This window comes from Epinephelus fuscoguttatus, linkage group LG9 (assembly GCF_011397635.1).
Source record: "Epinephelus fuscoguttatus linkage group LG9, E.fuscoguttatus.final_Chr_v1".
NCBI classification, from domain to species: domain Eukaryota; kingdom Metazoa; phylum Chordata; class Actinopteri; order Perciformes; family Serranidae; genus Epinephelus; species Epinephelus fuscoguttatus.
Window position 1 is genome coordinate 2,360,382 of NC_064760.1, and position 288,358 is coordinate 2,648,739.

Below are 288,358 nucleotides of genomic sequence, written 5' to 3' on the forward strand. Positions count from 1 at the left end.
GTCTTTCAACCAATTTCATCATGACACTGGAAACCCACTGAGGTCCTCCTGCCGATTTCAGCCAGCTTCATCTGCTGCTGAAGGAGAGGACACATTAAACACAGTCAGACTCCCTCTCAACAATCACCACCCAATGACAGAGAAGGCAAAGAGGTGTTAGGACGAGAAGGGACAAAGTGGAGGTACGATACTGAACAAAGACCCCATCCAGAGCGCTGTGATTGGTGGTCAGCATCTTAATGGCCGCCGCAGCTGCCCCGTATCGGCCTGACTTTAAACTTGGTTGAATGTCAGTCACATTGCGTCAGTTGTGTTTTTGGCTGAAGCAACATGTGCAGTGGTGGTGGTGATAAAGATTACAGATTGTTGCGAATTTGAAGTTTAAACTCTTATGAAGAAATGAACGTCTCATTTGAATCCTTAAAAACTTTATTTTCTTAGCAATAAATAAGAAAAAATTGGCTCATTCCGTCAAAATAGCTCAAACTTTTCCAGTACAAATTGGCGGCTTTCAAACTGTTAAAGTGAATGTGTTGAGGAGAAGTTCACACAGCTTTGGTACGTGGCCTCTTTTTGGGAGACAGCTTTCTCTGTGCGTTCCAATACCCACCGCCGTACTGTTTAGTATGCCAGATAAAGATTTACTACGTCCCAAAACATCTTATGTCAAACGCAGTAAGCTGAAAATACCAGGATGTTCTACTACATCAAGTCGTATTTTGCAGAATGCAGGCCAGCATGCTTCTCTGGTTGTCCTGACCCATAAAAAGCACAGCGGACGATACGTCACATCGACTGAGCTGCAAACAGATGACAGCTTGTTGACAGCTGAGCTCAGTGTTGTCTTTTTGTTTGGTTCCTTTAAATTAATTTTATATTCTTATTATTTTGCTTCGTTAGTTTTATCTTGGTTATCACTCTTTCTGTAAATTCATTGTAAAAGTGTTTCAGGAGCCTCTTTTTAGGGAATCTTATGTTACGTTGCTCCCCATGTTCCTCTGGACAATCAAGCTTCAACAACAAAAAACTAAACATTAAAACCTTCATGTAAGTGGGATTTAAAGCAGCAGCTTTAGCTGGATGTCCCCAATAAACTGACAACAGTGCATAAGTTTCAGTTTGACTCTGTGCCACAAACTTAATGTTCAACATTCAAATTTAAGACTAAATACAAAAATGTAAATGTGAAGTTGATGTTTTGATAAAACAATTTATTTTAAATGTACTTGTCAGGTGGGTTTAACAAAATTATTATTTAAAAGAAAAACAAATACTCATGATTTGATTTTCTTGATACAGCAGCTACACTGTCTTTTTCCCCTCAGGGATTAATAAAGTTTATAAAATTAAAAAAATTAAATTAAAATTGTATCCCAGTTTGACTCTTGTCCCAGTTCAGATATGTCCCTATCCATCATTCCTCATGTAGGCATCACATTCTTGGGAAATTAATTTATCATAGATACATGACACTAACAGTCTTCTGTATCCAACCCAGCCGACCCTGTGGACTTTACAGGCTGACTTTATTCTGAAGTAGAAACAAGGAGTTTATCAATATTATACTGAGAGACAAGTTCTTAAATTAAGGATAGTGTTTGCCCCAGTAAAGTCTTGAGGAGCTGTAACACCTTTATCCTCCCAAGTTTTATAGTAAATGGTTTCCCTCCAGAGAAAAAACATGACTGGTGCAAATCAACTCTACTGGGGAACAACACACGTTTTTGAAGTTTAGGAATTTTTCTGCTGCTCTAATCACTTGTAGCATATGTGTTTTTAAAACTGGCTTATGATATAAATCACATTTTTGGTAGATATACCAGTCAGGAGACAGTCCTTTAACCTTACTGGCATGTTAACTCTTATTTTATGTTTTTCCAAGATGAAATTTATAGCTGAGTCTTGTGTCAGACATCAGACTTGATGCCCATCGATAGAAAGTTTGGACAGTTCGCTTCCTCTGGACTTGTTGGTGCAGGCAAATTTTCTGTTGCCATCAAGACGTCATTACAGTTCGCCTGGTTTACCTGCTGCTGCTGTTTAAAATCATTTCTTCCCTCTGCAGTTTGTCTTAATTCACTGTAAATATTTTATCTAACTTTTCTATTGTTTTGTTTGTTTGTTTTTTTTTATCTCATTTTGATGATCATTCTAACTTTTTTTATTATCTATATTCCTTTTTTCCACTGAACCCATTGGCATATTTGTTATTTTTATTCATTATTCATATTTACGTGTCTACATGTTACTGTATGTTACAGTGTGCGTGCAAGACACGCTGTTCAAACAATATTTCCGTGGTGGGATAAATAAAGTTTTCTGAATGTGAATGTGAATGCCCTTCCCCCAACAGACCATCTGAACTGAAGGCCTGATCCCTTAACGGGCCGAACTTCACAGCTGATGGACTTCAGAAATCATTAAATCTCAAACACTTTAGACGGTCGTTGTCTATTTGTTCTCCTGTATTAGTATGCAAAGCACATTTCCAAATCACAGGCCAACAGCAGCATTTGTGTATTTTGATTAACGGCTTCGATCAGGCCTACAAGAAAAATGAACCCGCATTGTTTCTGTCCAAAAAAAGAAAAAGAGAAAAAAAAAACAGAATTTTTAAGACGTAATGATTAAAACATTTATGACCGGCTCGGGGCCGACATGTTTCCACACCACTTCTCATTCATTTCTTTTATTTCAAGAGTCTGTCGTCAGCTCTGCGTCTCGGGCACAACAGGTTTGGCAGCGAGCTGTGCTCCTCGGTGCGTCTGCATCTTGGAGTGTTCACAGCGGTCCACAGTGATGCGGCACACAGATGATAATCACCGCTCTCTGCTGCATGTTACGCACATCTCTCCCACTGCTGGGGAAGCAGAGGCAAACACTGCCAACCAAGTCGCCTCGGAGCGCCACGCTCTCTCCTCTTTGTCAGTTTCCCTCCAGTCTGAAGCAGCTCTCGCCATTTACGCACGAGGAGTGCCAGTTTCATGGGTCTCCTGTGCACTGGAGTTTGTGTACAGTATGTTAGCAAGTCTGCCCCGAATTCTAATTCTAACATTTTCATTTGGTGTAACGGGTTAATGGCAACACACCCTATACATTATTCATGGCATTACACAGACTATGAGGGCTGTATTTATAAAAGGGGGATATTGGCGTGAGCCCGACCTGAGTCAGGCCTGAGGGAATATTGAAAAATTACAGCCCGGCCCGGCTCAACCCAGGCTCAGATTGGATTTTGTAGAGAATCAAAGCTTCACTTTGATCTAATTAGCATAAAAAATGTTGACACACAAAGTTCCTTGTGTTTATTTGACATTATTTCAGCAGGAATAAGATCAGGCATCTGTGGAAACTCAGTAACTCTGCTGACGTTCAGCCTGCTGAAGCGTGTTTGACCGATCAACCGGAGCCAAAGGTCACTACTTTGGAATCAGACTCCACCTGTTGCTTCAAGTTGCAGCACACAGAAGTGAAGAGGACGTTCTCGTTAACGACAGCCGGCTAAAGTGGAGCAATTAGGGCTAATAAAATGGCATTCTCCTTTTAAACAAATGATGGGAAAGGTCAGCGGGCCGGCGGATGTAATTGATCAGATGGCAGTTTCCCCTCAGCGTGAAGGTTAGCTGATGCTGACATTTGTTAGGATCATTTTCAGCCGTGGATTAAAGCTGTACAGTGACATTTTACATTTGTCTGAGTTATTTTACTCGGACATGCTCTGAATACACAAGAGGAGGAACGTTCCCGGAGTTCTTGTGCCAATGCTATCAGTCCGCTGTGGGAAAGTTTTACTTTCTATTCATCACACAGAAATATGTTTAATTCATGTGAAAAAAAAGTTGTTTATGAGGAAACAAAGAAGCTCATGAAGCTATTATTAGTATTAGTATTAGTATTATTTAGCAACAGACAGTAACAGCATCATCCCATTTTAGTTGTGTTTGTGATGATAAATGTAAATCACATCTCTTGACCTCTGGCTCTTAAGCTGCCAGATGTTCCTCTACAGTTCAGACATTCATGGTCCTCAGAGGGTAAATTTAAAAAAGTAAAAGACTTGGATGATCTCGTGGCCTTTTCCTCTAGCACCATCATGAGGTTTGCAGTTTTGGTTTTGAGTGAAATAACTTCAAAAACAGTCGATGAATTGACATGAGATTTGATGCTAATTTTCAGGGTCCTCAGAGGAAGACTTTCTCCTGACTTCATATTTAAAGCCATGAGCATGACAAAGCTTTTTTTGACATTTCCTTCAGCGCCACCATCAGGTTGTTGTTGTTGTTGTTGTTGTTGTTGTTGTTTTTCCAGTTTGAGTTAAACATCTTGACAGCTCTTGGACAGACTGCTTTGAAATTTGACCCAGACATTCATGTTCCCCAGAGGATGGATTGTGCACATTTCACATTACCATGTCAAAATTTCAGTAGTCAAATACTTCGTTTTACGACCAAATATCCACAAACTAATAACATCCCATCAGCCTCAGCTGTACTTGCAGCTAAGTAACAGATATTTACAATAACATCATGTTGAACTTACAATTCATTCGTGTTGGAATAACCAGAAAAATTAACTCTTGACTGGGAGAATTCCCATGAGCACTCCCGTTAAGTAAAGTCACCAATTTCTGTCAACTTTTTGCTCACGTGTAATTTGTTATGGGTTTTAGGTTGTTAACATTAGTTGCTCATGTGAGGTGACGTGAATTGGTTAGAAAAGGTATTTATTAGGCAGGTAAAGCAAAGTTTCAGTAGTTTTAGTGGATGAACTGGTGCAGCTGGGATCATATCCAACCTAGTTAGTGACCTCCGACATCAGACAACGACAAAAGCCGTCCATATCGGCATGATGCCTGGCCAGTTGATGTTATTTAATGGCAGGGGGAAATGCAGCATAACAACAAAAGTTAGGGCAGCAGATATCCGAGTAGGACGGGCAGGAGGGTTGGTGGATGGGTCCAACAACCACCAGCTTTCACCCAGGAGGCCGGTGTTCACCTCCTGTAAGATTGTAAAGCCAAACCCTGTTCTTTTTTCCTAAACCCAACCACGTGTGTTTGTTGTTGAAGGAAACAAACGCCAATTTGCGATGTTGTACCAACATAGTGCTTTTATTTTGAAAGAGACTGTGTGCAAATTGTACATTTCCTGTGAAAACAGAAGTGTATTTTGAAAACAGACAATGCATGTAACAGGCTGAAGTTGACACGGCGTCCCAGAACATCAACAACCAACACACCCAGGGTACCTTGGACGCCATATGTGGACGTGGAAAGTCCATGACCAAACGTGGACACGTGACGAGAGAGAGTGTGTTGCAAAATCACTGAAGCTTCAAACTGTTATCAATGTGCTGTTTAAAATCTGTGGGCTCTTTGTAGCATCCATGTCCCCACATTACGACTAAAAGCTCATGAACACACAGAAGTTCAAAGAACAACTTTCCAGCTCAGGAAATGGGACCACTCCAGGACGATGACGTGATTGCAACATACGAGGGCTACCATGGTAAAAACTAATTGCTAAACATCATTGTTTCTTTTGGTGAGCACGCTGTCTCACAGCACAGCTGTACCTACAGCTTCACAGATGTGTTAGCATGACTGTGTGTTTATAACATCCTGTGAAGACATTTTGAAACCACTGGCTCACAGTATGGACTGAAAACCCTGTATCATGTTTAAGCTTTCCAGAAAGCCTCGGCTTCCTCAGTGATTGCTTGTTTCATCATACTGGAGAAGAAGTCGGCTGGAAGTGGGGAGGATCTGTCTAAATGCTGGAACACAAGGAAACACAGAAATGGTATTTTTCACCGTCTGAGACTTTTAAAACCTGCTGCTGCTGAACGAGACCGGAGCGGCGCTGGTATCTTCCCTCCTGCACACCAACACCAGCAGAGTGGGGGTGTTTCTGCATGATGAACTGCATGTGTCCGTCTCCGCAGGAAGGAGAAGGAGGAAGAGGAGGGGGGAGGAAGGGGGGGTGTTCTCCTCATCCAGAAATAATCCAATTCCACGGGAGGATGAACCAAACCTCCACCCTGCTGCTCTCAACTTCACTACCATGAAAAGAGCTTTAGAGTCAGAGGTTGCTGAGGAAAGACCCCAGAGACTGTGTGTGTGTGTGTGTGTGTGTGTGTGTGTGTGTGTGTGTGTGTGTGTGTTACTACATGATGCAGGAAATCCCCCCCCCCCCCGCATGGATTTACCTCCCAGCCCCCCTTTTCTTTAAAGGGAACACAATGCTGGGGCAGTTTGTTTGCTCATTGATATGCTCCGACACACACACACACACACACACACACTTGTGCACACACACACTCACACACAGACAGATGAGCAAACTGATGCAACAGCTTGTTATGACTCAATAAAAATGGAAGTTGTTTTTTCTGAAACACCAGAAAAACAACAATTTGATGTGTCTCCACAGTCTGCTCTCAGTTTCTGCTTTGAATAACCAAAAATGATTATTTTCTTTTCTGCAGTGTGTTCACAGTAAAACACACACGATTTATCTTTCTTTTCTGTTTTTTATTTATTTATATTTTTTACTAAGGAGTCCAAACACATCCTGTCACAATTGGTTGCAAATGATCACATGCATCTGCAAAATTCACCTCTGCCATTCTACTAATTTGCTCCTGTAGAAAGTGGAATATGAAGTGTGACAGCAAAAGCACTGCGCCAGATGCCCCATCGTTTCTAAAAAAGGACCTTCACTGGAGGGTTTTCAGAGGTCTGCTCGGTTTATAGTAACCACAACCAACATTCAGTCTCACCAGAGAGGATGGCGTCCCCGCTGCGACTGTCCTTGGGTCGGTTTTTGATTGCTGTTTTGTGCATCACAGGGTCCTGTGAAGACCTCCAGCCTGAATGTTGTGAAAACTGTATTTATCAAACATACAAAGGATAAGAAAGTGTAAACTAGAATACCACCCTGCAGTTGTGTGCTTCCTTGCATTAGTCAGGTGTCTCTGACAGTCTCCATCCATGTCAGTGAAAACATGGATGCTTCACACACAGAAGATCTATACAGTCAGCTCAGTTTCAAGATTAGAGTCACCAATTCAGTATCTGACCAAATGTCTCCCCTTCTGTTCCTGAGATATGACGTTAAAACATGATGTCACAGTCAAGCTGACCTTTGACCTTTATTATTTTATCCTGTTAAACATTTGGGTCAAGTTTGGTCAGAATTAGAGAATGAATTCTTCAGTTATGGACAAAAACATGTTTTGTGAGGTCACACTGAGCTTTGACTTTTGACCACCAAATTTTATCTTTTATCTTACCAAATTTATTTTTTTATTTTAAACCAAATCAGTTTATTCTTCAGTCCAAGGTCACACTGACTATCCTCAAGGCTTTCTTAAGATGTAATGTTCACAAGAATGGGACAGATGGACAGATGACCTGAAAAAACAAAATGTCTCCACCTACAGCTATGGGCGCGCAGAGGCATAGAAATGCAGCAAAGTGTGTTTCTGTCATATGACCACATTTCCAGCTTAAACCTAAATGTGTACATATTGTGTCTTAATTTTTTTTTTTTTTGGCGTCTTGCAGTGAGGACTGCAACCAGCTGAAACTTCTCCTGGTTCGAATTTCTTCAGTGTTCATTGTTCAGGAGATTTTTACAGGGAGCTGAATTGTCCACAGAGGTCTCTCCCTCTCCAAAACAAGCACACCATACATATAAACACTGCACACGCACAAAACGAGGCCTGAAAGAGGCGTACGCAGCACTTACCTTGTGATCTATAAAGCCAGACTTGATGGGAGACACTGTGACCCATGCTTCTCAGCATATTAGAGGGAGGGAAGTTGGTGACGCAGATGGTGAGGTGGATACTGTCAAATATTTTTTGCCGCACGCCATTTTTGTGTTTTGTCTGTACGAACATTTTTAGTTTGGCTCCTACACACTGTTTTATATATGAGACCCCAGGTGATTTAAACCAGTAAAAACACTAAATAAAACAGTTTGATGCAACAAATCAATTCTTCTCTGATATCTTGATCCAGACATCAAGGAGGTTTTTACCAGGAGCTGAATTATCCATAGAGGTGTCTGTCTCTCCAAAACAAACAAACCAGGCGATTTAAACCAGTAAAAACACTGAATAAAACAGTTTGATATTAAAAAAATCAGCGTTTTTCTGACAGTCTCACTGAAGATGGGCTGCTCACTACGGTGGCCAGTGTGAAAATGTGATTGTCCTTATCTACAGCCTGTTTCTGTCTGTCTGTTCTGGGCTACTGTAGAAACATGACAAACTGATAATATCACTGCAACAAACTGAGTATATTATATTCCATTTCTGCTGATATATCGCCCTAAATCCTACACACTGGACTTTTTTCAAAGGCAAGTTTGTGCTATGGATTTTTTTTTTTTTAATGTAAAACCACCCACAAAGTTCCAAAAAAGTCAAACTCAGCCTCACGTCCCCCTCGTGTGTCACCTTAGCAGTTTTTCCAAGGTGGTGAAGTGCAGGTTAAAAAGTTAAAAACAGCACAACAAACAGTCATCATTACTGCAGCTAATTAGCAGGTTCCCCCTAAAAAAAGGCTGATATTGAATGAGACGAATGGCTGCCTGCGGGCCTGTCGTCTGGGGTGATGGATGGATGACACCGACTCCCTGCGGCAATGGCAGACGCTGAGCCGAGCAGAGGGGGGGCCAGTGTCGTCCCGAGGACAGCAGGATGGTAAACAGGTCTGTAGGACGGCGATGGCCTCTGGTTCTGCTGCTGTAAGTCCCTGCTGAGTCGGATATATGGAGCACAGAGCGTCACCTCTGTGGATCCACTCTGCCGCCTGGGAACAACTACGATGCTTTTAAAGTTTGTGCCAGGGGGCTGAGTGAGTGTTTGAAGGTACAACGTGCAAGCTCTGAAACTGCAAATCCTAAAGTATTAAGGGCTCCACTCCAAATATAATAAATGTATAGATCGGTAAAGGAGAGAAAAATGTATCCCATCTTTTTAAAAATCAAATCCCATTCACAGCTGATAATCAGAGTTTTGTTTTCACTCCATCATCCGGTCTGACATTGTGTTCATGCTCTCCTCTCTGTTTGTGATGACTTGGAGGTTCCCTGTGGAGTTCACTTGTCAGCAAACAAAAGAAACTTGCAGTTTCCTCTTCCTCGCCTTTGTGGCAGTGGCACTGATGGAACTAGTAGAAGATATATGTGCTGCAAAAGACAACAAGGAATATTCAGGGAGTGTTTATAGACTTAAAAAAAACTGATACTATTGATCATTGTCTTATTAAACAAACTGGAGAGATATGGTTTTAGAGCAGCAGCATGGTCATGGCTGAGAGGTTACCTTGATTATAAGCCGTGTTGAATTTGGTATGCTTTATCTCTCCACAGTGAAAAGTTGTGGATGGTACCAATAGAACTATTCCTTACGTCCACATGTTTTGTCCCCCCTCTGCCGGGGGCGACTTCCGGCATCAGACACAGATGAAAAAATTTCACATCACCATGATACGCTGCAGTATTGTTTAACGGTGTCCAGCGGCACCGGCGAGACACAGGACGAGACAACAAGGAAAATTAAAGCAGCGAAAGCCCGAGTAGGGCAGGTGGGAGGGGTGGCGGATGGGTCCAACAACTACTGACTTTCACCCAGGACACAGGTGTGCACTTCCTGTCAGACTGTAAAGCCAAATCCTGATTTTTTTTTTTTTTTTTTTTTTTTTTTTTCCTCAACTCAACCATGCGTGTGCTGGCTAACTGTAACCATGTGTGTTTGTCGAAGGACAAAAATGTCACTTCGCTGTGTTGTACTGACGAAGCGCGTCCCAGAATGTCAACAACCAACACACCCAGGGTACCCTGGACGTCATATGTGGACGTAGAGAGTCCATGACTAAACGCTAATGTGATGAGGTCGGAGTGAGGATGTGTTGACCTGGTACATATAGGCACCTCAACAACAGCTGAGCAAGAAGAGAAACTCAGCTAATCTGTCAGCTGCACTGAGGAATTTACTGCTTTGATTTCACTGCATTTACCATCAACATAAAATATGGCAGAGTTCTCCTTTGAAGACACATCTTCAATCAGGTAAACCTGCTGTAATGGAGATGCAAATCCCTGCTGTGTTGGGCTGACGTGCCGAGTCAAACCAAACCAAGCCCTCACGTGTGTGGAAAAACCTTTTCAGCAGTGCTGCTAGCTTGAAATGCTAAGCTGCTCATGAGACGGCTGTGGCGACACAGTGGAGCCCCAGAGCAGATGTTTTTAACAGCAGCAACACAGTGCATTGTTTTCCAGTAATCAGTGCACACGATCAAAGATGTACAGGACGCATTGGAGAGTTCTGAGAATGAACATTAACAGTAGCAGCTCCTGAAAGTGGTCCACCAGCAGAGATGTAAATTCCTGTTAAGCCCTCAAACTCATGGATCTATGACTGAAAAGTAGTGCTTGAAGCAACACGGCCACGCCCACATGTCCCCACACGAGCCTAAAAACTTCAAATGAATGTCGTATGTTTTGGATGTAAAAAGAACAAAGACATTAAACGGATTCCTCCATGAAATTTTCTCGCAGTCAAGCAGCTCCACTCTGCGTCTGTGATCACTGCATCAACCCAATAAAAATCTAAAACAAAGTGTCTGTCTGTGGTTTGAGTCTTCTTCTTTGTTGGTATGAGCGGGTCATGTAAATGTGCCGCATTTGCATATCAATTCAGCCAAAAACTCATTTACCTCCTCTCCCTCTCCTTCCAGTTGATTATGTAGCACTCTCACTTCAACAGACAGGCCTAATTTGCTCTCTTTCACAGCCAATCGAGAGGGTATTTGTTTAGTTTTCAGAGAGAGGCTCTTCACCGCTCTCTGCTGCATCAAAGTCTTCTGCATCTCAAACTGCAGGAGCGCACCGGTGGCGGCGGTGGCGACTCAAATTACTCCTCCGCTCGGGAAACACGGCAGGTCTTGTTTCTCCCAACACCAGGGCCACCGAGGCCCCGTTTGAAGTGCAGCGAAGGAACTGCCTTTAAAAATGATTGCTTTTATGCTAAAGGCCTCTAAACGGCGTGATGGGCAAGCGGTGATCGTCTGCTCTGGTCTGAAGCTCGGGGCAAGGCATCAATAAACAATGAGGGCTGGGTGCGAAGAAGAGAGCGGCTGGAGGAGCTCTTCATTAGCTGTCACAGCAGCAGCCTCCACTTCCCTCTTTTATCTCAGATGAGTCACTCTCCATCTCTGGGTGTTTCAATCCGACGGGTCGGCCGAGTTATCCCCCACCCCCTCTGCCCGCCTTTCATGTTTTAAATCCACACTCTTGTTCTCTATGTGTCACCTCCAGTCATTCTCTCACTTTTTTCAAACCAACTCTCCCTCTCAATTAAACCTCCTCCTCCTCCACCTCCCCCTTCTTCTCCTTCTCCAGGCCCGGCACAAAATCAAATGAGCAAAAAGTGTAGGAGAATTAAATCCAAATGTGTCTCACATATTATCCCAGACACATGAGAGCTGAGCGGAGATGACCTGCTGGAGCCAATTAAAAGGCAAAGAGTCATCTCCCTTGATGTGCACTATCACTGATGTGCCATCTTACCTCCAGGCTGTGTGATATTGGCTGTTTGATGGGACAATTGAGCTGATCCCGCTCATCTTTGTCATGTCGGAGGTAAGATGTGACGAGTCCAAGTGAGCAAAGTACTTTTCTTACAGTGACGTTCTCCTCAGAATTTTTTTTCTGTCATTGATGACTGGCACGTACTTCTTCATCTGATAATGTATATAATCGATTTCATCCCAGTTCATCAGCTGTGCTTTAATTAATTCATTTTTTTTTTAAGTCTGCCAAAGATTAAAAAATGACTAAAATGAGCCTAGATACAGGTAGCATTATTGAGCATCTAACTAACTCCTTACAAACTTAGATCAAACAAAGCAAGCTGGACTCTGCTGTTAACCACCTTTTAAGGAGGAGTGCGTAAAATTTAGGGGGATTTAGTGGCATCTAGCAGTGAGGACTGGAGACTGGAACCATTTGAAACTTCTCCTGGTTAGATTTCCTTCATCGTTCAGGAGGTTTTTAGTGAAAGCCGGATTATCCACAGAGGTCTCCTCCTCTCCAGAGCAAATGGACCAGGTGATTTAAACCAGTAAAAATACTGAATAAAGCAAAACAAATGGAACAGGAGCTATACTCACAAAGCTTTCTCGTACAAAGAGTTGCTCCTAGTGACAAAATTCTGAGAAAATGCTTAAAATTATGATGTTTTCTAAGAATTTCCCCTTAAAGTTAAGACAAGGTCCTGCTAAAACTAAAAATTACTCACAAAGCATCTTAGCCCTTAAAAGAGCTTCTAAGGTGAAAAGCTGTTTTATGTTGTGTTCCTACCAGGCGTGAATAAAACAATTTGTGGTAGTGACTTACATGTAAAGTCAATGCAGAGACGTAAATGTCCGCAGGGCGGCATGATGGATGCGACATGAATGACACAAAATACATGAATTAAGCAGCACAAATGAAGATAGATGAGCCATTTCCCTTCATATGCTTATTTGCCAAAAAAAATCTGGGGCCATATTCACAAAGCTTCTTCATGCTAAGAGTTGGTCCTAGCGATGAAATTTTAAGAGTCCTTAGAATTGTGACACTTTATTAGAATTTACCCTGAAAGTTAAGACTGGGTCCTTGTAAAGATAAAAGTTATTCACAGAGCATTTCAGACATTAAAAGAGCTCCTGAGGTGAAAAAATGTGAGGAGCAGGGAGTGAATGAAATGCTACAAATTAGATCATGCAGGGAGAATATGTGTGGTTGTCATTAGGGATACGCACACATTTCCTTACTAACACTATAACACCAGAAACAAAATGATCACAACACTGAGATATTTGGAAAACTGGAAAAATGCAACAGCAGCAGTGATGACTTGAGTCCAGCTCAATCTTCCATCAGCAGAGTGACCACACTAACGCTGGAATTCCACTGGATGCGTGTCCGTTGCGGAACGGCTGCTCTGGTTATCCACTGCGTGCTCCGCCATCCGTCAACACCCACCGGCTGTGTTTGCTGTGTGGAGCGGTGCAGCTCCGCTGGACAGCGGGAGTCACGAGGACCAACGAGATATCATGAATTTGAAGTGTCAAAAAATCGATGCCTGGAAGTGGGCCTGTAGGCTCCCGACCTCGAACCTCTTGTCTTGTCTGTTGTCTTTAAATGTCGATTTGGTATCTTAGGCTCAGCTGCAAACACTTAAAGAATCACTGGAAACAGGCAAAGTCCGATGCAATCAAGTTTAATGTGTCAACAGGCTTTAACACATACAACTTCGTGAGTCAAACCCCGGAGCGTGACTAAAATCTGTTTTCAGAGCCCTAGCTTATATGCTGGTGGAGATTCAAATGAGTCTCCACCTCTTTTGCCAATCCTTCCCACTCAGGACCATTTCTATTGGTGGAGAACTTTTCTTTGTGTCCAATTCTGATTGGGCCCATTTTTAATGGTGTAATGCAGCCTGGAATTTCCCAAATCTCCTTCCCTGAGGTCTGGTTCCATTTTCACTCTATTTTTAAAAAATATGTGAATTCTGGGGACTTTCTACACAGTCCACAGTGCTCCTAGTTTCGTGCAAGATAAAACCTTAAGAGTACGTAATATGTGAGTGTGTGTGTGTGTGTGTGTGTGTGTGTGTGTGTGTGAGTTACAACAGTTGAGTGTGTGTTTCATCATTAAACAAGACATGGTGTATTCTTTCAGTAAGTGCATACAACATTACATAGTCTGGTGTTATGAGTACCTTGACGACATCTAATATAGGTCCAAAGCTTTTATAACGCCTTATACATGATTATGTGGCTCTTCTCTATTCCCCAATCAGCTTAGGTATCTTAACCTTGTTACTTGATTCGTTGAGCACAAACTTTTACACTACAAATTCACGCATAATCGCGCGATATAACAAGATGTAGTTTCTATAAACAGAACCACAAAACCAGAGGAGTAGTAGGAAGACATCTGGGTGCACCTCCATGATTAACATCTCCTCGTCCATGGTGTCAACGGGGTGAAATGACATCTGAAAACCTCTGACCTGTTGACTTCAGGCCTGCCTCCGCCCATTATGACGTTTTCAAGGTGTAGTGCAGGGAAATATGATCCGCCGTGAACACTGTGTATTTTATTTTGAAAACCAGGTGTTTTATTTTGTTTCTGTGCATGACTTCCTGCCCTGTACGATCTGCTCTGTGCTGAATTGCTGCGTTGTGCTCTGGCATCTGGCAAAAATAGAAGTCCTGCGTATCTGTTGCGGAGGGCTCCGGAGCGCCGCAGCTGTGACGGAGCCGGAACGCAGCACAGCCGGTGGAAACACACACATTGACAAGAATCGAAACAGAGAGGCTTCGCTGCCGTTCCAGAGCGCAAACGCAACAAACACACATCTGGTGGAATTTGAGGATAACAATGACAACACTTTCACAGTTCATTTCAGTTCCAGTGGGTGGAGACTGGCTGCAGGGCCACAAAAGGGGCGTGTCTGTGACAACCAATCACATCTGTTAAAAGAATGTGTCACACCTTTTATGAGTATTTACATTGTAAATGTCATATTATTAACTGAAATCCTGTTGGTAACACGTTATGTTACTTCATTACTACTACAACGTTTTATATTACAAAAGTAATGCAGTACCTCCAACACTGGTTACAGTATACACGGACTGACGTCAGCTTCCCAGCCTGAATTATTATCTCAGTCCAGTCCTGGTTTCACACCTCCATCTTCACCTGTCCAAGATGATCTGATCCCTGCACACACCTCAGGGCCCAGTATGAACAGATCCCCTCTGTAGCTCTGTTTGAAGTTGATGTATCTGAGCTAGTTTTAAGAGCTACTTTCAGTTTTTCACGGTGACAAAGAGGGACTATAAATAAAAAGGATGAAACTCAGTGATGAAAATGCAGAAAGAAGAGATGCAGACAAACTGTAGAAAAACAACTAAAGAGGTCAAAAAAATCCTCCCCCCTGACTGGAGGAGACATCAGACATTCAGAGCTCACATGATTAAATTATGAGAGCTTGTACTTGTAGGTGGGCATGTTCAAAGCTATTTCATCACTTTACTTTTTAAAATTTCGCTTCCCAGGGTATTCACACAAACATTAAACCCTACCAGTGAAAAGAAAAATAGATCAAAGTTGGTTTCCAGTCGTTCTCCCAACTGTATAATTAATGTACCTGCAACTTTTTTAATCACCATCCTCATCTGTTATTAATACCAGACCCATAAAAATCATGGTCATTATCATTACTGTCGTCGTATCAGAGCAGCCTTAACATTCACGACCAACTGCACGCCGCCGCTGCTGATGCCAATAAAGCAGCGAGACATCAGGACGGGGGGCTTGTATCTGTGAAGACATGGACATCTGGCTCGGTTTCAGAGCCCGTCCTCGGCAGCAGAGCCGGGGAGGGGAAATCTCCCGTGACAATACATCAGTGGAAGATCCTCTGCAGCCATATGCTGCCTTTAAAAGCTGCCTCTTTTCCCCACTTTGCATCACGATGGGGATGTTTAAAGAGGGCTGGCAGGGTACTTAAAGTGCTCATTAACAGAGGCACGTCCAACATGTTGGGGAAGGACCTGCATTTCCACACCGGGACCTTAAATTACTACAACCCCCCCCCCCCGCCAGCCCTCCTCCTCTTCACCTCCTCCTCTTCCCAAACTGCTGACCGCAGGCTCCCTCATCGTTTTTCTCCTCTGACATTTTGAAGAGTGGTGTCGCCACCGTTAACTGGCGGCCGCTTTATGACAACGGGGGAGAAAAGACGCCACATCTGCAGAAAAACGACAAGAGCCAATCCTCATTAGTGCCTGGATGAGTGCCAGCGTTAAATGAAAGGGGGAGGAGGAGTATGGCAGGGAGGGCAAAGCAATCAGATGGCACCTTTTTCCTGATGGTGATGGATGGTGAGGGAGAGGCGGCGTTCCAGTAACACTCGTCCCCTCGGGGGTTCCCCCACTCTGTGGCGGCTGCTGTACAAGTTTGACTGCACTTCAGAGATGTTGTAGAATCACGTTGGGGAAGATGTGTTTGGCGGTGACAGATGTTGACAAGTTGAGTGATGTTCCTTCGGGGCCGACAGCTGAGCACAGTCATGTGACACGGCTGCTAAGCTGCTGGTGGCGAGGCCGAAGGATAGCAATGGCAGTTGGTCCGTCTGGAGCGAGATAACCTCCACAACTTCTGACCTGTGTCATGAAGTTTAGTTCGGGTATTTGTGGTCCCCAGAGGATGATTCTTAGCATATTTTGTGACTCTTTGACCCTTCCTTTAGTGCCACCATCAGCTTAAAATTTTCATTTTCACTTGAACAGCACTTTTATCAGACAAGGTGTCTGAAAAGTTACTGAAAAGCTTTTTATGAAAGTCCCCGTGATTTTGGGGATTCCACTGAGATTTCTAACCAAGTGCTACGAGCCAACATTTCTCGATTTGCAAAGAAATATTTAAAATCTGACAAGCAGCTTGCACCTCTGAGTGATAAACCTCGGTACTTCTCCACACACCTCAGCCTACCAGATTATTGGACACCGGTGCTGCCAACGTGGTGACTTTTTCACTAGATTTCGCAATTTTTCAAACTTTATTTCTAAATTCAACAAGCAACAAATTTAGGGACTTTTTCAGACCATCAGCAGAGGCAATGATATATTTTAACTCAATATATTTGATTCCTGTGAATGCAACTCAGAGTAAACACAGTCCACAGTTCTTCAGCAAACAGAAGTCTCTCCCCCATTTGTGTCAGACAGGCAAGTGAAGAGAAGATGCCGCTCGCCACTGTGGAATTTAAGTTGTAGTGACCCTCTATAGTTGCATTGTTGCTCTCTGAACTGGAAGCAAGAGAAAGCTCTCAGTGCATTCAAACATTTTGTTCGGGATATTTCTAAAAAAAAATCCAATTCAGCAAAGACATAAAATGCTTCCATTATCCCAAACAAGCTCATAATGTCATCTGTCAACTTCTACCAATGCCTGGTGGTCGTACTAGCTACTTCCACTGGGAAGGAGTTAGCAACACTTTGTTGATACCAGTTAGGCCTATCAAAACCTGAAGAGCACTGAAAGCCAGCACTGCATGTCTAGCTAACCACTGTCAGGACTACCTGCAACCTCACGTTAGCTACTAGAATGTTGCTATTAGCTTACAAGATATCCGTAGGTTTCTGTGTGTGTGTGTGTGTGTGTGTGTGTGTGTGTACAGGAGGGTGTGTTTATATGTTAAGGGATCCTGTTTGCAGGACCTCAGAATTGCATTTCTTGCGCTCCATCACTTTTTGCAGATGTGGTTCTGTTGGCTTCATCACACCGTGACCTCCAGCATGCACTGGGGTGGTTTGCAGCTGAGTGTGAAGCAGTTGGGATGAGTCAGCTCCTCCAAGTCTGAGGCCATGCTTCTCTGGAAAATGGTGGATTGGCAGAGAGTTAATGCCCAAGTGAAAGAGTCCAAGTATCTTGAGTCTTGTTCATGAGTGGTGGTAGAAAGGAGCGTGAGATGGATCAGCGGTGTCTGCAGTGATGTGGACACTGTGTCGGAACATCATGCTGAAGAGAGCTGAATCAGAAGGTTTCCATTTAACGCTCAAGCTACATCCCAGCCCTCACCTATGGTCGTGAGCTCTGGGTAGTGATCGAAAGAATGAGATCGCGGATAGAAGCGGTCAAAATGGGTTTCCTCCATAGGGTGGACACCTCCTGTAAGAGGTTTTCTGGGCATGTCCAACTGATAGGAGGCCCCAGGGAAGATCCAGAAAACACTGGAGGGATCATATATCTCATCTGGCCTGGGAACGCCTCAGGATCCCCAGGAGGAGCTGAAAAGCATTGCTGGGGAGAGGAACGTCTGGAGTACTTTGCTCGGCCTGTTGCCCCCACAACTCGGCCCGGGATAAGCGGATGAAAATGGATGGATATGTATAAACATACAACTAGCCAACTTCAGCTGAAATGTATAGTTAGCTTGTTGGCTAATAGCAAACAGTCCATTAGCCAACGTTAGCTTGCAAGTTGTAGAGGGATGAAACTGGGGGATAGTATTTTACTTCAGCGCTACCCTCAGGCCAAAGATATCTTATTGCACCTTGAGGGAGTTCCAGGGGCCGCCAGAAAAATGGGGAATTGTTTATTTTTGCTAAGTGAAACCAGTGTGAGTAGAAGTCATGAAAGTGAATCTTCTGGTCATAGGTTTCACACCCTCAACAGCTGCCGTATGAGCTGAATGAACTACAGAATTCTGGTCTTAATCCTAACAACAAAACTCTTTTCAGATGGAGGACCATGAAGAGAAATTTTATTATAATAATTACAAAAATAATAATAACCTTTTTCATGTCAAGGACCCTTAGATTGATACAAATCAGGTAGAGCATCACACATCAAATAAATGTTGTGCTATCAAATTGACTGGTCATATTTATGGTCTCCAGGGAATGATGAATCTTAATGATTTGATTGACCTGATGACCTTTCTTCTGGTGTCTGTAGAGTTTGACACACAACCTCCAGATAGGTTTGAACCCCGGCCTCCCAAAGTCCCCCATCCCAGATGTAACCGGTCTGGTCTGACACTCGGGATGGCTATGAACTCTGCGTTGTGTTGTGGGTGATGAGGAAGGAGACGAGGATAACCTCTGCTTTGCTGACCGGGGGGGGGGGGATTTATTCTCTGTGCAAAACACACAAAAATCAGTACAGCAACTTCTCATGACCAGCTTTCCACAGCAACACCTCTCCTCACAGCGTCCAGAAAACGAGTGAGTCGCTACCACATTACTCTCTATTTGATTCATAACAACAAAATTATTAAAACTGTTCAATAAAATAGAATGCATCTCTTACAAACTGTATAATTACAGTAACAATGTGCAATTTCAGAGACATTTTTCCCCCATCAGCAGCAATTATTTTATATTTCATAACAACAAATGTGTACAAAACAACATAAAAGGGAGCTCACATACCTGTGCAAAACACACAAAAATCAGTACAGCAACTTCTCATGACCAGCTTTCCACAGCAACACCTTTAAACATAAGGGAACAATACAACAACCTGTGTGAAAAACTGCCGCCATGCTCCTTTAGCTTAACTCGAGATCGGTAACCTAGCATGCTACAAAAAAGTGCTGTACTGATAAAATAATTAAATAAATACAAACTCCGAAATAAATGCACCAGCAGCGGGTAATGTGTGTGACCTGTAACATGTAAAATTTGTAACTCTGTTTAGCGTTTTTACTGCATTTTAACACTTTATAGACAGGAACACCCGTAATGCTTACCTCTCCTCACAGCGTCCAGAAAACGAGTGAGGAGGATAGCGCAAATTCACAGGAAGCGACGTCATTACAAGGTCCAAGGTCACACAACAAAAATACAACTTACCAAAATAAAAGCTCCCCAAAATAAATACAGAGAAAGGTATAAACACATGAAAAACATCAGAATATGAACATACATAGAAAAATGGATTTGGTGAAATACACCTACTAAAACTATATATCGGTATCGGTATATATCGGTTACACCAGTCAGACGTTATAGAGAGCAAACCACAGGAGTTATCTATACCACCACAAGCATAACCCTCAAAATCTGAAAAAGAAAACAGAGGTTCAGAGCACTCAGTCGTCTAAACATCCTCAGTCTCCAGTTTTCCTGCAATAGGGTTAAAAATCCAGCCGCCCACTTTCCGTTATTCCTTTCCATGTTGGAAAAGCTAAAGTGATGGGAACTGGTTTAATGGTGGCTCTGCAGAGGAAGTGAGGAGATCACCAAAATTAGAAGGAATGATCTGCTGGGGATCACACTGTGAATGTCGACACCAAATTTCGTCACACTCTGCCCTTTAGTTGTTGAGATATTTTGCTTTTTGATGAAACTGTCATTCGCCTTGGCTCCTTTTTTTTTTAACTTCAACAGCTCTTTTCCCAAATATCACTATTAAAAGATATGTTTCCTCCTTGCTCTATAGAGTCGGGGTCATTTAAATCGGAAGTTGTATGGAATTAGGAGGCCTTTCAATTTGTTTTGTAAGAATGGGCACAGATTGGAATAAAGGGGGATTTACAGTATATCTGTGCATTAGGGGTGTCGTATCAGCTATGCCTTAGCTGATATAGCTAATGTGCATCACCTTTTAATGTGTAACTATGTGCTGGCTTTGGCAGCTTTTGAGATACCGTGTATGTTTTCTTTCTGCAAGGTTCACAAAATGAATCAAAGAATGGAAACACACATGAACGCACGGTGCGTCCTGATCACACATGATACAGCCATCCAGTATTACTGTGGTAATATCAGTGGGTCAAATCAGGAGCTGAACTAAAAATAGAAATCTATATGATCAGTATCTCCATAAACCATCCTGCATCAAGTATATATTCAGCTTCACATCTGGCTGAGATTTGATCACAAAACGAGTCAGAAATGAAATACATATTTGAGGCTTCATGCATTTTTCCTGTTCCTGATAAGATATCCAGATAAAGATCACATGTTAATAACCAATGGAACGAGGTCGAGTGTGAAGCAGTTGTTATGAGCATCATCACCTCCAAGGGCGTGGTTCTCTGCTGGAGAACGGTGGATTGCCCCCTCAGTGTTTGGAGAGAGCTACTGCACCAAGCAAATGAGCTCGAGTATCTCTGAGTCTTGCTTACCAGAGAGGGTAAAATGAAGTGTGAGATGGACATGCAGCACAGTGCAGCATCAGCAGTGATACAGGCTTTGCACCAGCCCATTGTGTCCCGACCCTCACCTATGGTCATGAGCTTTGGGTAATGACTGAAAGAATAAGATCGCTGATACAAGTGACCAAAATGAGCTGGATGAAGATGGATGGAGTCATCGTCTGAAGTTAGATACAGCATTATCTCTCCAGAGAAGATGTGCAAATGGTTGTTACCCAGAGAAGAAGCTGGCAGGCCAAACTTCAGGCCCCTCCTGATGCTTTTTCAAGCACTTCAACCGTTCAGCCGCCGACCTTTTGACCTTAACGCCATGTCATCAGTGGAAGTGGACACAGACAGACTCCCTTTTCAGACTTTATCTGTATAAACCCAGTGGATCTACCAAAAATCACAACACATTTGGCTCAAAGGAGCAGTGGCAGGGATTTAATGGAAGCCAAACAGAGTTCAGCTCATCATTTTAATGCTGAGCTCTATTGCCTTTTGTAGTAAAAAGGATTTAAGTACTGCGGTTCAATACGCTGGTGCAAAACTGTGCAATTTCTCATGAAAAATGAATTCCCAGCACTCCACTGAAGTCTTTTCAGTTTCCATTCGACTTTGGCCATCTCTTTCTGTGGTAAATAGTCCGCCCGATGCTTTCTGGACCAAAACACTTTGCTCGCCCATCGACTCGGCCTCTTCTCTTTTCTCCTCCAATTCTATAACCTCCTCTCACTCTCCCCTCTCTCCTTCCCATCCTCTCCATCCCATCAATTGGAAATCTCTCAGCATCACACCTCAGACACCCAATCCCGGGCAGACAACTCCACCGAGTATTAAACAAACATAAGCAGAGAATGGAGTGGCTGCTGGAGAGGTAGATGGTCGGGGTGATAGGATTGCCAGACAGAAGGAGCAGAGAATCACAAGTGCTCTGAATTGTAGGTCTGGAACTGCCAGAGGAAAAAAAAAGACCTCAACATGATGACACTGAAGCAGTAAGACATCTTGGAGTGTGAACAAAATAATAGCTGCAGAAATAGAAAACAAAAAAGTGAAAGGAGGGGGAAGAAAGGAGCAAGGACAGGACGGCTCCTCTGATCCGTTTAAGTTCAGTGAAATTGGAATTACTAAATCATGAAAAGAATTAACTGAAAACATTCCCCTTCTGTTGCCGGATGATGAAAATGTTTCAGTGACTTGACATCATCGTGGTTAAGCCGGTGTCGTTCCCCCGCGGTTCGGCGGGTTTACCTTCAGACGGGCTCGGCTGGACGATCGACACGGGAGAATTTCTGCACAGGCCCGAGATATCAAAGGCGGGCCGGGTGTAAATAATGGAGATTTAAAAGTCGAAAATGTTCTCTGCCTGCGCTCGCTGCATACCGCTCCTTCATTACCCGAGCTGAATTTATTTTCCGAGAGGTCTTGTTGAGTTTCTGTTGATGAAATTGTTCTCACAAGAGGGCAAACTGAGGCAGACATGCTGCTTTTAACCACATGCTGCTAACCTCCCACCCAGGGAATTTCCCTCCGACTGCACCGCTGAATTCCTTTTCTTGTGCATTTGAGCAAAGGCTTTAAAAAAAGAGCAGCAAAACTGAGTTTCAGCTGTCAGATATGTTTTCCCCTCATCCTCACACTGTTCAGCCTGAGTCTGCAGCCGCTCGCTTCCACATAACACAGCAGTCAGGTTACTGGACACAACACAAGAGATCACAGTCTCAGTTTAAGCCTTATTGTTTATTTTTTTTTTAGATTTTGAATTTAATCTTTTTAAGCATTATTTTAGATGTTCCAGTGTGTGTGTGTGTGTGTGTGTGTGTGTGTGTGTGTGTATGTGTGTGTGTGTGTGTGTGTGTTTCTGATGTTTGGCCTTTATAACCTATCAAAATGTGGCATCAGAAAGCTTCCAAAGTTAAGATTTGATTAAGCTGTGACTTTCAAAGTCCCTTAACTCTGGCACAAACTCTAAATAAAGTACACTGCATGAGCTCAGTAGATTTACCAAATGTTTATGCAGTTTAGATTCTCTCTCAGGACAGCGATCAGCTGTGTCTAAATCCTCCTCCATGTTTTAAAGTGTTTCTGTGGTTAATTTCACATCATGGTTATAGAAGTTTCTCCAGCCAGCTCAGGCCCCGCCCAGACAGGAAACATGTAAGAGGCTCTTTGTAATTGTTTTCAGTGAGACTGAAGTGTTTCGCTCGCTGCGTTTGAGTTGTGGAGAGCCTTGTGTTTTTTTCACTTAATGCGCATTTTTGCAGGAGTCCCCTTTAATTAAATTCAACAGAACTTTGTTTATCCCAAAGGAAATTTTCATGCCAGAGAATGCTTCAGTAACAGCAACACAAAATACAGTAACAACATTTAATGTCCACTAAGAAAAAACAAAACAAAACCATAGAGTATTAAATATCAGTCAAAATATTCAAAATATAGAAGATATAAATTAAAGCAGTGCCTCATAGAGTAACAAAAGTAAGATAAGTACAAGAGTTACTAAAAATGAACTAAAAATACAGAAAGCTCCTGATAATCAGTGTTGTATTGTATAATATGATGATGAGAAGCAGTATGGCACGAGTTTGAGAAAATGATATTGTGATCATGATATTAAAGTAATATTGCACAATGTTTAAAAGTAGTAATGTACATCATGTAAAAGTAATAAAGTTACAGTATGGAGGTGAGTACTGAATATTGTCAAGTGTCTTCTTTTTTTTTTAGAGGAAGAAGAGCAACTCTGACAGGCTGCTGCCCCAAACAGTGCTGGAAACGGAAGATGAATGCTTTGAGTTGAAAACTTCACTCAGTAGAGGAGAGCGCTAATTTGTCTAATTTGATGAATTGAGGCCTTCAGTTGTTGTGAACAGTGTGCAGAGCACCACACATAGTTTGTGTTGTTTACGTTAGCTCACCTTTAACGTTGCTCCCCGCAAGCTCCAAAACATATCTGAACAAACTGTAGCCTCAACCACTTTTTCACGTTCCTAACGATCCCAAAATGAGCTTCAAACCAATCATCGTCCAGGTGAAGCTCCTGGACCAGCTGGTGGTACTTCCTGAGATTCTCCTCTCTCTGAGGGTCCGGTGTATTAAGGAACAGCCTCAATCAGAGCCAGACGAAGAGCCCTCTGCCTGTGTGTTTACGCAGAATCCAAGGCACAGCTGTGTGAGTTTACGTCACAGACAGAAAGCGGTTAAGCTAAGGACAGGTGACTCAGTGGCTGCATTAAAACAAACAAACAAACAAAATGCAGCAACTTGCCCAAATGGAGCCTAACTGCTAACAGAGCCTGTAGCATCAAGCTGTTGCTATGGTTACCAGCAGCTGAGCACTGTTGAGTAATGGTGGTTGCACTCTTAATCCAACTCTCTACACTAAAATGAGTGAGCTGTTGTTCGAAGGAACAGAGCGTTCTCTTTCTACATTAAGTGACCAACGGTTAAGTTAATCACTCAGTCACTCAGCTCGGCGCTCTGCCACTCCGAACCCTGAGACGGAGTTCCCAGAGTGCTCTGGATAACACTGCTCCAAATTTACGAACAGTCCAGTCTGTACCAGAGCGCTGCAGCACTCAGAGTATTGCTGAACGCACCCTATGTTTTAAAGGTGTTGCTGAGTTACAACTCCAAAGTTGCTACACACTCAATTTCCTGTATTTAATAGTTTCCCATGGAAAATCAAATTTGTCCAGATGTATGTTTGACCTTAAATCAAAATGAATTAAATGGAAAGCTATAACAGGTAGGCATCACAAGTACAAGCAGACAAATGGTCTCCATGGAAACAGTGATTTTTACTGCTGTAAGATCTCTCTTAGTGCAGTAAAAGCCTTAATGTTGCTCCTTGACTAAGGAAACCTTTTAAGAGATTCTGTGCAACACCCTTAAGGTTTAGTTTTTCCTTAGCTGAGAACTTAAGTGTCATAGTTAAGGAGCAAACTTAAGGTGCTTTGTGTAAGCGGCCCCAGATGTATCTGAGGATGTGTGTTGGAATCAAACACTCCGACTGGTTTCACTCAGCGTAACCATCATTGATACAAACATCCATGAGACACTGTGAGACGACTTTGAAGTGAATATTTTAAGGGATTATGGGAGACAATAGCCCACATTCTACATGAATAAACTTCATCATTGTTGTGTTTCTCTCTGTCTTCGCTGCAGATGAAACAAGTCTGTGCGTTGTGCAGGAATCTGTTGCTCTCCCTGTATTGTAGAGCTCCACTGAGGCTGACTGGGAGAAATGACAGTGAGAGCCTGCTGAGAGATTTTCCGGGCGTATAGGTCCATTTTCTGGTTCAGATCAGGTTAGCGCTGTTGTAAAATTGAGTTTATTTGGGCGTAAAAACTCCAAACATGAGCCTGTGAAGGCAGCACATCCCTCTGCTGGTATATTGAGCGGCTCTTGCCAGGAGCGTCCCGTCTTCTGCTCCAGCTTCTGTGGTTTCTTTAGATTTCGCTCGTGTACAGAGATATTGATTAAAGCGCCCTCAGTCAGGAGTGTATCGTATGCGAATTCTTAAACGAAGCGCCAAATGTCTTTAAGGTTTTCTGTGTTAATTCATCCACACTTTCACTCCGGGTTCACATGGGGCCACACTTTCCTTCTCATTATCTTTGGCTGTGTATACTGCTCTAAATACTTTCTAAGTGCAATCTGAGGCAAGCCGCTAAATGTTTTATGAGTTAAACCTCTCTGTAGTTCCCATCTCGACTCTGGCTGATATGCATTTGTGCAGAGCTGTCAGAGTCGGGGCACTTAGCTCTCAGTCAGCCTCCTGCTAACATGGCGGTATCTCTCTCTGCTTTAGATACGGCGAATAATGAAAGGGGGAGCCGGCCGTCTTTCAAAGAGCACTTCAGAACATTTTTTTCCTTACAAAATGGCTCTCTCTAACTCTTTGCTGAATACAATTGCTTCTAGGGGTACAATGAAAATGTTCTTCTCCCAGTGGCGGTGACCTCGCTCGTCTCGCATCCACGTTCCAAAGTCACAGCTCATCACTGAGAGAGAGAGCTAGAGGAGTCCAGAAACTTCTTCCTCTTCTTCTCCTTCTCCTTCTTCTACTGCATCCATTTTTTCTTTATACTTTTTAAGATGGACAGCTGCAAAAAAATGAAGCATTTAGGTTCAGTATGTTTAATCAAACAAGCAACAAATGCTACAAACAGGTTTGCTAGGTGTGAACCCAGCGAGGCCTAAACGTTCATTAGAAGGTACAAAAATAACAGCAGAAAACACACTGAAGGACTGTTCACTTACAGCTCTAATTTATTCCCAAAGTATATATTTTTCCTTTAATATTCGAGTGAAAGGGATCATTTATTTAATTTTGCGTCCATCTATTCCAGGAAACTTCCCATTTTAAGGACGTAACCAAAGATTTGGCGTGTTTTAGCTCATCATAGATGCCAGTTAGGGCTCTCCACATTGTAGTTACCCAGTATTGTTCTCTTTTTCTGAGCGACTGCCCCGGAAAATGAATATTCCTTTCAGGGACACAAAGTGTCCTGGTTTTTGGGGGGTTGTTTTATGAAAATGTAAATCTAATTTAGAACGTCAGAGTTCCAAATAAAACCAGATTCTTCTGCTGCTACTCTTTTTTCCTCTTTATGTTTAGACATCCAATCCCATGTCTGTAAACAGGTGCAAAAGAGTAGAACACAGTGACAATTGGCCGTATGCCTGTATTTCTTTTAACTGGTAGCAGAAATACAAAATTGCCTAGCAGCTGCTGCACAGGCTGTCGCTGTCTGAGGAAGGCTATCCGGTCATTTCACATTATTTTGTGCAGTTAGTGGGCGACTGTATACCCCGCCACACTGTGAGAGCTTTACACTTCATAACTAACACGTTGGAGTGCAAAGATTATATTACAGTATATGTTGCAGTTGAGCTACTTGTGTCTCGTGCTGCTGTTGGGATGATTAAGATGTCTGAATCACAGCGAGCATCAAAAGCCTGGATCGCTGGATGACATGACAGAAACTGTTCATAGGTTACTTTTTTTGACTTTATGATAAGTGGTCAGTTTTCAGCCACTGATGTACTCGGCCTGTTTGTCTGTGTCCATGGCAACCAGTCTATTTAACCCATTAAAGACTAAATGGAGATTATGTGCTCCTGTTTTTGTCATGGACACGGTATAAACCCAGCATACTCATGTTACTCATATATCAATAACTTTTATAATGACTTCAGTAAATGGTCAGGTGTAGTTATTTATATCCATAAATGGTCAAAGAGGAGAGCAACAGCTGTATCCGACTACTGAATGTTATCAGCTCAGGACAAATAGAGCTAAGAGAGGCAAGAGGTAGTCCTACAACTGTTAACACAGTATATTTGCAAATATGGTTTAACGCCCCGTGTCGCACATTAAATGTTCCAGTTTTTCACAAATCAAATGTGACAACCTTAATGCCAGTGCTTCACATGCATATGCACAATATTGCACGTTAAATTCGAACCTTGCACACATGGATGGATTACTGAACGGGCCTACAGGGCACAGACCCAGGGGCCCCAATGTGTCGCAGGCCCCCTGGCCTTCACTTGCAAAATGTCACTCAAATTAGTGACCAGGACGAGACTCAAAATGAGCACAAAGAAACAAAGAGATGCAAAGGAACTGCAAAGAGACACAAAAACTACAAAACGTCCAAAAAGAGACACAAAAACTACAAAAGGACAAAACAGCTAATGAAGAGAAGCAAAATAACATAAACAAGGCAAAACCACAATGCAATGCTGGTTAACGGGCTAAGTTAGGTCACCCTGGTGTTGTTTCAGTCAATGCAGATCAGAGCCAGATAGGATACCCACCCATGACTACTGCATCATTTGTCATTTGACCCGGGTGTGAATGCCAATATAGCCCTTCTCATTACATTAAAAAGCCAGATGTTAGCGGGTGTTTTGATGCAGTGGAAAGGGGTTGAAGATTTTGTGTCTTGCTCTTATGTTGGAGTGGTGTTGGGCCTTTTGCATATCTGTGTCTAGAGGTCTGTTGTCCCATCATCTGCCCGTACTTGCACTTCATTCTCAGCTCTACTTTCACTGATGCCCCTACAGTAACTGTGCAGGACTGCCAGCTCTCACATACTGACCGTGAGACTCACACAACTGACATTTTTCACACTGTCTTATGTCACGTCATTTTCTCATACAGTAAAAAAAATAAAAAGTATAACTGATAACGTTGCAGCATGAGAGGAGGACACTGGACAGAGCAGCAGCGGCAGCACTGATCTCTGCGGTCACTTGGATTTTGATGTAGATTATTCGTGCTGTGATAGTATGGGTACCTGAAGCTGCCAAAAAGGACAAAGAAAGACTTTCAGCAACGATTTATTACAAATCAAATATTAAACAACTTCTGTTCTGATAAATTGCTGTTGAAGTAAAAAAAAAACGTCACTTTATAGTGTTGTACCAAGGCAGTGCTTTTATTTTGAAAGAGACTGTATCAAACTGTACATTTCCTGTGAAAACAGAAGTGTATTTTGAAAACAGACAATGCATGTAACAGGCTGAAGTTGACACAGCGTCCCAGAACATCAACAACCAACACACCCAGGGTACCTTGGACGTCATACGTGGACATGGAAAGTCCAGGTCGCAGAGAGGATGTGTTGTACAGGCTGCCACCTCATCCTCGGGCTCCAAAGTTTCATGGCTGGAGTCCTCCTCGGTGACCAATGTGACCACGGGGTCAAAGGTTCCACTTGTGTCAGTGACTTTCGAAATAAAAGGAACTGCGGCTTGATAACAGTGATTCAGATGTCAGAATATTACACATACACTGCACATCTTTTTACTTTGTTTTATTCTGAAAAATAAAAAATAGATTTTTGTTCTCACCTGCTGTCCGCCTGCAGGCACCTGACCCGGTGCAGGACTCTGCTACAGGGCGCCTTGACTCAGTTGATATCTCTGTTCTTGCTCTGTCCTGCTTTCTTAGCACATTTGCAAAAACAGGTTTCATCTCTGTCTTCGTATTATTTCAGAGAACCTTCGGGTTGATGACTCAGTCTTTAAGCAGAGGAGACGTCCTGTGTTTTCTCTGTTCACCTGTGATCCACTGTCAAAACCAACAGCTGTCAGTTTGATGCTTACAACATGTATTCGACATGTTAGTTTTGATTAGAATTGACTACAAAATACCTGAAAAGTCTAAAAACACGATCAGCGTTGAAGACTGGTGCAATAATCTCAGAGGATTGGCTCATTTCTTCACTTGTTGTAAGAAAATAAGATCTTGAGGACTTCATAACAGAATAAATGACTTGTTAAGATGGAGATTTTTTGGAGTGTGCCCTCAGCTGTCAGCTCCTCCATCCTCCTCCTCCTCCTCCTTTTTCTATCATCCTCCATCAGTGCATCGAGCCTTGCACAAATCACAGAAAAAGGGACCCACTGCTGTTTAATTTCAACCTGCGATCAATCTCCAATCAACAGCACTATATAGGTAATCACCAGAATCTTCTGAAGGAGAAGAAAGCCAATTTTCGCGGCCTATATATCAGTGTGCGGGATCCCCTCATTGATTGGCGTGTGAATACGGGCCTGAAGCAGCAGCAGCAGCAGCAGCAGCAGCACGGCCAGGCGAGGCGAGGCAGACTGTGTTTGTTTATGAGGATCAGGTATTTTCTGCAGCAGATGGCAGCCAGAGGGGCTCAATTTCACATCAGGCCGAGAACTCGGAGCCGTCGCGTCCAGACTGAAGTGTCCAACTGTACATCATAATCAGTATCAATACGTCAGAGTTGCCCGCCACACGCTCCCGTTTTCTACAAATGCCTAATTAAAGGAGAACTCTGACATTTGGGGAAATGCTGTTATTTGTTGACTCGCCCAGAGTCAGATGAGAGGATCAATATCGGTTTCATCTCTGAGTGTCCAGAACAGAGATGGCCTTATTGTCCTGTCACTACTGTCAAAGTTGGCAAAGTTCACTCTAACTCATTCACAGAGAATAAATCGGTTTATTTGTCTCCATTTCGGTCGCTTCACTTTGTTCATGTGGCAGTGACTCATGTGACTTTGTTCCCTTACAGTGTGTTGTGTTAGAGAAGCTGGATTAGTGAAGAAACTGATGAATAGATCAGTAATAAACTCTCTCAGTATGATAAGGATGTAGGTTAAAACTTGCTTTGTAAGAGAGAGAACAGTGTCGTATTACGTGATCACAGTTGTGTATATTTTTTTAATCATCCAATGGCTGAATTTGTCTCTTCGACCCCACAGACACACTGATGTTGTACCAGTACCCCGCTAACATCTCACTCCTTCACCACTGCCAGACTCACAATAGAATTGCATCCATGCAGCAGAGATATTGCCTTTTCCCCCTTCCTAGTGCCTACATTACCCACAATGCAGCTGGACTGCTGATAGCTCAGAGATTGTGGTGTGTACTGGTGTTAACAGCTAATGTATCCTGCAGCAGAGATAAGCAGCAGGCTACAGAGGTCTGGAGAGCTCACTTCTCTCTAACTCCAGATAGTCCTCAACCGACACTGACTATAGTGACATCACTTGAGGACACTGGACTACACACACACACACACACACACACACACACACACACACACACACACCAGAGACACTAAAGGCCTCACACTACCAAAGATGCTCTGTGACAAAAGATAACGCATAACAAGCTGCGCCAACAGTATAAAGCCACTGATGTTCAAAGAGACCCTGATACAGCATTGGAGGCGGCGCCCCGTTCATTCCTATGAAAGTTGCTCAGTGAAGCCAAAAATGCTCACTGTCCACGGTATTAAAGTGACCAGATCTTCACATCATGGGGTCCACACAGCAGGTGCACTAGAGACTTGCGGCCACTAAGCACAGTCGAGCAGCCAACTTCCGCTGACTGAGTGGTTCACTTCGGTTTAAAGCTCTGCTGGCTTGAATAAGGATGGAATAATTCAATCTTGTGGCTCTTCTAGACTTTATAAATGTTATCAGACTGAATGGATTAAATCCTAATACTCAAATAAGTCATTTCACAAGAGGTTGTGACGCTCATAAAATGTATCCACTGATATACAGATGTCTCTTTCCCAATATAATCCAATGGGAAAAATATTTCTGGGCCCAGTGGCTTCATGTGATAGACCCAGAAAATTGCAGTAACACTGTTTGGCCACTGCTAAAATTGGCGTCAACCCAGCACATTTCCTGGGGACCTGTATGATGTAGTACACACTTCCTGTCTTGTAAGTGGGCGTGGTCTCCTCTCCAACAATGTGTTATAAACATTGTGTGGATGGATGAAATCAAACCATACAACACTATATACAGAACAAATTTGATGTTTGCTCCTTGTTTTGTTGTGTGCTTTATATGCTAGCTTAATATCTGTTATCACACCAGGACAAGATGATATCAATCTAATAATGTTCTCTCTCTGTCTCTCTGAAAGCAGACGCATGTTCTCGTCTTGACTTCATTCACAAGTGTCTTGAGTATCTAGATGATTTCTTGCTGCTGTCTTGCTAGTAGCTAAGCTCGCTAACTGGTAATGGCTGCTGCCTATCTGGTTTGGATTACGTCTTTTTTCCCACATACATGTAGCTGTTGTATGTGAGTTCAATTCAATTTACTTGTTACATAGTAGTAACAAATAAATGACAATGTTAGAATAAGGCAGGGTCAAATGCACATGCATTCACACTTGTATACAGTGTGGTCACAACACCACCTCTGGAAGTGAATTGGTGGGTCGGATCAATATCTATCCCCAGTGTGTAAGTGCATTTACACCTGTGCTTCCATGTGGTCGAACACTATCTGAACATCCAAAACACATTTTAATCCAAGGTATAAAAGGCGCCTTTTAGTTTCTCTGTACCTGAAATGTTTCTGCATGATGATGTAAGCCCCATAGCTACTCCTGCTGCCTCGTCATGACTGAGGCAAGGTTTGTTCAAGACTTGTGTGTCGATTGTGTAAATTAGCTTTATTCCTCTGCCCCCTTGCAGGCACAGAAGCTGAGCGAGGTACTGCTATGGATGCCACATGAGTTCAGATCTTCAAATCACACAACAACAAAAACAAAGTAGCTGATCAAGGCAGGGGGAAACCAGCAACTCCTGTATCCTGTAAGGTAAAATGACTGTCACTGTCACTGGAGTCTGGCGGCTTTGAAGAGAGCGATCAGAGATCTATTGGGACTCTACCAATTACATGACAAGTATCCTCCTGTGTGTGTGTGTGTGTGTGTGTGTGTGTGTGTGTGTGTGTGTGTGTGTGTGTGTGTGTTCCAGGATGCTGCAAACAACGCCTGGACATCAACAGAAGCACATTTATTAGGTTAAGGCAACAAGAGCATGTAATAAGGCTAAGAAGAAAACATGCTTTGGATTTAAACTCGCGTATCATACTGCTTCCACAGGTGGCTTTTGGTGGAAGGTATCTAACGCCTAAATGACTGGTAAGTCGGTGGTATTTGACGATTTTGGAATGAGAACAGGCTGGAGCAATACAACAGCTTCAGTTCAGATAAATCAGTGAAAATGGATAAGTGTCCACATCACAAATTCCAAACTAACCCTTTTAGTTATTATTATTATTATTATTATTATTATTATTATTATCATTATTATTATTACTACTATTATTACTATTATTATTCTCAGCGCTCTCACCTACATCACGGCTCTTTGCTAACGACTGAGTGGACATTTCCATTTGAAAAACCCGATGAGGGATGCAGATTGAGTCGACCTTTAAGAGAATAAACACCGTATTCAAAGATGGCACCTGTAGTTTATTCAGAGGAAGTCAGGCTACTTGACTTGCTTAATAATACTTAACAACCATAAAGTGCTGTAAAGTAATGCATGGACAATAATGAGCACAAGCCCTCGGCCACCTGATAAAATGTGCTCAGGCTTTGAGTGCATTTCCAAAGAGCAGGCGGCATATTGTGGCACTGAGCATGTTCGGCACAAAAAAGAAAACACGCTGTGGCAGAGTTTTCACAAGTAATACTGTTATTATAAGTGCAAACCCTGAAGGATGCTTCATTAAAATTACTGCAAATGAAATTAACCAAACCTGTCGTGCAGAATGAATCCTGCTCACACAGAGCTGTGTTTGTTCTGACAGCTCTGTAATCATCAAATATTACTAATAATAATAAAATAAAGATAAAAAAACAGAGAGGAAAAACGTGCATGTGTTCAACCCTCCAAAAAAACTACCTGTGCAGAATGTGGATGACAATACCTGTTGTTTACATAGAACTGAGATATTACAGAATAAATTACGTCCTCCTGGAAGCTTGCAGCTTCTCAGCAGCACGAGGTTCGTACTCTGGCTGTCTGAGTCTGACTCATTAACCCATCTGAAACGGAAAGCTCGAAATCAACCAGCGAGCTCCCTTTGAAAGTCTTCCCAAACACACAACAGTGTACACAGAGTAATCTCCCCTCCATGAATTAGAGATGGGCTTATGAACTTGTAATGTGAACAGTGACAGCCAAGCCCCACGGATGGTGTTTCTGTTCGTTAATGAGGGGGTTGAATCAGGACTGGGCCGTGTACTACAGCATCAACACCGTGCTCGCATCGCTCCGTGCAACACAAAGTCTGCAGGAAGAATTGTGTTGGAAGACAAAAAAACAACAATAACAGTTTTTATAAGTTAGTGTGGAATAAAGTGTCTGAGCTGCAGTCTTTAAGACTCTCACTGGCTTCAGTGAGGTCAGAGCGAGGGCAGAACGTCTTCTCCTCACTTTTTAAATACACTTGAGCTACGTTAGCACGTTCAGCGACCGCACTGTCTGTTCAACACTTCAGCCCGGACTGAATATCACAAAAAATATTTGATGGACTGGAAGAGAACTTCTTAGAGAAATTCATGGTCCCCAAAGGACGAGTCTTCTAACTTTGGTGATTGTCTGTCTGACTTTGTGTCTACCCCTTAAAAACAGACCTCCCACGGACGGTGACGTGAGATCGTTGCTCGCATCATTCTGTGAAATCTAGGTGGCATGGTGGTGCTTTGATTAGCACTGTCGCCTTACAGCAAGAGGGTTCCCCCAGGGTGTGGGAGCTCCTCTGTGTGGAGTCTGCATGTTCTCCCCGTGTCAGCGTGGGTTTCCTCCAGGTGCTCCGACATGTTCTCCCTGTGTCAGCGTGGGTTTCCTCCAGGTGATCTGACATGTTCTCCCTGTGTCAGTGTGGGTTTCCTCCAGGCGCTCCCACATGTTCTCCCTGTGTCAGCGTGGGTTTCCTCCAGGTGATCTGACATGTTCTCCCCGTGTCAGCGTGGGTTTCCTCCAGGTGCTCTGACATGTTCTCCCCGTGTCAGCGTGGGTTTCCTCCAGGTGCTCCCACATGTTCTCCCTGTGTCAGCGTGGGTTTCCTCCAGGTGCTCTGACATGTTCTCCCTGTGTCAGCGTGGGTTTCCTCCAGGCGCTCTGACATGTTCTCCCTGTGTCAGCGTGGGTTTCCTCCAGGCGCTCTGACATGTTCTCCCTGTGTCAGCGTGGGTTTCCTCCAGCGTGGGTTTCCACCTAGCTGAGACTTTCATTGAGGAGCTCAGCGTTCGCTTCCTGTGTGAATGTAAAGCCAAACCATGACACCATGTACTTGCGTTGACGTCCCAGCGATGGTAGTTGTGTCCTGGATCGTCAACAGCAGATGCAGGACAACACCTAGCTCATAATTTGTAAGCTTGGAAGGACTTTGACAAAGTGGCGCTATGTGACGACTTGGAATGAAAACGTGTTGGACAGACGCTGCAACGACTCGCTAAAACACATCTGATTGTGTTTGTTGGTGTTGAACAGTCGTCTGCAGTTTGGCAGGCGTCTCGTCTAGGTGTCACACAATCCATCATCCCCACCTCCTGATGACAAAATCAGCTCATATACTGTGTCATTTTAGAAAAGTGGATATGAGACATATGGAACATACAAATGTAAGGTATCTGTGGTTTACAGAAACGCAACATTTTCTCCAGGTGACTGGGCTGTTACTGAACAGCACAGCTCTCATGTGTCCATATTATGAAGCATAATACAACACACAGAATGAAAATGGAGTCCAGTTATTTCTAATCTCTTCAGCCACAGCTCAGCAGGAAATTCTTATCATATGAAATGTATATTTATTATCTTCCAGCGGTGGCTTTTACAGGTCTGGATATCAACATGATTTTATCCTTATAGTGTCAGAACTGCACCACCAAACAAGATGATGTGCTGGAGGAGGAATCTACAGGACTGTCCAAAGGTGCTGCGGACTTAACCAGCAATCAGATGTTTCCTTTTGTTTCCTGTTTTTTAAACCTGTGTACTGGCGGCTGCAGTTTGCCTGGTTTCTGTGTGACTGACTGCAGCCGTCCTCCTTCAGCATCAGTCATCAGCGATGTGTTTCAGCCCAGAGGACTCTCACCGGTCAGATGCTTTTTGTTTGTCACATTATTTTCTCTCGGTAAGCCTCAGGCGCCGCTGTGCCGTGAAAAGCCCGGTGGGCGGCAGCTGTTGTGCAGATACAAGCCAACAGCAACAGTCCTTCATCTGAGTGCAGAGTTTCACATCCAAAAATAAATACAACATAGAATGTATTCAGTATACTGAGCAGAATCAAGAAGTCAAAGGTCCCTCTGTGTCTGTGAGCTACATCTCCATTAGTCAATTTAAATGTTTGACATGTGATTCCTGAGAAATGAACTCTATTTTATGTTTTATAGAGGAGTCAAATATGTCCAACTAAAACATTTTCTATCATCCACAGAAAGAACTCAGTGATGTTTATAAAGGCAGTTTTGTTTGTCAGAGACTGTGAGATGATCTTGGGTGAGGTGCGAGGTGTGTAGGAAGGTATTTTTATATTAAGTTTGTGCATTGGTTCATTCTCACGACCATGAACTGATATTAAATGAATAAAGCAGCAGTAAGCGACAGTGTGTGGGAGTTTTTAATTGTCTCATTGAGTGCTGATCTTCAGCACATCGCAGCACATTTAGGTACGTGGAGCTCGGCCATATTAAACTGTTAACTCTGAAAAGAGCTCCGTACATACACAATGCACAGATTTTACACATCACGTTTACATGATTCTTGGACATTTAGAGCAGGTGGGTCTCATTTCAGATAGCTTGCCAGTTTTGCTTTCAAGTTTCATTTGCATCTTGTTGTTGAGTGATGTTTTATAGATTATTTTCTTTCTTTTTTGTGTGTGTGAAGTTGGACATCACGGACAGATTGGAAATCAGGTTAGTGAACAGTAGAAATCAGCATGGAGGCCAGTTAAAATGTGACGGTAAAGGTCGTTCTTATTCAGTCTCCTTCTCAAACTTGGCACAGACTTAATATTGAGCGATGTTTCAGTGCTGCTCGGACGGAGATTTTGCGGCCTCCCATCTCTGCATCTCACTTGTAAAGGGGCTAAAATTAGCGTGTCCACCCAGGTGTTGTATCTCCATCACTGTCCATCAGAGCCTAAGCTGAAAAATGAGTGTATCCTCACAGAACAGTTTGTGTGATATCCTACAAGTTAGCGCCCCAGGAATGATACATGAAAGTTAGAGGTTGGCTTTAGAAAAAGATGTAACGTCAAACAACTTAAAGTTCACACAGTTTCAAAATTGCGTCTCTAGGGCAAAGTCATGAGGGAAAGTCTGTATTTTTGTGACCCAACGACCCCGTGATCAGGGCCTTTGAAAATACCTGGGAGCCAAACGGATATGAACGAAACCGCAGCCGAGTTTGTTTAAAGTCTCCCTCTAATATTTGGACTTCTCGTGCTCTATACCATGATAGTTGCCTGCAGTGTCAGGAACATCTGCTGCCCGGTGTGTATCATACAACTGCTAAGGGTTCCTCTGTGCAGCATTCTCTGCCGTCGAGGTCCACTGACAGAACAGCGGTATTTGCTGAGTTGGAAGTGAGGACTGGCCGAAGTGAATGCCGCTTGTAACCTTTACCATTAATAGAAAAGCCAGATGTTGCTGGATGTTGGTGAGTGTAGTTTATCATCATTTTTACCAAACATCTCAATGCAAAGCAGGATAACAGCGTTTCTCAGGGATCAAGGTGTCACAAGAACAGAAGTATGTACAGCACAACACAGTCCCTGAGCCTGCAACCAAAGTTGTGTGGAGTGCAAGTTAAAGGCGCTGTATGTAAGAATGTGGCCAAAACGGTTACTGCACTCAAATTCAAAATACTGCCGCGAGTCGTGTCCGCCCACCCTCCCCTACAGATTCGAGGTTGCTGGATTTTACGACTATTTGCTTTAGATTTCTTACATATAGCTCCTTTAAAATAGTAAAAATGATATAAAATAGTAAAAATAAACTCAGATAGTAAAAAAAACAAAAAAACAAAACAAAAACAACAAAAGTCGCATGAAGTTGTAAAAGGAGGTGTCATTGGCCTCTCGCAATGTCAGCTGTGATCGGCTCCGGCCCCCCTGCGACCCATAAGAGGATGAGCGGTTACAGAAAACGGATGAATGGATTAAAGAAAAGATGACTCCTTTACCTGGATGGCAGTGAGAGTTTTCAAGGTCAGTATTTTTCAAAATTCTGGCCATGGCCCTGGATGCACCCGTCATACATTCAGATGTGTATAGACAGTTTCTCAGTTAACTTCAGTTCACAGCAACACATTCTGTTGAATTATATTCAGTGTATATCTGGTGTCTCGTACACCTCTATGGCCGTGCACTCTGTGAGTATGACATGAAAATGCACTGAAGTGAAAATAAAATATCACAATTCAATCTCAAGGCTCAGTTCGTGTTCTCCCTTAACGTATGTCTTGTGTATATTTGGTATACCATAAGTTGGAAAATGACCGTAATAAATGATAAATAAATGATACATCAGTTTTGGACGTTGTAAATGTCACCACCTTCATAGTTCCATGCGGCCTTTATGTTGGCATAGATACAGCCAATACATGGCACTAGAGGGCGGAGTCAATCGTTTCAGACATCAGTACTTGGGGCGACAGCGGAGAAGGTAGTGATACTGCACCTGTAAACGGAGGCGGTGTCACTATATTACCAAGTCATTCCAATCCACCATTATTAATGTCTCCGTCGTATCTCACTTGAACTACGGTAATCTGCCTCCATGATCTCCTGTGGTCTGTATCCACAAGCTGTCAGCAAATCTACACAGATACAGACAAAATAAAGGCTCCGTCTGTCTCCGTATCTAACGCTGAGCATAAATGAGGCCTTACAGTCTCCTCAGCTGCCTACCTGTTTCATACCAACGCTAAGATGGCGGCCTGTTGGAGGAGTGATGCTGCAGGTGAACAGGCGACTCCTAAATGAAATGAGTGCTCTGACGGAAACAGACATTCTGTATGTACATGCAGCTCTTAATGCGACAGGCAGTACAGAGGGAAGAGTGAGGTAATGTGGCGTGCCGGATCCTCCTCGTCTCAAACAGGGCCAGGCAAGGCCTCCTGGGACGGGGGTTTGGTCCCTGGTAATAAAAGGGTAATTAGCTCCCTCCCTTCTCCCCCCTCTCATCACGGAGCCTCACCCCGAGAGTCTGCCTCCCGTCTAATACCATCATTTCCCCCGATGGATGTCGGAGCGCGATGAGAGCCTGTCAGGGGACGCTGCAGTATTCATGATGGAAATTACTGATGTTCTCGGTAATGATGTGAAAAAGATATACCACGGACCTCTCAATAGACTGTTCATTCATTTGGATGTGTCAATCAACCGACGCATCGCCTCGCCTCGCCACGATGGCTCTCCACAACAGAGGTTTTTAAAAGGATTGCTCGAGAAAAGTACAATTTCCTTCCTCATGTAAAACACGAGTTGTTTAGTTTAATGAAAGGTTTGATCAGGATGAACTGAGCCGCTCCCGAAGCCTGATTACCACCAAGGACTGGAGGAGTCGGCTGACGAGAAACCAAAGCGACCTGCTTGTATTGAAGTTGCAGTTGAACACAACAGGTGACGGCCAGCCGGCTGATGATGTGCTCGTAGATCCAGAGGAAACATGCCGTCAGCGGTCTCTTCCATTATCTGACACCAATTAAAGTTAACCTGAGGCCCCAGGAAGACAAACAGGACCGACCTCCCATTTTCAAGCCACTGTGATTCTGTTGAAATGATCTAGTTATATGCTGAAAATACAAATTGAAAAAAGTTTAGCGCCATATTCCTCTAACCCTCTACACTCCTCTGAATATCCTCATTGAGAGAAAGTTTTAATGGGGATATTTTACTTTGGCTCGGAGTTGTCGAGCTGGCGGTCATTTGCTTCTTGAAAAAGAAAAGAGGCAGTCAAAACAAGGGAAGCAGAACCACATTAACTGTGTGAAATGTCTTATTTTGGAGGCAGAACAGCCAGCGAGCTCTCACTCAGATTGTTTCAGCAGTTCACTGATGTCTGTGTTACTGGGTGGAAAAACACCCGAGCCGATCGGTGCTTTGTTGACGGAGTCAGAGCAGGGACACGGACATGACAAGAGGCGTGGACGCAGCTGTACTGGATGTAGTGAGTCAACCTACAGGAAAAAAAATTTCTTCAGCTAAAGTTAACAGCTGCCATTTCTCCTGAAGATGATATTAACAAGGCAGATACGTCAGTCACTGCTGATGGTTGGAGCACAATAACAACCCAACACAAACACAACTTCACAATGAGCACCAACCTGAAATCAAAAAGGCAATTGTGTCTGATAATCAGACCAATTAATACGACACACAGTGTAAACACAGATGGAGAGCCAGTGTCTCAATCTGCCACTCTTTTTCTAAACACACGTCCGATGGATTCCCAACGTGTTTTAGTAGTTCCTAAAAATCACTAATGAAAATCAGATCAAAAGGAACCAAAATCAGTCGAGGAGGAGAAACATGTTGTTGGAGGAGCTCGCCAAAAAACACAACAACAGATAACTGTAAATGTTCATATACGTCCTGATTGTTGTTTTGTTGTCACCTTGTAATGACTGGACGTGTTTCAAGTCTAGTTGCTGATGTCACATGTTGTGACAACCAACACAGCCTTGTCTCCAAGAATCTGTTTGTATGTTACTAAACTGCCTTCTTAATGACGCTGTTGCAGAAACGTTAACGCTGCCTGGATTATGTTCAGAAACCTTTCTCTCAGGTAACAAAACATTCATGTACCATGTAGGCTTCAGTCAGAGGTGGCTGGGGAGGATGGCAGACACTCAAAATGCAGGATTTTAACACCAGAACTGCCGTCGATGGATTTTAGAGCACAACATAAGAAGTGAAACAGAGAGCATGTATGAAGCAATGACTTGTGGGTGAACCATGGCCAAAATAAAAATAACCCACCTGTCTTTCCCCAGAGTGCTGCTTCGACCCTAAACACAAAAGAAGCAAACAAAATGCAATGCTAGGCCCGACTCCCTAAACTCAAGTTAAACAGGAGAGAACAGTTTGAACAGTAGTTCGTGCTAAGTTATACATTAAGTGTGATACTATTTGAAATATACACAAACAGGGTTAGCGCTAAGCTAGCGCAAAGCTAACACACACACACACACACACACACACACACACACACTGAAATACGTAAACAACAATGAAACTGGTAACTAACAAACAGCCAATCTGGCAGTTAGTAACAAAAACAGCTCACTGTCCTGAGCACCATTACGCAACAAGTCACAGACTAAAGATGTGGAAATGCAGGACGGATTTGTGGAATATTCGTGCAGCGCTTTTCCGCGTTTAAACCATACACACAGGTGCGGTACAGAATTTTGCGTTGTTGTGCTCCAGTCTGCACAACAAAGTCTGCGCAGTGTGAACAGGTGTGGGTGAACATGGACGAGAATAGCAGCAGCAGCAGCAGCAGCGAGCTAGCGAGCTAACGTTTAATAAGCGTCAACATCTTAATTCATTGTTCATAAAATCATCCCGTCTGTTATGAAAAAGGACGAGGTGCTGTGGTTATCAACCTTTCTCCCATACTGTCCTGCCTGACTGGATTTTGGACTCCTGCGCGACGTCACTATAAACAAACAATCTCATTGGCCCAGCTGCGTAGTTCTGCCGGCGAATTCCACGGGGGTCAAAGTCTGGGCGAAAACTTTTTTCACCGCAGGAAAGTTCTGCCCTGGTGTGCAAACTTCCATAAGAACCCATGAAATCAGATTTTATATTTTTCCACAAGAATAATCTGCGCGGCTATTCGCCCTCAATGAGAATGGACTTTTACGAAGATCAGAAGGCCGAGGAGGAAAGCGCCCTGCTGACAGCGTTGACCCTCAGCACCATCATGGCCTACCCGGATATCAGGTAAACCAATCCGCAGCAGTGATGCCACGGGAGGGTCATCCAATCAGTGCTGGGCACCAGCACCTAGAGAGAGGAAAAGATCCTCACGAGGAAATGAGATCTCTCACTCTGCCAAAATATTCTGCTGCCACACACAACTAAATATACAAAGAAAAATATGGCTTGCTGTAACAGCACCTGCCTCCTATGTTAGGCAACAAAAAGGCAGGAACATTTCATGATTTTGAATATTAACAAAATAATGCTGCAGTCACTACTGCTGGATAGTTTATTGCAAGATTGTGTCACGATCCAGTTCAGGAGAGGTGGACCCAAATGCAGATAAATAGGCAGGTTTGCAGTTTTCAACAGAAAGCGAGCTTTAATGTAGCTGAATAGCAGTTTTCAAAAAGGCAGGCAACTCAAATACCAACCAGGAACAGAAACGAAGACCAGGGTGGAGCAGGATAATGGCAGGAAAGACGGATCCAGAGATACGCAGCGGTGCAGACGTACACAGGAGTGCCCACAGGTACACAGACAGACTGACAAAGGGAAACACAGGTTATAAACACAGAAGACTAGTCGCAAGGACGAGACACAGCTGGAGGAGGAAGACATGGGCACCAGGAGTGAAACAGGGATTGGCTGATAACAAGGGTGGAGCAGACAAGACTAATACAAAACAGGTGTGAGGGGAAGACTCTGGGAACAGGCAATACTTAACGAGACAGGTGTGGCAGAAAACAGGCGGGAAAACACGCAAAGACAGGAAGTAAAACCAGACATGACACATGAGGAGAGAACCTACAGAATAAAGCAGGAAGCAGATTAAATACGAGCTAAACAACATGAAACACAAACAGAAAAACTCAGAGACAAAGTCCTCGAGATAATAGAGACGGGGCTGCTCAGCAAAGAAGCAGACAGTAGGAGACATTATTGTTGAAGTGATGCACAAAATTATTGTATAAAACTGAACCACAAAAAATTAAAACGTGTTTGTCAGTGTTCAGCACTAAAAACCTAAACTTAACGATCAACATTCAAAATCCAGCTCCATGTAGGCTGCCACCTCATCCTCGGGCTGCAAAGTTTCATGGCTGGAGTCGTCCACGTCGGTGACCAATGTGACCACGGGGTCAAAGGTTACACTGGTGTCACTGACTTTCAAAATAAAAGGAACTGCAGCTTGATAATAGTGATTTAGATGTTAAAATATTACACACATACTGCACAGCTTTTTAGTTTGGTTTACTCTGAAAAATAAAACAACATTTTTCCTACCTGCTGCCTGCCCACGTCTTGTTCATTTTTACCCATGAATTTATATGTACATTTATTCTTAAAGGACTCTGGATCACATGACCAATCCGCTGAGGAGAGTAAACAAGGAAGTGTTCCTGAGGGCTCTTGTGAGGAGGCAGGATGGGGCGGTGGATGGGTCACAAAACCACTGACTCTCCTCAGAAGAAGCATGTTTGGCACCCTGTGAACTCGGAGTCATTTTAAGGTTCGTCCTCACCATGTTTCTTTTCCAAACCTAACCTCTGTAACTTTACGTTAATCAAGTAACTTTATGTTTAGGACATAACGTTATTCATGAAGTGCCAACTTGTAGGGTTTCTCATGAACTGTTGTGCGTGCATTTTCACAGGATATCTTACGAGCCGTTCCATGAGGATACGTTGAACACAGAAGGAGCTGAGTGCCAGAGATGAAGTGAGAGAAGTGTTTAGTAAAGAATAATAATATGTAAAGATAATGTGATACATCAGAGCTAAACTCTTGTTTTAGAAACCAGAGACCTCTGACTTCAGTGAACATTTCTGAGGGTGAAAATTCAACAATCGCTCGTGTTTTTAATTGGACAGAAACCAAACAGTAACAGACTGGGTCAGTATTCTTTGTACAGTCGCAGTGTAAGTTTGAAAAGTTTTCCAAAGTGGTGACTTCTCGGAGTAACTCCACACTCTGCTGCTGTCTGCAGTCATGTTGTTGGCAGAGCACGAGGCTGCCGCCGAAGCCCTCTGTGATATTTGTATCATCTCCGGACGCCTCGGCACAGACACGAAATAATTACATCAAAAGAGTTGTCGGCTGTATAAATGGTGTTATAACTCAAATCTAAGAGATACCAGATGCATTATTATTTTTTTGTTGCACTACACTGTAGCCTGAAACAGAGGCTACAGAGGGGTGGGTGATGCAATTTGGGGGATTTTATCTGGGCATGAGCAGACAAGACGGAGGAAAACAAGATAAATCAGAGGAAGGAAAATGAATTAGAGAGAGAGAGTGTGTTTTTATCTGGAGGCAGAGCGCTCACATCTCACACTCCATCTCAGACTCAATCTTCACCCAACACGCTGCTGCCTCCACGCACCCGCAATGACACACACACACACACACTACGAAAATTCTTGACTCTAACTAGGGCTGAAGGTTTTCTTGTACTTTAAATGTTATTTCTGGGGAAAATAATCTTTTCCCCTGAACGCTGGGATTTCTTGTCATAAATGAGTGTTGAGTTTATTAGCTGTGACAGCTGTGTGACAGCATCTTTGCTTCAGTACATAGTGTTCGCTACACCAACTAGTACATATACGTGCTACAAAAGCAGGTATTTTTTCTGTGAATAGGGAGGAGAGGTGGGCGAAAATGGGCCTGAAATAATAATCTCAGTCCTCAGTGTTTCACCACAGTATCATCCAGACATTTAGCCAGGTTTCTCAATTGCAAACTAACAGCCCAGACGCCTGGAGAATTGGAGTAAATGGGTTTCGGAAAAAAGAACAGGGTTTGGCTTTACAACCGTACAGGAAGTGATAAGATCCCAGATAAGTCAGCGGTTGTTGGACCCATCCATCACCCCTTCACAACCCCCATTTGCCAGATCAAAATTTAGGCATTGTACATTTCTCCAAACTATGGAAGCCTGCCACACTACAGACCAACAAACAACAAAACTGACTGTTGTTAGAGTCATCGCTGCGTTTCCACCAGTGCTTTTCCCAACACGTCGTCACATATCACTGCTTTGTCAGTGGCCTTTCATGTCTATACGTCACACGCTATGTATCCTCCTGCGTCTGTTGTTGACGTGTCGGGATGCTGCAACCAATGCAGGGACGTCAGTATTTGACAACTTTGGAATGAAAATGGGCTGTTTTTTACCAACCTGTCTCTGCTTTTCCAGGGTCTTTGTGACCAGACAAGAGTGTTTTAAATCAAAACATGATCTGTCCCTACCCATAAATGTGATTTTTGTAGCTAAACATAACCACATATGAACTATAGCGTTGTTGAAACTCAGAGTTTTAATGTATGTGTTACAAAATTATACACACATGTATCTGTGGTTTGCAGATACGTAAAATACAAACATTTTTTCTGGCGGTTATGTTAAAACTAAATGCTAAGCACTTAGTCACATCGGTAAGAATTAAGTTTATGTAAAAATGCCAGAGTACAAAACCAACAGAAAACATCATAGTGATTTTATGATCAGTTCTTTTATCCGTGACTGACTGACTTATTGAGATCGAAAATCTCTTTTCCACTAACGCTGATATAATCAATAACAGTGACCTGATGACGAGAATTAACAATACAGCAATTGCCAATTAGAACCATATAATAAATCACAGGCTGTATTTAAAATCACATCTTAAAAATAACTACATTCTTGTCTGAAAACATAAAATAAATAATAAGACCTACAATCTAATATTACGACCAACATTACTGCTGCTTGGTGTTAAAGCAACACGTTCTCACCCCAACTCGTCAAACATCACTGCTTCGTCAGTCGACTTTCACGTCTAAATATAGACATTGAAACTGAAGTGAAAGGTGGTACTATGTCAATGAAATAAAACAAACACTTTCACAGTCTGGATTTGCTGAAAACTGCATAAGTCACACTGAAAACAGGCGAGACTCCTCTCGATGAGCAGCGCTGCTCACAGGGGCAGTGTGGCTGCTGTAACCTGGAAACACTGGCACAGAAAAAAATGAAGAGGTTCCATGACACACGTGCGCTGCTCTCACAGGCAGTGTCTTGGGCATTATTGTACGATCACCCAAATCTTAATCAAAACATGCCATTTTCAGCCTGTAAGATGTCATCTCGGAGGTTCATATTGTTTCCTGCAGAGAAGGAGATTTTGAAAGATGTGTTGCCTCTCCCAGTGACAGCTTACCGGCTCTGAACTGTAGCTGGGAACACGCTGGCTTATTAACATTAGTTTTACCTTGGCTCATTTTTAGCTGGTAACTTAGCTACCACTCTGCAAATGGAGGGATGGCAAGGCGTTCCGGTGCTGTTCACTAACAATGGCTTAATTGCAGCCTTCACCACAAAACAATAAACATGGCCTTCTGACGAGGTTAAAGAGCAGCTCTGAGCTCATCTAGACACTTAATTCTAATGCTGTCATCACTACTTGACACCCCATGACAGCTGCTGTCCTCCACATATGCTATGAGGTACATGTCACACCCTCACAGGTTACCCACAAGGCTGAGCCAGTAACAAATGGTAACCCACAGATAGTGGAAGGACGGAAGAATGCCGGCCTAAATATCCCGCCAAAGACAGATTTATAGCCACAGTCTACATCTGGTGGAGACTAAACCACGGCAGAGAAGTTTGTCCTCTTTTGTTAAGTTAAAAAAAAAACCCTGTTTTGTAATTAAACCTTTTTGTATTCAGTGATGCGTACCAAAACTGAAGCATCACACTGGCACTGATACCAAGACGTCTGAAATGATAGCAGCTTTACAAACAAAGCACAATGAGCTTTATGAAGCCTCAGCTGTGGTAAACATGGAGAAAAGTTTTATCAGTGCTCTTTTAGCTCTTATGTCTTTTCTTACTGACACAACAAGGACAAGAGGAGTCTTTCTGTTGGAGCAGAACTCCCTCTGCTTTGGTGAAAAACATCCACATTAACATGTTTTTGCTGCAGTGTTTTGCTCAACTAAAGAAAAGACAACCTGATTTTCGGGTTCAGTAACAGACAAACTGGTAAAAAAGAGATTTTTCTTCAGTGCGTCTGCTGCGTGTACAAGTGGAAAGTTAGCTCTCATACATATGTATGCATATGTTGTATGAAACACAATGCACACAAGTTGTGAACACACACACACCCACACACACTCACTGAGTACATACAAACATATGCATGATGGCGCATTAGCATGCAGTTTGCAGCGGTGCGCCCACAGAGCCACTCAGACGTGTCAATCTCCCCTCCGAGCTTTTCAAGCCGCTTCAATTTCGTCTGATCTCAAAGATTTATGAATTTGGAAGTCAGCAGATAACACATCCCCTCATATCACCGTTAAGCCTGTCACAGCGCAGCGTCGGAGGGGAGAGGGGAAGATGTTTTCCTCCCTTCATGAGCATGGATAAACACTGCGGCTGGAGGACGGGGCTGTCAGCCAATCAGACGCTGTTGTTGCCACTGACTCTCTGGCTCAAGGCCGCCGATTCTTTCAGCTTCTCAACGGCCTTTTTCCCCAAAGTGTCCACCTGACACTGAAGGAAAAAAAAAACCTGCTGAAGTGATGTGAGCTCGCAGATTGAAGTGAAAGTGAAAAACATAAATTTTATGGTTTAAATAAAAGCAATCCAATCTGGCCGGGCTGACATTTTGCCGGGCGGCTCGGGAAAGGACAAACAGAGATCGGTGGCTGCTATCAGATCCACAGAGGGAACTTTACACACAAAGTTCAACATTTGAATTTCACTGAACACACACACACACACACACACACACACACACACGTTTATTTATTTCACTTTACAGATTTATGCAGAGTTGGCCAAAGGCATAAGCAAAGCACACACCCAGTTAGGGCCCCAAAGACACCAATGTGGCCCTGATACCAGCATGAAAACAAAACCCTGAAAACCTTTTTTCTACCATGTTAAACATTGTGCCTATGAACGTTTGTTACGCTGCAGTCTGGGGGTGTGAGAGCAACATAACGATAAGGAACGGAGGGCAATCTAACAGTGAGCGATTTATTTCTACACACAGTGAATATTTACTGACAGTGAATGAAGCTTTGACTTCAGGGTGAACAAAACCAAACTAACTTCACCCAGAGTTCTGCTAATCCCCAACAAGCATAAGAAATAAACATAAAGACAGTTACCAGACCTGACTTCCTCAACTAGGCAGGAGAAAACAGTGTTTCAACAAAGATGGCGGTTCACCACTATGGCTTGTTATCTACAATCCAATCACCAGAAAACAATGCTGGTATTGTACATTTTCTGCATTACTTATATTGCTTTATATGTGTGCTCTGTAAGTCGACCTTGGGTGTTTTTGAAAGGCGCTTTGTAAATAAAATGTATTATTATTATTATTATTATTATTATTATTATTCAATGCTGCCGCTGCTGCTCAGTGATGAGTGAGTCATTGCACGCACTCCAGTGACAATTTAATGGGCAGGCAGGAAAAACACTCTACTACAATGAGTTTAGTTTATTTTATTAGTTACTATTATTGTTATTGGAACAGGCAATACTTAACGAGACAGGTGTGGCAGAAAACAGGCGGGAAAACACGCAAAGACAGGAAGTAAAACCAGACATGACACATGAGGAGAGAACCTACAGAATAAAGCAGGAAGCAGATTAAATACAAGCTAAACAACATGAAACACAAACAGAAAAACTCAGAGACAAAGTCTTCGAGATAATAGAGACGGGGCTGCTCAGCAAAGAAGCAGACAGTAGGAGACATTATTGTTGAAGTGATGCACAAAATTATTGTATAAAACTGAACCACAAAAAATTAAAACATGTCGTGTTTGTCAGTGTTCAGCACTAAAAACCTAAACTTAACGATCAACATTCAAAATCCAGCTCCATGTAGGCTGCCACCTCATCCTCGGGCTGCAAAGTTTCATGGCTGGAGTCGTCCACGTCGGTGACCAATGTGACCACGGGGTCAAAGGTTACACTGGTGTCACTGACTTTCAAAATAAAAGGAACTGCAGCTAGATAATAGTGATTTAGATGTTAAAATATTACACACATACTGCACAGCTTTTTAGTTTGGTTTACTCTGAAAAATAAAACAACATTTTTCCTACCTGCTGCCTGCCCACGTCTTGTTCATTTTTACCCATGAATTTATATGTACATTTATTCTTAAAGGACTCTGGATCACATGACCAATCCGCTGAGGAGAGTAAACAAGGAAGTGTTCCTGAGGGCTCTTGTGAGGAGGCAGGATGGGGCGGTGGATGGGTCACAAAACCACTGACTCTCCTCAGAAGAAGCATGTTTGGCACCCTGTGAACTCGGAGTCATTTTAAGGTTCGTCCTCACCATGTTTCTTTTCCAAACCTAACCTCTGTAACTTTACGTTAATCAAGTAACTTTATGTTTAGGACATAACGTTATTCATGAAGTGCCAACTTGTAGGGTTTCTCATGAACTGTTGTGTGCATTTTCACAGGATATCTTACGAGCCGTTCCATGAGGATACGTTGAACACAGAAGGAGCTGAGTGCCAGAGATGAAGTGAGAGAAGTGTTTAGTAAAGAATAATAATATGTAAAGATAATGTGATACATCAGAGCTAAACTCTTGTTTTAGAAACCAGAGACCTCTGACTTCAGTGAACATTTCTGAGGGTGAAAATTCAACAATTGCTCGTGTTTTTAATTGGACAGAAACCAAACAGTAACAGACTGGGTCAGTATTCTTTGTACAGTCGCAGTGTAAGTTTGAAAAGTTTTCCAAAGTGGTGACTTCTCGGAGTAACTCCACACTCTGCTGCTGTCTGCAGTCATGTTGTTGGCAGAGCACGAGGCTGCCGCCGAAGCCCTCTGTGATATTTGTATCATCTCCGGACGCCTCGGCACAGACACGAAATAATTACATCAAAAGAGTTGTCGGCTGTATAAATGGTGTTATAACTCAAATCTAAGAGATACCAGATGCATTATTATTTTTTACAACAGTGTTTCAACAAAGATGGCGGTTCACCACTATGGCTTGTTATCTACAATCCAATCACCAGAAAACAATGCTGGTATTGTGCATTTTCTGCATTACTTATATTGCTTTATATGTGTGCTCTGTAAGTCGACCTTGGGTGATTTGAAAGGCGCTTTGTAAATAAAATGTATTATTATTATTATTATTATTATTATTATTATTATTATTATTATTCAATGCTGCCGCTCAGTGATGAGTGAGTCATTGCACGCACTCCAGTGACAATTTAATGGGCAGGCAGGAAAAACACTCTACTACAATGAGTTTAGTTTATTTTATTAGTTGCTATTATTGTTATTGGTTAAGGGTTTTTATAATGCCTGGTTTTAGGGGGTGTTTCTTTCTCCTCCGACCACAGTCTGGAACAAAGTGGTGGACCAGCATAGACCCACTGCCATCCCCAGAGTCATATTGGTAGTAGGGCTACATGATTATGGCCAAAATGATACTCATGGTTATTTTGATTGATACTGAAGTCATGATTATTTATCATGATTATTCATTGTTTTTAGTCATGGATGTCTTGAGTTGGCACCAGACAGGGACGGTAATGTTGCAGTGGTGGTTTAACAAGTTAATTGTGTTGCTTTGTGGTGACATGAGACGGCGTATCATCTCTAGTCGACAACTCTCTGTGCTTCTGATCTGTAACGTCGACAGGAAGTGACCGCCATGAGACGGCGTATCGTCTCTAGTCGACGACTCTCTGTGCTTCTGATCTGTAACGTCGACAGGAAGTGACCGCCATGAGACGGCGTATCGTCTCTAGTCGACGACTCTCTGCGCTTCTGATCTGTAACGTCGACAGGAAGTGACCGCCATGAGACGGCGTATCGTCTCTAGTCGACGACTCTCTGCGCTTCTGATCTGTAACGTCGACAGGAAGTGACCGCCATGAGACGGCGTATCATCTCTAGTCAACGACTCTCTGTGCTTCTGATCTGTAACGTCGACAGGAAGTGACCGCCATGAGACGGCGTATCATCTCTAGTCAACGACTCTCTGCGCTTCTGATCTGTAACGTCGACAGGAAGTGACCACCATGAGACGGCGTATCATCTCTAGTCAACGACTCTCTGCGCTTCTGATCTGTAACGCTGACAGGAAGTGACCACCATGAGACGGTGCATCATCTCTTCATACATTGGTAGCTTGGAAGCTGAGGCCACTTGAGCTTAATCTCAGCCTTAAAGCTCCATCAGAAGCACCGACATCATTCAGCTGTTTCTACAGGCTGACTTGTTTTCTTAAATGACTTGTAAACTGACTTGGACTTGTAACATTGATGGTGTGGCCCTGTTAACTTGGTATAAATACCCGATGAAGATCTTATCCTGAATGCTGCTGTAGTGAAAATAAACTGCAGACAGCACTTCTGAGTTTGAATTTTTCTTATCGAGTAGTTTGTCTGAACTGTAAACTGGTTTAGTTAAAAAGCTGTATCTTGTATTTATGGTCTCTTATTTATTCCAAGATCGTTATGTTTATTGACTGTTTTTGCTCAACTTCTCTCATCTCATCATAAAATCTAATGCAAAATTAATCATCTGTAATGGAGACAGTAAAATGAAAAGTTGTTTTTGGTCCGTTCTCTCTCTCTGAGACAAAGCTTTGTGCAACAGTCTGTGGAAATAAATGTGAGCCGACCCATCACACAGACAGATGGACAGACAGACAGCTGCTCCGTCCTGACAGATGTTTGAATCCTTCACCTGCTGCAGCTCTGACTGTCCACGTCAGCGTTTCTCTCCAGAGGTGACAGTTCAGTTCCTTCTCAAGGACCTTCAGCTCAGAGTGGAGGCTTCTGCCGAATATCCAGCTGTTCGCATCCCGCTGACGGACTCTGCGTCTGATCTGAGGCCTCTCTCCTGTCTGAGGACTGACACTGCACTTCTTCTACAGGAGCAGGAGTTTTCTTGGGTTTCCATCTGCTCTGCAGCCCAGCAAACTCAGAGAGAAGCAGCTCAGAGCAGCCTGAACTTTTCTCAGCGCTCACAAAGATGAAATATTGTTCAACAACAAAAAGTTGTTAGCTGCAGGAGATTTTTTTCTCCTTGGTTAGATTTCAGTTTGAGGACTTTCAGCACCTTTACCATTCTCATATTTCTTATAATATTTTCATCTTTCTCTAGGTGACAAAATGGAAAATGAAGTTTCTATGAAGCACAAATAACTAACAGTCATGTATTACACAACACACAGAAGCCCTGAGAGGCAAGTGAGGAAAAAAATATCTGATGATCTCGACTGTTTTCTCCCCAGGGTTTATGACTGAACTTCCTAAATTCCTTAAAATCCAGTCCAGTATTTTCTCTCTTTTAGCTCTGTTTAGTCTCCACCAACTCCAGAGGGAAATATCTGTTTCTATAGCTGCTAAATGCTCCACTGTGTTCAGCAGCTAGTTTCAAACTGTGTCTGTCTGTGGCTGTTCTCATTAACTGTTCGTATGTTCTCCTATGAAAAGTAAAGCAATGCATCCAAATTCGTACGTATCACGAGCCAGTAATTCATTCATAACCCATGTATTTTGGAGGGCTGCAATCATGTGACCCATGTTCCGATGGAAGTAAACAAGGAAGCGGTCTCGAGCAGTCCAAGCAAGTAAAACTGCAGCTGGAGCAGCTACATGGCGTACCCTCTATCTACATGACGTCCACCATATCTACACCACCATCAGCCACCTCTGGTCCTTGGCCCAGAGACGGAAGTCCCGACAAATTTGCTACGTTAACGTAATACTTCATAGCTAGCTAATTGCTAAGGTGGTTAAGGGTCATGGGAAGGCTACATCTCATTACTACTCAAGTGAATCACGTCTTCGTGCATTATGAAGTGGATTTTTGCATGTTTGGAAGGTTGCAATCATGTGACCAATGTGCTGACAGGAGTAAACAAGGGGGCGATCCTGAGCAGTCCAAGCAGGTATAACTGCAGCTGGAGCAGCTACATGTTGCACCCTCTGGCTGCATGACTTGCCCACCATCCCTACACATCAGTCCACCATCAGCCCCCTTCACTCCTTGTCCCTGAAGTGGAAATCCCGACAAAACTCCTGAGTTAGCGATTAGCTAGCTATGAAGTATTACGCTAAGGCGATTAAGGTTAGGGTCAGGGTCATGGGAAGGCTCCATCTCATTACTTCTAAAGTGAACCATGTCTTCATGTTTCATGAATTATGAAATAGATTTTTGCATGTTTGGTCTCATTTATTCACTACACTGTAGCAGGGTTCAGATAACCGTCTTGGTGGGTGCAGTTTGTAGGGGCGTGTCTGCACCTACCCCCAGAAAGCTGTGGAATGGGTAAAAATATGTGTATATGTAAATATATGAGCATATAAATTCTCAGATACAGGCACAGGTAAAAATGAACTCAACGCTGGTGGGCAGCAGGTGAGAACACAAATCTATTTTTTATTTTTCAGAATAAAACAAAAGATGTGCAGTATGTGTTTAATATTTTGACAGTTCCTTTTCATTTGAAAGTCGGTGACACAAGTGTGGGTTGGGGTGGTGCATGGGTCACAAAACACAGAATGTTTCTCCGGGACTTTACGTTGGAAGCAGATGATCAGAACCGTGCTAACTCTGAGTCATTTTAAGGTACGTCCTCACAGTTTTTCTTTTCTTAAACCTGACCACAGTGACATTAATTGCCCAAACCTATCCTTTGTAACTTTACATTAAATATGTAACTTTACTTTAAGGACGTAACATCATTCGTGGGGGAGCTTATTCACAGGATATCATATTTTTTATTTTTATTTAACCTTTATTTAACCAGGCAAGTCATTAAGAACAAATTCTTATTTACTATGGCAGCCTGACCTGTTGTGTGTGCATTTGTGGAGGATATCTTACAAATCGTTCTATGAGGATACATCGAGTACAGTGTGTTTTTTTTATTTTAAATGTATTAAAACAGCTGCTACATGAGCAGAAAGAATAAACCAAAATAGTAAAGCTGTGGGCCGATAACCACCACGATGAAAATGCTAAAAGACACCATCCCTCCTTTGACTAATCACTTAACAACCACTTATGTTTGTCCTTTTATAACAGTCAGAGATGATGATATAAATGTGTTCAGACTGTGCACCACCCAAACAGCAGAAAACAAAGTTCTTTTGTACTTCTTCACCGAGGCCCATCATGCACTGCTGTGAAACTACAACACACTCCCTCTTCACCTGATCAAAAAAAAGAGGAAACTCAAGGATTTTCTTTCAGTGTTGACACACTCGATATAAACAGCCGTCTGATAGTGAAGGAGAAGTGTGAGGACTGGAGTGAAGTGAAGAAAACAGAGACTGTCAGAGCCTCTGAGCTGCATGCAGGTAACACCAAGCTTGAGCGTGCATCACGGCGGAGTTTACCCTCGCTGCTCTGACTGATGTTTCGACAGAAAGACGCTCCCCTCTACAATGGCTGTTGACAAAGCAGCTGTTTGACCGGCCTCTGTTTTGACAGCGCTCACTGCTTTCAAAGAACAGCACTTTTTCCGTTTTTTCTTTTTTGTGGTGAGGTACATTTGTTTTTGCAGTGTCCTTCACCTTGTCTCGCCTTCCCCTCAGGTTTCCTTTGATTCCTGAGGCATCGAGTGCTCGGATTACAGCTCCTCGACACGTCCATCGCCCTGAGCGAGCGTCCTGTTTGTCTACTGTACCTCTGAAACTCGGAGAAACAGGCAGGTCCGGCTGGACCGCAGCATCAAATATATATGACCTGAGAGGTTCGAGGGGAGTTCAGGCCGAGACAAGCCTGTTCAAACATTTCCACGTTGAAAAATATATGATTGTAATTTATCGCTGCTCATTCTATGGCCCCGAGTTAAAAAGGTCGCAGAGTTATCACAACATGTTTCTCACCTCTATTTCTGCAGGGAGACACTTTGTCAGAGCAGTTTCACTCTGTTAGCGCACCACAAACCAGAGGCTGATACCTGCTGCGTTTACATGCACCAAATAATCTGAGAAAAAAACAAATATATTCTTCATGTCCACAAATCTCAAGAAAATAAAAACACCAACAATGTCCTAGCAAAAAGTACAGCCTGACACAGCTTCTTCCTCTGTGGATTATAGACCTCCAATAAGGGTAGACTAAATCATGTCCAGAGGAGCTGGATGTAAGATTAAATTATTTTATCCCATTTGTGCGTGCAGGGAACAGACAGGAAGTTGGCCAGTTCAGACCACGGAAGTCTCAAGACATTCAGCTCTTAAAGACGTACATCACTGCTCTATGTAGCAGAAAGATGCAGATACTTTTGAAATGAGTGCTACACATAGATTGTATAAATAATGGTCATAGTTAGCATGACGTCACCCATTGGTTTTTGGATTCCCATTTTGAAGCCTCAAGTTTGGCTTTTCAGCTGTCGCCATCTTGGTTTTTTGGAGCCAGAAGTGACCGTATTTGGTTGAGAGGGTGGAGCTGACTCAGAGACTGTAGTGAGCTCTCACAGACAGTCCGTCACTCAAGCAGTATGGGAGTCATCCCTGGTGTAAAAGGTATGTGGGATTGTCCTGAAGGAGTCACTGTTCTATCATGGGTGCCTGTCAATATAAGTAGGATCCATTCATCCAGGGACAGGTGTTGCTAGACGGAGGAGTATGTATAGTTTTTTGATGGCAACACCAGGCCTTGTTAAGTCAGGTGTACACTGCCGAATGTAACGGTTAGATATTGTTTCTTTGAATGGTTTATGGACACAGATTCATGGCTGCTTGCATGTTTTTATTGAAGACTGCAGCGGTGAGAAATAAATTATGCATCAAAGACAAGAGGAAGAAGTGGGACTCTGTTTTCACCTGATCAACAGCAGTCGGTCGTCAGGCAAGCACGTCAGTTAGTAAGTAGCCTGTCTATGCGGCCTCTCAGTGGCTTTAAGTTTAGGCTTAGCCGCTATAATATGTGACTTTAAGCCTTAATAAAATGTAAACAGGTGAATTATATATTAATTCAGCCCCTGTACAGTTGCCATGGATGTTGAAATTAGCTACAGAGAACAAAACGGTAAACATGTTTATTTCTACTGTAAAGTTGGACATTTTAACATTGAGGTCAATGAAGACTGACTCGCAGTTGGAGCCAGCCTCAAATGGACATTAGAGGAACCTCACTTCCACTTTGGCTTCATCTTTCAGCCTCAGAAGTTGCTTCTCGGTGCTTTATGACCAGAGTAAACAGACAAAAAGGGCTGTGACATTTGCTTTTTCTCAAGAGGCAGAAAAACTTTGAACTCGCTGAGTTGAGGAAATGCAAGTGCACATGCTGAAGGGGCTGTGATAGTAAAGCTGATATTTTAGCATGCTAATTCCCCAAGCACACAGAATGCATTTTGCAGGTTGTAAAACACGAGGTGCACCGCTCTGCTTTTTTCCCTAATTGAATGCCACTAGTAAAAGTTCTTTCACTCACCTTCCAGTGCAATCAATCTCCGAATTTTTCCCCCAGTAATCAGTGTGTAGCTGCTGCCATGTTGAGGCAGAGGGTGCTGTCTGTAGCTCTGGTTGAGGGTGAGAGGCTGTCAGCAGATAAACAGAGATCTGTGTGGGTACATGAGACCCTAAAAAAGAGGCTGGATCATGGGGAGTACCACCAGTTGGTCCAGGAGCTTCTCCTCCATCATGGACATTTCCAGGAATATTTCAGGACGGCTCGGGGGCAGTTTGACAACCTGCTGTCTATCATCAGGCTGTATAGCTCAACCACTACCACCAGTTTCTCCTCCAGTTGTTTACCAACTGTAAACGTGTCGTGACCACCACAGAAGGCCCGCCAAAACACCAGGTGCACACAAGCCGCCTCCAGCTGCTAAAACACTTTCTGTGTGATCAGGGCCTAACTAAGCTAACCACTGGCACCTACCTGTCCAACTCTGCATCCCCATCTCCTTGTTGACTGCCTGCCGTTGAAAGTGAAAATGAAAGCCAAACTCTCACTCTGTTAGCCAGGCGTTTCTCCGCGCTGCATTAGCTTTTAGCAGTGCTGCTTCTGCAGTTTTATAGCTTCCTCTCGGACACGTGCTGCTAAGAGTGCGTCATCAGTGATGGTTGAGGGAGATTACTTCTGTGTGAATCTATACATTGATTTTTTTAGAAAAATCCTGCACAGTATATTTTTAATGATGATGTAGAGTACCAGGACAGCAGTGTTGGTAACCAGCTTGGAATAATGCAGGACTCCAGAGCTGGAAGAATGGAAGGTGGTCCTGTTTAGCTGTCCTGCAGAAATAATGCAGCAGAACAGTTTAATGCAGCTGTGCCAATAAAGCTAAGTTGAATTTGACACAAACAGAGAGATACAGGGGCAGTTCACTACTGACACATGATGCATTCACGGTCCCCTGGATGTGTGGTAATAAATATTTTACCTTCTATAGTGGACTCAGAATATCTCTCAGTGCATCGTATGAACGACCCACAAAGAAAAGAGGTTATAATAAATATATATACATTTTTTTATTATTACTATTTTGCTGTCAGGCACACTGTACAGTCTGCTCCAAAGAACTTGTCTTTGTGGTGAATGAATGAATGAATGATTTGGGGCCCAGGCGGAGACACAGGAAGTACAATATGAAGGGCAGTTTGTTGCTCCAGCTAATGGCTTCACTGTTGAATAATTACAGTCTGACCCTGCACTGCTAATGGACACTCACATCACACACACACACACACACACACACACACACACACACACACACATACAGATATATACATGCAATTACAATAACACAAGACTTAAATGAGATGTCTGCCACACACACACACACACACACACACACACACACACACACACACAAATAAATAAATAAACACACAATTACAATAAGGCAGCATGTAAATGAGCTTTCACACACACGCGCGCGCATATGTGTATATATATGCAGGCACACACATCTCAATAAAAGGGAGGTTTAAATGAGATTCGTCTCTCTCTCCATCTCCTCCGCTCGCCTGCGCGCACACACACACACACACACACACACACACACACTCTTCCTGTCGGTGAGTGAAGTGTCAGGTTAAGCAGAATGAATGGACTCGCTCTGAAAACACAAATTGCAAAGTAAACAGATTAGAGTGAAAACAGACTCCTCCACTCGTCCACCCCCTCAAACCACTCCATCTCTCCATCATCCATCCTCCCATCTCTCCATCATCCCCCTCTTCTCTCCAGTTTTCTCTCCCTCTGTCTGTCTCTCTGTCTTTTCCCTCTCCTGCCCGCCTCTCTCTGTGTCTCTGTGCACAGTCACAGCAGCATTTAGAAACAGAAACATCTCACGTGGCGTTCAGTTTATTTCAGTGGATTCACTTCCAGAGCAGCAGTCTGTTGGTGCACAGCTCCCTCATACAGTCCAACAGTGGTGAACTTTGACACATAAATGTGTTTTTTTGACCAACAGTGAAGTGACAGTGGATGAGAATAAAGTCAGACAGCTGAGCCAATGGTTTAAATATGTCTGCTGAGCAAAGAGTGAACTTACTAATGACTAACTGACAGATAGCAAACATTGTGCAACTTTCTGGAACCAGTAGATGGCACAGTTTGTAACTTTTGGTCTATCCTAATTTTTCATTATTTAATTTTAATGCAGACCATGTATCCAGGACGTGGAAAGCAGTAGTGATTCTAAGGGAGTACCCTGGTGAGACAAAGAGAAATAAGTAGCTCAGTGATCTACTGTTGGTGGCATTTTATAAAGCTAGCATGTTAGCGAGTCACTTTAGCTCACTAACAATTAGTTGTCACGACATCATCAAGCCTCCATCACCACGAACACATGTTGGCATCGTACATCTCTGCAACCATGGATACGTTACAGCAACACTGAGGTTAATGTATGGCTAAGTTTAGGCACAAAACCCACTTGGTTACGGTTAAAAATCGTATTTCAGCTTAAAATACCCAGTTTTTCGTGGCACAATCCTGGCAGGAAGTGCAACAATATCTTAGTAAAAAATAAGTGCTCTCAGTGACACTATCTTCTGTGGAAACACTAGGACAGGTTGCTAAAAACAACCAGCTTTGTTTGTTGTACATGTAGCCTGGACAGCCTGCAGGTCCCGACTACACCGCGTTGTGTTCAGATGCCGGACACTGGCGTTTCTTGTTGACCTCGGGTTTGTTCCTGTTTGGATTCCACAGAGAGCAATGAATTCTACATTTACAACAACACTGTTACGATGAGAAAAAAATATGACTTTAAATGTAATAGGAGAGATAAACTTGGAAACTATGGGGTGCCGTTTGTAAAGTGGCTCACGCTGAAAGTAACATCAACATTTTGCTTTGACAAAATTTAACAAGGTTTAAAAAAAGTGTTGTGAATTTTTTAACGTCACCTTTTATCACATTTACAGCAATATTTGTTAACTTAGAAATATATTAAATAGTTAAATAATTAGAAATAAAATATAAAATTAAAATATTAAATCTAAATGTTAAATCTAAATGCTCTAGGTGAAACTAAATATTTAGCTAATATTAACATTTAACATTTAGATTTAGCATTTAGATTTAGATTTAGCATTTAGATTTAGGTGCCACATTTAATATTTAGATTTAACTATTTAATATATTTCTAAGTTAACAAATATTGCTGTAAATGTGGTAAAAGGTGACGTTAAAAAAATCACAACACTTTTTTAAACATCGTTTGAAGCTAAATGTGGCAAAATGTTGATGTTATTTTCAGCATGAGCCACTTTACAAACGGCACCCCATAGCAAACGGCAAAACAAGTGAGGGATTTTGATGAAATTCATAAATACTGCAATGGAACACACTCCAAAGAAATAAAAAGTACACACAATATTTCTGATCATTTCTAATATCTGCTACATAGGGATGAGCAAGAGCACCACTATCTGTATCTGTATCTGTTTGACCAACTAAATTATTTGTTTTCGTATCCGTACTTGGAATAGGCAAAGGCTAAACAGGAAGAACTGACAGAACGATTGACAGAACATCCTTGGATTTAAGATGTAGATCATTTTTGATCAGGAGAGTAAAAGATTGAACACAGCAACCCAAATGAGGATCCTTCTTTATCAGTCATGCAAATATTTACACATTTTTATGAGCATGAGACGACACAGTTTATATGCACTAAAAAAAACTGTTTAAATACTCATTCAATCTGATTATTCACCCCAACACTAGTTTGTTGCTCTCCAACAGTGGTCTGCACCTTGGCAAGCATCAGGTCTTGATGTCAAACAGAGTTGACTCATAGACTGCGTCACTTTAGAAATGTTGATTTATATGAAAAGTATAAATGTAACACATCTGGTTTGCAGAAATGTACAATGCCAACATTCTCTCAACCAAAGACTTCACCACCCTTCATTCAGGAACAACATCTTACAGATCTAAAACTGTTGAATGTCTCATGGTCTCATGTCCCTCTGTCTCTCTTTCTTCCCACAGATGTCTCCTGGATGAGTCATATTCTAGTTTTGCCACTGTTAGGTTGCTCTTCAAATGTCTATTGGCAGCGATTCAGAGCCGGAGCGTCTTCAAGCAGTCTGTTTCTCACCAAAGGCATTTCTAATATTGTTTGGAGCTGTTTAACTGACATTTGTAGCGTTTTAAATGCACACTGAGAACATGTTTGCAGCTCATTTAGATGTGCTAACAGATGCTTTGTGGCTGTACTCACTTTAATGACTCTTCATTTCCTGTATCAGCAGCTCCCACAGTCTCAAAGTCACAAACAAAATAAACACTTCAGAAAATATTAGTCCAGTCAGACAACTCACTTTTAAATGTTCATTTTAAGAGCAGAACATAGTTAGAGTTTAGGGCCTAGACTTTGGCCCCATCACTCCCTGCAGTCAATGGGTTCTAAAATTCTGACCTGTCCAGGGGGTTCAGGAGTAACAATAATAAAAAAACAATACATACCCGGGGAGGGAAAAATGAAGCGCTGGCAGGGTAAACATAAGCCAAATATTTTATTAACGAACCCAAAATGTAAACACGAACACAAAACAATCCTCCAAAAACTGAGGATGACAAGGACACACACACAACCCAAACAGCTACAGCATGTAACACATTCTTAACTACTTTGCAGAATAAGAGAAGATATCAGCCAGATTTTGGTTCCTGAGGGAATCAGGAATTGCTGCTGCTGGAGGCATGAACCGAGCACCAACAGTTGGAGTCAGACTGCAGTTCCCAGGGTCCTGTGGGGTGTGACGTCACCAGAAAGTGGGGCAGCTTGAGCCATGTTGAAGAAGAGTTTGCATTTTGTTCCAAGGAATGTATTCTTTCTTGCATTCATGACACTGAGTGCTGATTTTACTTCGAGAAGAGAAGACAGAATGGAGGCTTCAGTGGAAGAGCCGGGTTCTGATTGTTTCAGTGTTTTTGCTGAGACATTGACAGGCGGTCTGGGAGAAGCCGGCTGAGAGGCACCTCTTTGCTGCAGCTCTACCTTAATGAGGAGCACTGCTCGAGTTAGCCTCGCTCACGGGGAACTCTTGAGCATCGGCGGAGGTTTCATGGTTAAGGAGGTGATTGAAGGTTCTTCCAGGGTACAGTAAGATTGGACAGCCGTGGTGTAGTGGACTGTATATGCAGGTATACACAGTATATCCATCACTTTTCCTTGCCGTTTACTGTATACTCACCTACAGACCAAAAAGCCACTGGAATATATATCAAAGTACACTTATTTCCATCCCAGTCTCAGTCCAAAGTCGCCAAATACTTGCGCTTGGTCAGTGACTTCTGGAGTCAAAAAAAAAAGCCGTCCTTTTACGTTAGGAGGAAACACAGCCGGACCACAACATAAGGTGGCAAAATTGTGAGTAGGGCGGGAGGGAGGGGTGGTGGATGGGTCCAACAACCACCAACTTTCACCCGGGAGGCCTGTGTTTACTTCCTGTAAGATATTAAAGCAACGCAATGATGTGTGTTTGTTGTTGAAGGAAACAAACGCCAATTTGCAGTGTTGTACCAAGACAGTGCTTTTATTTTGAAAGAGACTTGTGCAAACTGTACATTTCCTGTGAAAACAGAAATGTATTTTGAAAACAGACAATGCATGTAACAGGCTGAAGTTGACACGGCGTCCCAGAACGTCAACAACCAACACACCCAGGGTACCTTGGACGTCATACGTGGACGTGGAAAGTCCATGACCAAACGTGGACATGTGATGAGGTCACAGTGAGGATGTGTTGGACTGTCAGGGCAGATTTATACACGGACCAGTGACTTTCATACTTCAGATATGTGCAGCTGCTGCAGGAAAAATACACTTAAAGATAAAGACCATAAAACTATAAAGACAGCAGAGAAGAGGAAAGAGGCGCGAACACGCTGCTCTGCTCCTGCATCTGGTGAACACTGACATATTGACTTGAGTGGACTGGACACTGGGGATTACTCTCTGTCTCTCTCAACACCAATTTTCTTCCCGTCCGTCTTTCTTTTTGTCTGTCTTTCTGCGTCTCTCGCTGCCTGCCAGTCTCTCTGTCTCTCTCCCATCCTCCAGCTCTCCCTCACTCTCATTCTGGCTCGTCATCAAAAACTGGCAACATGCTCTGACACTGGAAGCACACACTCACAAACACGCACAGATTGCAATCAATATGCAATTTCCCCTCAGTGTATAAAAGATGGACCTACTTGGAGGCTGTCCCACCGCTTTTGAGTAACGACGCGTCCACATGAAGTGCTGCTATAATTCTCATAACTGCCCGCTCGGCCCCTAAATTGTGATAAAAAGGATTTCATCTTGTGGGCAGATGCAGACACATACGGCCGAGGGAGCGAGCGCTGATTTATCCCTGACTTCCTGTTTCATCTCTCCTCCTTCTGCAGCGAACAACATGAAAGCAGAGAAACGGATTACTTGATGGAGCGCTTTAACAAAAAGATAGTCAGTGCCCCCAACGCTTGAGCAACACCAGAGCTGCTTTCCAGAGCTTTAACACTCTTGTCTCATCTGAGGGTTTTGAAGTGAAGACTTTGGGGTTCGACAATACCGAGGAGACTCAGCCTCTCTGCTTCTCTCATTAGTCTCAAAGTTTGAATTCATGAGGGACATCGGCTCCGCTGCGCTCTGAATGCAAATTCATTTTATAGTTTTAAGATCGACGTTTCTTGATTTAATAATGACAGTGAACAACAAGCCATGGAAAAACACATGAAGTCAAAAATGGAGGAGGTGGGACACAGAGGGTGCCACTTCTGACGGCCAAGTTTGGAGTTTAATATGTGGAAGCTTTATATAAATGAAGTCTCAAGGCAAGTCATGGTGTGTTTCCCCTCAGGCCTAACAAACATGTTGAATGTCTTTTCTACCTCGTAAAACCTGTGTTAGCTACATTAGCATATGCTCCTCTCTTCTGCTGGTGCATTGTGACCTTTCATGGCAGATATCCATAACCAACTGTCAATGTGAGGAGCTGGTTATACAGCTCTTACTGAGCCTTTAATTTCACGTTAGGCCGTTTAGAAAGTCTAGAAGAAGAACCTGCAGGAGCCGGGGTTCAACCTGCCAATTAGTGAACAACTGGCACGACAACATGATTTGTTAGTGTCCTACCAAATGCACATGACCTGAAATGATTGATATGGATGTTTTCTGATCTGGGGTTGAAGTCTGGTTAGTTTGAGACACAAAAATACTTGGTTATGGCTGAAGGAAACAGTCAGTACATGTACATGACATCAGAGAAAATGGCTTTATTGTGTCAGTTCAACTAAAACTGGGCTTTCAAAACCCATGTAAACATGTAAGTCCGAATTAAAATTGTACTAAATCAGATTTCTCAAAGACAGACTAACACACCCAGATCATGTGACTCCTGCATGTATACAGTCATTCAGACCCAAACTGGCCGAGGCGCTCTGAGCATGCTCCACAGTTTCCGCCCCGGGCTTTGACCCTGAAGTCCAATAGCATTAAATGTGTAAGAGAAGAAGAAGCCGGTAACAACATGGAGAAATCTACATCCAGAGCCGTGACTTTTTGGACGGACCAAATGTACAGAGCTGTAAAGTTGTCCACCATGGTAGCAGTTAGCTGCTAGCTAACCGTAGCTAACTTGTTTGTCCATTGTTTGGTCTGTGACGTAATAGGTCAACAGGAAAAAGGTCCAATACTAACAAGCTGAAAGGGGGCATATCTCCACCTATCGTAGAGGAGTCGCACATACTTGGCTCAATAAATGGATTCCCCTCCCGTGCTTGTGTACTGGGACAAGGACAGTAGGCCAGTTAGATGTCCTCGTCCAGCTGGGACTGTAGCTCCACTTCACTGTGACTGGAAACGTACTGATTGACTGTTGGCATGAAACAGGATGTGAACAGAAGTATACACGTATAAATCCCGCTTTATAAGCAGTGGAGCTAGAAATGTAAACTTTGTCCTGACAGTGCAGTCACATCAAAATCAAAAGGGTTCGTCCTCTGGGAAGCAGAAATCTGATAAGTGGAAATCTGTGAATCAGATTATGTCTTTTGTAGTTTCTTACTTTTCTACTGAAGCTCTGCTGTTTTTACCAAAGACTGTAGATACTTCTTCGACCTCTTGTTGTGACAGTTAAGACAACAGGACTACATGACATAGTTATCACATTATTAACCACTAATTTTTTCCTTACCTGAGTTGCAGAAGGTGCAGAGAGGTTTTAAGTGTGAAAAGAACTCATGAAGTCGACTCTCTCAGCAGCAGAATCCAGCCGAAGCTTTTAAAATGAGACAATTGAAACGACAGCAAAGCTCGCTCATTTGTGAGCCGCCCACAGGCAACAATTCAATTAAACCAAACAGCCCGACACACAGCGGCCCCGTGCTTCCTGGCACCGCTCAGCTCCACGATTTAGAGACGTCCTGCCTGACTGGACGGGCCTCCGAGGCCGAGCTTTAGGAGCCCAAAGTCCAGTACATTACATAATGGACCCGGCCGCGGGGACCGGTCCATTCTCATCTCCCAGGCAACAGGTGAATTTCAACAATGCACATTTGAGAGGCTCACAGATTTTCTGGAATACAATGCCCCCTCCTGCTGCCAAGCGTTTATGGTAATGCTCCATTCAGTGGAAGAATGGCGGATTAGTGCAGCTATGGAGCTGGATGAGCTCCACGTTCGTCCTGCTGCTGCTGCTGCAGGAGCCGCAGGGCCTCGAGGAGCCGCAGCCAAATGATGGCCTGAGGCCGAACCTGGAGGGCGGGGTCACAGGGTCGTGTGGTGCTTTAAGTTTTATGGTGCTTTTTCAGTGTTTCAATTAACATACATTTCTGCTTACTGTGTAGAATACAGACACATTTTCCCAGAAGGCCTTTGGTGAGCGTTCAGAGCTTCTCCTGCAGGTTGAGATTAAATGCTTCCCTGTGTTTGGGTTTGTCTGTCGTAGGTTTTGTGGTGGTTTGAGAAAACTGCTGAAACTACCATCTGCAGAGTGTCAGTAAACAGTTAGAGGTCTTAATCTACCTTACAGTCATAAACTCTTTTGTTGTATCATTTAATTGTTTAGTTTGTTCTTTCATAATAATTTCTGTTCTTTTAACTCGTGCTTGTACGTCATATTTTATGTAAAGCATGTCGAATAATACTCCTGTTTTCTCCAGTTAATCTCTGTTCTTTATACGCCCCCCTATCCTTCCAGCACATTCTCATCCCAACTTGTTAAATACTGCAACTTTGTCAGTGAACCTTCGGGTCAGAATATAAAGCACTAACTAGCCTTCTGCATCAGTTTTGAATGTTCAGGGATGACGTGTCAATTTAGTGTTGTTTGATGCACTGTGTCTGTGGTTAGGGTTAAATAAAAAACATGGTTTGGCTTAACGTAAGTGCAGTCTTTAATGGGCCAAAAACTGGCCAAAAACTGAAAACAAGTGCAATTCAATATTCATTTATTGAACAACTAGGCTGCAATTTGTCTGTTAAACCAATTCAAAGTCAACACAAGAAAAATCAGTGGTCTTTCTGTCACTGTTATTAACATTACACAGGTTAGACGCAGCACTGAAGGACCACCTCCAAGCCGCCCTACCCAGAAGTTCACTGTCTGCCCAGTAGCACGAGCTAACACAGCGGCAGCTAACGTCCCACACCGAGGACTTAAACGGTCCCAACAAACTCACACCGAAACAGCTTGATTCCATCATTAAAAAGTCCAGAGTTTGTTTGACCCTCCCATCCACCCTATGGACTTCCTCTCTCTTTATGCTACAGTGGTGGGCAGCAGTGTCAGAAACAGCTGCTGTCTGATGCATATCATACCACTGCACAAGGTGCCTCTGCCCATCAGTGTCTGAAGCCAAGATCCACCGACAAAGCGGCGGTATTTGATGGGATGGGAATGAGAACAAGCTGATTGTTCTCACAGCCTATTTATGGACTTTTATCTTTCATCTCTAATGTGTATATTTTTTTCTGGGTATTCTCATCTCATGTTTTGTGGGGGGTGGGGGTTAGGCAATTTCATTATTTTCAGTTTGTTTCACATGTCATGGTATCATCTGGGTCATGTGATTGCCTCCCATTGGTTTTTGCTCAGTGAGGTCACCCTTGTCTTTTTTTTAAGCCCTGATGAAGACCTACAGTGCTCCAAACATGCTAGCTCATGACAGCTCCACTGTCTGGAGTGCCTTACTGTGTATCATGTTGAGTTGTCTCTGAGTATTAAAAGTGAAATGATGAAGAAGTTGTCATATTGGGGTTACATTGGAGTGATTTTATGAAAACAGGATCTAAACAAAAACTGAGTGAAACCATGCATCCACACAGCTGCTCTGCTTAACGCTCCTCGCTGTTCAGTGTCAACACAGTGGACAGAAACATGATTACTGTAATGAAGGTGGCAAAGAACAGACTCAGACCCAGGAGCATGACACACAGTCAGGTAAGAGCTGAGGTCTGTGTCAGCTTTAATCCAGAAACAAGGTCAAAGCCAGGACGATGATCACAGAAAGCAAACTTAACCAGACAGAGGACAGAGAAGGAATCATCAGACACAACGCTGGAACATTAGGATGGATGCAGACCAGGCAATCTGGTGCAAAACTGGTAGAGAGAAACTGGTGTATACTGTCGGACTCATCAGGGGGAATGTGAAGCAGGTGAGTAAGTGGGTGGAGAGAGTCAGGTGTGACACTGACTGAGAGGCCATTTACACGTGGCCGGCTATTTTCATAAACGGACATTTCCCCGTCTCCATTTTCAAAAAGATCTTCGTTTACACTTACCCGTGTATATATGCACAAGAGCATGCCAAACCTGTAGGTGGCAGTGTAACGAGAAGCTCAAGCCTTCATGTATCCATTGTCACCTTAGCAACATAGGTCGCACTTTTGACACAGGCGCAAGTTCCGGCGCATACTGTGACGTCAGCTGCCTATAACTCAGTTTATCTCCGTTTATCTCAGTTTACATGCAAACGCGCAACTGGAGTTTTCCAAAATCTCCACTCTGGCCGGAGATTTTTGAAAGACTTGTTTTCAGAGGAGAAATCTCCGTTTGCGTGTAAACGAAGGGCACAAACGAAGGAAGATGTCTCCGTTTATCAAAATCACCGTGTACGTGAACGGCCTCTCAGTTTACACGCAAAAAAAAAAAAAAACAGCTTTTTGCCTTCATTGCTCAAAAGACAATATTCCTACAAGGCTGTTTGATAATGAAATGAATATTCCTGTTAAAATGCATCTGTGCATACTCCGAATAATGCTTTAACATTTCATTTATCACGTCAACATATAGAAAAGTTGAACAGCAGGAGCTGCTTGTGCCATTTTGCTTCTTAGTGTCAAAGAAGTATTTTTTCCCAGTTTTCCACTGGTTGTGGACTTGTTGGATCGTGTGAACACAGCCTCTGTATTTTATTCATGTTTAGAAGTAGGTGTGTTTCTCCCACTGATGAGAAATGTGGGCTTTTCTTTTGGGTATGCATCATCACACCAGGGGTCCGAGAAAGGAGGTTCAACAAACTCTGAGCCTAACCCTGAACTCTGAGTTGAGTAACTCTGAGATGGGAAACTCTGGGTTACGGGTTTCAGAACAGGTGATTTCAATCGGTTCAATCAACACTCAGTTAAGCGCATGCACCACGACTTTAAAAAGCCATCATCAATGGAGCCTCGATACCACGATTCACCATAGCAACAAGCTACAAGAAAAGGTCTGCATTTTTTTAACTCCTCTGGAGTTGGATATTTTAATGCGCTCATACAGTGAATTTGAAGCTGTTTTCAGGAAGAAGAGTAACACGGCTGCAGCAGCAAAGGAACGGGAGTCGGCGTGGGAGAAAATTACTGCTCGAGTCAGTGCGTAAGTTTAAATTTACTTTATACATTTATGCAATCACAATAATATTAGGCTACAGATGCAAACAGGTGGAATGGTGTTAAAGCTAAAATTTAGTTCACTTAGATGCAGTCCCACCTCATTATTTTTCAAGTGAAAATGGTCTAAAAACAAGTTACTTTTAGGTGTGATTTGTTTTGACTAGAAATAAGACACATATTCTTGGTATGATTTTGAGTTTGTGCAGTGTGATGCAGTCTGACATTTTGAGACAGTCAATCTACCTGCACATTAATGCTGTGAATGGACTTCATATTCACATAGTCTCTTTCATTTTGTGAAGGAGCAATGATGGGAATGTGGGTTCCATCAGTGCACCCTATCACACCGGGAAATCCTAAAAGAAAGGTTGCAGCACCATGTCATTAACTGAATATGATTTATAATCATACATTTGAACTGATTTCTACATCATTCACCTGCAATCCTGTGGAGCTCCTCCTTGACGACCCTCACAGGTTTATGTCCAGGGAACACAACAACAAAAGAGTTTAATAGACATTTCAGAGCTAGGGACACTTTCCTCATGGCTCTGCAGACAGTGGCAGCACTGATATATTCTGCATCTCCGATATTATACAGAAAACTCCCATTTGCAAAAAAAACGAAGAGCAACACAAAAAATCTGGGTAGATGAAAGTGCACGTCCACGGTTGGTGACGTTGGTTATGTCACGACGGATGAGGTTATGGATATAAATGATGGACTGTGATGTGAAATGGTACCGTTCAAAAAGAAAATGTTCTGGAAATGATAATACGTCAGTTCTGGGCCTGTGAATAATCTCCCGATGAATGCATAACTCCCTCCTCAGTAACACTGCCTCTTCGTCCACAGGGTCCTCCAAGAACGGACATGCCATGGTCGAAAAAAGTATATTTATAACTAGAACACACTTTTGGATCCGACTTTACCTTGAGGACAGATGATCAAACTCGCTGAAACCCGCCCGACACTAAACGAATGAATGAATGAATCACACTGCGTGTGTGGCGTAAGAGGGAGGGGACAGCTAGAAACTTGAGGTTCATTGAAGAAAACCTGCTCAAGACCAGGTTAGGTTCACAGAGTCAGTTGCCATAGTAACTGACACCGAGCTTCAGTTACCTCTCTTTCTGAAACGGGCTGGAGTTACTCCTCTTTCTCTGGTTTAAGTTACCTCCCTTTCTGAAATGGAAAACCCAGAGTTTCCCTCATTTCAGGGTTAACAGACTCAGAGTTTTCACTAAACCTGCTTTGTGAAACAGACCCCAGTAAAAACCCTCAGTTGAGACGAATGTTTCAGATGAGTCCAAAAAATGCTGCTAAAACCTGAATAAAATCACCATATCCCACTTCTTAATCAGGAAATGCAGACAAGGCCTAAGTCAGAATATCCAGACTTATTACATGACCTGTATCAAATTTGGAACATTGTCATATTCTGATTAAAAGTGGAACATTAATGTGCAGGAAACAGTCACTGATAAGTGAGGGTTAGGTTCATGCTAGAAATCTGTCTCTGAGATGTCCCTCTCAGGTCCACCACACCCTCCTCCAGGTGTGAGCTATTACCTTGACTGTAGTATCAGAGGAAGTGTGTTAGGTGTGTGTTTGCAGAGAGGAACATCCTGATCTCAGCAGGGGAGACCTGTATTCAGTTAGCGGGCACTTTATTGCTCTCTAGTTTAGAGAAAGTCTCTGCAAAGACAGAATTCACCCATCAGACCCACTCTGTGTTCAAACACTACAGCAAAAACAGCTCAGTAACCACTGCACACTGAACTCATTAGACAAACCTCCAGAACAATCAGCTGCTAATGCCCCATCTGATAACATGTGGTGTCCAGTCACACCACACAGTGAAGCAGTGGAAGGTTCTGTTATGTAGTTGTGAAGTTTGGTGATGCAGTGACTTATTGCAAGTTAACCAGAAACATATTAGCCCTACCCAGCGAAAAAAGTAGCCTAATAGCTTGCTAAACTAGCTGCTACCAGTTAGCTAACAGGCTAACCAACTACAGACCAAACAATAACAGATTATTGAAGACATTTATTTGTATTTCTGTCAACTGTCTGCAGACTGTGCTGCTTTTTGTGGAGACACTTATAATTTAAATTGTCAGCACAGATGATTTTTATAAAACAGGGCAAACTGATACAGATAATATGACAACCTCCTCCATTCTGAGCTGTTTTCCCACACACGTGCTGGCATGGCTCAATTTGACTCTGCAGGTATTCTCGTGTCCATTACATCAGGGCTGCTTGTTTGAAAGTGTATCTTTAAGTGATGACATTTTGTCTTGAGTAAATGACATTTAAAAGCAGCAGGCTGATCCACAGCTGAAGCATCTCCGGTTACTTTGCTGCAGTGGTTTTCCATCACACAGCAGGGCAGGTAAAAGAAGTTTACCTGTTGGAGGTGAGCTGTTTGCAGAGGTGCAGTAAGAGCCTGCTGTCTGCAGCTCTTCATTGACATCTCACTGTGGTTGATTCTGATTTTACTCTTCTTCCCTGCAGTACTAGTAGACTTTTTTTATTAAAAAAAAATCTGCAAACTAAGCTCCGCTAATTCAGTGATAAACACATTTCATATCCTATACATTCTTCACAATAAAAGTCCCTCATTATTTTGTGATGTAAAAACTTTTATTTTGAAGCAAATGAAGGAAATGTTGAGTTTTCATCAGCAGTAACTTAACTAGACTCCTACACAGCTGCAAGTGAACATGAAATAGTAAAATAAAGCAGAAATCTAAAATACAGAACACAGGAGAGAAAATAAACTTATTTATAAGTCCAATATCATAAATCGCAATTTGCCTCAGAGGGATTTACAACATACGACATCCCTCTGTCTTTGGACCCTTACAGGGGATAAGGAAAGTTACAAAAGTTTTGAGGGCTGCCCACATTTTGCTGGTGACAAACATCTTTTCTTTGTTTCATTAGTATTTAATCATCTTCTTTGGGAATGACTAAATTCTGATCTGTTTCTCCTAACCTCGCCTGAGGAGAAATAAGGAGGGAAAGAATAAATCCTCAGGAGTTCCTATGCTGTGCTCAGAGGCTTCGCAGAGGTTTCTCAATTCTGAGACTGATTTCTGACATTGTGCAGCTCATTTACAGGCCGATCAAGTTTTCATTTAGATCTCAAGAGCTGATTATTTGAGCATTTTTTAAATGAGGATCGAGCTGAGAGGAGATGGAGGCTGTTTCTCAGGAGCTGAATATATAAAGTATGAGAAACTGGTCAAAATCTCTGATATTATATTGAGCTCAGTTATGTCTATGAAAACTGGGCTAGACGAAGAAGAGATCTATTTCGAATTTTCCTCTGGGTGAACACTGAGACAACAATGATTTTGAAGAGCATCCCTCTCTCTGGTCTCCTGTACAGACAGACATGGGCTCAATCTCTCAACACACAATTGTTTCAGAGTGAGGAGGGGGGTCGTCGGGGGTTGGCTGTGGTGGACTAGACGTCACTGCTTCTTACTTGGAAACAATCAGGTGCGCTTTTGGCCCTTTTTTTGTCACTTTTGGAGATGGTCCATGTTGGGCATGACTCAGCATGTTAAAACTGAAACGCAAATCACCCACTTCCCACGCAAAAGCTGTTATCTATGAAATAGACTTGATTGGAGAAATTTGACCCATTAACATTTTGGAGACGCGAAATAAGCAACACACATGGTGAGCTGGAGGCCTGATTGTAGCTTGTGGCTTTTGTTCGTACATACATTTCTTGTATGGATTCTACACATTGTTTTATACACTTACTGGTCACTTCAGCCAATCAGGTGTCAGCAGCTCATTAACATTTAGTCATGTAGACATGGTGAAGACGAGCTGCTGAAGTTCAAACGGAGCATCAGAATGATGAAGAAAGGTGATTGAAGTGACTTTGAACGTGGCATGGTTGTTGGTGCCAGACGGGCTGCTCTGAGTATTTACTGGGATTTTCAGCACAACCATCTCTAGGGTTTACAGAGGATGGTCCCAAAAAGAGAAAATATCCAGTGAGCCAAAATGCCTTGTTGATGCCAGAGGTCAGAGGAGAATGGCCAGACTGGTTCAAGATGAGAGAAAGGCAACAGGAAGTCAAATAAGCACTGGTTCCAACCAAGGTGTGCAGAGAGCATCTCTGAAGCAACAACACCTTGTCCAACCTTGAAGCAGATGGGCTACAGCAGCAGAAGACCACACCAGGTGCCACTCCTGTCAGCTAACAACAGGAAACTGAGGCTAGGCAGCCGACAAATCTGCAGCAACTGTGTGATGTCATCATGTCAATATGGACCAAAATCTCTGAGTAATGTTCAGTAATGTTTATTGAAATGAACTGATTTTGTTTTACATGTTGCTGTTTATAAATGTCGGTGCGACTGGTGGGTCCTGACAAACACCTAGCCATTATAAAACAGCAGGTTTCTACATAGTTTTCAATACATTTTTTTGAATATAATGTCACCTTTCCTCGTTCTTCACTGCCTCTCAGTTTGTATGCATCTCATCCACAGTCACCAGGAGGAAATAAAATGTACCCCACTGTGTTATTTTCACATATACAAATAGTCGGAGACGTGGTGCAGAAGCAACTGAATATCTGGAGCTTTTTGAGGTAGACTAAAAGAAAGTTTAAACTTCTGTCATCCCTTCAGTGTTTTTTTTGTTTTTTTCTTCCATTTTTGTCATGTTGCAGTGCCCTTGGTATTTACTGTAGATGGATTTTGTCTATCAGAGCGGCTGAGTGATGGCCGAGACTTTTAACAAGTTAGTTTTCTGCTGTTATTGCTGCCAGACGGGCGGCACAGTCCTGGGAGAGTTGAAGCCCGCTGCATCAGACCGAAAATCTGAGACAGACAGAAAAAAAAAAAAAAGATCTGATTCATTCTTTCAGCTCTTCATCCTGACTGAGGAGGAGGAGATGGAGCAGGCAGGAAGTCAACAGAAATGTAACAGATTGACACCATCAGCCCATCAGCTTCACCCCTGTGGGATGGACCAGGTCTGAAACATATACGAGGGCACGCACACACACACACACACACACACACCTGTCCGTCACTACACCTGAGATGAGTCATCCCCTAAAGCCTGGTTTCAGTCCCAGACCTCATACTAATTCTGAATCTGAGACAAAATGACTTTACTCAAAGATGCCAGTACGCATACTAAATCCACTTGATTTCTGACTGAGCTGTTAAATGACTCTGTTGTCCCACAATGCATTGCACTGAAATGCTGGTCACAGCTGGAAAACATTAAAACCAATTTACATGGTGATGTAAAAGACAACGGCATGGGAATTTCGCAAACAAATCCACTTACATTTGTAATTGCCATGTGACTCTTGGAGGTACCTTACCTCCTATTGGTGATCACATCTTTATTTTTCATTCCTTTTATTTCTTCAGTGGAAAAAAATCAGCATCAAAGTTTTGAAAAAAAAAATACTGAGAAAACACTTTACTTTCCATTTTTTTCAAGTTCAGTTGGCAGTGAGACTGCGATGTTGCTCCTGGCTTCATATGAGCAGAGGAAAACGCAGCTAGCTGCTAGGCTAATTTATGCAATGTCAGATGTAATAGACTAATGTTAATATCATTAGCATGTTGTCTTTCTGTTTAAAGCAAAAGGCAAACATTTCTAAACCTTATGAGTTATAATGAAGCTGAATTTTGTATACGTGTGTCATGTTGTCGCTATTAAGCCACATTTTATGTGTTTTTGGCGTTTTGAATAGTTGGAAAAGTTAAACTTTACTGCAATGTACAGACACTCAACACATTTACATCCCAACTCTCTTCCGGTTTACCCCAAGGCTCTGTGCTCGGACCTCTCCTGTCAGTATTTTCCGCAAATGTAACATTCAGTTTCATTGCTACGCGGATGACACCAAGCTCTACCTGTCCACCAAGGTCTAACAACCTCAGCATGCCTCGCTAACAGTCGACTACAACTGGAAAATTAGTGAAGAAAAATTAATATCAGAATTTGGTTCACACTAAAAAAAAGAAAACCTTTTTGAGGTTTTATCATTATCAGTATTTTTAGTTTTAATTTCTATGCAGATACACTCCCCTACAAAATCACACCAATGATGATTAATTATTTCCAAATAGAGCAATTTAAGTCATCTGTTGCAGAGTCATAGAACAGGTCATCGGCCCACAGGTTTGCGACGAGTAACCCGCAAAAAGCTGTGTGACGAGTAAAAATGTGTAAATTCATGGGTAAAACTGAACACGTGGGCGGGCGGCAGGTGAAGACAAAAATGTTTGATGGAACCTTTGACCCCGTGGTCACATTGGTCACAGACGTGGAGGACTCCAGGCATGAAACTTTGCAGCCCGAGGATGAGGTGGCAGCATGGAGTTCAAGACACCCAAGGAGGATCCTTTGGAGGTTTGATGGTGGTGGAAGGAGCATGCTAACATGTTTCCTAACCTGGCAGTGATTGAATGTTTTCACCATCCAGTCAAAGAGACGTCCAATTCAAGAACGGAGAACCAGCTTCATGTGAGGGACTGGAGCCTGTGAGGGTTTAATCATGGGTCGGGTTGGGTCAAGGGACTTTTATTAACAGGTACAGCTTTGACTTAGACATAATGCAGGGTAACTGGTCAGTTCTAGTACTGAGCTTTACGGGTATGGACGGGTGACCAGGTGAATGTCCTGCAGCCCTACTTCAGTCTGACTCTTGTATGTATAGCAGTAGTATGTGGTACTGAAGTGCGACATGGTACGACTGCCTTCACTGCATGTCTGAATTACTGATCAGGAAGTTTTGATTTACTCGGTCATTATAACTTATTAGGTTAAACCGATGAGATCCCATCAGACCCAGCTACTGTGAGTCGTTTCTGTGAGGGCTGAGCTTCTCTGTATCACAGGCAGAATCACACACGGCAGAGTAGCAGCAGAGAGGCTGTCGAGGCCGCTGCTGCTGCGAGTCGAGCGTCTCGTCGAGCCTGGCAGCAGAATATCTCCGTTTCGTTCTTTTCCTCGGAGAAGCTGGCGGCTGTCAACGCTGCAGACCGGTCGGCCCTGCTGGCTGTCACCTACGTTCTGTACAGGAAACTATCACTGACAGCTGTCAGACCCCTCCTCCCCCTCCTCCTCCATCTTCCTCCTCCTGGCGTCGCCCCTGCCAACTGACATAGGCCATGATGGCAGCCCCGTTACGTCTCATCCATAGGCATCACGCTACTGTTCTTGCACCTAACTTGCATGCAGAAAGAATGAGGGCCATGAATCATTTTTCTTCCCTCTCCGACGCCCACGGAGTGTATTCTTAGAGGAACTCGGTCAGCGTATAAATGGGGAAAAAACTGCAGATTCAGGTGAGGGAGAACCGTCAGCGGTTTTTCCATGTCAGCAGTGATAAGGAGGCGTCAGTGCTCCAGGGCTGAGGTGTCACCTGCGGGGGGAAACTCTCTGCTGTCACCTGCTGCCAACCATCTTCCATCACCCCTCACCGAGCTGTGTCTCCACCGGCAGCGATGGCGGCAGGGGGTGAGGCAAGAGCCGGTGGCTGATGGCTTTATCACAGCAGGAAGTGGCCAACGGGAGGCCTGACTGCTGGAGTCACATGGACTCTAAACTGATTGGTCAGAGCTCGAGTCAGCTTATTGGATGATATTGTACTTAAAGCCAAGCAGCAGCACAGTTTCTGAAGAGTTGGAGGCCATGGGCCAGATTTTCTGTGGCGCCCCATGTTGAGTTAAATTTACTCAGCATGAAGTTTAAAAGAGAACTGAACAGAGAAGTGAATTTACTGAATAATCTCCATGAGCTTCTGCTCTCTATGTTACAATATTAATGGCACATGAATGTTGTTTTTATTGCCCTACTGCTGTTTTATCTGCTGCCTTCTTGGCTTCTTAAAAAACATTTTTCCTCTAAATTACTTTTTTTTTTTTTTTAATCTGCAAGTTCTGATGAAAAAACAACATCTCAGTGAAATCAATGATAAGCTGCGACTATTGGATGCATTTCTTTGCAATCGGGTTCATGCAACAGAATGACTTCTAATAACTTTGTGATCCCGTGACTTTGGAGCCGCCCAGTCACCAGAGGAAAATGTTGGTGCTGTACATTTCTGCAAACCATGGAGACGTTCCAAATACATGCTTCACACATATCCTATCAAAATTTCTAAAGTGACGTCATATATGAGCTGATTTTATCCTCAGGAGGTGGAGGCGATGATGGATGGCATGACATCTAGGTGAGATGCCTGTTGAGCTGCAGACCACTGTTCAAGACTAAAGCCGGAATTCCACTGGATGCGTGTCCGTCACGAAACAGAAGCGCTGGTTATCCGCTGCGTGCTCCGCCGTCCGTCAACACCCACCGGCTGCGTTTGCTGTGTGGAGCGGTGCAGCTCCGCCGGACAGCAGGAGTCACGAGGATCCACGAGATCTTGTGAATTCACGCATAATCGCACCATATAACAAGATGTAGTTTCTATAAACAGAACCACAAAACCAGAGGAGTAGTAGGAAGACATCTGGGTGCACCTCCATGATTAACATCTCCTCGTCCATGGTGTCAACGGGGTGAAATGACGTCTGAAAACCTCTGACCTGTTGACTTCAGGTCTGCCTCCGCCCATTATGACGTTTTCAAGGTGTAGTGCAGGGAAATATGATCCGCCGTGAACTCTGTGTATTTTATTTTGAAAATTAACCAGGTGTTTTATTTTGTTTCTGTGCACGACTTCCTGCCCCGCACGATCTGCTCTGTGCTGAATTGCTGCGTTGTGCTCCGGCGTCCAGCAAAAATAGAAGTCCTGCGTATCTGTTGCGGAGGGCTCCGGAGCGCCGCAGCTGTGACGGAGCCGGAATGCAGCACAGCCGCAGCCAGTGGAAACACACACATTGACTAGAATTGAAATGTATCGGCTCCGCTGCCGTTCCAGAGCGCAGACGCAGCCAACACGCATCTGGTGGAATTTGGGGGTAACACACAACAAGCAGGCTGTGATTTAGCGAGATGTCTGGGGGTAGTGGTACAGAGACATCACTGCACTTATTATGATAGTGGCACATAAAGCTTTTTTTCAGTGTGTGTCCTTTCAATGTAGTGGCACAAAAAGCAGTTGGATTTTAAGAGACATTGCTGCATTCCTGCTGGGATAGAACCAAGTAAAGCAGTTCTTCTGTTAAGAGACATAGCTGCGTGTCGTGTGCACATAAAGCGGTTGATTTTTATAAGATATCAGTGTGTTTCCTGCCACTGAAGAGACACAAAAGGGGATTGTTTTTTAGGAATCGCAGCAATATCTCTTCTCAAGATAGTGGCACAACAAGCAGTCATTTTTAAAGAGACGTCACAGTGTTCCTTGCTGAGAGAGTGCCACGTAAAACAATAGTTTTTTTGTTGGATATGCTGCGTTTTCTGCCAGGATAGTGGCATTATGAACGATTGATTTTTAAAAGACATTGCTTTATCTCTGCTGGAATCATCGCACAAACAGCACTTGTTTTTTAAGAGACATCGCTACATTTATTGCAGACATAGCACCACGTAAAAATATAGTTTTTTCATCATTGCTGCATTTCCTGATGAGATAGCGCCATGTAAAGCAGTTGTTTTTTGTCTTTTCCTATCCATAAGCAAGTGGTTGTTATGCCTAGATATCACCATGGTTACCACAGCGTTGTTGAAATGTAAAGTTTCTGTGTAAACGCAACAATACAACGTGCAAATGTAACATCTGTGGTTTGCGATTAGGTTGCTTTTCATCTAGCGCCATCATCAGGTCTACATTTTTATTTTTCCAGTATTCAGCTCAAACTAATGACATTCTCACAGCCTTCGTGTCTTATTATTGCCGACTGGTAAATGTTAGCATGCTAATACACTAAACTAAGACGGGGTGACGTTAGCATTTAGCTCAAACTGAAGCCTCACAGAGCTGCTGCCATTTGCTGTGGACTCATATTCTTGCTGTCAGATTTATGTATAGCTGATGATGGCAGCGCCTCCCCTGTGCTGGGATGAGTTGAGGGAGGCGTGATGCAGAGGGCCTGCAGGACCTGCCGACTGTGTCCTGAGCATGTCATATCTGTAATGTACCTGGAGTTGCTGTTCGCTGTCTGCAGGTTTACCGCCATCACTAAATCACAAGACGTCATAAATAAGCACCGTGGGCTCTTTTGTTCCGAACGAAGTGGTGCAAACGGTTACTGTGTGAGACATGTCATGTTTATGACAGCATTACACAGAGTTTATGATGTCAGCAGTGGGGTGGGGGGGTTGGGTGGGCGTAGGAGTTGTTTCTCAGCGCCTCGGTTTATTTACCAGGGATAACAGACACATCTCAGACGCCGCTCCTCTGGGATAACACATTCATGGATGAGACACTCGGCTCATTTCACGGGAGAGGCGGATAGATTGCTGCTCTCCCTCCTAACTATCCAATCGCTCTTTGTTAAACAAGGCACAAACCCAATTACAAAGTGCCACACGCTGACAGTTTATTAACATCATCGCCGCGAGAGAGAGGCCGGGGCCGTTCGGCGGCGGCGGTGGGGGCGTACTCCACTCTCTCTGTTTGAAGTGCAGGGATGAAAGATTGTCCTTTTACTCAGAAAAGAGGGTTTGTGTTTGGAGAGGCTGGACAGGTAATCAGTTACACTTCATATTCATCTTCAGTGTGTTTTTAGAGAATATGAGGGAAAACAAGCCTAATGCCTCGGGTCAGTGTTTCCTGTTTTGCAGAAAGCTCGGAAAGGCTAATGGAGTAATATTTCTGGGCTGCGTCTGATCTCAGCCTCTGATCACTTCATTAAACTGATGTTGATGAATGCACAAAGCGGCCGGGGCGCGAGCAGACGCAGCAGATGCATCTTAATCAAGGAGAACAGGAGAGGAAGGTGGGATGCATGTAATCGCTCACTCACTTCCTCCCCTCCTTTCTACCTTCATCCTCACTGTAATGAACTCATTCATGACTGAGCAGATCTGCCACCACCAAAAATGAAGAGCAACAGGGCGAAGACCTGAACCGAGACAACCACTGAAAACTCTGACCACTGTTGCTGCTGTTTCACTGGATGTCTGGGGCTTACAACTCATTTAACCAGGGGCCCCTGACTCAAAAAATGCATCTGTTTTACTGTACACGCAGAACAAAACAACATATTCAAACCGGGAACAGTGGTCTCAGCAACTCAACCTTGATACTGAAAAGATTGTGGCTGTCTGTTAGTCTAATGTCGGGTTCAGACGACACGATATCAGCCCGACTATAGCCCGATGTGGCCGTTGTATGATGTCAGGTGAATGATAATGAGTGTTGTGCACGATAATCCATATCCCGTGTAATTCGTTAAAGTAGACGACGCCTGGGACGCCTCACAACGTCCTGACACAAAGTCTAGCATGTTTAATTTTCTTTTTGTCTTCCATGACTTCTCCCGTCACAGCCGTCACTTTGACCAATAGGAACACAGAGCGATCTGCTGCCGTGGAAACTGCAGGACAACAACAGCCCAGCCTTTTAGATATTTCCTGTAGGGACGTTAGCACACAGAGTAAAAAGGAAACAGCAGAGGCACTTTATCAACCCGCTGAGTACTGCCATTAGCATCAAGCTAGCAAACAATGTTCTTTCTTCATAATGGAGGATATAAAGGAGTCAAACTCACAGATAGTGTCTGGGCCTTTACTCAGCACAGCTGCAGAGGCTACGAGCTGCATCTCAACCGCACTACATTAGAGACAGGCCTTTATTTCTTTTTAATTCCTTCTGTAGTTTTATATTTTTATTTTTAATCTGCTGCCTGTTAGATTTAATGCATCAACCTCAACACTTCCTGTGTCTGTTTCAAATTAAAAAGAGTTAAAGGCTTTTTTTCCTGTGGAGTATTTAGGATTCATACCTCAAATATAGCTCCTCCCATCTGACAGTTTTTGTTACTACAATAACATTTCGGCATCATGAACACCCACAGTGACTGAAATAATATTAATAACAATAGGCATAACATAACACACATCATAAAAGATGACCAGCGATGACTGGTCGTGGACTGTCGGCCAAGCCACAGCAAGATTTTATGACTCCACAAAGCTAATCTGACATAGTGACTGTCAGAACAGAGAAAATTGTCATGCAGTCTGAACCTGCCATTAATCAGTTTAGAAATCAGTCTCAAAATTTTGACCATAACATGTGTTACTTGTTTTTCTTCAATACAACTGAAACATTTTCACATCTTTACCTCAGTTTGAGTTTCCCAAAACTTCTCTCTTGTTGTCCTAAGTCAAATCTTTTGACCTGCTGAAGACCTCCTTCAGTCATCTAGAATAAATCCAGAAGACATTTATAATACTGTGTGTCGTTTTGATTGAATGACGCAGCCTTAAAAAAAGGCTTTCAAGGTCTTCAAGGTCCAGTGTGATATATTGGCAGAAATCTGTACTGTATAACGGGGGTCAGTAACCTTAACTATCAGTGTAAATATGTTTTATTCATTTTTAAAGTCTTTATCACACAGAAAAGATACATGTATATTTAACTTCAATTCAGCCATTCCTACTATAAAGAAACACTATTCATCAAATATGTTGACAAACTGACATCAGAATCCCTGATCTCCAGCACCCTGCCCACCCACCCACAGGATTACAGGTTACAACCACAGACATGTGAAGGAGAGAAAATAGCATATCTTAACTTGCTAAAACAAATGCAGAAAGAGAGGGTGAGAGAGAGAAAATAAAAGAAAACAAACCACCCTATTCTTTATCAAGGAGCTCCTGTAGTGAATCAAAAAAGTCCAAATATATCTTAATAAAGTTTTGAGAGGACCTTTTGAATGTGTATTTCATTTTTTCTAGCTCTAAGAAATACACAACATCTCTGACCCAGTGAGAAAAGGATGAAAAAGAACGTGTTGCTTCCAATTTAGCAGGATCAAACATCTTGCCAGGAGAGTAGTGAAAGCTCTGACGAAGCTTTATTTGGTGAAACAGAATGGGAGTCCTTCAGAGTTAAGCCAAAGAGTGCCAAAAGATAATTCCAAAAATATCTGCCTGGAGCTGCAGAAGATGTTTGAGCCTGATGGTGACACTGTGTATAAAGTCTAAATTAGACTATTAACAGTAAAAATAAGTCTAAATGGGAATTAAAGGCTATGTTTTACCACAAGATGGCTCCTCTGCAGTGGACTGTTTATGACTGTTTGGTACTTTAACTTTGCAGCATCTGCAGTGAATGCAAACAAATCTGTCCAACCGCTATTAAATTAAAGACTTTTACTTTTATGGATTTGGAAACCATTGCTGCTCAAGATGAGACACCTCTGTTAAGGTTAGATGAAAATTTGCCAGGCTGTCGACATATGATGCACATTATAGTTGATGAAATGTTAAAAAGATAACATTTATTCAGTGCACAGGCTACACAGATTTACAATTGGAGAATGTAAGAATTCCTCTAGGCCTACAACAATGATAAATGAAAACGTTTTTAAAAAAGTAACCAGCATTTCTTTTCATGTTTTTTTTTTTTTTTTTGTCAAAGCCACAGAGAGCCACTGGAGAGCAGCTAAAGAGATGCATATGGATCTGAAGCTACAGGGTGCCTACCCCTGCCTTAGGATGAGCCACTTATATCTTCAACTCAACTCAACTTTATTTATAAAGCACTTTAAAACAACCACAGCTGAAACAAAGTGCTGTACATAGGAGGTCATAAAAACAACAAAACAGTGAGATAATAAAAAGCAGTTAAAACAAACAAACAATAAAAACAGCAACAAGCAAATAAAAACACAATGAGGTCTCATGCTGGGTTAAAAGCCGGTGAGTAAAAGTGGGTTTTAAGGTTGGTTTTAAAGATGTGCAGAGGTAGATTGTTCCACATTTTTGGAGCAGCAACGGAGAATGCACGGTCCTCGGTACCTCAAGGAGCAGATGATCAGCTGACCTGAGGCACCGGGCAGGGGCGTAAGGGTGAAGAAGCTCAGAGAGGTAGGGCGGGGCGAGGCCATTTAAAGATTTAAAAACATATAAAAGGATCTTAAAATGAACTCTAAAGTGCACAGGCAGCCAGTGGAGGGAGGCCAGGATGGGTGTAATGTGCTCTCTCATTCGTACTCCAGTTAGCAGACGAGCGGCAGCGTTCTGAACTAACTGGAGACGTGCAAGGGAGGACTGGCTAACTCCAAAATAAAGTGCATTGCAGTAATCCAGCCGAGACGTGATGAAGGCATGGATTACTGCTTCAAAGTGCTGATGTGCAAGAAAAGGCTTCACCTTCGCAATCTGCCTGAGGTGAAAAAAAACTCGACTTTACAACTGCACTGATTTGGCGGTCCAATTTAAAATCACTGTCCATCTTAAAACCCAAGTTAGTAACAGTAGATTTTGTATAAACTGCCAAAGGACCCAGATCAACAGGGGAGGAAACACAGGAGCCGCTGGGGCCAAACACCATCACCTCTGTTTTGTTCTCATTAAAATTTAAAAAGTTTAGGGCCATCCAGGCTTTGATGTCTTCAAGACATGACAGCAGGGGTTTGAGGGAAAAGGCATCACTTTTACTCAGGGGGACATATATCTGGCTGTCATCAGCATGGCAATGAAAAGCGACACCATGCTTTCTGAGGATAGACCCTAGGGGAAGCATATACAGGGAGAAAAGTAGGGGTCCCAAAATTGAACCCTGTGGGACCCCATATAAAAGTGGAGCAGAGGAGGATTCACAGGCACCAAGACCAACACACATAGTCCTGTCGGCTAAGTAGGACCTAAACCAGTCCAGGGCGCTACCACCAATGCCCAATAGCTGCTGCAGACGTTTTAACAAAATGTTGTGGTCTGCAGTGTCAAAGGCAGCGGTCAAGTCGAGCAGGACAAGAACAACATAGTTGCCACTATCATTTGCCATTAAAATGTCATTAAAAACTTTTAAAAGGGCAGTTTCCATGCTATGCAAAGTTTTAAAACCAGACTGAAAAACCTCCATAATATTGTGATCATCAAGGAAAGTTTTTAGTTGTGCATAGACAGTTTTCTCCAGGATTTTAGAAACAAAAGGCAACTTGGAGATGGGCCTGAAATTTGCTAAAACAGTGCTATCTAGGCCAGGCTTCTTCAGCAAAGGTTGTACCACTGCATGTTTGAAGCTTACTGGGACAACACCAGAGGACAGGCTGCTATTTAAAATGGTCAGAACCGACTATGGTAGAGAAAACTTCTTTAAAGAAGTGGGGAAGGACCACATCGCGAGGGGAACCTGATGGTTTAATATGGGCCACCACATCCTCTAACAGTGACAGAGTCACAAGTTCAAATCTGTTGAACACAGGTGGGCAAGGAACAGAGACAGAGGGGTCAAAGATGGGTGGGGAAATGAGAGCTCTTGTGGACACAACCTTATCAATGAAAATGTGCAGAAAACTATTAAACACATCAATGGATGTTCAAGGGGTCCTTGACTACTGAGATCGCCATGTTTCTACAGTAGCCCAGAACAGACAAATCAAACTCTACATAGGGACTTTCACATTTTCAAATTTTAGAGCCCGTAGTCCCCGCTGTGATAAGAGCATTGGAAAAACGTTAAATGGACCTGCATTTGTATCACGCCTTTCTAGTCATCTGACCACTCAAAGCGCTTTTTACACTACGAGTCATATTCACACATACATTCATACACTAGTGGCCAAGACTACCATCCCACCGAGCATTTTTAGGTCTATTATACGTCTAATATACGTCTAAATGTTCCTTAGACGTCTAGTCTAAAATTGGTCTGTCTGGGGTATAGAAATTAAAGTTTTTTAGTTTAGTTTTTAGTTAAGTATTTGGAGATCAGTTATGCACCTTACAGTTGTTTTTTTAATTAATAGTTATCGAATACTGGATTAAAGTGCAACGTCTAAATTCTGTCTAAAAATAGACGGAATCCAGACGGTTGAAATTAGGTCTAAAAAATAACTAGATGTCTAATATCCGTCTATTGCTCAGTGGGATACAAAGTGCCACCTGCTACTGTTACCTGTTTGGTTTTTTTGTAGCTCACTCACACACACCGACGGAAGCATCATTGGTAGCAATTTGGGGTTCAGTATCTTGCTCAAGGATACTTCGACATGCAGACTGGAGGAGCCGGGGATCGAACCCCTGATCTCCAGACTGGTGGACGGCCCACTCTACCTGTGAGCCACAGACATCATACACAAAACAAGGCCTGGAAGAGTGCACTTTCCATGCAAAAGTTGTGATCCATAAAAAGAGACTTGATGGGAGAAACATTGACCCAGGCTTACCAACATTTTGGAGACGGGAAATTGACAGGAAATAATCCTTTATATATCCATCTAACAGAAAAACCACAATAGCAGAACATTCATTTTTTTAATGCGGCAGAAAGTTAAAGTTTCTGTCTTCTATGTCATCAGTTTGTGCGCTTGTAATGACATCATTGCGTTACAAAACGGCATCGGAAAAACATATAACAGCTCCTTTTCACTCTGATCATAAAAATGACTATATCTCAAGAATGAAATAATGTACATAGTTCACATAACTTGTCGGGTGTGAGGAAATATTTTATGTTTTTGGATCAAATGTTTTGTGTTTTATTTTGTAAAATCGAAAGCAAAAAAATTAGTATTGTTTTTTTTTTTAATGATTTTTTTCAGTTTCAAAACTTTAATCAGTTATTGTGGCTTATAGACTAAGGCAACATTTTAGTTTAGGTTGTACAGATTTTAGGAATATGAAGCATTTGAGGTTGGTCCAAGAAATAGAAATACCAATGTAGATACTGGCGGTCCAGTTCTATTGCAGAGTTCAAAGGGCTGAATAGTAGTTTGTAATCCTGATAGAATAGGAATAAGAGACCCCCTCCTCTCACACTCAGTGTGTATACGTTTGCAAACAGCACCCAGCACTCCTCCAAGCTTCACCCCGCAGTGGGCAGCTTGTTTGGGAGACTTACCGTATCGCAGCCGGAGCTCCCGCTGCTTTCTGCTGCGGCGGGCAGAAACAAATGTAAACCATAAATCTAGCATACGGCTTGCCTGGGGCTGCCGGCAGGTTTACAGCCACTCTGGGGGGCCTCGGGAGGGTGGGGGGGGTGTGGGCTTTGTGGGCTGGCCTAGCCATTAAAATGGGCCACATGCCATTAGAGTGGACACACTATGGCATAATGCTCTATAGTTTCCCTCCACTCAAGAGCGATTGATTATTCACTCTCACTCCCACAGGAGACGAGGAGGCAGAGTCCACGTTCACTGGGGAGAACAGGCAGGAAGAAGCCTAATAGGCTACTGTGTGTGTGTGTGTGTGTGTGTGTGTGTGTGTGTGTGTGTGTGCGCGCGCACTTTAGTTACCTATACATATGTTCTCAGTTGAAAACCACTTCTATGTAAAACAGAATAATCAAAACATTGTTCTTTCAGAGTTCAGGAAACTCATGACAAGATTCAACGTGTGGCTGCTTATTCCAACTTTAAAATGTTTCCACAGCCCACAGTGGAGGTCATTTCACACTTTAATTGATTTCAAGTTCACACTTCGTCCCTGTAAAGAACAATTTAAAGCCAAAACTCAACAAATGTGTCTTTAATTACTGTGTATGGTCACAAATCAGAAACACACTGGCGAGGGATTTTTTTGTCTCCTAACAGAACAGCTCACAGACGGACGCTGGCGTGAAACAGTGAAGGAAATGTTGTTGTTTTTTAATACTAGATTTTCTGTGTGTGTGCTGTGTGTTTAGGTGACATGTGATAAAGCAGGCTGTTCATTTAGCTTCAGTGATCATTTCACAAACAGGATCATCTCTTCGAACTGATTTATAAAATGAAATAATTGAAATAACCCTGAAAGAAAATGACACAAAGTAAACTGGAAGCTCAATTCCACATCACCCCCTACTCCGCTACGTTTCCCCACCTCCACCTGCATCTTTGCACGGAGGGTTTGCGAAATTACAGGCTGTTCCCAACCCATGATAAAAATGAAGACCTTTAAGAAAACATACTGTATGTATTAGAGTTTTGGGGATCCAAACAGCATTCCTTTTTTTTGCTGTTAAAGAATTAAGGCTGATGGGGTCAAATGTATAACTGTGCAGGGTTTATTTTCTCACCTGAGGTCTCAGTTATAAAACATTACATAGGATCCACACTGATAATGGACATATGGACAAAACATTCGACAATTTCTACAATCAGGTTTCACCTCATCATCTGCGTCACCAATTTTCCATCTCCAAAATGTTCGTAAGCCTGGATCAAAGTCTCTTTTATGTGGGAAGTGGCGTACACCTCAAAATTGCATGCCCCTGTAGGTGTGACATCACATAGGTGTATGGAGCAGGATTCAAACAGAAGTTGACCCTTTAATGCATGAGGCGAAGAAAATGACATGAGCTTAGATAGTTTTCATCATAAGGTCGTAAAACTGTCAAAGCTAATACACTGAGACAAGAACCTTTTTTAGATAGGAGTTGTGCAAATTTGCAGGAAAGCCCAATCAGTCTTTTTTCATCAAATCAGGGAGTGCAGCAAAATGCCGCCTACCTACTTTTGTTTATACAGAATGTGCCTTTTTCGGGGCAATGGGGGGCGTGAGCAAGTAACAAAATGTGTAGCTCAGCGTGTGACGTAAACAGTGACGTGGGAGGGAAGCCGCAGCTGGTCAGTCCTTCAGCGATTCTCTCATAAGTCGGCCCGTTCTTCACCGTCCCCGTCATCTGACGGTTAATGGCCTCTTCGTTTGCGAGGACAAGGAGGGCGCGCAATTCCTTGTCTCCCCAGTTGCTCATCTTTACAGTGTCTGTCAGGTTTGTGTTTCCCTCTTGCTACTAGCTGCTCGCTAATTCCTGCTATCAGCTGTTTCCTGTTTATCCACCGCCAGTGGCTCGCACGTGCTGCATCATTAACAGCTCCTCCCACAAATCTTCAACAGCCCCTCCCACAAATCTTCAACAGCTCCTAGAAAAGCACCTCGGTCTGCTTAAACTAAAAGGGTTCCACCAATATGTCTACCCTACGAGGAGGAAAATTGGTCACCTCGGATCAACTCGCCAATCTGGCTCTGTGTGTCTAAACGCTCGCAGCTTGCCGGCAAAACGGCCCAACATTCACGGAAAATCTGGCAGTGTAAAAGGGGCTAATAATACATTTGATGGAAACATGATTCTGATGTGCTACTGCTCTAAAATCAGTAAAAATATGTTCATATCTTGTGTCTTTTTTTAGAATTAAGCTGTTTTTTATTTTGTCCCATTAACCCAAAAACGCTTTGGGTGGATGGGGCGGTGCTGAATGGCTTTGCCATTCAAGAAGATTATCAACCGTGCAATAGAAAACCATTGTATGTGCTCTAGATTAGTGCTTTATGTCTGCAGAACCCTTATCAACCATAAAAATATTTTTGGACTCGCTGTACAGGCAGCTAGCAAATACCATTTCTTTTTACAGTTATAATTTGTCAAACAGGCCTGTGTCAAAGTGTTTTTCGCATGTATTCCTTTGTGTGCTACTGAAGGGAAGAAGAGAGATATCAGAAATGCTCCTTTAGCGTCAAAGCCTTTGGAGCATGTGGGTCAGCGTTTGTGCCTGATTGACAGCTGAGCTGGAAGGCACGATGTAAACAAACTTCTGCCGTTAGCTTGTAAACTACAATTAGCTTACAAGCTAACAGCAGGGTAGCTTGTAAACAATCAAACAGCTTCTACAGTTGTGAGTGTGACTTCCCACTAGTGAAGGGCTGGTGGGGAGGGATCACTGTGGGGAGAAGGGCAACCTGGTAAATGTGATGATTGACAGATCAGCACAGTGAAATCTTTGCTACCATGGCGGCCTGTTGATCCCTCAGGGAGGTCAGAGGTCACAGTCGGCACAGCCCCAGTGTCTCGCTCAAGGACATGTCAGCAGGTCGGAGGGCAGCCAGCTGCCGTCAGCTCAGAGCCGTTCATGTCTCAACATTTTTATTCTTTCACAATTATATTATTTGGCAGCTAAGCAGATCACGTTGGCAGTTTGCCGTCATTTGTCAACTGTTAGTAAAGAGACAGAAAATAAAATGAGACAGAGGAAGACAGAGGACATGCAAGTAAGGACTCAAATCCACCACACCATAACAGGAAGTAAACCTCTGTATTCAGTGTAATTTCTTATACAGGTAAAAATAAAGTTTACTTACGTACACAATTTCTATCCATCATTAAACTTGTTGGGGAACTGCATCAAATCATTAAGCTTACATAAAGATTCAGTAACTTTTATATGTTTTATTATTATGATAATTTAATGTTGTATGTTGTAACATAACATGTCTTAAAAACTGAGACCTCCTCCGACTTTCTCAGTCGCCTCTAGCAGCCTGTGGACTGACATCTACGTTCATGATTAGGGACAAATATTCTGTGAAAAATCCAAAAGATTTAACATTATGTGTGCTCCAGAGTGCCTTGCCTCTTTCAGCTCTGCTACTGCGCTAACACTGTGTAACACGAGCTAACATTAGCTAAGAAATTGAGTTTGCTAATGTCAACAAACATCCAGCATCCACCACAGCACACAGTCCAAACATGCTGTATTTCTATAGTCCTGCTTCCAGACCATAGACCCCGCCCACTCAACTGAGTAGGCTTGCATCTGTGGTCTGGCATACTGCAATGAATTTGCGATTTATCTCGTCCAAACGATGGACGGACCAATGAATGCCGGGGGTGGGGGCGGATGTAGCGATTAGCCAATCAGCGCCACGCTGATGTCAAGCTGTACGCCGGTGGGTAACTGGTGAGGATAGCAACAATGGCGACCGCTACAGATCCTACAGACCACATTAACGATGCTATTGAGGTATTTCGCCACTACTCGCGTTAATGGAGGACCAAATTAAGGAAGCTGCTAAACTGGATTTAACGGCGATGCAGCTGGGCATGCACGACGACGGAGACATTTTAAATGGGCAATACTCGCTTGTTTTCGGCACCCCCGAGGCATGGATACTAATGATGTCAGATTCTGGGTGAGTCGTTGATCTCTACTGATTGGTTAGGGAAAAATCAAATTTCCTCCCCCTTGTCAATCGCCTTCAGTGGAGGGGATGTCAGACTGAAGGTTCTGAGAGCTTAAGTCTGACACTCAGGCTAAGGTTTCTATTATATAGGCTATAAATTGCAGCAGCTGTCTGGTGAGGAAGGACTTTTACCTGTAGCAACTCGAATTCAGCCAGAGCAAGACCAAGCACCAGAAGTCTGATCCCAGACCTTCCAGAGTCCCAGCCGACTCAGCAAACTTTCTGTTGCTGCCATTACACGAGTTAGACCCAGCATTGTCGCTGGCCACCAGCCTACTGTGAACCCTGGGACTAGATTTTGTGCTTGCTGAATTCAAGTTGCTACAGCAGCTAATGTCCAAGCTGCCATCAGCTCGCTTTCCAAGGAAGGAGTGTCCTTGTGGATAGAGGTGTCTGCTGGCTGCACTGGTAACTTATTCTTGTCTAATTTGTTGTCTGATAAAAAGTAACTCCATCAAATTCAGTTCCCTTTGTCATAATTCAGGCTGTTCTCAGTATTTCTCAAGTATTTGTATGTTTTTTGATGAAAAGCAATGCACCCAACTTTGTAAATATCCCATGTATTTTGAAAGGCTACAATCACGTGACCAACATGCTGATGGCAGTAAACATGGAAGCAGTCCCGAGCGCTTGTAAGGAGGCAGGCTGGGGTGGTGGATGGGTCACAAAAAAACTGACTTTCGTCCAGGACTTTTCCCTGGAGTTGTGCATTTGGATCTGTGTGAACTTAAGTCATTTGCACGCTCTAGGCATGTTTCTTCTCCTAGCCCTAACCATAGTAGCTTTTATTGCCGAAACCTAACCGCCAACCTAACTTTGAGTTATTTATGTAACTGTATGTTAATGGCATAACATCATTCATGGAGCGCGTAGGATATCATACTAACAGTTTTATGAGAAAACTTTGCATTATTTCAGTTCTCCCTGGTGCTTAACAAAACTCAGCAAAATAAAGGAACCACTGACGTGAGAAATAATTTAATTTAATTTAATTCAATTTTTTCACTCTTGCTTGTCATTAACACACAGGTCCGAAAGACACACACATGCACAAACAGGACCTATACATGCACAAAGTGGAGAGATGTCAGAGTAAGGGGGCTGCCTTGGTCAGGCGCCCCGAGCGGTTGGTGGGTTCGGTGCCTTGCTCAGGGACCCAGTAGGTGAGCTGGCACCTCTCCAGCCACCACACTCCATATTTGGTCCTGATGGGGACTCGAACAGGCGACCCTCCGGTTCCCAACCCAAGTCCCTATGGGCTGAGCTACTGAGCTAAGAGCTACGATATTATAATATTGTGGTTTTAGGTGGCTAATGTGAGCAGATATTAGCTTGCTTGCTAACTCACTAGCTAGAATGCTGTCTGATGAGATTAACATCATCTAATTCATCCAGACTCCAGAGCTGATGTGGCTGGTAAATGCCTTGCTGCTACAAAGCCGGATTCATGACGTAACGCCGGATCCATGATGCATCGCTTAGTAGCGGCTAACTGGCTAACCTTAGCTTGCTCAGTCATTAACATTATCACTTTCAAACTTTATCTAAGTGGATACGTCAGTCGGTGAGCTTGCCAAATTACTTCATCAGCTAACATGATCCATGATAGTAACATATGGATTATGTCAAAAGATTGATTTAGCCGACAATTAAAGATGTAAAGTACAAAGTGATTTCTACAAGCCAAGAGCTAAGTGTAACCTAAGCCAATGTTGGCCAGCCAGCTGTACCATAGCTTTTTTACATGGATCTGCCATTGGTTCATTCATAATGCTACCTGATAAAACAGTTTGCATATGGCAACTGATAGGCTAGTAGGCCTACCATGGAGCCAATGGTCCAAATTAAATATGGGAACATTGCAGATTGTAATGATATTGTAAATATGATTTAAAATTGTTTTCCAGTCTTCTTTCAACATGATGTTGGTCAATCACAGTCAGTCTTGTACTTTTATGGCCAATGCCCACCGTGGTTCACTTAACGGCATCACTTACAAATAATTTCCTGAAAGTTATGGCCATAACTGTCCAGAGGTCTGTGCATATAGAACCTTTAATTAAGCTATCAATGTGGGTAAAAAGAAAGGTCTGCTCTACTGCTGATCATTGGTTTTATTTATCGAGTATCTGACACAGACACAAACATCCAAAGGATAACATATTAAAGTGACAACACTTATTTCAAACGTGCACCCATGATGTTAGAAGACAAAGACAACAAAAGAGGCACAGGACCTTCAATGTGAAAATCAAACAAACAGGATTCTGAAATCCCAAAAACATATTACCACAATATAAGACAATAAAAAATACCTCCCACATCAAAAAACAAGGACAGCTGAAATAACAATGTCACTCAAATTGTCAGTATAACTCTGTCACTCTGTCCCATAGAAATGTCCTAATCTGACTTCTATTAGCCTCTCTCACGTTCAACGACTTGATGCATTCACAACATGGCACCAGTTTTAAAAAAAAAAGAATTTCTGGCTACATTATTCACTTGAGGCACTTTAAATGAAAGCACACTGTCCCTGGCTATTACAGTTAGTGCTGATGGTCGGCTTGATGTCACCAATAAAGCAGAATTCTTCTATGGAAAACCGAGTGTACTGCAATAACAGGCTAAATAGGTCTTGTCAGGCAATTTGTTGGAAAATTAGATTTCCAGTTAATGTTTCCAGCGTTTCCTGGCTATCAGTAGAGCTAATCATATGAGTTTGAACTGTATTGTTGAATTATACCACACAGACAATGTGAAGAATTTACAGATAAATTAGGGTGGGACGGGGTGAGATGCCCCCAGACCCTTAATCCCTCTCCTAACCAATAAATGAACCAATAAATGACACTAAGTCTAAGTATGGAATGTCTAGTCAACTGTGACAGTTCATGTGAATTGCTGCATTCTTGACATTTATATTTCACCAGAACTGTTTTAATGTAAACTGATCTAAGTTTTTGTCACTGAAAAATAGTGACATATAAATAACATGGCTGCACAGCTGCCATTTCACAACAATTTACTGTAAAAACCAAACAGTAACCTGCTGTAAATGTGATGCGACTAGTAGCCAGTAATTCACTGTAAATGTACAGTCAGATATTTTACAGCAGTGTATGTATTAACAGCTTTCTGGCATTATTAGCAATCATTAGCATTGTTAGCTATCTAGAAGTAGCAACAGCTTTATCAAGCTTGCTGGAGAGAGACATCCTGAAATAAAACGGTTAGCCTGAAGGAAAGGGTACAAGGCTTCTAGATAATCAGGTCAGGGTTGGGACTTTGGTATTGTTTAGCTAGTTAGATAGCTAAATTCTTAACTCACAAGCTTTAAAAGACTTTTATTTTTGTGCTATACCAACAAAACTGGCTACTCAACCAATGTATTTATCCCAACAGTGTGTTGGTTTATGCGTCATCATCCTGCACATGCTAAAATCATATCTTTTCTTTTTTTCATTTTACAGTAAATTGACTTTGTTCTTAAGGGGGAGATCTTCCCCCATCTTATCCTATGATATGTTTACTGGAATAAAATATGTGACAGATTTCCAAAACCTGCTGCTCTGGAAAGTAAAATGTAAACTCAACCTTTTGGGGCAAGGTGCCACCCTTATAGAGGGTGTGAAAACCTCCAGGGACATCCTGCCTCAAAATATTTAGTTAGATCATCTAGTATATAGTATATGCGACAGCTTGCTAGCATCATGAGTAATCATTAGCATTGCTAGCTATCTAAAATTGGCCAACATTTTCAGCTAGCTTGCTGGAGGAAGACATCCTGAAATAAAAACTATTAGCCAAAAGGAAAATGATACAAGGCTTTTGGATTATCCATTAATGGCCAGAGTGGAGATTTTAGTTTGTTTTAGTTAGTTAAATAGCTCATTTTGTAGCTAAGGGGCAGCTGGCAGGGCTAGATGTTGACCTGGATGGCGCTTTGGATTTTTGTGCAATGTCATCATCCTGCACATGCTAAAATCATATCTAAGTATTTTACACGTATCTTCCCCCACCTTACCCTATGATATGTAGACTGGAATGAAATGGGGGCCCTGGTGGCTACTGGGGCACTAAGGCCCAGAACAATAGAAGAGCGAGGACCAGATCCTAAAAAAAACAGCACTGGGTGATTCTAACTGGGACTGGTGATGTGATTGAACCAGCACCCTCATCAGGGTCTGGGGGGGGGGGGGGGGGGTCAACCTCCATCCTGTTTTTGAGAGTTTGTTGTGCACCAATATATAGAGAAAAGAAAACAAAAGAATTTACAATGATGCGGTTTTGGACATCGTCTCTCCATACAGTGTGACTTTAAGACAATGGATGAGGCCATCTGAAGGTCCAGCAGGGGTTAAGAGGATTCAAACACGTGTGAGGTACGATTATTATCATACATCACTAAAATTAGAAAGCTTAAATGTTATTTGTCAGATTTGAGACTGGAGGCCTGAGCTCTGCAGCTCTCTATCAAAAGCCCTTTCTTCTACCATGGAAGGTAAGAGGAGGAAAATAAGTCCTGAGACGAGCGATTGTCTGCGGCCTCGCCATCCAATCTCCAGGACCGCAGCGAGCGATCTGCTGCCACTTTAAACCTGTAAGACGTTCAGCGCTCCTCCTTTAATCCTCCTGAGAAGACGGCTTGAGAGGGGAGGAATGTGCCGGATCAAACGGCCCCTCTTCTCCGCCCCCCCGCCTCCCACCTGAAGACCAGAACAAGGACGTTCTGTTTTCAGGGGGATTCACACGTAAGAGGAGCCGCCACCCGGACACTTTCCCCCCGCCAGATCACTTTTCCCACCTGAAGCCAGGCCTTGTCCTGCACTAAATGACCACGATGTAATTAGTCTCAGGGACACAAAGGCTTCAACAGCCCCTCCTCGGCCCGCGCAGAGGGGACAGACATCTCAATGACTCATTAGGAGACAACAGATTAGATAACGGGGGTCTAGGGTGTCCTCCGCCCCGCCATCCACCTGCCGACAGGTGAGCTCCACCCGCCCACTTCTCTACAACTCTCATTACCTGTCCGGAGCAGAGGTCGTGATCCCTCCCACGGGACCTGCTAATGGATGTAAGGAGAGGGGCGGGCGAGCTGTACAGCGGCAGGGTCGAGTTTCTGAGGCGAAGAGGGCGAGCGGGCTGCCGACCTCGAGACCTGCGAGAGAGGAGGGCAGGAAAGAAAAGGAAACAAGCTCAGGATGAAAGCGGAGATGAGAGATGTAATTGGATGGTGATGGATACCGACCACACACACGCACACACACACACTTACATCCCGACCACTTCTCTCTGAAAATAGACACTGATGTATAAATGACAGTTGATCCAGGATTGTACAATCTGGATACAATTCCACTTCTATATATGTGGTAGGTTGTAATCCTGTGTGTGTGTGTGTGTGTGTGTGTAGCTCCATCCATTTACAAGGCCCAAACGCACTGAAAGCGATAATCGAAGTGCTTTATTTGAAGCAAGTCATTGGTGCTCCCATGGTGCCCTGCAGACGTCAGATTTAAATCGCCCACACCACAGAGCCAGCAGTGTTTTAGGAAAAGGTCACTATTCAGGCACAATTTTTGTATTTTCATAACTTTATAGTTTCTTTTTGAAAATAAAGGAGCACTATCTGGTTCAGAGGTCTTCTCTTTGCTTTATTCTTACAATCGCGAAACCTCAGCCTCAAAGTTTTTATGTTCATATGGCAGAATTAAATGCTCAAACAACAACAAAAAGTTGTGTTAAACTGACCTAAAATTCTGTTACTAAACTAAACTTCATCACTTAACTATGTGACGAAAACACGAAAACAGAGTACGATCATTTCTAAATGAAAAAAACACAGAGAAATTGATTCATATCTTTAGTTCAAGCCGCCTCGACGACTGTTATGCACTTTTTACTGGTCTCCCAAAAATCACCACTGAGAGACTTCAGCTCATTCAAAACTCTGCAGCTCGGCTATGAACCAGAAGCAACAGGAGAGAGCACATGAGGCCACTCTGAGCTGCTCTGCACTGACTTCCAGAACTGATTTTAAGCTCCTCCTTGTAGACAAAGCCCTACCTGGGCTGGGACCGAGCTACATCGCTAACTCCCTTGTTAACTATTTGCCTCCAAGAACACTGTGATCATCTGCTGCTGGTTTATCAGAAGAAGATCGGCGACGCTGCCTTTGTCAGTGACACCCCAAAGCTACTCGCTAAATGCCAAAGCCAATAACGTATCTGTTCACTTTAGCCCTTAACTCACTCACTTTCTTCATACAGGTCTGAAACTCTTTTTTTTTACGCTTCACACTGTTGCAACTCTTTTAAAATCTTGATTTTATGATTTATAGTTTTACAATTCAATGATTTTACTAGTCCATACCCATTGAGTGCACAATAGCCCATGTACAGTTTCACATGGTGTGTGTTTGGAATACAGGTCATAGGAAATTGCAGATTAAATAGTCAACTGAACCCATTAAGAAGAGCAATGTATTCAGACAGAGTGTGAATTTGATAGTACGATTGCAGCCACAGCGATCGGTCGCATTTTAGCCATTTTGAAGCATTTTTCTGTTGTTATAGCGCCACCCAGTTGCCAATTAGAGTTAAATTTCTCCAGTCACCTTGAGGCGTCCTGTTCTACATATCTACCAAGTTTAGTAAAAATCCATATGGCGGTTAGGCCTAGATAAGAAATGAGCTCTCTAGCGCCCCCATTTTGTTTGATGGGCTCAATAATGGAGGGGTCCCCTCAGATTATGTGTGGTCATATGCCTACAAAGTTGCGTGGTGATGGGTGAAACCCTTGAGATGTTCTACACCTTTATGTGATGAGCCACGCCCTCCGCAATATTCATTGCCTTATAGAAGCTCAGTTTTAGTAAGTTTTCCAACTTTTGCCAAGAGGGAACTTTAGATATTGGTCCCTAGATTATGTTCACCCAGTTTCATGCAGATCGCTCAAACTTCCTAGGAAGAGATCCATTTGAAGTGTTTTTCAAAAAATTCAAAATGGTGGAAAATCTATATAAGTGGAAGTTATGGGTTCTTGAGGCAAATGTGTTCCTCATGAGGAGAGGCATCTCTGTGCAAAGTTTCATGTCTCTACCACATACGGGGCATGAGATATGCCCATTCAAAGTTTGACATTTCAATGGGTTGCTATAGCGCCCCCCTTTGGCCAATTGATGTAATATTGCTTCATTGGCATCCTCCCATGACCCTCTACCACTGTGCCAAATTTCACATGGACTGACCAAGTCAGTGAGGAGAAAAACGTGGAACACACACACAGTTTTTGTCATTAAGATCCGAAGCCTAATTTTTATACAATATTTATACTGAATAAATTAACAACTTAATTGTTTGATCTTTGCTCAGCAACAGTTTTGTGTTAAAGGAAATAACAGCCTGCCCCAAATATAGGCCTGTTGATTTCAGTGATTTAAGGAAATAATAGCCCGGGCTATTAATAGAAGTTTTCTAGGAGACTGGGCCGCTGTAGCCGAGCATGTGCATCAGCATCTGTTTGTCTTTGTGATCAGTCTAAAGAATATTTCAAAGGTTTCCAGTAACTGGAAACAAACGTTGACAACACACTGAATTTGTTCTTGCTTTATATGAGACACTCAGACAGAGACTGTAAACAGGTGAGCAGGTGGTTTGTCGGTCAAAATGTTCCCTCTGACAGAAAGCCTCCTTGTTTTTACCACCTCATGAACCTGACTGTGTTAAGCTGAAACCAGTTGGCTGCAGAGTTTTTAAAACAGCTGGAAAAATTGTAGGTCGCTAACAAAAATCATTCGATTCTTTTGTTTAATATTGATTAACATGAGTGAACATGCTCTCCTCCCTGAACTGGAGATAACACCTTCTGTACGATGCTACAGAACACGAGTGCATTAAATTCCCCCCATGACAGGATGTTTTAGTTCTTTGCTCTCATATTCTCTCAGTCAGTTGTATTAATTTTTACACACATGCTGCTAATGATTTGCTATGCATGTTATTTATTTTCATTTTTTGTATTGCTTTAATTGTACTCTGTCTTTATTAGAGAGACTAAACACATGTTTCCTGTCCGGTGAGATGATAAACTTCAACTCTGTTTTTTCACTTTTAAGAATTTCCTTCAGTAGCTTCTCTGCAGAAACAAAGAGACGGCTGTCATCAGTGTCTCTGCCTTTCAGACAGAAAAAGGTAGTTTTTAAAGAAAGTTTAATAATTAAGTGAACAACGCGAGGCATTTAAATTTTGAGCATAGTAAAGGGTAACAAGCCTTTTTTCACACATGACTGACACCAACATGACAGAAACTATCAACATGTTGAAACACCAGAAAAGAAAAGAGAAATTAAACTCGGAGGATTTCACTGTTTTACACAACTTTACAATTTGAAAGTAGAGCGGAAAGTGAGCACAGCTAACATTCTGTTTCCTTAAATGACCCTCTGTTCACTAACTCTGCCACTTTAGGGCGCCATAATGTATGTTAATGTATGTAAACTGAATCAATTCATTGTATCAGCATAAAAAAAGAAGAAGGGAAAAACATTTTCGGGTGGCTTTTATCCTCCACTGCGTCTGTGATACGAGGACCCGTTGATGGCACTGCAGTTAAAATATGGAGTCTAATCCGTTTCCAAAGCGCCGTCCAGGTCAACGAGCTCATTTAAAACTTCCTGACAGACAGGACTGACAGCTGATCCTTCGAATAAATGGAGCGGCTCGTCAAAAAAAGAAAGAACCACTGTCAGGGAGGGCGAAGACTGCAGCGGCCACGACTCTGAAACCCTGCGTCTGTCTGTGGCCGCAGGCTGTGAAGCTCACAGTGAAGGAAGTGATGAAAAAATGAGTTTTTGAATATGGAGTGAGTCCTTTTTAAACCTAATTCCTCCTGGTCTTGCCCCAGAAATACAGATCTGACATGTTGGAGGGAGGAAAAAAAAAAACTCAAGGGCAATCAAATCAGCTCCCGTCAGAGAGGAAGAGGGCGGGGCTGCGACACAGAAGAGACTATGTGTCGTGTGGTTTTCTCCTTTATCTTTAGCTTTGTGTTTCTTTTGTTAATTAGCATCGACTAATGTGTTGCAGAGTTTGCATGACGCCATTCGAGCGTTAAGAAAAGAAGAATCAATGTCTCTGATGGAGGCGGCGGGCAGCTCGCTCCACAGTGGCCGCAGAGTCTCTGAGTGTTGGCAGAAGCTGCGTTCAACTCTTAACTTCCTTATCAGGATGAGCTGCTGAGCGCTCGTTATCAAAATGAAACTGGTTTTACGAGCTTCAGCCTTGCTCCCTCTCCACCAGCACACAAACTCTCCTGGTGGGTCGTAAAGGGCAGTTCTGGTGTTTTTCTGCGCCTCAGGCTGGTGTGTAGCTGCATGCTTCCTGTCAGTGTTTTCAGTTTATTTCAGTTTGATGTGAAAGTCAAGTCAAGTCAGCTTTGAAACCGGAGATGTGTCGTTTACTAACAGCATCACGTCTGCTTTTAATCGCCAGAATAAAGGTCATATGTATAGCTGTTTCATCGAAACAAATATTTAAAAAAAATATATATCCATAGAACGTCTAGGAAAGTGTAGAATTAAAGTCTATATTTTCTTGAAAAAAATAATTACAGTAGAGAAATAATTGTTTTAGAAATTTTGACGGGTCCAAAATATGTCAATATTTTGATTTGGTTATGGGGGGGGGCTCAGGGTTGCCTGATTGTGATAGCTGCAGAGTTATGGCCTCGTCCCACCGCTATCCGTCGCAAATTCTAGCCGATCAAAGGAGAAGCAAAACCAGAATCAACAGTGTTGTAAAAAAGTAAATCTACTGAATATATCAAATATCTAGTACAGCCGAACTATCATGTTATTGTTATTATTATTATTATTGGTGGGAAATTATAACAGAGGAATATATTTGCCGTTTTAATATCAAGAACACTTGTGTGTGTTTTTGTGTGTATACAGGACGCTGTTGAATCAGGGAATCCGTGTGTCCACATGACAATGGATCCTAATTAACTAATTACGTTAGCATTAGTGACAAGTAGAGCTAAAAATGCTTTACGGAGATTGTGACAGTGTGTTACAGGGCGCACAAGAGAGGATTCATGATTTATTATTATTTTTTGATTACTATACCACAAAAGACTCTTGACTTGACATCGCTGTCTCCAGTGTCTGTCTGTACCAACCTGGCAACCTGTAGAATTGAAGAGTGGAGCGAGAGTGGGCGGGTGTGAGTGTGACACCTACTGACCGGGAAGTATGACTCCTACATCTATCACCTTTAATGTTGGCATTGTACCCTAAGTTGATGTCCAGATGGGAGCAGCTCAGACTCATCAGCAGTCATATGTGTGGTCTTCCTGCGTACAACAACGTCAGATATATCTCTGAGTTGTTTCTCTGACTTTCTAATCACTTTCCCTGCAATGTTGGCAATCATGAAGAGCTTCTTTTTGCTCTTTGCACTCAAGTTGCCAAGCTGTAATTTTAAAAGATAAAATGTCTTCAACCAGGCCTCTGTATGCTGTGTCAAGTATGTGTTGGTAACACTGGAGCTCTTCAGCTTCCTGATTAAAAACAGGAGCTAATTGGCTCTTTAAAAATGCTCTCTGAGTTTATATAAACAGTTTGGGTCTGATCAATAATTGTGCCTAAGTGCTGAAATTGTTCTACATTTTCTACAGGCTGGTTATTGAATATGGCTGGGAGGATATGACTGCTTCCATTTGGGTTTGTTTGTGATATGGCCACATTCATTTGCAGTTTACCTGCCTGACACCAGTCCTGAAGAAAGGAAACCTCTTCATACACGGCATTCTCTTCAAGGTGAGGACCAAGCACAGCCACATCTTCCCAGTGATGGCTCTTCCCAGTTATGATACTTGGTTACAATACTTAAGTAGTTTTAAGTTTCAATCATGGTCGCTTAAAATCATCAAATATTACTCACCAGTGTCTGTTGATCTGTAAATGATGCCTGTATGCAGGGAAAAATATTCTGGCCTGTGCTGGTTCAGTTTTGGCTGAAGCTCCTTTTTCCATCTTTCAGAGAGCGTTGTGCAGGAATAATTTAATGTGTCTTTACCTGAATGTTCCATAGTGTCTCAGCAAGGCCTTAATGCTGCTGAGAGAAATCTGAGGCTGTTAAAGCTCACTGAGCTGCTGCTGGGTCAGACAGTAAAATCTGACACTGTGCAGCCACGCTCTGTTCAAACCTACTGAACTTTATTTTAAGGTCCAGTGGAGATCCCAAAGTCTCCAAACCGTATCGTATCTGTCAGGCTGACTTTTGTGGAAATGTGTCTAAAGTGATGCACCCGACAGCTGTAATATCTTCATTTGATGGAATAAAACAACAGAGTGCCGGGTTTGAATATTTCACTACGAAGGCTCAAAGATGAGCCTGAAAGAGACAATACAGTATAATATATATGTGACGCTGACAGAAGGGAATCTTGGTTAACCCAAAACTCCTTAAAGGAGAACTAATGTTTTTTTTTCAACTTGGGCCCTATTTTCCGATCTCCTTTTGTCTAAATGAGTGATAGGATGTTCAATATGTGACATTTCTCCAGTACGAAGCTAGGGCTGACCTGCCTGCAGCCCGTGAGCCCGCGCTATATTAAATAATAGGGCACTCAGACAGCGTCAAACAACGTCAAAATACGTCCAATAAAAGTGCATTTTTTTTCACACAGATAGGCTCAGATTGAATCAGAATCAGAATCAGAAATACTTTATTGATCCCCGAGGGGAAATTATTTATGTTACAGGTGCTCCTTGCAAGAGAGGAAAGATACGTGAAAATATAAGAAATTTAAACAATAGTATTTACAAATATATAGTTAAATAAACAGGAATTATTAACAAACATAAACGTAAATAAATATATATAAAAATATATATATACATATATATATATTGTAAACTGAACAAGATTATTTACACAAACAGAATATATACAGTCAGGGTGAATGGGGTTATTGCACAAGTTAAATTAAATTATTGCAGGGTGTGAAAAAGTCTCAGGGCCACTCAGAGGGAGGAGTTGTACAGTTTGATGGCCACAGGCAGGAATGATTTCCTGTGGCGCTCAGTGGTACATCTTGGTGGTATGAGTCTCCCACTGAAAGTACTCCTGTGCCTGACCAGCACATGGTGGAGTGGGTGTGAGACATTGTCCAAGATAGTTCGTAGCTTAGACAGCATCCTCCTCTCTGACACCACCATCAGAGAGTCACACTCCGTTCCCACTACGTCACTGGCCTTGCGGATCAGTTTGTTGAGTCTGCTGGCGTCCGCCACCCTCAGCCTGCTGCCCCAGCACACAGCAGCATAGAGGATAGCACTGGCCACCACAGACTCATAGAAGATCCTGAGCATAGTCCGGCAGATGTTGAAGAACCTCAGTCGCCTCAGAAAATAGAGACGGCTCTGGCCCTTCCTGTAGAGAGCGTTAGTGTTCTTAGCCCAGTCCAGTTTATTGTCAGTGTGTACCCCCAGGTACTTATAGTCCTCTACAATGTCCACACTGACCCCTTGGATGGAAACAGGGGTCACCGGTGTCTTGGTCCTCCTCAGATGTTAGTATAATTATCTGACAGCATAATGGAAAGGAGAAATGAACATGTGTGTTTACCTTTAGCTGGATTCAGACATGTTCCTCTGCCTGTTGCTGCTCCCTCTCTCTCCTCGTCCGCTCTTCACTTTCAATGAGCTCTGCATCCGTGTACGTCCGTGTACTCCGTGTTCAAATAAATACGGGCGCTCATCAAATTCAAATGGCTCATTCAGATCCAGTTGGTCAAAATTGGGTAAAAATTCAGCCATGACCCATGACAGCGGTAACTTCCTGCAACAACTCAAATCTCCTGAGACGTGAGATTTCAGAGCCAGACTTTCACTCTCTGAGTGAGTGTTTTGACTTGCCATAACAAACATGTCCAAATTTTTAACCAATTTTGACCAACTGGATCTGGATGAGCCATTTGAATTTGATGAGCGCCCATATTTACGCTGTCTGAGTGCCCTATTATTTAATATAGCGTGCACTCACGGGCTGCAGGCAGGTCAGCCCTAGCTTCATACTGGAGAAATGTCACATATTGAACATCCTATCACTCATTTAGACAAAAGGAGATCGGAAAATAGGGCCCAGGTTGAAAAAAACATTAGTTCTCCTTTAAGGGGAAATAAAAGGAGAAAACTGGATATTAAGGGATAATCGTTAATGGAAACTACCGACCCAGTCTCACTCCAAAGTCGTTGAAAACTAGCGTTTTGTCAGTGATTTCCTGCGTCAGACCTTTTATGTCGGCATAATTCACAGCGTCAGGACAACGACAGTTAAGGTGGTGGCAGTCAGAGCAGGGTAGATGGGTCCGACAAACAATGACTTTGACCCAGGGGGCCGGTGTTCAGTTCTTTTAAGATTGTAAAGCCAAATCCTGTTCTTTTTTCCTAAACCCATGTTTGTTGTTGAGGGAAAAAATACATCAGTTCATGGTGTTGTACCAACGTAGTGCTTTTATTTTGAAAGAGACTGTATCAAACTCTACATTTCCTGTGAAAACAGAAGCGTATTTTGAAAACAGAAAATGCATGTAACAGGCTGAAGTTGACACGGTGTCCCAGAACGTCAACAACCAACACATCCAGGGTACCTTGGACGTCATATGTGGACGTGGAAAGTCCATGACCAAACGTGGACATGTGACGAGGTTACAGTGAGAATGTGTCCCCAAAGTCATCAAAAACCAGCAGATGGTCAGTGACTTCAGGCGTCAGACACGGACAAAAAAGCTGTCCTTTTACGTCGGCATGGTACAGTCGCCATTATTAATGCCAGGGGGAAACAGTGAAAGTTAAGGTGGTGGAAGTCTGAGTAGAGCAGACAGAGGGGCGGTGGATGGGTCCAACAACCATCGACTGTCACGTGAGCGGCCAGTGTTTGCTTCCTGTAAGATTGTAAATCCAGTAAAGGTTGAAGTGAGTATGTGTTGTTACTGCTGATACCATGTGGCTGGACGGTGTCGGAGCGTAGCGTCCACCCTCCAGTTCATCAGAGGATTGAATATTGTATATTGCTCTTTTAAAAAACAGAAACTCAGAGAAAGTAAAACATGATTATGTTGTTCTAATGAAATTAGTGGATGTTAAACTAAATGTATGTGAGCTGATGTACAGCTCCGCCCCCTCGATGTTTGTTCTTCCAGAGGATGAAACTGCAGAAATAACAAGCCCTGTAGAATAATTCATATTCATCTTCCTCCTCTTCTTCATACATCCTCCATCTTCCTCTCTCTCTATCCCTCCCTCCCTATCCCACTTTGCATTAAATCCACCATTAGATTCGCTTGCTACCACCGGAGCTTGTAGGCAATAAAACACATTGTTAAAGTGACATGTAATTACCCAGCCTCTCTTTTGACTAATTAAGTCAGTGCTGCCTATTATGTGGAAATGTATAAGGAAGTCAGGTGATCAATAACAGTGAAGAAGAGAGACAAGCTAATTTCTCAGCGCTCGGATCGCTGATTCCTGCAATATCCCGGCCTGTTCATTATGGCTCCGGGCGGCCGCCGCTCACTCCGCTCTGACATCACTATGCACGCCGCTCCACGCCGCTCAGCTCGGAGACAAGCACACGGATTGGAGAGTGATGTTCCTCTGCTATAAAACAAGATCCTTTTAATTTCATGCTGCCATAAAGTGTCAGTCATGTTGATGATGGGAGCAGAGTTCGCTCAATATACAACGGGAGCCAATCTACAGTGTTTCATGGTTTCATGGCTTCAGAACACGACACGTTTCTAATTGATTGAGGGATGTGAGGAGAGATGAGGAGCGACGCAGTGACTCCGCCCCTCTGGTGCTCCCAGCAGATTAAAACAAAGTAACCTGACAAACACCCGAACTGAGCCAACTGTTGAAGTCCCAAATGCCACAGGTCTGACTCCTGGAACATGTAATGTTAGCATGACTGACGACTCCATCTGAGCAACAAAACCATCCAAACTCTCTGACTATAGTTTACCTGAGAATTGTGTTAAATTCTCCGGTGTTTCCTCCTCCACATATTTGGGTTCACAGCGCTGATGTTCAGTCTGGTAATGTGCCAACTGTACATTATTGTGGTCAGTGATTATTCTGTTGTCCTCTGAGTTTAAATCACTGGTGATGCTGGGTTGGAGCCTTCATTTATTAAGACTAAACACCTGTTGATTACAGTCCTGTGTGTTTTAAGATGTGACGCCTGTGATTTATCGAAACCAAAAAAAAAACCATAATACAGGTTCTATTTCTGGTGAAGTCAGTCGTCTTCAGATTATGTGAAGTAACACGAAAGAAAAGTCTGACTGCATTTGATTTATTCTGATGGAATCACAGCGATCAGAGGATTTGCTCCTGGAGGTGAAGTAACTTTAGTAGCACATTTTTTGGGGTTGTTGACTAACAGCTAACCAACCTGGCAGTGTTTCCAACTTAGTGACTTCCTTCCTTAGGGACAGTTCTTCAAAACTTCTGGTGAATGTGCTCTCATATACCCCTCAGTGCGTCTTGTGTGCACCACATCCTTGGCAACGCACTGCGCAGATGATGATCACCACCCTTCGCTGCGTGTTAAAGACATCTCTCCCACTGCTGGCGAGGCAAAGGCAAACACTGCTAACCAAGTCACCTTGCAGCTCCCCTGGGTCCAGTCTGGCTAAGGCTCAGGCGATCAGAGTTCTCATCTGCAGCTTAGCAAGCATCTCAGCTGGGCAACCTGGTCTCACTCCAAAGTCGTTGAAAACAAGTGCTTGGTCACTGATTTCAGGCGTCAAACAATGAGGAAAAAAGCCGTCCCTTTACATCAGCATGAAATGCGACTGGTTGCCGCTGTTAGGCCGACATTAAGGACGGCTTTTAATGGTGCCCGGCAGGATTTGGGAAAACCCAGCAGGACAACAACGGAAATTAAGGCGGTGGAAGGGTTGGTGGATGGGTCCAACAACCACGGACTTTCACTCAGAAGGCCAGTGTTCACTTCCTGTGAGATTGTAAAGCCAAACCCTGTTCTTTTTTCCTAAATCCAAACACGTGTGTGTGTTGTTGAAGGAAAAAAAACATCAAATTGTTGTACCGATGTAGTGCTTTTATTTTGAAAGAGACTGTATCAAACTGTACATTTCCTGTGAAAACAGAAGTGTATTTTGAAAACAGACAATGCATGTAACAGGCTGAAGTTGACACGGCGTCCCAGAACGTCCAACAACCAACACACCCAGGGTACCTTGGACGTCATATGTGGACGTGGAAAGTCCATGACCAAACGTGGACATGTGACGAGGTCGCAGTGAGGATGAGTTGGCCTAGGCTACACGCCATCCACCCTCCCCTATCACTTTAGAAACGTTGATATGATACGTATGAAAGTTAGAAATGTATCTGTGGTTTGTGAAAATGTACAACGGCAACATTTTCTTGCGGAGGCTGGGCTCTCCAGCTGGTGACATCACTGAGGTCTGTTTGCCATCTCACCCAAAGTGTCTGAGTGATTCTTTCTTGTATAAATCAATGTACCAGTAAAAAGTGACATAATTAAAAGTTTATTATTAATTGAATAGAGACTAAAGTTTGTTGTTCGCCTGCAGATCTTTGTACAGAAGTTAAAACAAGGTCAGAGCGTCCTGTCCCTTCAGAGAATCAGGAACACTGTCTGCCCGATCAGGATCTTCTCAGCTTCTTCTCTCTCCGACGCCGCTTGCCTCCAAACTGCAGAGGCTTTTTTTTTTTTTTTTTCTTTTTTATAAGCTCCATCAGAAGGAAAATGGAGCTCCTGTCCGAGCTGGACTGAGAGGAGATAATTCACAGGAGGAGATAGAGGAGAGAACGGACTGAAATGAAGTGAAGAAAAGAGAAAGGAAAATTGATGGGAGGAAGGCGGCATAAACACGACGGGTGCTCCTGGTCCATCTCAAATGAAAATCCAATTTCAAAAAGGGCTTGTGGAGTTTATGGGAGAAGAGAGAGAGGAGAAGAAGAGGAGGGGAAAAAAGCAAACAAAAAGAGGGCCAAAAAATTGTCTGGTGAAGATGAGCCGCGGCGAGAGGCATTGCAAATCCTGAGGGCCTGAGGAGAGACAATGATCTTCAATTACCAGCTGTTCTGTTCTCAATTTTAGACAAGAGCAAAGGAAATGAAGAAAAGGAAGAAGAAGGGGTGGGAGGAGAAGAGGGAGGATGTAGAGGGAGATATTAGAGAGGAGGAGAGAGGAAAAACACACATATGGAGGAAGAAGGGCGTTGAATCACAGCAGAGCGGCGAGGACGGATAGAAGAAGAAGAGATAAACAGAGAAACAGAACCCGGCAGAGGACAGACGTTATAATTTTATTCATCTTATCCCATCGGAGCAGACACTTCTTCTTCCTGGACTCCATCTCGTCCTGAGAGCCTCGCCGCCGACGCTCCATTTGCAGATCGTATCGTTTGTAAACACGCTTTCCTCTCGCTGTGTTACACCCGTCTGGCAGAAGCAGAGTTTTGTCATCAAACCCCCCCCCCAACTCCCCGATCACTCCCTCGGCATCGTTTGCAATTCAAAACGCCTTTTCACCGGCAGATTTGTGTACACAAGACCGAGCAGAGACAGTGGCGGAGTAGAGTCGAGTCGAGGAAACAGACACAAGGCCTGATTCAACATCCTGTTTCTCGGCGGCGAGCATTGACACGGCCGTCAGCAGAGCAAACAAGAAACGGCTCGCTGGGCTCGCCACCTTCACTCACAGTCCATCAGATAAACACCGGTGTTGGTTTCTCTTCACTAATGTTTGATTCACTTTGTCCTCCTGCTGGAAAGTCACCTGGAAGTGAGTCAGAGAGAGTTAAAGGGAAGTTCCAACAAGTTACAGGATTTTATTTTGGCCTTCTGGTTCCTCGGGCTGTTGTCATGTCAGCTGATGAAAGCTTGTTTTCCCTCTGACTCGAGGCCTTTTTTTTTTTTTGTGGTGTGCGTGTTTTTTATTTGTCATCTGAAAAAAATCGCTACACACTGAAACCTTGCACACTGCCATACAAGACAAAATGTAAAGACACATTTAGTCACTTACTTCTCTCCACTAGATTTCCCTCCCTGTCTGTCACAACTCCGCTGGCATCTTGCATTTCCAAAATGTTCTCATTCCCAAATCATCAAATGCCACCGCTTGGTCAGTGATTTTGATGTCAGACAGACACGCCAAAAGCCACCTTACATGGTGGTACAATACGCCTGTCGGTTAATATCGCAGTCAGACAGCAGTTGTTGCAGCTGTACGATACGCCGTTGGCCAGCGTCAGGTTGAAATGCTGTTGGTAACAACGTAATTCAAGGAGCTGGAAAGTCTATAAATGGTGGGCAGGAGGGGAGGTGGATGGGTTCAACACACCCCGGACTTTCACCAAGAAGCTCAGTTTGCTTCCTGTGTGAATGTTGAGCCAAACCATGATGTTTTTTTCTACACTTAATCATGTGCTTTTGCTGCCAACCTGGTCTCACTCCACAGTCGTCAAATATTGCTACTTGGGCAGTGACTTCTGGTGTCAGACACCGATAAAGAAAAAGCCGCCCTGTCACATCTGTATGATGCGCGGCTGGCTGCTATTACTGTGTAACAGTGCCCAAGGGCATCGCAGCAAGACAACAATGGAAGTTAAGGTGGTGAAAGTACAACTAGGGCGGGCAGGGGTGGTGGATGGTCCAACAACCACTGACTTTCACCCAGGAGGCCGGTGTTCACTTCCTGTAAAATTGTAAAGCCAAACCCTGTTCTTTTTTCCTAAACCCAACCATGTGTGTGTGTTGTTGAAGGACAAAACATTAATTCACAGTATTGTTGCAACATAGTGCTTTTATTTTGAAAGAGACTGTATGCAAACTGTACATTTCCTGTGAAAACAGAAGTGTATTTTGCAAACAGGCAATGCATGTAACAGGCTGAAGTTGACATGGTTGCCTTGCACATCATGTGTTGAAGTGGAAAGTCCATGACTAAGTTTATTTTGAAAAAGACGCTTTGCATCTAACAAGCAGAACTTGTGCATTTCCTGTGAAAACAGACAGTGTATTTAGAGAAGACACAATACATGTAACAAGGGTCAATTATCACACAATAAAATCATGCAAGATAAAACACAGCAACATGTGAAAGCACAGCAAAGATAGAACAATAAAACCAACACGTTTGCTTTGTGACATTAACGCACGTCTTTGGACAGTTGTCTCTCTGCGTATTCTTCACACTTCATACTGTGAACACATTCCTGCACAAACTGAACAGCTTTTTCATTTTAAAACAAATAAACTGTGCACAGTTTTTACTGTTTTTTTAAATAGATTTTTGCCAAACTTTCTGTATTTATTTTGTCTCACTGTGTTTATTGTCACACACCAAGGCCGATGATCTTTGTGTCGAAACCACAATGAGCCTGATTCTGATTGTGGAAACTTTAATTTTCAAACTATTAAAAAGAGAAAACATTTTGAATGTGTCCTTTGTCTTCGTTCTCTTCCTCCTCCTTTGGAATAAAAGTTTCTTCACCTCACTGAGCTCAGGCCTCTCAGTGATGAGGAGGACTCTCCAGCTGTGATGACGCTTGATATCTTCGTCTTTGTCTCGTAACGTGACGCATCTCCAGAGACTTGTGCTCATCATCCACACTATGTGCAGATCTGCATCGTGGCTGATTAGTTTCTCTCCTCATCTCGACATCTTGTTTCTCTCTGAGCTCGTCTCCTCTCTGTTGTCAGGTCTATAGTTTATTTTTTGCAGCGCTTTGCATTCTTCCTGTCGTCTTTATGTTGCTAATGTATTCGCTGATTGAGTCATGCAGAATGCAGCCCAGAGCAGGAGCATTTGTCATGCTAATTGCTGACAGATAAGTTAGCAGTGGTGCCCTTCCACCAAAACAAGAAGGCTTTTTTGTGCGTCTGTGTGTGTGTGTGTGTGTGTGTGTGTGTGTGTGTGTGTGTGTGTGTGTGTGTGTGTTAGTGGTGGAAGTGACTCCTGAGGTTCTGGCAGCTTCGTTACCTAAGAAAAGGTGGCTCTGCATCCAAACAACAACAACAAAAGGCAGGAGGCATGAAAGCGGCTGTTTACCCCCCTGAAAGCTCGCCGGGTCATCATCGGCCTAATTAAACCGCAGAGTATTTTTAGATTCCTGAGATCCTGTCAGATTCGAAGCCTCCGTTTGTTTATCTGTGCGGGAACAAATAAAAGTGTTCTAAGATTTATTGCCAACTGTCATGTTAGCGCTCCTCCTGTCCGCGGTGTGAAAGCGAGTCCTGCTGGGAAGCTTTACATCAAACGGCCCCTTTAGAAACACCTTTAATTACTCTCTGTCTCTTGCTCTCTGAAGTCCTCGCTGCGTTTGGCTGTCGGCTCGTCTCACTTTCTGTGGCGCCACCTGGATCCGATTCAAGCTCCTTCCTCCTGCCTGCACATCCTTCAGCACCTCATCCCTCCGTCTCTCAAATTCAAATGAGCTTTAACTGGCATGTTAAAACGCTCCGACTCAAGTTTATTTATACATCACCCAGTACTGCAGAAGTCAAGCGCCACAGAGAGAAAAAAGAGCACAAACACAAACATCAACAATGACCTGTCAGCTTCTCACACCCTCACTGATCTACAGCCTGCAGCCCGTCAGTCTGAGCTGGGGACAGGACGGGTCACATGACCTCAGAGTTTAACCTGTTTCAGACCTCTGAACTGACCTGTGACACTGCTCTGTGGGCCGGATTAAGAGCAGAGACGTCACCTTCCTGTGCAGAGCCAGAATCCAAAGTGGTGACAAGCATGAATGAGACTGATGCAGCTGACAGACGACACACACACATATACACACACAGATTTCTCTGATCGACGGGACGAATGTCAACCCGCTCAGCACCCAATCATGTTCCAAACACACACACACAAAAATCATAAATAATTAGCACTTCCTGACTAGGATACATAATTATGTGGGTTTTTCCCGTCCTCTCCAATGGACAAAGAATATTAACGCAGAAACCACTTATAGGAAAAATTACCATAAATGGTCTCAACAGACATGTTTTCAACAAAAACATGAATTTATTTATTTTTCATGAATGTTTAACTCCTATCACTGAATGAGATGATGCAAAGAAACATATTGCACATATATTTTGTATTGTATTTGTCATCACGACTCAAAATATCCTAAGTTTCTTAAGTACTTCCCAAAAAGTCTGTTGAAAACCTCCTGTGACGAATAATCAATAAGATGTATTATAAGCTGATTGTATTATTAAAAAATCAAATCAGAACATTATTTCTGTTTAAACAGTATTTCATTTTCTGGTGACACTGGATTTTTAAAATATTCATCCATTGAAATGGACGGTGGATCTGAGTAAAATCTATAGATATTTCACATGACTCTTTGACATGTATCATTAATATAATATCTCATGTTTACGTCAAACACAATTCAAACACAAGTTGTGCACTTTAACAACATGATCAATCAACTTAAATGGGCTTTACTCTTCCTCCTCGCCTCTCGGTCGGCCACGCTTGTTGAAAAACGGGGTGTGGCTCTACTCCAGTTTAGATGATGTGGAACACTGTTATTGGCTCACAGACATCCCATCATAAGTCTGCGCACTTGGGTGGAGTCAGATGACAGTTATCATAGATTTAGACATTCTAGGAAAGTCATGCTCATTGGGATGGACGGGGGATCTGAACGGGTTAAGAAACACTTGTGTGTCGAATGATTAAAAAGTACTGAAAGAACTGAGGAAGCTGTCGATGACCTCACACTGGAAGAAGCTGAACTACAGCAAAGCTTCACTCAGGAGAAATCTAGTTTGTTTCACTAAAACTACAGAGAGAAAGGAGTTCAAACTACTTTGTTAAAAAAAGATCATATTGACAATGTAGATGTGACACAAAATTATAAGAACGTACAATACAAAAAAGTTACATGCCAGAAAAAAATTCCACTCAATTAAGTTTATTGAAAAAAATCCTGGTTTTATTTCCAGAGTCAAACGTTGACTCTCACTGACAAACAGAACCAAACATGGAGCCGAATTCTGTAATGTTACCTTTGTTAAATGTTGCTGTTGTCCCTGGCTTCATATGAGTAGAGGAAAACTCTGCTAGCTGCTAGGCTAATTTATACAATGTAAAATGCCATAGGCTTGTGCTAATAACGTTAGCATGTTGTATTTGTGGGGAAAATGTGTCCAGATAAAGACAAGTGTTTGTCTGTGAATGCTGCAAGTTATAGTGAAGCTGATTTGTGTTTGAAATTATGAGCCATGTTTAATGTTTGTTTTGGAATAGAGTTTACAGCACTTCACAGAAACCCCACCGCCAGCTAGTGTGTTAGAAGTGTAACTGCAGAGACATCACCACACATGTATATTATGTATTGAGGCAGGCATGTCCACAGTCCAGCCTTTGAAACAAATGCAAATGGCCCGCGGCCTGGCTTTTTAAATGTACTATCTATGGTTCGCTATATCGCAGGATCACTGCGTGTTTTTTCTGTTCCCCTCACGATGGCAGGACTATCATACAGTCTGTAGACATGCACCAAGCAGGAGCTATGCAGGCAAATGAGATTTCACAAACAGACGTTAAGTAAGCAAACAAACAGCAGACATGTCCTGTGTGGTATCAGACATGGTCAGAGCAACAAGTGTGAAAATAACAGCAAGGCCACCATTTTCAGGAGCCGTAGGATGCTGAATATTTTTGCACAGAGAGGTGAAACGGTTGTGTTTGACTCATAGCATGTATTTTTCTATTAATTTTCTTTTTAATGGCTCATACGATGCAAGAAGCAGAGCCCAAGTATTTTCACATTATCTCATATGGGACCCATTAAAAAATGTTTGGACACTCCTGTCGTCAGGGTGACGTGTTGTGACCAGTAAAATGTCTGACTGTCGGGGGAACAATAGTTTCACTCATACAAGACCTGTATGAATCAGAGACACTAAACTGGAGCTCCTGAAAATGCTTTCACATTAACCAGATCATTGAACATCAGTGAGCCATCAACATTATATCAGTGACTGAACTTTCTCATCAACAACAGTGTCACCCTTTCAAACAAACAAACAAATAAACAAACAAACAAACAAACAAACAAAAAACACTGTATTTCACAGAATTAGCTTTTTGTCTGTCTCCTATTTCTCAGATCACACTGTTGCATCAGTGCAGCTCTGATTTGAAATAAATAAATCTAAAAGTCAAGATCATTTCTTTACTTTAATATGGACTTAAAACTGTTTGAAATGCAAAATACTGTAATTTTAAACATGCAACTGAATAAAAAAAACAATAATCTGACAGTCCTAATCTTTGTATTTTAAAATTACTTTAATGGAATACATTTTCTCATTCCAGTATTTTGTATTTTATTTTGATGAGTATTTATACTTTGTGACAGTATAATTATTTGAGTCCCTCTGTGAATGTTTCCAGATTCTTTTGTTATGTCTTTATTTTCGGTAGCAGAGTAAAACGTGTAAAACACAAACTGCCCACAGTCTCATTATTTTGCTTCAGATTTTCCAACTGGGGATTTTCCTGTAAATGCTTTGCCCATCATATTTATTTTTTATTGACTCAATTCTTGTTTTTACATCCCTCCTGCCTGTTGAATGAGTTTCCCATTATTATTTATGATCCTTTTTAACATTAATTTGTTCCTCACACATATTTAAAGAGTGTTTTTTCTCCCTGCAGCTCTGTGGCATATCGTACCAGATTTCTTTCAGGAAAGGTTATCAAGCCATTTTCTTTTTATAATGGTATTATCATAACAATAATAATAATAATAATAATTTTACCAATGGGGAATATTTTACAATTTTCTCCTCTTGGTTAAATAGTTTTTTCCCTCTCTCATTAAACTATTTCCACATTAAGCTTTTAGAGTTTTTCCCATTTGGAGATAAATGTTACAGATCACTTGAACAAAACACAGACAACGCTAATTAAGTATACTTTAATTTCCCCTTATTTCCTTGTAACATGGCAGGTTTTCCCATAATTATTTCTCTCTGTGCTTTTTATCTCTCTATCCCTCCGCCTTCCCTTTCTCTCTCTCTCTCTCTCTCTCTCTCTCTCTCTCTCTGTCATTCCCGCTGCCGGCTCGACCAGGTGACCCGGGAGACCCAGCTACTTTAAATTGATTCTTTCTCTTTTACGTCGCCGCATTAAATTGAAACCAATCCCCAAACGCTTAAAAGCTCAAAGTGCAACCTGACTTCCTGCCTGTCCTCCCCCATCTGCACTGAGACACAGAGAGAGGAGAACGAGCGGGAGGATGGAGGATGGAGGGGGACCAGTGGGAGGATGGAGGGGAGGCGGGGGAGGTGGGGGGGTTGTTTGACGGCAGCTCTCACACAATGAAGCGACAGGGTTCGTTTCGTCTTCGGAGGATTTGGTAAATCCGGAACTGTGTCGAGCAGCTTTAGACAGAAAGGGAAGGCCCGCCGGAGCAGAACCGCCGAGCATGACAACCAGCTTTATTTTATGTCATTGTATTCAAATTTACTACATCCCCAACACTTATCACCCCCCTCCTCAGCACACACAGGCCCACTTTGAAGACGGATCACCGTGGAGAAAGAACATATTTTCCCCTTTTTCCAAAGTCAGATTGGCACAAATTGAAGCAGAGAAACTTTTTATGTGTGTCAGCGCAGCACAAAGGAGAGCACACTGTAAAAAATGGACACCTTAAGCTGTCAGAGACGACTGTAGAGTCCCCGAATCCTTTTTCATGTTGAATAATACATCAAATGGACAAGACAGTCACGACTAAAGCAATTAAAGGGGCATTGCCACTAATTTAACACATCAAAACAAGTTGTCTTGTTTGTCTTGTCTGAAAAACTTTTGCAGTCTGGAGGTGTGAGAAGATGTCTCTCTGAGGGTTATTATAATGTAAGAAAAATGCTATCATGTTGCATGATGGGAAATGGAGGATCCAGTGTTTGTGGAACGCAACTACAGACTACAAGTCAGGATATCTCAGTCTCTGCTGCATCAAATTACTTTTTAGAAATCTGCTCTCCCTCCAATATTGAGCCAAGCATTCAGACAGGAGACAAGTCAAGCTCAGCTCACATCCCAGCTACATCAGCTGATCTCAAGCAGCCCAGTCAGCCGATAGATCAGCTGATTGATGGAAGGGAGTCAACTGATAGATCACATGATTCCTTTCTATGCAACCAATTGGCGCATCTCATTCAGGGCACCCTATTTAAACTGCTCTGCTCCCTCTGCAAGCTGCTTTGCAACCTGCCTCCACCCCAGCTCCTCCTGTTCATGCTGTGTCTGACTTATCAATGTCATTTCTGTTTGTCACTGATGCTGCTCTGTTCTGTTCCCAGGAGTCTTTGCTGCTGCTCTCCCTGCCTTACACTTTGCATGTAGGCACATGGAAGGGCAGAGAGGTGTGCTTGAGCCGTCTCAGGCTTTCTGTATAGGCTTAGGAAAGTCAGAGAGGCCCCAGAACAGAGCCGTACTGCCAAGTATAATACTGCAAATGGAAATAAAGTTTTCTTTGACTAAAGCGAGTCTGGCTAAACTAGAATTCTGCACCTCCTTTTGGCTCTGTTTTCAGATTTAAGAAAATCTAGGCTGTGATGGGAGACTTCGGCCAATCACGGATCATGTCAGAGAGAGAACGTTCCTATTTGCTGTTCTACATTAAAAAAGTAATTAATTCTTATTTTATTATTGTGTCTGGACATTTACACGACCCATTCCTCCCTCAGACAGACTAACCACTAACAAACCAAATGTTCTGGTACATCAACCCACCATCATCCAACAGCACAATACATTATGTCATCCACACATAAACACAAACATTATCAGGCAAAAAAAAAGTCATAAATCTCCCAATAACAATGCATCCAGACTTATCCCTCAACAAAAAAAGAGGTGCAAAGAACAAACACTGCCCCCTCAATACAAATATAAGACATAAATCCAAACAAGACAAAATCTAAATGAACATGAATCAGTGCAAAAGAGACACTGTTTGATCCAGATCACAGACAATTGGCGATGCCTGCACTTGAGAATCTGGACATCAGTACTGATGAGACTGCTGCTCTTCAGAGACCGTGCATCACCGATCACCCTGAGCGCGCACACGTGAGCACGGAGCACAGAGAAGCAGTCAGAGCTACAGGCTACAGTGAGGCTAAAAACAGAGTTCATATGACGTTTTTCCAAACAACTTTTTATGTCGGGGCTGCAGCACACTTGGATCACTACAGACGAGCAGTATGGAGATACTTTGTGGATTCAATTTTGTGTTCTTGGACGTTAGTCTGGGGCGCCGTCTGCCATTAGGCGTGCTATCCGCTCCGCCCACTGAACTCTGCAAGGGATGTGAGGACTCTAAAACTTCACCAGGGCCTCCATCGGCATATGGGTGAGTAGATAATGGCTGAATTTTCATTTTTGGGTGCACTATCCCTTTAATCATTAGCTTTTAGCTTAGCAGCACTCGTAATTGAGTAGGCTTTTGAACAATGCAGGAGAAATGTTGCAGACAGTTTATATTATCAGCCTGGGCCTGGGGCTTGTTGTAACAGTAAATGGGATGTGTTGTAACTTATGTAAGTTAAACTGTGTCTGTGTGAGTGAACATCTTACCCTGCGACGCGCAATGTGGGCAGCGGTTCCAGCCACACGCTGCTACTGCTGCCAAGCAGCCCCACCTGTTGGAGAGAGTGTGGGATATACCACTACTAGGAATGGGAGGGGGGGACTAAATCTTTTAAGATTTAAATAGCACATTATTGCGCGATTATAATGAGCACCGCTTACATTGTGCTTTCAATAAATACTACTGCATTGTTCAAAAATTATTAATTGTGTCTCAAATGATTCTAGGGGGGGACAGCTTTACTGAAGGGGGAGTCATGTCCCCCCTGTCCCCCCCTGGGATTTCCACCCCTGAGTGGTAATATACCACATCCTAGCTGAGCACTGAGTCAATCTCTGACTTTTTGGTTAGTTATACTTGACATATTTTTCACATTTATAATCTTTCTTTAATAAACAGTAAGTTCTCAATTTTGGCTTTTGTTGTATTTCTTCAGTCCATGACTGTGTGCATTTACAGTGGCGGGGAACGAGGCGGAGAGACAGTGGGATGGCTGGAAGCGAAGCTGAAGCGTCAAGTATCATCACCTGGTCAGTGATTGTCACGTCTCCCAGAAAAGACATCTTTTCTGGGTGGTATGACACGCCGCTGGGTGGCATCAGTTTATCAGACCTACTTTCACTGGATGCAATCTGAGCCAGGGTATAGAGTCCTGTTGTGTTGCTGCAGGTGTCGGGAGTGGAGTTGTGTGGAGTCTAACAACTGGTTTTGGAATTTGCTTCTATGTATTTTCAAAGTCTCTCGCTGCATTTTTTGGGAATTAATTTATGCATCACCTCTTTCAATGGGTCCACATATGAGCCAACTCTGGATCATATATGGACGCCATATTTGGGTCATGTTGACGATGCAGAATTGGTCCAATCTGGTCCAATTCTGCACACTGATGGTGTCAGTGTGAAACGCCACTGGAAAACAACATATCTGAAGGAGAAAGTTGACCGGGATAATGTAAAGCCAAACCACGATGTTATTTTTCTAAACCTAACCACAGGCTTATGAACGTAAGTACGAGGCAATGTATGTTACAAACGTAAATTGACACGACGTCCCTGTACATCAACAACAGACGCACCCAGGATACCTCAAAAATCCACTGAACAGAGTGGAGATGTGTGAAGAGTTGGGAGTAGGAATATGCTGCATTTGTGGTCTGATAAACAGAGAGAGAGAGAGAGAGAGAGAGAGAGGGGCGAGGAATGGCTGAGAGAATGAAATAAGATGAACTTGCTGTGTTACTGTATGAAGCTGGTCCATGTGCTCGTGGTCATATGCTGGAATGGGGGTTAAGACAGAGAGGGGGGAGCTGCAGGAGGAGGGTGTATTTTCAGATTCTTCTGTTATTTTCTGCCTCTCTAGACTTCTGCCTGCCCGAGGATGCACAGCATGTAGAGCATGAAGTTATCAATATTTTTCTGTGAACAGTGGATCAAATGATTGTGTGTAATGTGAAAGGTGGTGCATGTAGTTAGGCTTCTAACCCACAGGACATCCCTGAAAATACAGGAACTGCAGTGAAAACAGGCCAAATCATCTTTACTGCATTGTTCATGGAGTCGTTTTAAAAGCCAGATATGTCATGGATGTATTTTTTTACAGTGTCGGCCCATTGAAGAGCTCAGCGGGCTCTTTCTGCCCACACAGAAGCCTCAGTGTGATTCATACATGTTCAGCACATATTCACCACATCTACCACCCGACTGTTGACTGGGACAGAAAGGGCAAACAGACACTCTCACCTCCCAGAATCCCTCTGGGATGAGCTCCAACACTTTTAATTAAAGCATCCAGTGTCCATGTCCGCCACGCTGGGCCCAAAAACAATAAAGGTGTCCAATAAAATCAGGCGGTGGCAGGCGTGAGCGACACGGCAGCGTTGGGATCTGCTGACACTCGCTGATAGTTTTTCTGCAAACAAACGACCGGCGAATGAGAGTGTGGCTTTAAAGGGAGAGAGCGAGGTGATGAGGACGAGCCTGCAGGAATGCTTTTAGCTGCCAGACTTCTCTCTTGTTACCACCCTCTCTAACACAGGCGAGGACAATGGGGGAGATGGTGCTGAGTCCTGCAGGATGCACTCAAAGGAGACATTTTTATCTCTCCCCTGAAAATAAAAAACTTCAACGCCTCTTGGTAAAAGCGCCCTTCAGGCTTTTTGTTGGTGTGAGGACAGAAAAGCCTGTAATCTAAAAACCTGCACTCATGATTACAGTGTTTGAGTCGAGGTGTGTGGAAGTTACCTGCTGAGCTCCACCTCCCTGATATTTAAGTCCAGGTAGGAGGGATCTGACCCATCACCTCCGCCCGGAGCTGCAGGACTGACTGAGTGAACAGGAAACAAAGAGACGTCTTTGTCTTTGTCCACATCTCATCAGAGGACAAACGGTGACAAGTCATGATGGTGCAAATTATATCTCTGTGAATCAGAGTGCATCGGAAAATCTACTAAATGCACTTAATACACTCTCTACCTACGCTGTGAGACTGCTGCAGAGAAAAGTCAGTCTGTGTTCAACTCATTTTTCTTAAAATAGGGAAAAAAGTTAAGCCAGTAAAATGAGATCATCTGACTCCTGTTCAGTTAATTCTCTAGAAATGAGTTTATCTCAGCAGACTCAGATATAAACAGGACATGACGAGTAAAGCTGTACTACTTGTTTTGGTAGAAGATGCATATATAAGACTCAATGACAGACTAAAGATCTTCTCATGTCAGACGGGTCTAAATCCAGCACGCCAGGCTGCCGCCTCGTCGTGACTGTTGCACCAGGGCTGACTCTGGCCCAAACTTGGCCTAAGCACTGCTGAAGGGAACTGATTCTTAGAGCAGATTGGTCCAATTCTGCATCCTAAATCTGACCTAAATAAAGCATCCATGTATGAGCCAGAGTTGACAGGCTGTTGAAATAGGGGATGCATGAATTAATTCTCCAGAAAGTGCAGAAAGAAACCTGGAAAACACACAAACTAATTCCAAAATCAGCTGTCAGACTCCACACAACTCCACTCAGACATCTGATATGTTGACAGACGGACCCGGCACCAGGGCTCTACCAGATCCACTTTCACTGGAAACATCCTGAACCAGGACTGGATTACCAGAAACTGAATGGACGAGTGGAGACCTCGGCACTGACCAAAGGTTTTGTCACCTCGAAACAACATTATGTAAGAGTCAGGATTTGTTTTTTTGGAGTGTGACACCACTGTTATCGATACAGTCCTTCAATTAACTACTATTCAGCCAGCACAAACACCAGTGCTGGAGATCTGATCCTGGAGTGCCCAGACTCCCTGAGAGCAAACTTTCTGTTGCTGCTGTTACACAGGTTAAACCTAGCAGTGCCACTTTGCACCAGCCCAGTGTGACCCCGACAGCTGGAGTTTGTGGTGTCTGAATTTGAGCTGCTTCAGCAAAGCTGAATGTCCATCTCCGCAGCTGCCATGCACACTCCTCCTGCAAAAGAAGCCTCCTAGCAGCAAAGAATGAGGCACAGGGACTGCGGGGTGCCTCGCAAGCCAATCCTTCCATCCATTTTCAACTGCTTATTCAAGGCTGGGTCACGGGGCAGCAGGCTGAGCAAAGTACTCCAGACGCCCCTCTCCCAGCAACACTTTTTCACAGTAATTGGTCACCTCTGTCATGATGTCTGTACTGACAAATGAGAAAGCTTCTTATAGCTACCGGATGGTTTGTGCTGTAGTACAGTTAAGTGTTAGGCATTGATCCAACCCACTCAACAAAGTTACATAGTGGAAGAAGAGGCATCCAGGACACAGTGTGGGGATGACAGAGACTCCATTCTTCCCATATGTTACAAGTTCAGTCAGGACCACTTAAGTCAAAGAAAATTTTATTTCCATTCTGGGGCCTCTCTGCTTTTTCTCAAGCCTATGCAGAAACTTAAGGCAGAGAGAGCACACCTCCCTGCCCTTCCATGTGCCTACATGGAAAGCCTGAGGCAGAGAGAGCACACCTCCCTGCCCTTCCATGCGCCTACATGGAAAGCCTGAGGCAGACAGAGCAGCAGCAAAGACCCCTGGGAACAGAACAGAGCAGCATCAATGACAAACAGAAATGACATTGATAAGTCAGACACAGCATGAAAAGGATGAGCTGGGGTGGGGGCAGGTTGCAAAGCAGCTTGCAGATGAGGCAGCAACAGTACGCAGGCCAGAGCAGTTTAAATAGGGCACCCTGAATGAGAAAGGAATCATGTGATCTATCAGCTGACTCCCTTCCATCAATCAGCTGATCCATGAGTTGACTGAGCTGCTTGAGGTCAGCTGAGATGTGAGCTGAGCTTGACATCATGTCCTGCCTGAACTAACGCTCAAGTTAGTGTACCATTTAAATGATTCTGAAGGTAATTTAAGGTAAAATAGTTGCTTTAAATTCTGATTCAAAGGTCACCTTTAAGACTCCAGCTAACACCACACTGTCCACTGATGTTTCGCACGTCCTGTTTGTGTGTTAAAGGAAATAAATGATCGCATATTTATTTGTATTATTTTAAAGAAATGGACAAAAAAAAAGAAACTCCAAAACAATACAACCATTATGTCAAGTTTTGTCGGGTATTACTTCCCCCTGAGGCTGACAGGTGAGTCAGGCTGCTACTGATACTGACAGGAAGTAGCTCTGCTGTGATAATTGGTAAATCTTACTGTGACTCCTTCCTCTTGCTAACAGAACATTTTGGATGCAGGACTGTCACTTATAATGGAGCACTATTCCAAAGTGATATTGATACTTTACCTGAAGGAGTTAAACTCGTCTTCCACCCTTGCTCCTTATTACCAGCGTCACCCAGTCAGCAGCTCCATCAGGCCTCCCAGAGCTGCTGTACAGGACGGAGAAATCTCCACGGGTCTGATTTCACTGTTAGCTGGAGCTTTAATGATCCCCGCCGGGAATTAAAGAGGAGAGAGAGGAACCTGCTGTGGGAGTCGATCGGGGGTTTAACCTGCAGCTTCTTCCTGGAGGAGGCGGCAGGGCGGCCGGCACGCAGCCAGAGAGGATGACTTACAGCGAAGAGGCGAAGAGGCTGTGGGTTCAACCCCGCACTGTGAGAGGAAGCGACACAATAGTAACTGTGAGATTAGATTTGTGGGTACGATGTCACTGTCAAAGTGCTCATGAGCAAGACTTTGTATTTGTCTAGTATTTAGTTAAAGGAACTATTTTAGCACCAAAAAATCCCCTTTTACACTGAATGTTCAAGGTGGGATACGGTGGCGTAATGTGGAGGTAGTAACAGTAACAGCGCCAAATTATGTCTGTGGTTACTGCTGTTGTTTGTGTGTGTGTGTGTGTGTGTGTGTGTGTATAATTAATGAAGGAAGTCCTCGTGGATTCAGTGTCCCCTTGTTTGAGTCACCCAAATAAAGCCTTAATCTTCCACTGTGAGTGTTCCTGACTGTTGACTGATGTCTGAATCATGATGACGCTCTCTAAGCCGTCCTGTCAGCACCAGGGAAGGGTGTGTGCGTGTGTGTGTGTGTGTGTGTGTGTGTGTGTAACACTTCGACATAAAGCCTCCTCTCCATGATGGTGTGAAGATACACTCTGTTAATCTCCAGCAGCCTGTGTGCAAACACACACACACACACACACACACACACACACACCCTTCCCCAACAGACACACATTTATGCAAATGTGTTCACGAGTGTAAAAACAGGCACAAAGCACATGTGCTGACACATGAACACATGACAAAACACAAACACTCCTCATCCATCTTTGCTTCCTCTCCAGCCTCTGGTGCGTTCAGGTGATGCTTGTCGACTTGTAAATTCCAGCACCACTGGTACATTTCATGCTTCCCGAGTTCACAAGTACTAATGAACCTTTTTTAGCACATTACTGACAACAGGTAAACACAAAGCTGGTAAACACTGTAAACCTTCCCTGGCAGCCTGCAGAGGTTAAAGCTTTCACAGCACAACAAAACAACAAAAACAAAACAAGTCCTTCTGAAGTTAAAGAGAGAGACACTTACTGTGTTAGCTTGTTGTTTGTGGAGCTTTTTAACTTCACTTTCACTGAGCAGACTCCATCAGCTGAGGCTGGCTGCAGTATGTGGTCGGTCATTGTTGAAAAAGCTTGAGTGATTTTAAGGTCAAGAATGAACATCCACACTCAACAAATCAACAGTTTAGCTGTTCACAGAGTTTTACCAGCAGTGACAATTAGGTCCCGTTTATAAGACAACAATTTCAACTGAAAACGATAAACTTTAGCTGCGTTTTGGTTGATCGTTTACACGACAGCTGCGTTTTAAGTGCCTGAAAACGCAATGTTTTGAAAACTGGTTCCAGAGTGCAATTTTTTGGAAACAGCACCGTCTCCGTTGTCATGTAAACTTGCAATATGCAGTTCCTCTGAAAACTGGGATTTTTCGCACATGCTCATTACGCTTCCAGTCACTAGGCATGCACGAGAAAGTCGACCATCACAACAACAATGCTGAGCTCTGTTTGTGCTGCTCACCCTGTCGATTTTATCAACGCTTCTTCAGCAAAGTGTAGATCTACTGTAGCAACTCCACCTTGTTGCGGTCCTCTCCGCTCCTCTCACCCACACTTGAGCACCCGTCCAGGGAGGACCACGGAGGTCAGGCAAAGCGGGCTGACACTGTGTATCCCAGAACAGGTGTTTAGGTGTGGGTGAGAAGAGCGGAGAGGACCGGCAATGGTAATGCATAGTTACCTGGGCTTCATCAATCAAACACTGCCGAACCCTGAACTATTTAATAAGAAAGTAGTATTTCAGTAGTACTTCAGCTTCCGCTCGGAAAATTCCGGTCCTAAAACTGCCGTCCTGAAACTGCAGCCTCCAGTACTGCAGCTTTAAATTTCTGGATTTTGCAGTGAACGGAGAACGTTTCAGTAACGTCGTCATATAAACGCGGAAGTTTTCTAAAACGTGACAGACTTTTCAGTTTATAGAGAAACCGTTGTCGTCTAAACAGGGCCTAAGCGGTAAAGAAACAAAAGATGTTCTTTGTTTCCTGATAGTGGTGCTGCAGGTCACTGTCACAGCTCCAGCTGTATTTTGAAATGTGTCTTAGTTAGTTAACGGCTCCAAATCTACAATTTAACCAGTCCACAGGGGGGCTAAAGTGGACTTTCTGCACACTTCCAGAGTGTCCACTTGGAGTGCAGACTTTAGCCAGCTTTACTGATTTAACTGTTCATTGCAATAAAGATGTGATGTTGTAGTTTTTTCCCCAATAGCCTCACTCACAAAACAACACTTGCATGTTTGTAAAACAGTTACTAGAGTCTGTTAAAATTCTAACTTGAATCATGTAGGTCAGAAATAAGATTCAACAACATCATGATACAGAAATATGTAGAAACATAGACAACAGAGGGGAATCAACATGCAGTGTATTATTGCAGCTATAGTTTGCATAGTGTGATGTCAAATATACAGGCTGGAAAAGGAGCTCCTCTGATGTCACTAACAGGCCTACCTGATTTATTCAGTCACAGCTGCGTCCTTATTTACAGTCATCTCTGTATTTCAACAGAAATGTATTTTGTTCACTCACAAAACAACCCAATACATGAGATTTGTATCTTGTTATCTGCAGATGAGGAGACACAATATGACAGCAGTTACAATGATTGTAATTGTCGCTCGAATGTTTCCATGGCAACGATTAAAACAGTCTCAAGGGCTGTCTGTCAGCAGCTCGTGGTCTCTACCCTCGCAGACTTTACGTGATGACAGTGAACTTGTCACAGTTGGTACAACTGAGGTCAGCAGGTCCAGAGGGTGGAGGGTGGCAGCCCAGGTGCTTCACACTGATTGGCTGGAGTTGTGGGTTTGTTCTGGGCGACTGTCGACAGCTGATTGGCTCCTCAATCTACTGTTTGCAGTTCAAAACCCTGCAGGGGTGGGCTGCCATTTTATTTTGTATATTTCCCGCCTGTTTTCTGATGGATCCTCAGGAGCCAGATTTAGTAAATGTCTTTCTGTTTGTTTTTTATTTCAAATAGTTTCAGCCAGTGCGCTCAGGGTTAGAGAGTTGTCTGGTTTGTTGCTTTCCTTTTTGCTAATTTGAAATAGTCTTGTCACAGTAATAATTAATCTTAAACTGTAATCCTGCTGTGAGCCATCTGGTTTGGGGGCCAGGGAGGGAGCAGCACTTTTACACTTTTATGTTGTAATTTTGGGGCAACCATAAATATTCACAGGAATTTGAATCAAATTCTGGCCTCAAATTTCCTTAATTTACAGCGTGTGATCCTCACTATCATGTTAGAATCAGTGCTGTAGCTACTGATGTCAGAGCTGTCATGTCCTTCATATGTTTAAATCACATAGGACCTGAAGTGTACTTTACAATTTATAACTTAAAGTTATGCATAGTGGGATTTTAATGGCTGATATTAATACTACTTTTTAACTTTTTTTTATAGTTCTGGGCCAAGAAGACGTATATAAGAAATGCATAAATGAATAAACAACTTCTGAAGTCACAGCTGTGACCTGAAGTGTCACAGCTTAATGTAAGAGATTCACACAGGCTCCATATTCCTGTCAAACGTGTGTAAATGCTGCTAAATGTCCACATGTAGTGATTAAAGATATTTAATGTAAAACTGTTGGTATCAGCCTGCAGAAAGCTGCACTGGTGGAGCCATGACAGCATGAAGGAGAGCTCATAGTGTCTGCGGTGATACCGGTAATAGAGTCTGCTGGTCGGACAGACAGGACTGGATAATGGTTCGATAAAGATTACAAAGAGGAGGGGAGTCAGAGGACACCCCTGTCTCGCTCCACAGCTGAGCACAAAAGGATATTTGGCTGAGAGTGATTACAGAAGCTCATGGAAAGTCACGGAGGGCTCCAATTCAGCAGGTGAAGCCCAGTCCAAACCCTGCTGTCCACTAAATCTTTATTATCTCTGAAGGGCAATTTGTTTTACAGCCGCTGGTCAATTAAGATCAAACACCACAAACAGAAGAAACAGGACGTGTTTAGAGAGACGACGGCAGCTGGGAGGAAGAAACTCTCTTTACAGGTGGAAACTCATCCCAGGACTACATGTCATTGTCATGTTAGAGGAGGCAGATCACATGGACTCAACCAAAGGGTCAATATCAAACATGAGAAAGCGTCCTCACTGTATTTTTGAAAATATCTACTTTTTATTTAGGTTTTTCCAAATCCTTTTTTTGGGTTGTTGCTGTTCATTTAATAAATCAAATATATATATTTTTTTTTGTCAAATTCAGACATTTTCAACCCCGACTTTTGACTTTAACTGACTTTATATGCTATCTCCTGCTGCCAGAGTCCTCACCAACACCAAGAGAGTGGAGCACATCACACCAATGCTTAAGTCACTGCACTGGCTTCCTGTGTATCAAAGGATAGACTTTAAAATCTTGTTACTTGTCTATAAAGCACTAAATGGTCTCGGGCCTAAATACATCTCTGATATACTTGTACGTTATGAAGCATCCAGACCCCTCAGATCATCTGGAACAGGTTCACTCAGTGTTCCCAGGATCAAAACCAAACAAGGTGAAGCAGCCTTTAGTTTCTATGCTCCCCGCCTGTGGAACAAACTTCCAGAATATCTGAGGTCGGCTGAAACTGTCAGCTCATTTAAATCAGGGCTTAAAACATTACTATTTACTGCAGCTTACCAGTGAACTAGATATGTAACTTACTATTAGGATAATCTGTAGCTATTGTTTTTATATTTGTCTGCTTTTGCTTTATGTTTGCTTTTTAAATGCATTTTCTGCACTGTTTTTCTTGCTTTTAGCTTTTGTTTTTAATGATCTATTGTTCCTTTAATGTTTTATCTTAACGTATTTCTCTTGTAAAGCACATTGAATTGCCTTGTGTATGAATGGTGCTATATAAATAAAATTGCCTTGCCTTGCCTTATATACAAGACGTCCTTCCAAAATCAAAATCAGAAATACTTGATCTTCGGGTGAAAATTGGGGAGACATTACAGTCGCTCTTAAGTTCAGACCAGCGGTGCGGTGAGAGTTGTTGACTAGAGATGATGCGCCGTCTCATGGTGGTCACTTCCTGTCGACGTTACAGATCAAAAGTACAGAGAGTTGTTGACTAGAGATGATACACCGTGTCATGGTGGTCACTTCCTGTCGACGTTACAGATCAGAAGCACAGAGAGTTGTTGACTAGAGACGATGCGCCGTCTCATGGCGGTCACTTCCTGTCGACGTTACAGATCAGAAGCACAGAGAGTTGTTGACTAGAGACGATGCGCCGTCTCATGGCGGTCACTTCCTGTCGACGTTACAGATCAGAAGCACAGAGAGTTGTTGACTAGAGACGATACGCCGTCTCATGGTGGTCACTTCCTGTCGACGTTACAGATCAGAAGCACAGAGAGTTGTTGACTAGAGACGATGCGCCGTCTCATGGTGGTCACTTCCTGTCAACGTTACAGATCAGAAGCACAGAGAGTTGTTGACTAGAGATGATACGCCGTCTCATGGTGGTCACTTCCTGTCGACGTTACAGATCAAAAGTACAGAGAGTTGTTGACTAGAGATGACACGCCGTCTCATGGTGGTCACTTCCTGTCAACGTTACAGATCAGAAGCACAGAGAGTTGTTGACTAGAGATGATACGCCGTCTCATGGTGGTCACTTCCTGTCGACGTTACAGATCAAAAGCACAGAGAATTGTTGACTAGAGATGACACGCCGTCTCATGGTGGTCACTTCCTGTCAGCGTTACAGATCAGAAGCACAGAGAGTTGTCGACTAGAGATGACACGCCGTGTCATCGTGGTCAATTCCTGTCAACCGACAGGTTTTTATAACGTTACAGAATGGAGCGTTGACAGTGTTTGTTTCAACTTATCTCATCATGACTCTTTGGTCTGAACGGGGCTTTACACAACCCTGATTCTAAAAAAGCTGGGGTGCCATATAAAGTAAATCTTTTTTGGGCTATATTCAATTCAATACAGCCCAGAGACAAGATATTTAATGTTTAAACTGATAAACGTTTTTATTCTTTGTAAACTCATTCTGAATATGTGTTAGCAAAATGTTTTTACAAAGTTTAGTTCGGGAGCAACAAAAGACTGTGAGGGTTGTTTGAATGCCCAAAAAGCACCAGTTTGGAACATTCAGCAGGTTCACTGGTAACAGAGTGGGTATAAAGGGGCATCCTCCAAAGGCTGGGGTATTCACAAGCAAGGACATTCACTTTGTGAATAACTGAGTGTTCAAACAGTCCAACATTTTAAGAATGTTTCTCATCGCACAACTGCAAAGAATTTAAGGATTTCTGCATAATATTTTAAAAATGACAAAAAATGTTCCTGAAATGTCCAAAAAATATATTAAAATGTGCGAAAAAAAACCCAAAACGTTAACGTCTGGAAAATATTAAAATGTATACAAATAAGCCACGTTTCTTTAGTCTTTGGTCATCTTTTACCTGGGAAAGCCCAAAATTCTACAGAGTATACTGGGCTTAAGGGGCCAAGCTGAAAAGCAACACTGAATGCCCGTGACCTTTGACCCCTCAGGAATGTATAAAGACAGATTAGTGTGATAGATCAGATGTCTGTGTGTAATATGGAGCGGCCTACAGCTGTGTCTCGTTGTGTAATCATGTCCTGAGCAATAACTCTGAATCTTGGAAAACTCAGAAACTTAAAAAATAAGTAGATTCTTTTGCAGGCGGCAGATTTGAGGGTCACTGTGGTGCGTTCATGTTCTCACAGCTGTGTGCGGTTTGTGTTCAGACATCAACACGGAGCTGGAGGAAATGTGGGGGTTTGCGGAGGTGATAATTGGTGCTACAACAAAATGAGAAAGTGAATCTTAGAAGTTGTAGAGCTGAAATCAGGCACGGCGCCAAGATTTGAGTTTGGGATGAGCTGAGTTCATTTTGACTGGGCCTTTTAATTAGTCGACAGAAATTAATACTGTTTGCTTCCTTTGATGGGGACTCTCACTAAAACAGAAGTGACTGATACCACACTGTGGAAGGCGACTAACACGTCTGGTTGGTTATTTCACTTTAGAAAATATTTTTCTGAAACATCTGCACTCTGTCCTAGGCAGGACACCGTAGTCTTGAGATTTGCTGTGTTTAGGATGCCATGTTTCTCAAAGTCTGAGCATTGTAACAGCGTCCTGCATTATATCACAAAATCAGCACTCAAACCATATGTTCTGTTCACTTGTTCACTGCTCCTGTTTATCAACACTTCAGGCTACAGTCCGCCACGAGGTCTGACTGTAAATGAACCGTGTTTTTTATTGTTTGACGATGTTATTGAGGTGAGGCTGTGAGTGTGGCTAGCATGCTGTAAACCAGTGGACAATTGAGAATGTATGTTTACGTTGGTAATTAATGGGCGTTCTCTAACCAATGCTGTGCTGTGGAAGCGACTTGAGGAAGCTGTCTGCTTTACATATATTTTTTTTAATAATTTTAATTAACAATTCACTAATTTTAATTGTTAGATGATCATTTTGTTGTTTTATCTGCACTCTTTTTATTCGTATGTATCCGCAATGGACTTCATTACACTTTAATGTTGTGCTGTCCGTGTTGGATGTCTTGTTTGCTACATGTTCTTCACTGCACCGGGATTTGTGAGTAACAACATTTCATTCACAATATGTGTCTGTTTATAGAGAATGGCAATAATGATAAATTGAATTGTCAATGGTCGACACCCACCTGTGGCTCAAAGCAGCCACGCCCTCAGCTGTGCATAACGTTAAAGGGGAACTAATGTTTTTTTCAACCTGGGCCCTATTTTCTGATCTACTTTTGTCTAAATGAGTGATAGGATGTTCAATATGTGACATGTCTCCAGTATGAAGCTAGGGCTGACCTGCCTGCAGCCCGTGAGCACACGCTATATTAAATAATAGGGCACTCAGACAGCGTCAAACAACGTCAAAATACGTCCACTAAAAGTGCATTTTTTTCACACAGATAGGCTCGGATTGTTAGTATAATTATCTGACAACATAACGGAAAGGAGAAATGAACATGTGTGTTCACCTTTAGCTGGATTCAGACATGTTTCTCTGCCTGTTGCTGCTCCCTCTCTCTCCTCGTCCGCTCTTCAGTTTCAATGAGCTCTGCGTCCGTGTACGTCCGTGTACTCCGTGTTCAAATAAATATGGGCGCTCATCAAATTCAAATGGCTCATTCAGATCCAGTTGGTCGAAATTGGATAAAAATTTGGACATGTTTGTTGTGGCAAGTCAAAACACTCACTCAGAGAGTGAAAGTCTGGCTCTGAAATCTCACGTCTCGCGAGATTCTTCTTCTTCTTTGGTGTTTTACTTTACAATCTATGGTGTTTTACGGCAGCTGGTCTCGCGAGACTTGAGTTGTTGCAGGAAGTTACCGCTGGACCAAGCTTACAAATGCGACTGTTTGGAGTAGTCATGGCTGAATTTGGCATGGCATGGCATATTGAACATCCTATCACTCATTTAGACAAAAGTAGATCGGAAAATAGGGCCCAGGTTGAAAAAAACATTAGTTCTCCTTTAAGCCTTAATAAAATGTAAACAGGTGAGTTATATAAAACTTCGCTGCCAGTCCCTGTACAGTCGTCATAAATGTAGAAATTAGCTACAGAGACCAAAGCTGTTTTTGTACCAGGCTGTAAACATGTTTATTTCTACATTTTAACATGGAGGTCTGTGGGGACTGACTCACTCTTGCAGCCAGTCTCTAGTGGACATTAGAGGAACTGCAGTTTGTGGTGTATTTTACAGCCATGGAATTTCCTTCTTGGGTAGAATGAGTTGTTAATGGCCATCAGGACGTCAAGCAGGATTAACGGGTATGTTCAGTGGTGCACATAGCTTTCAGGTCAAAGTAAAATGGCCTGTTGTGATTGGTCCAGACTTCCTGCTTAACAGTACTGTAATAAATATTGTCTGCAACATCTTAACTGAGTATTCAAATGTTAATTTTAAAAATTGAAAATAAAGTTTTCAGCACCAGGCTGAAAAGTCTCACCTGACAACAAACTAACGTACAACTGTAACATCAGTATCACCTCACAGAGACACAATAACTGAGCACATACACTTTACTATACATGTGTTCCCACAGGAGCTCAGGCGGACGTATAGAAAACAAGTCGGATACGGAGGAACAATGCTCTGACCGGACTCAGAGACTCATTTCCTTCGTCGTCCTCTCTTCTCTCTGTTCGTCTATTGTTCTGCTGATCAGTGGCGTCTTTCACCACGCTGATTTCGTTTTTCTGCATCAAGGCTATTCTCATTTATTCCTTTGCTTTGTCATTTTCTGCATGCCGTAGTCTTCTCCTCTTTTCCACCATGCTGCGTTCCTCTTGTCATTTGGCTTCCTTATCAGGCTCAGCGCGGCCGTCGCTTGTCATCAGAGTTTTGAAGTTTCCTCGCTTTCATTTTGGTGTGAGGCGTGATGTTGTTTTCATATCTCTCCTGCACAAATTTGTAATTTTCTCCTCTCAGTTTGTCATCACGTTTTATCACTGTGGGTCTTTTTTGTTATCACTGTACAAATCAACTCAACCAATTTCAAATGGATCAGTGGGATTTTTTCTTCTTCTTCTTCTTCTTCCCCATCAGTGTGTCTGAAGGCACCTGCATGATGTTTCTTTGGGTTTGACTAAAATACTCACTCATTACAACAGTGAAGTTAAATGAGCTGATCACAGAGGAACATTACTGAGTGTCACATCCTGTCTGTGGACTCTCACTTCAACCAGTGTTTCAGGTTGTTGGCAGATATTTTAAACATCATGTCACTGATATATTAATCACTAACTCTACATGATATAGAACTGGAATGTTGTGCGCCAAGCAGAGAAATCAGTATAAACACACATCATTCAGATCACTTGAACGCTGTTTTGTGGTCACAGTGACACATCTGAGAGTGTCATTTTGTCATTTAGATAATTTATTATGTTAACACTCTTTTGTGATTGGCTGGAGGGGATGTGTTCAGTGCACATGTTAAATTACTGCTCTAAAAAGGAAATTCTCAAAGTTTGACACTGCGTTATATTTTGGCACCAATTAAATTACGGCTGCGACTAATGATTATTTTCATTGTCAATTTATCTGTCATTTGTTTTCTCAATTAATTGATTAGTTGTTTGGCCTATGAAATGTCAGAAAATGGTAAAAACAAAGTTGTTCATTGTTTCCCAGAAACACCATAACGTCCTCAAATGTCTTGTTTTGTCCAAAACCCAGATATATTCAGGTTACTGTCATAGAGCAGGAAAGAAAACATGTAAGAAGCTGGAATCATTTTGACTCTTTATTCTTAAAGAATTTAAAGTATGTTGAATCAGCTATCAGGAGTTTCTGTGAGGAATCTCCACATGTATGTAGAGAGAATTATCACTGGGTTACTGATTGATGACAAAAACATAAGAACATCAAGTTTCTCAGGCAGGTTCTGGGTTTACAAGGACCATTTTATTTATTTATTTCATATTTTGGAGATATACTGTAGGGTTAAAAGTATGTCTCTCTGTCTACATATTTTGGTGTACCCAAACGCTGTGTCCTAATTGGATGTGTCAGCGACTAATTCAGTTTGGTTGCAGTGTTTTCTATTGGAGTGTCCTGACTGATGCGACACGCCAGTTTGAGCCGAACTTTTGTCGGATGCCCTGTTTCTATTCACGGACTTATTCATTCTGTTGTTCACATTTGAAGCACCGCAATGAAAGAGGAACGGATGATTCACAAGGCTCAAATGAGGAGTTACCTACAGGACACCTCCGTATCTACAAAGAGTTTCCATCTGTCAGGAGGGAGATCAACAGGGAGCTGAATGTTTCTGGTAAGAACTGTGCAGGATGCTAGCAAGCTAGCTTGTTTTACAAAGTGGAGATGGTGGTATGATGCAGTTTGAAAGCTACAACAATGATATCTGTGACCAGTGATAGTGTTGGTAATGGTAAATGGACCCGCATTTGGATAGCGCCTTTCTAGTCACGACCACTCAAAGCGCTTGTCAGTTTTTAACACAGTCACACACTGATGGAACGGCCATTCAGGGTTCAGTATCTTGCTCAAAGATACTTCAACATGTAGGCTGGAGGAGCCAGGGATCAAACTGCTGATCTTCTGATTGGTGGACGACCCGCTCTGCCTCTGAGCCACAGCCGCTGTGAGTATGAGTATTCAGGAAGTACATATACTCACCCATCTTTTCAGTGGCTGAGACCACAGCTGCTGGGTGTGTGGTTTGTTTACATGATGTGACAAGTTCCTTATTTAACAGATCCAGTGTCTAAGGATGTGACGCCATTTGTGGGCCACTAAATATACCATATAAACTGTCTGATGAGGATATGTTGAATATTCACAGCAGAAACATCAGACAGGTCAGACTTTACTGTCTACCTTTAAATGTTACAGTTACAGCTAAAAATGACAACATTTTTCTAATGTTACACATCTCTGCATTTGTAATCAAGAAGTGATCGCTGTTGTTAGCACCATGTCACGGTCTATAGATCCAGATCTATGTATCATTATACCCCTACTGAGTTTAGTTTTGTTTAGTGTCCACTTACTTTAGTCCATCTGAGCCTCTTTAATCAAACCCAACCAGGCTGGTACGAATAAAGACTACAATAAAAATGTGCTTGTTTTATCTTTTCCTGGCATTTGTTGTTGAAATGTGACTTTAAATGGAGATAAAATGTCCATATGGAGCGGCGTGATGCTGCAGCGCTGCAGATACACACTCACACTCACTGAGCGATCTTTCAAACAGATGCACTGAGAGTTCAGACTCAGTACCATCTTTCATACTTTCATAACAGTGCTTCTGTGTTTGTCTCTTCTGGTGCTGATCAGGCCTGCTGCGTGTGTGTGTGTGTGTGTGTGTGTGTATGCCGACATGTGAAATTAAAAGGATTCAGCGAGCGCCGAGCGAAATGAAATGACACACATGAGGAATCTGAGAAAGAAGGAGACAAAGAAAGAAAGAAAGAAAGAAAGAAATGAGCTGATGTTTGGGGAAAGAATGAAAGGGGGCGATGATGCTGCAACAGAAGACGGATACTGAGGAGATGTTTGAGAGACTCGGCTCTCATTTAGGACAAATTTAACAGAGTCATCCCGGGAGGTTGTCATGGTGAAGCGTTTATAGTCCGTCCGTCCGTCTGTCCCATTTTCTGAAATTGTCCTTTGTGTCAGCGAAATATGGCTGACGTCCTTCCAGGTCGGTGTGCTTTGTGTCTTTTTCAGTTTAAGTTTGTCTTTAAAGCACCAACTTTCTCTGTTAGTTTTTGGGATTTCACAGCGTGGCGTCGGCTCTGCTCTCGTTTCTGCACAGCGGTCTGTGAACGCAGCACAGCAGGGTGGTTCTGGGATATTTTTGGGGATGTGTGCGGGTGGCGGACGCCCCAAGAGGATGTGATGTGTTTGTTCCTGAGGCCTTCAAAGACAACAGGTCATCATAAGAGAACACGCCGTCCACTCTGCCGCGCGTCCTCCACTGTCCCGTTAGAGCCCAGTGTCCTGCGACATGTGTGTCAGCACAAGGGCGCCATTTTCACTTTTAAAGTTCCAGTTTTTGTCCCAGCAAGTTTTAGAGTGGAAGTTTGGGTGAAAATCTCTCAGCAGTGACCCGTCGCTGTGAAGCCATCGTCATCCAGACTCAACTGTGAGCTCCTAAAAATCCAGAGTCAGTGACCTCATTTTTATTTCCTGTGCTCACACAGACTTATGAAATTTTTCCTCTCTTGTGGTCACTGGCAGACCAAGGCCCATCCTGAAACTTCACTACCCAGTTCAGGGTAAATAACCCACACTAACTCAGCGAGGTTTAGAGTGTAACACATCCACAAACAAAAGTGACATAAAGACGTCTTCTCGTTACACATTCTGTGAAATGTTTGACTCGACTGTGCCGCTGATGGACACTGTTGTCCCACAGAGCACGAAGGAGAAGGAGAGACTCACAGCAGCAACACTGAACGACTACTGTGGATGGTGTTCATAAAATACACACACACACACACACAGAAGACAAACAAACAATTTTTTTTTTCAGGTGAACGACCGACATGTAAATTTATTGATTTCATTTATTTTATTTATAATGTATTTATCTATTTATTTATTTTTATTCAACTCATTTTTTTCAAGCTCATTTTCACATATACAGCTTATTTCCTCTTATTTGCTCTCTTCTTGTTTACAATTCATACAGACAGTCTATGAGCCATCACTTCGGTCTGTGAGTCAGACCCATCCCCTCGTCCAAATATGGTCACTTCTGGCTCCAAAAATCCAAGATGGCAATGGCCAAAATGCCAAATTCGAGTCCACAAACCACTGGGTGACATCACGGTGGCTACGTCCATTATTTTTGTAGAGTCTATGGTCTTCATGCTCTTCCTGTTTTAATAAAAACACAGAATTATTTTCTTCTCATCACTTTTCAGCGAAAAAAATCCAACATTTTCATGTGCTGGTACAAAAACTTCATCTTCCCTGACATCATGACAACACAAGTTACGCTTGGTTTATTCACAAGTATTTTGCATGTAAATTGTTGAATATGATTATGTGAAGTTTCTCCTTTTTACTTTTACATTTCTAATCTCTTTTTTTTTTTGACAAGCATTGTGATCCTGGAAAAGAGCATATGGCGTGCAGTGGTGTCACCTCACTGAGGGAGGGAGCTGTCAGTCATCTACGGTCTGAAGGTCTCAGGCTGATTCAATCTGAAAGTTGTGAGATGGCAACAGTGTAAAAGATAATGAGGAATGTTTTTTATCCTTCTGTTGGTGCTGTATTTTTCCTCTCATCAATTCTTCCAGTCGTCTGTACATTCCTGTGTCAGGCACTGTGACGTTCATCAGAAACATGTCCCTGTATGAACGCTGGGGTTCCTCTGGTTGGTTGATTGGTCAGCAGTAACTTTGTGGTAAGCAGACCTCCTCCAGCTGAGGAGGATCTAATGCTTCCCACTCCGCATCCTGCTGAGCTAATGTCTGTCATTCCTGCTCTAAAATTTACAGCGCTCACCGTCCTGTACTGCAAAAACTCCTGCGAGCTGAGAGAATTGAGGTATCCATTCCGACGACAGTTTTACAGCGGCTAACTTCACTTAGCATTAAATCCTCCTGACTGAAGACTAACCTTGTTTTCAGACCCAAAGCAGGGAGGAGAGAGGCAAAAGGCACACTCAAATTTAGTGTTTAATTTGGTTAATATCGCCGGCTTGCTCTGTAAATTTACTGCAGCCCTCAATTTGAATTAGACTGCGGTGAAAAGTCAGCGAGGCCGCGTCCACATGAATGAGGAGTGGACACTAATGCAAATGCACGAGCGCCGGTCGATACTGCTGTGTTTGCTTTTCTGTACGAGTCCCTGTTTACCTAGAGAGAGCGAGAGTGTGTGTGTGTGTGTGTGTGTGTGAAAAGTCAGCGTGGCGTGTGTCCACATGAATGAGGAGTGGACACTAATGCAAATGCACGAGCGCCGGTCGATACTGCTGTGTTTGCTTTTCTGTCGAGTCCCTGTTCCTCCTCTGGAATGCATGCTGTCAAGTCAATGTGTGTGTGTGTGTGTGTGCGTGTGTGTGGTAATGGCTCAGTGAAATATAAAAGAAAATGTGGAAACATATTCGACACATTCCACATGCCACACGCAGCTCGTTTACAAAAGCAAATGAATCCAAGACACGCGGCTCATTTGAAGGGAACATGAATACAAGAGCGGCCGAGTGTTCAGTCAATAAAGTAACTTTTTAGTCGATGTTTTGGAGCTTTGCAGTGCAGCACATTCCTCCTCTGGAATGCATGCTGTCAAGTCAATGTGTGATATAACAGGTGACTGTAGTGCTGTAATTTTCTGTGCAGGCGAACCTTGAAGCATTCATCCAGTATGAAAATAAATGTGAAAGAGGAACTGTCAGGGCCACAGCTGCAGTGGTAAATACAGGTGGAGACGGACCAGACTCGTGTGTTATTTTGGATCATAGAGGCCGAACAATACAACACACTGACCATGAAATCTGTCTCACCTGCAGTGTCTGTGACTGATCAGTTTCAGGTCTTAAAGTCTACTCTGAATATTTCTGTGGAAATTAAACATCCAGTGTGAAGGGTTTATAAGGATATATGGGCAGAAATGGAACATGAAATAATAACTGTCTTTTTTTTTAGTGTTTAATCACCTGAAAATAAGAATCTTTTTTTTTTTCTCGTTACCTTAGAATGAGCCGTTTATATCTACAGAGGGAGCAGGTCCTCATCCAAGGAGATCGCCATGGTACAGTAGCCCAAAACAGACAAACAAAACACCAGGGCTGGGTACCAAAACTGGCAGGCACACTGTCTCTAAGGAGGACGGAAGAGAGTCTGTGACAGTGAAGCTTGACAGTGAGGCTGCTGTGAATGGAACAGAGTATGAAGTCAAAACAAGCAGTAACCTCCAGGGCTGAAAAATGAAGCCAACACTGAAGAACCAAAACACTGCAGTTCCTCTAATGTCCACTAGAGGCTGGCTCCATGAGTGAGTCAGTCCCCACAGACCTCCACGTTAAAATGTCCAACTTTACAGCAGAAATAAACATGTTTACAGCCTGGTACAAAAACAGTTTTGTCTCTGTAGCTAATTTCATCATTCATGACGACTGTACAGGGGCTGAATTTTTATATAACTCAGCTGTTTACATTTTACTAGGCTTAAAGTTACACATACTTAAGGACTGCTTTGAGTGACAGTCTGCTGATAGTTTCCTCGGCTTCTCAGTCAGATCAACTGCTCACCCCTCCACAGCTCCACCCTCTTGCCCAAATATGGTCACTTCTCTCTCCAAAAAACCAAGATGGCGACGGGCGGTATGTCGAACTAGAGGCTTAAAAACACGAGACCACGAACTACATCCATTATTTGTATAGTCTGAGTTAAGTGTAGCAGTGCAATGTGTAAATGGTTCAGGGTATTTGTCATTAAATAAATAGTAGCCTATAGCTCTTTAAGACCCGAGCCAAGTTCCAGTGTCTTGCTTGCAACCCTCTGGTTGAGGTGAAGATGATTAACCCCGAAGCTAGCGAGCAAAGTAAGCCTCCAATTGGAACCTGACCCGCATGACTTACGGTGGACCAGCTCCTCTCATAGTAGTGACAAACAGGTAATAGCCTACAGAAATGTCTTGAGTTAAGGAGAAAATTATTGACCACAAATCAAAATGTATTTTACTACACTATACTATAACTGTTATTCAGTGTTAAATAAAACCTAACCAAACCATAACTTATCATGTGAATTTGTTGTGTGATCAGCTCAGGCAGCGGTACTGTTGAATATTTTAGCACTGGTATAGAAAGAAAACTCAAACTCAGACGGGGCCATTCACATTTTCGTGTCAGCCAGTGTAGTTAGAAGCCTCTCTGCAATAAACAGTGTCAGAAAAACACAGATTTGTGACATGAAACTGCTTTATTCTGTATTTGTACAGGTTTAAATCAACAGGTCTGTTTCCTTTGGAGAGGGAGAGACCTCTGTGGATATTTCAGCTCCTAGTACACCTAATAAACCTCCTGAACAATGAACACTGGAGGAATTCTAACCAGGAGAAGTTTCAGCTGATTGTAATCCTGCTACACATCCCTAAATCCCTCGAAATCTGACACAGTGTTACTTTACATATATGTTTGTAGCACCTTTATCTGTAGAGCTGTCTGAGACATGACATGTGTTTACATTGACATTCCTCTAATAATCAGAATAAACTAGAATTACCGTCCCATGGCTGTATGCCCCCGTGAACCCATTAAGTTACAGTTTACATCCATGTTTGTCCAGACTCAAATGAAGCCATGACAGTTGACAATGTGTCTGCAAAGAAGTTGCAAATTCTATAGATCTATACAATCAGCACAGTTTCAAGATTAGAGTCACCAGTTCAGTATCTGACCAAATGTCTCCCCTTCTGTTCCTGAGATATGACGTTAAAACATGATGATGTCACAGTCAAGCTGACCTTTGACCTTTTGGATATAAAATGTCATCACTTCATTATTTTATCCTGTTAGACATTTGAGTGAAGTTTTGTCATATTTAGAGAACAAATTCTTGAGTTATGGCTAAAAACGTGTTGTGAGGTCACAGTGACTTTGACCTTTAAACTTTGACCACTAAATTCCAATCTTTCTAATTATTCTTCAGTCCAAGAGGATGTTTGTCCCAAATCTGAGGGAACTCCCTCAAAACCTTCTCAAGATATCACATTCATGAAATGAGACAGAGACACAAGGTCACAGTGACCCTGACCCTTGACCACCAAATTCTTATCAGTCATTCTTGACTCAAGTGGATGTCTGCGCAAAATCTGAAGAAATTCCCCCAAGCTGTATTTGAGACATCATGTTCATATGAATGAGACAATGCTATGTCATGGTGACACATGGTTTGACCACCAACATCTAATCAGTTCATCGTGGGCTCAGGTGGATGTCTGTGCCAAATGTTAAGAAATTCTCAAGGTGGTCTTTATATCACATTAATGAGAATAAGATAACTTTAAGGTCACAATGACCTTGATCTTCAGCAACCAAAATTTAATCAGTTCATTATTGAATTCAAGTGGATTCAAGTGTTTGTGTCAAATTTGAAGAATTTGCCCCAAGGCCCTCTTGATGTGTTCATGAGAATGGGACGGATGTAAAGATGGACGGACAACCCATAAACAATGCCTCGAGCAGAGGCTATCGCGGAGTGGAGGAACAAAACTGTCGTGTAACTACCTCTATTAAAAGAGACTGATCCAAATGAGAAGGACTGTGACATGAATTAAAGAGACTGATGAAGACTTAAAGCTACTTTAAAGACAGAAAGCAGAGAGCTCTTGACTTCCAGTGATGCTGACAGTCTCTGGCAGAGATTAGCATGTGTTTTTTACTCTCAGAAACTAATCAAAGATGTGATCAGGATCCCAGAAACACAGAGAAACAACACTAATCTCCCTCTGATTAGAAATGAATGGGGACTATGTGTCACAAACACCTGAAATCCTGAAAAATAAAACCCTGATGAATCACCTCTCTGATTAAAGGAAGACATCATCAATCACCCACAGTCCCTCTAATACTCAGCCCGAGAGTCTGAAACCAATAAGCAGTCGACTGGGCGGATTTCTCTTCGATACAGAATCACTTTATTACAAACGTCCGTCCTCCTTCCAGGGAGACTCTTTTCTGCACTTGAGAGATTAAAAGACGAGTTTCTCAGCGAGCACGCGGCTCAGGCTCAGGCTCAGGCTCAGGCTCAGGCTGCCTCCTCCACACTCACATCAGGATTTATCCACATATATTGGAGCCTGTGTTATTTTCTTCATCACATAGTCTTTTATTATTTCCATCCCATATCATAGGCATCTATTCCCAAAAGTAAACCTGCAGCTGGCAGCAGAGAAGCTGTCTGTCTGTCTGTCTGTCTGTATGTCTGTATACAGACTTGTTTCACCTTTTAAAGGGACAGTCCCCAGCATTCATTACAACTTTGCACAGAGATGCCTCTCCTCATGAGGAACACATTTGCCTCAAGAACCCATAACTTCCGCTTATATAGATTTTCCACCATTTTGAATTTTTTGAAAAACACTTCAAATGGATCTCTTCCTAGGAAGTTTGAGCGATCTGCATGAAACTGGGTGAACATAATCTAGGGAGCAATATCTAAAGTTCCCTCTTGGCAAAAGTTGGAAAACTTCCTAAAACTGAGCTTCTATAAGGCAATGAATATGGCGGAGGGCGTGGCTCATCACATAAAGGTGTAGAACATCTCAAGGGTTTCACCCATCACCACGCAACTTTGTAGGCATATGACCACACATAATCTGAGGGGACCCCTCCATTATTGAGCCCATCAAACAAAATGGGGGCGCTAGAGAGCTCATTTCTTATCTAGGCCTAACCGCCATATGGATTTTTACTAAACTTGGTAGATATGTAGAACAGGACGCCTCAAGGTGACTGGAGAAATTTAACTCTAATTGGCAACTGGGTGGCGCTATAACAACAGAAAAATGCTTCAAAATGGCTAAAATGCGACCGATCGCTGTGGCTCCCCCTGTGGACCAATGTTGGTGTTGTTTCTAATGTTTGGTATGACTAAGTCATGGTATGGTATGCTGTACATAATCACAGAAACTGTCAGTGTGTCATTCTGTCAGTCAGTCATTCTGTCTGTCCCACGTTTTTCTACTCACTGACGTGGTCAATCTATGTGAAACTGCACATAGGCATTGAGGACTGGCATAGGTAGAAGGTGACACAGCTACCAGTGGGTATGGACTAGTATTAATGATTCATAAGTGACATATTATTTGAGCTGACTTTGTCATCGGGTGGTGGAGGGGATGGTGGACCAGTTTGTAACCTGACTGCAGGGGTTTGCTCCCGTTCAGACACATGAGAGTCAGTGAGTAAAGGTCTTTACTGGGCTGCTTTTTCCCAGTGTCTGAGACCCAACTGGAAGGCTGATTATGGTTTGTCTGACTGCAGTTTGGATCTGGGCTTATTATCCTCACACTCTCTGGACCAGCTTTTTGAAAGTTAATTTATGTGTGTGGGGTTTAAGTAGGTTTTCTGCAGATCTGTTTCAGATCATTTGCCAAATTTATACCCTTGAAGACTTTTATCAGTGATGTTGGCTGATCAGCTCTGGATTGAAGTTGGCGTTCCTGTTCATCCCCAGAGGTGTTAGGTGGGGTTGAGATCGGGACTGTGCAGACCAGTCAAGTTCCTCCACACTAAACTGGGAAATGATAAAACAGTAAATGTTGACACAAATCTGGAAGAACATTCTGTGTAAAACAGTGGGTGCAAGATTTATCATTACACTGGTCATTTATTGCAGGTTTTAAATAATGTGCCACCACATTATAAAAGTCACCAACATTTACATTAAACATTTCAAAACAGACGGAAAAAGCCATAAATACATGTATACAAACTGTATAATGTGCAGTTAATGATATGATAGCTCACGCTTGCTGGTGTGTTACTTGTATTCATTGTTTATTTTAGTTAAATATTTGTTAATGTGTAGAGCAGCTGGTGGCTTTTATTCTGAGTGACTGAGAACATGCCTGCATCATTTATTAATTTATAACATAATGCATCTGAAATTGTTAAAACCAATAATTAGACTACGTCACTCTGTATGTGCATTAATGTGTTTTTATGTCTGCACGCCAGTGAGAAATGTGGCCAGAGGCTTTCTATTTCCAGTTGTCTGTTCATCTGTCTGTGTCATTCTTGTAAACGTGATATTTCAAGAACACTGTGAGGGAATTTCTTAAAATTTGGCACAAATGTTCACTTTGATAAATCAGAATTTGGTGCTAAAAACTCAAGGTCAGTGTGTCCTTGCATCCATCGTAATCTTATGAACACGATATCTCACAAACCCCTTAAAGGAATTCCTTCAAATTTTGCAAGAAAAACATTTACTTTGATTAAATGATGAAATGATTGTATTTTGGTGGTTAAAGGTCAAGGTCACTGTGACCTCGACTGTTTCATTCTTGTGAATGAGATATTTCAAGAACTCCTTGAGGGAATTTCTTTATAATTGGCACAAACATCCACTTGGACTGAAGAAAAACTGAAATTGGTGGCCCGAGGTCAAAGGTCACTGTGACCTCACAAAACATGTCCTTTTTTGTCAATTTATTGAACATACTGAAATAATACAAACACAAAAATAAACTTATAAGCAGTAAAACAGAGAAACAAACAGGATCCTCGGCAACTAATGAGCAACTTAAATAATATTGTTCATGTTCAAAAGGGGTTAGAAGGAGTCTTTCTGGTTCCGCCCCCCTGTTTTATATTTTATATGGCTCAGTGGACAGTTTTAAACTCAAATATATCTTTTATATATCTTCTGTAATTATTTGATTAATGGATTGATCAGTCTCCTCATTTCTCCTTAAATGACTGTTGTATATTTGTACGGTTTTATTTCTCTGCTGTTTGTTTTTGATGCTTAATTGTGAAGTATTTTGTGCTGCATGACAGGTGCTATATAAATAAAGTATATTCATTCATTCATTCATCAAAATAAAAGCTCAATGAACAGCCATCTGTGTCTGTGATATTTATCTCGGTCAGCTTAAACAAATCAGCTCTTTCAGACAGAACAAGAACAGATGAACCAAAACCATTAAAACAGTTCACAAACCTGAAATGACCAGGGAGAAAATCACTGCTCCAGCTCATAACCATTCAGTGTTTTATTTCCAGAGAGTTTTTTTTAATTTGGATGAAGACCAACACCCTTCGTTATAACACAGTAGCACCATTCTTGTTCACACCTTGGTTACTTCCTGTATTGATTACTGTAACTCGCTTCTTTTTGGTCTCCCTCTCAAGTCCATTCAAAAACTTCAACTAGCCTCGAACTCTACATCTCACATCATCACCAGAACCCCCTCCACCAATCATATTGCTTCTGTCCGTCAGCAGCTTCACTGGCTCCAAGTTAAACACAGCGTTAACTTTAAGATCTTACTCCGCATCTTTAAGACCATCCACAACCTTGCTCCTCGCACTCTCAGGTCTTCCTCTTCCGTTGACTTTATTAATCTCTTTGTATTATCTCTATCTTTGCCTGTAAGGTAATCTTGGGTGTCATGAAAAGTGCCTATAAATAAAATATATTATTATTATTAGAATTATTATTATTATTACAGTGAAGTTTTGCATTGTATATAATGCATGAAACTGTGCTGAGTGTATAGATCTTCTGTGTGTGAAGCATCCATGTTTTCACTGGCTGACTTTAAGAGAAACTTGGTGGCAGAGGCGTACAACAGCGGGGTGTTAATTCTAGTTCTTACGTGTGGAGTAAAATAATAAGAGACTGAAAAGAGTGTTTATTAATAAAGTACTCCTTCTTCTTCTTGTTCTTCTTTATTTGGTGTTGCCTGGTTCAGGGTCACTCGCTCAATCAAAGCAGAAAAAAACCACTCTCTTGTTGTAACCATTACAGAAGATGAAACACAGTCAGATGATTGTGGATCTCAGTCAAATAGTGATGCAGGCATCGAGCTCTTGTTCTATAGCTGTCAAGGACACAGTGTGCTCTGCTGTTCTGCTTTCTGCCACTGATGACTTTAATTCTTAATTCAGTGGTGCATCCATCTGTTCTCAGCAGATACATTATAATCAGGATCTTTACAGCTGCCTCTGTGTTAACCTGCAGCGGCAGCAGAGTCAGGAACATCTCCACCTTGGTGCTGACAGCTGACGCAGTTTCACTTACTGCAGTTTTGCACAAGGAAACATCACCTAAGACACCCACACAACACACAGCGAGTCTGGCACTTAACTGTTGCCAGTTAAACTGGAGTGGAAACACTGGAGGGAAACACCAGATGTTCACAACTTGAAAAACGAATTATTATTTATCTATTTCAGGGTTTGAATCAGAAATGTTCTGGTCTCCGTAGAATATGTTGGTTTGGAATTTTATGACCACCGTAGGGTTAATTTGTAATTGTGCATCAAGGGTTCTATGTTACCCGCTTGGTTGAACAGGCAACATAGAACCCAGGAAACATAGAACCTTTTTTGCAGGGTTAAGTGGGGAACATAGAACCCTGGAAACATGGATACGCTCCCCATTTTACACTGTATAAATTAGCTTAACAACTAGCAGACGTTTCCTCTGCTCATATGAAACCAGGGACAACAGCAACATTTAACAAAGGTAACGTAACAAAATTTGGCTCCATTACAGCTCACAAGGTTCACTGACAAAACAACTGTCTTATACTAAACATTTATTCAGTAGACAGCTTCAAACGAAATCTTAAAATCTGTCTTTTTAGACTTGTACTTTTGTAGATTTTGTTTAATTAACTGTAATCAAAGCTAATTTGTATTTTTTATGTGTGTATGTGTCTGTGTGAGTGTGTAATTATGTATTTGAATCGTATTTCCTCTATCTTATACTGTCTATTATGTGTATTGTCTCATTTTATTATATAAAGCACATTGACTTGCACTTTCTGTATCAACTGTGCTATACAAATTAAGTTAGTAAACCAAAGTTATTATTAGTTATTATTTTCCCCACAAATACAACATGCTAATGATCGCTGATGTGCTGACGTATTGCGGTAAGCGAGTTGTGTCATTTCCGGTGTTTCTGTGACAGCGTCTCTGTACTGCTCTGGTGAATTCCACTTGCCTGCTTTCTCACCTCAGTTGCTTTAACGCTGCTTTTACGTCTACTTCAAGTCATAACCCACACTGGTTCTGTTTAAGCACCTATAGCTCTCCTCCTTTCTACGACTTTCTCGCTAATCTCTTAGCTGTTGTTTGCACGCTCTTAGCCTTGTTAGCTACATTAGCTTAGCCATGGCTTCTCCTTCTCCTGCTCTTTCTTGCCCGGTGTGTCAAATGTTCAGTTATGCCTCTGCCTCCTTTAGCGACAGTGGTAATTGTAACAAGTGTAGCTTATTTGCTGCGTTGGAGGCGAGGATTAGTGAATTAGAAGCGCGGCTCCGCACCATGGAAAACCATTCAGCAGCTGCGGTAGTTAGCCAGTTCCCTGTAGCCGGTGCGGAGCCACATAGCATAGCCTTAGCCTCTGCTAACTGTCCTCCGGTAACTCCTGTTCAGCCGGGAGGTTGGGTCACGGTCCGCCAGAAGCACAGCTCAAGCGAAGCCCATGGCTCACCACCAGCCTGTTCACGTTTCCAACCGCTTTTCCCCACTCAGCGACACACCTGCTGAGGATAAAACTCTGGTTATTGGCAGCTCTATTCTCTGAAGCGTGAAGTTAGCAACACCAGCGCCATAGTCAAATGTATCCCTGGGGCCAGGCGGGCGACATTGAATCAAATTTAAAGCTGCTGGCTAAAGCTAAGCGTAGATTCAGTAAGATTGTTATTCACGTCGGCGTCAATGACACCCGGTTACGCCAGTCGGAGGTCACTAAAATTAATAATGCTTCGTGTGTGAATACGCCAAAAGCGATGTCGGACTCCGTAGTTTTCTCTGGACCCCTCCCAAATCTGACCAGTGATGACATGTTTAGCCGCATGTCATCATATAACCGCTGGCTGTCCAGGTGGTGTCCAGCAAACGATGTGGGTTTCGTTAATAATTGGCAAACTTTCTGGGGAAAACCTGGTCTTATTAGGAGAGACGGCATTCATCCCACTTTGGATGGAGCTGCTCTCATTTCTAGGAACCTGGCAAACTTTATTAGTAATTTAAATCCTGACAACCCAGAGTTGAGACCAGGACTCGGAGACGCAGTCCTAAACGCCTCTCTGAGCTTCTAGTTCAGTTACCCAGCCATAGTTTTAATAGTTTTATACAAACGGTGTCTGTCCCCCGACTGCCTAAATTATCTAAATGTAAAATTAAACAAAGAGGAGTTGTGCATAACAACCTCATAAAAATTAAAACCTCTTCTGTGACAGAAAGACAAAACAGGAGAATTAAATGTGGACTGTTAAATATCAGGTCTCTATCATCTAAAGCAGTGTTAGTAAACGAATTAATATCAGATAATCATATTGATTTACTCAGTCTCACTGAAACCTGGCTGTGTCAAGATGAATATGTCAGTCTAAATGAGTCCACTCCTCCCAGTCATAATAATACCCACATTCCTCGAGGCAGCGGCCGAGGAGGAGTTGCAGCCATTTTTAACTCTAGTCTGTTAATCAGCCCTAAACCTAAACTAGATTATAATTCATTTGAAAGCCTCGTTCTTAGTCTTTTACATCCGACCTGGAAAACCTCGCAGCCACTTTTATTTGTTATAGTGTACCGTGCTCCTGGCCCGTATTCTGAATTTTTATCTGAATTCTCAGAGTTTTTATCCAGTTTAGTTCTTAAATCAGATAAAGTTATTATTGTAGGCGATTTTAACATTCATGTCGACGTTGATAATGACTCCCTGGCTACCGCGTTTATCTCATTATTAGACTCCATTGGAATTGAAATTGATAACCTAAAAGTCTTTCCACAGAATCCCTCGCTATCGGATCATTATCTGATTACTTTTGATTTCTTTTTACTCGATTACACGCCACTCAGCAACAGTTACTATACTAGATGTTTATCAGATAGTGCTGTCGCAAAACTTAAGGAAAAGATTACTTCGTCGTTAAATTCAATACCAATACCTTCAGTAACAGAGGTTCCGACTTTAACCTCTCCCGAATTGATCATTTTGTTGATAGCACCGTAGGCTCGCTACGAACAACGACTCTGTAGCTCCTCTTAAAAAGAAGTTAACAAAGCAAAGAAAGTTCACTCCTTGGTATAACTCTCAAACCCGTAAGTTAAAACAAATATCATGAAAATTTGAAAGGAATTGGCGATTGACCAAACTGGAAGAATCTCGTTTAATCTGGACAGACAGTCTCAAAACTTATAAGAGGGGCCTCCGCAGTGCCAGAGCAAACTATTACTCAGCTCTAATAGAAGACAATAAGAACAACCCCAGGTTCCTTTTCAGCACTGTAGCCAGGCTGACTGAGAGTCACAGCTCTATTGAGCCTTGTATTCCTTTAGCCCTTAGCAGTAATGATTTTATGAGCTTTTTTAATGACAAAATTCTAACTATTAGAGGCAAAATTCATGACCTCCTGTCCTCAGATAGTACCTATCTAACCTCAAACACAGCTGTAAAACCTAATATATATTTAGATTGCTTCTCCCCAATTTCTCTTCAAGAATTGACTGCAGTGATTTCTTCATCTAAATCATCAACGTGTCTCTTAGACCCCATCCCAACTAGGCTACTTAAGGAGGTCTTACCTTTAGTTAACACTCATATATTAGATATGATCAATATATCCTTATTAACAGGCTATGTACCACAGTCTTTTAAGATAGCTGTAATTACTAAACTACTAAAAAAGCCCACCCTGGATCCAGAGGTGTTAGCCAACTATAGACCAATATCTAATCTTCCCTTTATGTCAAAGATCCTTGAGAAAGTAGTCGCAGACCAGCTGTGTGATTTTCTCCATGATAATAATCTATTTGAGGAATTTCAGTCAGGATTTAGAGTGCATCATAGCACTGAGACAGCACTAGTTAAAATTACAAATGACCTTCTCATTGCTTCAGACAAAGGACTCGTCTCTGTACTTGCTTTATTAGATCTTAGTGCGGCGTTTGACACAATTGACCATCAAATTCTGCTGCAGAGACTGGATCACTTAATTGGCTTAAAAGGTTCTGCACTAAGCTGGTTTAAATCTTATTTATCTGATCGTTTTCAATTTGTTGACGTTCGCAATGAACCATCCTTACGTACTAAAGTTTGTTTTGGAGTTCCATGGTTCTGTGCTCGACCAACTTGTTTACTTCTATATATGCTTCCTTTAGGTAACATCATTAGAAATCACTCTATAAATTTCCATTGTTATGGATGATACACAGTTGTATTTATCAATGAAGCCAGAAGAAAGCAATCAATTAACTAAACTCCATAACTGCCTTAAAGACATAAAAACTTGATGAGCACCAATTTCCTGATGTTAAATTCAGACAAAACTGAAGTTATTGTTCTTGGCCCCAAACAACTCAGAGACTCTTTATCTGATGACATAGTTTCTCTAGATGGCATTGCTCTGGCCTCTAGCACTACCGTAAGAAACCTCGGAGTAATATTTGATCAAGATTTGTCTTTAATTCTCATTTAAAACAAACCTCACGGACTGCATTTTTTCATCTGCGTAATATTGTAAAAATTAGGCCTATCCTGACCAAAAGATGCAGAAAATTGGTCCACGCTTTTGTTACCTCAAGGCTGGATTACTGTAACTCTCTATTATCAGGTAGCTCTAGTAAGTCCTTAAAAACTCTCCAGCTAATTCAGAATGCAGCAGCACGTGTACTAACAGGAACTAAGAAACGAGATCATATTTCTCCTGTTTTAGCTTCTCTGCACTGGCTCCCTGTAAAATCCAGAATTGAATTTAAAATCCTACTGTTAACTTATAAAGCTCTAAATGGTCAAGCTCTGCCATATCTTAGAGAGCTCATAGTGCCTTATTATCCCACCAGAACACTGCGCTCTGAGAATGCAGGGTTACTCGTGGTCCCTAAAGTCTCCAACGTAGATCAGGAGCCAGAGCCTTCAGCTATCAGGCTCCTCTCCTGTGGAATCATCTTCCTGTTACGGTCCGGGAGGCAGACACCGTCTCCACATTTAAGACTAGACTTAAGACTTTCCTCTTTGATAAAGCTTATAGTTAGGGCTGGCTCAGGCTTGCCCTGTACCAGCCCCTAGTTAGGCTGACTTAGGCCTAGTCTGCCGGAGGACCCCCCTATAATACACCGGGCACCTTCTCTCTCTCTCTCTCTCTCTCTCTCTCTCTCTCGTATCCTATTACTGCATCTTGCTAACTCGGCCATTCTGCATGTCACTAACTCGGCTTCTTCTCCGGAGCCTTTGTGCTCCACTGTCTCTCAGATTAACTCATATCACAGCGGTGCCTGGACAGCGTGACGTGTGTGGTTGTGCTGCTGCCGTGGTCCTGCCAGATGCCTCCTGCTGCTGCTGCCATCATTAGTCATTAGTCATACTTCCACTGTTATTATACACATATGACTATTGTCACACATGTATACTGCCAGATATTAATACAGACTTTCAACATATTGTACCACAGTAGCCAGAACTATAACTATAATATTATTACTTTCATTAATGTTGTTGTAAGCTACTGTCATTACCTGCATCTCTCTCTCTCTCTCTCTCTCTCTCTGTCTCATTGTGTCATGTGGATTACTGTTAATTTATCATGTTGATGTTGATGTTCTGTACGACATCTATTGCACGTCTGTCCGTCCTGGAAGAGGGATCCCTCCTCAGTTGCTCTTCCTGAGGTTTCTACCGTTTTTTCCCCGTTAAAGGGTTTTTTGGGGAGTTTTTCCTGATCAGCTGTGAGGGTCATAAGGACAGAGGGATGTCGTATGCTGTAAAGCCCTGTGAGGCAAATTGTGATTTGTGATATTGGGCTTTATAAATAAAATTGATTGATTGATTGATTGATTGATTAATGTTATTAGCATAAGCCTATGGCTTTTTACATTGTATAAATTAGCCTAGCGGCTAGCAGAGTTTTCCTCTACTCATATGAAGTCAGGAACAACAGCAACATTTAACAAAGGTAACGTTACAAAATACAGCTCAATACCAACAGGCAAGGTGCACCGACAAATAACTATCTTATTCTAAACACATTCGCCCCACATATACAACATGCTAACGTTACTAGTACAAGCCTATGGCATTTTACATTGTATAAATTAGCTTAGGAGGTCTGCATAGCCACAATGCATACTTACATTTCTGGGGAGGTGCACATCAGGTTACGGCGTAGGCTAGCATCTGTGCAGAGCCTACGCTGTGGGTACAGTGTCAATTTAACGCAGGAGTATAAATCACAATGAACGATCGAGATCACGGGAGCAAAACTCTCCGAATTTTATTCTGTTATTGGAAATTTGTTAGCAAGAATGAAATTGCTTGAAAAGTCATTTGGTGTACCGCTGACACAACGTGGACGAAAATGAGCTTCTTGTTCAGCCGGAACAGAAGTTATAACTCACGTTGACTCGTTTGTAGCTGTGCAGTCTGTCTGTCTGTCCGTCGCAGCGACAGCACCTCACAGCACCTTTACTCATCTGGAAGGTTTCAAACTCACTGAGAATCCACTTCAGAAACTTTCACTTATATTTTTGGCTCTCTATATTTTTGGCTTCAGGGTCATCAATATTTTCATCAGAGGGGTCCGCCCCCCCCCATGGGCTCCTGCCACAGTAATATCCAGTATAATGAGTCTTTGCCAAGCAAACAGACCCGCAACAATATTGAGAGCTTCTTTTCTGTCCACAGACATTATTTCCCAGAGGAAAATGGAAATTAAAAAAAAGAAAAGAATTCATCCATCAACATTGACCCATATCAGAAACAAAAACAACAGCCACAGCTGCTCCCTACATCCACCCCCACCCCCATCCAACCCCCACCCTCACCCCAAGTCTCATAACCCTCCATTAAGTTCTCGCAATCAGCCTTTAAGCCATGACACACTTCATACACAGTAGGATAAAGTTGGAGAAATAATCCTACATGAACGCGGTGACATCACATCTCTCCGCGGGGATGAATCATCTGAACCCCGGGCAACACGTCGTGTGGGATCTTGTCGTCGTCTTGTGTCGACGTTGCCAGGAGCCCTTTCAAACATCTCGCTAATTAAGCGGCAATGTGACCTCGGGCCCCCAGGCAGCGACCTAAAAGACAGAGATGAAGGATGAGGAGGAGGAGGGGGAAATAGAGAGCTCACGTTCCTTCCACTTTCTCCTTTTGACAGAGTGAAAGAGAAATATTTCTCCCAATTTTAATCATTGCAAAATTCTTCCTGCTGCCAAACTGAAAAGCATTTTTTTTTATTTGTAGAAAAATGTCATAATGGTGTCAGTGCTTAAGAGAAGGAATGTGAGTGATCATTGCTTCGTCTTCTCTTCACTCACTCAGTTTTATATTCTGTGGACGTACAGATACACACTGAGTCAGGGCCGTAATCACCTATTGAACATTGTGAGGGACCATTTTCAATCTTCACCTTCTGTGACACCACCCTCCATGTGGGTGTGGGGCAGAACATCGTAGAAATGTAACAGATAAACAGACTGTCTGAGAGCATTTTAGATCAGGGAATTTCACATTTTTGATGACTGAGTGTCATTAAGTGGAGAGTACAGAGTGCCCCAGCTATTAATCCTAAAACCCGAAAATAAGTTTGCATGATACCCACTCCTGGTTCCCCTGTCTTAAAGTCAGTGAGGTTTTGGTTAGATGCCTGAAATAAGGTCTGTATAATAAGCTGAATATTTTGTTCTATGACATAAAATATGTCAGTAAATACCCCACTGTTAACTTGCTTTTATGTGTCTTCTAAAGGTGGGTGTAAACAAGTGGCTGAGACTACTGAACATCATCACACCAAACACAGCTTTACAGTCTCATTGTGGTGGCGATGTTGAAATCATGCAGCTGTGGTGTAGTTCATTTATTGCTTGATGTTAGCTTTTTACCTCTGGTGATTACGATTAGGCTTCAAAAATCATAAAAGTGGTGTCATCAGTGAAGATGAACTTGCTGAACAATCTGTGAAAGTATCATGAACGTTTGTTTACACTAGAGTTTTCTGTAATAATCCAAAATCCAGGGGAAATATCCCATTGGCTTTTTGACAAGTGAACCATGGCGATGCAAACTTCAGCCTAGAGGAAAACATCATCCCCGAAGCACTCTATACAACAGCAGTTGCCCGGAGCCTCAAACCATGATGCTACACAATGAGGTCATACTGATGCTCAAGGTGCTTCAGTGTGTGGTATCTGGAGCCAAGGGCCACTGCCCAAACGTCTATATTTGAAGAAGTGCAAGTGAGACCAGGTTAGTTTATTTCAACATGTTCTCATTCCAGCTCATTTGCAATGAGCTGGAATGGGTTTGCAATTTTTCAAAAGTCCTGCGATTTTTCTGCATTTTTCTGCATTTTCAGGCCGACCAGAAGTCGTCGCGTATGTCAAGTCATTTGAAACATTATCAGATGCGTCATCAATTTGCGCTAATAGCATTGCAGTATGGAGAAATGCTCTGTATTGACATAATAATTTGCACTGTTTGAATGCAGACAATATGCGTTGAATTTATTAAAATGTTATGTTTAATTGGAGTCCATGTTTTGAGGTTTCTACCGTTTTTTTTTCCCCGTTAAAGGGTTTTTTTTGGGGAGTTTTTCCTTATCCGCTGTGAGGGTCTTAAGGACAGAGGGATGTCGTATGCTGTAAAGCCCTGTGAGGCAAATTGTGATTTGTGATATTGGGCTTTATAAATAAAATTGATTGATTGATTGATTGAGACTAATGAAATAAAACTAAAGAAGAGAACTATAAAAAACATTTGCAGCTACTTTTGTAATATTCAGTATGATTATTATAGCAAGTGATTACATGACTTGTTTTTTTTTAGGTAGTAATTTAAAAAAAATCACTTTTTTTTTCTCCTTTTATCATTTGCCACGATTTCCCGCAACTTCAAGGTTTTTTTTGCCGCAAGATCCTGGAGGGACTGGTTACGTTTGGAAAAAAAACATCATGGTTTGGCTCTATATTCATATGGGAAGTGAACACCGGGCTCCAAGGTGAAAGTCCGGGGTTTGTTGGACCCATCCACCCCTCCTGCCCGCCCTATAGGGACATTCCAGCCCCTTATATCACCTTGTCACCAGCAGTGTTGAACTGACGCTGGTACAATGGCGAATCATACCACAGTAACAAGTACTGTCCAGCCACGTCATGAATTGACACTGCCCGTGTGCACATCATAACTTTGTGAATGGCTACATCCAGCTGTGTTGCAAAGTGACACTGCCTGGCACCATATCAGGGATATCTAGAAATATATGGGGGTTTATGTCCCCAAACGTGTTAGAATTACTGCCTTGTACTGTAAACTTATATATGGCTCATAATTTTAAAATGAGTGCTTTTATTTGATTGCTTTTTTGCAGAACTAGCATTCAGCCATTTTGTCAAATTTCTTTTTTTTCCTTCACTGCACTTCAGAAGAAAATATATCACTGTTTACTTCCCACTGCATTTATCAAAACTTAGGTTACTTTTATTTTATTTTCACACTGATCACTTTGCAGTGCACGATGAGGAAAAACTGGGAATATCTCCAGCTTTTAGGAATATTATTTAAAAATAGATAAAAAGTGAGTATGTTATGATGTAAAATTTAATCAGCCGTGTATTCTTAATATAGAAACCTGCAAATTGACAATAAAATGTTTTGAGAACTGAGAGAGACGTAACAGCAACTGAGCAGCACGTCAACTCCAGTTAACGTGCTAACGACACTCTCCACCTCCATCATCTAACAACATCCAGTAATTTGACTCACTCGTGACTCACATGCATGTTTCCACACTCTGCACATACAGCTGTCACACAGCATGAACACACAGCGGGACTCCATGCCATGAGAAACGCACATTCACACTCCAGTGAAATAAGAGCGTTATGATGTTTGAGCTGCAGCTAAACATGCATGCAACATGCAAGGAGAGGGTCGAGCTGCGAGCAACAAAACACATCAACACACGCTCCGTGTGATGTTTGAATGGTTCTCTAGAAACAGGCCGGGGGCTCGATTAGTGATGAAATAGCTGAAGGAGTCATCAGAGATCAGTCAGGGGCACTTTTTCATTCAACTCTTCCTCTTCTGATAAATAAACAGCAGCTTTCTGTGAACTGGTTTCTGCTCGTGAATGCATTTTGATTTACAATCATGCAACCCAATCACCAGAATAAATTCCGGCCATGTACATTTTCTATGGCACTATCCCCGCTGGAAAAACAGCCACGGGTCGCTAAAGTCTTTTTGGGCCCAATGACACCATGTCGACGGTGTGATTAAACTGTTTGACCACTAAGAAAATTGGCTTTAAAGCCCAGTGCACTTCCTGGGGACCTGAGTGGGCCGGATAACCTTAAAAGTAAACCTGAGAGCTAGAATGTTTTTTTCCATTGGACTGAATAGGTGCCATCTTGAAGTCCTTGAATCTATGTATGAGCCTCTGTTTTTAATCATTAAAAGTATGCTGAATATGCTATAAGCATCTCCTGTACCCAGCGTACCCACGGATGCACAAACAACTGTCACTGGATACTTTGATATAGAAGAAAACCTAAAACTGTGACGATTCTCAGACACATTCTGCAGCATCTCTTTTCCTTATAATTCCTGAGCAGATTTATGGACGTTTAGCTGTGATGGACCAAGGAATCTACACTGATTCCCCAAATATGTACATCTGATGCTGTATCATATTCAGATTTGACTGATTTATGACTCAGAGGAGGAGGAGTGTGATTCTTGATGCAAATCAACTTAATTCCCTCCACGAGCTGTGTGTCACAACCACTGCTGCAGCTCCAACTTCCAAACGTGTCGGGAAGAAGGTCAAATCAGCAGGAAGAACTACAATCACTTCCTGTTGTTCCGGGGACATCCGCATGCACCTTTACCTTTCTTCACAAAAAAAAAAAAAAATTATTTCCTTTTATTTTTCATTCATTTTTCTTTCATTTTATTTTATGTGACTGTTCAGTTTTACGTTAGAAAATCAGCTGTGACAGTGGTTAAATGTAATCAAGTACATTTACTTACATTTAGGTACAGTAAGCTACTTAAACACAAAGTCAGGGCACTTGTATTTTACTTGAGGATTTTCATTAAGTGGGCCTACACTTGGCTGATAATAATTGCATAGCCTACTTTTACTTCAGTGGGGTTTTGAATGCAAGACTTTCATTTGTATTGGAGTATTTTAACAGGATAGTATTAATACTTTTACTGAAGTAAATAATCTGAATATTTCTTCCATCACTGGACGGTGACACTAGATGTTAAGATGGATTACACTGCACAGTTTTTTGACAACATCTTGTACTGTGGCAGTCGCAGCCTTTAAAGGGACAGTTTGGATTTTTTGAAGTCGGCTTGTATGAGGTACTTATCTGTGGTCAGTGTGTTATGTACAGTAGATGTCAGTCAACATGCCCCCAGTTTGGAGAAGCAGGCTGGAGTCTGACCTGGATTTACTGCTGAGGAGGGGTCAGCAACAAAACAAATTTAGGCCACCTAAAAAAGTTAGTGTCAGTTTAAGTGCATTCTCGGAACCCATCGGAATACAGCCTCTGGGGTCAGACCCATTGATTGGGCCCTAGTGCACGTTAATATGAGGGACCCTAGGGCAAGATTCTGCATCTAAACTAGCTACGACATGACATTAGAAACCTCAACATACATATTACCCAGCAGTCTTTAGTGCAAATCTGTATTTTTTTTGTATTCACTCAGTTAAATATTTCTTTATAGTTTATTTGTGGTTTTAGAGTTCATGTAAAGTAAACAACATGCTGTTGGAGGGCCCGCTCTCTCTATGGGCCCCAGTGCAACCACACTGCCTGCACTGTCTATATTTACGCCCCTGTTATTACTCTTGTCAAAGCCACCAGACTCCATTGAAAAAAACAGTAATTTTAGCATGCTGTAAATAGGAGCTGCTGGTCGACTGCTGTGTTGACAGGTTATTTAGTTTGTGTCATTGTGTGACTTTGGTGAATCTGGACTCACTCTTTAAAACACCAAAGTCACACAATGACACAAACAAACTAACTGATTGAAGCAGTGTTAGACCGGCAGCTCCTGTGTTCAGTGATGTTAAATCACTGTTTTTCTCAGTGGAGTCTGGCTTTGAAGAGAGCCACATAAGGGCTTTATTTTTCAATAGGAAATCACTGGAGGACATTAAGGTGAAGCAGTGATTTTACTCTCAATGTGGTGCACACTGAAACTTATATTTTTTTAAGTGGCTAAAATGCTGACCAGATGATGCTGAGCTTCTGTGTCAGACTACAACCTGCTTCTCCAACCTGGGGGGCTGCTGACTTACATCTAGGGTTCATCCCAATATCCCTCCTCGTCTCCTCGACTCCTCTATACTAGATCACTTGACACAGAAAGCCCTTGTGACTCGCCATCTTATAGGACGTCTCAGTTCAGTTCATGCACTCAGAGGAGTCAAGGAGGCAAAGCAAGGATACACTAGTGCTGCCTAGTGTTTTACTGATACAATTAAATGTAGAGAGAGTCTGTCTGTCAGCACTTTTACCTCAGTGATCATTCAGTTATTCATTTAGGGAAACTGTAGGTAACACACTGACTGTAGATAAACATCTCATACAGCACTTCAAAAAAACCTGCACTGTCCCTTTAAGAACGCCCATTCCCGCTGTCATGCTGACCAATTAGCTGAAGGAATGCCTATGACGTATTTTCGGACCAAAATGGCGCACATCTGCTTACCTGTGTGACAGCCGGTTTGGCAACAAGCCAAAAATTCCGTCACTGATAGTTTCCGTGTTGTGTCGGATCATCCTCCACCTTCATCCTCCACCTGTCCCACCGGCTCTCAGCCCGTCTGTCCCCCGGAGCAGAGTGCAGCTCACCGGCAGGACTGTGTCAGGTAACTGCGGTGTTCACGGAGAGCAGCTCAGCTTGTTTATTAAACAGGAGGCGTCACTCGGTTTGTTTTCTGTTGGACTGCTTTTGTATTTTTATGTTCTGCTTGATGGATCCTGAAGGTTAAAAAGTTTCATTTGCACTGAGAGAATGATTCATTCATTCATTCATTCAGCTATCTGTGGTTGAACTGTGGGTATTATATAAAGCACTGACTGTAGGCTGTAACAGTCCTTTAAGCATTCTAGTGTAGTTTATATATTATAGCCTGTATTACATATTTGTATATTTGTTTACAAAGATATCAGGAGAGTTATAGACAGAGCCTAAAGCCAAAGTAAAGTGGTAAAAATATTCTACATATAATGTTAGCATAAAGTTACACTGATGTTGATTTGGTTTTATTTATTTATTTTTTTTTATTTTTTATTTTTTTATGTGGCTGAAAACCAGCCAGTTGAGGCAGCGTGTGCTTAGTGCCGTTTCAGTACGTGGCCCGGGGATTTTCTTCCCCGACGTTGTCGTAAACATTGTTCGGTCTATAGTAGTTTCGACAGCTTGCTTCTGTTATTAGATAGTTTGCTAACAATCATTAGCATAGCTAGCTATCTAGATTCAGCCAACATGTTCAGCAAGCTTGGTGGACAAAGACATAAAAACAAATTAAAAAAGTTAGGCCTGAAGGAACGGCTACAAGGCTGCAAATAATCCATTATTCAGTCACGTTTGGGATTTTAGATTTTACTGGACAAAGGGAGGCAGAGTGCTGAGGTGCTGCAACACCTCCAATAGGTAGGCTATAGAGTGCCGAAGTCACGCCCCTTCCGATAGAGCTCATGGGACCTTAGATCAGAAAAAATATGAATGGCAGTGAATGAGGAGAGCAATATTATTTTTTGTTCCCGTTTGAGTTGTGACATGAAATCTAAATATGTTGTTAATGAATTTAAAACATACATTTTAAGGTCAAGAAAGTCATACTTTGTGGTTAAACTGTTAAGCATTTTAATTAGAAAGACTCAAGAGTACACAGGAGGAGGTCGCGTATGTGACGTCATAGCTTTCGCTCGCTTCCTGCAGCTTGGCCTCCCCGCTGAAATTCCACTGTTTTATGATTAATCGATTTGTGATTGAAGATGTCTGTGTGTTTTGTGGCAGGTTGCAGTCAAGCTGCAGGAAGCCAGCGAAAGCTATGACGTCACATACGCGACCGCCTCCTGTGTAGTTTTTCTAATTATGTTTTTTTCAAAAGCTTATATCTCAACAGTTTAACCACAAAGTATGACTTTCTTGACCTTAAAATGTATGTTTTAAATTCATTAACAACATATTTAGATTTCATGTCACAACTCAAACGGGAACAAAAGATAATATTTCTCTCCTCATTCACTGCCATTCATATTTTTTCTGATCTAAGGTCCCATGAGCTTCACCGGAAGGGGCGTGAGTTTGGCACTCTTCTGATAGCTTGAAGCCATTTTGTCCTCCTTTGTGGTTCTGTTTTATTATTTGGTAAAAAGTAAAACTTTAATTGGTGATCTTTTGTTTATTTGCGGTGCAAAAGGGCACACAGCAACTCTTCGGCACTGTGGCTAATGGCAGAGACCGGTTTGTTTTCCCCCTCTGCTCTAACCGGATGTGACGTTTGTGGGTGTTCCCATCATTGCCGACTGTATCTATAAGAAGGTATTATAAAAACCATCACCTTTTAAACCAGGATCAACATGTTTTCTTGTGCTGCTATTTAAAGGATGAAATATTGACGTTGTGTTAATAGCAGCCGACCCATAAGATAATATTGTGTAATAATCCAGCACCTCTTAAATTAATTCCATGTCTTTCCATGCTCACATATCTCCCTACACTTGAATTTATAGTGTAATTTATTTACCAAAAAGGAAAGAAAACACAATAATGAATTCATCTGAGAGCATTATTAACGTTATTATTTTCCAATTTGTATACAGATATTGTTATAATAATGCTATTGTGAATAATTTTTGCCACATTAATTGTCGTAAAAATCTGATATTGTTCCAGCCCCAGTTAAATCTAGGCAATAGTGTTTACCCTGACCGTTAGTGCTTACTCTGAAATGTGGGAGATTGGCAGAATATTCATTAATTGATTAATTAATTAATAGTATTAACTTAATAATGTTTAAACATACTGTGTATGGACAGAGGTGTAGGGCTACACAGTGTGAGACCAAAACTTTCTTTAGATCCTTTGTAGGGTCGACTGGTACCTGACTATAAAACATGACCTCTGTCACACCTTCACTCTTTTAGTTGAACAGCTAAAATATAACCTGTGAATTCTGAGTGAGGATCAAACTAGAAGGCATCTCCAAAAAGGTAATGAGCCTCGTGTATCGCGCCAGTAAGCACGGACTGAGGATTTCTGCAGCCTAAGACAAATAAAATGAAATGGCTGTAATAAAATGAAATGGCTGACTAATTACTAAATTGTCCTGTAAGATTGCTTAATTCACTCCCTCAACTTAAACAGCTCTCACTTTCCCTCCATGTGCTCTCCTCTTAACTCACTTTACATTTTACAGTTTGAGTCTGGAGCTCAGAGGATCTACTTTGTGGGCATTTTACAGTCGAATACAACACTGTGTTGTCTGTGACGTCCCTGACTGTTTAACACACTGTTTCACCAGAAAATCTTTGATTCTTCAGATCATGAAAACTGGAGGTTGTGTGTCACTGAAGACATATTGTTTCAGAAAAATCAGGCCCCATTAAAGCTTGTCCTTGACAGTGCAAATCATATGAGTAACAGCTTGGTACCAAAGTTTTGGTCCTCATGACATCACTAGTTCCAACACAAAGAGACGCTTAATTGGAGACAAATTTTGGCAGGTTGTCATGGCTAATCAAGTCTGTTTTAGACTTCACCTTGTGTTTTAGGAAATATGATGAGCTTTTCTCACTATTTTTATTACATTTATTTGAGAGGACAATCAACATTTTACTCAATCATGAAAGTAGTTATTAGTTGCAGCCCAATAATGTGTCAACAAATGCTGGAGTACAAATTAATCACTAGAGGGGACAAAGTGCACCATATTTAATAGGGGCGTAACAGCTCACAAAATTAACGGTTTGGTTTGTTATGATACAGCAGTGTCATGTTTGGTGCAGTTTTTATACTGTAAAAAAAAAAAAAAAAGGAGAAATGTCCGAGCAATGTCCTTGTTTTTTGAAATGTACACATATGGAAACTAACACAATTTGGGGTCCATGTCATTGGTTCGACAGCCCATTAGTCCAACTGTCCGCGGTGCTGAATGGCACGCGGCGGGCGTATGGTGCGCCGCGACCGGCTTGAGGCGGAGCAGGCTCACGGCTTTTTGTTTGCCACTTTCTTTTTCATTTTAACCCACACCATGATCTTTTCCTGACCCTAACCAAGTGGTTTTTGGGCCTAAACCTAACCAGACCTTAACCACAGGGCATCATGATGATTTTGGAACGGACTTAGGAACAATGGGTTTAATATGGTCGGAACAATGGGATGTCGAACCAATGGGCAGTTCCCCATAATTTGGACTTTTTTTTGTACAAAGCAGGAACTACAGTCAGGCTGAAAAAGCTTGTTAAAGTCTGAGTAAAGCAGAATTAGTGATTTCTTTCTAAACACATTTTACATGTTCGAAAATATTTGTTGAAAACACATGAAAAGACTGTGTAGACGGGGTTGAATTTTTTGCCCGATAAGCTGATATAAAACTGTGGGTGTGTTTTGTGCTAACGTTAGCTGCTGTTAGCTGCTCAACGAGAGGCTATAGCCGCACAGTGGCCCTGTGTGTTTTCATCCACCACCCTCTCTCGCCATCCTCCTCATAATGCACAGCGAAACCAAAGTGGCTCCAAACACCAGACGTGTAGGTTACCAGAGGAGTTTTCATTTCTGGTCTGGTAATGGTGTTACTAACCGTCCTGTAACGAGCTAGCTTAGCGTAGCGACCTCCCAGTGTGTCTCACTGCAGTAAAATGTTGTGGTTTGGGGGTGGGTGGGGCAGACAGCATGTTTCCTGTTTCGTCCATATATTAAACAGCTGTGTTTTGCAAATGTAACTGGATAGTTCAACGTATTGTTCGGTTTGTAATGTGTACTGAACCGAAATCTTTGAACAAACGAACAATTCAGGGTGAATACCTGTGTTGTTACACCTCTAATATTTAGATATAAATTAGTAACCCTATTAGAGGCCCTACATTTCTCCACATACATCTTTATTTTTTTAAATGATTTCCAGGTTTGATTTCCAGCATGTTTTTAAAATAATTTCTCCTCTTCATCGCCTGTCAAGTCCACTTTTATCTTCCTGTCTCCACCTGCTGTGGTCTTCATCTCCTCCTCTCCTTCATTCATCTGATCCTCTCCCTCTCCTCCTTTTCCTCTTTTCATCAATTCTCTCCTCCCTCTCTGTTTTCCCTTTCTTCTCCTCTCCATCCTCCTCCTGTCCACCCTCCATCATTTATTTACAGCAGTCTTTCCATCGTGACGGACTGATAAAATATCTTTGTGGCTGTCTGAATGAATGGAGGATTCTCTGGCAGAGCGAGTCGAACATCCTCAGGTTTCCTTCTGATGAACAGAAAAATGTCTTGGAAGCCAAAATGCCGAGCGGAGCCTCTGCTAGATCAAACTCTGCAGGACTTGGCCAACTTTCAAACATCCGTCTCAGATCGATCGAGGCGGTCTGTCGCTCTAATTGAACGCTCCCACAGGTCGAATCTGAAACCGTGGAAACCCAAACACGTGAACCGAGACGACCCGGCTGCAGAGGAGCGAGGAGGCCGCTCGGCCTGGCCGGATTCCAAACGGAGCCGCGTTCAACCTCGTCTGCTTTCCACAGCAGAGGAAGCTGAACTGGCAGCACTCAGTCCTGCAGGAGCAGCAGCATGTTCTTCCTTTAATCCTCACTTTAACTATTCAGGTTCTGTCTGCTCACATGTTCCAGAGGAGATCCCCGACTTCTTGCGTCTGAAAATCTCTTCAGAGAAACTTGTACAGCCTCCAGGAAACCAGACTGTGTGATAAACACTTTGTTCGCTCTGCAGCAGCTCATCTTTGCCTCTCTTCATGCTGCTGCTGAGCTTCTGAATTCATTTTCAAATCCTGCTGCTCACCCCCAGGTGTTACGTGGTGAAGGCCTTGAATATATTCCTGAATTACTGTCCCCTTATCGTAATGTGAGACCTGTAAGGTCCTCTTATCAGGTGCAGGTGGTTGTCCCTGGGTGAGGCTGAATCCACAGGCATGTTTTCAGGGGGGTGTTTTCATATTTTTGTGACTACAAATGGTATGACTGCTGTATGTCTGCGGAGCCCAGTGGTGACATTTTTGTTTTAACCTACGGCTGCTGAAAGCTGTCTGGATTCTAGAGCTGAACACCTACAGCACAGATACAGGAAGAGAAACCAGTGAGGAAACATCTTTTAAAACCAAAATAATCCATCAAAAAGTCCGTAATATAACCTCACTCAACACTCTGTGATGACTCACTCCATTTGTCTGTAAACGTTTTTGTTTATTCCAGTGGTCGACGTTAAGACGACATACACTGCCATGCTAAAAAAGTCTTATGAATGATAAAGTTTGGCTGCACGATATGCAAAAATACTGCACCATACTGCAATTACTTTTACAGATATTTTGATGGCTATATGAGTCGTGATTTTAATGGGAATGATAATTATTTCATGATATGTCACGATACAATATTGTTGCGATTTTCAATGTATTGCGATATGCAGAGTATTGCGATACAGTTTCACTCAGCCTTTTGTTTGCAGTAAAACGTATCCGGTGGACTGAAAAAGTAATTGATTATATTATTCTAGTAGGCTACTTACAGTTTAATTTGTATTTGTCATATTACTTATTTATAAAATACAGAAATTGATACTTGGCACCATGTGACGATACCATATTGCCACACAAAAATATCGTAATACTATGCTGTATCATAATGCACTTGGTCATAATGCGATTTTGATAATAATCCAAATAATTGTGCAGCCCCAGATAAACTAAAGGTTGTTTGCTTTTGTTATATCAAAAAAGGTTCGGATTCTAATCTGAGGTACTGATTGATCATAGGAATATGTCTGAAATAATATCAGGATATTTCAGGGTATTTTTGAGATAATAATAATCTTGATGATATGACAATTCAGTAAAAAAAAAAAATCTTAAGAAGATAGAATTGCAACAAAAAAAGTGATATAATTTTACAGTTTGTCTTCAAATATTCAATAAAAACTACAAAATGATGCGCATGTTGAGAGAGGAGAGGGAGAGACGCTGTGCTGCTGCCAGAGGAGCTGCTGAGTGAGTTCCCTCTGAGCGCTAAGAGAAGGAAAACATTCAGGACGCCACAGTTTATTCCACACTACTGAAGCTGCTCCTCTTTTTGGAACCACAGAGGAGTCGGTAATCATTTCGCTTTGAGCCATGCTTGTTGTAATACTGCGACCATCATCTTATCTTACTATATAATGATGAAAACTGTGTGTGTGTGTGTTCCACGTTTTTCTCCTCACTGACTTGGTCCATCCATGTGAAATTTGGCACAGTGGTAGAGGGTCATGGGAGGATGCCAATGAAGCAATATTACATCAGTTGGCCAAAGGGGGGCGCTATAGCAACCCATTGAAATGTCAGACTTTGAATGGGCATATCTCATGCCCCGTATGTCGTAGAGACATGAAACTTTGCACAGAGATGCCTCTCCTCATGAGGAACACATTTGCCTCAAGAACCCATAACTTCCGCTTATATAGATTTTCCGCCATTTTGAATTTTTTGAAAAACACTTCAAATGGATCTCTTCCTAGGAAGTTTGAGCGATCTGCATGAAACTGGGTGAACATAATCTAGGGAGCAATATCTAAAGTTCCCTCTTGGCAAAAGTTGGAAAACTTCCTAAAACTGAGCTTCTATAAGGCAATGAATATTGCAGAGGGCGTGGCTCATCACATAAAGGTGTAGAACATCTCAAGGGTTTCACCCATCACCACGCAACTTTGTAGGCATATGACCACACATAATCTGAGGGGACCCCTCCATTATTGAGCCCATCAAACAAAATGGGGGCGCTAGAGAGCTCATTTCTTATCTAGGCCTAACCGCCATATGGATTTTTACTAAACTTGGTAGATATGTAGAACAGGACGCCTCAAGGTGACTGGAGAAATTTAACTCTAATTGGCAACTGGGTGGCGCTATAACAACAGAAAAGTGCTTCAAAATGGCTAAAATGCGACTGATCGCTGTGGCTCCCCCTGTGGACCAATGTTTTTGGTCCACAGGAGGAACATGTACATCTATTGCACATTTGTCTGTCCATCTGCTGTGAGGGTCGAAGGACAGAGGGGTGACGTATGTTGTTCAGCCCTAAGGCACAATGTGATTTGTGATATTGGGCTTTATAGATGAAATTGAGTTGAACTGTTCCATGAAAACTACCCCCCTTGTTGTGTATTTTTAGACACTCGGGCAGAAGAAGAGCAGATATTTTCAGGCTCCAGCGTCGTGGCCTCCAGGCACATTAGAGATGAATGTAAAAACAGTGTAATGTAAAATATATTCTCTGTTTTCTGTAGTTTTATAATCACACAGATCCTGTATTTAATCTCTTGTTGATTATAGATATTACAGCCTCATGGCTGATAAAGAAGCATATGACTTTTTAATCCTGTACTAAAGACTTTCTATTTAATACAAAAATAAAATAATAAAAGCCCTCCATTATCAGGAGCAACTTTAACAAGCTTGTTGATCCCAGCAGTTTTGTTATGAACTGGAAGAGTGGTACTTCTAGGAAAATACAGAGAAAGTATTGAGTCAGCCTCCTACAAACTACATTTATTTAAAAATGCATGAATTATGATTATAAAAGCAGGGTAATTTTCACATTGCTCTCTGTGGTGAGCAGATATGCTCTCATTCTGCCGGAGCCTCACAGCTGATAAAGCCTCGCAGTCGGATGATAAGAGTTAGCAGAGATACGGCAGCTAAACGCAGCTCATCCCCTCTGCTGTAGCACGCGCTGCTCTCTGGAATAATGTGTGTTTTTAATGTAAATATGCATTATGGAAACTCGCAGGGTTACCGTTTGGATTCATTAATCTTTCCATTAGCGTGACAGTTATTAATTTTCATTTAAAGGTGCACAAAGGGGGACTTTTGTGTGAAATTGCAGCCCATTTATCAGCCACAAGCAGGAGGTGAGATAACTGTTCAGAGCCAGAGAAGGTGTGTAAAATCACATTAAAGGACCATACCATGATTTTAAAAAACAAGCAGCTTTCCGATTTATTTCCTTTGTGTTCTTTACACGGTGAAACACGTATCTGAAAGGCCACTGACTTTACACATGAGGATCAGTTTACTGGTCATGGTTAGCACTACTCAACCTCTGAAAGCAGTGTAACATCTCATCTGGCTGCAGAGGAGAAAATAACCATGGTAGCTGTAGACCGCTAACACACATAATATGTGTCAAGTTCAGATTAAGACACGAGCTGCTAATGTCAGTGTCACCTCCGCACTGAGAGTTTACAGAGGACTGTCAGTGTGTTTGTGTGGCATGAAAGTTAAAGTGGTTTGTTAAATGGTTTCGTTTACTCGAGCTTCGTCAAACAAACAAACACTTGATCAAAGATATGTGTCGTAAAAGATAACACACACTTGTTATTGAACGCAGACCCATGGTGCTGTTGTGCGTCCAATTCTGAGCCAGGAAAAACTCTGCTGACGTCTTAAACTTGGTTTTCACTGACCGACAATCTGAAACCAGAAACTGAGAAGGCAGCAGATCTTAACATCTGAAGAGCTGGAATCAGACGATGAAAACACAAGTCAGCCATAGTTAGGGAGACATTTTTTGTGAATGGAGTGCTTGTGAGCTTTGTCATTTTAAGTTTTATGTCATTCATCATTAGACCTTGTCTCTAAAATCTGTGTCAGACACACGGTTACAGACCTTTGAAATATAACGGAATCAGTGTCATGTACAGAGAGACGAAGGTGCAGGAGTGGATAAACTCAGACTACTTGATAATGTTTTATTATTCAGCAGCTCCACACCGAGGCCCTGAGTAATAAAACTTCTTAAGGTCAGAGGAGTTTTTTCTTTCTTTAATTTTCAGAACTAAAGATCAAACATATCAGTGTTATTATCATAGGTCAATGCACATCAGACAGGTTGTGAACTTCAAAGGCTTTCCTCTCTCAGCTTGGCATGGACGATGCGCTCCCTCTGCCAAGACTTTGTCCGGGGACGGGAGGGAGTGATGTCAGCGGTCGCTGTCCGCGGCCCGGAGCTCGGCTCGCCGCCCAAAATCTGCTCACACTGGCGCCAAGACCGGACTGCTTTCCATACCACCCCCTCACATATCAGCACGCTTCAGTTTAAGCGCTGGTCTGTGCTCTGGCCACAGATGAGGTGAACCGCAGCCGCTGGCTCGTTTGTTTGTATCATTAGAGACACGTGACGGGCTCTGAGAGGCGGGCAGGCCGCACGCTCCTGGAGAAAAGCTTTGAAAACATCTAGAGGAAAATATTTGTGTTCACCTTTTAGTTCCAGCGTGTTGTCAGCCGCTCTGTAATCTGTTCCGATGAGAGATAAGGACGGTGTTAGTGATGGCTGTGGTTACATTTTCATAACATCTCCACCTCTCTGTTCCTCAACTGTGTTTTTACTCATTTAAGGCAGATTTTAATTAAAATGTGGAGGGCTCAAAATTAAAAACTCCCCATATTAAGTTTACTGAGTCATTTCAGTATGCAGACTGAACTCTGAATTTTGAGGATGCCATTAATGGACACTATATTCCTGAAGTTTGTGAAGTTTACTTGTCATTGTGTTCACATATCATATGCAAAGAAAATAACACTAAAGTAAAGATAAAGTGAAAAATGACCTTTATGTTGAAGACTTTTTGAGTGTGAACCATTTTTTGAAATGACTGTGGAGGATGAACTGAGGTACTTTAACACACTGGGTCACAACGAACAGATCTGGTGATTAAAACTGATAAAAACACTTAGTAGTAAACAAAGTAACGGAGGGACTGCTAACTTCGATGGCAGACATTTAACCGTTAATGTCCCTATCAAACCCAAGACCAAGATGTCGAAAACTGGCACTTGGTCAGTGACTTCCGGCATCGGACACTGACGAAAAAAGCCATCCTTTCACATTGTTATGATACGGTTTGATCCGTAGTCAAACTATTTGATCGACATCCATCCAGTACATTTATTTCTCCTAAAACTCAAAGTAAGACTGTTCCAGAAAAGTTAATTTTTAAAAGTTAATCAGCAGCCAAATTTATATCATGTCAGATGTTAAAGATTGAAACTGTGGAGCAGCCAACAACTCCAGCTGTTAATAAATGCAGCACAGTAAAAAAGAACAATGTAGGAGAGGTGGTAATAATGGTCTGCACCGGCCTGATGTGCAACACTCAAACTTAGTTACTTTCTTCCTCTGCATCCAATTTATTTCTTCATATCTTCTCGTCCTCTCCGTCCGTCCCTCCTGACTGTCTCTCTCAGTTATTTCGGACTCTGCGTCTGTGTGATTTGGTCAGGCCGGCCGGTTGGCAGCGCAGCGTCGGGCCTCACCTCTCTTTCCGTTTGATTAAATCATAGCTGTAGCGGCGAGACGGGTCCCGCAGAGTCAGGTGCAGAATTATTAACCTTTGCTGTCGGAAGGACGTCTCTCTCTCCGCAGGCCTGCAGTGAGACGACCGGCCAAGATGGACGCCCCGGTTCACAGCTCCGACCAGTGTGTGTGTGTGTGAGTGTATGAGAGATTGAGCGGAGGCGGAGCGGTCAGCTCGCTGCTCAGAATAAAGTCATCCATCCCTGAAGGTGTCAGAGCCGTTCGCTCCGTGATGCCGGTCGCTCGCCGTCCTCACAGATCACAGACGAGATACTGAGCGCTTAATAATTCAACAAAGAAACTATCAGCAACTCAGGAAAGCATGAAAATTCACAGCTCATCAGAATCACATTCATCCTGGAATTATGTGACATTTTTAACCTCCTCAATCAAACCGCCGCTGGACACCTGTCTCACAAACTCACATCAGGGCGACTTCCTCTTCCTGAATGGAGAGCAGACACCCACTCCCATCAGCCTCGGCTCTTCTTTCTGATCAGTGCTAAACTAAGATTGTACCTGCTCCACATCAGCATGTTAGCATTTAGCTCACAGCGCCATTATGTGTCTAATTACAGCCTCACAGAGCTGCTGTCATGGCCGTTCACTCTTTGTGTTGTTGTCTGACCCGTCTCACTTGTATTCTCCTCCTGGCGGGGAACTTGGGCTCGTTCGGACCAAATTTCACCAGGCGAGTTGTCAGCACTCCTCACTACACTGAACCTGATGCTCTGATTATATAAATGTAAAATACAGCGTTGATACTTTGTGCTGAGGCTGTGTCCTTGTCGATCCACATTTACACGAGTTTATTTTTTGCTTTTGTGTCACGCTGCTGAATGGTGGGTTAATGGATGCTGTGTGTGAAGATTTGACCTGACCTGAAAGCTTTGAGGCTTTGATCACTGCCATGGTAACAGGCGTCTAAATCAGTGTTTGAATGCTTCATTTTTTGCTTTGTTTTTTCACTTGTAAACTGATGGAGGATATTGAAAGGAGGTGGCAAGTGTCAGACTCAGGTGAGGCCAGTGTCCTCGGCGCAGTCACTGACCCTCCTTTGAGCATTAGCTTGGCTGTCGATAAGAAAATACGACTACCGGTAGGTAAGATGAAATGTGGACCCTTTACGAGGAGCCCGACCTGCAGCATTCTGAGTTATAAATAACTTACAGAAAATTGCATGACATAGCCCACCTTCTGACCTCTTTTCCCTCTGTTTATCACCTTCTTTCTCACACATGCGGCAGCTTTAAGTCCTGCTGAAGTAGGGTCAGGTTCGGTGGTCCATCAAGCTTCAGATATTTGCTGATAATCATAACTGAAGCTTCAAAGGCCCAAAATGGTAATCTGGGCATCTGTAGCAAAAATACTGTGATCTGGCAAAGAAGAATTCCCAAATTTTCCAGAAGAACACATACTCACGAGGGTTGGCTACCTGGAATTAGTTTTTTTCAACAGGGCGTACAAAATTGTGAATAATTTTGCATTTAGTGCATTTTAGTGTCAAAAGAGCAGGTGACTTCAAACATTTCAACCCGTAAAGTGTGTAAGATTTTGGGTTGATTTAGTGGCATCTAGTGGTGAGGACTGTAGATTGTAACCAGCTGAAACGTCTCCTGGTTAAAATTCTTTCACTGTTCATTGTTGAGGAGGTTTTTACTGGGAGCTGAATTATCCACAGGGGTCTCTTCCTCTCTAAAACAAACACACCAGGTGATTTACACCAGTAAAAACACTGAATAAAGCAGCTTCATGTTAGAAATCAGTGTTTCCCCAACACTGTTTGGCATGTTGGAGATTAGCTTAGCACCTGCTAATCTGTGCTCACCTTTTTCTCCGATAACTTAAGATCCAGATGTTTTATCGGGGGGGGGGGGGGGGGGGGGATCTACAAAATGTGTAATAAAAAATAATAATAAATATCTGGGGTTTTCTGATGCTCCTGTCTCCGAGGGGTTGCGGACTACGGTGGCTGATGTGAAAACATGAATGCCCCTGTCTGGAGCTAGTGTCTTGTTTGTCTGTTCTGGGCTTCTGTAGAAACATGGCGGTGCAACATGGTGACCCCTGTAGGCGAAGACTTGCTCCCTATTAGGGCTGCTCAATTATGGAAAAAATCATAATCACGATTATTTTGGTCAAAATTGAAATCATGATTATGCAGCGCACGTGATGACTTATATTGTTTACACGATGGCATGTGATTTCTGTCTTTACTTGGTCGCACGTTTACAAATCTCCTCTGCTCTCTATATCGCGCAAGGCGGAGTTCGGCCCTGTTGTGCACACACTCACACATACATACAGACCAATCTCTCTCGCTCTCCCTCAGCCATTTTCCGCATGCCGTTATTGAAATCTTCCGCATTATTCATAGTTCACCTACTTGACTGGCTCATGGAGTGAATAAAGGGGCGGAGGGGATGGGGCGGTATTGCGCATGTGTGGCTTCCGTAGAAGTCAAAATCTCCAGGCGTCCGTAACCAAAAATCTTTTACACTCAGTTTCATTAGTTTTGAAATTGTTGGACCTCAAAATCATAATCGCAATCACCAAACGATTAATTGCACAGCCTTTTTCCATATGTATAAACAGCTCATTCAAAGTTACCGAAAACACAATGACTCTTATTTTCAGGTGATTATACACTTATTATGTTATATTTAATTTCTGCCAATATGTCCCCTTAAACCCTGCACACTGGCCCTTTAAGTAAGATCATAACTTAGCTTAGTCAGAATCTACTTACAAGTTGTGAGAACCATTACAGTTTATATAGCCTATTATTTATAAGGGAAATGTATATGAGTACTCAAGTACTGGAATTTGGTACTGGTACCCAGCACTACCTATTTTTGGCATTTTATTTTCTCTATAATAACAGTGTTTTTTATTTCTTAACCAGTTATAAGGGTGAGGTAGTAGACTAAACTAACTCTGCTTTTGCTAATCTGTCTGCTTATGTGCATGTGTGTGCTTGTCTGACAGTGATACTAGGATAGTACTAAAACAGACAAAAATATGGAGGCAGATCTGTGTTTTGGTTAGCTGGGTAGGCGACAGAACAGCCGCTGAGCTCCATGGCTTCCTGGACTCTGAGCTCTTCTGCTTCCTGTCTAAAGTTGAACCTGCCGGCTCTGTTACCTGCCTCGGAGCTTCGTGGTTGGCTTCCAGGCTTCAGGGCGCTCCGCAGCACTTCTGCCTCTTGTCTAAACCCAGCATTCTCACCCACATATGCTAGTAGCACCAGCGTAAATTGGTTGGTACCTTTACAAGTACTCAGCCCTGGTACTCACCCGTGTGAACATTTACTTGAGTGGTGCATTAAACCGATCAACCCATCACCTCGTGTCTGTAATCTGTGGCGTGGCTGCTGTTTTAAATGCACTGTGTGTCTTCTATGTTCAGGACGTGTCATAAGTAAGAAGTTTGAATGAAAGTCTCAGATCCAGTTTTATTTTCAGCTGAACCAAACTGATACTGTGGACGTAACATTTTCTCCATCTGCAGCAGAATTTTATTCATGACTCATCAGGCATCTGTAGCCTCTGTCCAGCCATCATGTTTGTTGTCATGCCCTCGCTGTTATGAGGCCGTCTTCTGATTGGGCCGAGCGGCTGCTTTGAAAGGAGCCATTAAACCACAGTCAGCTGTATTTACCATCATAATAAACTGTGGCAGAATGTTTTCTGACAGATTTTACTGTCTGTGAGTGAAACTAGCAGCTCTGCCTCTAATATGGCTCAGACCTGACTGGTTGCAGAGTTGTAATTAGCCTATTAACAGTTAACAGGCAGGTTTTTTTCAGTGAAGGCCACACAGTGAAAGCATTTAGACTACAACCGCCACAACAGGCTGGAATAATCAGCCCTGGTTTACACTGATAATTGCCTGTTACACAATAAGAAGGACAGAGTGGAGGCATTGTTTGTGACACTTTGACACACAGAGCAGCGGATGAACCGACAGCCCACGCAGAAGGACGAGGCAGCAGAGATCAGGTCCCTGCAGGGATCCAGGTTCCCAGCAACCAATTAGATAATGACTGAAGCTCCGGGCTCCGGGCTTAACGAGACCCAGAGCATGTTCCGACAGCTGGCTGACGGGTTGACGGGTAATGTGGAGGGCCTGGCGATAACGAGGTCGCTCCGTGATTGTGACAATTGGATCTGTGGTTTAACCTCCTGAACCCTGCGTTTTCTTTTTCCCCTGGAATGTCCCCGTCATAATAAACATTTAAAGTTTATAGAAACATCACAAATCTGTTCTGTCGGCTTATGTGAAGTAAAAAAACTTAATTCAGGTGTCACGATGCATCAAATACACACACACGTTTCATACATCCTGTATTTACAGTGCTGTTCATGTTGTTTGCATCATTTTGTACACTTTCCCCAAACTTCAGCCTGACATCTCTGATATCTTTGTAAACTTTTGAATCTCCAATACAATTTAAAATAAAGTTGTGTGAGTTTGAACGAGCTTGACCTTCCAACATGAGGTCATAAAGATTGTTACACAGGGGGATGCAGCAGGGCCGAGGAGGTTAAACCAGGATTTACTGGTGTGCTGGAGGAAGAAAAAATATTTATATACGAAGCTTAAAACGTCAGAACCTTGGTTTCAGGATAAAGGTGCATTAACTTACCACGACGCAATCTCAAGGTGTATTTAGGTGCTTTTTAGTATGGAAGCATTATGAGATTTATGGAACACTGATTTATCAAGTTGTGTTTGTTTAGATTAAGAGCATATGAAGAGTTTTCTGATTTTATGTTAACTTTAAATTCATGGTTTAAAAGGCCAATTGAGGCCTGGTTGTTCCGTAATTGAATTTCAAATTGCACTCATTGTCGGCCATTTTACATTCTTATTCTTACATTATATTTTCATGCGCCCATGCTGATGATAGCCGTGGCTGGAGGCATCATGTTTTCGGGTTGTCTGTCCTTCATTTCATCCTATTCTTGTGAACATGATATCTCAAGATCGCCTAGAGGGAATTTCTTCACTTTGGCACAAACATCCGCTTAGAATCAACACTGAACTGATTAGATTTTGGTAGTTGAAGGTAAAGCTCAGTGTGACCTCACAGAACATATTTTTGGCCATAACACAAGAATCCAACTAACCTGGAAATCCAGATGCCCCGCCCCCAGCAAATTCGAATTTGCTCTGCACGGGGATCTGGCCCCGACGAGAAGAGCCTGCTGAATCACCCTCGGACCATTCAGATCAGTCTATCTGACAGAGGCGGGCTCTGGACGGGCGTAACATGATGAAGACAGCGCTGCGCCGTAGGAGTCGAAAAGTAAACAGCCAAGATGGCAGCTGCTGAAGGACCACGTCCATTCAGTTTAGCTTTGGAAGAAACGCTAAGCCAACTACACTTATCTTTTTCCTGAGAGAGGAACAGAAGACTGCCCGAGAAGCCTTCACTTCCAGGAAGGACGTTTTTGCCGGTTTGCCGACGGGATACAGCAAAAGCATAATATATCAGTTAGTCCTACTGGTCGGCAAACACATGGGGCTTAGTGCAATGAATACGTCACCTTGATTTTTGCTCTGATTGTTATCGTGCTTGGGTAGGAAGGGTGTATCGGTGAGGGCCAGACTCAAAATCAAACAAACAAATGTCATTGTCATCAATGTGATAAAATAATGAAATGATGACATTTCATATCTAAAGGGTCAAAGGTCAACTTCAGGAACAGAAGGGGAGACATTTGGTCAGATACTGAATTGGTGACTCTAATCTTGAAACTGTGCTGATTGTATAGATCTTGTGGGTGTGAAGCATCCATGTTTTCACTGACATGGATAGAAACTGTGAGTGCAACTACTCCGTAATATTTGAATGCGAGTACTCGAATATGGGAGTTATTTTAATGCCCATCCCTGTTATTCATACAGCTCCAACACTGTCTGTATAAAATTGTATTCAAGCTGCATCTCTGTTACTTCCAGCAGGCTCCTTTGAAAACCAATCCAGTCAGTCAGTCTCGGCAGAGGGCAGCGAATAAATTCAATCGGTTATCATCGTCCCAGTTACTGTCGGGGCTTTGAATCGGGGTCGTGGAGGATGTGTGTGTTTCACCGTAGAGGGAAATGGCGAGGAAGACGAATGATGATGCTGTAAGGTGAGTGTGAGCGCGAGACGGGGACTCAGGTGGCGGGCTGATGCATGATGGGAGTGGCAGAAGCTCAGGTGGGAGTTAATTCAGTGTCAAATGAGATGGAGAGATGGGTGGAGGGGGGGGGGAAGGGGTTATATAGAGTCCTGTATCAGTACTGCAGCTGAGCCCCTTTGATACCTCGGCACATAGATCACACTGACAGGTCAGACTGAGTCTGTGTACTGCGACAATAATGGGCACAACACAGAAACACAGCAGGAGCAACTGATACTGCATAATGCTGCACACAATACTGACAGAAATTACACACAAAATGATGACAGCCATTCATTTAATGCAGTGTTATATTCAGCCAGAGGTTACAGTTACATCTCCAGTCTGACAGAAGCACAAACAGCTGTTCACGGAGCCGAGGACCTCCAACATGGCCACCACAGAAGGAGGGAGGTTACGTCAGGTCAGACTTAAACTGCTGCTGCATTTTATAAAACCAGCAGATAAACACAAGTGCTCACATAAAGCAGCAGCAACATGTCACATAATCCCTAATCCACCACTATCTTTATGTGTGTGTGTGTGTGTGTGTGCGTGTGTGTGTGTGTGTGTGTGTGTGTGTGTGTGTGCGTGTGTGTGTGCGTGTGTGTGTGTGTGTGCGCACACTTGTACTTCCATATTTCTGAGGATTGATTTTGGTCTTTCAGAGTGAGGACATTTTTATTAATGAATCCTCATGTCACACTTGTTATTTGAGTTAAGGTCTCAATTTGGTCACGGTTCAAATAAAGGCCACAGAATGTGTGAAGAGCAAAACACAGCGGCGGTGAGCAGTGCACGTCAAACAATACGGCCCCATTATATTCAATGTACAACCCCACACTGGTGGCCCTACAAGGCACGGATTTCGTGTACTGTCGGACATGTTTGGGGGTTTTAATGACATTTTTTAAACAACAGTCAAAACACTGTATATCCAAAACTTTTCTGAAACATACTGTTAATCCAAACTGCCTTTCAAACCATTTCCAGGCTTGGAAGACAGTCTTTTCTGACTTCTAGGGCTGCCCTTGACTAAGAGTTTTCTTCGTTGACCAGTAGTCGTCATTAATTAAACATTAATTCAATTATTAAATAATATATTTTGGGTGACGCAACACAATGGTTTGACTTTAAGGTCGAAGGAAAAAATAGTATCAGTAACATTGTTAACACTGTGCTACATTACAGAGAAATACAAAACCATACTAATGAACCTTCAACCTATATTTTATCTCCAAGTGCACGTCACACACTGAGCGAGCCGCCTGTTAATGACGCTGTGGGCTAATGGGCATGTAGCTACTTCCATGTTTCAGAAGATACGTCATGTTTGTATTCTACGAATGATTATTTACACATGACTGTGGAAACCCTGGTAATACTATCATAGTATTTGTTGCAGTAGCTGTAGCAGTACTAAAAATACCAAAGTTGCAGATAAGGCAGAAACACACCAGTCAGCTGTATTTTCTATTTACAATCCCACACCACTGGCAGCAAGATGTCCTTTTGCCAGCCTTGCCGTCTTTGGAATTAAATGCATTTTCCCCCCATTCGCTCTCAACTTGTACAGACCAGCTCCTATAGCAGCTCTTTTTCTCTGCTCCTGCACCAGCTCGACTCCTCCCCTCACCATGGATGTATAAAGAGAACTCTGTAGGTCTTGCTGTGTCTCATGCATGATGAAGATTGGATGACTCAATGTTGAGGTCAAGAAATATCCCGACCTAAACGGCCCACAGTCCTGACATTATAAAGACAATGGCCAAATAGACACTTCCTGGCAGGTCACAGCTTTGGAGATCGGCTCTTCAGGTCAGAAATCAAGCTTATCAAAATGTACCTAATGTTCATAGGTACACAGAATAAAAAAAGATGCTCAATATAATGATGTCTTCAGATACAAAAGACATGATGTTACAGTCCTAAGTGCAAAGTCTTATACTTCCCTAAGACTGTCTAAAATAATGGACGTAGCTGTTGTGATGTCACCCATTGGTTTGTGGACTCATACTCTGAGGCCTCAAAACCTGCATTTCAGCCCTGTTGAATGTTTTTCAAGCCAGAAGTGACCATATTTAGACAAGAGGGTGGAAGTGTGGAGGAGCGAGGGATGGATCTGACTCAGGTAGCCTGTCAAGTGGCCCGCCCTTAAATATGCGTAACTTTAACCCTTAATAAAATGTTTACAGGTAAACAGGTTATAAAAAATATTAACCCCCTGTACAGTTGTCATGAATGTTGAAATTAGCTACAGAGACCAAAACCATGTTTGAACCAGGCTGTAAACATGTTTATTTCTGCTGTGAAGTTGAACATTTTAATTTGAAGGTCAGTGGGGATTGACTTGCTCTTGGAGCCAGCCTCAAGTGGACATGAGAGGAACTGCAGTTTTGGCACTTCCATGTTGGTTTCAGTTTTCAGAGTGCAGATTGCAGCTTGACATTTCTGTGCTCTTCGTGGTGAAGGAGGGTTTTAAGCTCTGACTTGCACTTGCTATGTTGAGAAGGTGACGTGGGCTGGGCAGACACATCATCAGAATCAAATACGAGTGTTTCACAAACTGGGCCCACAGTGTCTCCTCTGGGTTCAGCAGTGTGTTCTGGCATCACAGCCACCCACTACCCATTTGAAAGATGTGATGATCACTTCCACGGCCATGGTGAAGACCAGTGGGGAGATGATGACCTGCCATGTGGTGGTAAAATCTGATCAGCGAATCTTGTGAATCTTGTGAAACAAAGCTAAATAACTTGGTTCCTGACAAGATCTGTGATGAACTCTGGTACCCCTAATAAGTCAAAGGATGCCCAGAGGGAACCATGAGGGACTGTCTGAAAGCATTGGCAAGATCAAGGAAAATGAGATGGTCCCTCTCTCTCTTAGCAATCTGGATTTGGTGCCAAATCATGTTGGTGTCTTTGAGGCATCCTGAAATCCCCGAGGTTGTTTATCTCCAGATAGCTGAATTTAGCCTCACTCCTTTTTCCACATGGACGTCATCTGTATATGTACTTTCACTGTTGTTTTCGCAGCTTTCTTCAAGCAATCCTGAAGGCTGTTTTTGGATTTGGAACTTTCTTTAGGCCTCCTAAATATTTCTAGAGAATCTTGTTGGTTTCAAAAAGTCCCCAGAGTTTTAGGAAGGCTCTGAGGGTTTTGCGAGGGCCCTGGAAGATGATGGTCCAATATTCCTGAGAGTTACTGAAGATTCAGTACGATTCTTGAACACTCTCAAATATTCCAAAGGGTTTAATGATATTTTCAGGGTTCTTTAAGGGTTGCAAAGGCTTTTGGGGTTTCCTGAGGATCCTCAGAGGCTGCTGAATGTGTTGTCAATAAGCGTCTATAACAATGGCAAGATGACTTGCAGGATTAACAGGTTGAGCGGCACATTGACTAAAGGAATACAAGGAAGGGGGAATTCATGTTTCATGTTGTCATCCACTCGGTTTGATCATGGCCTTAAACCTGCATTCTTTCTTATGGTCAGCAGGGGGCGACTCCACTGGTAGCAAAAAGAAGTCCAATTGTATGGTGGTCTCAACAAACCAATGGCTGACATTACAGTGAGTTCACACATAGGGGCTGTACACATGTTGTGGGTTTTTTTGCCCTAAAATTCATTTTCAATGTAGACACATGGCATGCATGGTCCAACGTCAAAGTGACACCATCGCGGGGCGCACATGACCCTGAGCGCCTGTTTTTCAGGGCGTGATGGCTGCACCCTGAGATAAACATTGTTCAAGACTTAAAATAAGACTTAAAATGAGAGAGTTTTAGACACAGAGTTGCACACAGAGTCTTTTTTTTATCTCGAGGGACAGCCAAAGAATGCGCACATCATCCTGCTGATGCCAGATATATGGTGTAGATGACCTGACATGAGTGTGACCAAATTTCGTTGATTTAGGAGAAGCAATTGTTCATAGAACTGGTCATCTAAATAACAGGAAACATCAGCTTGAGTGAGGGGAAGTACCTACAGTACCTAGCTTGTTTGTCAGACATTAAATTGACATGAACTACTTTTGACATGAACTATTTTTTGGCTTTTTCTTGAGATTAAAAGACCCTCAAATGTGCAACTCAATGTCTGAGCCTCTCTTATTTTAAGTTTATGCTACAACAACATCTGTCCAGTGGACAATACCTTTAGACACAACCTGCCTCCACGCCCTTGAAAGTGAGCACAGAGTAAGCATAAGAGTAGTGCCCAGCGCCCAACCTCTTGTTTTCAGGCAGTTCAAGACACGGCATGTGCACGGCCCCTTAACAGAGGTAGTCCTTCAGCAGGTTCTAGACTGCTTTGTATGGTAACAGTAACAGATGCGGGTTGGTTACCAAGGACTACTGTTAATACAAGTTAATATGAGTGTTCTTCAGGATTGTAAGCTCTCACACGCTGTTTTCACAATCCCGATTTTGATGCTTTTTTTAATGCACTCTGGCACCTTATTTACATTTAAAGTGCAGGTCTTAATCACTGGTAAATTTAAATGTGTATCTCAAAAAGTGTCATTGACTCCTACTGAAGTCTAAAGTTCTGTTGAGTTTAAATCTATTTTGGGGACACTGAGGATATTCTCAAAAGAAAACTTTAAAATGGGGAAGGAATAAAAATAGTGGAAGCAGCATCTACTCTGACACTAGCTCTACAGTCTTCACAGGTGTTCATAATATTCTGACTGTATATTCTTTAATCTTATATTCACTTTTCTCCGCTGTACTTCCTCCATCCACTCTCAGACAGATGGTTTTACATGTGCGGCCTGTAAAGCAAGTTGAAAGCGAACTATAGAGAGATGTATAGAGAGAAAGAGAGTGTGTGTGGCAGACAGACTGATGGTGCAGTCATGCAGTAAATGATGTTGGTTTAAGGCATCATACCACGGAAGATTGCCACCTCCTCCAGCCTTCACACACACACACACACACACACTTAACACACAGTCGCCTCTTAATGATAATGCTCTTTAAATGGCTTTATTGATTTTAATGTAGCCTACCACACATATATTTTATGAAAGTCAATACGGTAAGAGGACCACCTCCCTAATGTAAATAGCCGGTTGGAAGTCTATTAGAATGGTTATCGATGGAGGAGTGGTAATTACCTGCCGCTGCGCCGTGCTCGCTCGCTCTTTATCCAGCCGTGTCTCAGCCTGACACTTTAAAGCCACAATAGAGCTGAATATCAGGGGGGAAGCTGGTGAATATGCAATGCAAATCAATGCCCACAGAGTCCATGTGCTTTTGATCAATACAGCGAAGAGAGTAGACGGTTTGGACTGCATGTAGTTAGTCTGCAGCTTCTGTCTGTGTGAGGAGTCTCTCTACGTACCTGAAGACATGAGAAAGACTCTTTTATACACACTGTTCTGCTCATTTCCTCTCTGCTACTCACAGTACTGCTGCTACAAGTGTTAATATTACTGCTACTGCTACTATAGCCACTGAAACTGTTGCTACTGCTACTGTTGCTATTACTAATAATGCTACTACTGCTGCTAGTTCAGTCCCTGAAACGCTTGCTTCTACTTCTGCTTCTGTTACTACTACAGCCACCGTAGCTGTCGCCACTGCTACTACCACCAGAGTCCTGCACGGGTCCATTTTTGAAAACCCACAACCGCCCATTATGGTAAAGCTCAGTACCAGAACTAGGACCCTACAATACCAGAGTAGTGACACATATTGGTCAAGTGGAAAGTTGATCACGTGTCCTCTAGTGACAGAATAGCACGTTGCACATCTGACCAAGAACTTCAGTATTGCTGCATTGCTGCCGACCAGGAATTCTTGTGCGTTTCCAAAGTCAAACAAACCTAAAAGAATAATCTACCATAATCTACTGTAACAGGAGCATCGGTGACCTGTTTACAGGTAAAAAAAACCAAACAGTTGTCTACCATAATGTTACTCTCTACAGTCAGACATACTGTAAGTGATTGGGTTTATTGGTTGGAAAGGTAATGCCCTCGTGCCTCACTAGAGGGCGCGTGAGGCTTAACTTCAGCATACCACAGGAGTCAATGGAAGTGTCGTCACTCTGGTATCGTAGGGTCCTAACCAGAACCAACTTGTCATTATGTCCAAGTCAAAGCCACACCCGTAAATAAAATAAAAGTCCCGTGACCCAACACACTGCACCCCTGCAGGTAGTTCATTTTTACCCGTGCCCATACCCCTGAATTTATACATATTTTTACCCGTCACAAAGTACCCGACCTGGAGCAGGACTCATGGCCCATACTACTTCTGCTGTACTACTTCTGCTGTTCACACAAAATGAGGCGTTTCCTTTTATTGTGGCACTCCACTGACTCAGTGATCCTTATCACAGAATTTTGAAGTGCTATCTATTTAGAGGTAAAGAAATTTAATGTGTTGTCTTGTAAATATTTTGCCTTTTATTTTATTATCTGTTGGCTTTGCTGTCAGACAGAGAGCTAGCTGTGGAAACATAGCGTTCAACGCCCAACCTCTGGTTTCTGCTAGTAAGCCTGCCTCAGCTGCTCTGCTCTGCGCACCACCTGGATCGGGTGTTAGCTAAAGAGTAAGTGACTTCATTTTGAGCCGCGAAACCCCTTTAGCCGTGCTGACAGAGCTAACAGTGATTATTTAGTTAACAAAAGGGGTTTTCCAGCTCCGAGTTGAGCAGATTGCTCAATGGGCGACCTGGGGAGAGCCTGGAGGGCGGTCGCCATGTTTCCACAGCAACGCTGGTGGTCTGGATGGTCTTACTAGTGGTAATTGCCGAACGAGCAGCGCCACTGGCTCCCACTGGACTCTATTGGTGTGCAGTGCAGTAAACTGAAGAGTAACAAAATTAACCTACGGACCGACATGTGTAATGTGGCAGTGGCAGTTAACCGTTGACATCCCCAGTTACAACTCTAACCGCTCATACTCCTGCTCCTGTGTAACTGTTACAATTACATCACCTGCTGCTACTGTGACTACATCTATTACTACTACTGCACCCTCTCCTACTGCCTCCGTTACCTCTGCCATCATCACTAGTTAGTACTTGTACTACTGCTCCTTCCTCCTGCTGCAGCTGCTGTTGTTCCTACAGTTGCTTCTGCGTGTACTGCTGTTACTCCTGCTGCTGTCAGTACTCTGAAGTGAGAGTTTAGACTGCATGTCTCTACGTGAGAAGCGTCTCCATTTGCGTGGAAAATAAGAAAAAGACTCTCATGCATTGAATTCATTTCATTTCTCGGCTTCTCTCTCTCCTCTCTTCTCTCTGTCATCTCCCTTAACTCTCTCTTTCATTCCTCCTCCTCTTCCTCGCTTCCAGCTCCACGACTGGGTGACGCCGCTTAATTGGCGACGACACTGAAACATGTCCTGTCCTGCTCTGCAGCCTCCTCTGCATAATTAAAACAAGAGCAACACTTCATCTCCACTGCAGCGGGAGGCAGATGAGAGGGAGGGCGACAGGGAGAACAGAGACAGAGGAAGGAAGCGAGGTGAAAGTATCCTCTGTTATATCTCTTCTTAAAACCTATTTTTATAGACTGGCTTTTATGTGATGGCTTTTATCCTATTATTCTTACAAATATATTATTTTTACCCTCTGTGTCTATCCTTTTATCTTCGGCTGCCTCCTTCCTTTACTTTTTAATTTATTTCCTCTTTGATGTTTGAATGTGTTTGATTGTTGAAGCACTTTGTCAACTGTGTGTTTGAAGTGTGCCAGAAATGAAGTTTATTATTTTATTATTATTAATAATGATAATATTAAAAGAGAGAAGAGAGGCTGACGTATGGATACACACTAAGCTAGTAAGGGATCAGGGGGCTCGGCAGGAAATGGAGGGGTTGTCGTGGCAACAACAGAGCTGGAGTGGATGACCTCTCCACCTGAGGATGCTCAAACCAAACACAACCAAACAGTAAAACAAAGAAGACAACAGACTCTGATTTAACTACAGCACAGACTGAAGGTTAAAGGTATGCTGTGCAGGATTGTTGGTTACTGGTTGTAAACACACACTAGCCAACAGAAGTGAAAGTAAAAGCCGACCCCAGGTTGACTGCTGTATTGGTGCTACTGCTAAATGCTTTTGTAGTTTTATTGCTGCTATTATTAAACCCTGCTTGGTAATGCTTTATTAAGACTATGCTACTGGTGCTTGTACTAACAAAACTGCTCCGACTACTGACACTATTGCTGACCTGTCACTGTTAGCTCCGTTAGCCCCCACGTTTAGCAGCGTCAGCACGGCTAGTGTTGCTAACACACAGCTTAAGGGGCTTTGTGGGTCAAAATGAAGCCACCTCCTCACTGTCAACAAAACCAATGGAAAATAAAATAAAAGTCAAAACATTTCCACAGAACATCAAAATTTCACCACCTCTAAATGGACAGTGTTTTGAAATGCAGCGCTAAAGCTCCCTGAGTCAGTGGAGCGTTGATTAAAAAGAATCGTCTCTTGTATTTCATGTCATTTTGTGTTTGTTTTTTTTTTTGTTTTTTTTTCCTTAAAAATTCAGCTATCGGTTACCAGTTACGCAGGATTTATATTTCTGTATCGAAACAATGCCATACGGGTAGGGGTAGGAATCACCAGAGGATCCATGATACGATATTACTGAGATAAAATAAATTGCAATATGCTGAATATTGCAATAAACGATATTGCGATAAATTGTGATTTATTACCTTTTTTCAACTGTAAATTATGTTTCCAAACCAACATCTGTTTTCAGTCTGTTTATACCTTCAGGCATTATTTTGCAGCAGCAAAATGTATGTAGTGTACTGAAAAAGCAATTTATTATATTATTCTAGTAGGCGATCATAAAGTTTAATTTGTATTTGCAATGTTAATAATTTATATAATTTTTAAAAAATCTATACTTTTTACTGTGTGACGATACGATATTGCCACATATTAATATCACAATACTATTCCGTATCGATCCCCCCCACCCCTAACCATTCCTTATTGTGTAGGCTCTGCATCGGCACAAAGTCATGACCTAGCTTGACGTGCACCTCCCCAGAAATGTAACTACATGTCATCGTGACACAGACCTCCTGTCTGTTTCTATAAGCTGAAACCATTTCCCTCAGTGGAAACAAAGCTTTGATTTACTTTAATTTCACAGATAAGAAACAAAAAATTGTGAAGACAATAAAGCCTCCACAAAAGTAGCATCTTAAGTCCTGTGTGTGATTTATCCTGGCTTCATATGAGCAGAGGAAAAGGTCGCTAGCTGCTAGGCTAATTTATACAATGTAAAATGCCATAGGCTTTGGCTTATAACGTTAGCATGTTATATTTGCTTGGAAAACGTGTTTAGTATAAGACAGTTGTTTTGTCAGTGAACCTTGTGAGCTGTAATGGAGCTGAATTTTGTAATGTTACCTTTGTTAAATGTTGCTGTTGTCCCTGGTTTCATATGAGAAGAGGAAATCTCAGCCAGTTTCTAGGCTAGTTCATATAGTGTAAACTGCCATAGGCTTGTGCTAATAACATTAGCATGTTGTATTTGTGGGGAAAATGTGTCCAGATAAAGACAAGTGTTTGTCTGTGAATGCTGCGAGTTATAGTGAAGCTGATTTGTGTACTTGTGTTTAAAACTGTCTCTATTAAGCCATGTTTAATGTGTGTTTAATGTGTGTTTTGAATCAACTAGACTTTACAGTACTTCACACAAACTCCACCGCCAACTAATGTTTTGGAGTTGTAACTGCAGAGTGACATAGAGACACCATCACACAAGTATAAATGCTCACAATGGCTTAGACTCTGCATAGAGCTGACAAATATAAATCTGCCAGTAATGGCTGTCGGGCTATCAAAAGCAAAGTAAACAAAACTGACATCCCTTCTCATAGTTTATACTGTGTAAGGCATTGAGCACAATTAATGACACGGAAAGGTCAGACACACCAAACTAATCCAATTGGAACGATAGCTGACTGTCATGTTGCCTAATGTCGCCTCTGTCTTGGCCAAAATTTTGACGGCTACAGCTGACGGCCAACCAGCACATATGTTCTGCCCTGTGTGAGAGGAAATAACTCTCCACACCAGCAGGTGGTGGTAGTCTGTGTTTGTTATTCATAAAGAGAAACCGCAAGACCGTCTTGATGCTAGTTAGCACATTGAGTTAGCATACTGTATGCTCTGTTCTGTTTTAACATTGGATTGTGTTTTAAATATATTTACTGTGCGCCAGTGAACAATAAGTCAAAGCATCAAGAAAAGTTTCTGTTAAAGAGCTCAAAGAAAAGAATCTGACCTTATGGTGTTTGTTTGGGTCTGACTCCATCTTGACTTTACAGAGTGATTTCTCTCACCGACAGGCTCCGCCAACTCTGATTCAACGTGCTGAATCGGTCGGAAAAAAGCAGATGAGAGGCAACGGTGTGCGACACACCGCACTGACGAGGGTGACAGACGCTCACTGACAGACACTCACTGACGGCCCAGCTTTGAACGACGGCTGACTGTCGGCTTGGCGTGTCAGGACCTTACACCACAGGTATTACGTCCATTTAAGCACAACCATGAGACACACAGGTTTGTGGCCTCAGATGACAAAATAAGTGACTTCATGTGACGCAGCAGTGGTGAATTGTTTCTGTAAAGTCTATCAACAGATCCCAGATCAGTGCTCCACCCGAGCTCTTCAACCACAGTCTGTAAGCACACAGCTTCACAGCACCCTGCACCGCCTCCTGCAGCTGTAAAACACCATCAGAATGTTTATGTCATAATGCTCATAGTCATAATGTTCCACTCCAAACATCATGTCTGCATCTCTTGTCTCATCCTTTTATATCTTGAATAATGTGCTGTGAAAAAAAAAATCAGCCAGTAAACAGAGGAAAGTTGTGGTGACAGAATTTGAAGTGACAGCTCAGGTTACTGAGGTTGCACCAGTGTTCGTGGCCTCCTTCCTCCTGTGGCATTAGTGTTTGTTGGCCCACGATTCCCTCTAATTATTTCCCTCTAATTATATATTTCCTGCTGTTGTTTCTGTGTCATTAGAGCCGAGGATGGCCTTTTATATTTGTGTCCTCTTTTTGTGAGTCTTTCTTTTTTAATAAACAGCCTGCGTGCTGAAATTAGAATTAAGTCCCGACTTTTTGAATCTACGCACACAACTGTGCACAAGAAGAAAACACAAATCCTCAGTTTTTTTGTCAGTGGAAGTCCATTTAATTATTGTTTATTTCACTCAGTGAATCCCCAGAAAAGCCGAGGAACTCCTCAGGCTTCGTCCTGCAGGCTGAACACTTCACTGAGGCTGTTTTTCAAGGTGCTGACAAGCAGGTACGGGGGCTGGGGTGTGGGGGGTTCAACAACAACACCGCCGCCACTGCAAACAATCCCACAAACATCAGTGTGGCGTCCAAGGCCAGAAACTGAAGACTAAAAGGCTTCACCACAAACTGTCAGAGCTGCAGAGGAGAAGCATTTCCATGACTGACAGTGATTTAAACAGCTCTGAATATTATTGATTTACTACAAGGTTGATACTCACAACAGAGAATAATGACTCTGGACTGAAACAGGACCTGGAGGAAGGTTCCTGTTAGACCAGCATTTTTAACTGAGATTATTCTAAATTAATTTGAAAGTTAAAATGTTCAGCATCAGTGGGTTTGCTGGCAGCTGTGTGGTTCATTTCAACATGGCTATAGTCATGCAACATGAGTGAGTACATGATGTGGGGTGTGTGTGTGTGTGTTGATATCAAAGGTCACAGTTTGGTAGCTTGCTTCTGGTAGTGTTCAGTTTAGGACTAGATGTTACAATGCCATGATGCACATATTTGAAACTATGGACGGGAGTGATAGTGCCACCTGGGGGTTTCTGAGTGGGAGTCACAGGGTTAGATGGATAGAAAAGCAGGAAAGAGAATAGGGAGGGCAGAGAGACGTCTGTGCCAACAGAACTTTCCCCAACTGGACCAGACCAGACACTCTACCTCCCCCCACTCCCTCAATATGGTGAGGGAAGAGAGAAGAAACTAACAGGAGAAAAATGCACTTAAAGTGACAGTTGAGCCATGCTGAGGGACGAGGTCGGGGTTTAGGGAGGGTAAAAGCTTCACTGGGGGCATCAGGTGGGCACACTCCTTCACTGGTGTTTCAATGATAAGTCCAAAACATCTCCAGAGGGCTCATCTGCAACACCCGGCGTCCCAGGTGCACGCTCCTCTCTACTTGTGCGTCAGCTCTATGCAGAGCCTACGCTGTAGTCTACACATGCGGCCTACGCCATTGTGAGCATGGTGTGTCTGTGTCACTCTGCAGTTACACCTCCAAAACACTATGTGGCGATGGAGTTTGTGTGAAGTGCTGTAAAGATGTGTTGATTCTAGACACACATTAAACACACATTAAACATGGCTTAATAGAGACAGTTTCAAACACAAGTACACAAATCAGCTTCACTATAACTCGCAGCATTCACAGACAAACACTTGTCTTTATCTGGACACATTTTCCCCACAAATACAACATGCTAACGTTATTAGCACAAGCCTATGACAGTTTACATTGTATAAATTAGCCTAGTGGCTAGCTGCTTTTCCTCTTCTCATGTGAAGCCAGGGACAACAGCAACATTTAACAAAGGTAACGTTACAAAATTCAGCTCCATTACAGCTCACAAGGTTCACTGACAAAACAACTGTCTTATACTAAACACTTTCAAACAAATACAACATGCTAACGTTATTAGCACAAGCCTTTGGCATTTTACATTGTATAAATTAGCCTAGCAGCTAGCAGAGATTTCCTCTGCTCATATGAAGCCAGGATAAATCACACATACGACTTAAAATGCTATTTTAGTGGAGGCTTTATTGTCTACACAATTTATTGTTTCTTATCGGTGAAATTAAAGTAAACAAAAGTTTCGTTTCCACTGAGGGAAATGGTTTCAGCTTACAGAGACAGTTGCCGCGACTTGTAGTTAGGCTACATTTCTGGGGACGGGCACTTCAGGCAATGGTTAGATTAAGGTGTTCTATCAATGCTGTACCTACCTCTATTCAACACAGAAGTATAAATCCTGCTTTGCTCCCTGGAACCCTGCTGTTGTTAGTGATATTTCAGGGCCCACATGGTCTTCCTCCTCTTGATCCATAGCCACTGGTTCGGCTGCGCCAGAGGGGGCTTGGATAGCCTGAAGTTAGGCTTGGCCTCAAGTTCCCATTTCTTTAAGCAGCCTGGTAGTTGACTTACCTACGAAGCCCCTGCAGCCCACTTCACCTCCCTGGTGATAATCTGATAGAGTCAGAGAATCTGTCTGTTCGCTCATCAGTTTACTTCATTTATCCAGGTTCAGGGGGCCAAATGCAAAAACAATGGATACGCACAAAAAAACGTGTACTCTTTTTCCCGCCCACACATAAACTGGTCTGTATAAAGAAAGACCAGATGTACCTACAGTTTTATCTGAAATAGAAGAGGAAATACTTTCTTAATACCCAAGTGAAAATTCATTTTCACTCTGTTGTCATGTACACACAGGCCTGAAATACACACACACACACACACACACACAAAGAAGTGATGTCAGTTGGGGGTTTGGTGCCTTGCTCAGGAGCACTTCAGTATTGCCCAGGAGGCAAAGTGGCACCTCTCCAGCTACCACTACACACTTGGTCCATACAAGGACTTGAACTGCCAACCCAAGTCCTTACAGACTGAGCTGCAGGTGCGATGACGATGAGCAGATTAAATATAAGATGAGAGACAGATAAAGTTTTGAAGTTGTTTACCAAGTTCACTGATTGTGTTATTATTTGTGCTGCGCAGTGATTTGAAAAATGTCAATCAAAGGTGCATTTATAAAGTTAATTTTTTTATTATTTATGAGGGATTCATTTTTATTTCATCTCCCTGTTAGTGACGGTTTGATGTTTTCCTGTGAAGCTCTTTGTAAAGTCAGTTTCAACATGAGCACTATGAATAAATCATTGATCATCCTTCTGACATTTAATTTTAATGATGACTGAGATTTTACCGCGATGATGGTTGTTTTAATTTGTTTAATTTTTGTTTTTGCACAAATTAAAGTCCACAAAGTGACAAAATTAACAAACAATATACAGCGCAGGAAGAGGCAGAACACTGAGTGGCTTAATTGAAGCCTCCACCTGATAAAAGTTACAAATTCACAAAATTAAAAAGGACACGAAAATGAACAAACAGAAAATAATATGACACCATCGCAGTTATAGCAAATTTAAGTGTTTTTATTCTGACTTTTATCATTTGACTATTTATGCTTGGGTTGCTTTTGTAATCATTTTAATCACATGCATGTCCAAGATTGCTTTACCTCTGATTTTCCTACTGCCCCTGAAGCCCACAGTGACAATCCTCAGGCTGCAATCAGCACACAAGCAACAGGTGTGTGACACGAGTGATAAGGACGGTGAAAGGCGAACAGTGAGACACAATGTGGAGGCCTACGGCAGTGAGACCTTGGAGCCAGCGCGAGTCACAAGCACAGCAGCCGGTGTCTATTCAGTGCGGATGTATGAGAGTGTGGGCAGTTTCAACCCGTTCTTATTCCCAAGTTGTCAAACACTGCTGCTTGGTGACACCAATGAAAAAAGCATCCTTTCGTGGTGTTTCATCGATGAGACATGATGAAACTGGTGGCGGCCTGTCAGACATTGAAAGCCGAGAACAGCCGTGCATTTAGCTATCTTCAAATGCCGCATGAGCGACAGGCTGGTAAACTCCAGTAAATAGTCTGCACCAGGATGTTTGGGTTGGTGCGAGTTGTGAGCTGTAATTCAGCAGTAAATAATCAGCCGTGTGTGTCTGACTGTGGATGGTGGAGCTGCTGAATGGATTTGTGGAGTTTGTTAGTTGCAGCGGTGGCTGTTAGCAGCTAGCTCCGCTCGCAGCCTTCACAGCTTCACCCCGCAGGACTCCACTCAGTCCGGACTGGAGAAGGTTTGTGGGTTGATGGTGTTTGACAGGCAGGTAGGAGGCTCAGTTATCTGTGAGTGTAGCTGTGCTGTAAGTAAACAGGCTGAACTCAGATCAGTTTTCTCTGACAGAGATGAAAGTTTAGTTTGAATCACCAACTCTGTGAGAGGACACCAGTTTAAACCTCCAGACTAACATGTTGCACATGAAGAAACAAGTTATGTTTCTGCTTCTTAACAGTCACATGGATAAGTCAGAGTTTACAATGAACCTGGGGACAAATCCTAGTTGGCTCACATTAGTTATTTGTTGAGAGCATAAACAGAGAGATGGTGAGTTTATTTGCACAAATTTGATTTATTTTAGTTTATCAATCCTGTTTTCTTTGGCTCTGTTTGAGTCGAAGGCATTGTGATCAGTCTAATGATCCTCGGATCTACGTCAGAAGGAAATAGGTGTGTTTGTGTTTGGGACTCCACTATATCTGAGCTCTGAAACTCTGTGTTCTTGCTTGTACGTGGGATTTCCTCCTGTCAGTCACCATCCAGAGAAATAAAGAGGAGTTAACACAGGACCAGGCGAGATGGGAGGACACTCTGACTCCTGTTTCACCCTCTAGACTCCACAAATCTCTGACGTACCCGCAGCGTGAGACCTGCAGAACCTGCCGGGTCTTCTTCCTGTTCTTCCTCACAGCACAGAAAGCTCCCGGTTCCCCCGGTAACCCCCGGCGACCAGTGATGCCATGGCCTCATTTCAGTGTGGAGGAGGCGGAGGAGAGATCCCTGAATGCTTTTTTTCTTTCTTTCTCTTCTTCTCTCCTCCTCGTGGCCTCAGCGCTGTGTTTAATACACCGGGTTGACTTTGATAAAGCGCGCTGTGGAAACAGCCGCCTCTACAACACCGCTCGATTCATGATCTGCCTATTCAGCAAAACTCCAGGGTGGGCCTTCAGAGAGAGTGAAGAGGGAGGGATGGAGGGAGAGAAAATTGAGTAAAGGAGAGAGGAAAAAAACACAAAGAGAGAATAGATTTGGAGATGGAGAGAGCCACTGGCAACGTGTTCAGTCTGAACAGCTGCCATACTCCACATTTCAAAGATGTGCTGCAGGAGAGGATGGAGGAGTGAGGAGGTGTGAGGGTTATATGTTTCCATCCAGTGAAACAGAATCTAAAGATGTTTTTTTGTCTTTGTCAGGTTTGGTCCTGACATGTTTCTGATGTTTCTCGCTGCTGCTCGGTGTCACATGTTCCCTCAGAACACACACTGAGTTTATCCTGACTCCTCATAAGTCTTTATAGAATTACCAAATTGCTGCATTACTCTTTTTCTTCCACAGCAATCTGTCCCCTTTCACATTAATGCAAAAACATATAAAAATCCAATATTGTCATAAAGCAGTCCTGCTCATTGATTTGCAACGCTGCACTCAGTGATCTCGTACACTCACAGATAGTTAAGTGTTCAGTAGATATCTCCATATAAACAGTATGGCAAAATCATTACACAGTGGAAACAGCTTATAGCAGAGGTGCTCAAAGTTTTGAGTGATGATTTAGAGAGACAGCGCATGATTAAAGACCGTGCAGGAAAAATGAACATGAAACAAATGAATTCTAAAACACTTTATAACATTCTGATTCCAGATAGTTTCCCAGCAGCAGGAGAGGTCACACATGGAGGTCTGTGCGACACTCCATGGATACTGGTGCGGCTGGATAATGTCACAGGCAGCATAACGTTCACCACGGCATCTCCAGGCTCTGTCACGCCTGTCACATGTGCTCCGTGTGAACTAGAGGACGTGGGGCCCTCATGCCACCCTCATGGAGTCTGTTTCTGACAGTGTGGTCAGAAACATGCACACCAGTAGCCTGCTGGAGGTCATGTTGTAGGGCTCTGGCAGTGCTCCTCCTCTTCCTCCTCACACAAAGGAGCAGATAGCGGTCCTGCTGCTGGGTTGATGCCCTTCTACGGCCCTGTCCAGCTCTCCTGGTGTAACGGTCGGTCTCCTGGTGTCTCCTCCATGCTCTTGAGACTGGGATGTGCTATCCTGGAGGAGCTGGACTACCTGTGCAACCTGATTGGGCTGCAGGTACCACCTCATGCTACCAGTAGTGACAAGGACACCAGCAGAAGACCAAACTAGAAACACCAAACTCAAGACTTAAGAATGGGAGCCAACAAACCAATAGGTGACATCACGGTGGCCACGTCCATTATTTTTACAGTCTGGGGCCACCACATAGCAGCCCGTGTTAAAGTTCACTACTTCTGACAATATTTGTGAAGACTATTCTATTTCTATTTTTTTTTTCTTACCTCACCCTCATGATACGATGCCTCACGGTAACCCGCCTGGTAATCTGTGGCTGCTGCTGCGTGCAAAATTACATCATAACAGGGGGATGAAGGCATTTTCTCTCAATGAAAAACAAATAAGTCTCCTGGAAGTGTATTACTGCTAGTGATGAAGCCGCCCTGCCAAGCCCCTCCAGGATGTTGCAGTGTTGAGATCACAAAAATTAACACAAATCCAACCAATACTTGGCCATGAAATCAGACATTTTATACTACAGCGATTACCCCCAGAAAGTTCACAAAATCCTGCAGAGACTAACGCCTTGCTTTCACTTATGTATGTGACTGTTGTCTATGGATCTGTAAATATACAGATGATGCCCCTAGTGTCCAACATAAGGAAGTGCATTTCTTTACAGGTGGATAGACACCTGATAGAATCTACCTGTAGCTATGGGGGAGGGGCTCATTTTGTCCAGCTTTCGCCATCCAATAGTTTGGAATATGAGCTTCAAACATTACCGGGACAGAAACAGGACCTGCCAGGTGTGCGGCATGTTTTGTGAAACGTCTGAACGAGTCATAATGACAGTCAGACTGTATATAGCCTAATATATAACCATATTTTAGCAGAATAACATTACTCAGATTCAGTGTGTTCATACTAGATAAACAAGTTATTTTTAATTAGAAAAACTCACCTGATGATTAACAGGCGACTAAATTGAAGGAAATAGCCTGTTAGCTAGTTAGCAGCCTGTTAGCTAAGCTAGCACACTGCCATGCAGTCTCTCTGAAATCCACCGCAAAGGTTCAATTTTTTTTAACGTACACGAGGCAAATTCTGGACCGAAATATTACAGAGTGGAGGAGTTTTGCAGGCACATCGGATATCACGGAGATTCCAATATGAATGAATGAACTGAAGTTGGCCTCGTCTCCGTACACATGCGTAAGTGGAAAGGAACCCTGAACCTAATGTCCAATCATGTTATGTCCTCGCAATAAAACTTTATATTCATGTAATAAATATACAAATGTGACTGAGATGGTAACCTGCATGACAAATAAAGGAAAAAAAAGAAACTTGATTATGATAATCATCAGCTTACAATGATCAGTTTGACACAATAGACATGATCACTGTCAGAGGTTTCCACTGTGTCGCTGAAATTACGTGAGGCAAAAAAAAGAAAAAAGAAAAATCTACTGATTAAAGAAATAGTGGATTTTTTTTTGCAGGAATCTTGAAAATCATTTTCTCCACTGTAATTTTCTTCTTTCACCTTTGTACCTTATTATTTTTATTTATTCTTACTATTTCTGAGTTTTTCTTTTTGTTGTGACATTTCATTGTCTTAGTCTTAATATCTTTTGTGAAGCTGTTTGAATGAAGCTACGTACGAGACGTGTTGCACAAACAAAGTTAGCTTGTCCTGCCGCTGAGCGCTGAGACCGTCTTATTGCTTCTCCTCTGTGTAGTTTGTGTTTTTGTCCTTTTCTGTTACTCATTTCTTCTCCCTTTGTCCTGAACACATTGAATTTTCATTTACCATATTTCTAATTATATTCAATTTTCGCCTTTTATTATTTTCCTGCTGCAGTGACACCGTCTCCCTGCGGGGATCAATAAAGTTTCATCTAATCTGAACCTGATGAAACTGTGTCAGGCTCAGCGAGGAGCTCTCGTTGCTTTATTTAGTGCACATTTTAAATTGAGTTTGGTGCTGCGTTCCTGCTGCTTTGATATTAAGACTGATGGACTTTTACTCTCCTCGTCTCAGATGTGACTCTCACCGTGTTTTTGAAGGGAGATATTTGTTCCTGCTGCACCTTTACAGCACTTACTGTCATCATATTTTTACTTTACATGTTACATGCTGAGTCTGTGTTGAGCAGTTAATCCTTGCAGACAGACACGTCGCTCTGTTTCAGCTGAACTGACCGGGTTAAATAACGGATATAAATAAATGAGGTTCCAGTGCTCTGAAGCAGAAGCCTGCAGAGGTGCATTAACATTTGGCTGCACCAGAATTTTTAATGTGTGGGTACAAAGTAAAAGACGAACGTGCACATTTATGTGCATTAATTATCTAAAAATGTCCCCTTCCATTCCCGCTGTATATTTTCACTGCTGCACATCTTCACCTCCTCTCACAGCTTGTTTGAGCCCGACACAATAACATCATCATAAGAAACTGTATTTTAAATAAAAAGGATTTCTGTGTGACAGTACTCACCTCTTACACATTTAATGTGCTGGTGCTCCATGAAGGTGCACACAGACCCAAGACTGAGGTACAGCATTCGGGGACGGCAGCAAAATGTTGCTGTTCAGCGGCTGTTCCTGTTCAAACATTCATTCAACATTTTTAACCCTGGAAACATTTGACACGTCTGACCTCCAGTCAAGGACAGTGTGGATGCAAATAAGAGGATTTCAACAGCCACCGAATATTTAATATTACAATTTAAACACCACTGAATTTATAGCGTTGAAATATTTTACTTTGAAAACCATGAATCTAAATGTATTTGTTTTTAGTTCACATTTTTGAAATTAAAAAAAAATAATTTCTTAACTTTGCAATTTCAGAAACTAAATTAGATTTTTTCCCAGTGTTTACATATTTAGATCCTAAAATTTAAATTTTGGAATTTGAAAAAAGGATTCAGCTCAAATTTAATTGGTCGAATTCAAACCTAAAAATTTTAAGTTTAAAAAAAAATTCAAATACCAACATCGGAGCTAACAAGGGCAGAATCAGCAATTTAGCTTGAATATTTGGGATTGTTTGAGAATTAAAAAAAAAAAAATAAAAAAAATCGAGTACAAGAATTTTAAAAAAAAATGGATATAGGTAGCTCAAATTAAATTTGTCGAATTAAGAACTAAAATCCATGTTGAATTTTTTTTATTTATTTATTATTTATTTATTTTCTTCTTTTAATAGCAACATGAGGGCTACCGAGGGCAGGCTTGAAGTTTGTCCTGAGGGGGCGCTATAGTGTCATTAACCCTTTAAAAACAGACATGCAGTGAACGTCCAGGAGATCATAAAAACTGTAATAGCTGGAACATTCACTCTTTACGCAGCTGAAAGCTGAGACCTCTGATTTCCCCGTCATCATGCCGTGACCTTATGTTACCTAATGCACCGTGCAAATGTGGCTTTCATGGAAATTACACCAGAATTTCCCCCTTATGGCCTCAGGACGTCACCGTTTGCATTATCATGTATATATCGATCTAAAATAAAAACCATAATAGCTAGAGCATTCATTCTCTTTGCAGCAGAGTTACATGTGATGCAAAACCACATGGTGGGGAAAAAAAATCAATACGGCATTGTATCACGACATTTGTGCGGTAATATCGTATCGATACACGGACTCCAAGTATCAACTTTTTTATTACGTAAATTATGATATTACAAATACAAATTATGTCTTGGTAGCCTAGTAGAATAATATAATCAATATCTTTTTTTGTCCTCTGGTGAGACGAACAGACTGAAAACTTATCAGATAAAACAGATGCTGACAGTTTTCATTTGGAGACATAATTTACAGATGAAAAAAGGTAGCAGTAGGGATATATATTTTATTCTAATATTATACATTTTTTCTATCATAAGCACTGGTGTTAAACATGTTAGCATAATGCACATTTTATTTTTATTTTATTTTATTGTTTTATATTTGGGGCGGCACGGTGGTGTGGTGGTTAGCACTCTCGCCTCACAGCAAGAGGGCTGCCGGTTCGATCCCGGGCGTGGGAGCCCCTCTGTGCGGAGTTTGCATGTTCTCCCCGTGTCAGCGTGGGTTTCCTCCAGGTGCTCCAGCTTCCTCCCACAGTCCAAAGACATGCAGGTTAATTGGTGACTCTAAATTGTCCGTAGGTGTGAATGTGAGTGTGAATGGTTGTCTGTCTCTATGTGTCAGCCCTGTGATAGTCTGGTGACCTGTCCAGGGTGAACCCTGCCTCTCACCCGATGTAGCTGGGATAGGCTCCAGCCCCCCCACGACCCTCAAGAGGATGAAGCAGTTAGAAGATGAATGAATGAATGCTTTATATTTACATACTTTTATTTCATACTCTAATTCTTACTTCTTATAACTCTCTGTTTTTTACATCAGAGCAACTGTAATGTATCGGTATTTCTGACTGTGTAATAAATCACAACATATATATCAATATATGTTGCTGCTTTACTCAGCATATCGCAACACATTTAAAATCACAATAATTCTGTATCGTGATATCATATCGCAGATCCTCTGTTGATTCTGACCCCTACTGCAAAATGTGGTGGCACCAAAGGAATAAATGATGAATATATAAAAATGCTTTTGTGCTCTGCTCATAAAAATAAGCATAATTAAAAAATGAAATAATGTGCATCGTTCAAATAATTTATGGAGGGTTCAGAAATATGTTTCTAGGCACTGTGTTGCAGAGTTCATAGGCCTAACATTAAAGGGCTGATCCTCTGAGGAGCAGGAACAAGATCAGTAAATATCAATGAATCAGTTTATTAGAGTAAAATCTGTTTTTGAACCAAACAGTTCATTAATCTGATTTTCAGATCAACCGTTCAGAGTGTATGTGAGTGTGTATTTGCACGTTAATATGCATGTGTATGTGTTCATACATAATAACAGCAATAATAGTAGTGCGACCATAAAAAGGTGCATTAACACAGTGTTAACGAGCTCCACGGCCCGAGCTCCGAGAAATCAAATCCATAATGAGGTGAAATAAGATATAAAAAATACATTAAAAGCAGCATAAATTAACACACACAGGGAAACGTATCTGTGTGTGTGAGCACATCCACAGCAGCCCCTCACTGTGTGATCTCCCAGAATTCCTAGCGGCAGCAGCGCTCAATGATGGTGATATTAAGGAGAAACCGTTACGGGGGGACTTCATTGCCATCTTCCATATTTTTTGTAATAGAATGTAACTAGCATCATTATTTTTTCATCACAGCCCTCCCACAACTGTCTTCCACATCTAGGAACATCACTTTCCTCTCAGCTCCATCCCTCGCACTCCCTCGCCGTTCCTTCGTCACACTGCGAGTCAATTAAAGAGCGCCAGATAAAATGTAAGGAAAATGAAGAAAAAACCGAGAGGCTGCGGCAGCTCGCTCGGGGCCCGGCGGTGGCTTCTGAGGCTCCGCACCACTCCACTCCAGGCTGACATCTTGGATCTGGTGATGATAAGAAAGAGACAGAGAGGAGGAAAAAAAGAAAAGCATGCTGGGGTTGAAGTTGAGAGTCTTCTGGAAGCAGCCGGCCGCGGCGCCACAGTTTGGAGATTAGGACAGATTTTTTTCAGCCTGCTGGGATGGTCACGACATTCTTCTTTTTTTTTCTGCATTAAGACTGAGGAGTGAAATGTGTGTGAGCAGCACTGCTCATCAGCTGCTACAAACACTGCAGCTGGATTTTAATTCACTGCTGGTCGTCACATGCCGTCTGTCCATGTGAGTCATGACTCATTTTGTGTTGTATCGGCCTGTTTGTGACTTCACACACGGTGACCACATGATGATGATGATGATGATGATGATGATGATGGAAACACTCTAGTGTTACAGCAGAGAGGAAGAACACTGCTGGACAAACACTGTTGGTACTGAACACTCTGCAGGGAGTGGTGGACTGTTTCAACTAAACTTTACTGTGTCACAGTTTGTGGTGTTTTTGAGATATCTCACGAACGCCAGGAGGGGTTTTCTTCCAATTTAGCACAAAGGTTGACTTGGACTGGAGGATGAACTGGTTAGATTTTGGTGGTCCTAGGTCGACGGTTGCGGTCACTGTGACCTTGTCTGTCTCACTCTCGTGAACACAATATCTCAAGAACAGCATTAGGGAATTTTTTTAAATTTGGCACAAACGTCCCTCAGGCTCAATAATGAACTGATTAGATTTTGGTGGTCAAAGGTCGGTTTAACCTCTTGTGAACATGCTATCTCAAGAACACCTGAACGGAATTTCATTAAATTTGACACAAATGTTCACGTAGACGGGAGAATAAACTGATTAGAATTTTGTGGTCAAAGGTCAAGGTCAGTGGGACCTTGTCTATTAGATTCTCATAAACCTGATATCTCATTAACAGCGACAGAGAGTTTCTCCAACTTTGGCATAAACCTGGACTCAACGATGAATTGATTAGATATTGGTGGTCACAGGTCAAAGGTCAAGGTTGAGGTCACTGGGACATTGTCTGTCTCATTCTCCTGAATGCGATATCTCACGAACACTGTGATGGAATTTCTTTAAATTTAGCAAAATGTTCACTTGAACTGAAGAATAAACTGATTAGAATTTTAGTCTAAGGTCAAGGTCACTGTGACCTTGTCTGTCTCATTTTTGTGGATGCGATATTTCAAGAACACCTCGAGGGAATGTCTTCCAATTGAGCCTGAACAACAATGAACTGATTTGATTTTGGTGGTCAGTGCTCAAGGTCAGTGTGACCTTGCATTGGTCCCACTGTTGTGAACATGTCATCTCAAGAACACTGTAGGGATTTCATTAAAAATCTGGCACAAGCGACCACTTGTGTGGTCTAAGGTCAAAGGTCACTGTGACCACACAAAACATGCTTTTGGCCAAAACTCAAGAATTAATACGCTAATCATGACAAAACTTCCCACAAATGTCTAACAGTATAAAATAATGAAGTGATGACATTCTATATCCAAAAGGTCAAAGGTCAGCTTGACTGTGACATCATCATGTTTTAACGTCATATCTCAGGAGCAGGTTGTCCACCAATCGGAAGATCCGTGGTTCAGTCCTGGCCCCTCCAGTCTGCATGTCGAAGCATCCTTGAGCAAGATACTGAACCCCAAATTGCTCCTGTTGATGCTTCCATCAGTGTGTGAGCGTGTTAAAAACTGATTAGCAGGTGGCACCTTGTATGGTAGCCTCGGCCAGCAGCGTGTGAATGTGTGAATGTGACACGTAGTGTAAAGACTACCAATCAGAGGGACGGTGGTTCCATCTTTGACCCCTGCAGTCTACAGGTCCAAGTGTTCGCAGGAAAGACACTGAACTCCAGCTGTGAGTGTGTGTGAATGATTACCTGACAGACAGTGCATGAATGTGTGTGTAAAGGAGTGAATGGTGCCTGGAGTATAAAGAGCTTTGAGTGGTTGTTCAAGGTAGAAAAGAGTTATGTAAACGCCGTCCATTTACAAATTCTAAGTTACTCCTAAATGACTGATGTGAGAGGATCCATCCAAACAGAAAGTTGTTAGCGGAGCAGAAGTTTAAGGGGTTAAAGTGTAAAATGTTGGAGTGTTTGTACTGTATGTGTACAGGTGTTGACTTCCCCGCTTTGAAAGCTTTATTTTCCACTTTCAGGGCTGCTGACTGAACTAATGGCACAAAGCACAGCAGTCTACAGCAGCTAAATGTTTGAAATGGCTTTCTGATATGTGTAATATCTGAGTGGTTTGGGACAAAGTGGATATGTGAAAGAGGTAAAAAGAAAAGGCTGGAGCTTTAATCTGTTTGTATACAGACTGTGAGCTGCAGCTAATGCTTTGTGTTGCCTCTCCATTACCTCAGAAATATGAAGAAAACACAAGTATTTGTCTTGGAAATGGACGGCGCTGTTCAGCGGAGGACAATCACAACCCTTTGTGTCGGAGAAAATGGTGTGAGCTCGGTCAAATGGAGCGATTATGAAAACTGACCATCTTTTTCCGGCGTTCCCGCGGGGCAGGAGACATGCCAGAGAACGGGCCGCGCATTCAGTAATTTGAGTTTATTTATGTGATGCGTGTCAGCGAAGAGAAAGCAGAGCGGCGCAAGCGAAGCGCTGATTGATCTTTCAGAGGCAATCACGACGAGCAACGAGCAGAAAATAGGCCGGCAGCGTTTCGCGGTCTCATCTGTGAGCAGGATTACACGACACCGGCGGACCCTCACCTGTCAGAGAGCTCGACCTGCTTCTGACGGTAGAATCACAGCAGGACAGGTCAGGAGAGAGTCGACGATTAATGACGACATACAGAAACACACTGCTGATATGAATTTATTACACACGCATTCAGAGATGAGTTCTTCCTCGCAGGGAGGTGGAGTCACTTCACCTGCACCAGCTGAAGAAGAATCCCCGAAACCTCTTGTAACGATTCTCTGCAGTTCAGTACGTACCAGGTCTGCAGTACGACTCTGGGCTTCACATGCACAGTGTGTGACTTTTTAATCATTTAAATCCAAAATTTTCACAGACTGTTTCGGCAAAGAAGCAGAGCACCTTCAGAAATACTGGATCTACACTTTAGGTTGGCTGCTCGCAAACAAAAATTGTTCTGAGCACACCGCAGGCGTCTGTCAGATCCTGAACGTCTTTGAAAGCATGACCAACAAAAAAAAAAAAAAAGTTTGGAAGACTGTGACCGAATCGTGAGGTCTAATGAACCTCGCCGATACTAAGCTTTTGTAGCTCAAAGAGAAACTTCTGTATTTTATGTTTTAATGTCTAAAGCTCCGTGTACAACAGCTGTAACAGGGTCAATTATATAGCAGTGATATGTGCAACAAAGATAAATGTTTAAGTATTATAATTACACAAAATCTGTTTCAGTTACTACCTGACACTCTCAGGCCTCCGTACTCAATATGTGGAACATTTGATACATCTGTACCCCTGCGTTCACCTGCGGGATGCCACCTATAAAGGCATGTCTCAAGACTGTCTTGATGCTAGTTAGCCAGTTAGTTAGCACATTAACAACACACTCACATGTTTACTTGTGATTTCTACGCATTATGCACTTTACCTCTTCGGTCAGATGGACTGCACCGTTTCATCATACCTGTGGGGGAGTGGGAGTATCAGATGGCACTTTGAAATGTGTATAATGATAAAATTACATTTATTTACCATGTAAAAACATATAACTTGTATTGTAAGAGATTTGAATCAGTAGTAAATTGTTGTACTTTGTCCCATTTAAGGGTTAACCCTAGACTTTTTTGCCCAGAACATTCCCCTGGATTCATATGTTTGGAGCTGAGTGAACTTCGAGTCATTTTAAGGTATGTTTTCACCATGTTTCTTTTCCTAACCATAACCACAGTAACTTTACATAATTACGTAATGGCACAAAAATTCGTAAGATTACATACGAACTATTATGTATGCATTTTTCATAGGATATCATGTCATGTGCAATGCGGTTTTTGTAGTGTGCTCAGTTTTTTTTAGTCTTTTTTGCAATGTACCTTTTTTCTTTAACTCTTAAAGGTATAGTGCACCAAAAAACGAAAACTCAGCCATTATCTACTCACCCATATGCCGAGGGAGGCTCAGGTGAAGTTTTAGAGTCCTCACATCACTTGTAGAGATCCAAGGGGAGAGGAGGTAGCAACACAACTCCACCTAATGGAGGCTGACGGCGCCCCAGATTCAAACGTCCAAAAACACATCATTGAAACCACAAAATATCTCCATACTGCTCGTCCGTAGTGATCCAAGTGTCCTGAAGCCCCGACATAAAAAGTTGTTTGGAAAAACCTCATTTGAACTCTGTTTTTAGCCTCATTGTAGCCTGTAGCTCTCAGAACCCAGAACCACACATGAACGCGGTGCCCATGTCTCACAGTCTCGCACAAGTGCACACACATGAGCGCGGTGCCCAGAGAGGCAGTCAGAGCTTTGAGAACAAGAAATCATCAAAATCAGACAGGCAGCATCACTCAAAGCTTAATTTCTGCAGTTCTTGTTCATGGTGTTTTCCTGCAAACAGAGGCTCTGATTTTTATTTTAACTTAGCTTTTATTCAACCAGGTTCATCCTGCTGAGATCAAAGATCTCTTTTACAAAGGAGACCAGGCCAAGAATAGCAGCAACACAAAGTTTCAACAATTAATATAAAAGCTCACATTTGTATTCAACTTTGAGTACACATCCTTTAAAGCACAACGTCACAATGATTCCAGCTGTCACAGGAGAGAGAACGATAAGATACAAATATAAGCAAAGAACATTTTCAGTATGTTTAGGCCTCCATAACTTTGACTTTATGATGATAACATCCAAAAAGTGACCATTCAGACCCGAGCAGGATCAAAAGGAACCAACAACAATAACAACAGATTGTAAGATGTTTGTTTGTTTTTTTACTCTTTTTCTCTCACTGGAATTTACTGTGTCGTCATAGTTCACATGTTGTTTAGCTTGTTTGGTTTTCCAATAACGAAAATTATTAATTTTTAACATGAACACAAACATTCTTCTTTCATAAGACTTAAGAAAGAAACATCATGAATTCATTCATTTTTTAAGTTTTCTGTAGATGTTTTAAATAGCTCAAGGTCTTCACTGTGTTTCACTGTAAACCTCATGCATTACAAGCCTCGTCTTATTTATTAATGACTTTATTTATTTCTGTCTCCACACACATAAATTCCCCAGGTTATACAGTATGAATAAGAACGGCTGTTATTATTTTATGGCAAATATCTGTATGGTATGGAGCGAGCTGAATAATGAATTTGCAGTGTTCTCACATGCGATACTGATGTATAAATAATTTCTTTACTTTTGCCCTTTCTTATATCCCCCTCTGTGTTGTGTTTTCATACTGCATCCATGTGTATAAGTCTTTTTCAGGTTGTATATATATTGATAAATCTTTCATTTATTTAATGAACGTTATTAGAAATGAACCAAAATGAGATTTAATAATGATGTATGAACACAAACATGTGATCAGAATGGACTGCAGTCTAATTTTAAAGACTCATTTTTAATTTTCCCTTCTGAATTCATGATGCGACTCCAGCCTTGATACTATAAGATGTTATTTTAAACTAAACGTTGACATTTTTAAAACGCCGTGATGAGCAGCGAGGTCGTGTTGTTCATCACTAATAGACTCCGGCGGCCTCTTCGTCTTCATCTGCCTCAGTTATTCCGTCTGACTTCTCACTCTCCTCTTTAACCTACATAAGAAAATTAAAATCCTATAATTATCTTCAATTAACAGAAAGAGGGACATGCAGTGATTAAGGAAATCAAGTTCAGGGACTATTTTCATTATCTGATCCCCCCCCCCCCCCCTTTCTTCCTTCCTCCCCCCACAACCCCCATCCTCCCCCTCTCCCCTCCCCCTTCCTTTAACGTTCACCTTTAAGCTCGCTGCACCGATTTTAATTAACTTTTTTCTCTTTTGTTTCTGAGCAGCTCGCAGAGAGGTCGTCCGTCAGGCTGCAGGTAAACAGCGTTTTGGAAAAAATACTTTGAATCAGATTTATTCAAAAAGCAGAAGGACGGATTTGTGTTTGATTGTCTTTCATCGAGGTAAAATTGTTCATGGTATTTCCATGTTAATTAAATGGCGAAAAAGTGTCTCTTTCTGTGGTAAAAATATGGAATCAAACTCAAACCTTAACCTGTAAAATCAGCAGCTCTAACATCACTTTACCATAATAGTAAAGAAAACGTTCGCAACACACTAACATCTGACAAGTTGATCTTGCTCAAAAAAATCTAGGAAACTTGACGCCTTGAAAAAGGTAAGTACGTATAACTATTACTCTTGTGTTTTATCGCATGTGTTAAATGTACTTATATTGAGGCCCAAACGGAATCTGCAGACTTTTTAATTGTTTTCAGCGATCTGAGATAAAAATCTGTGGCCACTTATTTAGTTTGCTTGTAACGTGATAGACAGTATTCATTTATCATAACAATTGTGAAGACGTCGTCCTCACTGCATGTCATCCCCTCCGTCTCTCCTTCACGCTACACTGTCCCATCCATTAAAGGCATAAAAAAGCCTCCAAAAAATCTTTTTTTTTTTGTAACTTAATTTTTTATTGAGTTTTCACATGCATATAGACAAAACAATACAGCAAATAAGGTACAAATTAAAATAACAATAGTAATAACACTAACAAACTGTCTGGAGATGAGCCACTATTCAGTCCACTGTTCCATTTGGCATTTGTTCAGTTGGTGTCACGTCTCATACAAATGTTCCATTTTTCCCAGTTCTTTTCAAATACATCCTCTTTGATTCTCAAAAGGTATGTCAGTTTTTCCATAACAAAGATTTCCTGGACAATTTCCAACCACTGTTCCTGTCTTGGGATATTTACATTGAGACAGTTTCTAGTGACTGCTCTCTTACTTGCTGCGAGTATTATTTTAGTCAAGTACAGATCTTCTTTCATTACAACCTTCTCAATATTCCCCCCAAAAAATCTTTAAAAAAAAAAAAACATAAATAAAAAAATTACGGGGGTCGGTGGCTTAGTGGTAGAGCAGGCGCCCCATGTACAAGGCTGTTGCCGCAGCGGCCCGGGTTCGAATCCAGCCTGTGGTCCTTTGCTGCATGTCATCCCCCCTCTCTCTCCCCTTTCACACTTAACTGTCCTGTCCATTAAAGGCAAAAAATGCACAGAAAAATATCTTAAAAAAAATAACAATTGTGTTTGAAAAAAAATAACCCCACACAACACATTAAAACCAGTTTATTCTGTTCTCAGTTCCATCATCCAACGTAAGAGTTGGAGTTGGAGACTGCATTTATTTGTGTTTAACTGTCTAATAATCCTGAGTTGTTTGGTATAATCGCTAACATCCTGAGCTAAGTTTAATGCTTTGTTTTGTCTTCTGTTTGTTTAATTTCTGCTCGTCACAAATGAAAGCAGTTAACACCATGTCGTCCTCTCGACTAGTGCTGAACTCCATTAAACTCTGTTCGTCCTTATTACTTATTTATTTGCCATGTTGTTTCTCTCCGTCTCATTAAACTCACAGCACAGTTTATTATTGTCAATACCCATCTGTAATCTCCATGTCTACTGTCTTTTCAAAATAAAAGCACTTCCTGGTTCAGGGGAAATAACAAAATAAAGGCAACACAAATACAGGTGCACATTTAACACGTCATCATTTACAGATCTAATGACAGTAAATTTTGTTTTTGACATTTCTTCTCAATGCTCCACTAACTTTGATTTTAATGCTTATTGAGTACAACTCACAATCGTCACACACATGCACAAGGAGGAGACAGTGAAGCTCTAAAACAGTTTAATCTTGTCACAAATCTTTGGTCTGAACTTGGCTTCACAAGCGACATCTATATTCGTAAAATTTGCAGACGCAGATTGCGCACGTGTTAATTTGACTTAAAAATGTAGTTGTATTTACTTAACTTTGGAAAGTTGCTGAAACTTAAAAATAACAAGTTTACCTGGGTCTTTCTTAGTGTTAGTAACTTTAATAAACCCAGTTAGTCTGATTTATCTTCATCATCATAAAGAGGATGTCCCATGTGGTGGAGTTCAGATATGCAGACACACAGCACAGTGTTAACACCTACAGTGTCTTTACAGTGTTTATTATTATTATAATGTTTTATTCAGCTTAATTTTGGTATTTGTGATGAAACTAAAGCCCCGTTAAAATCTTAAGTAAATCAGAGCGATTTAGTCTGAATATTTCTATATATATATATATATATTTAAGATTATTTGTAAAGTCTTAAAAGTAGATTTGTTTTGATTGCATAATTTGTTTTTATAAACTCTGGCCTTGTCTGTCTTCAGATTGTCAGAATGGCATTCTGTTAAAATAAAAGCTCATCATTCTTTGTTGTGTTCACTTTATTTCAGTCAGATGAGACCCGTTCTGAGAGAAAAGAATATTCATTGACATGTGCACATAAGTATGAGAAATGTGATAAGTCTTGGCAATTAGACCCCATCGTGATGTCAGATAAATGTGTTCAGGAGCTGTAGTAGATGAGTCTGTTTGGACATGCAGAGACAGTGTGTCAGTTTGCGCTCATTACATGTATTGTGCCTTTTTAAATTCCACTGACGTTTTCACAGTAAAATGTGCAGTTTCTGCTCATCAAATGCCGAGCTACCTAAAACGTAGGTAACAACACTCAGGTTTTAGGTAAACTTCTTTAGGTTTGGGCAACAAAAGCATGAGGTTCACTTTAGAGAAACAAGCTATAAAATAACATCCTTGTAATTAATGTAATTCGTGTGACACGTGTCACTACTGTATCATGCTACACATACCACCACACTACATTGTTAGAATTATTTGATTTTTGTTTTCACATTGGAAATGAGCAGCAGGCTGCTGAGTGAAAGTCTGGAGTTAGTTTGACCGATCCACCTCCCCTCACACCCAACCTGTGTTGACCGTCTTGCTCTTTACAGTACAATAGTTGCCCAGAGCGTCAAAAATGCCACCACCTGATGTGTATCATGCTCCAGGTCGCCGATACCAATGCCGTCACGTCAACAAAAGCACAGAGTTAGGTTTAGGCAACAAAATCATGTGGTTAGGCTCTATATTCATACAGGAAGCGAACACCAGGCTCCCAGGTGAAAGTCCAGGGTTTGTTGGACCCTTCTACCTTCCCTTCTGCCCACCCTATGGGGACCTTCCAGCTCCTTATATTACATTATTACCAGTGTTGTGTTGGGTCCTTTCTCAGACAGAAATGCCTACTTTGAGTTTAGCTTTCTGTGCATTTACGTCAACAACTGGCAGGTAATACACATACAATAAAAGACATCTCCTGGCTAACTCCCCAACTTGCAACCCAGAACCAAACTGAGCCCAACTTGTGACATCATCACAGGTCGAATGACAAACTGATTAAATTACACAACAACCGGCAGCATATCATACTGTCGCGATAAGTGCCATCTGACCAGCGGTGTTTCATAACACCGCGAAAGGTTCCTCCCAGCTGGTTACAAACTGATGCCGCCCGACAGAGTATCATACCAACATGAAAGCTGGCTTTTGGCATCAGTGTGTGACGCCGACATCACTGACAAAGTGGTGGCATTTGACGAGCTGGGAGTGACCACAGGTTGTTGGTTAAGTCAGACTAACTAGATTTAATTAAGCGGCTAACATTTAGAAAGAACGAGCTAATTTCACTCATCATTTTTAAGTTGCAACAACTTCACAAAATTAAGTAAATAGAACTAAAAAATTCAAAGCAGCTGCTTTCCTAGATTTCTTTAAGTAAAATTAACTTGTCAGATTTTACAGTGTAACTTTGGTAAAATTTAAAACACTTTAACATTTTTGTGGGACTGCATAAGGAACAGCAGTTTGATCTGAACACCTTAACTCAGGGTTTACACACAGGAGCTTTTTGGAGCTCAGTTTTCTGCCGAGTGCGACTGAGACTCTCCTGAAAGCTCTGGAAACAGTTTGAGACTTGAGTTCTTGTGTTTTGTATCAGTGCAGGTTGATTTTTACAGTTTAGTGAAATGAAATAAAATGAGAGTGTTTTCTTCAAACTTTCTGCAGTTATTGAAAAAGATAATTTGCAGCCGTTCTTTCTGCGGCACTCTGTTCTTACTGTGTCAGAGGGGCTGAATTCAGGATTTTAATTTCAGAGCAGAGGGAGCGAGCAGTTGTTGTTTTTCTGCATAAACTGACAACAGCATCACCGCGGCTTTTTTTTATTTGACTTGATGCTCAGCAGAAACTAAAGAGGAAGGAGCGGCTGTCAATAATCTGACTGATAGTACAGTGTGAGGAAGCTGTGAGCCGTTATTTGTCTGTCAGCCAAGAAACTCACAGTCAGAATCCGTTTTCTGCCAAGAAACATGCACATACAAAGGATTAATCTGGAAGACATGCTCGCCGTGGAATAATACACCAGCAAAAAACAACAGCTGGCAAACAATTATGCGTCTGTCTGCATAAACCTAAAGTTTGTAAAACACAGGATATTTTGAAAATGGACATTTTCACCTCAGCATGCATTTATTTATTTTTTTAATCATCCCTGAAGGACTTTTGGAATAATTACAGTTTTCATGAAGAGAAAAACAATAGACGACCTTCAGACATCGTAAAAACTGACTGCAGCAGTACACATCATCTGTTCACGTATAAACAGGAGGAAACTGTGGAGATGTTCTTATTATATACACAGTTTAAGTTTTAATTGCAATCACGGTCAGGTCCTGTGCTCCTCCGAACAGGTGTTTCCAGTAGCTCTGACTGGACCTCTGCTCAGCCTGGAGACAGGTTCAACTTCTTCATGATGTTTTGTGGCGTGCACCAGTTTTCAGTTTGTCGTTTGTATTTATTTTTGTCGCAGTATTCTCATGCTGCCTTCAGTGAGACATCTACCTGGTTAAATAAAGGGGATGAGAGACAGGAGAGCCAAACCTGAAATACAACAAAAAACAAACAAAAAAACAGAGCATAAAGTTTAAAAGACTTATTTGAACACATCAACAAGAACAGCACATGCAATTTAAAAACTAAAAACATACACTAGAGGCAGCAGTGACATACACACAAATAGAACAACATATTATTAGCAGCAGCAGGAAAGAGTTTAGCCTAGCGTAGCATAAACACAGGAAGCAGAGGGGAACTGTTAGCACGGCTCCATCAGAAGTAAAAAAAAACAGAAATCATATGCTAGAGAAAAAAAATTCTGAGGAAGCAAGAAACCTGGAGGACACTGTGCTGAACACCAGCTCTGATCGACACAGCAGTCAGTGTGTGTGTGTGTGTGTGTGTGTGTGTGTGTGTGTGTGTGTGTGTGTGTGCAGGGGGTGGACCGCCCAGGGCAGCGCCTGCAGGGCTGAAATGGAAGGAAGACAGAAACAGTATCTACTGATCAGACACAAACACAATGTACACACCACACACACCACATCACACACATACTCACACACACACCTTCCGGTCTCCAGCTTCGCTTCGCTGCTTCATGTTGCTCGTGTCCAAACTAATGCAGATAATATGAACATGTTGTCGCTGTACATGGAAAACTTAAAAAGAAAACAACCTGTAAACTCCACAGATCTCCACCAGGCGGCTGCCTGAGCTCAGTTTGGCCACTGTTCACAATTCAAGTGACGCAAAACAGTTCAGAATCATCCCAGAAGTAAAGCTGACACACAAAACCAGGTTGCAGCTATGGCAGTCAGAGCACTGCGTAGAATTGTCCTACCTGGCTTCCTTACAGTCAAAATGGCGGCAAACATGACAGAAAACACAGAGTGTGTCTTAAATCACATACTTCAGTTAGTACTCTATGTACACAGTGTACGTCTTCCTTGGTGCACTAATTTCAACAGGGTGTTGTTGTCTGCACTTACCGGAAGTGACGACAGCTTTGTTTTTTTTTTTGTTTTGTTTTGGGGGTTTTTTAAATCCTCGCCTCTTCTTCTTCTTCTTTTCAAATGGCAAATTGCACACAGAAGCTGGAGCGTGACTGCCAACATGCCCGGCGGCGTCAGGGGGAAACACAGCGGGACAACAACAAAACTTGAGGTCCGGAAGTCCGAGTAGGGGTGGGCAGGAGGGGTGGTGGATGGGTCCAACAACCACTGACTTTGACCCAGGATGCTCGTGTTCACTTCCTGTAAGATTGTAAAGCCAAACCCTGTTCTTTTTCCTAAACCCAACCACGTGTGTGTTGCTGAAGGAAAAAAACATCAGCTGGTGGTGTTGTACCAACGTAGTGCTTTTATTTTGAAAGAGACTGTATGCAAACTGTACATTTCCTGTGAAAACAGAAGTGTATTTTGAAAACAGACAATGCATGTAACAGGCTGAAGTTGACACGGCGTCCCAGAACGTCAACAACCAACACACCCAGGGTACCTTGGACGTCATATGTGGACGTGGAAAGTCCATGACCAAACGTGGACATGTGACGAGGTCACAGCACCTTATTTATATTCAAAGTACAAAAAAAATCCCAAATTTTATTAATAATGAGGAAATGATTTGAAATTGAATAAAAACAGTTGATCACAAAAAAATAAATGAGGAAGTGGTTTACCACCTGGCACCCTATCATGGGCAGGATTTGTGGCGCGATCACAATTTGGGTGTCACCGCTCTCGCGTAGGTGATGTACACAGTAATGAAATCTGAATACAAGTGACCAGCTGTAGAGACACGTCAGACACAGGTGTGAACAGTGATGTGTCTCGGCTGTCTGAAACATGTTAACACCAGGTGTATACAGGCCCTTTGACGTGAAGTGATGAAGGCGCCATGTTGTGTTCTGTTGGTGGAAATGAGATCAGCATGTTGGAATTTTTAGGCTGGAGGAAAACCTGCAGGAGAGCTGCAACCAAACCACGGTGGAAAAGTTGCCACTGTATTGACCTTGCAGACCTTTTATTATGCTTCTAGGTTGAAGCGTTGCAGCAACACAGCCCCAAGCATCAGCCCCCAGTTGGGAGTACATTTATATGTACAAAAGGAAGACGAGGGAGAGGGCAGTGTTGTTTACCATCCTGTGGAGATCATGAACATGTTGAGATCTTTCTGTTTGGACCAAAGTGCTTGATGACAGCTGAGAACAATGGAGGATATTATATTAAGCAGTAAATCAGGCTTCAGCTATCAGATATTCAACCAGAGAGAAAAGAAGCTGCTGCAGCGCCTCCATCTGGTAAAGAATGTGTGTGAATGTATGAATCTTTGTGACAAAAGGAATTACTGCGGGTGGTGTTAGCAGCAGCTCAGTAAAGGATCCCCAGTGTCTCCCAGTTCCTCCTGGGGATCTCCAGGTGTCCCCAGTCCAGATGGGATGTCTTATCCCTCCAGTGTGTTCTGGGTCTCCTCTGAGTCCAGAAAAACCTCCTCAGGGAGGACGTCCTGATCAGATGGCCAAAACCTCAACGCCAAGTGGTTTAAGTTCAGCTCTGAGCAGCTTTCATCCTTCAACCAGTAAAACATCAGCTACTCTCAAATTTTAACAGCTGACAGGAAGTTTAAAATCAGATCTACAAACTGCTGCTTGTTTTCATGTTGGCTTTTTTTGTCATCGGTCTTTATTTCTCCATGTATTTTGTTGATATGCTTATTTTTAAGTCATATAGTTTTTGTTTTCTATTTTTTATTCCTTTATTTAGTTTTTGTTTGTCTTCCAAAAAAAAATTAATTAATTAGATTAATATATTTCATGTTTCATCACATTTTTTTCATATCTTCCATATGATTAAAAATGTGGTTTTTGGATAGATATTAAAAATAATGACATAATATTGTGGAGAATCCACATAAAGGCACTTTACATTAGAAACATTATTTAACATCTAAAATATACAATATGCATACATGCATAAGTAGTTTAAGAGAAATAAATTCACATATTGGCACATTTTTCAGGTTCTTTACATGAAGAAATCAAATTTTAAAATTTGATTTCATATGTAACAAACATGAAAACATTCATCATGTAACATATGCATTGCCTGTTTGTAAAGGATATATCTCACTTTAATCTTCTAATTTACTGTAATTTAGTATTTTACCTAATTGACCCTTCGCGATGTCCCGCCCCTTGAACACAGACTGGCCAATCACAGCTCCGAGAAGGGTCCGACAGCTACACAGCTCTGTGGACTCTCGTGCAGTCGATTCAGAGTTTCTTCATTTTCATGCTGGTTTTGTGGACTTCCAGCTGAACGTTGGTCCTGAGGAACGTCGTGTATTAGTGATACTCATTACCTGGAGAGGTTGGAGGGGAGATATACGTTTCTTCCACGTTCCTAAACCAAAATTGAACTGTAAAAAGTGTACGGTTAGCTAGCTCAGCCTGGTCAGACCATCCTGACGGCGTGAGCTCAACATTCTGTTTCCCTCTCTGTTTCAGTCTGGACTAGCCTGGTTCCAGAACCATAGACCCCGCCCACTCAGCTGAGTAGGCTTGCATCTGTGGTCTGGCATACTGCAATGAATTTGCGATTTATCTCGTCCAAACGATGGGCGGACCAATGAACGCTGGGGGTGGGGGCGGGTCTAGTGATTAGCCAATCAGCGCCACGCTAATGGCGACTGCTACAGATCCTACAGACCACATTAACAATGCTATCGAGGTATTTCGCCACTACTCGCGTTAATGGAGGACCAAATTAAGGAAGCTGCTAAACTGGATTTAACTGCGATGCAGCTGGGCGTGCACGACGACGGAGACATTTTAAATGGGCAATGCTCGCTTGTTTTCGGCACCCCCGAGGCATGGATACTAATGACGTCAGATTCTGGGTGAGTCGTTGATCTCTACTGATTGGTTAGGGAAAAATCAAATTCCCTCCCCCTTGTAAATCGCCTTCAATGGAGGGGATGTCAGACTGAAGGTTCTGGGAGCTTCAGTCTGACACTCAGGCTAAGTCCAGACTCCATGTTCCCCTAAATTCTTAAAGTGGGCGGGAGTACCCGCATTGACAGACAAACTCTTTCAGCCAATCAGCGTAACAAAACACCAGGAACATCCTCGTCATCACCAACGGAGCCAGTTGATAAATCAAGCTTTGCCAATCCAGTTCAGGAGGTATGGAGAAAAATGTCTTTTCATTTGAGGACCTCTGCATGTGCAAACTCTTGTTCTTGTTTTGTTGTTGTTATTGACTCTACTTCCGCAATAACTTCACTTATTGCTGTGTTTACTAACGTCAGAGTTAGCGCTTGTTGCTACAGGAGCCGCCATTACTGTTCTGCAACCTGCGGCCTACATTTTACATCATCAACTACAACACAGTTCCTGATTGGCTGCTTATGTTGTCAGCTATGGTGCAGATCCCTGATTGGCCCTGGTTTGATTTTAATTTCTAGAAAGTATTTGTGGCAGCAGTGAGTCCATACTGATACAGAGAGTGAAACAGAATGTTGAGCTCACGTCATCAGGATGGTTTTACCAGGCTATTGCTGCCTAGCTCCTGAAGGTAAAGTCTTCCAATACTAAGAAACTGAAAGGGGGCATATCTCCCCCTATCATAGAGGAGTCACACATACTTCGGTCAATAAATAGATTCCCCTCATGTGCTTGTATACTGGGACTTTTTTTTTCTTTTTTGAAGTTCAAAGTTCATTCTTGACTTTGACAACAGAATTTAAGACCTTTCCGCCCAGTCTCCAGAAGAAAATGTTGGTATTGTATGTTTCTGCAAACCATAAATATATTTGTACGTCTCATATGTGTCAAATCAACATTTCTAAAGTGATGTTATGTAGAGCTGACTTTGTGGTCTGGAGGTGGAGGGGATGGTTGATGTTGTGACACCTCGGAGAGATGCTGTTCAACACCAACAAACCACAAACTGGTTATTTTTAGTGAGTCATGGCTGCGTTGCCAGCAGCTTTTTAGCCACCAAATGTGGGTGTTTTGAAGCAACCTATCACTGCTTTTCCATCAGGGATGTTGCCATGATAGGTTGTTCCTTTTACTGAGACATGGCTCTGTGTCCTGCAGGATTGTGTCCCCAAATGTTTATCTCGAGCCAACACATGATCTTCTTCTAACCATAACCAAATGGTTTTGTGCCTAAACATACCATGTTTACCACAGCACTGTCGAAACGTAACGTCTCAATGTATCCGATACATAAAAAAGTAAATGTGATGTATCCGTGGTTTGCAGAAACGCACATTTCCAACATGTATTGTGGTGATTTGGGTCGGTGCAGTAGCTGTTCTGGAGCTTTTAAACATATCGCATGATCTTCATCAGCAGATGGATCTATAATTCTATGAAAACTGGTCAAATTCAATTTATTTCAGAGGATCTGACTTCCTGTCCATGCTAAAGGCTAAAAGTTCATGTCTGACCCTCTAACACAGCAGTAAACCAATATTCATTTGGCTTTACTGCAGGTTATTTTGGTGTTGCAGTATTGTTTGCTTTGACTGTGTTGTTGTGCTGTGTGCAGAGTTGGACTGTGTTTGTGTGTGTGTGTGTGTGTGTGTGTGTGCAGACGTCATGCAGCTCTGACAGTTTGACTTCAGTGTTTAATCTGTTTAATCCTCTGCTCTGCTCTCTGTCCTCGCAGCGTTCCCATCTTATCTTCCTGCTTCATGATGTTTGTTTGGAGACCTCCAGGTTTCTGTGTTTCTGATGACGGCGAACACATGTGAGCGCCGCGCGGACTCCACTCCAACAAAATCCTCTTTACTGCTGCTATCAGGAAGGTAAATCTGATCCAGTCATCTTCCGTTTGTAAAAGGGGGGCTGTTTGGTTTTATTCATGCAGGTTTGTTTTCCATCTAACTGACGGGAAAAAAATGAAAATCTCTGGCAAAATGGCCAAAGCTGATAAATCCAGATAATCTCTTCAGTCCACAGATCTTCAGCAGCAGTCTGCTGCACACTGTAAAAGATATCACTCTAATATTTAACCATCACAGCGGTTTCTTATTTTTCTAATGAGGAATTAGCAAAATAGAAAATTAGCTTCGCAAATAAAATCATAAAAAGACAAAATAAAACGTGACCACTGAATGACCTTCTTTATAAACATTTTTAAATAATGTGATTATATGTGGAATTTTAAATGTGGAGCGTAATCCCCTGTGGGATTTAAATCAGTGAAGTGCAACAGCAATATGTAAAAATCATATGAATAAAAAGCCTAAGGGTTTTATTTCATTTTTAACTGGGACAGATTATAATTCATTCATTAATAACATTACTAATTCATCTGTTGTTCTTTCAGACTTAAACATATATTCTTTTTATCTGTCCGATATCATTTATCCTTTTCAATCCCTGTAGATAAACATTTGTTTACCCTTTATATCTTGTATGCATACAGCTGCAGGATTATGGCCAAAATGATAATTATGATTGTATTGAGATCAGGATTATTCATTGATTTTTAGGGACAAAATATTTTAATGCCGTGACACGGAGTTTGCATGTTCTCCCTGTGTCAGCGTGGGTTTCCTCCAGGTGCTCCAGCTTCCTCCCACAGTCCAAAGACATGCAGGTGAATTGGTGACTCTAAATTGTGTGAATGTGAGTGTGGATGGTTGTCTGTCTCTATTAGGGTTGGGAATCTCTCTGTGATAGACGATTCGATACGTACCTAGATACACGGGTTACGATACGATTCAAAAATGATATAATTTTAATACAGAACAATTCGATACGATTCGATACAGTGTAGGAACGTTACGATTCGATATGATTTGATACGATTTTATGGTTAACATTTGTTGATGTAGACATTAATCATACATTATAAAATAAAGAAGCCAATTCTATAAAAGTGACATTCTTACAGTATTTTCAAATTTGTAAAAGACCACATCCCCAAGCATTGTTGCTGTATGGCACTGGCAAAAACAAAATAAAAAGACAAACAACAACAAAATCACACATTGTCTGTGTTTTTGTATGTATCTTATATGGACTTGAGTCTGGAATAAAGTTTATCATAATGCTGTACAATATAAACATAAAGCAGAATAAAATAATAACATGCAATGTAGGGGCAGAATCTGACATCTCTTGTTATTAGTTGATATCACGGACTGTGATGACTAGCAGCTTATCACTGACAGCACGTCAGACTATTTCTCTGTGTTTGCTACACTCTGTGTTTGTCATTTATAAAAAGATAAATCACTTTTCTATAATACATCAATGATATTTCAATGGAATAAATTACTTATTGACTTATTCATACTTCAAAAACAGCATCAATAAGTGATTAACATAGGGGGGATCAAAATAAAATAAATAAATAAAAATCAACCAGCCACCCTCCTCCCCTGACAAGTAAAGAACAGTCCCTAAAGAGCGCTGAGGTTTGTGGAAATGTGAACGGCTCGTTTCTCCTCTGACACGTCACATACCTGTGTGCTGGTGCTGCCACACCTCGGCTGTTCAGATATTTTTGGGCAGTCTTCTTGGACCTGGAACCGGGCTTCTCGGTCGCTGGTAAGTCGTTGTCTTGCGCCGCGGAGCACTACGGCCGCCGTATTTGACAGGAATACGTATTTCTGTCTGTGTCTGTGACCCCCCCGTTCAACCCACAACCGACAGGATTCGCCTTTAGTTTCTGCTGCAGCTTGGCTGCTCCCTGGTTTATCCAACCAGCATTAGCTTCTGTTCCTCAGCTCCACCGGTCAAGCTGGCGCTGATGTTTACATCCATTATCTTTGTCAGTAATGCCTCCTACGGAGCAGCCGGCTCTCGCGTTGTTTTAGAGATGCAAACTGTTAAAGCCAGTCAACCGATTGCTAGTCTCGCAATACCCGATCCATGACTCTACAATCGATTCATCTAAGGATTCATGGCTGATTCGTATCGATTGAGGAGGCTGCTACCGACGTAGCCGTATCTCTCGCTTGTCAAACCGGATATATCCGGTCGTATCAGTTAATCGTTCCTAACCCTAGTCTCTATGTGTCAGCCCTGTGATAGTCTGGTGACCTGTCCAGGGTGAACCCCGCCTCTCACCCAGTGTCAGCTGGGATAGGCTTTTCAGACATGTCTAATAATTATTTTGCGCTGTCATATAAGGAACAGATTTTGCTTCACAGTGACTCAATAATTGCTGATGAAGCCCAGGAATTAAGGTCTTCACAGACTTTTCTCATTCAAAATTTTTGCACGTCTAAAAATAAATATGACCTCAGACTGTGTCAGTCGTCTTTGCACATGGGCTCCAAAACAGTCCCTCATTAAAATTTTTGGAACAGGTTCAATTTTATGCATTTTTTGCATCCATCAGAGCCTTTGGAGACGTCTGACCAAGAATCAGTGAGGAAAATGTGGCATTTTTTCAAATGACAGAATAAAAAAAAAACAAAAAAACAACGCATCTGAAAAAAACTCTGTGCAAAGGCCTTTAGACTGGAGTCTGTAGTCCTTTTTATACAGAGACTAGTCCATACCCACTGAGTGCACAGCTGCCCACGTACAGTTTCACATGGTGTGTGTTTGGGATACAGGTCATAGGAAATTGCAGATTAAATAGTCAACTGAACCCATTAAGAAGAGCAATGTATTCAGACAGAGTGTTTGTGAATGTGATACGATTGCTTTGTTGAAAGCACAGTAGTACCATTGCCAATAGTGGGATAGTTAGTGGGCTAAAACTGTACGTTAGTAGTTGAGGTAGCACGTTGAAAGGCAGATAGTTAAAGTGTTTATATGTTGTATTGACTTCAAAGTGGGGCGCACTGGTAGAATGACTGACTGACAGAATGACACACTGACAGTTTCCGTGATTATGTACAGCATACCATACCATGACTTAGTCATACCAAACATTAGAAACAACACCAACATTGGTCCACAGGGGGAGCCACAGCGATCGGTCGCATTTTAGCCATTTTGAAGCATTTTTCTGTTGTTATAGCGCCACCCAGTTGCCAATTAGAGTTAAATTTCTCCAGTCACCTTGAGGCGTCCTGTTCTACATATCTACCAAGTTTAGTAAAAATCCATATGGCGGTTAGGCCTAGATAAGAAATGAGCTCTCTAGTGCCCCCATTTTGTTTGATGGGCTCAATAATGGAGGGGTCCCCTCAGATTATGTGTGCTCATATGCCTACAAAGTTGCGTGGTGATGGGTGAAACCCTTGAGATGTTCTACACCTTTATGTGATGAGCCACGCCCTCCGCAATATTCATTGCCTTATAGAAGCTCAGTTTTAGGAAGTTTTCCAACTTTTGCCAAGAGGGAACTTTAGATATTGCTCCCTAGATTATGTTCACCCAGTTTCATGCAGATCGCTCAAACTTCCTAGGAAGAGATCCATTTGAAGTGTTTTTCAAAAAATTCAAAATGGCAGAAAATCTATATAAGCGGAAGTTATGGGTTCTTGAGGCAAATGTGTTCCTCATGAGGAGAGGCATCTCTGTGCAAAGTTTCATGTCTCTACCACATACGGGGCATGAGATATGCCCATTCAAAGTTTGACATTTCAATGGGTTGCTATAGCGCCCCCCTTTGGCCAACTGATGTAATATTGCTTCATTGGCATCCTCCCATGACCCTCTACCACTGTGCCAAATTTCACATGGATTGACCAAGTCAGTGAGGAGAAAAACATGGAACAGACACACACAGACAGAGTTTTCATCATAATATAGTAAGATGACACGATGTGGACACTAGGAAGCCCCTTCTTCATTGCTTTGCATTTTTACACAGAACAAAATTATGGCAGCATCATGTCACTCCAGTGTGTGATTTTAGACAGCATGCCAACACTGTGGAATCAAAAGAGGCGTGACATATAACACAACAGCACTGGCGTCAAGTCTGACATAAACATACACGTTGGCAGCACTTCATAAACAAAAACGGTGGCATAACGTCAAACAAACAAAAATTCTAATTTGTCATATCGTCAAGACTAGCTTCATTGTGATATTATTTTATCACCCACCCCTAAAGCACACTGACAAACATGAAACACAGTTTCTCTTTGTTCTTTTCAGTCTTTAGTTGCTCACAGCCCCAAAAATACAGCAATCTGTGATGTTTGTACAGAACACAAGGCTTTTATAAAAGCCTGACAAAAGGGTTGAAAACACCTGAAACAGGGAACAATTTAGTTTTAGTTCTATTTCCAGCAGTTTTTTGCTCAAACTATCAGACTGTAAGTTAAATTCCATCCTGTCTGAACTGTGGCACAGTGGAGCCGAACTTCATGGCACTGAGCAGGCGGAGTAAACACATCCTCACACTGCAGGTTTTAGGGATCAACAGTAAACTGGTAAAGATGGAGGGTTTTTCTTTTGCAGTGTATTTACAGTGAGCCTCAGATGCTTCTTTTAGAAAGAGAAATTAGCTGGTGCATTTGGAGTCACACATAACATCAGTCTTTTTCCTTCGGTCGTATCTTTTGTAGTCATGTTGTGTAAAGCTAACATGCAACGGGGCATAATTACAGATTCCAGTATGTTAATAAAGGAGCGAGTGCTGATTTAGCTAAGAGGCTCAGTGTGTACCGTTTAAAGCCCAGTTTCCCTCGTCTGAATATTCATCAGAGTGGCACTCAGCTGAAGATGAAACGGCCTCATTGTTCATCAGCGGCGGCAGCGTGCCGGCTCGTTCATGTTATGCACATATTAATGATGAGGACAATTCACTTCGAGTGATTCCTAATCTGTTGACAAGAAGTCTCTGCAGGCCCTTCAGTCGGTCTGATGCAGATGATGACGATGTTTTATCTGTAAATCCCCCCGAGAGGAGAGATGGATGAACGCTGCAAAAAATCTACAAGTCATTTAGTCAAATTATCGACTCCTGAAAATCATTTTCTTTGAACAGGATGAAACATCAGAGCTGTTTATGAGACTAATCAACTCGTTCTGAGACTCACCTGAAATCTCACATTACGTATTAATAATGGACTGATCAAAAATAAAACTCAGTGGAGAATACAAAGGAAGACATTTTGATTAGTGTGAATAACGTGCATTAAGATTGAAGGAACAGTCAACCCCCAAATGACCATTTATACATCTGTTACTCATCTTCTGTTTCACTGAATTTGTAAAGAAAGATTTGTTTTTCTCTCACGTCTCCATGGTGAACAGAGAATCCCAAAATGAGAAAATGTTTTGATGGATTGAAGTCGTTGGGGTCCAGCGTTAGCTTTGACAGCTACGTTAAATTTAGTCTGAATCTTGAGATAAAAATGTTTCATTAGTTTTAGTCACATCTTAGTCATTTTTATCCTTCATAGTTTTAGTCTCCGAAAATTTAAAAACATTTAAGCCCTGATGTTTTCTATCTGTTATTTATCTTTAAACTAATCCAGTGAGGTTAATTTATGGATCAGAAATTAGAGTCAAGGTGACAGGTTGAATAAAAATTTCATTTAGACAAGTAATTTCTGCACACTTCCAAACTGTCATGTCTCCAGCAGTGTCTGACAGGTTGAAATTGATTTATGAGCACACACTCACTGATCATCCTCAGTGCTACATCGTAGGCAACTGGACTTTTTCAGATTTCATCTCTCATCCAAGAGGCTTCTTCAGTTCTAACAGACTGGTGTGAAGTCACTAAGGATGGGCGATATGGCACGAAAATAATATCACGATATTTCAGGGTTTTTTCTGCGATTAAAACTATCCTTGACAATATGACAAATCTTCTCAAGAATATTTTTATTACATTTTAACAGGTATCAAACTTAAAGGTATAGTGCACCCAAAAATGTAAATTCAGCCATTTTCTACTCACCCATATGCCGAGGGAGGCTCAGGTGAAGTTTTAGAGTCCTCACATCACTTGCAGAGATCCAAGGGGAGAGGAGGTAGCAGCACAACTCCACCTAATGGAGGCTGACGGCGCCCCAGATTCAAACGTCCAAAAACACATCATTGAAACCACAAAATATCTCCATACTGCTCGTCCGTAGTGATCCAAGTGTCCTGAAGCCTCGACATAAAAAGTTGTTCGGAAAAACATCATTTGAACTCTGTTTTTAGCCTCATTGTAGCCTGTAGCTCTGACTGCCTCTCTGGGCACCGCGCTCACGTGTGTGCGCGCTTGTGCGAGACCGTGAGACATGGACACCGCCTTCATGTGTGTTCACGTGCTTTCCTGGGGCGCCGTCAGCCTCCATTAGGTGGAGTTGTGTTGCTACCTCCTCTCCCCTTGGATCTCTGCAAGTGATGTGAGGACTCTAAAACTTCACCTGAGCCTCCCTCAGCATATGGGTGAGTAGATAATGGCTGAATTTTCATTCAGCTGCTCCTCTTTTTGGAACTATCACACAGTGTGTTCAAGTTCAAATATTGCAAGTGTCATAGTATGAATTGTTCATATCAGATTAAAAATTATACTGGTAACCCTCACAGAGTCGTTGACCCACCTGGCCAGCATGTGCATTGTTAGGATTAGATGGGTCCAGGTGTGAATGGGTGTTAAGTCAACTGGTGATGTGGTTTCCAGTTTATCTCCTGTAAAATGACTTGATTGCGTTTGTGGCGGTTAAACATGTTTCAGGTTGATAATAAACGGACTAATTGGAGCTCCTGCTCAACCTAAAAAGAGCATTTTGTCTTGGAGACATCAGCATACACATAACAAATACTTCAAATTAATGAGACGTAAGCACATCATGATTTCTTGGTTTTTGTTTTTAACAATATCAAATTGCTGCGTGCACCTCGAGCAAGGACGCATAACAAAACAGTTTTGATTGGCAAGATGTTTTCAGTTTACAGGTTTAATTTAAACTTGCAGCACAACAAACTTCAAGCGTGCATCAGTTTTTGTGAAATTACTGCCAAAAAAAGTCTGTCTTGTCAGGTCATTCAGTCTGTTAGAGCCAACGACTGCATGTAAATCCTAAAATCTTGTTCTGTGAAAACAAGTCACAAGATGAGTCTTGAATCAGGTATAATTTCTGCCGTGTGCAGAACTTGTTTGGTTTCCACTTTGCTCCCCAATTTAGCCTGTTTTTGTGTTTTTTTTATTCTCGGGTGAATCCTATTTTCACTCTGATGACATTTAAGATGAAGTTTGTCTCTGACGGCAGCTTAAATTATCAGTTACAAATTTTCCACACCTGAAGTGAGTTTTTCCCTCTGAAACTTGTAAAAGAATAAAAGCTGATCAGCCCACCTTATTGGACGATACTTTAAATGTCTCAGAGGCTTAAAATGAGTCAGAGGAGCTTGTTAGGATGGATTTGTTTTTCTGGTGCACCCACAGACACAAATGAACCACACTGGTGTGACTTGTTAACCTTATTTCTCACTTTCAGTGGCAAACCAACATCAAGCGCGTCAAAACAGCCTAAAAACTTCATCTTCCTGTCAACAAATTACAAAACCTAAACTGAAGGCTGTGTTTGTATCTGAGATATCGCACAGGACGGCTTTAGATAAACAGCCCTATTAAACAGTCGTGTGTGTGTGTGTGTGTGTTTTTCTTCTAACACGTTGGATTAATTTGTTTTGACTTCTCTCTAACTGAAGCACACGCAGACAGCGGCTCAGCGGTGTCAGAACGGAGGCTGAAGTGCAAACTGTGATCCAGATCCGACCGTTTCCATAACTATTTTTATCGCTCACTAATTAGTAAGACTTTAATTTCTGCTTCGTCCTCCAGACGGACCACAGGGGGTTTAACACTCCACAACCTGACGCCCCCCCCCCCCCACCACCACCACCACCACCACCACCACCATCATGTTGCCGATGACAACTGAGGAATAATGAGGAAATGCAAAGTAAAATATGAAGTACGTTTAACTTGTTTAACTTTGGCTTTAATGTTTGAGGGCCTGGTGTTTCTAAATGAAGTTTGATTTTTGCTCCCAAATAACACATTCAATATATGTTTTATAGTAATTATAACTGTTTTAAATAGTTACACTCTCTCCTTTATGCTTCTCAGCTCCTTATTGTGCTGTGTATGAAAGTTAAGTTTTATGAGACTATGTTAACCACATTCATTTTTAAATGACGTACTATTTATTGACCATACATTTCACTGACATTTGACAAATTTTACAACATATAAAGTTATGTTTTTTTGGCATAAAATACGATGACATTTTAATGAAATTTGTATGACATATTATACAACAACATTTTATTTTTATTTTTATTGATAAACTATACTATTACAAATTTATTTTATTTTTTTAGATAACATATTATACTCTTATAGTGTGCTATTTTTAGAACATTTTTTTAAAAAATACTTAATTTTGTCCTTTGTTTTGACACTATAGCTTTTTTTGGTATTTGACATACTTCACTGAAATTTATCCGAAACCAGGTCACGGGGGCAGCAGGCTGAGCAAAGTACTCCAGACGTTCCTCTTCTCACAAACACTTCCCAGCTCCTCCTGGAGGCTCCCGAGGTGTTCCCAGGCCAGATGAGATATCTGATCCCTCCAGTGTGTTCTGGGTCTGCCCCGGGGCCTCCTACCAGTTGGACGTGCCCAGAACACCTCTAACAGGAGGCGCCCAGGCGGATCCTGATCAGATGCCAGAACCACCTCAACTGACCCCTTTCAACACGAAGAAGCAGCGGCTCTACTCTGAGCTCCTCACCCTATCTCGAAGGCTGAGCCCAGATCCACGATCTCATTCTTTCAGTCACTACCCACAGCTCATGACCATAGGTGAGGGCTTAGATGGACCAGTAAATCGAAAGTTGCACCTTCTGCTTCAGCTCCCTCTTCACGGTCTGGCGCAGTGCCTGCATCACTGCAGGAGCCACACCACTCTGCCGATCTATCTCACACGCCATTCTACCCTCACTCGTGAACAAGACTCTTGAGATACTTGAAAGAACTCCTCCGCTTGAGGCAGTAACTCATTCCCAACCCAGAGGGAACAGTCCACCATTTTCCAGCAGAGAACCATTGGCTTCAGACTTGGAGGAGCTGACTCTCATCCTTACCACTTCAGACTCAGCTGCAAACCACCCCAGTGCATGCTGGAGGTCACACTGTGATGAAACCAACAGAACTACATCATCTGCAAAAAGCAGAGATGCAATTCTGAGGTCACCAAACCGGACCTTCCTCCCCCGGCTACGTCTTGAGATTGGGTGTATTGTGTGCCAGGCAGCAGGCAGGGACAGGGCCCCGGCGTGGTGACACCTGGTGTCACAGGCTAGATCTGGGGACGTGGAATGTCACTTCTCCGGTGGAGAAGCAACTGGAGCTGGTGTGGCTGTTTCTGGAGCCAAACTCCTGGAGAGGGGCTGGACTCTCACCTTTTCTGGAGATGCCCAAGATAAGAGGAGCTGGGCGAGTGTGGGATACTCACGAGTCCCCAGCTGTTGTGTTAGAGTTGTCCCCTGGGGACAAGGGGTCACCTTGATGTGACTGCAAGTCACTAAGAGGAGGTCTCTGACTGTTACTTGTGTGTACATGGAGTGCCCAGCCTTCTTAGAGTCTGTGGGTGGAGTCCTGGAAAGAGTGCTGAATGGGGACTCCATAGTTGTGGGGTAGTTCAGTGCTCACATGGGCAATGATATAAACATAAAATGTATTTATTTATTTTTATTGATATTTTAGCATAGGTTACAGTGATCTTTTTAAATGTCTTTTTCATGGTTTACTATGCAGTGACTTTTAAATGACATTTATGTCATACACTGTCAGAGCCAAGGCTGTGCTTCAGTGAGGCCTTTGTGCTTATCTGTTTCCCTCTCTGTTGGTTTCTCTTTGTTTTGTGTGTACAGTTCCTGTCCTGTCACTCTCCTGGCTCCTGGATCCCAGTTCACCTGCCATCAACGAGTTCATCACCCCTCCACCTGGTTAAAATCAGCTCAGCACCTCTGCAGCATATCAGTCCTGTCTCACTCTGAACTACTGGAGGGGTTACCCGTGTCCTGCCTCACTAGTTTTTTGTATTTTGAGAATGTTTCCTGTGTTTTGTTTTTGGCGCCTGAGTTCAGCTGTCATTTCCCCATTGCCTCATGACCATATTCATTCTATCTGTTAACCAGCCAGCCTGCCAGGAAACCCTTGAGCCCATCCAGCCTGGGCTGCCACCCACCATCGCCCCTCTGGCCACTGCTTCAGCCAGGCATCTTCTCTCCACCTACCCACAGTTCCCTGCGGTCCAACTTTGAACCTGCCTCAGCCTCACCTACCCATGTGTTACTAACTGTTAAGAGACATTTTTTTATTTATGACATATTATGCCTGAAGAAATGTTTAATGACAGGTTTTATGACATAATATACCATGACATGTTGTTTTACTTTTAGCAAAATGCTATACTATGACTTTTTCTGAATTCTACATTCTACACTATAATGGTTTATCATGGTTTCTGACAACATACAACACAGACATTTTATGTGAATTTTGACGACATGCTATACTATGTCTTTTCATGATTTCAGACGATGTACTATACAATGACATTTTTTCATGATTCTGGACGACATGCTATATACTATGACGTTTATTCATGATTTCGAACGACATGCTATACTGTGACATTTTCCATGATTTCTGACAACATGCTATACTGTGACGTTTTTTCATGATTCTGGACGACATGCTATACTGTGACATTTTCCATGATTTCGAACGACATGCTATACCATGATGTCTTTTCATGATTTTGAACGACATTCTATATGACGTTTTTTCATGATTTCGAACGACATGCAAAATACTATAATGTTTTTTCATGATTTCTGACGGCAAGCTATACTATGACGTTTTTTTCATGATTTCGGACGACAAGCTATACTACGATGTTTTTCGGATGACATGCTATACTATGACATTTTTTCATGATTTCCAACGACATGCTATACTATGATGTCTTTTCATGATTTCGAACGACATCCTATGCTATGATGTTTTTTCATGATTTCGAACGACATGCTATACTATGACATTTTTTCATGATTTCGGACGACATGCTATACTATGACGTTTTTCCATGATTTCAAACGACATAGGTTTGATGTTTTTTCATGATTTCGAACGACATGCTATACTATGACATTTTTACATGATTTCAAACGACATCCTATGCTACAGCGTTTTTCATGATTCGAGCGACATGCTATACTATGACATTTTTTCATGATTTGGACGACATGCTATACTATGCGTTTTTACATGATTTGAGCGACATCCTATGCTATAGCGTTTTACATGATTTGAGCGACATGCTATACTATGACATTTTACATGATTTCAAGCGACATCCTATGCTATGGCGTTTTTCATGATTTGACGACATGCTATACTATGACATTTTTCATGATTTGGACGACATGCTATGCTATAGCGTTTTTCATGATTTGAACGACATCCTATGCTATGACGTTTTTCATGATTTGAGCGACATGCTATACTATGACATTTTTACATGATTTCAAGCGACATCTATGCTGTGACGTTTTCATGATTTCTGAACGACATGCTATACTATGACATTTTTTCATGATTTGGACGACATGCTATACTGTGAGCGTTTTACATGATTTCAAGCGACATAGGTTTGATGTTTTTCATGATTTGAGCGACATGCTATACTATGACATTTTACATGATTTCAAACGACATCCTATGCTATGACGTTTTTTCATGATTTCCAACGACATGCTATACTATGATGTCTTTTCATGATTTCGAACGACATCCTATGCCATGATGTTTTTTCATGATTTCGAACGACATGCTATACTATGACATTTTTTCATGATTTCGGACGACATGCTATACTATGACGTTTTTACATGATTTCAAACGACATAGGTTTGATGTTTTTTCATGATTTCGAACGACATGCTATACTATGACATTTTTACATGATTTCAAACGACATCCTATGCTATGACGTTTTTTCATGATTTCGAACGACATGCTATACTATGACATTTTTTCATGATTTCGGACGACATGCTATACTATGACGTTTTTACATGATTTCGAACGACATCCTATGCTATGACGTTTTTACATGATTTCGAACGACATGCTATACTATGACATTTTTACATGATTTCAAACGACATCCTATGCTATGACGTTTTTTCATGATTTCGAACGACATGCTATACTATGACATTTTTTCATGATTTCGGACGACATGCTATACTATGACGTTTTTACATGATTTCGAACGACATCCTATGCTATGACGTTTTTACATGATTTCGAACGACATGCTATACTATGACATTTTTACATGATTTCAAAGCGACATCCTATGCTATGACGTTTTTTCATGATTTCGAACGACATGCTATACTATGACATTTTTTCATGATTTCGGACGACATGCTATACTATGACATTTTTTCATGATTTCGGACGACATGCTATACTATGACGTTTTTACATGATTTCGAACGACATCCTATGCTATGACGTTTTTCCATGATTTCGGACGACATGCTATACTATGACGTTTTTTCATGATTTCGAAAGACATGCTATACTATGACGTTTTTTCATGATTTCGAACGACATGCTATGCTATGACGTTTTTCCATGATTTCAAACGACATCCTATGCTATGACGTTTTTTCATGATTTCAGACGACATGCTATACTGTGACATTTTCCATGATTTCAAACGACATCCTATACTATGACGTCTTTTCATGATTTCAGACGACATGCTATACTGTGACATTTTCCATGATTTCAAACGACATCCTATACTATGACGTCTTTTCATGATTTCAGATGACATGCTATACTATGACGTCTTTTCATGATTTCAGATGACATGCTATACTATGACGTTTTTCCATGATTTCAAACGACATAGGTTTGATGTTTTTTCATGATTTCGAACGACATGCTATACTATGACATTTTTACATGATTTCAAACGACATCCTATGCTATGACGTTTTTTCATGATTTCGAACGACATGCTATACTATGACATTTTTTCATGATTTCGGACGACATGCTATACTATGACGTTTTTACATGATTTCGAACGACATCCTATGCTATGACGTTTTTACATGATTTCGAACGACATGCTATACTATGACATTTTTACATGATTTCAAACGACATCCTATGCTATGACGTTTTTCATGATTTCGAACGACATGCTATTCTATGACATTTTCGCATGATTTAGGTCGACATGCTATACTATGACGTTTTTACATGATTTCGAACGACATCCTATGCTATGACGTTTTTACATGATTTCGAACGACATGCTATACTATGACATTTTTACATGATTTCAAACGACATCCTATGCTATGACGTTTTTTCATGATTTCGAACGACATGCTATACTATGACATTTTTTCATGATTTCGGACGACATGCTATACTATGACGTTTTTACATGATTTCGAACGACATCCTATGCTATGACGTTTTTACATGATTTCGAACGACATGCTATACTATGACATTTTTACATGATTTCAAACGACATCCTATGCTATGACGTTTTTTCATGATTTCGAACGACATGCTATACTATGACATTTTTTCATGATTTCGGACGACATGCTATACTATGACGTTTTTACATGATTTCGAACGACATCCTATGCTATGACGTTTTTACATGATTTCGAACGACATGCTATACTATGACATTTTTACATGATTTCAAACGACATCCTATGCTATGACGTTTTTTCATGATTTCGAACGACATGCTATACTATGACATTTTTTCATGATTTCGGACGACATGCTATACTATGACATTTTTTCATGATTTCGGACGACATGCTATACTATGACGTTTTTACATGATTTCGAACGACATCCTATGCTATGACGTTTTTCCATGATTTCGGACGACATGCTATACTATGACGTTTTTTCATGATTTCGAAAGACATGCTATACTATGACGTTTTTTCATGATTTCGAACGACATGCTATGCTATGACGTTTTTCCATGATTTCAAACGACATCCTATGCTATGACGTTTTTTCATGATTTCAGACGACATGCTATACTGTGACATTTTCCATGATTTCAAACGACATCCTATACTATGACGTCTTTTCATGATTTCAGATGACATGCTATACTATGACGTCTTTCCATGATTTCGGATGACATGCTATGCTATGACGTCTTTCCATGATTTCGGATGACATGCTATGCTATGACGTCTTTTCATGATTTCGGATGACATGCTATGCTATGACGTCTTTCCATGATTTCGGATGACATGCTATGCTATGACGTCTTTCCATGATTTCGGATGACATGCTATACTATGACGTCTTTTCATGATTTCGGATGACATGCTATGCTATGACGTCTTTCCATGATTTCGGATGACATGCTATACTATGACGTCTTTTCATGATTTCGGATGACATGCTATGCTATGACGTCTTTTCATGATTTCGGATGACATGCTATGCTATGACGTCTTTCCATGATTTCGGATGACATACTATACTATGACGTCTTTTCATGATTTCCAACGACATGCTATGCTATGACGTTTTTCCATGATTTCGAACGACATCCTATGCTATGACGTTTTTCCATGATTTTAAATGACATGCTATACTATGATGCTTTTCATGTTTTAGAACGACATGCTATACTATGATTTGTTATCATGTTATTAAAACACTATACTATGATTTTTTTTTTTTTAAACAGTCTCTTTGCATACCATACTATAACATTTTTCATGAAATTTTCATAACAACCATATTAAAATATGTTTTTTGACATTATGGTTAGTTGAGGTGGTTTTGGCATCTGATCTGGATCCTCCTATGTGACTCTCATTAGAGGTCTTCCGGGCACGATCCACTGGTAGGACGTCCCAGGGCAGACCAAGACCATGCATGAGGGATTACATATCTCCTCCGGCCTGGGAATGCCTCAGGATCCCCCAGGAGGAGCAGGAAAGTGTTGCTGGGGAGAGGGACATCTGGAATACTCTGCTCAGCCTGCTGCCTCCACAACCTGCCTTTGGATAAGCGGTTGAAGATGGATGGATGGATGGATGGATGGATGGAGAATGTCCACTGCCTGGCAAACAAGAAAGAACTTCTGCTAGCAGTACATAACACAACCTGTTACATTAATGATTTAATATTCATTCCAGCATGTTTGTACTCTGCTTTACTGCATTGTTTTAAATTCACTAGCAGATAAAAAAATGCATTTCCCTCTAAAATGTACAAGATTATAGTTTTGCATAAACATCTTCTTTTTCCAAACTGTGGTCCTCGTTTCCCAAAAATGTCTTCACTTCCTCAAATTGTTCTCATTTTCCAAAATGTTCATGAAAACATCCTCATATTAAAAACACAGTCCCCCTTTCCTACAGGAAAAAAAAAATGTCCCCAGTTTCTAAAAATGGACCCACTCCTTAGGTTTCATTTCATACTGGTCCTTACTAAGATAGAAGTAGACAACACACACACACACACACACACACACACACACACTGGGTGTGTCGTACCCGGCAGAATTTTTTTTTGATCAGTGAGATGAGTCTGAGGCTTCAGCAGAATTCCTCACAGAGAATTCATCCAGTGACTGTTGGAGGGGGAAAGACGAGAAATTAGTTTTCTGCTCTCGGCTGATATGAAACAATATGAGCTGCACTGTTTGCAGTGTGTGTGTGTGTGTGTGTGTGTGTCGCTCGGCCTCCTCCTCTCTCATCTCTCGAGCTCCTCAGAAAAGATATCAAAGCTCCAGAAATCTAAAGTTTCAGTGTGATGCTGAACTTCAGCAGCCAGTAAACACACTTCAGCCTCGGTCCCACCTGCTGAGGACAAACTGACACAGGTCAGCCTGTTATAACCATCGATGAATGTCAGGACATCATAAAGAATGTGGTGACAGAGACATGCTTGTTTTTCTTGAGAGGACATGACATTTGCATAGTTGTTTTTCATTACATGTTGTATTTGTTGCATTTTGAATGTGCTCTGATTGGCTGCTGCCTCGATCAGGTCTCTCTTGTAAAAGAGATTTTTAATCTTGATGTGATGTCTCAGTTCAATAAAGGTTCAATAAAAACATTTAATCTGGAAAATTACACTGCACTTAAAAAACATACCTGCATGAAGACTAAAATCTGTGAGTTTTTAAATTAGGTTTGGTGGAGTTTATTCATATGTCATTGTGTCAGTAGAAATGTGTTTAATAAAAGATTCTGATGTGTACAAACTTCCAAAATATTGAACAGGATATTGTTCATCTGAGCTTAATAACCACCAACGTAACAACAGACTGGGCTACAGTCTACAATCTGCAGTCAGTTACAAGATGACAAATCTCACAAACATCTGTTGAATTATTCAACTTTTCTAGATTTCAGTGTCAGATGTAAAAAAAAAAAAAAAAAAGTTGCACAAAGAAATGTGGTTGAAATGATGTCAGTTATTGTTTCAACATTAAAACAACATTGAAACGTTTTATTCTGATGGTTGTAAAAAGCTTACCAAAATTTTCTTCAATCAAAATTGAAACAATTTTGAAACTATGGTTAGAAATCATGAATCAACACTGCAAAATCAATGTTGTTTCATCTTTCAAAATCAAAACATACTTCAATCGTGATTCAGCCACGGTGTATGACATTGATTCAACAATGAACATTAGAATGCCAGCTAGGACATAAATAATGCTGAATTAAATATGACTGACATTTAAAAACATAACTGAAAATAATTTTGATATGGCAACAACTCTTGAACTGTCAGAAATGGGTCAAGTGGACTCTTTCTGATCAGCAAGAGTGCACCTGAAGGCATCATTCAATCCAGGAGACCTGGTGAAAGGAACAAATCAGCAATTCAAGGAGGGACATGAGTAATTAAGGGTTCATATTCAGTCCTGTGGTGTTGTAAACTACAAGTCAGGGGGCGTTACGATCTCTCATAACATTTACTGAGTGGACTTTTGGCCCTGAGCTGATCCTCTCAGGCAGCTGTTCAGCCTCAGAGGCTCAGCTCAGTGTTAAAATATCCTCTGAGCTTATCCCTGAAGAGAGAGAGAGAAATAAAACAAAGTTTCTTCTCCTGTTTCCTGTGACATCGACCTTTGCCCTGTCACGCGGTCAAATGTACCAACATTGTAAAATCTGCAGTTTAATCGCCAGAATAAATGTTTGCATTCTACATTTCTGTAATCCACGGACTAAACTTTTCAACAATATGGTTATGTTTAGGCTCAAAATACCAAGTGGTGATGTCTCAGTAAGAAACGACCGCTCTCTGTGGCACAATCCCCGCTGGAAACGCAGCGATGACTCACTAAAAAACAGCCATTTTTGTTGTTTGTTGGTGTCACACAGTGGTCTGCAGGTCGGCAGGCGTCTCTCCCAGGTGTCACAGCATCCACCATCCCCTCCACCTCCCGATGACAAAGGCAGCTCATACACTACGTCACTGTAGAAACGTTGATTTGATACGTATGAAAATGTACAAGTATAACGTTATTTGTGGTTTTCATAAATGAACAATGTCAACGTTTTCTTCTGGCGACTGAACTGTGAGTCTGTGCTCTTGTTTTTCATCTCCATCATTGTTTCTTTTAAATAATTTCACAGTGAATTTCACTCTGCAGAACATGTTATGCACTTTACAGTCCACATGTCCTGCTGTGTGTGTGTGTGTGTGTGTGTGTGTGTGTGTGTGTGTGTGTGTGTGTTACCTGAAGGCTGACAGCAGCAGAGCTTTCAAACTCTGCAGCTGTTATTATTATTATTTTACACTTTGTTTTAACACTTCCTTCACATGTGACTGGAGCTGTGAGCCTCCTGCTGTCGGCTGCAGCTGTTCAACAAACCGCCGCAATTACGACTTTTTAAAATAATTATTTCTGCTATGAGCTCACCTCATCGGATCTCATCTGATGTTATGTGTCATCTGCCGGATAAATCATTTGTTGTTGAACTAGAGTTTAGGATAAAGTCTGAGCTTCAGGGTGCGTTCACACTTTGGGTTTTGGTCTGAATCTTGGTTGACTAAAAAACAAAGCTTCTGTGGATGAGAAGACATGTGAGAACAAAGCAGTGAGGTCAGAGGGAGGGGAGACGTTTAACTCTGGAGATGATTATAATATTTTTAAGGCAAATGTAAAAGTCATCATGAGGCAGAATCATCTCTATCAGTGTGACGTTGCAGTATTACATTATTATTATATATACACTAGTCCATAGCCATTGGTAGCTTTGTCACCTTCTACCTATGCCAGTCCTCAATGCCTATGTGCAGTTTCACATAGATTGACCACGTCAGTGAGTAGAAAAACGTGGGACAGACAGAATGACTGACTGACAGAATGACACACTGACAGTTTCCGTGATTATGTACAGCATACCATACCATGACTTAGTCATACCAAACATTAGAAACAACACCAACATTGGTCCACAGGGGGAGCCACAGCGATCGGTCGCATTTTAGCCATTTTGAAGCATTTTTCTGTTGTTATAGCGCCACCCAGTTGCCAATTAGAGTTAAATTTCTCCAGTCACCTTGAGGCGTCCTGTTCTACATATCTACCAAGTTTAGTAAAAATCCATATGGCGGTTAGGCCTAGATAAGAAATGAGCTCTCTAGCGCCCCCATTTTGTTTGATGGGCTCAATAATGGAGGGGTCCCCTCAGATTATGTGTGCTCATATGCCTACAAAGTTGCGTGGTGATGGGTGAAACCCTTGAGATGTTCTACACCTTTATGTGATGAGCCACGAGCTCCGCAATATTCATTTCCTTATAGAAGATCAGTTTTAGGAAGTTTTCCAACTTTTGCCAAGAGGGAACTTTAGATATTGGTACCTAGATTATGTTCACCCAGTTTCATGCAGATCGCTCAAACTTCCTAGGAAGAGATCCATTTGAAGTGTTTTTCAAAAAATTCAAAATGGCGGAAAATCTATATAAGCGGAAGTTATGGGTTCTTGAGGCAAACGTGTTCCTCATGAGGAGAGGCATCTCTGTGCAAAGTTTCATGTCTCTACGACATACGGGGCATGAGATATGCCCATTCAAAGTTTGACATTTCAATGGGTTGCTATAGCGCCCCCCTTTGGCCAATTGATGTAATATTGCTTCATTGGCATCCTCCCATGACCCTCTACCACTGTGCCAAATTTCACATGGATTGACCAAGTCAGTGAGGAGAAAAACATGGAACACACACACACACACAGAGTTTTCAGCATTATAGAGTAAGATGACAGCGTCAGCAGCATTTTATGATGTAGCTGGTGAAAATGAAGCTCACTAATGTTTGGTACTTTAATCTCAGCCCAGGCGCCAGAGGCAAATGTTGGCATTGAACATTTCTGCAAACCACGCTTCATTTGTACATCACATATGGATCATATCAGCGTTTCTAAAGTGGTGCAGTGTATGAGCTCACTGTCATCAGATTTAGGAGAAAGTGTCTTTGTTTGTTTGTTTGTTTGTTTTGTGCTTTCATTAAATATGCTTATCCTCAAATGTTACTCATCATCTCTTTTATTTGTTTCTATTTTTAGCAGGAGGCCTCGGGGCAGACGTAAAGAGTGGCGTAAAAAGTACATCTGAAATAGTGGGGTAGAAGTATAAAGCAGCATCAAATGGAAATACTCAAGCACAAGTAACTTCATATTATTCTTAAGTACACTGCCTGAGTAAGTGTACTCTCCAGCAGCAGAGCTGTGCTGAAGCAGCCCTCGTGTATTTCACCACTGTGCAGCCTCCATATTTGTCAGGATGTCTGAACATTTGACACGCGAGCTGGTTGTCCTGAGCGGCAGGAACAGGAAGTTTTACCTGCCGGCTTTCATCGCCTCACTGCCGCTCTGAACAACTGCTGCAGCATATTAGCGTGTCGGCTTTCGCCTGCTATGCAAAAACAGAAAGGAAAAAAAAGAGCCTTTAATAACGTCTGCTGGCGGAGGAGAGCAGAGGCAATAACAGAGAACACATTCAGACAGATTGCCAACATGAGGAGCAAAGTGACTGTGGAGTCTGAGGGGAGTAATATTACAGCCATTTGGCTAATAGCCACCACGCTCGTTACAGAGGCTTCACACAGTCGGAGAACAAACAGTGTGGGTGAGTGGGGAGGGGAGGGGAGGAAAACAGCGTTACAGCCAGGTGAGGCTGATGAGAAAACTGTTCCCTGATCAGTTCCTCCTCCAGGATGTCTGACAGGTAATGACTCACCTGCAGAGGAGTCGGCCTCCAGCGTTAAAACACGTTTGTGTCATCGTTCAGCGAGCGCCGTACGCTGACTGATGTGTTCAGTAGCACCTCCTCCCTCTGATCATCAGCATCTGTTTGAAAGAAACTGAGCATAAGTCAAGCTCACAAAGCCATTAGCTTCACACACACACACGCACAATCGCACAAAACACACTTCACGCAAAACCACTTCTCCATCCAATTAGCAGCTCTCAGTAAACTTCAATCAACCAGACACGATCCATTATGGAGATGGTGGACACACACACACACACACACACACACACACAATCACACGCACACACAGACTCTCTCTCTCACACACACCCACACAACAGAGCTCAGGAGCAGTTGATGTCGATTCTTGTTACTCACATCACAGACCCCGTTACTCTGCTGTCTTCTTGTCTTCCTCCAAAGCAGGAAGTAGTTCCTCTGCAGGCGTCGGTGTTTCACAACCATCTGAAGGTGGACGCAGACACAGAGATGATCATCAAGAGTCATCAGGAAACTTGTTTCTATGGAGTTTTTCACCTGTCTCCTCAGTCTGTGGAGTTCAGAAACAGCCTGAACATTTTGTGGTGTCAGATTTATGTCATATGTCACAAGCCCAGTAAAAACAATTGTGTCATTTCAAACGTGTAGAAAAAACAAAAAATCATTTCTAAAACATTTCTGGTGAAACATTTGGTAATACTTTACTTAAAGGTCAGGTCTATAATGCATTATGAGCACATTCAAACATTTCTGTTCTGTTGGGTTTTCTCTGGGGAGCTCCAGTTTCCCCAACATAAAAAAAAGAAAATGTCCCAGCCCTCAGACGCTCACCGGCCAGCCGCCCCAGGTCTGCCTCCAGTGGGGTGCCTCGGTGTCCCTGGATACACCAGGTGCCACGTGCTGTGTGGCATCCATCTTTCTTAATACTAAGAAAACAGACTAGAATTACCAATTCCTGAGATATTACATTGATAATGGCCAGAATGTGTTTAATGAAGAACATTATGATGTCACAGTGAAGCTGACCTTTGACCTTTTGGATATAAAACGTTATCACTTCATTAGTTTTAGACATTTGTGAGCATTCATTCATTCATTCATCTTCTAACCGCTTCATCCTCTTGAAGGTCGCGGGGGGGCTGGAGCCTATCCCAGCTGACATCGGGCGAGAGGCAGGGTACACCCTGGACAGGTCGCCAGACTATCACAGGGCTGACACATAGAGACAGACAACCATTCACACTCACATTCACACCTACGGACAATTTAGAGTCACCAATTAACCTAGTCCCCAATCTGCATGTTTTTGGACTGTGGGAGGAAGCCGGAGTGCCCGGAGAGAACCCACGCTGACACGGGGAGAACATGCAAACTCCACACAGAAGGGCTCCCACGCCCGGGATTGAACCGGCAACCCTCTTGCTGTGAGGCGAGAGTGCTAACCACCACACCACCGTGCCGCCCCCATTTGTGAGCAGTTTTGTTCTAATTATCCAATGAATTCTCGAGTTATGGCCAAAAACATATTTTGTGAGCTCAAACTGACCTTTGATCTTTGACTACAAACAGTTCCCTTGAGGTGTTCTTGAGATATCTCATTCATGAGAATGAGACAGATGCAAGGTCACACGGACCTTTGACCACCGAAATCCAATCAGTACATCTTTGAGTCCATGAACGTTTGTGCCATTTGAAGAAATTCCCTCGAGCTGTTTTTGAAATAGGACCTCGAGAGGCACCTCAGAACTGCATCTCTGCTTTTTGCAGATGATGTGGCTCTGTTGGCTCCTTCACACTGTGACCTCGGTTTGCAGCTGAGTGTGAAACAGTCTGAATGAAAGTCAGCACCTCCAAGTCTGAGTTCATGTTCTCTGCCGGAAACTGGTGGATTGCCCCCCCTGGGTTAGGAGAAAGTTACTGCCTCAAGTGAAGGAGTTCAAGTATCTCAGAGTCTTGTCCACAAGTGAGGGTAGAATGGATCGTGAGGTGGATCAGCAGTTTGGTGTAGCTTCTGCAGTGTTGGGGGCATTGCACCGGACTGTCATGGTGAAGAAGGAGCTGAGGCGGAAGGCGAAGCTTTCAATTTACTAGTCCATCACCAACCCTCACCTATGGTCATGAGTTCTGGGTGGTGACCAGATACAATCAGCTGAAATGAGTTTTCTCTGTGGGGTGGCCTAGCTCAGCCATACCCCCAAATTCCACCAGATGCGTGTGGGTTGCGTCTGCACTCCAGAACGGCAGCGGTGCCGATCTGTTTCAATTCTAGTCAGTGTGTGTGCTTCCACCGGCTGCAGCTGTACTGCAGCGCTCCGGAGCCCTCTGCAACAGATGCGGTACGGACTTCTATTTTTGCTGGACGCCGGAGCACAACGCAGCAATTCAGCACAGAGCAGATCGTGCAGGGCAGGAAGTCGTGCAAAGAAACAAAATAAAACATCTGGTTAATTTTCAAAATAAAACACACAGTGTTCACAGTGGATCATATGTCCCTGCACTACACCTTGAAAACGTCATAATGGGCGGAGGCAGGCCTGAAGTCAACAGGTCAGAGGTTTTCAGACGTCATTTCACCCCGTTGACACCATGGACGAGGAGATGTTAATCATGGAGGTGCACCCAGATGTCTTCCTACTACTCCTCTGGTTTTGTGGTTCTGTTCATAGAAACTACATCTTGTTATATCGCGTGATTATGCGTGAATTCATGAGATCTCGTGGGTCCTCGTGACTCCCGCTGTCCGGCGGAGCTGCACCGCTCCACACAGCAAACGCAGCCGGTGGGTGTTGACAGACGGCGGAGCACGCAGCGGATAACCAGAGCAGCTGTTCTGCAACGGACACGCATCCAGTGGAATTCCAGCATTAGAGATAGGGGGAGGAGCTCAGACTCCAGAGGGAGCTTGGAGTAGAGTCGCTGCTCCTTCATGTCAAAAGGGGTCAGTTAACGTGGTTTAGACATCTAATCAGGATCCTCCTGGGCGCCTCCCACTGGAGGTGTTTTGGGCACGTCCCACTGGTAGGAGGCCCCAGGGCAGACCCAGAACACACTGGAGGGATTATATATCGCATCTGGCCTGGGAACGCCTCAGGATCCTCCAGGAGGAGCTGGAAAGGATTGCTGGAGAGAGGGATGTCTGGGGTGTTTTGCTTGGCCTGCTGCCCCCGTGACCCGGCCCCAGATAAGCGGATGAAAATAGATGGATGTTCTTGAATTATCACGTTTACGGGACTGAGGTGGATGCAAGGTCACAGCAACCTTGACCATTGACCACCAAGATCTAATCAGTTCATCCTCGAGTCCAAGTGGACGTTTGTGCCAAATATGAAGAAATTCCCTCAAGGCGTTCTTGAGATATCGCGTTCAGAAGGATGAGATGGACAAACCTAAAACAAAACGCCTCCGGCCATGTCTATCGCCAGCGCTGAGGCATAAACGTTTAATGGGGGCAAATATGGCGCAAACCACCGGAAGAGCGACTGAGGAAAGATCCCTCATACAGAACGGACAGATGTGAATGTGCTCATGAAGCAACACGTGGCTCACTGATGTGTTTTAGGACAACAGTGGAGGAAGATGATACATCCGGCTGTAGAGACACACCATACTTGTTAGCAGATACATTCACTGTTAGTTTGAGTCTACACATGAGATTTCTAGACAATAAGAAAAATATGACAAATGACTAACAAGCCGACAAATAAAAGAAGTAACCCGACACGATAAATTCTGAGAGAATTAAATGAAATCAGACCCAGTTGGGTTCAGGCCACAAATCTCTGCAGAGTGGGAAACAAACTTCCAGCCACAGGAGAAGAAACTTTCCAAACATTTTTCTTCACAGCGGAGAGGAAACTTCGAGCCACAGAGAGTCAGCTCGTTGGGTGGATGTGAGAGAATAATGACTAATTATGAGGAGAATGAATAAGGGCATGCAGCGGTATAACTCAGCCTCCAGTCTGATATTTAGAGGGAGTCATATTGAAACCGGTGACGTTTTTGATTGGTAAGCGTAATATTTACTGAGTAATATTTACTGAGCAGTGCCTCAGCAGCCAGCTCTGCTTATTAGAGCAGATTTCCAGGCATGGCGGGCGGCGGCGGGCGGTGGCGACGGGCGGCAGTTTGGCAGCCGAGACGCTCAGATGTGGATGTGAAGATAAATTCTGCTGCCGCCCTCGGCTGTCACAGGGAATACGAATATTTCACTACAGGAGAAAATGGCACAGATTGCAGATTCTCCTGAGTATACAAGCTCTTTGTGTGTGTGTGTGTGTGTCTGTGTGTGTGTGTATGTGTGTGTGTGTGTGTGTGTGTGTGTGTGTGTGTGTGTAGGTGCGTGCGTGCGTGTGTGTGTGTGTGTGTGTGTGTGTGTGTTCTCCTCACACCGCACTGCTGAGGAAATGCAGGCGCTCAAACACAAATCAATGCGCTGCACATGTATTTTCTGTTTGTGGTTTTGTTTTGTTTTTCTTCGTCTCTTGTTTTCTCTGCATGTTGTGTTTTCTTTGGTTCCTGCATGTTCTCTTTACCTAAACTCCACCACAACAACTTCCTGCTCCAAACCACGGCGGCTGGCTGGCTTCACCTCCCAAAGAAACAAGAAAGAAGGCGCAGAGATGAAACGGGCAGAAATGCAGTTGCTCGGGTTTGAATTGTAAATCTTTTCCCTCCTAAATCAGCCGAGCTTTTCAGTGTTCCTGTTTCGGCACGTGGCTGCAGCGCTGGCGGTCTGCTCTGTTTACTCAGGAGCTCTGGAGAGTTGTGCATATTTTACCCAATGAAAGCTGTGGGAAAAATCATGATTCTCTAACAAAGAAAAGGGAAAATCAGATTTAAGAAATGTTATCAATGACTGAATTTCCTTTTCAAATGTTTGTTTCATCTCTGTGCACTGTCTTTTTTGTGTGATTGACAAGTTTCTTGATGAGCTACTTTAAAACTTAGAGAACAACAGTTTTTCTTTTGGTGGAATATTGCACAGGAAATCTGTTTAAATTATTCCTTTGGAGAAAAGAGCAATGAAAACTAGAAATACCACCTCGTGGTTGTGTGACTCCGCCCACCAGTCCAGTGTCTCTGACAGTCTCCATCCATGTCAGTGAAAACATGGATGCTTCACACACAGAAGATCTATACAATCAGCACAGTTTCAAGATTAGAGTCACCAATTCAGTATCTGACCAAATGTCTCCCCTTCTGTTCCTGAGATATGACGTTAAAACATGATGATGTCAGTCAGGCTGACCTTTGACCTTTTGGATATGAATTCTCATCACTTCATATACCCATGTTGAATAGGCGACGGCAAGACTGACTGTCAGTTCAGCTCAGCACATGAAAACAGAAACTAAAGTGAGGGAAGTAAACAAAGAGCCAAAAAGTCCAGAGGAAGTGACACTGAAACAAACTTATTTCATGAGGTCAGATTATTTTTCTTTAGCAGAAACGTCTCCTGATGGTTTGTGTTATTGTTCATTGGCCCACAGTAAATATGCTCTGTTCTTTTGACACTGGATTGTGTTGTTGATATGCTAACTGGCTAATTAGCATCAAGATGATCTTCCCGTTTCCCTTTTTGGAATGAAAAATTTGATGCCACATAACCTCATCCTCTCTGCTTCTGCTCGTGTGTCCAACATGTTTGACAGAGACTGAATACCTGCGTCAGATCCACATGACGTCACATCATTTACAACATGGAGACTTGGTCAGTAACTATGAGTGTTGGCTGTGTTGGATTAGAGTCTTCACAGGTGGATTTTCACAGTGAATTGAAATTAAGTGTAACCTGTGGCCGTCCCTAGGGCTTGAAATCAGACTAATAACTGATGTTACAATTTGAAAAAAACATTCATCAGGGATGTCAAGTGTACATCATTCACAGTTATTGATGGGATGAAAAAACCTTGGAAGCAAAGATTCACGATTGAGCTGAGAAGAATTCTGGTGTTAAATATTTTAATGTTTCCGCGCGGTGAATCCGAGATCAGAAGAGGAAAATGCGACTTTGTCTTCAGTGTCAAGGACCGAAGAGAAACACAGAGAGAGTGAAGAGACGCGAAAAATGAAACACCATCGTCTCCTCTGGAAGAAAACAAAGTCTGGCCTTGCTGCAGACAAACACTGTCTCTCTGCATCATTCAAGCAAAAACAGTCTGAGGCGGCTTCTGAAATCAGATGGAATTAAAATGAAGGCAACAGAGGATGAATGTGGAATGATGAAATGGATTTGGTTTGTGTTTGGCGGACTGGAGTTTAGAGTCTACATTTAATCTGCTGGGTTTCATCATCATAATGATGAAGCTTAAAAACTCCACAGAAATAGATTTCGAAGAAAAATCCAACAATAGCTCCAAAAAAAGAAACAGGGCCAACGTGTGACGACCTTTAATTTCACTGTACATCCCATAACTCGATTAAGTTTATATCCTGTGTTTAGCTTTAGGCTTCAAAGTGTGATGTTGACGACACGATATATGAAGATATTACAAAAATCCTCCGCAGTCTAAACTCATCCTGCAGCCACACATGGCCTCAACATGAGGAGAAATCCTGACTTGCTGAGCACTGACTGGACATTTTTATTTATCCTGTGTATCCAGTGACTGATATATCTTCTCTTTCTGTGCCATAGACCTCCATTGTTCTAATAATTACCATTCAATTGAATTTACTAAGACAAAGTAATACAAAAGCCTCGCCCTGTACAATCTAGAGGGCGTCCCACAGAGCTCCACTGCTATTAAAAACACATCAGTGAGCCACACTGAGTCCCTGGGTGACATCACCTTCATCACCATGAACACATACACTGTAGTTTATGGCCCTGTTTACACAGAGATCGCACTACAGGGCCGCTATGGAGTCCCCTCCTCATGCCAGTAGATCAGGAGCCAGAGCCTTCAGCTATCAGGCTCTGCTTATGTGGAACCATCTTCCTGTTGTGGCCCGGGAGGCAGACACTGTCTCCACATTTAAGACTAGACTTAAGACTTTCCTTTTTGATAAAGAATTCAAATAAACACAAGAAGTTTGTGCTCTAGAGAAGGGATCAGCACTCAGTGAATAACCCCATAAGCCTTATGATAAGCTATTATGGTAAGGCTTAAAGGGAAATTTCGGTTTATTTCAACCTGTCTCCTATCGTCCTAAATTTATTTCAAGTGACTAGTGACATAAAAATAATAGTTAGCATGTTAGCCGTTAGCCTAGATACAGCCGGGGCGCATAGTAGCGTCAGACCTGTTAAAATGTAAGTGAATGGGCAACCTTCAAGTGCAAAGTTAGTCCACTAAACAAGCTTTTTTTCCACAAAGACCGCCTCATATCGTTAGGATAAATGTCAGAGAACATATAGAAAACAACATGTAAACGTGTTGTCTTACCTTACCGGTGTGCTGCCATGTTTGTTTACCATCTAGCTCTGCTTTCCAAAGCACGGCCACTAATCCAGGTGGAGGTGTCTCATCCTCGGTCACATCCAGACCTTGAAAATAAGGCTGCAGCCGGTCCCATTCCTTGCAACAGAGGCATTCCTCTTCTGTGGGCACTGGGGCACAGCATTCACAGGTACACCACCAATCTCCAGAGCTACGCAGCCTTGCAGCAGCCATTCCTCCTCTCTCGTCCTCTACCTGTTGCGCCTCTCTCTCTCTCCTCCTCCGTTCTTCAATTTCACAAAGCTCTTCGTCAGTGTATTCTGGCTCAAATAAATAAGGGCGGCCATCAAACTCTGCAAAATCAAATTCCTCCTCGACAAAGTCAAAGTCTGGCAAAAAGTCAGCCATTATTCTATAAATCTTTCATAAAATAAATGAATGAACTTTTCAGGCTACTGTCCGGTAGCAGAGCTAGATGGTAAACAAACATGGCAGCACACCGGTAAGGTAAGACAACACGTTTACATGTGGTTTTCTATATGTTCTCTGACATTTATCCTAACGATATGAGGTGGTCTTTGTGGAAAAAAAGCTTGTTTAGTGGACTAACTTTGCACTTGAAGGTTGCCCGTTCACTTACGTTTTAACAGGTCTGACGCTACTATGCGCCCCGGCTGTATCTAGGCTAACGGCTAACATGCTAACTATTATTTTTATGTCACTAGTCACTTGAAACAAATTTAGAACGATAGGAGACAGGTTGAAATAAACCGAAATTTCCCTTTAACTATGCAGACCAGTGAGCAGTGATAACTAGCATGTCTTTGGGGTCATCAGGTGGGAACCTCCTTTCACCAGTGTTTCGTGTAGTTGGTCCCATGACACCTCCAGGAGGCTAGACAGTGATCTCTGGCGTCCCAGAGACACTCCCCTCATGCCAGGTCTCACTGCTCCCCGCACCAACCCAACAACCTCCTTTACCTTACTTACACATGGCTTTCTCAGCCCAAACAGCACTGCCACCTTCAACCAAACCCAGGCTCCGTTCATGCGAGCTCCAGGTAGAAGCAATGCTGATACTACCTTTCCTAGCACATTCACCATACTCTATCTCACACGCTACATAGCATATAAAGAGTTATAGTTAGGGCTGGCTCTTATAGTTAGGGCTGGCTCAGGCTTGTTTTGGACCAGCCCCTAGTAAGGCTGACATAGGTCTAGTCTGCCAGGGGACCCTCTATAATACACTGAGCACCTTCTCTCCTCTCTCTCCTTAGTTTCTGACAAGTTGGTTATTCTTCATTTGTTAACATTCATGTCCTGTTACTGCATGTCACTAACTCGGCTGTACTGCATGTCACTAACTCGGCCTCTTCTCCGGAGCCTTTGTACTCTACTGTCTCATAGGTGTGATGTATACAGTACGCGTCAGCAGCGCTTTATAAACAACAACAATGACATACATAACATGTCAATAAGAACCATTTACTGTCCCTGCTATATGGCGGCTCATCTCATCCTTTGCTTCGAGGATAAAGAGCTCCTGAACCTTATTGTTTTCCTAATTAGCAGACATTTTCGGCTGCTGATCTTCCTCTTTGAGTTAGCTGCTAACTGCTATCATCTACATTTTAAATCTCCTGCGATAGGTTGCCACATAACACATTGTGAAAACGTAACACCTGTGCCAACCATGATCCCGTCCTGTCGACTGTCCACAGGCATCATTTTGGCGCTGTCCCGTCTCAGAGGCAAAACTACTCTGTCCCCTCAAACTGCAATCATTCTGTTTATACAGAACAGCAAGACGGTATAACAATGTGATATTCCCACCTTGAAGACGCAGTGTAAAAGATGCTTATTGTAGTTCAGAACTGACTCAAGCACCAAATGTGGATTAATCCGCCACTGAAAATAGTTCCCAACAAACCTGGGGACTCACTGATGAACCTGTAGATTTGTGTTTTAAAGATTTATGTCATCAGCAGGAACCAATGAGCTTGAAGCTGAGAGCCTCAAACAGGAAGTGAAAATGACTGAGAGACTGACAAACGTCATGTTGAGAGACAGATGACCAAGCTGATGGGATGTATTACCTCTGAAAATAACACATGAACTTGTACATTAGAATTAAAGCTCATATCAGGTCATGTGGTGTGTCTCTCCTCACGGGCAGCGTCTGTTCGCTGTGATCGTCACCGATCAACCTGATCAATAAAATTAATGATGTTCTCCTCCGGGCTGAAACTCCACGGTCATCTGTCAGACTGAGTGACGGAGCTCAGGAACAACACACTCCTCTCCTACCTCCCTCTCCTCCAAGGTCAGCCTACGTCCAACGCCGCCAGCTAACCAGCATCCGCCCACCTCCCACCATCACGCCGGACATTCAGCGCCGCAGCGGTCCATCTGGAAGGTCAGCAGAGCGGGCCAGAGCGGCCGGGGTCGCGCCTCACGCCTCCTCACCTGCCGAGGTCAAGCTGCAGATGATGTATGGCTCCGATCACTGCAGGTTATGAATTAGCATCATTAGTGCTGCGATGATGATGATGATGATGATGATGATGATAATGACAAAGGCTGATGATTATGATGCCGGTTACCTTGGAGATGGAGTTAGAGGGGAAACTTTGGGCTGGGGAGAGGGAGGTGCAACGCGCCTCCTGCTTTGTTCATCAGGTGACGCTGCCTGAGAGGAGAGGAGAGGAGAGGAGAGGAGAGGAGAGGAGAGGAAAAGAGAGAAAAGGATAGGAGAGGGTGCGACAGGCAAAGGAAAGGGAAGGAAATGAAAGGAAATGAAAGGAAAGGAAATGAGAGGAAAGGGAAGGAAAGGAAAGGAAAGGAAAGGAAATGAGCGGAAAGGGAAGGAAAGGAAAGAAGAGAAAAGGATAGGAGAGGGTGGGACAGGCAAGGAAAGGAAAGGAAAGGGAATGAAAGGAAAGGAAAGGAAAGGGAAGGAAAGGAAAGGGAAGGAAAGGAGAGAAAAGGAAATGAGAGGAAAGGAAAGGAAAGGAAAGGAAAGGAAAGGAAAGGAAAGGAAAGGAGAGAAAAGGAAATGAAAGGAAAGGAAAGGAAAGGAAAGGAGAGAAAAGGAAATGAGAGGAAAGGAAAGGGAAGGAAAGGAAAGGAGAGAAAAGGAAATGAGAGGAAAGGGAAGGAAAGGGAAGGAAAGAAAAGGAAATGAGCGGAAAGGGAAGGAAAGGAAAGAAGAGAAAAGGATAGGAGAGGGTGGGACAGGCAAGGAAAAGAAAGGAAAGGAAAGGAAAGAAAAGGAAATGAGAGGAAAGGGAAGGAAAGGGAAGGAAAGAAAAGGAAATGAGCGGAAAGGGAAGGAAAGGAAAGAAGAGAAAAGGATAGGAGAGGGTGGGACAGGCAAGGAAAGGAAAGGAAAGGAAAGGGAAGGAAAGGAAAGAAGAGAAAAGGATAGGAGAGGGTGGGACAGGCAAGGAAAGGAAAGGAAAGGAAATGAAAGGGAAGGAAAGGAAAGGGAAGGAAAGGAGAGAAAAATAAATGAGAGGAAAGGAAAGGAAAGGAAAGGAAAGGAAAGGAAAGGAGAGAAAAGGAAATGAGAGGAAAGGGAAGGAAAGGAAAGGAAAGGAAATGAGAGGAAAGGGAAGGAAAGGGAAGGAAAGGAAAGGGAAGGAAAGGAGAGAAAAATAAATGAGAGGAAAGGAAAGGAAAGGAAAGGAAAGGAAAGGAGAGAAAAGGAAATGAGAGGAAAGGGAAGGAAAGGAAAGGAAAGGAAATGAGAGGAAAGGGAAGGAAAGGGAAGGAAAGAAAAGGAAATGAGCGGAAAGGGAAGGAAAGGAAAGAAGAGAAAAGGATAGGAGAGGGTGGGACAGGCAAGGAAAGGAAAGGAAAGGAAAGGGAATGAGAGGAAAGGGAAGGAAAGGAAAGGGAAGGAAAGGAGAGAAAAGGAAATGAAAGGAAAGGAAAGGAAAGGAAAGGAAAGGAGAGAAAAGGAAATGAGAGGAAAGGGAAGGAAAGGAAAGGAGAGAAAAGGATAGGAGAGGGTGGGACAGGCAAGGAAAGGAAAGGAAAGGAAAGGAAACAGGAGGAAGCAAAGGAGAGAAGGAGACAAGGACAAAGGGGAATGAAAAATAGGAGGAGAGGACGTGGAAAAGGAAAGAAGAGGAGGCTACAGATGAGAAAGAGGAGAATAAAAACAAGAGGAGGAGAAGAGGAGGATGCAAGGAAATAAGGAAAGGAAAAGAAGGAAACATGGACAGAGTCAAAGAAGGAAAGGACGAGGAGGACAAGGAAACCAGGGAGGAGGAGGGCGGAGAGGAAACAAAGGGGGAGGAAAGGAAATATGACAGGAGAGAAGAATGAGAGGCAAGGAGAGAAGAGAAAACGGGGGATGGAGTTGGAAAAGGATAAGAGGAGAGGAAAGGAAAAATAAAAGAGGAGAGAGGAAAACAGGAGAGGAGGAGTGAAGAGATGCCAGGAGCAGAGGATGGAGAGAATACTAGAGATGGAAGGGAAGGAGGAGATGAGAAAGGGAAGAAAAAACAAGAGAAGAAAGAAGAGATAGAGTAGGAGAGGAAGAGCAAAGAGGCAAGGAGGAGGGAGGAGAGGAGGGAGGAGAGCAGGGAGGAGAGGAGGGAGGAGGCCTGCTGAGTGGAAACTTCCTGCTGGTGTCATCATTACCATTGAAATGCCGTTGGGAGATGAGAGACTGGAGCTTTACTGCTGCTTCACCTCCCTGCTGATCCTCCTTCATTTCATCTCCTCTCCTTCACGTTTCTCTCCCATTTTATCTGTTACACCTCCTATACTCTCTCCTCTCCTCTCCTCTCCTCTCCTCTCCTCTCCTCCCTGTCAGCCAAAATATAACTTGGCTTCTTTCCTCCGACTTTTGCTCCGCTGCTGTATCTCTCCTCACTCAGCGAGGGCCTCCTCACATCACCTAGCACCTCCTCACCCCACCCTGCGCCTCCCCAGAGCTGGTCTTGACAGGTCTGCTCCTCCTGCAGTTTCCTCCGCAGAGTTGAACCGTGACACCGAGCGGGCGCTTCGGCCACCTGACAGCTGCTGAGGCCCAGCGAGGAGGAGAAGGAGGAGGAGGTGATAGTGTGGTGAGAGACAAACCTCTAGGAGGAGGCAAGAACTGATGGACAAGCCAAGGAGGAGAGGAGGGATGTCCTGTGGAGGTGAAAGGCAGGGAAGTTAAGAAGGAGGAGGTGCCAAAGTGTGGAAAGAGGGATATAGGGTGGAAAAAGAAGGAAACAAATAAGAGCAGAACATGGGAGGGATGGAGGAGGTGGTTGGAGGAGTAAAAAGGCATGTTGGAGGAAAGGAATAAGGAGGAGGAATCACTGAAGTCAGGCAGGAGAGGAGGTGGGTGGAGGAGTAGGAAGGAGAGACAAAGCTGGGAAAGAGGGATGAAAAGAGGAAAAGACAAATAAGGAGTAAAGAAGGAAGTGAAGGAGAGAAAAAAGGAGTCTCCTTGCAGAGTCAGAAAAACGAGTGTGAAGGAGGAGTAACTGTGGATGATGTGAAGTCCATCCATGCAGGAACAGAGGAGAGAAAGATGAAGAGGAGGCACACAGGGATCAAGGGAAGAAGGAGGGAAGTTCATCCATGCAGAGTTAGAAGGAGAGAGGGAAGGAGAGGAGGAGGAGGAGGGGGTGAAGGAGGAGGCGTTGCGCTGGGGGATATCATCCGTCAGAATCACCCTCTCCTCCCGTCGGGTGATTGATACAAGCGCTGCCTCTGGAGGCCCTGAGGGGAAACATCCCCCCTTCTCCTCCTCCCCCTCCCTCCATCCCTCCATCCATCCATCCATCCCTCCTTCCAGCTTCTTATCCTTCCGTCCGCCCCCTCCTGTGCTTTCTCTCCTCAGCGGGCTCCTCAGCGGCCTGCCCTGGGGCCGACAGTGATGGAGAGAGGCCGCGAACATCACAGACACCAGGAAGGAGGAGGAGGAGGAGGAGAGGGGGGAGGAGAGGGGGGAGGAGGTCTGGCACTGTCCGAGCCTACAAAGCTGAGCATCCAGGTATCAACTCACCGTCCACTGTTCACACTGTCATTTAAATAAAGTTTCTGTTATTTCAAGGTATTTATTTTCTGTAGTTTATCAGCCACTGTGATAAAATAAAATAAATCAAATCAAATTAAATCAAATTAAATTAAATTAAATTAAATTAAATTAAATTAATGTTTTGGATTTTGTTTGTTTTGATCAGATAAACTGTCAAATGCTGGAACTTAAATAACACATGATAATATGTTGCATGATTATGCAGTTTCTATCGTTGCACCCACCTGGTTGAAATATCAGGCGTTCCACACATTTTGACCGATGAATTTACGAAACTTTTCCATAACATTTTAATCCATTTTCATGATTCTGTTTAAGTAGTTAAAAAGGGGCGGGCCTATACAGCGACACACTGTTAAACACACACTTACATTACACAGGTATTTCCGAATAAGCTGCTTACCAGTGTTAATTTTGTTGACAAAAACTATGACAAAAAATTTTCGCCAGCGACCTTTTCTCCACGATGAAAACAAGATGATGACGAGCTGAAAATAAATCTTGATCATAAAAAGTAAGAGTTGACGAGACCTGAATGTCATGAGTTTTAGTCGACAAAAATTCAAAGTATTTTAGTCAAATTTTAGTCGTTATGTTTTTACTGTTAAGAAGCAGAAACATAACTTGTTTCTTCATGTGCAACATGTTAGTCTGGAGGTTTAAACTGGTGTCCTCTCACAGAGTTGGTGATTCAAACTAAACTTTCATCTCTGCCAGAGAAAACTGATCTGAGTTCAGACTGTTTACTTACAGCACAGCTACACTCACAGATAACTGAGCCTCCTACCTGCCTGTCAAACACCATCAACCCACAAACCTTCTCCAGTCCGGACTGAGTGGAGTCCTGCGGGGTGAAGCTGTGAAGGCTGCGAGCGGAGCTAGCTGCTAACAGCCACCGCTGCAACTAACAAACTCCACAAATCCATTCAGCAGCTCCACCATCCACAGTCAGACACACACGGCTGATTATTTACTGCTGAATTACAGCTCACAACTCACACCAACCCAAACATCCTGGTGCAGACTATTTACTGGAGTTTACCAGCCTGTCGCTCATCAGGCATCTGAAGATCATTACAAGCACGGCCGTTTTCATCTTGTCACGTCTTATCGCCGAAAAAGAAACAGATTTTGTCTAAGTTTTAATTATCAAGTTTGAAGATGTACTTTAGTTCATTTAGAGCCTAATGTTAGCGGTTTATTTCTGATGATTGCATTTAGACTTTAGAGATTATAAACATGGTGTTCATTGGTGAAGATTATTTTGCTGAACGAAATGTTTAAGTACCATAAAGTTGTGTTTGTCACAGAGCTGATTTTCTGCAATAATCTGAAATCCAATAGAAAAGTCCCATTGGCTGTTTGATGAGGAAACCAGGGTCGTGCTCACTTCCACGTTGCATTGCAAAAGATATTGTTCCTGCAGCACTCTATGGACAGTCTTGTTCAGGATGTAGCTTCGTTCAGAAGCTGAAGGTGGAGGTGAACACAAAGAGGAGAAAACCTCTGGTAACATGGTGCAGAACTCTGCACAGGTGCTCAAGCTGAAAGAAGGGCATCTCTTTCATTTCTTTTTTTTTTTTGCTCCTCTCCTGCTCTGTGCTCTTTAAGCACCGCAGCCCCAAACGGCATGTCGTTTTTGTTTTATTGAGTCACCAACGACGCAGCGTGGGCGACGTAAACATTATCTCACGCTGGGCAGCAGGTGAACCCGAATCTGTCAGAGAGTTAGAGGAAGACAATGTGATTTTTCACCAGACTGTCTTACTTGTTGTTAATAAGGCTGGTTGTACTGTAGATGTTTTAACAGTGGTTTGATTTCACAACAGTGACAAACAATGCCGAGGCTCAGGGTAAACACTATGGTTACCTGGCTGTCCATGAGGACAGGTCAGGGAGACGTCATGCTGCTCTGGAGGGCACCCGAACTACGCGTGGCTGCCACCAGGGGAGCTGAAGAGGGAGGAGCAGAGGTTCGAGTCAAATGCAGCTGTCGGGTGAACAACACACTTTAAATTAAGAACTGATGTCATGGGCCAAATTAAAAAACTAAAGTATAAAATAATTAAAAGAAATTTAAAGAAAAGACATCTTGTAAAAAGGGCCCTTACAGTATCAAGTCAGAGGGCAAAAGGGCAGTTGCTTGAGCACCACCTGAGATCTGTCTGTGCACGTGCCTTACGTGGTGTGTCTTCTAAGCCCCTTTTGAACAGGCTGAGTAAGAAGAAGACATTTGTATCAGCGCTCTCAAGAAAGAAAATGAGCAATTTGGCTGCAAAGTCACGACTGAATTAAAAAATAATCCAATATTAACACTGAAACAATCAATTCAGCTGATAACAGAAGTTTACCTCACTGACAAACTGCTACGAACATGTAACTCCATAAAAACCTCAAATTTCGGACACGTTTGGATCCATATGTTGTGAGCACAGTGGAGGTGACGATCCGAAAAAATTAACATAACTTAAAATGATTTTAAATCATTAGATCAATAAGGCTGAGTGTCTGTGTGTCTGCTGCCAGCACTCTGTCTCTGTGTTGCCTACATGTGATTTAACATCCATGTACAGTATAGCTAAACTAAGTGAACCACAGACAAACAACATCAACATGAGAACATGCACGCTGTGAACGCAGCCTGTTTCTGGTAACGTCTGATCTCCCAGTAGCAACAGAAGAAGAACGCCTCCCACTCTGCTCTCTCGTGTTTAAAAACCATAATTAACGCATTAATGTAAATGGCAGTTTGTGATGCATAATGACGCTGAGGGTGATCTTCATCCCTTTGAACAGCTCTGATTGGGACTCCTCTTCCTCTGCAGGATGGAGCAGGTTCAAGTGAGGGTCGTGTTTTAGCAACAGCAGCCATTATTCCCTCGAACTGTGCATTTGCATGAACCCGCCGAGGTCAAGTTTGTTAGCTGCTGTTAACGCCGCCGACTGGCGCTCTGCCTCCTCTCCGCCGCCACTTCACCGCAGTGAAAAAAGGAGCTATTGTTCGCCATTTCAGCGGAAGGAAGGAAGGGAAAAAGGCACATAACTGCAGGCGCTGTGTGAAATGTTAAAATGGAGATTAGCCCGGCCGCTGCAGATCTCGCTTATAATGATTAAACATCACGCCTTGCATTTCAATAGGAACACTTGTGGCTGGGAGCGCTGTGATAAGGTCCTGGTTTAATTCACACATACACATGCAACATTCAGAGGGAAGAAAGGACATGCTTTTAGAGAGGGAGAGCGCAGCGGACGGTTCAGATGTTTGTCCACGCAGCTCAGTGTCCTCTGACAGCAACTCAGGTCCGGCCAAAAACCAACTCAAAGCCTTCCAGCACTTTAGAAGAGATGCTAGTTTTGGGTGAATTCTTGTAAAAATAAAAACAGTCACAAGAGATCATTCTATGTAGGCTTGGTTTACAAGCATTTAAATGCTCTCTGTTACAGTCTTAGTGCAGGAAACACAGACACAGTATATTTACGAATAATATTTTAGCTGATAAACTGCTGCATCTGTCTCTGGAACATCACACAGAGACTTTATCCAAACCAAATCAAGCAAATTACACATCTGACTTCATCAGTAAAGCCTCACTAGAAATAATAAAGGACACAAAAGTCGTACAAATGTAAAGAGCATTGCTACGACAATCAACACATAGATGTATTAGCAACATGAACAGCACTCACACACACTCAGTTTGTTACCTTTACTCACCACAAACAGTCCTCTGTGAAGTCCTCTACAGTCAACTGCAGGTCCATCTTCTTTGCTCGTTCATTCTTGGCGTCTAAAGGCAGATTTATACTTGTGTGTCAGCTCTGTGCAAGGCCGCTGTCGTAGCCTTCACACCTGGCCTACACTGTTGTGAGCACTTACTTGTGTGATGGTGTGTCTGTGTCACTCTGCAGTTACACCTCCAAAACACTAGCTGGTGGTGGAGTTTCTGTGAAGTGCTGTAAAGTTGAGTTGATTCAAAACACACATTAAACATGGCTTAATAGCCAGGCTTCATTATAACTCAAATGAAGCCAGGATAAATCACACACAGGACTTAAAATGCTATTTTTGTGGAGGCTTTATTGTCTTCACAATTTATTGTTTCTTATCTGTGAAATTAAAGTAAATCAAAGCTTTGTTTCCACTGAGGGAAATGGTTTCAGCTTACAGAGACAGACAGGAGGTCTGCATCACCATGACGTGCAGTTACATTTCTGGGGAGGTGCATGTCAGGCTACGCCGTAGGTACAGTGTTCATTCAGTGCAGAAGTATAAATCCCACTTAAGATGGCTACTCAGCCTGTCAGATCCCCTCACACCCTTCAAATCCTCCATCCAGCTAGCCATATTCATCCACTTATCTGGGGATGGGTTGTGGGTCTGCAGCAGGATAAGCAAAGTACACTAAACGACACTCTCCCCAGCAATGCTTCGGGACCCCGAGGTGTTCCCAGGCCCTGTGTCTGCCTCGGGGCCTCCTACCAGTTGGATGTGCCCTGTAAACCTCGTGCTCTTGCAAGAATTGACAACTGTGTTGTCCAGGTTAAATAGCTCCTGGTTTGATCTCCCGTGGTAAGGTGGTCCCAGGGGTGAGGCCAGATTCGGAGTGATTCAAGAAGACCCTGATGATACGGTGAAATCAGACTCTGAGTACATCGTCTGGTTGGGAACACTGGGGCCTTCCTCTGGAGCCAGACCTTGGCTCATGGGGCTCGGTCATGCAAAGCTTGAACAAACAACATGAAGCCACCACCTTGTGGGCCCTGCAGGGATAGGCATGAAGGTTGGGTGCTTTTTTCCAGGTGGCAGGCGAGGGCGAGGACCGTTGTATGCTGAACCCTGGCGTCACAGCCTGACCCTTTGAATCACTGTTAGTACATCTTAACCTGAAGAATGAGCGCTCAACAGTCAGAAAGGCTGCACAGCGACTGAAGGCAGCACCAGCGCTGGATAATCCACCATAAACATTTCAGACAGACCCTCCAGCTCTGCCTTCCCTCGAGGCCCAACAAGAACAACAGCTTCAGTTGTCTCAGCAAGAGTCCCAACACAACATGTCTTTAAAGGAAGGCACAGACATGAAGTCCTGCTGAGCGGGGCGTCAGATCAGAACGCTGTATTTTGTCATTTAATTTGGAGAACTGGTTGTTCCTCAAATGTCAGGACTCTCAGGGTGGTTTGTTATTGGTGTGAATGTATGTGTCAGGTTCACTAAAGCTGAACTCAACACCGACGACGTGCTGGTCTTTGAGTTACTGAATAACTAAAACCTTTGCAGAGAGTTTTGGCTGCCCTGTCTCAACATATGTTTATTCTCAGGTTATAAAATACCAACGCTTTTTTTTCACCCTTTGGCATGTCTATGCGACACACCCTTTAACGTCTGTGTGTGACACATATTTTAGAGCTGATTTCTTTAATTTCAGCTGTTCCATTTCGCTCTTTGGTGAAGCCTCAGATTACATCATCGCGTCCTCATTAGCATCATTACAGACTCGTGTTGGAAGCAGCAGCAGGCGCGGCGCCCCTTCGTCGTCCTCACTGTGTGTTCACTTCTTTAACATCTCCTCCATCCATACATCACTTCCCACCCGCCGCCTGCCTGACAGTCTGCCTAATACCAATTACACAAAACTCTCTCTGCCCCCCCCCCGGCTCTCTATCTCTTTCTCTCTCTGCCAAAAATTTATTTCCTGACCACATCACACTGTTCCCCTCCTCCTCTTCGTCTTCCTCTTCAGCCACAACTCAGGCTGGGGTGTGAAGCAGACTGAAAGAGGCTTTCGGTGCCACTTCCTGCAGAAGTCTCAGCTCTCGAGTGTTTCTGAAGAAAGTCTGTCTCCCATGGAAGAGGAATTTTATTTTTTGGGCCACTCTCCAGTTTAAAATAGAAGTCGGGGAACTTTATTTTAAATTCTCCTGGAGTTCCCAAAGATACCACAGATATGTTCCACTGCACACTCTCCTCATACCCACTCATATTTTTTTCATATTTGGTACTCACACATTCATCTTAATGTGCCCTTATCACCTTCAAATTGCTGCTTCTGCATATTTGATTTCCTCCGTTTGCTCCGACTCTAATTTCTCCTCTCCTCTCTGCTGCTGCTCCGACCCGATTTCACCACCAACAATCGATACGGTTTCATCTTCCATTATTATATTATCATCTGCTTCCTGCTTTAGGTTTGCTTTACATCCCCCCGCTTCCACAGGAACCACACAGAGAGGAGAGGAGAGGAGAGGAGAGGAGAGGAGGGAATAAAGTAGTCAAGTGCAGGTAAAGAGAAGGAAGGTAGGGATAAAACAAGGAGAAAGGAATGAAAGAGTAAAGGAGAGAGGAGGGCAGGATGCACTGAGATTAAAAGGAGGGATAACATGAAGGAGAGAGAACAAGGAAGGGAGGAAACGAGAGACTATACTAAAGGAAGTATAAGAGCAAGAAAGAAAGGAGAAGAAGACAAGGCAAGGGAGGAAAGATGCAGAGATGAAGATGGGTTGGAGTGAACATAGGCTGGTGAAGAGGGGTAAGGAAGCAAGGGAGCAAGAGGGGAAGAAAGGACTGAAGGAAGGAGGAGTTCAGATGAAAGAATAAAGAAAATGGTGTAAGGGAGGAGGCAAGCAAGGGAACAAGGGCTGCGAGGATGAGGAGGGAAAGGAGCAAACAAGGGAGGAAGCAAATGCATCAAAAACAGATGAAAAGAAGAAATGACAAGGAAGGAAGGATGAATAAGGATAGAAAGGAAGAGAAGAAGGGGACAAGGGAAGGTAAGGAGAAGAAGAGTGTGGAGAAATGAAAGGAGGAAGGGGAGACCAAAGGAAAGAGGAGATAAGGAAAGAGAATGTGTAAAAGAGAAGGGAGAGCTGGGTGGAAAAGAGAGAGGAGGAGGAAAGGAAAGGTGAAATAAGAATTAAAGAGAAAAGAGGAGACCTGTGGAAGAAGGGAAAGGAGAAGAGAGATGAAAAGGGGAAAGAGGAGTTCAGTTGAAAGAAAGATGAGAGAAGGAGAGGAGATAAGGAGAGATGAATTAAGGAAGGAGGCAAGCAATAAAACAAGGGCTGTGAGAGGAAGGAAGGAAAGTAGGAAACAAGGGAGGAAGATGGGACTGATGATGGAGGAAGTCAGATGACAAAAGAGAGATGGAGAGGAGGAGGGAAAGACAGAAAAGGAGAAAGGGGCAAAGAGGGAGGACAAAGGAGAAGAAGAGAAGAAGAGAGGAGGAGGCAAGGAGGATGAAGATCAAGGAAAGGAGACAGGATACAAAAAGGATGCATTGAGCAAAGGAAGAAGTGCTGATACAATGGAGGAAAAAAGTAGGAAACAAGGGAGGAAGCAAAGACTGGAGGATGAGGAAGGAGGAAAGGACAGAGGAAGAAAGGAGTAAAGAGGACAGAGAGAGAAGAGGAGATGGAGGAAGAAAGGAGGAGAACAAATAGAGGTAAGGAGGAAGGAGAGGGGGGAACAAGGTAGGGAGCAAAGATTGGAAGATGAGGAAGATAGAGTCTAAATAAAGGAAGAAAAGAACAAAAGATGCAGGGCAGAAGGAGACGAGGAAATGAAGGAGACAAGGAGGATAACAAATAGAGGAAGGGAGGAAGGAAAAGAGGAAACAAGAAAAGGAATAAAGAGGCAGGACAGTGAGAGAAGAAGAGGACGAGGAGGCAAGGAAGAGAACAAATCGAGGAGAGGAAAGGAGAAATCAGGGTGGGAAGGAAGGACAAGGATTTGAGTTGAAAGAAAGTGTGAAGGAAGGGAAGAGGAGAGGAAACAAGGAGAGAGAGGTAAAGGGCTGGACAGTAAGAGAAGAAGAGATGGAGGAGCCAAGGAAGAGAACAAATCGAGGAGAGGAAAGGAGAAATCAGGGTAGGAAGGAAGGACATAAGGAGGGAGAGTTGCAGATGAAAGGCAGTGTGAAGAGAAGGAAGAGGAGAGGAAACGAGGAGAGGAAACAAGGAGAGAGAGGGGTAAAGGGCTGGACAGTAAGAGAAGAAGAGGACGAGGAGCCAAGGAACAGAACAAATCGAGGGAAAGGAGAAATGAGGGTAGGAAGGAAGGACATAAGGAGGGAGGATTGTAGATGAAAGACAGTGTGAAGAAAGGGAAGAGGAGAGGAAGAGGAGGAACGTGAAGACAAACAGCCTAAATAAAAAAGCCGAAGAGGAGAAATGGGGTAAAGTGATGAAACCTTTGGGGAGAAGGAGGCAGAGAAAAGCAACCTGCTGCAACTGTGTCATCCTCTTCAAAACAAGCTGTGATAATATTTTCTTTTTGTTGTTCCCAGAAATATTGTGTGGCAATGAATTTAATCATTCTGCCCCGAATTTCAATTTACTGCTGTAATGCGATGCAACAGCGCTATAAGCACAGTGTCATAAGCGCCTTCCTCTGAGTGCGTTTGATATTCCTCATACACAGCAGCCGCCACATGCAGGGTTTGTTTTTATTGAAATGTGATTGGGTGGTGTCTCGCTTTAGGGCACGACACACTGCAACTTGAGGATTCACGAGTCAATTTCCTGAAGTGGAATCCAATAACGGCGGAGAAGCCGAGGCGAGGCGTTTACGGCTCCTTAGGAACATCAGGAGAGCGGCGCTGAAAAGACCGTAAGTCACTCCGGGCCTGCAGCCGGAAACATTTTGGGTGGAAGTTGGGAGGAGGAGGAGGAGGAGGAGGAAGGGGGGAGTTGTGACGATGAAAACTGTTCACAGGAAACATCAAGTGAAAAACCTGCTGCTTCCTCATGTGAGGACGCAGCAGTCGAGTCCTTGGGAGGGTTTTAATGACCTCAGGTGCTCGTATGTCGTCACTGATTGGTGGAAACCTTGCATCATTTTCTCCTTTTGTATTTTGCATAAATAAATGTTATTGGTCACTCTACATGTAGTCTGAGTGGGCGGAAGTTCGCTGCATAGATCAGCCTCTCATTGGGCGGAACAAGCCACCCGCTGAAGTCCCGCCCTACCACCTCCGGTTGTGTAGCAGTTTTCAACACGTCCTTTACTAACTTTTGCGGTGTTTGATCTTGCGGGGATGTAGCCATTTTTCTGCCATGGTTTGGCCATTTAAACTGAAGGGTCGCAAAATTAACCTTCCTGTGTCCGTTTTGGACGTTCAGGGACAGCGTGTCAAGTTACACTTGTTACGTTAATTGTGTATTTTCAAAGTACACTTGTGAAATGTACAGTTTGTGCTTGTAAAATACATTGTCTTACAACGTACAGTAGGTAAAACAATTTGTTTAGGCAACAAAAGCACAAAGTTAGGTTTGAAAAAAAAATCTTGGTTCACCCTAAAATTCACAACGGAAACAAGCAGCAGGCTCGCAGGTAAAAGTCCTTTTTACGGACTGTCTCACTCTTAATGTTGCAGCGTTACAAACTGCCACCACCCAGTGCATATCATTCATAGACTGTAAAAATAATAAATGTAGCTAATGTGACGCTACCCAGTGGTTAGTGGACTCCTGTTTTAAAGCCTTGAGTTCTGCATTTTGGCCATCGCCATCTTGGATTTTGGAGCCAGAAGTGACCATCGAGGGTGGAGCTGTGGAGAGGCAAGGGGTGGATCTGACTCACAGACAGCCTGTCAATCAAGGAGCCACACCATCAAAAATGCGTAATGTTGCGCCTTAGCTACAGAGTCCAAAACTGTTTTTTGTACCAGGCTGTAAACATGTTTATTTCTACATTTTAACATGGAGGTCTGTGGGGACTGACTCGCTCTTGGAGCCAGCCTCTAGTGGATGTTAGAGGAACTGCAGTTTTTGGCACTTTCATTTTTCAGCCTCGGCTGGTTGTCTCTTGGTTGGCCATCAGTAGCAAGTGAGCTGATTTTAGTTTATGTTTGACCCACTCAAACACCTGTAAATCTCCAGGAAAAGGTGATGTCAGCTAAAGACACAAACAGGTGAGCTACATGAACTGTAAACTGTGAAAACTGTCCACGTGGTCTCGTTAGCGTCTCACACCTGCAACACAAACAGCGAGACAGCCATCATCTTCCTTTGACTGAATGTATTTTATTGTAAAGCTATAAGGAAGGAGTAATTACAAGATATCATTTCTTTGATTTGCTCAGCAAAAATAAAAGACCACATTTTTTTTTTTTAAATTCAAACATGCGGATGCTGATCAAAAGAGAACAGATGAGGCTCAAACAAACACGTCACCAACTTCCTCCAAGAAAAACAAAAAGGACCAAAGAAACAAAGAAACTAAAGAAATGTACAGTTTGTCTTCGGACTCAGCCTGGACGAACATGAGAGAACAGAACGGAAAGCGGTAAAGCCGGTGGATGATTGGAGGAGAGACGCTGTCGTCCTCCGCTCTGAGCCTGACTCGTCACTCCTACATTTAATAAAGCCTACGGTACTTTAGACAATATAATCCTACAGGTTCAGGGTCAGATTTTCCTTCACGTTGTTTGAATATATATATTTTTTCTTCTTCATTTTTTAAAAACCTACACTTGCATGTACATAAAACTGTACAAAAAACAAGGCATCACTAGCATTGTTCCTATATAAATATAACCAACCAACAATTAGGCTACAAACGTGGACTTTCTGTAAAGACAAAAGTGATTCGGCAGCTCTGTCCTTCTGGTTTCTTCTTCTACTTTAAAAAAAAAACAAAACAAAAAAAGAACACAAAATTTCCCACTCCATCCTGAACGTACGGAAGCTAGGTGCCGCCAGGGTCATGTTTTTTTTTTTTTTTTTTAGGTCTGTTATCTCCAAGGACACGGCAAAAATTATCTCCAGATAATAAACTTTTTTTTCTTACAATCGCAAACGAATTATCAAACTGAAATCAAAGTGTTCGTGTGTCCAAACCTTTGAACACCGTAATCCAAGATAATCACTGAATTAATTAATCATCTCCGCTAAGCTTTTCTTTTGGGACGACTGTCTTCTGTTTTACTTTTACAGGCTGGCGTTTAATTTGTTGTGCTGATACTTTTGTGTCATAACTGTTGTTCTGAGATCATTTTATCTCATTGCTCAAAATGATTTAAAGCTCCAGTGTGTAAGACTTAGGGGGATAAACTGGCAGAAATATAATAATGTTTTTTGTCACCTGAAAATAAGAATCGTTGTGTTTTTGTTACATTAGAATGAGACATTTATATCTACATAGGGAGCAGGTCCTCGTCTGTGGAGATCTCCATGTTAGTATATTTTCAGAGAGAGAACCCTCTATGGATAATTTGGCTTCCAATTATAATGTCCTGAGCATTTGAATCTTAAGTTAACAGAGGAAAAAGGTGAGCACAGATAAGCAGGTGCTAAGCTAGCAGGCCACCTCCGACATGCCACGTGAAACCTCTTTATTTGGTGTTTCTTGGGATTTAAGTCACCAGATCTGTTTGTTTTGGAGAGCAGAGGCCTCTTTAGATAATTCGATGTCTGGTTAAAACCTCCTGAACATCTGGATCTTAAGTTATCAGAGTAAAAAGGTGAGCACATGGTAGCACATGTTGGAGTAGCCATGCATGGCCAAACGCCAAACTACACTGAAATTAGATGGATTCGTAACGTAAAACCGCTTTATTTGGTGTTTCTAGTGGTTTTACTCACCGGGTCTGTATGAGTTGAAGAGGAAGAGACCTCTGTGGATAATTCATCTCCCGGTAAAAACCTCCTGAACAACCAACACTGAGGGAATTCTAACCAGGAGAAGTTTCAGCTGGTTGCAATCTGCAATTCACTGCTAGCAGCACCAAATCCCCCAAAATCTGACACACTTCACTTTAAAAGATTTCAAATTGGTTACCTTTTTTAGATAGATAGATTTCATGGAGTCTTTTTTGGTGCACAAAAGATAATTAAAGTTTTTAAAATATCAGTGTTTGGTACTTTTGAAGCTCCAAAACAAAACAAACAAAAAAAGAGAACAAAAAATGAATAAATAAAACTGTTTTTGTGGAGCTCATATTTCAAACCATTATCTCAAAAGTTTGTAATAATATATTTACTCACTTCACATAACATTTTTTTTCAATTAAAAAAAAAAGATTATTAATGATTTCTTTATGTAAAGGTCTCGCTCTTTTTCTTTTTCACATGATTATGACGTAGTTATTTTATGTCTTTATTTTTCTTGGTTATCTCAAAAACAAAAAAGGAAATCAATGCCTGTAAAAATGAGTTAACACATCATAAGTCTTCGTTTATCTTCTTTCCATGAGGTTTAACTTCATGTGCTGCTCTCATTGTTTTTAAGGCTAACTGTCTCATATCCTGAGAAATCAAACCATCATCTTTTCTCTGAAATAAGTTATGACCGTTAGCATCCACGGCCGCTCTCAGCTTCTGTAGCTTCCAGTCTGAGAGGCCTGACTTCCTGTTTGGGGTTTGGTGTAAAACAAAACAAAGGTCACTGTTTGACTGTTGGGTTTGTGTTCAGCTTTTCACGATGGAGTAAAGAAACAGAAAACACAGAGTCCAGTCTGCCCACTCAGAAAACATCATTTACACCGCCGCGTCTGGTAAAAACAGCAACGACCATTTATATTCATACAATATGTCTATAGCAGTGTTGATTCCATAACATTGATAAAACAACTGCGACAACAACAAAAATGTATTAATATTTATAAAGTTGGCTTGTTTCATGCTCAGCTGAAGCCTCGTTCTCAGAGGCTCCGGCCTCAGTATAATACACAACCAAAAAACAGCAAACCACTCTGAACTTTATCACATGATTTCATGTAGAACAAGTTTCTGCTGCTCTCGTCTTTTCACTGGGTTTAAACTTTAGACTTTTGTACTGATTAAAGACCAAACCACAAACACATGCAGCAGGTTTTTGGGACACATGATCGCAAAGTAGAAATTTTAGCCCCAGAATGACTCTTTGTGTGTTTCCCACCTCAAATATATAAATCAGTCAGACGGAGGTGACACGCCGTCAGAGCAGTGGAGGTGTGTGGAGCCTCATGTTTTATTAAAAGGGGCACTTCACTCGATTTTACTGTCAGAGTCCATTAAGTAGTCACAGGGAGCTCCGCCGCCTGTCACAATGACTGTATAATGTCTGTTGTGGTTCAGGAGGAGCTGTGTCAAGTCTGAGAAAATAACCCTGATGATGTCATGGTGATGTCATCAGGGTTATCTCAGCTTGGGCTCAGAGACAACACATTTAAGCTTCACCCTTCCTTTTCTTTATTTTTTCTTTTTTTTTTTTTAAAAAAAAAAATGTCTCCTTTTAGTCCCCAAACTTTGTGGAAGACCAATATTCATTCCTCTTTAAAATGTCACGGCCATCGCAGCGATTTTAGTCGCTGCAGAACGGATAAAGGGTTGGGTTGGGTTGGGATTTTCACCTTTTTGAAACAGTTGCAACGTAGAATTTTTATGTTAGAAATATGAGGCATTGTCAGCGGCAAATCTGTGAGACTTGAAAGTTTATGACAAAGCGTTACAAGTTGCCTCCTGACCCATTTGCACTAAATTAAATGCAGTTTTTTTAGCATCACTCCTGCAGCAGTCTGATGCAGAAAACCAACTGAAGCGCCTGCATCTGTTTGAAGCTGTTGAATCATTTTAAAATAAAGTTGGATTTTTGAGTTGTCTCCAGAAGGAAGAAGACGAGGCTCAATCTCTGCAGCGGCATGTAAAATGTCTTAAAGAGAGTTTGATGTGGTGACCACTGTCGAGCTGTTTCACATTATTTTGACAAAAGCTGTTAACTTTTTCTGCGACTTGAACAAAACCATCAATACAAAAGTCCCAGACATAAAACCAGTGATTTCCGCGAGAGGCACAAACTTGTTCCAGACTAAATATTAGTGGACAGAGGGAAGAGAGAAACGATGATTTCACTGAGTCATAATGTCACTGACAGAGTCCGACTGAGGAGAAAAGTCGAGGGGAAAACACTGAAGAGAAAATAATTCCTGCTGTGTGTCTGAACAAAGTGAAGCTTTCATTAAACTGCACAGACTGAGAAACCAAAAACATTCATGTTTTACTGTCTTTAGGAGCAGAATCCACCGCACGGCTGAACTCACAGCTACAACGACATGATTCAAAAAGAGAGGTTCACGACTGGAGCCGAGGAGAGCAACAAAGAACCAGATACAGGCTGCGTCTCAAACTGGGCAAGGCTGCTTTGGACCATTCGTTACCACTGTTGGATTATGAGTTACTCATCATAATATAGTGACTAATTATTATATAAAACATCTATACTAATATGTTGTGACTGTGAGGAGGACTTCCTGTGTGACTCAATGAGTAGGGAATTATTTTCTTACATTCACCTCAGTGGTCTGAACTTTACTAACTCATCCAAACCTTCACTGATAAAAACTGTGACTGATCAGTTTGGTGTTGTCATGAAAAGTATGTTTGTTCCATGAGATATCACAACTCATCCTCACTGTGACCTCGTCACATGTCCACGTTTGGTCATGGACTCTCCACATCCACATATGGCGTCCAAGTTACCCTGGGTGTGTTGGTTGTTGACATTCTGGGACGCCGTGTCAACTTCAGCCTGTTACATGCATTGTCTGTTTTCAAAATACACTTCTGTTTTCACAGGAAATGTACAGTTTGATACAGTCTCTTTCAAAATAAAAGCACTATGTCAGTAGAACACAGTGAAGTGATGTTGAAACACACGCCCATGGTTGGGTTTAGGAAAAAAAAGAACAGGGTTTGGCTTTACAGTCTCACGGGAAGTGAGCACTGGCCTCCCGGGTGAAAGTTGATGGTTGTTGCTGACATGAAAGGACGGTTTTGATCATCAGTGTCTGACGCCCGGAGTTACTGACCAAGCACCAGATTTCGATGACTTTGGAGTGAGACTGGGTTGGATATCACTTGGAAAATATTGTTTTTCTGAATAAATGTACAAACCAGGGTAAAAAAGAAAAACTCGGCTGATCATTTTCTCTTAAAGCTGCACTAATTAGTATTTTTGGCCACTTGGGGGCAGCAGAGCAACTTGTAAATGCACCATCCGACATATTACCTAATAAAGTTATGATGTCAAACAGGTTAGCAACAGAGCACACGTTGTCATCATCATCAGTGTTTGTGTCACCTGATGAATATAAGTCCTGTAATCTCTCTGTTTTAGCTCTGTTTTGGCCTCCACCACTCCTGAGAACATCAACAGCGGGTCGAGCACAGAGGGTTTATCTGAGCTCGTTTGTCGACAACAGCTGAGCTCAAACCGGGCAGGAAATGTGCCCAAAACTAGGAGCTAAAAGAGGCTCAAACGCTCCAGAGCTGCAAAGACGGAGAGAACCGTCAGTGGGTTTCTCACTGTGAGCGAGTCTTTTCATCATAGTTATGAAAAATATTGATCAGCGCAGCTTTAAGAATCTTTACATATTTGAACACTTTGAGACGCAGTCTGTGAGTTAAAGGAAACATTTCTCTGAAGGTACAGCAGTGGATTTCATACAGAGATAATGCCCGTCAGTAGTAAACCAAGACATCTGTATAAAAACAAACCATTTTAAAAAAGATGTTTTAGAGCGAACTGATGCACTTCATGTCAGAAATAAATCAACTTGTTTTAGAGCCAAAACTATTTTTAAAATTAGGAAATACATTTTAAATTAAAGGTTGTGTTTTAATTGTGAACCAGTGTGTGTTCAGAAATACACACTGATTTTTTGGAGGTAAACTAGCTGCAGTTTGTTAGAGATTCATGTGCAGACAGATCAGAGCTGCTTTTTCCTCTGAGTCCTAATAAATACTGAATATCTGATCAGTGTCTGTTCCCTTCAATATATCTGAGAGATAGTAAATCAGAAACATGAAGAGCTTTACGCAGCCTCAGAAATCTACCAACGACTGACTGAGAGGAGGAGGAGCAGCTGTCGGAAGCGATCTGTTTCCTCTCTGGAATATTTCTACGTAACCGTTTCAATACTTGACGATTTCAGAAACACAGATATACAGTATGTTTTTTTTCTGTCACTGAAGTGGATTTGAAAGTGAATGTGAGGTATGTACAGACACCTGCTGCACACACACACACACACACACACACACAGAGGCTGTCAGTGTGTGTGACAGCAGCTCTCCTGGGGGTTGATGGGTACGTGGTGGTGGTGGGGAGGATTGTGGGATTGGAGGAGGTGGAGGTGTGTTGGGGGTTCAGGTGTTCCTCCAGGGAGCAGCGGGTGTTTGTAGTCTGACAGGAAGCCTCAAGACCAAAACGCTTCGGACCATCACATATATGTACACCCATATACACATACTGTATACCGTGTGTATTATGCACTGTACTAGTGCACATTCACATTCGCTGGTGCACAAACACGTGAGCGCGGTGCCCAGAGAGGCAGTCAGAGCTACAGGCTACAATGAGGCTAAAAACAGAGTTCAAATGAGGTTTTTCCAAACAACTTTTTATGTCGGGGCTTCAGGACACTTGGATCACTACGGACGAGCAGTATGGAGATATTTTGTGGTTTCAATGATGTGTTTTTGGACGTTTGAATCTGGGGCGCCGTCAGCCTCCATTAGGTGGAGTTGTGTTGCTACCTCCTCTCCCCTTGGATCTCTGCAAGTGATGTGAGGACTCTAAAACTTCACCTGAGCCTCCCTCGGCATATGGGTGAGTAGATAATGGCTGAATTTTCAGTTTTGGGTGCACTATCCCTTTAACTAAGGAAACCTTTTAAGGGATTCTGTGCAACCTTGTAAGTCCCTCAGCTAAGAAGAAATTAAGCCTTAAGTGTCAAATGGTCCCTGACTTTAATGTTTTATTGTCCTGTAATTCTCTCTACTTTTATGTGTAAAGCAAAATGTGTTGCACTGAAACATCCGAGAGGTGCTGTGTAAACACACAACATGGCCAAAAGTATGTGGACAACCTTGCTGGTCAACGAAGGGAAGTCTGCAGCAAACAATAATATTGAAGACCACATTGTTCTTCCAGCTTCTTGTCAACAGTTTGTCTCCTTACTTTCTCAACATGACAGCATCCTCATGCACAAAGTCAGCTCCACAGAAAGGTTTTCTCCCAGTTTGGTGTGAAAGTACTCGACTGGTCTGGTCTGATCACCAGCAGCAGTGTTTGACCTCTCTGACACTCTGGTGTCTGAATGGGAGCAAACCTCTGCAGCAGCTTCAACATCAGTCTGAGACCAGGAGAGTGGACGCTGTCAGAGCAGATGTTAATGTTCAGCTGTCACGTATGGCTGCAGTGGCTGAGTGTCCACATACTTTTGGCCACATTGTTTATTTTATTCACTATTTTTGTATTATTTTTGGCTTAAAGACCAAAAAGTCTTTAAATGGAAAACAGCATTTCATAATGTACCTGTGATAAGCAAAATAATCTCAAAGTGACCGCAGACACACACACACACACACACACACACAGGCTAGTGTTTGCCCTCTTGGTCTCAGTTTTTAAAGCCAACAGGACCGCCTGAGGTCACCAAAGGTCATTAGAGGTCACCGGAGGTTTCTTTTCTTTTCCTGAGGTTAATTGGTGCCAAAGCGTCGAGGTTACACTGACGCTACATCACTCGGCTTCTCTCCTCTATCTTTAGCTGAGACAGCATAACACAGCAGCCACCTGGGAGTCCAGCGGCCGGCCGGGTGGCGGCGGCGGCGGCAGGCATCACGGAGAAGAAAAAAATGACTTGTTTATGGTGAAACTGAGAAGCGTGGCAATGGGAAAAGGAAGGAGGAGAGTGGATGTGGACCTACATGTTGGGCCTGTAAATAATCAATCAGAGCTCTGAGCGCCGGCGTTAAATCACCAGAGGAAGACGGGGAGCGCGAGGGAGCGCGAGGGACCGCGGCGGCGCCTGCGAACTCTAAATCTCTGTCACTGGGAGGGTTGAACGTTGGTTGAATGATGGTTGATTTATGTGCTGGGGAATACTGGGACTGTGTGAGTGTGTGTGTCGCTCCTGAACAGGCAGATACGTCGACAATAAATCATATCACCTTCAGAGACCGCGAGAATCGTGTTTTGAATGGCGTTAACATCCGCACACCCCCCACGCACCGAGCTCCCACACATCAAAAACAAATGTATGTACAATAAAAACCAATTAAGCAGCAGAGCTGAAAAGGGTGAGCACCACATCAGGAAAACAAAGAGAGCAGTGGAGTGGAGCCGTCCGATTCGCTCGGCGAAGGCGATTGTTTGCCTAATAAAACCAGATAGTGCGACCCCTCGGCGACCCCACGGTGGTCCCGTTTTGCTGCCTGTTTAGACTTTGAAGACGCCGCAGCCCGGCGGCGTCACTTTGATGTTCCCTCTGTGATTCTGGAGGGTGGATGTTCACATCACACACGCTGCAGAAAAACAAATGACAAGTCATTTAGTCTCATATTCAGCCGTAGAGACTTCTCTGCCAACCAGGGTGAGATAATCCCACGTGTTCCCACAGCAGCACTCCGTGTTTCAGGAAGTTTCTAGAAATGAGACACACTGATGCAGCACTTCTCCAGGAAGAGGTCAGCTTGATTTGTAGTTTGATTTAAAACATTAACATCAAGCCGATCCTGGAAACTCCCATCTTATCTCTGTTCATTAATATTCAAAGAATCTAAACACCTGACATCAAACGACTTTTCAAACGATTTCACCGTCACAGACAAATTTCCAATGTGAGAATGGAATCAGGAGAGTTTTGCTCCTGTGATCTCGATGGTTTGGTGTTAAAGGGTCATTAAAGCCCAGTCTGAGCTTCAGTCTTTGTCTCATCTTGATGTTCTGATAAAATCAATCATGTTTAATATTATCATAAGTTTTTAGTGTTGGCTCATGCAAATACAGAAGTTCAATGACGTGACGACTGCCAACAACCAATAGCAGGTACGGGTAAAAATGAACTTCACATGGGCGAACAGCAGGTGAGAAAATATACTTTCTATTTTTACCAAGTAAAAAGATGTGCAGTGTATGTGTAACATTCTGACATCTAAGTTCAAGACACCCAAGGAGGATCCTTTGGAGGTTTGATGGTGGTGGAAGGAGCATGCTAACATGTTTCCTAACCTGGCAGTGATTGAATGTGTTCACCATCCAGTCAAAGAGACGTCCAGTTCAAGAACGGAGAACCAGCTCAATGTGAGGGACTGGAGCCTGGGGGGTTTGATCACGGGTGCAGGTCCGACCGCGGGACTTTTATTAACGGGTGCAGGCGGGTGCAGGTTTGACTTAGACATAATGACGGGTAATTGGTACGTGTATGGGTGGGTGCAGGTTTTCAAAAATGCAGGACGGCTGCACACGATGGAAAACAAGAGGCTGTCTGCACACAAACTTCACCTTCATAGATGTGAAAGTCTTTCTGCAGATGGGGCTATGTTTTAGTGATCCACTTTTGCAACTGAGTTAAGATTTCTGCCAAGTTTTTGAATCAACTTGGGGTCCAGAGCCTGAGGTTGAGACAGATGCCAGATTCCTTGTCGCTCAGTCCTTTACTCAGTTGACTCCTGACTTGGAAACAGGTGAACTAATCTCCCTCCGCCGGCTGATTTCTCCTTTGTTTAAGTCTTCAGGCCTCAGTTGGAGACTAAATGACCTGTTAGGGAAACTTTTTGTAGCGTTCTCTCTCACTGTGCCTCTACTTTCATCCATCCAGTCTCAGCTGGTGTGCATCACTACAGGTGAAATCTCACATTACCCTCAGCAGCCATTAACACGACACTCAGAATGAATGAACTTCCAAACCAGCTCGCTTTTTACTGGCGCAAATTATCGCCGGTAATGTGCAGAGCCTCGGGTTGTAATTAGGGTTTCTCTGCTGTGCCGTGTGAATGGAGGGAGGGTTGGGGGTGTGAGTGGACTGAAGCATGTACAGGTGTCATTAATCCTGGGTTTGTGTGAGACTGCAGCACCGCGGGAAGCGGCGCCCACCTCCCCCGCCGCACAGAGCTAATAGGTTTAATAAATACTTCTGCTAAACGCCAAACGGCTCAGCCTCACACTGAGGAGGTAAAGAGGTGGGAAGTAACGAGGGGCGACACTGACCGGAGAGCTCCAACACACAGCGGGGAAACCACAAACAACACACTCAGCCAACTCAGCTGTGACGTGCAGAGGTGAGCGGATATCTGCAGGACTGTCAGCAGCTGCATCAACAACAAATATCAGGCACAAAAAGGGATGTATGAGGCTCGTTTTCAGGTTCAGATGTGTGCTCTGGGTTTCTACTAAAACATATTGTAATGTGTTTAAGTGTAAAAACACTATTTTCCTTATCCTGTCTGCTGGAACACCTGGATTCACCTTTTGTCTGAGTTGTAGCACTTGTCTCTTTAAGCCCCGCCCTCCTGGAAAAGCTCACTTTGCTCTCATTGGTCAGTGTTTGCAGGTCTTGTGTACCTTAGTGTCCCTGCACTGTCATTGCCTTAGCAACAATAAAAACTGAGCCCTCTGTCCAACACCTAAGTAGAATATCAGATCAACTACCACCCGGGCTGATATCACACTGGCTGTGAGGTTCATGCTCCCCAGAGGATGAAACCTCCCTGGTCTTTCCTCTAGCACCACCATCAGGACGAATTTTTCAAATCTGACTTATGATTTGATCCATAGCAAGGAGCAGAGCAAAGGGGCAAATATGGACGAAATTAATCGCAATTATTCACGTTCCTCAGAGGATGAAGCTACTAAAAAAAAATTGACATCTGATTTCTGTGCATGCAACATGATCAGGCAAATTTTGATTCTTCTACTTGGAGGATGAACCCCTTTGATTTCAGTGACCTCTCGACCTTTTCCTCTTGCATCGTCATTAGGACAAATTTTCCAAACTTGACTTATGATTTGATCCCTAACAATGAACAGAATGAAGGAGGCATATGGATGAAATTAATGACAAATATTCATGTTCCCCAGAAGATAAAAAATAAAAAAGATGTTGATCTTCTTTTAGCGCCACTATCAGATATATTTTGATACTTCTACTTAAACTCGAATATCAAAATCTAAGCATCAGCGTGCATTTACTAACAACGTTCCTGCTCCTCAGAGGTTGAACCCCTTTGATTTCAATCTGACTTTCCTCTAGCAACAAATTCAGGATAAACTTTACATTTTTATCATTAACTTCCTGTAAGGCTCAAAGACATATATTCCATTTACAATTATATAAAACAAATAAGGACGGCAAATTCTCACATTAGTGAAGCTGGAGCCAAAGAACGTTTGACAATTAAAAAATTATCTTCTGATAGATAAAATATCAAAACTGTTGGTGCTCTTTTATTGATAGACTTTAAAGTTTCGGCTCTACAATGAACACGGCTGCCTGAAGTTGTAGTTAACAGGACATTAAATTGTTTGTTTTCATGTGACTTTTTTTGTGAGAATAAATTTAACTTTTGATTTTATGGTATACTACTGACAAGAGCATTGATATTATAAATTAAATCCTTTGGCTGATCCACTGAAGAACTCAGATTTCTCTCAGTTCTTAATAAACTGGTTTCGTTGCACCTCGAATGATTTTGTCTCCCTCGTGAACCCAAATTGAAGAAGTGTGTTGTACAGTTGTACAGGAGAGGAAAAAAAAATAATAAAAAGTCTTGTGTTTGTAACTCGGCACCGTCGGTGATGCTCAAGAGTCCAGGTTCCTGCAGCGTGACGTCGGACGTCGCGGCGTCGTTTCTCTGTACATGCGGAAGATTTCAGTCCATCGATCTGATGTTACAAGAAGATCTGCAGACAGCACGATAGCCACGGGTCCACACTCACAGCCACTGCAGTTTCCTCTGTCACTGTTTGTCGTATTTACAGCTCTGTACACTGAAAAAAGACCTCTTCACGGCAAAAAATTAACAGACCTGGAAAAGTTCTCCACAACAACTCCGGAGGTTGGAAAACAGCTGCGTTTCTGCGAACGTCTTACGTTGACGGTGAGCTGTTCCTGATAAAAACGAGCCCGGTTGATTTGATGCAACTCGGCTCAAAAATGTATTTCCCGGAGTTGACAGAGAAAAATGAAAAACGAAATCAAAAAATTCCAAAAAATATTCAGGATAGATAGCATTACACAGTATACTTAAGTAGGATTTACAAAGAGTTCTTTTCCTTCTCCCCCCGAAGGTGTTTTTTCTTTTTCTGTTCCAACACAGCAACATAGCCTAAAGCAACGCACAAAAATCCAACTCAAATACATGAGTAGCTAAATAGTTTCCCATTAAATTATCACAACGATGTGGTGTAGTTTACATTCCTTCCGCAGCAGCGGCCGCCGCGTGTTTTCTTCAGTTGATTTTAATTAATTCTATTTTACATTTGATTGGTTTCTAGAGGAGGGTGGTGGCGGTGGCAGTGGGCGAGGTGGGCGGGGTCTAAAGCCTTGTAAGGTGGATGCAGTTATAAAAAGGAAGAAGGGGAGTCGGTGCTGCGGCACAGCGAGTAATAGGCACAGGGAGCGGCAGTGAGGGGGTGGGGCGGGTGGCGGCGAACAGCGACGGGGGGATGATGAGGGGCGATGAGGAGGTTTAAGGTGGAGAGCTGCGCCCTCACAGGTAGATCTCCCTCTTGGAGGTCTGGCCGGTCGGAGTAGTGGCCGAGTGATACTCCACCGCCTGGCTCAGCGGGATCTCCTCCAACCCACAGTCTTTACCGGACGAGTCTCCGCCCCCGGGGTAGGCACTGCTGTAGGGAGTCATGAACCGCATGTTGGCCACTTTGGAGCCACTGCCACCACCGCCACCACCCGTCCCGCGCTCCTCCGTCAGGGGCTTGGGGCTGCCGTTGGCCATCAGCTGCTCCTGCCCGTCCATCTCCTGGTAAGGCACGAAGGTGGAGAGCTTGGGGGCATTCTTGGACACCTTGCGGGTAGGGGAAGGCTCGCCGGGCATCCAGCAGGAGTCGGAGTGGCCAAACTCGGTGCACTCACGAGTGCAGTTACCGGTCATTGCCACGTCGGGAAGAGGCCTGAGGTCTGAAATGAGAAAGACAAAGAAAGGATGAGTAACGCTGAAATGGGAGCAGAGTATAAAAAAGTGAAGCATGGAGATGAAGCTGAGGTGCAGAGCGCTCTCAGGGAGTGACAACATCCTCTGCTCTCAGAATCTGGTTGGTGTCTCTGGTAACTGCACTTAAATGGTTTTCCATATACTTGTCTGACAGACATTTCAAGGTTTACGTGAACAATTGTGCGTCGTCCTCCGCTCCTCTCTTATGTGGAGTCCCACAGGGGTCTATCCTGGGACCTTTTTGTTTTCATTATATATGCTGGGCAATCTGCTTAAGTCCTCTAGTGGGACCTCCTGCACTGATGACACACAGCTTTATATCTTAGTTAAACCTAATAATCTAAATAACCTTACTATCCTTCATCAACACAGTGCTTCCGTTACAACTTGGACATCTCAGAATTTCCTTTCTCTTATTTCTTACAAAACTGAAGTTCTTATGATCAGCCCTGATTGCTTTACTAAGGAGGTCAGCAATTGGCTCCCTAGCTGGCAATTTTAAGAGAATCTTGGCATCTTGTTTGACCAACATTTTGAGTATTGCAACTCCCATTTCGCTTGCATTACACGGTCCTCTATAGCTTGACTTCAGATGGTACAAAATGCAGTGGCTGGGTTCCTGACGAAGACTACTCATCAGTTCCACATAACCACCTCCATTCACTAGCTTCTTTTAAAAGCAGAATTTATCTTTCAAATTTTAATAATTACTCACAAGGCCATGCATGACCTGGCCCCTGCATATGAAGCAGATATTTTGAGCTCCTATTTCAATTAATTTAGACTGATGGATTGATTCAACGATCCAATATCATCGATGAATCACCACAAAACAGCACCAGGCAGGATAATGACATTTACTTTTTTTATTTACTAACTGGCAAAGTTGGAAATATTTTCGATTTTGGAGAAAATTGTCTAAATAATTGTCTAAAGAATCGATAGCCTATAATACTGTATTGTGATGACACTATTTAATTCTATTTATAAAGCCCAATATCAGGTCAGGAAAAACTCCCCCCCCCCCCCCAAAAAAAAAACCTTTAACGGGGAAAGAATGGCAGAAACCTCAGGAAGACGGACAGACGTGCAATAGATGTCGTACAGAACAGATCAACATAATAAATGTACAGTGATCCGTAACTATTGTCTACTTCGATCATCTGATCAGGTCTATCTGTTCACTGTTCCTACTTTAAATCCAGAGGTGACCAAGCTTTCTCTTTGTTTCTCCCAAATGTGCAAAATCTGTGTTTTTCATTAGGCAGCTGCTGAAAACTGATTTCTATAGGTTGGCCTTTTTATTAATTCACTCTGTTTGCCATTAGTTTATTTTGGTCATGTAACTCTTGTCTATGTATTGTGCTCATGTATATGTATAAATGTGCAAATCTCACCTAAATGTGAAACCTTTTACAAAGTGCTATATGAATAAAATTACCATTACAACTATTTATTATTATTATTATTATTATTATTATTATTATTATTATCATGCACAGAATGAGCTGAACTACCTCACAGTTTTCTGTATGTTACCTTATTTTTATATTTTTGATGAACCTTAGTTTCTTGTGCGTTTGCATTTCAGTGACTCCACTTTTTCCCCCTGTTGTGTCTCTTTTATTGATATTTGTTGTGTTTGTGTTGTCGTGTGAATGGATGCTTGTGATTTTGTTTAGTGCCTGGCTGCACAACAATTTCCTTTGAGATAATAAAGTTAAAGTTGACTGTAAATGCAACTGTATTTGACAGAAGACAGATGAAGCTTTCCAGTCACAAACATTTGTATTTCTCTGTGTAAATGTTGCTTCTGTGCCCTAAAAACCAACAAACCTGAGCGTGCAGTGTCACAGTTCAGCTGTGTAGGTACAGGCTGGCTGGCAGGAGCACGAGCTGCTGATTAAAACTGTCTTTATCCCTTTATCCACACACACACAGCTCTCCATTTGAAGGAAATTAATTAAAGCTCAGTGTGTATTTTTAAAGTCACTAATAGTTCACAAAGTGCCAGGAACGTTGCTTAATTCGTTGCTGAAAGACGGAAGCCACATATCAAACGGCGGGCGCTGAGCGTGAAACCGGATCAGCTGATTTAAAGGAGGAAAAAAATACACGCTCGAATTCGTTAAAACGTTAATTATGTTGCACAAACAGCCAATTAAGGCAAAAATAACAACACTGTTGATGCTTTTTTCTGTCTTTACCTGTGAGAAATGACACGATGAAAGACGACAGACAGGAGATGCTTCACAGATTCATGTTGTGAACATTAAGGTTGTGATTTCTCTCTCATGTTGGTTTTGTATTAATCTAGCTGTAATCCTCTGACACAGACAGACAGACAGATGGATGGATGGACAGACAAGAACTGACAGACAGGCAGACGCAGGGCTGAGTTCGCATTTAAAGAATCACAGCTTAGAATGGAAAAAGGTCAGAGATGGAAGCAGAAATATCAATGCGTATGCAGAAAGTAACCTTTCTTCTGTGCGTGACATTAGATCATTCTTTGATACTGGAGGGTGGAGGCTTGCGGGGGGCGGAGGGGGTGCCAGTCCTCCCGGGGAATGGCGCTTATTTCCCAAAATGCCCTGTGCTTCATGCATAATTTAAATTCATTGCCTCCCTTTTTTTTTTTTTTTTTTTTTTGCAAAAGGAGCTACAGTCGGCTTTTCTGTCTGTTTGTGGGTTGATGTGTACAGTCTAATCCCGGGGAGTGCTGAGTAGCGGCCGCGCTCCCCTCCCCACATTCTCACGCCCGCCGCTGCCGTGGATTTTAGTTTTTAAGCACTTCCCATGCAAAAGCAAGGTGCTTGCAAAAATGTTAAGTCATGTGCGAGTGGCTGCTGAGTTCAGAGCGGCTGTTTAATAAGTGCTTTGCCTCTGAACGTCGTGTCAGCAGGAGGCTTATAAAGCACGGACGCCCTCAGAGCTGCACGGCTGAACAAACTCTAAACTCCACTCACTTCAACAACAGCAGCAGAGCAGAGACTCAGCACACAAGTTCAGCTGGACGGCAGCCTGCAGGCAAACTTTGTTCAACAGCAGCTACGACCTCTGACCCCTCGCTTTGTGCGTGTAAATGCTGCTGGATCGGCCACCAGCAGTTGTTTCAGTTAAACATTGTGTTGCAGGAGCAGTTAACTGACATCAGATCTGTGACCGAGGGAATATTGACAGACGCCGTCTCTTTGCTCTCTGAACGCCCCGCTGGAGTCAGACACTTAAGTGCTGAACAAACTGACCACTGTACAAACTGCCTGAGGTCAACATGCTGCTAATACACTTCATTTACCTCTACCCCTGTAGATGGTTACTAGTATCACTAACGAGTGTGTAGCGAGACTCGATGCTGTTCTTTAACTGGTGATACTTTTTTTCTGGCCTTTTATTTTTATCTCTGGAAACTCATTTGACAGTCTGTGCCTCTGTGAGTTTCCTTGTTACTGCACTGATTCATTTTTACTGCCAGAGTCAGAAACAGCTTTATTGCCAAGTTGGTTTTTACAGTTGGCTCCGTGTCAAGGTGCACGACAGTCCAAATATAAAGTAAGAGAAAACAGTACTGTATCAGGTAGAAATGTGCATAAAAATATGTGAAATATATTCATACTTTTCAGTGAAAGGAGCTGTAAAGTGTTTCAAATGAACAGAAGGAAAGTGCAAAACACTGACAAGAGCTCTGAGATCTAACTCTTCTTCTGTTTCAACATTACTCTCATTGAATTTGTTGTTTTTACTCTCTCAGGTTTGCTTCCAGTAAAAACTTTAAAAGTTGAGCCTTTACTGGAGGTTTTTTTGGCCAAACCCAGTCGCCAGAATACATTCTGGCATTCCTGCGAACCACTCATACATTACATTTGTACTTTATCATTGCTTTTTCAAGTAGGGTTAGGTTTAGGCACAAAAATTAATCTGTTAGGAAAAGATCATGTTTTGGCCAAAAACACCCACGTTTGGTGGCTAAAAAATTGCTGGAAACTCAGCGATGACTCTCTGAAACAAAACCAGTTTTGTTGTTTGTTGGTGTTGAACAGTGGTCTGCAGCTTGATGTCACATCATCCACCATCTCCTTCACCTCCTGATGACAAAGTCAGCTCAGATACTACGCCACGTTAGAAATGTTGATATGATATGTAAGCCTGCTCTCATTCCCAAGTCGTCAAATACCACCGCTTTGTCAGTGATTACAGCATCAGACACGGTCACAGAAAGGCACATTTGGCAACGGCATTATAATGTAAGTGTATTATACTGCTGCAAAAGGTGCGTCAGTTTATAAGGCTGCTGGATGACGTCAGTTTGAAACGCTGCCCATAACAACACAATATCAGGAGCTAGAAAGTCCCCGTAGGGTGGATGGTTGGGGCGGTGGATGGGTCCAACAAACTCTGGACTTTAACACGGGAGCCTGTTGTTCGCTTCCCGTATAAACCTAGAGCCAAACCATGACGATTTTTTCCTAACCACAAGCTTTTGTTGCACTAGGAAATAAACGTAAATAACGATCTATAAGTTTATTTTGAAAAAGAGCACAATACTATGATATCCTGGCATAACATAGTCGGATGTAACCTTTTGCGGTGTCAGGTTCAACCGATAACAACTTGCTGTAAGGAGCTGTAAAGTCCCTATAGGGTGGTCAGGAGCAGAGGTGGATGGGTCAAACAAACCCCGGACTTTAACACGGAGGCCTGCTGTTTGCTTCCCGAATTAATGTAGAGCCAAACCATGATATGATTTTTCCTGAAACCAACCATGTGCTTTTGTTGATGTCTCGGCGTCTGTTGCAGCATCTTGGAACATCAACAGCACACACGTCAGCAAAAAAGACATTGGAATATATCGGAGAATACACCAACTTCCTCCTTGTTATCCTACCCATCTACCCAGTAGTACAACCACCTCATCAATTACCACTACAGCACTGGATGCAGGAAGATACTGAGCATGCCATACGTAGATGTAACCAAGCAGTGATGTTTGACGAGTTGGATGAGAACGTGTTGGATCTGCATGACACGTATAAATGTAATGTATTTGTGTTATATTGTTTTTATAGCAAGTGGTTTAGCTGGTTACACATCTGTACACCCACATGCATGCTGAGAGCAGAGAATCAACAACTGTACGAGACGCATCCTTCGGCTCATGTGAACACGTCAGTCTGAGAACACTAAACAGGATGGATGTCAGTCTGTCTGTCCAGAGCAGGTCAGCTCGACAGCGTCTGGTTGGATTTCCATGAACTTTGCTGTCTGTGTTCATGTTCTACAGACAAGTCTGGATTAACAATCCGGCCAGAGCAGTCTGCCCCAAACTGCCCCGAGGCCCCGCAGTCCCCGGGGCCTGATGAGCTCCAGGCTCAACCTGCAACGACTGGTTTGTGCTGGTTTCATTTAAAACAGTTGTTTGGGAAAATCTGGCACTAAAGCACAACATCAACCAACAGGATGAGGACACTCAGACCGGCTTTCCTCTCTGATATCAGGGCCGAGTTTTAAAGATGCTCCTCATGTCATACTGAGTTTTAAGTCTGAATTTGTGTTTGTGAAATGACCACACATCACACTTGGGGACAGTTTGTATTCCAGCATAATACACCGTCACATTGCACAGAGAGTTGGATGATTCAGGTGTGTTAAGAGGGGCCTAATTCTCGCCCTGTAGGTTTCGTTTATCGGACCATGTCTCAAGTGAACCTAAAGTCTGTCCTCTCGCGCCACCATCAGGCCTTTCTAAAACTCAGCAGAGCTCTGTCTGAATAAAAACACCTCCAGTAAACACCTCAATCAGTGAAACCAGGCTGATTCTTAAAGACTTTTATTTTGAAGGGGCTTTAAAATCCATCCAAAGCATGAAAATGTGTCACGTCAACCCCTCTCGCTTTGTATTTTTGGAGTATCAGTCCTCCTGAGTTCAGTTACAGATGTTCCTCCTGGAAGACTCTCCACTCTGTCTGTTTGTGTTTGTCACTTGTACGAGCTCTCTGACACTTGTCAGAGTGGAGCGTCTTTCTCAGGGGAGCCATCTTTGAACAGGTGATGTTTACGAGTATAAGAGGAGATAAACAGGAAGCCCACCTTCTGTTCAATCACTCCTGTAGTAGCACGATGTGATCAAACTGTTGCTTCAGTGCAGCCTGTCTGCTTCACGCCTCATCTCGAATGAAAGAATGCAAGTCATGTCACAAATATGTCACACACACACACACACACACACACACACACACACTGAGGATATACAAATATGATACCATGGTGTTTTTACTCTTTTAACATATTGAGTTTTATTTGCATGATGGCAACAGCGTCTGATTATGAGCATGTGTGAACATTATGACACCACTCAGTACAACAAAAGTCACGTCTCACACATTAAAGAGTTTTTTTTTTTTTAACAGAAAAATAACTTCACTAATTTTCTCCAATTGTTTCTCCCTCCGCCTTTTATGGATCTATATTAAATCAACAAAATTTATTTCCTACTTCTAAAATGTGCACAGATGTTTCACTTTGAAACCATTCTGGTGACTCAAAGTGCAAAATCACTCTCATTCCTGGCACATTCTTAATGTGCGACATCTGTAGGAAGGGAAAATTCCTGTCAACATCAACATAAAACCAAGCAGCAACATCTGGGACTGAAAAGGAGGCCAATGTTTAAGTACCCAGAACTGCAGTTCCTCTAATGTCCACTAGAGGCTGGCTTCAAGAGCGAGTCAATCCCCACAGACCTTTTATGTTAAAACATTCATGACAATAATTTATGCTTAAAGTTACAGATAATTAAGGGCGGAGCTGCTTTGAGTGACAGGTGGGCGCCGTCTGTTGACACTGCAATATCTCTATAAGCAGATTCTGCAACCCATTCTCATTCTGAAGTTGTCAAATACTGCTGCTCAGTCATTGATTTCCACGTCAGACACTGATGTTACGCTGTCGGGTGGCGCCAGTTCATAACACAACCAGTCAGCAACGTGACTTAAGGACCTTGGAAAGGTCCTGTGGGGCAGGCGGGGAAGTGGATGGGTACAAAAACATTGAACTTTCACCCAGGAGGCTGGTGTTCCCTTCCTGTAGGAATGCAGAGCCAAACCATGATGTTTTTTCTAAACCTGACCACGTTCTTTTTCGCACAAGGAATTAAACATTGCCAACGTTTTAAGTTTAAGTCCACTGACAAAGCAGCGCTATTTGATGAGTTGGGATGAGTTAGGGTTAGCTCAGTCTTCTTGTCCAAATACGGGCACGTCTGGTTCTAAAAATCCAAGATGGTGGCAACCAAAATGCCAAAGTCCACACACCAGTGAGTGATGTCACGGTGGCTACATCCATTATTTTATATTGTCTGTGAACATAACACTGATCACTGATGACAAAATCAGCACAGAAGAATGGAGTTTAACTTATGAATGGAAACCATCTTGTCAAAAAGGGATATTGTACTTTAATAGAAATCGAAACAACGGCAAAGACTGTTGTACTGATTGAGTTAGAGCAGTGGACATACACACTATTGGACGGCAAACGTAATCAACAGTAATTTAAAACAGGACCTGATCAGACTGATTGTCGTCATTGTATATTTTAAATACATATCTGACCATAAACTGACTGTGTGATCATGTAGATTCTGTACCTCAATATTCACCTGACAAAAAATATAACAGGTCAAAAAAAAAGCAGAGAACGGGGCCGAATCACAGTGTGACCCTGCTCAGGCCCTTGGCGCAGCAATCTGTAGCTCTAATCACAGAATTTAGCAGCGTGCTGATGGGGGTCGTGTTCGTGCTAATTAGGCATAAGAACTAATTGGCTCTGGTTTGAGATGGAGCTAATTGGCGAGCATGACGGGAGGAAGAGTTTGGGCGGTTAGGGTGGGTTGTGGCTAAGATGTAAGATCAGTAACGGTTTTGGTTAATAAGGTCTTCCTCTGGTGGTGGACATGAGCGGGATGCCACTGCCACCGCCGCCACTGCTGCTACTCGCCTCCAGCCCAGATCATCATCAAAGGAGATACGAAGACAGATCAGATGCTGTTGAAGCAGATTTTACTACTGCTGAGTCACCTCAAGAATCAGATACAGACTTTGATTTAAAGTAATTTACTATATTGTTCATGTGATAATTGTAATATTTATTTTCTTTTGGCATCTTATTTGTGGTGTTTTTACAGTTTGAGGTGAACAATAAACGTAACGCAGACACAAACTAAAGCACAGGACAAAAAGAAAACAACAAAAGTCCATGATCACAATCTGTCAGTAAACAACAACGTGTATTTTTCCCATCTTGATAGAATGTGCGTCCCCCTGTCTGTGAGTTTTTATAACACCCTCCTGACCTGATACTGAACTTCGCCCTACTGCAGCTTGTTAAGTTTGGTTATTATTATTATTATTATTATTATTATTGCCTTTGGAATAGTGTCGTCACAACACTGGAATGTCTAACTTTGATATCATACCTTGAAAATTTTCAATTTTCTACACCATTTTCGAAACCACAGGGAAATACTGACATTGAGAGTATCATGTTTCAAAGTGTTATTAAAACATTAAAAGGCTATAACTTTAAAATGGCAACGTTTCCTTTTTAGGGTTTTTAATGCTGAAAAACCCGGTGAATGACCAATCCTTAACTATACTGTGGTTTCAAGATTTTTGCAATTTATGTGGTCGTACCAAGCAGCGACATACAAGGCTGAAAAATGATGCCAACACTGAAGTGCCCAAAACTGCAGTTCCTCTAATGTCCACTAGAGGCTGGCTCCAAGAGCAAGTCAGTCCCCACAGACCTCCATGTTAAAATGTCCAACTTAACAGCAGAAATAAACATGTTTACAGCCTGGTGCAAAACAGTTTTGGTCTCTGTAATTTCAACATCAATGATAAATGGTACATTTTTGTATAACTCACCAGGATAAGGTTTAAAGCTGCTTATAATTAAGGGTGTGTCACTTTGAAAGACAGGTGGGTGCCATCTGTTGACAAGTTGCTACTGCTGCAACAACCTTCATCAGGTAAAGTAACCACGGCATAACACCAGATTTATAGAGTATAGGTGCGTCCAAAAAAGTCTTGTTCAGCTTTTGGTTGAACTAAAAAACTAAAACTCTAAGAAGTTGTTTTCATGGTAAGTTCATTTTGTTTTAATGGGTTTAAGCCTGTTTTTTGCTCACAAAAATTAGCATTAGCATTATTACAGTTACCCATAGCTGTAAATGCATCCTGCTAACCAAGCTAGCAGCTAGGGTTAGGGTTAGCTTCACCTTCTCGTTCATATCAGGTCACTTCTGGCAGCAGAAAACCAAGATGGTGATGGAAATGCCAAACTGGAGGCCACAAACTTATGAGTGATGTCACTGTGGCGATGGCCATTGTTGTGTTGTGGTGGTTATGCCCAGTGGTTGAACACACTTGTTGAAATTTGCTTTAGATAAAAGCAAAGAAAAAGTCATGTAAGTTACTATGTGCACATATTGTAGGAAACATTATGTCATGTGAGTTACAAAATCACCCATCGTCTGGTGATAGGGTGGATGGCTACACATGTTGAGATGCTGCAGTGTTAAAGAGCTCTACATCATCAGTATGTTGAGTTTGATGTGTGTGATGAGCATGTCGGCCTCATGGGGACGCTGTGAGGGCTTTAGACTGTTGATCCTTTAACCACAGAGAGTCACATGGCCGCAGCATCAGCCGGTGATTTCGGGTTCCTCATCAGTATTGAAGAGAAGTTTGAAAAGTTCTGGGGTAACCCCTGGAGGAGGACGTGCTATCTCTGCTGCTCTCTCTGCAGTACCCAGGGCGCGGCGCGGCGGCGGCGCTGTCAGAGGGCCGTAACGCTGAATTCAAGGTTGCCTCCATTAGTCAAGGCTATTTAAAATGGAGTAGCCCTCCTGAGTTTTTCCCCCTGTAGCCCTTATCTGCACTCCTGAGTTCCAGTTAACCCCGGGGACCCACGCTCGCCCTGACGGCCTCTCCCTCTGCATAATACACTCCGCTACCTTGGTCACCATTTTCCGGTCAAACTAATTAGATTTCAGAGTCCCCGCTTGGGAAGATGTCAGTGGTATGAAATGGAAATAATTTCCAGATGAGTGTCTGACATTTTACGCTGTCGACTAGAGTAAAGAGCCGGTCGGATTGGCTCTCTCTTTCCCTTTTTGCCTCCTCCTCCTCCTCCTCCTCTTCTTTTCCGCTCCATCACTTTAGTCGCAGAGATATGCTAAACCCTTGTGCCTCCCCTCTCTGCTCAGTCCGGGGTGATAAATGGAAGCAAATGTACACAAAAGAAAGCTTCTCTTTTTTCTGCTTCTGCTTGAAGTGTTAATGTGTTTAATTACTTTAAAGCTATGTGCGTGTGTGTGTGTGTGTGTGTGTGTTGCAGTTAAAACTGCAGCAGGAAAACCTTCAATTAATGCCTTTTCTCTGTCGATGACAATGGTTCCAATTTATCTTATAGGAACAATAGAGGAGTGAGAGGAGGTGCAGCCGCTACGAATGCTCAAAGCGAACGACGTGCTGCTGCTTCCCCCGCTGCAATCAGCGGTGACGCCAGCAGCCCACACACACGAGAGGATACCTTAGTTTTAGAAACATGTCCCTGACTCAGACTCGTTCTCTGGAGGCCAGAACTGTGACGCCGGGACCAAACCAGACAAATGTTCACATTCCTCGAGAGGTTCAGGTGATTATAGCATCTTTAAACTTGACTTCCAGGATCAGGATTCTCAACATGTTGACCAAACACTCGCAGCATCAAGAGTAAAAAGCAGCTGTGCTGACGCTGAGTGTTTCACTCCCAGGATGGAGTAAATTCTCGTGCCACTCATTTTTGTTTTCGCTCCCACGTCTCTTAAACTTAGACGTTATCAGGCTCGTCACTGTCAGCTGCTCTCTCTCTCTCTCTGCGTCTCTTTGTTAGTGTGTATTTATTATGCTGTCGACCTCCTGACCTCTCCCATCACACATTCACTACTGCTCAGATATTTAGTTTTACATGTTAATTTTTTTCTTATCTGGATGTCAGAGGATTAAAAATAGATTAAAATGACCTCGTTAAGTTTAAGAAAAGATGATAAAATCACTCCCTCGTTCACTCGTTCATTGCTCCCCACAGTTTATCACAGTCATGGAACATTTTACTCTGAAGTGAGCTTTAAGAATGAATCATCATTTTGCGTCATCACTCACAGCTGTGGAGTCACACGACACTCATTTTTGCCGTCTATAAAACTGATTGGAGCAGGAAGTGGCGTGCGTGCTGTGAAGTCTAGTTTGGAGTTTTGAGACCTCTTTAAAGTAGATTTTGGACACAGCTCTGGTCTTTCCTTACCAAGATTTGTGACTTCTATCTTCACCTTTAAGACAACAATCGTTTTGGTTTTAACTGTTTTCATTATATCCTGACAAAAGCATTTGCTCCTGTTGTTTTCCAGGTCATCACTCACACAGGTGACATGAGATATGCAGGTGGACTTGCTTGATGTGCTGCAGATTAAAAGGGACAGTTCACCACAAAATCAAAAGCTCCATGTGTTTCCTCTCACCTGCCGTGCTGTTTATTAGGGGTGTAATGTTCCATTGATCTGACACGATGTATTGATTCAACAATCCAGTATCACTGATGCAAAGTGAAAAAATCAATCTATATCATCATCTGGTTACGCTTTTATTTTGAAATTCTGTGTCACCGTCAAACAGCAGCAGGCACACAGCAAACAGCCGAGAGACAGACGATGAGGATAACTTTATTTATTTGGGAATTAATCAGCAGTTTGGAATACATTTTGGATTTTAGAGAAAATATGGGTCAACAGACAGAACACGTGCCGTACGCCAACAATGCAGCAACGTTTCCTGCAGCCTAACATGTCACTCAGATAACTTCTTGCAGCAACATCAGCTGCTCTGTTTCAACAATGTTCGGCTGATAAAACGTGCACGCAGGCTGATATTCAACTGAGCTGTTCTGTCAGGAGACACAGTGACTTCAAACAATGGTGAGTTAAAAAAGAAGTATTAGTAATACATGTAAATGGTTAAGATACGAGTAGAGGAAGAAAACTCTGCTAGCTGCTCGGCTAATTTATGCAACGTAAACACGCTTAAGCTAATAATGTGTAACTGGCAGAAAACAACAGTTTTGTCTTGACAGTTGTTACTGAGCTGAATTTGATACTTTAGTTAAATGATCTCGTTGTTTGTAGTTGTTTGGAGAAGTTTGTCTTCAGGGCATCGAGCCACACACACTGAACGATTAAGGAAAAAGCCCTGAAGGTTAACTTGAAATCCATGTGCTGTTTAATGTGTGTTAGTGGAGTCAGTTCAAAGTCAGCTCAGCTGGAATTAAGCCGTTACAATTATTTACAACGCTCTGTAGCTGCTTGTTGCTTTGCATGGCTTTTGTTCTATCCTGAGAATCTGTGTTTGCTGTGTTTAATGTCTTTATGTCTTCGTCCTGTAAATGTGATCCTTTTTTTGTTTTAAAACATCTTGCCAAAGGACTGCAGTTGAAAATAAGGCAGCTGGCATATATACAGAAAAGTTGCTGTAGCAGATTGTGTTAAATGCGATTGCAGGCCCCTGAATCGCATCGAATCAAAATCGTATCATGGCAGACTTTGTAATATTGACAAATATCATATCGTTGTCCAAAGAATCAGTATAATATCATGATGAAAATGTTGATTCACACCCCTAATATTCATCAGTGTAGATAGTTTTGGTGTGTGTTGCTGAGTGTTGGAGATATCAGCTGTAGAGATGTCCACCTTCTCTCCAGTATAATGGAACTAGATGGGACTCGGCCTGTGGTGCTCAAAGCGCCAAAAAAGAGGGACGGAGAAGAAAGCGTGCATCTATTCATGGATGAAAGGCTCGTGCTCGTGACAAACACGTCAGTGACGTAACAGTAGATTCATGCTTCCTCCTGCGCGGTGATACGGTTGGTGGGTGTAGTTTGGTAGAAAGAAGTAGTTCCTACATGAAACTGCTCACAATAAGGTCTGTGGATTATCCTGAGTAACAGAGTCATGATTTCTGCAAAGAGACACTGATGCTGAGTTTTGCAAATGGGATTTTTTTAGTACTTTAAGCACCACAAAATGCCAAAAAAAAAGTGCCATCTAGTTCCAATATAATGGAGAGAAGGAAGACATCTTTGTGGCCGATATCTTCAACACTCTGCAACTCACACCAAAACTATTTAGGCTGATAACTAGCACTGCAGGCAAGAGGGAAAATATGTGTTATTTATTTAGGAGGAACTGTCCCTTTAAGCATGTTGCTTATCAAGACTCCAGAAGACCAGCATTACATGAAACTCCCTCCCCTGATTGGCACATCTCAGCCTCCGTACCTCGACTGCAGCACCTGTTTGTATGATGCGTTCATGTGTTGCAGACTTCAAATGACACTTTATGTTCTACCTGACTGAAACATCTTTTTAAATACGGCATCATGACCTCACATTTAGAATATTCCCACCATGACATCATCTGTGTGTGTGTGTGTGTGTGTGTGTGTGTGTGTGTAGTTTTCTGTGAAATAACAACAGTGCGGTTGTTTTTACTGAGCAGTGAACAAACACCGCTGTAAACCTGCATCTGTATTCATGCTCACACACCACCTCGGTACAAATCCTCACTTCAGTAATGCCTACACACACACACACACACACACACACACACACACACACACACACACACACACACACACACTCCTGTCAAACGTGAACTTGCCATCAGAGGTTCGGTGTGATCCTGCTCTGTCAGTGTTTGCTGCACTCTCTGTTCCTATAAAGAGGTTTTTTACAGAAGCTTTCTCAGAACTACAACCTTACTCTAAAACGTGATGAAACTGGAAACGATAATAATTAAAGAGACAATAGAGACTGAAAATAATCCACTACAACAAAGGACAAATATCCTCTGTGTTTCAGAACACACTGATGGTTTGATTTCCTACAAATAAAAACTGACAAGTGAAAAATCTCAACAAATATTTGTTTGATTACAGACTTTGGTGCAGATATCGACGCTCAGCAGAGCATCACTGTGAAGAACTCTGGTGACCGTTTGATGTATCAGCTCTGACAGGTTAAAATTTGACCAATAATTTGGTGGCAGCCGTCAGTTTAAGATTTATCTGTAAATTATTCTGATTCATGTCCTGAAGTCTGAACTAAGTATTCACAGTTTGATTAATTTAGACCACCGTCGAGTGTGAGAGCCTCACGGTGATCTGAATATTCAAGCCAATCAGAATCAAGTGTTCTCCAGGGGTCATGTTAGGTCAGATTTGAACTGTAGAAAATGCAGTGACCCATCACTCCCCCCTCTGACACCACAAACTCTGGTTTTTACATTTCTTTAACTGACAGAATGAGATACATGATGTAACGAGAGGCCTGGCAAGCTGCAGATCACTGAGACTGAAAACAACAAAAGCTGTTGTGGTTTTATCGACCTGTCGCTGTTTTTCCAGCAGGTTAGTGCCGTGACATGCTGTTTTCTACTGAGACATCAGCGGCTTCTCCAGCAGGGAATGTGCCCTCAAAACATGATCTTTTTCCAACCACAACAAAGTTGTAGCTAAATATATCCACACATTAACTACAGTGTCGTTGATAACTTAAGTTTCAAAAATTGCGCAATTAATAACATGCAAATGCAACACATCTGTGGTTTACACAAGTATACAATGCCAACATTTATTCTGGTGACTGGGCTGAGATCACACAAGCTGGAAACAATCATACACAGTTTAATATAAACAGTATAATACTAATAATATCAGTGCAGCCTAATCTTCCTCTGCAACTGTGCAAAAATACCGAATTTGACCCTGGCCAGTTCCTACATTGGTAGTTTTTCTTATTGTGATGTCATTTCCTGGAGTATCTTTTAACACTTCATATCCCTAAAGTCTGTACAGCCTGAGCTAAAAGGTTCTGTCAGTCAATAAACTATAATAACTGATAAAAGTACTGAAAAAGTGTCACATAAAAAAATGCAAATATCGGACATTTTTTGCAAGAGACTTTTTTTTTTCCAACACCCCATAATTTATTTGAACTATGTACATTATTTAGTTTTTGAGATATTTGTTTAAGCAAAGATGTGTTGCAGTTTTGCACCACTTGTAACGTAACACAATGAGGTCATAACGAGCATGCAATGTGATGACATGGAACAAATGAAGCCTTCGCTGTCTGCTGCATGAAGAATGAATATTCCAGCTTTTATGTTTTTATTTTAGATCAATATATACACGGTTTACGCAAACAGCAATCTCCCATGGCCATGAGGAGAAAAATTCTGGCATAATTACTGTGAAAAACTACATTTGCACCGCACGTAAGGAAAGTTAACATAAGGTACTGACATGATGACGGGAAGACAGAAGCCTTAGCTTCAGCTGCTGAAATAATAAACGCTCTAGCTGCTATGTTTTCATCAGTATATACAGGATTATACAAACAAAGATCTCCAACATCCGTTATGGGGAAATTTCAGTTTGCTTTGGGCAAGAAGTTGCAAAAGGACTCCCGCACACTGTCTAACTTCATCAGTCATAAATAAATCTATGACATATAAAATTTATTTATTGCAAGTTAGACAGTGTGCGGGAGTCCTTTACAACTTTTTGGTCTTCTCTCTCAACGCACCTGTCTCTTTTAATAGATGTGCGAAGTGTTTCCTTTGCTCAAGTTTACTTTGGGCAAAATTCTACATTTACACCGCACATAAGGTAATGACATGATGACGGGGAGGACAGAGCCTTAGCTTCTCAGCATAAAGAATGAATGTTCTTGCTATTATGGTTCTTATTTTAGATCGATATACACAGCGATACAAACAGCGATCTCCAGCGGCCATTACAGTTAAATACCGGCATAATCACAGCAAAATACCATGTTTGCACGCCACGTAAGGTTACACAAGGTCATGATGTGATGACAGAGAAAAACAAAGTATTAGCTTATCTATTATGGTTCTTATTTTAAATGTATTTACACAGAGCCATGCAAACAGCGACCTCCTGTGGCCGTCTGCGGGAGGTTTGTTTTTAAAGGGTCAAACAGAAAGAGCAGACGTGCAGAAAATAAAAGCAGCGAAGCGTTCATATGGCTTGATTTGGAATTCAGATGCTAAAGTGATGAATGAAGGTTCAAAGCTTCAGTGCAGCTTCATCATGCGACTCTATTCTTAACAAGACATCCGTGTTGACTGTAACCTGCACCGATCCACGTCTTCTTACAGCAGGAAATGCAACTTTCATAAGCACCTGTCTTCATTGCTTTCCTCTGTTGCCTCCTCCCTCCATCAGTCCGTCACCTCTCCTTCTTTCTGTTTTTGTATCTCTCCCTCGCTCTGACCCCCCAGCCTGGCTCTGTGTGGAAACCTTGGCGGCTCTAATTAAACTTTGGGCAGATTAGAACTTTGCCTTGTCAGTCTTTATTCATGCTTAAACAAGTTATTACTTTTTGAGAAATTAAATTAGCCGGCAATTAATTAATCGACACAGAGCTGGGGAAAGAGGACGAAGGGGAGGAGGGACGGAGGGATGGAGGGAGGGAGGGAGGAGGTGAGGGGGAGATGAAAGTGGAGGAGAAGAAGAAGAGAAGTCGAGTTTGGCAGAAAATGAAGGAAATGGAGACATAGATTTATCTCAAAGACGGAAGGAAAGAAGAAAAAGAATTATAGATATTTTAATGTCATCTGTTCTTTCACTAATTAGCAGGAGAGAGATGGAGATGAAAATCGTTTGGCTTTTTTTTTCCTTTCCAAACATCAACATTTGATGCTTTCAGAAGTTAAAACTACCCCCCTCCTCCTCTTCCTCCTCTTCCTCCTCCTCCTCCTGCCTCATGCAGAGAAATTATTAGACAGACAACCACTCCTCATTTTCCAAATCCAAAACAATTCGCCCTCGGACTCCTTCTGAAGGGAGGACAAAAAACCCAACAGGCTGAAAGAGGAGAAATAAAAGAGCATGTACTTCTCTTCTCGCTCTGATGGCCTTTCTCTCTCTGATTTAACAGCACCGGGAGCGGCGGCGTCTCCTCCTCCTCCTCGGTGGCTCTGCTCCTGCTAGTGACATCGACGTATTGACTGACATGTTTAAAATTAGTCCCCCCACCAGCCGCCCCTCTGCCTCCTGCGAGGTATAAATCCATTTCCTGCTTTAAGCCCTTGGTGTCGAAGGAACCAACCAACCAGACGACACAGCAGCCGAGGCGAGGAGGCCGCAGTCGATGGGAAATAACGGTGATGTAACGGCAGGTTTGTCTGACCTCGTCACGGAGCGACAGAGGAATGAAAGCATGAAAAGACAACAGGAGGAGGGGAGGGAAACATTTGCCCTATATCAGCTCCTGGTGGCCTGCTGGTCGGCCATGTTGGAGGACGTTCTCCTGCTGTGACGGGTGTGTGTGCTCAGTCGTGTCAACTGCTGCTGTGAAAGCTTCTTTCTTCATTTCTGCCCTCCTCACTCTCTTCTCTCCTTTATTGTCTCCAGCATCACTCAACATGTTTGAATCCACACGGATGAAATCATCATTAAACTTTATGTCATTTAAACTACACTTCAGACAGACATTTGACAACTTCAGCTTCTTTTGTTAAACCAAACGAAGGGCAGTGCAGAATAAATTGTTTCTGTTTGTCATAAACAGACTGAGGTATCTGTGCACGAGCCTTCAGTTACTTTGCTTTCTTTCTTTTCCTTTGTGGAACACTGATCTGTCTTTCTCACGTAAAGATACAGCAGCATAAGCAGTCACTCACTCAGTTGAGTTAAGACAGGAAACCAAATGCAGGGCGGACTAAACCATTTTGCACCTTTACAGGGTGAGAGGGCCCTCAGAGAGTTCCTAGTGCTCAGTGTTTCAATGGATGTATTCAGCCAATTTTAATTTACTTATGGCATAATTATTTAGAAATAAAACAAATATGCAGACAAATAAATGTAAAGTGTTTTACCTACATAGAAGGTTTATCTGGAAAGGGACTGTATGTAACGAGCAAAAACTGTACATTTTTGTACACTAGGGTACCTAGTGCGTCATATTCTGAGTGGGTGGAAGTTCACTGCATAGATCAGCCTCTCATTGGGCGGAACGAGCCACCCGCTGAAGTCCCGCCCTACCACCTCCGGTTGTGTAGCAGTTTTCAACACGTCCTTTACTAACTTTTGCGGTGTTTGATCTTGCGGGGATGTAGCCATTTTTCTGCCAAGGTTCGCGTCCTGTAGGCGATATTTTTGTGGGTGTGTTACACCAAAACCTGTTTCCCCCTGGCAATATTTTTACAAGCGCACCGTTGCTGTGGCACTGCCCAGAACGACTGTGATTGGTTGAAAGAAACACAAGCAGCCGGGGCGTTTTTTTCTCCAATCTTTAAGTGAGAGTCGGCCCAGCCAGACCTTTCTTTTCTTGAGAAAGGTCTGCTGAGCGAGACTAAGTGTGTCATATTTTGACATGTAAATCCACAGACAAACCGGCGGTATTTGATGAGTCGGGATGAGAATGTGTTGGATGATTCAGCTTCTGGTAAAAACCTCCTGAGCATCTGGATCTTAAGTTATCAGAGAAGAAAGATGAGTGCACATTAGCAGGTTCCAGGCCATGGCTCGACACCAGAACGCCAAACATGTACGAGAAACACAGATTTGTAACATGGAAAGCCTTAATTCAGTGTTTTTACCAGTTTAAATCACCTGTTCTGTTTGTTTCTGAGAGGAAGAGACCTCTGTGGAGAATCCAGAATCAGAATCAGAATCAGAGATACTTTATTGATCCCCGGGGGGAAACTGTTGGCGTTATAGGTGCTCCTTACAAGAGTAGAAAGATATATCGTCTAGTGAATAGCTCCTGAGCAATGAACAACCACAAGTTTCAGCTGGTTGTAATCTGCAATCCTCACCACTAGATGTCACTAAATCCTCTTAAATCTGACAGTCTTTCTTTAAATGTCCACTGAATAAGTTGTCCTAAAGTAAGATAAATTATTTCCCTCCATGCTGATACCTTCATAAATTTTGTACCAGTTGTTTTATGTTTTCAGTGAAGCTTTATAATGTTGATTTGTGACGTGTATTTACGGCTGCATGACGCCATCCAACAGAAATATTGTGTTAGAAATGATTTTACACACTTTCCCCTAAAATTTCAGCCCTCCATATTTCATATTTTTTGGAAACTTTAAAATCTCCACTCGAATTTCAAATCAAGCTCCATCACTGAGCCGAAAACAGAGACACGTTCTGTAAGTGTGTCATTGTTGTTTCATCAGAGGCTCAGCGTGATGCAACGCCACCACGCCGCCGGCTCTGACCTGAACTGTATGTTTACAGAGACTTCCTGCAGCCAGCGTCTGTGCTTCCTGCGCTGCCTCTGTCCACCAGGTCTCTCATTAATTAACTGCGCTGCAGATTCATAAAAAAACATTTGTGGTTGAAGCTCCCTGACATCAGATCGCAGCTCGAGAGCCGAAAGAACCAACCAAAGTTTTTATTTGTAGCGTTTTGTATTTGAGAGCGTCGGCTGAAAACGAACCAAAGCAAGTGAAATTGAAACCGCCTGAAGCGATATCAAATACAATAACACAGCAGCTTCTCCTGGCTATAAATATTTGACCACTCCAGCCGGGTGTGTGTGAGTGTGTGTGTGTGTGTGTGTGAGAGAGAGAGAGAGGTCATTAAAGATGCTGAGGAACATAGTTTGTGTTTGTTTTGAATGCACAGACTGACCTGAATACAGAAACTGTGGCTGGGCTCACAGCTCGCAGCTCGCAGCTCGCAGCAGCAGCAGCAGCAGCAGCAGCAGCACATGTGCATCTGTTTAAAGGGAATTCACGCTCTCATTTTGCTCCAGACTGGATCTCACTCTGGTCATTTCGTGCAGGAGGTGTTTCTCCTGTAAAGCAGCGGCTGCAGGGCACTCGTATCTGATTGGTTAAGGTAATTTATTTGTCTTGTTTACTGAGATAAATGACCAACTACAGTCGGCCAACGATTGTATTAGATTCTCATTTCCAGACACATTTATGTTCATGCATATGGACCCTTGTTGCCAGATTTAACTGCACGCTGCATCGACTCGCAGCAGAGAAGTCTCTCTGAATCCAAAAACACAATCTGGAGCTGTTAGATTGTCTTCAGCTAATAAAAATGGTCAAATACGAGGGTGCTTTAAAATCTGCTGTTTAGGAGGAACGTGTCAG